The following is a 288,358-nucleotide window of genomic DNA, read 5'->3' as shown; positions in this document are numbered from 1 at the left end:
ATGCAATTGAGTTCTTTATTTTCAATTACAATTGGGAGATGGAACAAATATAACTAAATGCCTCCTATATGCCAAACACTTTCTACATGTCATTTCAATTAATTCTCTCATTCATTTATGACACAGGTTTATTAATCCCGTTACCATAAAAAGGAAATTGAGGTTCAGAGAGGTGTGGTGATTTGTCAACACTAATAAGTAATGTATCTTCAATGGGAAATTTTGTCCAACTCCAAAGTACGTTTTATCCCCACTACTTTGTGTTATCAGTCTATAAAGAACATCATCTCAAGGGCTAAGGTACATTTATCATTTGTTTATATTAGACAGACATGCACTCACACAAACCATGGTTGTTTCATGTCTCATTTTTGCATGTTTATGTGTTTGTTTTATTGTTTTAATTTGAGGCTAAAACTCCAACCTCTCAATCTTTGGTTTGGAATGCGTCTTCTCAGCGTTGAGTGTGCATGTTCTCCACATGGCACTGTGCCAAAAAGGGTGTCTGCCACTACTTGACTCATCTCCTAAGGAAAGTCCTGACTTTTCTATTTAACATTTACAGGAATTAATTTCAATACAGATGGGACAAAAGAGTGTGTGTATGAATGTGTATGTGTGTGTCTGTGTTAATTAATGTTAAATAATTAATGTCAAAATAAACTGATGTCAAAATTAATATGACCTCCATAGATTGAGCATCAGTTTAGCTAGATACTTTTGCAAGAAGAGGGAGTAAGTTGAACAGTCATCCTCTTCTTCCATCTCCTTCTGTTATGCTATGGCCTTTTATTGTCTCCCAAGTGCTATAAAGTCGCAGGCAGTTAGCCATTATGTAGGTATTCCCCAGCCTCTGAATTGCCTTATAGATACATGATGGATCTGTCACAAAATGAACACAGATAGAATGAAAGTAATAAGCAGAGATTGAAATTGGTTAAATATATTACTATAGCACTGCAATAATGTTGACCCATTCCTTCTCTGGCAACCAGAGATTACAATTACTTGAAAAAAACAAGTCATTGTTTTTTCTTTAGAACCTTTGGCAAGTGGCTAAATCTTCACAAAGCAAATGGCTTGTAGAGAAACCCTTTGGGCACAATGAGCCTTTGGAAAAAAAAATAATTTGATCCAGTTTCTTTTTATAGATTCTCACCAAAGGCGAAGGAAACCTCCTACCAACATACTCACCTAGGGTAAGAGAAGACTAGAGTTTGCTAACAGGCCTGGTTTCAACTGCATATGTATCTTTCTTGCATTCTTATAATGAGACTGTTTTTACAGGGTGAACATATTTCAAATGTAAACAAAGAAAAAATAAGCTGAAAGCTGCTAATGTTAAGTTTAGAGCTTGCAGAAAATATCAGCTAGTGAAAAACAGCTGCCAGAATAAGGCTCTTGTACTCATAGAGATGATTTTTCTCACAAAATTTGAAAGAAATTGTAATGATGAATCATAAGCCTTGCTATAAATAAATTATGACTGCAAATTGCCAGATACAGAAATATTCTCATTAAAGTCCATTGTCTTTGAAGACAAAATTACCTCATTTATTATTTCAGTAGACTCAAACCAATTTAGAACAATTAAAGCCTGCATTATCAAGCATGGTGGATATGCACTGAAAATACATTAAAAGAGAAACAGGTGCTGTTCCAATTTAATAGGATCAATCACTGACTATCTACTATATGAAGCATGTTACTTTGTTGTGGAAACAATTTAGAGTGTTCACTGAATGGATGCCAATTTCCAATCAGCCAAGGACAATGTGGCATCGTCCTATGCCAACTGATTCATTCGTTTATTTATTCATTTATTCAATCAATCTTTCCACATTTCTACTGCACTTACTATGTGCAAGGCAATTAACCAAGCATGATGGTTAACCAAAGATGGTTCATGCATATTCTTTAGGAGACTAAAAATGGCATGTGCTCAAAGAAAGGTAATTTACAATTGAATTTGATTCACATACGTAGTGCCAAGAAGTTGAAAGGAACGAAAACCGAGTTTTTGATTGGACACATCGGGAAAGCCAACAAGAAATTGACGTTAGGGTGCCTGGGTGGCTCAGATGGCTAAGCGTACAATTCTTGGTTTCAGCTCAAGTCATGATCTCATAGGTTTGTGAGTTCGAACCCCATGTTAGGCTCTGAGCTGATAGCACAGAGCCTGCTTGGGTTTTTCTCTCTCTGTCTCCCTCTCTTTCTGCTCTCCCCTGCTCATGCTTGACAGTGTGTAGGTGGCTTAGCAATGCAATCAGAATGAGAAGTATACAGGAAGTGTTCTACAAGCTGTAATTACTGGGGTAACATTAAAAGAATAAAAACACTACATAACTCCTAAATCAGTATGTGGAGAAGTGGATTATAATAGTAAAAGTAGGGGCGCCTGGGTGGTTCAGTCGGTTGAGCGTCCGACTTCGGCTCAGGTCACGATCTCGCGGTCCGTGAGTTTGAGCCCCACGTCGGCTCTGGGCTGATGGCTCAGAGCCTGGAGCCTGCTTCAGATTCTGTGTCTCCCTCTCTCTCTGCCCCTCCCCCGTTCATGCTCTGTCTCTCTCTGTCTCAAAAATAAATAAATGTTAAAAAAAAAAATTTTTTTAATAGTAAAAGTATACAATCAACCTGAAAGCAAAAAAAAAAAAAAAAAAAAAAAAAAAAAAGAAAAGAAAAAGGAAAAAAGGATAATACATTCAAACTTAAGTAATTTCATAGGTATGTTAATAAAAATAGTATATAATAAACTTAAGGAATGAATATAAAATATGTAAATGTACATATTAGAGAAAGAAAAAGATTTAGAAAAGCAGCACTGTAAACCTGGAGAATGTTGAGGGGAGACAATCATGGAGAAAACACATATTAGTAAAGTAGAAAATAAGCAATGATTAGGATCAAAAAAGCCATGTTTTGAAATATGTAATCAAAATGAAGTGATTATGGAATAAGTCAACAGTAAAAATGTTAGAGAACATTCAAATAACCAAAGTCAGAAGAGATAAAGACAACATTGCTAGAGGTATTGCAGATAATCAGCCAACGAACAAACCAGAGAGTATTATGAGTCATTTCATGTCCCAAATTTAAAAAATGGAAATTAAATGGGTGAACTAAGAATATAATGACCCAAACTGACACAGGTAGAAATTTAAACAAACGAATAATTCTAGAACTATGAAACAAATTTAGTGTGCGTAATCAAACAAATAGGCAAAACTCTTCACAAATGCTCCTTTTGACTAGATGGTTTCATCAGTTAAGTCCCATCCAATATTCAAGGTAGAAATATTGCTAACCTTATGTAAAAAATCTATCAGAGATTAGAAAAAAGTATGAACATTTTATAATTCAATATATGAAAGGAGTATAATCTTGAGTCAAAATCTGATACCAGCAATATAGGAAAATTACAAACCAGTATTCCTATAAATCCTAAAGAACATATAGGCAAAGCAGATGACACAGCATGGGTGGATAATATTACATCCTGTTCTCTTGGGTTTATCACAGAAATTTAAACTCAATCACTGACATTATTATATTATGTAGGAAAGGCATATGATGAAATTTATACTCCATTCATTATAAAATTTCTTGGTAAACCTGAAGTGCCATGTAACTTTTTCAAACTGATGAAATACATGTACAAAAAACTGAACAAAAATAGCAATTAAATGTTGGTTTTTTATTTCCTTAAAGATTGGGCATAAATCAAGGATTCCGTTTTCACCATTTCTATTTAATACGTTTACTGGAGAGTCTAGATAGCCTAAAATGCCAAGTGTGTGTCTGTGTCTGTGTGTGTGTGTGTGTGTGTGTGTGTGTGTGTGTGCATACACACATGTTCATGCTTCTGCGAACACACATTACCCAGTTTAGCAGGCATACAGGATTTAAAATCAATATCTAAAAACTACTGTACTTCTATACATAAGCTCAATGACTGAGAAATAAGTCATGTAACATAAAAATATAATGTACCTAGAAGTAAGTCTATCAAAAGATTATTAAATATTTACTTATTGACACTAAAAAAAAAACTCAAAGGGAGAGTTACACCATATCAATTAATTGAAGTACTCAATATTTAGTGACATTGATTATTCTCAGATTGCTTTTTTTAAAAATTTTTTTTAATGTTTTATTTATTTTTGAGACAGAGAGAGACAGAGCATGAACGGGCGAAGGTCAGAGAGAGAGGGAGACACAGAATCTGAAGCAGTCTCCAGGCTCTGATCTGTCAGCACAGAGCCCGACGCGAGGCTCGAACTCACGGACCGTGAGATCATGACCTGAGCCGAAGTCAGACGCTCAACCAACTGAGCCACCCAGGCGCCCCCTTTCAGATTGCTTTTTAATAACATTATTTGTGATGAAACTTGACAAACTGTGCGGTAGGAATTTATGAATTTGTAGGAAATGCAAAAGGAAAAAATAGCTTAAATAGTGGTCTTAGTCAAATTTCCCTAGAAAAAGTATGAGGAAGGGGTGGCTGGGTGGCTCAGTTGGTTAAGTGTCCGACTTCGGCTCAGGTCAAGATCTCATGGTTTGTGGGTTCAAGCCCCGCATCGGGCTTTGTGTTGACAGCTCAGAGCCTGGAGCCTGCTTTGGATTCTATGACCACCCTCCCCCACCCCGTCCCTACTCTGCTCTCTCTCTCAAAAATAAAATTAAAAACATTTTAATAACAAAAGAGTATGAGGAAAAAACATTAAGTACAACTTCTTTATTGTGAGTTTGAGTATCAAAGTAGAAAATGAAGAAAAAAAAACTTTGAAGCAGGGAAAAAACTGGGAATCAAACATAATGCATTGTGAAACTAGCCACTGCTACATAAGGAGACACAGCCTGTCACTTAGCCACACAGGCTGTCTCTGAACAGACTGTACAAAATTGCCTTGTCTCAGAAGTCCATGTAGGAAAGGAAAAGAGAAGGAATTTATCTGTCAGCTCCCTGGCGTCTCTTATCTCAAATTTGGCATCATGGGGAGATAGCTTGGCCTCTTTAGGAGTGGATGGAAAAGCCTTGTTTCATGGTCTCCCACATGGTACTTGCATTAGAATCTAGAATAGTGGGGGGCACACCGGTGGCTCAGTCAGTTAAGCATTGGACTCTTGGTTTCAGCTCAGGTTATAATCTCACAGTTTGGAGTTCGAGCCCCGCATCGGGCCCTGCACTGACATTGTGGAGACTGCTTGGAATTCTCTCTCTCTCCCTCTCTCTGTCTCTCTGCCCCTCCCCTGCTCACTCTCTCTGTCTCTCCTCAAAATAAATAAATAAACTTTAAAAAAAAGGAATGTAGGATAATGGGAAAAGCCAGGAAATCCAGGCGTTGACATCATGGTGATGATCACACACAACCATTTGCATTGGAGTCAAATGCAAATGACTCATAGAGGTGTGAGTCATAGAATCCAAAGTAGCATAGAGGGGAAATTCAATACAACAAAGTGGGAGAACTTTTACCACCTATCCAGAGTAAATATTAAGCTCTAGTGATTAGGATCCTATTATAATGGAGCTGACAAATAATCTAAAGGATTGTAAAGAAGGTACTGAAATAAAACCAGACATATATGGACATGAGTTATGACAGTTAATTTGGGTGATGCTTGTAATCCTCAATTTGTCAATCTGAGTATTAGTTAAAATAGTATTGGCTTTATTTGTTAAACTGTGTCAAATTGACTTTAATAAATTGTGTTTGAAATACGACATCCAAGGAAAAAAATAAAACAGGTGCAAATGTTCCTGTCAAGGATATACACTGTCATTTACATCTGAACCACTTCTAAATTTAAAAAATCAGCTTGTCCATATTTACAAAATATACTGCATGGAGTTTGATTATGTTTGTATTGAATTTATAGATCAGTCTGAGAAGAAGTGACATTTTAACAATACTGAGTCTCCCAATCCATGAACACAGTGCATCTCTTTATGTATTTAGGTCATCTTTTATGTATTAACCAGTGTTTTACATTTTTACCACACAAATTATATTTTGTTAGATCTGTACCTAGATTCCTTAGTCCATTCAGGCTGCTATTGAAAAAGGAATTTGGTTGCCTCCATTTTGACCTCAAACCTTCCAGTTGAGTTCTTCTTTCCACCTTGTCTCCTGGCTTGGGGCAAAGCATCCCATGATGGGAACTGAAACTACCCCCTCAAGCAATAAGGATTCCCCTGAGCCAGCAAGATCTGTCCGTGAATGACTCCAAGACAATGATGGATTTGATCTTCACTGCCTACCTGCATATACCCACCCACCTTTGCTCCATTTTCCTTACATAAACCTGTAAGTATTTTCTGCATTTTAGAGAGTCTTTGAGACTGCAGTTTTCCAGGTGTTGGCCTCACAGAAATAAATGTCTTTCTGGTTTCACAGTGGCGATTGGCTAAACCTGGTCTGCCTGGGACCCCCCAGAGCCAGGTGTTCTCGTGCCCTGGTGACCCAGCTACACCATAACAAAATGTTACAAACTGGGCAGCTTATAAACAACAAACATTTATTTCTCATAATTCTAGAGGTTGGGAAGTCCAAGATCAAGTTGCCAGCAGGGTCACATTCTGATGAGGGCCCACTTCCTGGTTCATAGCCAGTATTTTTTGCTGTGTCCTCACATGGTACAAGGGGCAGACAAGCTCTCTGGGACCTTTTTTATAAGAGCACTAATTCCATTCGTGAGGACTCCACCTTCAGGACCTCCTAAAGGTCTTACCTCCTAATACCATCATATCTTGGTTAGGATTTCAACAAATGAATGGGGCAGGATGGGGGAAGGGAGATGGTCACAAACATTCTGAGCATAGTATTAGGTATTTCCTTTTTTGATGTAATAAATGGTATTATTATTATTATTATTAAAATTTTGAATTCCAGTTATTCATTGCTAGTATATAGATAAGCAGTTGGTTTTTGCACATTGATCTTGTATCCTGTGACCTTGCTAACCTCACTAATTCCAGGAGCATTTCTTGTAGATTCTTTAGGTTTTTCTAAGTAGATAATTATGTCATCTATAAACAGAGACAGATGTAGTTCTTATGTTCTAAGCCATTTCAATGAATCCCTGAAAAAACATAATTTTTATTGAAGGCTTGAATGTGTTATTCTCATTGGCCAGTAATGAAATTCTAGGTAACAAAACTGTCTCAGAAGTTTTTTTCCTAGACTGACAAACAGCCCACCTTTGTTTATGGATCTTAATAAGTTTCTGTTAGTTTTGATTTTGAATTTGCCTACAGAAATTTAGCCTCATACTTCCAACTGTATCCCAGTTGTTTCTCTGTTGCCTGGGCAGTGAGGCCAAAGCAGGTAAGGATACCAGCTATGTAATTTGTTCCAGACATTCCTTAATTTAGCCTTTGTGGACCCACATCTTGAATAATCCTCAGTTCCACTTTAACTGGGACTCCGGTCATCCTTGAAGTAGGATAATATGTATTTTAAGAAAATATAGCTCCTGTTATGAAAAATTACATTAAGTACTTCTACAAATGTTAATGCTAATATTTTAAGATATAATGAATATGAAATACCATTCATCAATCTTACCTGTTCTATCTCTTTTCACATCAGGTTATTTACTTTTTAGAGATCTCCTTCTGTAATTTGGTATATTGCAACATCTAATAATATAAATACTTGAATATTCAATGAATTCTTCACTTCGTAACCTAGGAAATTAATTTTTTTTCACTAAATCTCTGTGCATGTACATGGCCCTAAAAATATCTATATAAGTTATCAAAGGGATGGCTGGCATTGAGATAAATGTATCTGCCATTTATCACATCTCATTGAGAAATGAGCTTCATTAAACCCTACTGACTTTGCTTTCTGAAATTTTCCATCTTGTTCACCTCCCCCCACCTCCTGTGAGAAACAACTAAACAATATGTTGATTCTTGAGGCTCCTGGAAAACTCAGCATGAAGTAGAAATCCATGTCTTCTGGAGCTTTAATTATGATTTAGGCAACGGAGAGATTTTTTTCCCCATAGATTACTTCTCACCACAGGTTGTAGAAGATCCCTTTGTTTACATGACGTTATTAAACACAATGAAAAAAAAAAATAGGGGAATGGTTCCATAAATGATTATGTAGGGTATGTGATAATATGGAAAGGAGGTCATGACATACCTCCATAAGTGGAAAAAATAAGCAGATTATTAAGCAGTATATGAATTGTAATCCTGTTTTTTAACTTTTTTTACATTTTTATTCATCTTTGAGAGACAGAGAGAGAGTATGAGTGGAGGAGGCACAGAAAGAAAGGGAAACACAGACTCTGAAGCAGGCACCAGGCTCTGAGCTGTCAGCACATAGCCCGATGCGGGGCTTGAACTCAGGAACAGTGAGATCATGACCTGAGCCGAAGTCGGACACTTAACCAACTGAGCCACTCAGGCGCCGCTATAATCATGTTTTTAATACACATGTGTGTTGCTGAGTCTGGGAGAAAATTCACCTAGTCTTAGCATGTTATTGCTGGGTGGTATGATATAACTGGAGAATTTTACTAACTTCATTTACTTCATTATTTTTAAATATCTATACTTCATATATAGTTTTATACAAAAATAATGAAAATTACTCAACTAATCAAATTATAAAAATTACTAGTTTCAGAATATTTTGCATGGCTGTCAAAGCTATTTGGGGTCATTCAAGTGCACTGTATAGTCAATCAGGTGACTTTAATTCAAATTCTGGATCTAGTCCTTACTGACTTTGTAAAAAGATTTCCAACCATCATCATGAGCCTTAGCTTTCTCATTTGCAGGTTAGAAGTAAAAATGTCTCATATGGTTTCCGGGAATATGAAATGAGATTACATATGCAAAGATGCTTTGAAAGCTCTACTGCTGTATAAATACCTAACATTGTTTTGAAATAAACATTATCTTATGGTTTTTAAACTGAATTAAATTTTCTTATATTAAGATTTTAAACTGACTTCTGGCTGGTTTGTATATTTGAAAGAAAAAAGTTAAAGGCTACGTTAAAATACTGGAAACTTTGTATAAAGTCTTTAGTTAAATCTTTAGTGCAGTGTAATATGATTGCTGTAAGGTATAAAGGTATTCCTTTATTTAAAACAAAATCCTAAGTATGTTTTCAAAAAACCATTTTCCTAGCATATATATGCACACACATATTAATGTTAGAAAGAGAGAGAGAGAGCCTGCACGCAAGCAAGGGACAGAGAGAGAGGGAGACAGAGGATTTGAAGCATGCTCTGCACTTAACATCAGAGAACCTAATTCAGGGCTTGAACTTGCAAACTGTGAGATCATGACCTGAGGTGATGTCAGATACTTCAACGGAGCCACCCGGTGCCCCTCTATATTTTAATATGGGAATGAATAATTATCTCACAAAGCTATATGGTTTTAAAACAAAAATGTGTCATATTAATTTGTTTTTTAAAACGCTGTTTATTTATTTTTGAGAGAGTGAGACAGAGCACGAGCAGGGAAGGGGCAAAGAGAGAGGGAGACACAGAATCCGAAGCAGGCTCCAGGCTCTGAGTTGTCAGCACAGAACCTGAATTGAGGCTCAAACCCACGAACCGTTAGATCATGACCGGTGCCAAAATCAGACGCTTAACTGACTGAGCCGGCCAGGCACCCCTAGACATTTTTATATAATATCAGGCTAATAAAAGAAAAATGTACGGAAATTTGAAGTATGTTTCCAAATTTCTTTGAAATTGTTGTCTTAAAAGAGATCACATTCTTCCATGACCATGTTGTTGGTACTACTGATAGAGACCAGGATAACTGTGGCATTTGTCTAATGTTTGTATATTTAATTCCAAGTGAACATTGATATATTATGGAACAAAGCTTTGGTTTTATAAATACTTAGGATAAGTGTTTTCAGAATCTGGTCCTCAGAACACTGAGTGGCCAAAATATTTTAAATTCAGGGGGCGCCTGGGTGGCGCAGTCGGTTAAGCGTCCGACTTCAGCCAGGTCACGATCTTGCGGTCCGTGAGTTCGAGCCCCGCGTCAGGCTCTGGGCTGATGGCTCGGAGCCTGGAGCCTGTTTCCGATTCTGTGTCTCCCTCTCTCTGCCCCTCCCCCATTCATGCTCTGTCTCTCTCTGTCCCAAAAATAAATAAACATTGAAAAAAAAATTTAAATTCAGTTTGATTTTACTGGTTATATCCAGAATGTATTTCTTAACCTCATGTCTATTTCAGCTTTTAATATTCTAATCCACAGCCAAATATGTCAGGTTTTCTGATCGTCTATTTTTTCTTTCCCTAATTATTAATTGATTAACAACAGGTATTCGCATCCACAGGAACTAGAGTACTTTACTAAGTGTGAGAATAAAGAGAAAGTCACAGATCTATAAAACAGATTTTCTCATTTGGTTAGTAAGAAAACATCCTCAAGATTTTCTTCTTCCTGGTAGTCTATTGATATTGACTCAGGGCTTCATAAAATTTCAGAGCTCATTCTCTGTCCCATTATTCATCTTTCTACAGAATATAAATAACCCTTAGCTGTTAGGTTTAATTTAGGTTCTACACTTACTGGTCTGGGACCAGTCTAAATCCCTTCTGCAGAGGGAGGCTGTGTCAAATGGAGGCACTGGAAGGTGCTAAAACCCTTAAGATGCTGTTTAGATGGTTTGTAAGCCATGTTCACCAGAGGCACTTTTCAGCAGTGTTTCATTATGTTCCCATCAGTTGACAGAGATTGAAAGCTGGGTTGCCATGTTTCTTGATGTCTATACAAACTTAAATCAACTCAATAACCTAAGTAAATATTCCTTCCATCTTTTGAAGAGTTCTTTTTGATGATGGTCACATTTCTTACATGATATAAATGTGGTAAATGTTAGATTTCTCTAGGGGAAAATGGTGAAGTGTCCCCCTCCCGCCTCTATCTCAAAATATTTAGCAGAATCTTAATGATGCAAAGTAGCTTTTCACACCGCCCTGAAATCCTTCACCTGAACTAATTTTTACCCTTTGGTAATGTGCAATTGGATTCTCTGTCATGCTTAAAATAGAAGTGCAGTGAACAGGAACAAACATAGTTATAGTTAATGATCTATTATTTGAGTGTTTGAGCATAAAGACACTTCTTGACTTAAGGAAATAAAGAAAAGTACAAATGAAAACTTATAATGACACCTAATTTTATTGTCTATAGAAAGTTATTGAAAACACATTATTGTTTATTTGAAAATTTAGACCCTTTATTTTCCCTCTTCAGATGTACCTCAGACTTCATTTTCTTGCAGTGTTATGCATTTATCCCTCTTCATATTGGAATGCATGACTCCAAGGAGCATTAACAGACTGCATATACAAGAATCATTAGAAGCCCATGAAACAAAAGAGACAAACATTCACAGCCATATTCCACATGCCTAGAACGGTGCCTGGCACTAGCTCAATAAGTAAATTCATCACAGTACATTGGGCTGAAATGTGCCTCTTATACTCCAAGGATACTATAAACTATGCAAATTCAATATATGTATTTTCCATATGGGTGAGCTGAACTTAAAGATATCCTGTATGCTTAGCTTTTCATCAATAGATGCTCATATTTTTATTGTAATTTTTTACTCAATTTTTCCCTTAGGTTGTACCTTCTCAGCTTTATTCACTGGCCATTCATAATACTGGTTTTATGAATTAATCATATTCTTCATAAAGTTTTGCATGGTTTTAATAAATTCTTCTAAAGCAGTACAGTTCAACTCTCAAGATTGACCTATTTTAAAAATCCTCTTGGAGTACTTTGTTCAAAGTCTTTTTTCTAAGCAATTTTCGTAAAATTTTGCCACTCAATGGAATGCAAGTAGGTAAGACATGCAGACAGACATTTTCTCACTGCTAAATATTCAAGATGAGGTCTTGCCCATAGTATTAGTATTCCGTTTACGAATGGCCTAGATATAAAATGAATATTTTAAAAATAGAAACTAAATTTATATATTACGTAGGAACAGGTAAGATATGTATTACATTCCTTAGCCCTTAGAAATCTTTGCATTTATTCAATGATATTTTAAATGACAGAATTTGTGTCAATTTGGCTGACATGATGTCCTACACATTCTATGAAATAGAAAACATGTACCTCTCAGAAGGCGCTGTTTGAACACAGCTAGCAAATGGAAGAGTCACTTTACAATTTTCAGAATCTCCTACCAGATGTTTGCTTCATAAAAGCAGCCAGGTTTCAAACCCTAGTTTTAGGAAGGAATGGTCTTCACTAACTCTCTGAATTACAACATCTTCAGATGCATTCTTCTTAAACATTTAGTAAGGTTTATATGGTCTTCATCTTTTACTCCTGACATGGACAAGTTATATCATTAAATAAACACTAGGTTATGTATTATAAGGAATATACAGATGGCATGGTATCTTCCCTTAGGTGATATCCCATAAAGAGAGAGGCCATGCAAAGAAAGAATATTTATGTACTGTGGAATATAGAGAACGTCAACAAAGTGCCATGAAGTCCAGAGGAGGAAAGGTTGAGTCTAATGGTAAGCATCTTGGGGTTATCTGAACCTAGTGATGAAGAATGGGCTGGGAAACGATTACTGGACATGATGGTAGCCATGTCAGAAGAAGAGCATGTTTAGGAGAAGGAAGTGGTACAAATAAAATCACAGAGGCGTGAGAGACCCCTGGGTGGCTCAGTTGGTTAAGTGTCCTACTCTTGATCTCGGCTCAGGTCACAATCTCCCAGTTCATGGGTTCAAACCCTGTATCCGGCTCTGTGCTGATACATGGCTCAGCGGGGAGTCTGCTTGGGATTCTGTCTCTCCTTCTCTCTGCCCCCGCCCCTTGCTCTCTCTGTCTGTCTCTCAAAATAAGTAAGTTTAATTTTTTTAATAAATAAAACTTTACAAATTTAAAAAATCACTGAGTATGAAAGAATTACGAGCCACATTCAGAAAAGTAATGAGCCACCCAACTTAAAGAAAACATATCACAAGAGACGTTGAAAAATGAAATAACTAAAAACATCCAAAAATATGTGCCATAAATCAAGGTAAAAATAACTGGGCATAGCATACAAATATCTCTGTATGAAAATATATCTGCATGTTCGTGCAGGAAATGTTGTGGAGAGAAAAAAAAAAAAAAAAGGCTGCATCTGAAATAGGTCAGCTGATTACACAGCATTCAGAAAAACCGTGGTTCATAAGCCTATTTTGGAAAGTTCTCCGTCCAAAGCAAGGGAGAAGATGCTACAAAGGAGACTGAAAGGTTTGAACGTATAACCTGGTGCTTTGCCAGGGAGCAAAGCAATGTATGGAAATGTGGAAAAGAGAGAAGAAAATGAAAAACTGGATATTCCAGTAATGCATCATTTCTGCCCATATTCAACCACCTAATACAATCAAATCATTTAAATGATCCAAACCCAACCTAGTCCAAGAGACAAGGGAAACCAGACACTGAGTTAGAGCAGGCACCCAAATTCACACACCAGCCCTGTATTATAATAACAATGCTTGGCTCAGCTCTCCAAACTGATTGCTTTCTACAATCAGTTAAGGGAGTACTTCAGAGTTAGAGAAGTCCATACCCACACTGTCACCACTTAAATTAATGTAAAAGTGTTCTCAGCTTAAAAGAAGGTGCCAAAAGAAAGAAAAAGTCTCAGAACCCCACAATTCAGAATAAAATTCTGGGAGTACACATACTAGCACATGTTCAATCAAGAGAAAATGAAAATTAAGTATTTCATATATGTAAATATGTGTTTGATTTTGTACAAATGTAACGTTCCTGGTAAGAGCTTTCCAAAAAACACATTGAAATTAAAAAAGAAAAACAAACAAACAAAAAAACCCAAACTCCTAACTTGCATGAACTTCTTCAGCTAAAGCAGTATTTAATAATTTTCAAGTTATGCTGACAGGGAACATATCTATGAACCACTAAAAATATGAATATGGCAGACCTTCACTAATCAAAGAAAAGAGAAGAAAATGAAACACTGCCAAAAATAGAAATAACTCCAAATTGTATAATTTTAGAAGAAACAAATTTTCCAGCTATTTGTTTTAGAGATGATGTTATAAATGGCCACATCTATGTGAATTAATCATGTCATGTGATATCCACACATTGCTAATATATATATTTATTCAAAATTTATTTTGTTTAAGAAAGTTATTAAAATGAACATCAACCTGTACATTTCATATATCACAGAGGTGTTTCTTTGGGAAATTGCTATAGATATAGTAGTATGATTACTACATCATTGGAGGTTGAATATTATTGATTTCATGAGTTAAACATTAAAAATGTTCAGATGATAGGCACAATTTAAAATTATATATTTTATTTTCTTGAAACAATGTTTTAATTAGTGAAACTGAATTTTGGGGGATATAGCAGTCCCAGGAGAGGTGGAAAACTGTACAAGTTGGCACATTTTTTTCAAGTTTTTTTTTTGCTGTTTATTTATTTTTGAGAGAGGGGGAGAAAGAGAGAGAGAGGCAGAGAGAGGCAGAGAGATAGAGGGAGACACAGAGTCCGCAGCAGCTCCAGGCTGTGAGCAGTCAACACAGAGCCCAATGCGGGGCTCAAACTCATGAACTGTGAGATCATGACTGGGCCAAAGTCAGACACTTAATTGACTGAGCCACCCAGGAGCGCCCAAGCTGGCACATTTCAACAAAGGATATCCAAGTAACAAATATCTGCAAAGAGGTTTTGAATAATCAGTAAGTCTGTCAACATCAACCAATTCCTTGTTTTCCTAACTTGAAGATTAAGAGACCTTGGAATAAAACCTGTGTTTTTATGCAAACTGTACACATTTCTCATATAAAGAGACCATCCTCAGGTTGAAATTAATACTCTGATGCCTGACCACTTGGGTTTAAATCCTGGCTCTGCTAATTATGGGCTGGGTAGCCTTAGGCAGTGCCCTGCCAAGCCATACTGGAACTGAGTCCAAAGGAAAAACATCTGTTTCTGTGTACAATTATCTAAATATTCTCCCATATTTTGAATCAAGTAGAGAAAGTTAATATAAGCTTTTGTAAATATACTCACATATATGTGTTATATATATACAATATATATTAACTCTTGTGTGTGTATATATATATGTGTGTGTGTGTATGTGTGTGTATGTAGATGATAGATAGATAGATAGATAGATAGATAGATAGATAGATATCCTGAACTGCCAAATCTGTTTGCACATCACTGTCAACCCTCACAAATGGACCATCAAGGGGTCCAGACAACCAGGCATCACAGGAACAGTGAAACAATTGGAAATAACTTCCGCAGTTGAACAATAACACTGGATCATAAGACAAATAAACAGCAACTTGTTTTTCTTTACAATTTTGTTATTTTGCTTATAACGGATCTATTTGATTTTGATTTTTCATTCATTTCATTCCACATTATTAGCCTCGATTGCTGAATATTTTGGCATCCTTAGGTTTTGCACTAGAGCTAAGTGTTCACTCAACTCACGCTCTTTTTGTCCCTACTCAGGCAAGTTACTTACCCACTGTGTGCTTTATCCTATCTAAAACTGAGCTATTGCTTATAAAGCACTTAGAATACTCTCTGCCAGTACATAGTAAGTACATAAAATGTTTATCATTATATTATTACCATTAACCTTTTTATTAATATATCTAATATAACTTTTAGAAACTTGATTTTTCCAAGTAACATCTTCTTGAGGTTCTACAGCTACTGGAAAATAGGATTCAAGGTAGACCTGACCTTGGAGCAACGATTAGGATTACACTAGTTGTAAGGAGAAAATGCATCCATTCTTAATATGTCCTTACCGTGCTAAGAAACAGATTGTCGCATACTGGATTTTCATAAAAGTCCCTGGTTACAGATCCTGAGAATTTACTGGGAGAAGTACAAAGCTAAGAGAGTAGCAGAAGAATCAGCCTCTCCTGAGAACATTCTTTGGACAGATGTCTTTTTAATATTTTTAAAGTATATGCTGATGCAATAATTATTAATACTATGATGTAAAAATATTAGAGGCAGAAGTATGAAAGTAAGAGGGGCACCTGGGTGGCTCAGTCGGTTAAGCATCCGACTTCAGCTCAGGTCATGATCTCATGATTGGGGAGTTTGAGGCCCGCGTTGGTCTCTGTGCTGATAGCTCACAGCCTGGAACCTGCTTCCAATTCTGTGTGTGTGTCTCTTTCTCTGCTCCTCCCCAGCTTATACTCTGTGCCTCAGAAATAAATAAACATTAAATTTTTTTTAAAAAAAAGAAGTATGAAAGCAAGAAAATGAGACACTAGAAGAAGATAGTCAAAGTCTGGCGCTTCTGTGTACTAGCTACCTCTTCTTGCCCCCAGGCGATCCTGGCTCCATGATGGCAGAGTCTGGCTGTGTCTCTGTGAGGGAATCAGAACTCAGGCCCTCCCCCCACCGTGGAGAAAACAGATTCTCTGTATTTATGACATAATTATCAGCCTGACAAGAACACTTAGTGTAATGTTAATAAGATATTATTTTCCAACAGCTCCAACAGGAAAATATATTATTCTTGAGAATTTAGACAGAAATAAAAGTGTTATTTATGTTTTCTGGCAGATCTTATTTCTTCATATTCTGCACTTTGAATAGCAGAGTTTTCTTTCATGAATATTCTAATCAGGTCAACGATTTCAGCCATTCCCGAGAGTTCTCACAAATGGCAATATACCTGAGTAGAGTAAAGCAACAAATATGTGGCTTTGGCAGCAGGAGAAACTTCTCTTTTCACAAATAGTTCCCGTGCATCTTGGGTATTCATATCAAGAAACTTAGACACTTTTAAAGAAAGAACTGTCATGGTTTGCCTTCACATTTGCTAGTACACCAGGCTGAGTTTTATATTTTCTGGCTGTTCTCTCAGTAATTAGTTCATTTAAATATATGAGAAATGTAAATTAGGACTCTTGCTTCTAAAAGAATGAGCTAACCTTATGAATGACTGAGTAAATGAATGACCCATTGACAGAAAGAGTACAAAATGTCTGACATGTTTTCTTATTCTTGACATCCCCAGTTAATCTTCCATGGCAATAAAGCTTGCACAGTGAAAAGGACAAGTTTTTGACTGGTAAAAATAAAATTAGCCCAAAATGTCACTAGAACATTTTTGAACTGGGAAGAATATGCCAACATGAGGAAATTTTATTTTCTGTCAAATATTGGGTTAGGAGAAATGACACAACCAGCCAATAATAAAAAGCACCCCATTTTTTAAATAATAGAGAATATGTTCTAAACATATACAAGTGTATAGGAGGGGGTTGCGTTATTTTTAAATAATCATTTAAAAATTAGTCATTCACCTTAGAGTCACTCAGTACAGATCAAAAAGAACACGTGCCTTAGTGATAACGTTTAATATTGTTTCTCACCCTTTGTGGCAGATAGTAAGTTAAAGTTCTAAAACATGAAATTATATAGGAAATCTATTGTATCTCTTAAATGGTGACTTCATAGACATGGACTAATCAGATACATTTTATCCTTTATACTCATTCAAGGTATACACACACACACACACACACACACACACACACACACACACACACATTCTACTGCCCATATGGCAGACATATAATGGGAATTTAATAATAAATATAAAATAATCTCTGTCCTCAATTAATTTAGAGTCCCAAAGAGGAGACCCCAGGCAATTAACAAGGTCACCTGATAAAAACTAAATCTTAGAATGAGAGAGTGAAGAAAGCTTTCTTGGTGTATGTGGTAGCTAGCAGAATCACAAATGAGAAGCTAATTATAATTCTGGTCAATAAGTAGATAACAATATCCCTAAAAACTTCAAAATGTGTTAAATATGCTATTCTTTGTGATGCCTATAACAATACGGTTTCTTTTAGAGAAACTGCCCCAACCCACCTTTCTAAGATACAGCTCTAGCCCAAGTGCAGCCACTTCCTGGATTCCTCTGTGGCGTCTGCCCTGAACTTGCATGTTGATTTCTACAACAGCAATAAGAGAAGTCAATCTTCTCACTGCTCTTAGAACGTAAAATGGTCGATGATTTCTGTTGAATTGAAAGACTGCTTAGAGAAAGACCAAGAGATATTGAAGATATAAGATAGAATTGAAGATATAAGTAATGTGAGGTTATAAGGAAATGGACAGGAAATGGCAGTCAGTAGGATCTCTGTGTAGATACCAAGGGTGAGGCCATCAATAGTAGGATAAGTGAAGCAGCATTGGAAAAAATAACTTCTAAGTCAAAGGCACAAAAAAAGAAAGAAGGTCCTGTTTCAGAGCTCTCAGCTCTGGGTCTAGTTTCAGTCTCCATATGACTCATTCACTGTGACTCTCTCTCACATTTCCTAAATTCCCTGCCTCCTTTACTGATCATTGAAATAATTTTCATTATTGAAGATATAGGAGTTTCTGTACCTTGCAGCCAAATGGGTCTTCTAACTGCAACAGAAGTTATCAGTCTCCATCATTATCTACAGAAATATATTTTAAGATCCCCAAATCATTTAAAAATTACCTTAGTGAGAAGACTTTTTAAGGGAAGAAAAAGGAAAAAAGAGAACACCTAAAACAATAAAGATGTGGGGCAAGATGCCATAAGTAAGAAGAAGTGATATGACATGTATTCAATCTTACAAAAGGGAAGAAGAGAAAATGTATCTCTAGCTAATATCCTGCTGCACACACTGACATTTAAATGGGGGTTGAGAAGCCGCTGGTCTATGCTGTATTCTTGCTCCCTGCTTGAAGTTGCTACACATCACTTCAGAAAATGGCTCTGCAGTCTGACTGGCCAACTTGCATGGTATCAATGATCGTGGTCGAGTGACCACAGAATACATCTTTCTGCTGAGTAAAACTCAGCAGATTAAGATCTGAATCTAAAAGCAGGTGAGGCTTAATTTATGCTGTATTCTGTTGATTGAAGAAGTCACAGAATAAGGGATCCTTTTTCTCCATATCTTCGTAAACACTTGTTATTTCTTTATTTGACAGTAGCCATTCTAATAGGTGTGAGGTGATATTTCATCGTGTGTGTGTGTTTGTGTGTGTGTGTGTGTGTGTGTTTAATTGAACTTTAGTTGATGCACAATGTTACATTAGTTTCAGATAGACAACATACTGATTTGACAACTCTATACATTATGCTATGTTCACCACAAGTATAGTTACCATTTGTTACCATACAGTGCTATTACAATACCATTGACTGTTTTCCCTCTTCTGTGCCTTTCCTCCCCATGTCTTATTAATTCTATAGCTTGAAGCCTGTACCCACCCTCTCCCTTTCATTTTGCCCAACTACTTACCTCTCTCCCTTCTGGAAACCAACCAGATTGCTTTCTGTATTTATGGATCAGTTTCTACTTTGTTTTTGTTTGTTTTGCTTTTTAGGCTCCCTTGTAAGTAAAATAATATGATATTTGTCCTTCCCTGTCTGACTTAGCTCATTTAGCATAGTACCCTCTAGATCCATCCATGTTGTCACAAATGGCAAGATTTTACAAAATTTGTAACTATGTATGGTGATGATGTTAACTAAACTTATTATGGTGATCATTTCATACTATATACAAATATAAATCATTAATGTGTACGCCTGAAACTAGTATAATGTTATATGTTAATTATCCCACAATTTTTTAAAAAAGGAAGTTATATACTGACGTTAGTTTGTTAGTTTTGACAAATGTATCATGGTAATATATCTTTGCAACTTTGTTGTAAAACTAAAATTATTCCAAAATAAAAAGATTATTTTTTAAACATTGCAAAAACAAGTCATAGAACTCACTCAAATTCAAGGGTGGGTGACATAGACTACACTTTTCAATGGGAAGCATGTAAAAAAGTGGATCCATCTTCAATTTGCCATATCTTACCTCCTGCGACTTTCCATTCCATTCTGCCTATTTCACTATTAGTATGCTTTCCTGATTCAATGAGTATTTTAAGCTTTTTAAAAATTAAGAACCTCTTATGTACCACTCATTGTGCTAATATGATGAGGAAGTAAAATACCATACGTATTGATGGTTCTACCCATTACTAGCTTAGTATCTGTATAACAAATCTACTAATTAAGCAGTTCTTCCCTGATCTGATTTTGTCATCTGTGGTAAATTTACTCACTGAGATGTTTTGACAATTAAATAAAACAGGTAAATTGCATAACACAGTATCTGGAACATACTAGACTGTAAACAGTCAACTTTCCCTTCCCTAAATTCAAGATACCTATGGTTAATGTAGTTTGAGTGTCATATGTATGATTTGAGGATAGAGAAAAAGAGAAGGTAAAATTTTACTTTGTCAATGCCAGTATCATAACAGAAATAGAATCCTTCACACTCATTTCTAGAGAGAATGGAATAGTAATGAATGGGTATTTGGGGACATTGAGAAACCAGCAAGTCTACTATCATTTAATAGAGGCAAGAGACAAGGAACTTGTGAAAATACTCAAATTCTGATACTTAATGGGTCTGATACATGGTGTTGGCTAGTGCACAGTTCTTTTCTCTTTTATTACAGTCTTCTTATACTAGAGTGATCTGAGGGTATGTATGAGTACAAATACCTTTTACACTTTCGTATCTAAATTTAAAGAATAGAGGTCCTATAAATTTATTTTATTTTGTATTCTCCCATATTCATGGTACTTTCTGCATAGTAATTAATTGGTCAAACTCTTAAGGGTTTCTACTTTTCAGTAAATGGCAATAAGACATGAATAACATTAATATAGATCCTGCATCATTTTGAAGAAACTAACACATTTCTTTTTTTTTTAATATGAAATTTATTGGCAAATTGGTTTCCGTACAACACCCAGTGCTCATCCCAACAGGTGCCCTCCTCAATGCCCATTACCCACTTTCCCCTCTCTCCCACCCCCCATCAACCCTCAGTTTATTCTCATTTTTTAAGAGTCTCTTATGGTTTGGCTCCCTCCCTCTCTAACTTTTCCTCCCCTTCCTCTCCCCGCTGGTCTTCTGTTAAATTTCTCAGGATCCACATAAGAGTGAAAACATATGGTATCTGTCTTTCTCTGTATGACTTATTTCACTTAGCATAACACTCTCCAGTTCCATCATCAGGGAAATACAAATCAAAACCACAATGAGATATCACCTCATGCCAGTCAGAGTGGCTAAAATGAACAAATCAGGAGACCATAGATGCTGGAGAGAATGTGGAGAAATGGGAACCCTCTTGCATTGTTGGTGGGAATGCAAACTGGTGCAGCCGCTCTGGAAAACAGTGTGCAGGTTCCTCAAAAAATTAAAAATAGATCTACCCTATGACCCAGAAATAGCACTGCTAGGAATTTACCCAAGGGATACAGGAGTGCTGGTGCATAGGGACACTTGTACCCCAATGTTTATAGCAGCACTTTCAACAATAGCCAAATTATGGAAAGAGCCTAAATGTCCATCAACTGATGAATGGATAAAGCAGTTGTGGTTTATATATACAATGGAATACTACTTGGCAATGAGAAAGAATGAAATATGGCCTTTTGTAGAAACTAACATATTTCTCGGTGACACATAATATAAGTCTCATAGGTACAAGTTAAAGTCCTACAATTTCCACTGGATTGATATTGAAAAATTGTAGTATTCTTCCTCCAGCATATATTCAGCTTTACAAACAAATAATTTGATCATGTGTAAATAAGTCTGAACTGTATCTTTGCTTTTTACTTTCAAATTCATGGTATGGATTCCTATTGGTTTGTATAATTTATAACTCAAGAGATTTGCTGAAGAGAATGTACCTTTCCAGTGAAATTCCAATTATCTTATAAATTTAATATGTACATTTTGTATCATAATAGAATTTAGGTGACTATTTCTTATTTTTTCTTTAAAAAAATTTTTTTAAACATTTATTTATTTTTGAGAAACAGAGAGGGACAGAGCATGAGCAGGGGAGGGACAGAGAGGGAGACACAGAATTGGAAGCAGGCTCCAGGCTGTCAGCACAGAGCCCGACGTGGGGCTCGAACCCACGCACTGAGAGATCATGACCTGAGCTGAAGTTGGAGGCTTAAATGACTGAGCCACCCAGGTGCCCCATCTTATTTCTTCATGAAAATGTAATTATAAGATGTAGATTTTAGGAATAATGTATCATTTATTTCTAAACCATAAAAAAGCTATTGAAATAACCTGATTTTTATATTTCAAGAATATTTTTAGCATGTGTTCATGACCTTATATAACCAAAAAAAAAACATCAGGAAGCAGCAGAAATTAGAAAATTTTTGGTAAATTAAAAAGAAAATGAAAATAAAATTGATGTTATCAAATATTTTCACACATGATTCGAATGTGACTCAGTATCTTTCTGCAAAGTGTTTTGGGATTTTTTTAGTTAGTTGAGTTCTCTATATGGAAAATAGACTTACCATTGGGATACTGAAATAGAGGAATCTGCTATTTAACAAATGAAAGACTAAACAGTGAAAGTTGACTAATAGTATACAAGTTTTCCATTTGTAGTATCTGTCAATTAAAATGCTTGCTCCTATTGATAATTAGTAACATCAGTGAAATCCTTTTATTTGTATTTTAAAAGCTTAAGTTATGGGGCTCCAGGTGGCTCAGTCGGCTGAGCATCCAACTCTTGATTTCAGCTCAGGTCATGATTTCACAGTTCATGAGTTTGAGCCCAACATCAGGCCCTGTGCTGGCAGTGCAAAGCCTGCTTAGGATTCTCTCTCTCCCTCTCTCTCTGCAGCTCCTTCACCCATGCTGTCTCTTTCTCAAAATGAAGAAACTTTAAAATAAATAAATAAATAAATAAATAAATAAATAAATAAATAAAGCTTTAAAAAAAGCTTAAGTGATGTAACAAAGTTCTTTAATAGAAAAAATGTGATTGAACATGGACACTGTCAGACCGAGGTCAGATGATAACATGTCAGTAATGTGGGGAAGTCCCTTCCATTACTAGACAGACATTCCTTCTAAATCTATGAAACATTCACAATTCACTAATTGCTAGACACTATATGAAATTTAAACAAAGTTCTTGTCTAGTAAATTTCTAAAATAATTTATATGAAAGGTCATCCTTTTATTTAACTGACACTAGTTGGTATGCCAGAAACAAGAGAGCTAATGTAGAAGAAATTGCTAAGAACCTTAAAATGGCTGTGTTACATTTACAAAAATATGAATCTGAAATACAAATAGAATTGCACATCATCAAAGTGTTTTTTATTGAAAATCCAAATTTTTAGAAACCAGGTCAACTGTACCTAGTAGCTTTTCTTTTGAGTCCAAAAGGACTTATTTTAGCTGAGTCTGTCATTGTTAGTTTTCATAAGTGAAAAATGTGCTTTTATAGTCCTCCCATCCCTGCTGTTCACTCACCTTTAGATAAACTATTCAAATACTGCCAGAGCTACTAAGATTGAAAGTTTAAAAACAGAAGTATCTGTAATCCTAAACAATAAATCCATCTATACTTTCTTTTTTAAGCTTTATTGAGGTATACCAAACATTTAAAAAATTACACATATTTAATGTATACATTTTGATGAGTTTAGACATATCATATGGCTAATTTGCCATTGCCAAAACCAATGTAATAAATATATCCATTACCTCCAAAATATAAAGACCAATTACCATGATATCTATCCTCTTAAGTTTTAGTCTGCACAACATCATATTATTATTATTTTTTTTTAATTTTTTTTAACGTTTATTTTATTTTTGGGACAGAGAGAGACAGAGCATGAACGGGCGAGGGGCAGAGAGAGAGGGAGACACAGAATCGGAAACAGGCTCCAGGCTCTGAGCCATCAGCCCAGAGCCTGACGCGGGGCTCGAACTCACGGACCGCGAGATCGTGACCTGGCTGAAGTCGGACGCTTAACCGACTGCGCCACCCAGGCGCCCCACAACATCATATTATTAAGTATAGACATTATTTCATAGCAGATCTCTAGAACTTATTCATCTGTGTAACTGTAACTGCAAACCCATTGAACAACTCCCTATTTTCACCTCCATCCACCTCTTGTCAACCATTATCCTATTCTCTATTTCTATGATTTTGTTTATTTTATAGACCTCATATAAGTGAAATTATGCAGTATCATTCTTCTGTGACTGGGACTTCACTCAGCATAATGTCTTCCAGGTCCACCATGTTATCACAAATGGTAGGATTTCCTTCTTTCCTAAAGCTAAATAATATTCCATTGTATGTATATACCACATTTTCTCTATCCACTCATCTGTCAATAGACATTTAGGTTTTTTCCGTATCTTTGTTATTGTGCACAATGCTGCAATGAACATCCTGATACCAATTCTTCTGGATAAATATCCAGGAGACAGATTGCTTGATCCAATGGTAGTTCTATTTTTTTTTTTTTTTTGAGGAAGTTCTGTACTGTCTTCCATAGTGGGTGCATCATTTTATATTCCCACCAACAATGTACAAGAACTTCAATTTTTCTACATCCTCACCAACACTTATCTTTTTTTTTTCAATAATAAGTGTAAGGTGATATCTCATTGTGTTTTTTTCATTTTTCAAAAATATTTTTAATTCTTTTTGAGAGGGAGATAGAACAAGCAGGGGAGGGGCAGAGAGAGAGGGAAACACAGAATCTGAAGCAGACTCCAGGTTAAGAGCCATCAGCACAGAGCCGGACACAGGGCTCGAACTCACGAATGGTGAGATCATGACCTGAGCCTAAGTCGGATGCTTAACTGACTGAGCCACCCAGGTGTCATTGTGGTTTTGATTTGCCTTCCTCTGAATGTTAGTGATTTTAAGCTACAACCAATTATAACCACAAGAAAAAACAGACGAAATATCTTCTGTGACCACAAGATGTCACAAATACAGTAATATGATTGATTAACAAATGTCAACAATGATACTCTCCCCCTGGCACCAAGAAGAAAAATGGTGTGTTCCTGTAACTGATCCCTGAAAAGCAAGAGAAAGACCAATTATCTGATCAAAAACAAAAATGAAAAGCAAAGACATATAAACATAGGTATTGTAACATAGAGAGATTAAACCATGGGCAGCTCTCCATTTGGTAGCTAAAACCATTTGAAATATGTGTTCTTAAAATTCAGCCAAATGCTCTACTAAATTGCAAAATGCTTTGAAAGCAATAACAGAATGAAGTAAGATATTAGTAAGTAAAATGTTTTGAAAAACTGGACTAATATACGTGAAGTAATTAGAAAATGTAGGATAGTTTGTGATTTGGTACTGAATTGTATAGTACAAACCATAGGTCTCAAGGAGCTCAGAGAAAGGGAGGATAATGTAGCATAACATGAGTTTTTCAAGACTGCAAAGGCTTGAACTCTGAGCTCACAAGATGACTAGGGTTTGGAAAAAGAGAGAGAGAGAGACAGAGACAGAGAGAGACAGAGGAGAGAGTTAAGAGGTGTTTTGTACATCTTGTGGGATGTAAAGAGTCTATGGGGAAAAAAAGAAAAAAGCTAATTAATTTCTTTATATGTACAATGCCTTGGTTTTTTTAAGTCAATAAAAAGGGAATAATAATTTTTAAAATTGTTGCAAAAATTTAAGTTGATAATATGTGCAAAGTATTAATGTTATACCTGAAACATTTAATTCTAAGAACTTAAAAAAAAACTGTCTTAAAAAGAGTTCTTCAGTTAAGAACCAGCTTTATATGAGCAACCAGTGTTAACTAGGTGCCACATATAGTAACTAAGAAAATAAATGTTTTCTAGGAGGTAGCTGAGTTTTGTGTTACTAGAAGTGACAGAAGTCATTTGGTTCCTTATTAGATAGATGTGTGAAGCAATTTCAGTATTGGTTGGAAGTTCGATTGATTGATTCCTACAGGCTTTTTCTTTAATGTTGCATTCTTCAAGTTAGTATAGTTCTATTAGGAACCAGCTTGAGGTTTCTTAAGAATGAGAACCATCTTTTAAACTCTGGTCTCTAGTGACAAAACAGCGTTTTCTTTTTTCTTTATTTTTTTTTCAAAACAGAAATTCTTATTATTACAGATTGCCTCAGAAAGTTAGAGCATTTATTTTGTTGAACTGCAATGGTGTATATGCGTGTGTGTGTGTGTGTGTGTGTGTGTGTGTGTGTGTGTGTGTGTGCTGGGGGTGTGTGGTTACTAAAGAATATTATCTGAATGAGGTTGAACCTACATTTTTAGAGAACACTGGTCCAGTTCTACTTTAAGCATGAGTTACATTTTTTCCTTCAGCTTTTATCCAGATTTATTTTCGTTGAAAATGTTTTTCTAGGTTCCTTCAGACACAACTTAGTCTTAAGGGGAAAATCATAATCTGATTAAAAATGACCAAATACGATGAAAACTTTTACTTAACTAAGTAAAATAATTAAATGACCTATTCAGAAATTGAATTGATGAATATATTTCACATGTATTCTTGTGGAAAAAACTAGGGCACCAAATATTTATATTAATTTTAATAAACATAGTCAAATAAGTTTCATATGACACCCATTTAAAATACCTGTAACCTATTTCCAAATAGGACATAATTCCTATAGTTATAACTGTAATTCTAGAATTCCATGTCAATAGGAGATTCCTTGAGACTGTCTAATAGAGACAATTATATTCAATAGGATATTAGAGTAGTAATACAAATAGAAGAAACTGGAGTTAGGAGACATGAAGACTTAATTTGCTATTTTATACTTACAAAAGAAAGCTTTGCTAATAAAACCTTATTGTGTTTTATCAGGGTGTCAAGTGATTAATAACAATAATATAGTTTGGAAAATGTCTTAAGCAATACTTTTGTTAAGTTAATTTGAAATATATATGAAAAGAATGTTTTAGCCCAGGGTCTATGAACTTTTTTCTTTACAGGGCCAGATGGTAAATATTTTAAGCTCTGTGGGGCATATGTTCTCTGATGCAACTACTGAATTCAACCACAGCTAACTGCAGAAAATACCTAGATGAATGGATGTAGCAAGGTTGCAATAAAACCTTATTTACAAAAGAAAGTGGTGAACCAGATGGATTTGGCCCACAGGCCTGAGTTCACCTCAGTTCACCTGTTCTAGGTGAGCAGTTAAAGAACATATTTCTTTTACAAACTAAAAGATACGCAGATCCACAGTTTAAAGAGTAACATCTGCAAAATCCTTGAGTTTTTACTAGGGAAGAAAGGTGTTCCCTGTAGATACTTGTACACCAAGGCCTCAAAGGGACCTCTGCCATAGCTAAGGCTTCCTTTTTAGAAGTAAATACTTTACTAAGTCTGCAGAAACGTCTTTAGAAACTTGACTTTCACAATTCGAAAACATGGAGGAAGAAAAGCACAGCTGCATAGGATACTGTGGACCGGTAATCAGTGGAATTGCTGATTATTTCCTGTGAGAACAATAGATCTTAATTTAGTTCTGCTCTCTTCTCCTATCTTCACCCTACATATGCATCTTTATCTTCTAATGGCATATAGTGAGTATGTCCTTGCTGCGTCATCAGAATCCCATGATAGGTCTACTATATTTTTTGAGGTTGATTTGGTTGTTATAATTTAAATGTTTCATGATGTCCCCAAATCTTTAAAACTCTCTTATCCTTTGTTCTTTGTTATGAGTAACTATAATAGCTCTTTCTGTGCCTCCTACCACAGAACCATGGGCTACCAGGAGCTTAGTAAAAGCTTTCTTGGTGTGAAGAGGTAAGATTTTTATTTGAACTAAAAATAAGTTCTTGTTGAATAGAATATATTTAACAAGATAAATAAGAATCTTTCTCTCACTTCTAGACAAGAGAAAACCTCTTGATGTATATATTTCAGTTACTTGAAATGACTCTTATCATTCCATCTTAGAAATGCATTAACCAATTTCCTATTGTTGACATAGAGGTTGTTACCAATTACTATACCAAATAACATTATAATGAATATTTAGACACAAATCTTTGAATGTTAAGAATAATTCCTAGAAGTAGAATGCATAGGGCTAATATTTTGAGGTCTTTCTACATAACTTTGGATCAGTATGGGATATTTTTGTTTTAATTTTACCATTTTGATATACAATAATGGTAATTCAATGTTTTTAACTTAGATTTATTTGATTAAAAGTTTAATTTTTCTTGTGTTCATTTACCATTTTCTTTCCTTCATTTCAAGATTTATTCTTCCAACCAAATTTGTCACTGTCCATCTGTGCCAGAGACATCAGGGTGTCCTGAGTGATATGACTTTGCTATTCTTGAGGAGCTCAACTTGTGTTGTGTGTGTGTCTGTCACAGACAGAAAAGGTCTTTGCCCTAAGGAGAGAAGAGGAAGGCATTAAAAACAGAGAGTTAATACATATTTTTCAGATGTTAATTCTATGAAGAAACTAGAGTAATATGGTAGAGGACAATCAGGGACAGTGAGGTTTAGGAGTGGAATTCTGCTTCATTTAGAGGGGCATGATGAGGCAGCCCTCAAATTGATATCTTAGTGATAAAAGGAAAGTAATCATGTTAAAATCTAATGGGAAGTTCTTCTAGATTGATGGAAAAACAATTGCAAAAGCCTGTGAGATAGAAATGAATTTTTCTGTCCTGGAGGGTTAGAAACACATCCAGTGAGACTAGGAGTGTGTAAAACAAGGTGGAGAATGAAAGGGAGTGAAATCAGAAAGTTAGGAAGAGACTCAATCAAGCAGGATCTTGTAGGCCAATGTAAGAAGCTGGATTTTTTTTCTCAAATATAGCAAGAAGCTATTGGATAATTCTGAGTAAGGGAGTGGCAAGAAAGGAGCTGACAAATTGTTAGAAAATGGCATGAAGCGATTAGAAGCCTTGAGGAAGTAACAGATCGGATGGACAAAATAATTATATAAAGTTAAAGATATAAGGTTATTCTAAATGCTTTGACACGTTTATAGAGTGTCCATGGGGTGGTTACTTAAAGTAAAGTTGAGGTGGAATTCACTGTATTTGAGGGGGATAGGGGATATTTGATGGGACACACAAAATGATATTGAAATAAGAGATGAGGTCAGGTCTAGGAAGGGAGGAAGGATGAGAAAGTATGAGTGATGTGGTTACAACAGATGATAATCAAAGGGAAGGGGCAACAGAGTAGTGCCACAGATAATTAGAATAAAGGTTCACCACATGATGGTGAAGATGGATGAGTGATCAATTGGACATCTAAAATGTGACCTTACCTACCAACTCTATATGAAGTGGGTGTTAGTAAAGCCAGTAACCTCAATGTGACATGGCTGTAGGGGTCATGTATTCTGGGGACCAGTACATTTTGTTTACAGCAAGAAGCAGTGCTATGTGAGGAGACTGAACAATGAAGGGAAACAGAGGTGCCTGAGGCACTGAAGGGGTACTTGGGAGGGATGAGAGTACCAGAGGAGGTACCAGAAGGGTAAAAGAACAAGCTTATGAGAATGGGATATAATAGTCTTTGATCAGAGTTTCAAACAGAAGTTTGAAAACAATAATCATCTTACAACGATCCCAGGACTCTCATCTCATGGTAAAAACAGCCACAGTTCTTAGCACCAAAAGGATTCAGACTTTTCTTCATGTATTATTTATTTATTAAAAACCATTGAAATAGTTGCCAGACACTGCTGGGTGCTCAGATTCTAAAACAAATCAGAAATGATCCTTTTCCTCAAGAGGCTTACTGTCTAGAAGAAAGAGGCAGAATGTATTTTCTAAAAGTACATATGGAGTGACTATAATTATGTGTAAATTCATAAAATATTAATCACCTTTGTTTGCTCTAAGATCAAAGTTCTCATTTTGAAAAGAACATTTTTCAAGAACTCCATACTAAAATACTTTTGCTAAGTAGTGCAGAATTTTAGGCTGCATTCCACACTGGGTATAGTATATAGAGGCCAGTGCCATATGTATTTATGAAAGGTCTTAAGCAAGAGAGCTTCTCATAATGGGAATTCTCCTAAGACAAATCTTAAATATATCTGGATCCAGGTCCAGGGCCTCCTGCCCATCCCTGGCTCTTACAATGCAAATGTACCATTATATTATTTAAGGATGGTTTGGTCTTTATTCAGAACAAACTGAGTAAGGTTGTTTGCTTTAAATGTATGCTGGACGTGTCAGAAGCAGTCAGATTTTGTCATGCACTCATTTTATGACAGATCCAGGACATAGACATGAAGCTTGGCAAGTGCCTTATAAATTATAGCTATTCTGAAGCTTATAGCAATGGCTCTTAACTCAGGACCACCTTCCAAAGCTTCTTACAAAAATAAAAATGATACAGTTACCTAACGCAGGAATGCAAAAAACAACTCCCAAAACGAAGTTCCAAGCACCAATAATAGATTTTTTATGAAGCTGCTTTATTTTCCAACAAACCTAAAACTGTCACTATTAATAGAAAACCATGTTATATTATGTAATGCTTTTCTTTAAAGTTTAACCAGCCCTAATTCTAAAGTCCTGGCACAGCTTTTATCTGACAAAATCTCACTCACAATAGATGTGACACTAATGTCACTCTTTGTTTTACCTTGAGCATTTTGGTAATCTTCATTCTAAATGGAAATGTCCTGTAAAGGCTATCATTACTTGGAAGAACAATCTATATCTCTTCACTCATTAATTTAGGATAATTGTTCTATGTTAAGTGCTCAGGCCAATCAAGAGATCTTTATTATATGTTTGATTACATCAACAATAAAGATTCCAGTATAAATCTAATATTCAAAGTAGGAAAAAAACTAATAAATCAATGAAGGAGTTCAGACAGTCTAACATAAAAACCTGTGTTGAACCTATAGATTAAACTCTCACATTTACATAAAAAGTTTATGTAAGCTTGTTATGGCAACGCTTAGAAGTTCTTTATAATTTGTGCAAAGTGTGAAAAATAAAAAAAAAAACATAAAAATTCCCAAAGAATTTGTATTACCTATTTTTAAAATTATCAAAATTTTTTCACCGTTGTGTAATTATCATTGACTCATTATACATTCTAAATGACTTTCAAAATTTGTATATTCTTTCTAGGAAATATATACCAGTACATGATTCCCCTCAGAATATGAAGAAAAAGGAATTTCTCTTTTCCTTGCCTAATGTTATAGAATGGTTTCTATGGGCTAACTTAAAGATTTTATAATCAATTCCAAAACTCCTTAGTAGAAAAATGTGTTTCAGTCAAACAATCTTTAAAATATGGTACTTAGAGTGTAACCAGTAGTGCATATTGTATGGACAAATATGAAATAACAGAAATAGTTCTAATTTTCCAGTCTTGTTAACCCAGCATTCTCCATTCAACTCTTGGTTTCAAGATAATGACTTCCACATAGGTGGTATCCTGAGTGCAGAGAATAAGCTCATGACATAAATGCTATTCTCTGTCAGGGGAACAGTTTGGGTGGGAACAACAGTTTTCTCATGAATAGCATTGAAGAGATCAAATTACATCTTGATCCCGAAACATTTTATGCCAAAACAACAGTATAAACTTAGGTCTGATCTGCCTCAAAATGAAAAACTTCCAAAGAGAAATAAAGCATCACCTTTTCATGCAACCACATAGATGAAGACCATAATATGGAAACAAAATTTTAAATAAAAAAAATAAAACAAAGATCTTGCAATTGCAGACATGATGATAAAACTGTGTCCTTGCCATTAACAATCAGAAAACTGGAAAAAATACATGAAACAACTCTTTTCAGACACCAGACAAAATGCAGCCCAGGGGTCTAATCCTTGAGAAAAGAAAAACAAGTGAGATGACCATCACAATCATCTTGTCTTTCTGCCTAGAAACACATTCCAGACCACAATGAAGGCAGAAGGAGTCCAACCAGAGGATTGTGTTATTACTGACAGCAGGAGTCAGGCAATGAAATTTGAGGAGACTGAGGCAACTATTATTCTGAACAAAGTAATGGAGAAGAGGGGAAACACACAGAGAAAGAATGACAGAAATTTGAATAGGGTTTGCCTTTAGTATTTGAATAAACGCTAAACTTCATGCCAAAGGTTAAGATCATCAAGGCTCAACAATGAAACATGGGTTGTAAACTGTATAATTCCCAAAGCTCTCATAGGACAGAGAGATGCTCAAATTCCAACCAGTCAGAGTGGAGGAACTTTATTGAGTATCCAAGCATTCATTAGAGACTCAAGAAGGCCATACTTTAGTGAATAGGCTCAGGTGATGTTAGGAATTACAGCTACTCTAGACGCCACCTAACAAAGGCTAAAATCCTCAAAACAGCAAGCTGGTCCACAAGTAACTTAAAGTATTGCAAAACAGAACAAAATGCCCAAAACCTTTAAAGAGAGACAACCAGGGGCACCTGGGTGGCTCAGGCGGATAAGCATCTGACTTTGGCTCATGTCATGATCTCCCAGTTTGTGAGTTTGAGCCCCACATCAGGCTCTGTGCTGACAGCTCAGAACCTGGAGCCTGCTTTAGATTCTGTGTCTCCCTCTCTCTCTCTGACCCTCCTCCACTCGTGCTGTCTCTGTCTCTCAAAAATAAATTTAAAAAAGGTAAAAAAAATTAAAGAGAGACAACCAAATCCAGACATTAGACAATTTAATATTTACAATAGCCAGTATCCAAAAAACCTTACGAGACATGCCAAAACAAAACAAAACAAAACCCACACAGGAAAATGTGATCAATAACCCAGAGAACAATCAATCAATAGAAACAGACTCAGAAAGTGACAAAGATGGTAAAAGTAACAGAACATGACTTTAAAAAAAAAGAAAAACTATCATAAATATGCTTAACAACTTAAAATATAAACATAATGAGATGCAAAGTATACTAAAAAGAACCAAATGGGGGGCACCTGGGTGGCCCAGTCGGTTTAATGTCTGACTCTTGATTTGGGCTCAGATTATGATTTCATGGCTCATGAGATCAAGCCCTATTTTAGACTCTGTACTAACAGCTAAGAGCCTTCTTGGGATTCTCTCTTCCCCTTCTTTCTGCCCCTACCCAGCTTGTGCATCCATGAGGGCTCTCTCTCTCTCTTTCTCTTTCTCTCTCTCCCAAAAATAAATAAATAAGCTTAAAAAAAGAGACAGAATCAAATGGAACTTCTAGAGATGAAAAATACAACATCTGAAAAAAGGTTTACTGGATGGTTTAATATCAAATTAGATGCTATAGAAAAAATAAAACACTATCCAAACTTAAACATAAAGAAAAGGTTTAAAAAATGAACAGACCCTAAGGGATGTGTGGCACAATATTGAGCAGTCTAAAACATGTATGGTTGGAATTACAGAAGACAGGAGAGGGAGTGAAAATATTTGAAGAAATAATGAAAATCTCACATTCAGAGGAACAAGGGTTACAATTCTACTGACTTCTTTTCAGAAACAGTGCAAACCCGAAGAAAATGGAATATAGTTATACTGTTCAAACAGCCTGTTAAATTAAAATTTAATATCTAGGAAAAATATTTTTTGATGTTTATTTATTTTTCAGAGAGAGAGAGACAGAGAGAGAATGCCGGGTTGGGGGGGGGGTGCAGGGGCTGCAGAGAGAGGGAGACATAGAATCTGAAGTAGGATCCAGACTCTGAGCTGTCAGCACATAGGCTGACGCAGGTCTCAAACTCACGGACTGGGAGACCATGACTTGAGCCAAAGTGGGATGCTTAACTGACCGAATCACTCAGGTACCTCTCTAGCAAAAATATTTTTAAGAAACAAAGGTGGTATAACAAAATCTTTGGAAAAACAAAAGTTGAGAAAGTTTATTGCTAGCCAACTTGCACTCCAAGATGTGCTAAAAGAAGTCTTTTGGCTGAAAAAAACTAATTCCATATAGAAAATCATGGGGCTCCTGGGTGGCTCAGTCAGTTAAGTGGCCCAGTTCAGCTCAGGTCATGATCTCGCAGTTTGTGAGTTCCAAGTCCCACATCAGGCTCTGTGCTAACAGCTCAGAGCTTGGAGCCTGCTTTGGATTTTGTGTCTCCCTCTCTCTCTCTGCCCCTCCCCAGCTCTCACTCTATCTCTCTCAAAAATAAATGAAGATTGTTAAAAAAAAAAAAAAAAGAAAAGAAAATCAGATCTACACAAAAAAATGAAGAGCGCCAAAAACTGAAAAAAAATGTAGGTAAATTAAAAGTAAGACTTTTGTTCCTTGTTTTCTAATTTACTTGAAAGATAAAGAATACTTGTTATTTTGCATATTCACCATGAAAGCTTATCATTAAGTACAAGTTGCAAAGATGGTATTTAGTGAGTAATAGGTAATCCTCAATATCAGAAGGACCAAGCAAAATCTGACTTCATGGGCTGGGCCAGGGATATTTTAACTGAGGGAAAAGGAAAATGAAAAATTAAGACACAGGACATAATTTCCAAACTTTGAAGACCAAAATTTAACTTTCTGCATCATGACTTCACACTAACTTTCCTGAATTATTCCTCACTATTTGCCAACATGTTATAGAGAGTTCAAGAAAGTTGGACTGCCTTCTGCATTGTTTTTTATTGATTATACTTTTTCAGCATTTCTCAATGTTCTCACCACTTAAAATGAAAAATTCACTAACCCCATATCCCTTAATTATCTCTTCTTAGCTCAATCCTACCCATTATTTGAGGTTTATCTCAAAATTGACTTTTTCCATGGAGTCTTTCTTAAATCTCTTTGCAAAATTAATAGCTTCTTCTGTTTTTTTTTTGTTTTGTTTTGTTTTGTTTTTTTTAGAGAGAGAGAATCTTAAGCAGACTCCATGCTTGGTGTTCAGCTCTCAGCACTGAGCCTGATGCAGGGCTCGATCTCATGACCCTAGGATCACGACCTAAGCCGAAATCAAAATCAAGAGCCACATGTTCAACCAACTGAGCCACCCAGTCACCCCTAATAGCCTCTTTCTTTGAACCTCATGGTATGTTATAAGAAACTCTCTTTATACACATGATCTCTGTTTATATTACTTAGCATATCTTCATGCAATATAAGAAGAGAATTATCATCTACTGAGTACGTACTATATATCTCAATGGAACTAATCATTTGAAAAACACTAATCTTCACCACAACCCAGCGAAACAGATATTATTATTCCAATTTACATAGGATGAAATAAAACCGGTGTAAATTGTTCAAGATCACAAAAATACTAAGCGCAAAGCCAGAAGAATAACATGATGACAAAGCATACATTTGTTCCACTCAATATTATATGTAATTAATTGGCAAAAATAAATGTAAACTCAACAGTTTATAAGGATAAGTTGTTAAAACATTAAGTATTTCAAAGAAGGAAGGAAGGAAAGAGGGAAAGAGGGAGGAAGAGAGAAAAATGGCAGAAGTACAAGAAGATGCTAACAAGTATCTGAAGCAGAAATTTCAAGCATTTTGGTTTGGAACATTTCATATAGAACACCCACGGGAGTACAAAAGGATAAATCAAAGTAACTTTCAGCTGCATTCAACAGTGGGTATTCTTAAGGGGAAAAAAAGCACAGCTACTACTAAAAATGATTATTTTAAAGGGATAAAATTGCTATTGATTTGGATTTCTTAGAATTAGAGGAAGTAACCTGAATAAAAGATCCATTGAATTGCTGTTGGCAACTCCAAATGCAGTCTTAGAAATGCCTGAGTGAGGAGATATGTTTCTTTTAAGTAGATCAAGTTTCTTCAATGGATGTTGCATATGTATATAATTAAAGAGATCTATATCTTAGGAATTAAAATGACAATAAGACAGCTTTTATTTTGGATAGCAAAGTCAAAAAGCACATTAGTCAATGCCTTGGTTGCTCCAAAAATGTCAGCTATGTTGTACATCTGATACTAATATAACATTGTATGTCAGCTATATGCCAATAAAAAATACAAATTAAGCTCCTAACCTCTAAACTACAATAAAGAAAATTGTCAGGAACACTTCTGTGCTAGAAAGCTTCAAAGAATATTGCACAATGACAGTGATTTTTTGAGATAATAAGGTCATGGCCTCTACTCAGTTCTTTAAATAAATGGTTTGGAGCGAGTGTCACATAGGTTGTTAAAATATTCACAAATATAATTTATGTGTATATATATATGTAAATATGTCTAGAACTCTGTATGTGTGTGTGTATACACAGATATGTATATATACATATATGTGTGTGTATATACACACACACACACACACACACACACACACACACTGATATAAATACATACATATAAATGTTCAGGATACATCTAATTACAAATACCTCTGAGTCTTGTGACAAAACAATATAAAAATATTGGGGATTATACATATATATATATATATATTATTCTGATGGATATATAGCATGGGCAGATAAAAAGTTATATAATATATTAGCATATTTTAAAAAATAGAATAGGCAGATTTTACTAAGTTTCATTTGTTCACCTCAAGACACAGACATGCAATGATGCAACGTGATCACCACCAGTGTTTTGTGAAGATGACATAACAAGTTTGAAGTATATGGAGTTAATATCTAAAAAATGTACACCTTATGAAAATACACATTTAAATCTATTCCTGAAAGACATTAGCAGAGTTTTCCCAATATACAACTTTAAGATATTGAAGCATTTTTTAAAAAAAAATGTATTTACTAAGGCTTTCTTTTCAACAGACACTCCAAAGTGGTTCATAATAACAATAATTAAAATTTAAAATAATGATGATAGGAAGCAATTACTGTGGTAATAATCTGTGGAAGATAACTTCAAGCAGCTAATATCAAAGGCAAAATTATAGGACTAAATAATAGTGGTAATCAAATGAACAATTTCCCTACTAAAAATGCTTATTTCATGGCAACCTGCTTAATTAATATTGTCAGTTGCGAATCAATTCAAAACAAACAAGTATATTGGCTAAAACAGATAAGCAGAACACCTTTCGAAAAATTTAGAAAAATACTGTTAAGCATCACAAAAGACTCACTTGATAAATATTTGTGGAGACATAACTCAATCAGGTAAACAGATAAGAAATATAGATGTAATGTTGAATTATGAATCCTAATGTTAATTGACCCAGTTTGCATCATGTCACAAATATTACCTAATGCTTAAACTCCCTGAGTTCAATGACTTTGTGGACCATTAATCCACAGATCTAACCCTTGCACATTGCTGGTGTTAAATAGTTATCTGTTGAATGAGTGAACTGGAAGATGAAAAATCTCCTCTGAGAATAACCTTTGCGATGGGAAGATCCATATTTACTCCTTTTCTATATATGGTATGTACTTTCAATCTTTTCTCTATGCTGTTGTGGAGTCCATGTGTTACAAGGACATTTTCCAATGGAAAAGATCGATAAATTGCTAATTATGTGCCTGGCAGATTACTGTGTGTGTGTGTGTGTGTGTGTGTGTGTGTGTGTGATTTCACCGAACAACATGTGGCCCAGAGGGAACAGGAAAGCTTAACATATGGGATAAAGTGTTCCTTTTGGTGTTTTGCTGTGGCACTGCACAGTAAAGTTTTATGAGTTGCAGGAAAACAAATGAAAACAGTAATTCAGACTCCAGTCTAACTATCTCTATAAACTTAATTTTTGTTCTCACTTATGGCATAGCCATCTTGGGAGTTCTTATTACAAAATTTAAATTTCTGAATCAACAGAGCAATTCAAACAGCAAAGCTTGCCCAACCCATCAAAGAGGTTCGTGTTGCAGAGGGTGGCAGAAGGGCAGGAACCTCTTCCGATGCATTCTTACAGTCCTAGTGATTATCATGCTATATCTGGTATTGTAAGTCCCCTGCCATTAAAGCCACAGAGTTCTTCTATTAAAACATGTCTTATCACTGCCTAGCCCCAGCCCTACCGTGCTTGCTCAAGATTTTATGAAAAATCCCTTGCTGATACTGCCAGCTCACTGAATGTGATAAATAGGCAAGAGGTGAATACTGTCAATGATTATGAGATTAAGTCTCGTCTAAAAACAGTATTAAAAAAGGTCTGGGAAAGGAAGTTCTGGTGAAAGAAAGAAAGAAGAAAGAAAGAAAGAAAGAAAGAAAGAAAGAAAGAAAGAAAGAAAGAAAGAAAGAAAGAAAGAAAGAAAGAAAGAAAGAAAGAAAAAGAAAGAGAAAGAAGAAAGAAAGGAAAGACCCAAATTAAAATAAGTGGGTAAAGATGGTTCATTATTGAGAATAAGAAGTTAATGGGCAGGCCAAGATAATTGACAACTGTAGATGCAGGAGAGGAGGCTAGGGTAAAATTAAAAAGGTAACTTGATTTGGTGTCTTGTAACTATCTAGCTCTAGCTCATATGTATAAAATACTTGGAATTTAAGAAACAAAACAAATGAGCAGAGGGTAAAAAAAGAGAGAGAGGTAAACCAAAAAACAGACTCATTTTTTTAAAAGTTTATTCACCTTTGAGAGAGAGAGTATGTGAGTAGGGGAAGAACAGAGAAGGGAGGGGTGGGGGACAGAGGGTCCTAAGCAGGCTCTGACAGCTGTGAGCCCGATATGGGACTCAAACTCACGAACCATGAGACCATGACCTGAGCAGAAGTCTGATGCTCAACCAACTGAGCCATCCAGGCGCTCCCTCCTGAGAAGTGGACTCTTAACTATAGAGAACAAAATGATGGTTACTAGAAGGTAGGTAGGTGGGGAGATGGGTAAAACAGGGGATGGGAATCAAGAAGACCACTTGTTGTGATAAGTATAGGGTGTGGTATGGAACTGTTGAATCACTAAATTGTACACCTGAAACTAACATTACCCTACATATTAACTGGAATTTAAATAAAAACTTAAAAAAAAAGTGGTAAAGTCCAGGGTAAATGTGATAAGTTCTATGGACCTTGGTTCCAGAATTTCAATATTCTTCAGTATTTTTTAATAGTTTGATAACATGTGAGGCTCTACAAGTGGTATAGTAGATATTAAGATTAAAAGAATCTATAAATATTTAAAAATATTATCTAAAATATATACAAAACTCTTTGACATTTCTTTTTTTTTTTTAATCAATATTCCAGGTCATGTGAAATAAAATTACTGGGATAGACTCCAGTTGGTGTTCTGGTTTTCTATTCCCAAGTTGGAAATGTCAGGGCTGAGCTCTGTGTTGAATCTTGTAAGGGAATAGTATAAAGAACACAGCTTTCTTGAAGTTAATGGAAAGGATGATTAAAGAAAGCAACCAGCAGGGAGCAGCCCAGGTTCCTCAGATCTAGCCAGGGAACGGTAAACAACCAAGTAGAGTGTCACCATCTCCACTTAACGGGAACACAACCTATTGCCAAAGCTTTTAAGGATGATTCAGATCCTCTGGGTGACTTAAGTCTTTGCATAAAGAAAATATAACCTTGCCATCAGAGACTCAATTCCTTGCTCCATCCTTTGAGTTATTTGATACGTACAACACCAGCCATTAAGAAATGGTCAGAGCAGTCACATAATCCTGGATTTTCTCGGTCAGTACCAAATTAATAATTTCTGTCTTCTTGTTGGAGTGAGTGTGTCTTAGATTTGAAATCAGGAAATAATGTCCCTCTGCACCTGACATCACTGAGCATTAAAAAATTACTGCCTGGGTGCCTGGGTGGTGCAGTCAGTTAAGTGACCGACTTTGGCTCAGGTCATGATCTCACGGTTCGGCCCCATGTCAGGCTCTGTGCTGAACGCTTGTTTGGAGTGTGGCGCCTACTTCAGATTCTGTGTCTCCTTCTCTCTCTGCCCCTCCCCCGCTGGTGCTCTGTCTCACTCTGTCTCTCAAAAATAAATAAATGTAAAAAAACTTTTTTTTAAATCACTACCTTAACTCAGATGGGACAGAGAAAGTAAGAGGGGGTTTTCTTAGAGTTTATAAGTTCCACACCAATTTTCAGCTTCTTAAAGAGAAAGGATCTAGGCTCTGAATAATCAAAGAGTTCAGGATAGTGAAGAGGTTAGCAGAAAATATGGGTTATTTTTTTTTCGATTTTAATGTTTATTTTTGAGAGAGAGAGAGAGAGAATGCACACAGGCGCGCAGAAGTGGGGAGGGGCAGAAAGAGAGGGAGACACAGATTCCAAAGTAGGCTCCATGCTCTGAGCTGTCAGCACAGAGCCCAACGCTGGGCTCAAACACAGAACCACATCATCATGATATGAATCGGACACCTAACCGATTGAGCCACCCAGGTGCCCCTGGATTGTTTTTATTTTTATTTTTAGAAAAGAATCTTTGAGGACCATAGATTTAGCTTAGACACCTCTGTGAAATTTCTGAAGTGAGATCTAATCTACAAGACTGATCTCACTTCTCATCATTGGAACATTTAGAAAAGACCCTAATAACCACAGGAATTGCGAGTAAATATAATGTAGATGCACCTGCTGTTATCTCTCCTATTCACTTATTACATGGGATGCATATATGGGTGTGTATATGTGTGTGTTTGTGAGTTTTCTCAGCATCTCCCCCCATTATATTATGAAATTCTTCAAGGTAAGGATACATATATTTTTAAACATCTTCATGTTCTAGAGTGTGACATAGAATAGGCAATTAATAAATGCATGGTTTTGCAACAGTACATGCATGTTTAATGCATGAATGCTATTTCCAAGAGAGGAAAAGTAAATAAAACAATAGTTAATTGGCTTTAGCTTACATGCTTAAATACCTCAGTGAAGAAGCTAGAATCTTGGCTTTTAAAATGGAATATAATTCATTTCATTAGCTTGTATATAGGAAGCAGAAAGGGCATAGACTTTGGATGGTTGCCTAGCAACTGCTTACCACTAATAGGAGACACTTTTGGAGTCAGACCTGAAGAAAGGATCCTAAACCACTGCAGCATCGAATATATTTTCTAACTTAGATAGAGTTAATTCTTGATTATTAAATTCCACTTCATCAAATGGTTTCTGACTAGTTATGTACTATTTGGCTTTCTTCATAGGAGCATAGAGAAAGCGGTGTTCTCCATTTGCCTTATTAGATCAAGTATACCTTCCTCTCTACCACACTCAGGGTTGAAGAGATAAAGCTGAGTGAGTTTTCTAAAACGAATGGTGAGAGGAGCCTGGGTGGCTCGGTCGGTTGAGCGTCCGACTTCGGCTCAGGTCATGATCTCGCGGTCCGTGAGTTCGAGCCCCGCATCGGGCTCTGTGCTGACAGCTCAGAGCCTGGAGCCTGTTTCAGATTCTGTGTCTCTCTCTCTCTGACCCTCCCCCGTTCATGCTCTGTCTTTCTGTGTCTCAAAAATAAATAAACGTTAAAAAAAAATTTAAAACGAATGGTGAGCAAAGGCATATGGAAAACATGGAACCAAAGAACCTGCCTGTCTGGAACCAGATAAAATTATAAGGAAATGCCAGATGTGGCAGAGATGGCCATTGTTGAGGATGCTGATGGGTAATTGTACTCAATGTAACTGATTGTGTCATTCCTCAAGTTAAAATCTGGAGAAGCTTGCACGGCCTATACCACCTCATGACCCTCAGACTGGATATATCTGACAGACATGTTTTCTTAGGTCTAGTTACTATTAGCCTCCACAGTTTTTATTTTATTTTATTTTATTATTTTTGAGATGGAGAGAGAGAGAAGGAGAAAGAGAGAGCAAGCCTGAGCAAGGGAGGTGCAGAGGGAAGAGGGGGAGAGAGAGAGAGAAAGAGAGAGAGAAGCTTAAGCAGACTCCACACTCAGCACAGAGCCTAATGCAGGGCTCGATCTCATGACCATGAGATCATGACCTGAAATCAAGAGTCAGACACTTAACCAACTGAGCCACCCAGGAACCCCCGTCTCCATAGTATTTTAAAAATTACTTGATCAGCAATTACAATTTGGGACACTTTATGAACCTAATGTGTAATTCTATACTTCTTGAAAAAGTGGAAGTTCTAACAACACAGTGATTATGGCTAGGGCTTGGTAATATCCACTTCCTTTAGTGGAAGGAGATATTCTCCAGTCTACCACAAGTCTAGTCACTCCTAAATGATCAAACAGCTTTCATGTCAGGATTCCTTTCAGGGATACAAAACATACTGGTAAATTGAAGCACTCAGTGAGCTGGAGGCAGCTGATAGTGACTAAAGAGAAATAGTTTGCACATTTCTTCCCACTTTCAAGTTCAGGGCACATGCTGATACCTTGAAATTGACCATGGTGGGATATTACAACAGAAGCCTGCAAATGTTATCATTCAGGTTCTCCACCCAGCCTCAGAGACCAATTGCTAAAGCTTTTACCAGTGTACCACCAAATTGAGATGAAATGAGAGTAGCCACAATTCACAAAGCTGCTTCAGTTATATATGTTACCTGCCTTATTGAATAAAATCGCAATTCACAATAAAAATATACTGGAACTATCATAATTGATGTCTACATTTATCTTTTAAACATAATAGCAAATAGTCCATTCCAGTGATACTGAACTGTTTGCCATTTTTAAGACGGGACATTTTTCTTTGTAAATATTCCCTTTTTATCGGATAATCTGTCTTGTCCATCTGACCAATGACTGCCTGTCTTCCAAAATTCAACTCAGATATTCTTTTATTTTTTAACTCATCTCATCCTCTCCTAAGTTACCTCCTTGACCGGCCTCAAGGCATATTTGTATGTTCCACCTCTGTGCTTCTGAATATGAAGCACATTCCTCTAATAGTTGTTCAGTGCTGGGCAATTGACTGATTGTCTCTTTCTCCTACTGGATTTTGTGTTACTTGAGAATATAGCTTTGCCTTTTTTAAATATCCTTCTAGAATGATACATTTCCTATTACCCAGTAGGTGTTCAGTAAAAATGTCTTTTCTTTCTTTCTCTCTTCTTTCTTTCTTTCTTTCTTTCTTTCTTTCTTTCTTTCTTTCTTTCTTTCTTTCTTTCTTTCTTTATAGTGCGAGTAGGGAAGAGGCAGAGAGAGAGGGAAACAGAGAATCCCAAGTAGGCTTCACACTGATGTTAGGCTCGAGATCTCACAACTGTGAGATCCTGACCTGAGCCAAAACCAAGAGTCAGACACTTAACCAACTGAACCGCCCAGGTGCCCCAAGTTTCTTAATTTTAATAAATATTTAGCATGGAGAAACGTAAAGTTCTTTTTATTTTGATACATTTTATACATGCTTGTTATAGTCATAAATACTTTCTGTCTCTTGCTTGAAACATGCCTCCCAAGCCTGAAACATATAGATAGGGTGATGTCTATGGAGATAAAGTATGGTGACAAGAGAAAAAATGGCCTACTAGGACCACCAGGCTCTCAGCAAGGGACTGAATGAGAATGAGTCCAAGGCTACTAACAACAAATCCAACCACCTTTCCACTGGGTCCCAGTTGCCTCTCTTATTGTGTAATCCAATTGCTCCAACTTTATCTGCCTATTCTAAACATTCCAGCACAGGTATTCTTTATCTTCTCCATAGGCTCAGAAATTCAGTAAATATGCCATATATCCAGTTTCATTATTTAACACCTTAAATCTCTACTTATAACGTGAGTCCATTTCTACCTTTCCTGGAGTTCCTCAGAGACATCCCCTATCATCACCTTATCACTGAGATTTATTGATATCATTTCACTTACCAACTGCCTTCTTCATTTTATATCAGAGGCAGATGTTCAACCTGGCATCTTCCCCAGTTGCAATCAATGTACATAATACCACAGGCCCTTGATGGTTTCAGAACATTTTCCTGCCTATAAACAGGAAGACAGTTCAAGGTTTCTGAAGGCACATTTCAAGTGATGCTGCTCAATTCATCAGCAGGTCTCAGTTCCTTGGTTGTTTCATATTGATCTATAAAAATGGACTCTGATGTGGCAGCGTGAGAAGTGGTCCTAAAGAAGAGATGAAAACCGTGCTGGCACAATGTAGACACCATATCCTACTGTGCTATAAGTATTAAATGAGTATGTTGAGGAAAGCTTTGATGTGTGGTGCAGGAGATATTGGATAACCCCTGCTAGGTGCCAAAGCTGTTTACTGAGATTGTTATTGCTTTTCTATTCAGTTTTTTTTGGATGGCTTTTACTAGAAAAGAAAGAATTTTTTGGTAATAGTTATTTATGACTTTCATGATCTGTGAGAACAATTATCACTTAAGAAGAATATTTTCAGAATAATTGTCATATGAATTTCTCTTATGTTACATTAATACAACTTGCTGCAAATAAATTTAGTGTAATAAATGTCATTTATCCAAGGTTTTTAACAACTTTTTGAATCGTGTTTTTAAATGGTTTTACTTATAATATTCAAGCTGTCACATTAGAAATATTTTCTTTCATTTTGTTTCTATATGGTTGCTTTTATTGTCATTTTTATCATTTATTTAGTACCCATTGAGCAAGTCCCTATAACAAAGCAAAGGTTTTTGTCATTCTCCACTGAATTTGGCTCTGCTCTGACTATTCAGAGACAATCAAACCAAGAAAAACTTTAATTGTGGTTGATGAATTCTGAAAATGGCATGACTTTTAAAGGATTTCTCTCACAAAAATCACAACAGAAAGCATACAAATGAGTTTTTTAATCTATCTTTCAGAGTTGTGCTCACTTTCTTCTCTTGTTACAAACTGTTATTTTTTAGCTAGATTAAAACAACCTGGTATTTGGAAAATCTGATAGACAGGACCTACATAGGTTTATATGATTCTATTTACAGATATTTTAAAGAATTTTTGGCAGTGTCTGTACCACAGGGTGTCCAGGTTATATCAGGGAGGTGGAATGAGGCAAGTGTTTCTCAAAGTGACAGTTATAAGTGAGTAAGACATAGGGAGATAAATCACTTGGTCATCATATTGATCTGAATTCTTGGAGGACATAGATCATAAATGTGAAGGAGAAAGGCAATGTATTTCTGCAAATGGATAGTGCTTAAGTCCCTAAAATGCTCCTTGAAAAAAAAATGAGACACAGAAGAGGTTACTTTACCCTAAAACAATCTCACCTCCAATCTTGGCAGATTACTGAATTCTTCAGGCTTCTTGATTATCCTCTTAGATTAACATATCTTTAAGTGAGGCAATAGGGGTAGTCACTGAATGTAGATTCAGAGAATTTAGGCTTGAAAACAAACTTTGCCTCTTACCAACTGTTAACCTTAAGCAAGTCATTTAACCTCTGTAAATATTGATTGCCTCATCTGTAAAATAAAGTTTGCTGTAAAAAAATTACACAAGTCTCAAAAATCACATCATGCACAAAATGCAATGCGACCTCAAACCAAAAACCATTCCATTTCTTCATAGAACTCTGCTTTAGGAGCTAGCAAAAATTGTTCCAGTTAAACATCTAGTAATTCCTAAAAATTCTAGTGCTCCATGTTACATTATGTTGCTGTGTGATGAGGCACTAAACACTATGGGTTAGGCTTCACTAAAATTCATAATTGGTTTATTGCCAGAAGAAATTGGCAAGTACACATACTAAGTTCACAAATTTGAATTTCATTTTGCTACATAATTTAAGATTTTCATCTTGCAAAAATAACCTTGGTCATCTCACTTAACTCCTCGAACCTTCATTTTTCTTCTTCTATAAAGTGGAGAGAATAATTCCAACTCCGATTCACAGGTTTATGAAAAGGAAATTTAATAATGTAAAAATAGCTATTATATTACCTAGGAATGTCCTGTGCTTATGTGCAAAAGCCAGAGTCTCTTGTAAGCATGAGTTGCTGTACTATCATGCTCTAAAGAATTACCTATTATTAGGTGAGATTCATTTATTCATTCATTCAAACCACACTGATATACTTCAAATATCATTCAAAGGTGGAAGACACTAAGATACATAAAACACATCCCCTAATTTCAAGATAATGTATAGTCCAAGACTCAGCTCACTGTGGCCCATGTGTATTTCCTTTGTGAGCATAGTTTATTTAAATTTTGAATTGGAATGCTTTTTAATGTACCCTCCGTCCAGTTATCCAAATGCTCAAATTCCTCCCTTTCTTCTTATATGAACCAACTCTAGTCAAATATGATAAGTGTACTTGTCTCCCAAAGGCCATGTAATACAGGTATTCCTTCCCTTGGCCAAATGGAAAAACCCCACTATATATGCCTTACTAATGTGGTTTGACTTCAAGGATACTTTTAAGATGTGTGTTCCCAAGCAAGGCGTTGGAATAACATTCAGATCATCCATTCTTATTTAAATATTTTTTCTCAAAAGCTTCTTTTTTTTGTTTTCATTTTTCTTCTGGATTATGTATATCTCTAAATACTTCTTGGATGTGCTCTATTTCGCATAATTTTGCCAAAATATAAACCTGCCAAACATGGTACCCTTCTCTTACCTCCTTCTGAGGACTATACTTGTCTCAAACTCAGCAACATAACTGAGATCACTTACTGCTAGATTATTCTACTCTTTACTGACTTTTCCTTTCCTGAACTGCTATAGTGTTCTTAATGCCGGTACCGCTCACTTGGAATGTAATCACATATGAAAACATTCCTTCAGCTATTTCAAATTTTTCCAAAACTGCATTGTTGAGTTTTTGACAGCAGGAACTGGGTCTTAAATATTCTTGTACATTCCACACCTTCTCCAAGTGAAATCTTGGTGAAGTAGTTTGGTGAATAAGCAGTGAAATATGGTCTAACCACATATATGGTAGAGTTATGTGAAATGTACAATTATCTATTTTATATGTAGTAAAAATTACTCTTAACTCTCAGAATCAACCTAAGAGTAACTTATCTGTCCACTTTCTTCATCCTTAAACACAAACAGCTGCAAAACAAACAAACAAAAATAAACACGCTCCAACTCTTATTCTGGAGCAATTAACCCAGTGACTTGAAATACCAATTATAGGGTCTCCTGGGTGGCTCAGTCAGTTAAGCATCTGACTTTGGCTCAGGTCATGATCTCGTGGTTCATGGGTTCAAGCCCCATGTCAGGCTCTGTGCTGACAGCTCAGAGTCTAGAGCCTACTTCAGAGTCTGTGTCTCCCCCTCCCTCTGCCCCTCCCCTGCTCATGTTCTCTCTCTCTCTCTCTCTCTCAAAAATAAATAAACATTTAAAAATGTTTTAAAAATACCAATTATAATAATATTATCTATGGGGCTATACTATCCATTAGTTTTCACAGAGGATTATTCTTATCTTCTTGTGCACTTGATAACCTCTTGATTTTATGCATAAACTTATTTTCCTGGGACCAAATGTTTCTACTTTACAGAATCATGCTTTGAATGCCTCTGGAAATAAAGCCTTTTGTGAGAAATTTTATGAAAACCTACAGAGTATTATTTTAATAGTTTCATCTAATACGTAGTCAGCTGAGCCCTGACTCTTCACGCAATTCCTAGGAGACCACAGTCCATTACTTTGATGCGCAAGATTTTAAGACTACATTTAACCATGCTCAGGCAAGGTCAGTTATCCTTTGTGGCTTTATGCTGTGTAAGACTGATCTCTTTATGTGCACATTTATTTTCCTTTCATTTTCTTTAATGGCACACGGCATGTTGGTCATATTTTCTCCAAATGGCTTCCATATAGAAAAATATAGTTGTTGTTTTTTTAATAAATGACGTCCCCCCATGGATTGATCTTTTTATGTATAAATTGCGAGGAGTCAGCATAAAGCAAAGGTTATTACTGTAGGAGCATTGAACTTCACTTCAGAAGGTCAAAACTTGCTTTCAGTTTTGTCAGTGAATAATTATATGACTTTTGTTGAGTTTAGTAACTTTTTTGAGCTTAATTTTCCTATACACATAGTAAGGTTATAGTAATGCTACTACCCTCTCAGAGTAATTGAGGGTATCAAATGACATACTTTGAGTGAAGAGATTTGCAAACTTTTTAAAAATGTTTATTTTTGAGAGAGAGAGAAAGAGACAGAGCACAAACGGGGAAGAACAGAGAGAGGGAACGGGACAGAGGATCTAAGGTAGGCTCTGCCCTGACAGCAGACAGCCCATGTGGGGCTTGAACTCACAAACCATGAGATCATGACCTGGGCCGAAGTCAGAGACTTAATCAACTGAGCTACCCAGACACCCCAAGATTTGCAAACTTTTAAACATTATACAGATGTCCATAGTATAACTGCTAAGCATAAATAATGATGACCAAAGCCTTATATTTGGCACTATCTTTGAATACCCCTAGGAAAAGCCACATAGAATAAGAGTTGAGTGTACTGACTGACTTACAGGATTATGCAGAGGCAAAACACAGGTTTGAATATATACAAAAAAGAGGTCAGGGTTACATTTTGAATGGTGACTATATAAGAACAAAATAAGTTTGAAAATAAGTCCAAAACCAGGAAATTCCAAGTGGAAAAAACAATAGGTAATACATGAACTAAGAAATAATTTGATAGTGATTGTTATGATTGCAACATAAATATTCAATCAGTGCCCAAAATTCAGGGAGTCTATGCAAGTAGAAATGATAGTAATCAGGAAAGAGCTAAGAGCTATGCCACTAGTAGCAGTGAAGGAGAGCAAATGGGCAGCCAGCATTCACGGAACCTCACAGGAAAAATTCAATCTGGTCATAATAACATTTTAAAAAGTTCCAATTAGTGTGCCTGGGTGGCTCCGTCGGTTGGGCGTCCGACTTTGGCTCAGGTCATGATCGCACAGTTTGTGAGTTCAAGCCCCACGTCGGGCCCTGTGCTGACAGCTCAGAGCCTGGAGCCTACTTTAGATTCTGTGTCTCCTCTCTCTGCCCCTCCCCAACTTGTGCTTTGTCTCTCTCTCTCTCAAAATAAATAAATAAATAAATAAATAAATAAATAAATAAATAAATAAAGACAAATTTTTTTAAAGTTCCAATTATTAGAATAATGTTAATTAATGAGAAAAGAATTAAAAAGTACTTTTGTGGTGTTGTTGTTGTTGGTTTTAAAGAAACATAGTGAAGTTAAAGAGTAGAGAAACCAGAAGGTAGATTTGATATTTGGTCATATTGCAAAGTCCAAAAGAACCCTTTTATCCCATATCAGCCACACTCTCACAATTTAGGCTGGTACTTGCATATGTTTCAGGATGAGACCAAAGATGGCATTAATAGGCTAAAAGACTAGTATTAGAAGAGCTTTGTTTCACTGCGTCGCATTTCGTGTCTTTGGTGAGCTTACTATATAGTGAGAAAATCTAACAAGCATACAAGGCTGTAAAATTAAAACTGTGACAAGTGTCAGAAAGTTGGTGATACTCTTAAGCTTCTAAATTGGGCATGCACTGATTTATGCATGCCAGAGAAATTTCCCCAAGGAAGTAATAACTGAATTGAAATATGAGGAAGAAAGAAGCTAAGTGGTGGGGAAGGAGAAATGCCTCCTTCAGGCAGAGGAACAGTCTAGCCTCACTGAAGGGTGAGTAAAACTGGAGTACTGACAGCAAGGGGAAAAGCGGAAAAACATGAGGCTGTGAAGGTCAGTCAGGTCAGGTCTTAAAGGCCTTGTCTGTGGGCCCTGTCAAATAGCTTGGTCCTCTAAGTAATGAAATCTTTGAAGGGTTTGAAGCAAGAAGTCACATGTTTAAGTGTGCATTTCATAGAACATTGTGGCTTCAGGGTGAAGAGGAATTTTTTTTAATATTTACTTTATTTTTGAAAGAGAGAGAGAGAAAGAACACAGCAGGGGAAGGGCAGAGAGAGAGGGAGACACAGGATCTGAAGAAGGCTCCAGGCTCTCTGAGCGGTTAGCACGGAGCCCGACAGGGGGCCTGAACTCACGAACCATGAGATCATGACCTGAGCCGAAGTCAGCGCTTAACCAACTGAGCCACCCAGGCACCCCAAGAAGGGATTTAATGATGCAACATCACATATAGAAAGAATAGCTGTGGACTTGTGTAGTAGAAAGGAGACAATACTGTATGGACTGGTGCAATGACAGTGGAGATGGAGAGGCTGATTTGAGATGTATTTAGGATGTAAAATCTATGCCCAGTGCTGAATGCTGTGATGGAGGGAAAAAGAGGGCAACAGATGTTGATTCAGGAAGCGCTGGAAGAGGTCCAATTTGTGGGGACAATAATGAGTTCATACATGTTGATTCATAGGTGTTTTTGAGATGTTGGCACTGGATATTGTAACCCTACTTGGGAATACGTTTTTGGATTCCAGAAATTTCAGGACTATAAATATAAATTTGTGAGTGATTTGCATATATTCCATAGTGGAATGGTTGAACAGCATTCAGATCTATTTTAATTTGGCGATCACTTTTCTGTATTGTGAGAATTTTCTCAACAGTATGTGATTAATCAAGTGCATTCATTGAGAGAGAGCAAGTGGTTTTACTGATTCACAGTTGGGGCTTTGCTGGATGGACATGACAAAATAGCAAAACAGGCCAGAGAATTGAGAGTATTACTGAAGGTGTATTGAAATTTGGATAGTAGACTCTAATAAAATTGGAGCTATTTGAGGTAGTGACGAAGGAAAGGCAGTCAGTGGACTTAAGATGCCAATGAAGTCATAGAGAAAAGCAGCTGGAATGGGAGAAGTTTGAGATCATAGTGGGATGTGCTTTAATTTTGATTGAAGATGAAATAGTTACAGGTGGCAGTAAGAGACTCCAAGAATGAATGGTGTGATGGATTGGAAAAATACTCATCGGAAGTGATGTCAAAGAGCTGGGGAGCTACATGGTGAACATCACCTGCCCCCAAAGCAAGAACAGAGCAGAGTGAACGGTCATGTAAATAAAATCACAAAGTCTCACATAATATTTCCTTGCTTAAGAATATCAAAGAAACAAGGGGTGTCTGGGTGGCTCAGTCAGTTGGACAGTGGCTCTTGATTTCGACTCAGGTTATGATCTCACAGTTTATGAGTTTGAGCCCCACATTGTGCTGTGTGCTGATGGTGCGGAGCCTGCTTGGGATTCTGTCTCTCTGTGTCTCTTTGCCCCTCCTCTCTCTCTCTCAAAATAAATAAACATTAAAAAAAAGAATATCAGGGGCGCCTGGGTGGCGCAGTCGGTTAAGCGTCCGACTTCAGCCAGGTCATGATCTCGCGGTCCGTGAGTTCGAGCCCCGCGTCAGGCTCTGGGCTGATGGCTCAGAACCTGGAGCCTGTTTCCGATTCTGTGTCTCCCTCTCCCTCTCTCTCTGCCCCTCCCCCGTTCATGCTCTGTCTCTCTCTGTCCCAAAAATAAATAAACGTTGAAAAAAAAAAAATTAAAAAAAAAAAAAAAAAAAAAAAAAGAATATCAAAGATACAAGAGCATATGCTATTCTAGGTACTTTTAAAAACAATTATGACAGGGGTGCTTGGGTGGCTCAGTTGGTTAAGCATCCAACTCTTGATTTTGGTTCTAGTCATGATCTCACAGTTTGTGAGTTCGAGCCCCGTATCAGGTTCTGTGCTGACAACCCAGAGCTTTCTTGGGATTCTCTCTCTCCCCATGTCTCTGCCCCTCCCCCACATGTGTGCAATCTCTCTCTCTCTCTCTCTCTAAATAAACAAACATTTAAAAAATTTAAAAAAAATAAACAATTATGACAATAAACACTTTGGGGTTGCTCTGTGCCAGATATTTGTACGTTGGAATCTAGTGCTTTTGGATATTTCACATTCTAGCTAATATTACACTCATGTCTCCTGTTATCACACACATACACACACACTCAAAAAAAAAAAACAGAAAATATAACACAGAAAAAGTATCTGTTTTGACAGTTTTGATCTTTAGGAAGCAGTGAAGACTGTCACAAGATATTTCCTAGTAGGCTCTTGGACAGAGAAAGGAAATGTAATTAAGATGTTGAATAATTTAATGGCATACCCTCTCCAGAGCATATCTACTTTCACTGCTGTTGCTATTTCCAGATCCTATTTTCCAGCCAGCGATTTTTTTATGAGCTGTGATATTCACTTGAAACCTTAATCATTCTCAGAGATCCAGCTCTAAAATGGAAACTAGGGCTTTTCCCTCTACCTGGAACGTACTTGAAAGAACTAGATAGAGCCGCGATGCCAACTGCTTTCAAGAATTATAGAGGGCAAGCCAAGGGAAATGCTTAAGAATAATGTAATCATTTTATTTATTTATTTTTTTTAAGGCACTGGTTATGTAGACTTGCCCTCTGAAAACTTCAGTGTTAAAGTTTCAGGCCCCAGATTAAACTGCTGGTTAGATGCACAATATGACCTAGGTAAGAATCTCTAATACACTATTTGATCATAAAATATGCTATTGACAGCATCTGAAATATATAATTAGAAAATAAGTGGGAATCATCATTTTTATACTTAAAATGCTAATTTGAAGAGTTCCATCAATTAACTTTCACTTGCATTTAATATTATTTCAACAAATTTATTTGGCAAGTTCTATCATTTTACCTAATGCTATGTACACACTTTTACCTTTGTCCTGAGCTTTAGAACACAATCCTCATTCAATCCCAGATTGTTTGTACCCTCAGCTTTGTTTCTAGTTGTCTCCCAGCTATCCCATTGTCCTTATGCAGACTTTAACTTTGATATTCTCCAAAATGCCTTCTCGATTTTGCAAATGTTCTCCTTCCCCAAAGTGAAGTAAAATACAATGACTGATCTCATCCCACCATGGATTTCCAAGCTGTGATAGGCAGAATAATGTTCCCCCAAAGATATCTATGTGATAATCACAGGAACCTACACATATGTTATGTTATATGGTAAAGGGGAAACAAGGTTGCAAATAAAAACCCTTTTCTAATCAACTGAACTTAAAAAGATTATTCTGGATTGTCCCAACGTAATTGCAAGGGTTTTTAAAAGTAGAAGGAGAAAGAGAGAGGTCAGAGTTAGAGATATTTGATGATGCTATTCTACTTGCTTTGAGGATGAAGGAAGGGGCTTTAAGTCAAGGAATGCAAGTGGTTCCTAAAAGCTAAAAAAAGGCTAGGGTGACTGGGTGGTTCCGTTGGTCAGGCGTCCGACTTCGGCTCAGGTCATGATCTCACGGTTCGTGAGTTCGAGCCCCATGTCAGGCTCTGAGTGTCAGGCTCTGTACTGACAGCTCAGAGCCTGGAGGCTGCTTCGGATTCTGTGTCTTCCTCTCTCTCTCTCTCTGCCCCTCCCTGCTATCACTCTGTCTCTCTCTCTCTCTCTCCCAAAAATACATAAACATTTAAAAGCTATAAAAAAAAAGGCAAAAAAAAAAAAAAAAACCCCACCCCACCAAAACCCAAACCAAACAAAAATAAAAATAGATTCTCTTCTAGACACCCTAGAGGGAACACTGTGCCGCTAACACCTTGATTTTAACTCCACAGGACCCACTTTGAACTTCTGACTTCCAGAACTGTAACATAAATTTGTATTGTTTTAAGCCATTATGTTTGCAAAAATTTTTATTACAGTGTAATAGAAAACTAACACACAAGCTTTGGTCATGTGTCTATCAGCAACTTTCTGCCTCTGAATTCTTATCTTCATCAACAACTTGGATTGATTCTCTGTCCACATCAGTGACTAGCATTGTTATCAAAGCCAACTGGTTTACTGTGCAGTAGTCAGGGTTTCTCTTTACTGAGAAGCAATATCCTACTTTTGAAAAACTAAAAAGTGTTCCCATAAACGAAACATCTGAACACCCAGCACTAGAAATGATGGAGGCTTACAGTAACACTGCAGAAGAGTCACTTTCCTCAACCTCTCTTCATGCCATTCACCAGGCTCTCACCTGTGGGGCTGTTTTCTCCCCAGTCCCAGATTATTTTCTCTTATTTCTTAGAAGATCAAGAGTCAAGCTCATTTGAATGTGCCTGCATTTGTGCCCCTAATTCTCTACCTAAGATACATCTTAGGACTGCAATACCCTTATTGTTGTTGCCTATTAGATCAGCTCGTGAAGTATCTCTTCCCCCTAGGAATTCCACAACTAATTGAAAAGACATGTTGATCTTCTGATTTGTCTAAATTAATAACAATTTCCAAATGCATATAACTTTAAATATTTTTTTAAAATTTTTTAATGTTAATTTTTGAGAGAGAGAGACAGAACGCGAGTGGGGTAGGGGCAGCGAGAGAGAGAGAGAGAGAGAGAGAGAGAGAGAGAGAGAGAGAGAGAACCCCAAGCAGGTTCCAGGCTCTGAGCTGTCAACACAGAGCCCAATGCAGCACTCAAACTCATGAACCATGAGATCATGACCTGGGAAGTCAGAAGTCAGAAGTCAGACACTTAACACGTGCCCCTGGACTTGCTTAGTTAGAATAAGGACATTTTGATGCAACTTTGACTCAGTCCCATGAAAGTAATAATATCAAAATGTTTTAAAAAATTTTTATGTTATATATACAAAATGTATCCATGAAAATTATTCTATCTCTGAGCATCATCTTATTCCTGACCTTTACCATCCTCATTTCAGGATACTCATCAAGATTTTTAAATTCCAAATAATTATTAAGTGAAATATGTAACATCCCTACTGACCTTAACCATATTTCTGAGCCTCAGCCCATGCCATGTGCTAGTTTTCTGAATTTTTAAAGAAACGGCAACTATTTAAAAATAGAATTGAAAGTATGTAAATTTCTTTTACTCCCTCTAAGGAGAACTGATAAAAGTGAAGCAAAAGAAAGAGAGACTCAGAGAAGTTAAGTCTAGCTCTGGCTTCTGAGGAAATAGCGAAAGCCACAGTCTATCACCTCTTTTTCCCAAACTCAACTCCAGAGATGCCACAGAAGCAAAGAGAAGAACTATTAGGTCTTGTACTTGATACAGACAATTTGAAACTCCTGAAACTCCTGTAGAGACAGAAGCTGTTGGGGTCAGGGTGCGAAGAGAAATTGACAACCAAGTAGGCCATGGATGGAAGGTCTGCTGAGAAGAAAGCTTTTACTGGGTGTGTTTGCCCTCTCCTGGGAAGATCCTTGCCTGCTTCATTGCAACTCAGAGGTAGAAACCAGTGCTGTCAACTGGCACTGGCCAACTGTGTCTGAGGGAAAACTGCAAGGTAGAGATCAAGCCTTGCTGGAGTAGCAAAAATATAAAAAGAAATATAAGCATACCCACCAGCCCCTGAATGTTTTCCTTCCTCAACTCTTTTCCATCTACACTCAAGGGCTAGGTGTTAATCCCCATGGGAGAATGTTGGAAAAAGAGCAGAGCCTACAGTATAAGTAAAGAATAACTCTCAGCCAAGCTCAAGTCCAAGGATGTTCCCAACCACTATTGCAGCCCTAGTTGTCGTGCCTCTCCCTTTGTGTCACACACACACACACACACACACACACACACACACACACAGACACACTCCCACAAGACACTCTGTATAGGACAAATATAAAAGGTGGAAGGGAGACTCCAAATGTTTCAGAGAACAAAATGAACAAAACAAAAAAAGTCATACTCTGGAAGATGAAGTGTGGTAATTTTCATAGATGGTATCAAAAATGATGAGGAAATGAAACATATAAGTGAAATATATATTTGGAAAATAAAAGTAGAGTTTCCAACATTTGTGGAAATCCTTCCAGAAGAAAAATATTGAGAGATGGAAATATTTGTATAAGTGATGACTAGGATGTCTCAGAAATAAAGATCAATTAAACATCTCAGACTGAAATGCCCTAGAGAATTCCAAAGCAGAACACAAACTAAGAAACCTACTAAAAAATTCCGGAGAGAAAGAGAAAATCTACTAATGAAGAATAATCAAACTGACATTGGATTTTTCACCAGCATGTCTCAATGCAAGAAAATGACGCAGTAATGTTTTTAAAGTTTTGGAAAAAAACGAAGTTCAAACAAATATTAGCTATTCATCTATCATTTAAATGTAAAAGTGACATTACAGATATTCTTTGCTGTAAGTCCTTAAAGAGTTTACTATCCAAAGGCCGTCTTTTATATCATTCTTAGAGGAAGTACACAAATAAACCCTAGAAAATGAATTCAAGGATATAGAATATGACATTGACAATAACATTGAGTGAATGACTGAAAAGATGATCTTTGTCCACAAAGATAGGGATTAAATGCATCTTATTTATATGTTGATAAATCTGTCTATCCCTTCTTGGCACAACTTGAGTAGAAATGACATATTCACAAACTTTGACATCCATAGCCTTATAAAACCTCACATCTGTCCCATTCCCACAGTGTCTTACTAGATGACTAGATGACAGATACGAATAATAATCATATCCTACAAGGAAACCACATACTAGAATAAGTGAACTTGTACATTTGTGACTAAATAAGTCTACATGAAATACAATTCTTTAGCATTGTTTCCAATGTATCCACACACATAAATCATTAGAAAAACTCAACAGTATTAAAAAAAATTATTTGTACTGGAGGAATGAAATATTCTGTGGATTTAATTATGGGTTTTCTCTAATCAGGTTTTTCATATTAGTAATAAAATATACACCCACTGTCTTTTATTTAGAACTCTCCTGTGGTGGTAGAATTATGTTATAAATACTAATGTGAATAAACTTTGGCTTTATACCATAAAATATAGAGTTTCTGCATTAAATATTGATGAAAAAAAGGATAATTTTTAGGTATGCATTTTTCAAAGGACAATTGTAACTTTCAATTTGACATTTATTCTCATGTACTAATATCTTTATTGTGAAACAGAACAAAACACCAGATGTCTCAGATTAAGTGTCCTTTTTTTGGGAAAGCAATATTTAATAAAGAACCAGAGCTCTCATTTTCCTGACATTAGAGGGAAAATGGCAGGTGTAAACCTATGCCAGAAGGAAAATCTCCCCTATATTCTGTGTGTGCTAAATAAAAAATTCAAGTATGTTGTTGTTAAAAATGGAACTGCTCTCGGGGCGCCTGGGTGGCGCAGTCGGTTAAGCGTCCGACTTCAGCCAGGTCACGATCTCGCGCTCCGTGAGTTCGAGCCCCGCGTCGGGCTCTGGGCTGATGGCTCAGAGCCTGGAGCCTGTTTCCGATTCTGTGTCTCCCTCTCCCTCTCTCTCTGCCCCTCCCCCTTTCATGCTCTGTCTCTCTCTGTCCCAAAAATAAATAAACGTTGAAAAAAAAAAAATTAAAAAAAAAAATGGAAGTGCTCTCAAAAGCAAACTTTAAAAGACTTTATGTTTTGAAAGTTCAACTTTAGAAAACTCTTTCCCTTTACGTGAACGACTGAGTTAATTACAAAAAAATCTATTGCTCTTTAAGATACTAGCTTTAACTTAAAAGATAGTTGAGAGGTAGTTTGAAAGTAATATTGAATGCACACTGTGATATTATATTTGAATCTCTGATAAATTCCATCAAAAAGAAAAGGGAAAAAATTTTAAATTATTCCAAAATGTGTGTTATATTTTTATTAAATAAAATAGGTTTTATTTACATAAATTTGAATAGAATGAATAAATTTTGGTATGTTAATGCTGAAAGATCAGAGAGATGAATGACTATTGTTTGCAAATTTTGTTGAGTATGTGGTGGCTTTAGTTCAGAGAATGGTAAGAATATTTATGGATTGCTTACTATTTTACAGGCACTCTTCAATGTGCTTTGATTGTTATCAGTGAACAAAACAGATAGACTTTCCTTCATGAAGCTGATGCTCTAGATTACTTAAATCTTTTAAAACTTTAATAACTTTAATAAAATGTAAATAAAACTTTCAATATAATTTAAAAATAAATTTTAAAATCTCAAATTGGCTATATTAAAAGCTCAATAAAAATCAACAACTACTTGATCTCCCAAAATGCTGATGTGTGCCTTACAATTAATTGACAAAACAACCAAAATGGCAGTTAATGTTCTAAACTGTTCAGGCAAAGAATATAACATAAAGCTAATATGAAATCTTTAAAGACTATAGTCTAGACCTGTTTTCACTTTAAGTAGATTTATAATGTTGGAGCATAAGTGAATAAAAGTTAGATCTTTTTTATTCCATGATTTAGTGATGAGATTTTTTTAGTTGCAAATTACTCTTGTTTTTCTTCTTTTTCCTTAAATCCTTCTCTGGATTGGACACTATGGAAACATACAGTAATAGTAAAGAAGGAAATCTCTCCAAAAAAATAGTTGATGATACAACTCACAAGCAAATTTATTTTATAACCTTGGGGACAATATGCCATACTTGGCATGAGCAGTCTCTCCTCAACGGTATGAGTTCTCAAAAATAAATGAATATTTTAGCTATTAAGTTATTTAAACTTCACAGGATTTGGGGGCTGTTAAATTCTGTAAATGAAAATGTATGAAGATGCATTTGTCTTTAAGGTGGACATAAATAATTTTATTTCTATGGCCAATCCAAATTGCAGTGAAAAACTTTGGATAATAATGAAAGATCACTTATGTTGTATGACTTATATGAAGCTTCATAAAAAAATTAAGGAATCTTGACTACTGAAATAATACGGTATAAAAACATAATATGCTTATTTTCTAAAAACTCTTTATCTCAAGTGATACAGATCGTTTAATGACTCAGAATGTCAACATTGTAAACCTTACATGTGAGCTCCATTTTTACAAACAGAACATAAAGGATATTTTTTATGTGGCAGTTCAGATGAGGTAATTGGGCACAAAATACTCCTGTTGAAAATTAGGCACGAATGGGGCTATGTATATATAGATAACAAGACCTGACTTTGGGGCATTTTTATTTAAATCATCAAACCCATTACCATTCACGTGAGAAATAAGCCTACTGACCCAATCAAAATCAACATTCTTGCAAGAACAGGCATCTGATGGACAGGCACACTTGGGGTAGTTACCACAGACAATTTCTCTCCTAGTGTGCAAGTCCCTCTCCTGATTCCTCATTGGCTGAGTACTAGAGGTTACAGCCTTATCTGGACTATGACCAAGTAAGGCAAAAAGTAGTCTGATTGGAACAAATGTACATTTCCGGAGGAGAGGCAGAGACTTTCAGTCCCTCCTTTGTTCCTTGGCACATGTTCATTGCGAAGCCAGGGAAATAAGGCCATGAAACAGAGAGGGGAAGAAGAACAAGGAAGTGAAGTATCTAAGGGTTTGGGACACCATTATAGGGGGGTGGAGGGGTAGCGGGGTTCATATTTCCAAAAGGTTGTAAATCTGTTATTAACTAGACAGCACAGTTTTTATTTGGTATTTCTGAAAATGAATCATCTCCCTTACTCCTCACATTTCAGTCACAGCATTTACATGTTCTCTCTCTCTCTCTCTCTCTCTCTCTCTCTCTCTCTCTCTCTCTCTCTCTGTGTGTGTGTGTGTGTGTGTGTGTGTGTGTTTCTATCTCTCTCATGTTTGGCCATAGGATTAAGGCTATTAGTAAAATAGTACAATGTTTATTGTTTAGAAGAATTAAAAACAAGTCATTTTCTTCTCCAATATATTTCATTGTCTAACTATTATTAAGTGAATAGCTGTGTTCCACAAATAGAATAAAGCTAAGATGATTTGCTTGAAATTTCCAGAAGAAAGAGTAAGAAAAGGAGACTAAGAAAATTTTTGCTGGTCTCAGTTGTTTTTTGATTGGATCTGAGTTTATTTCATCCTAGCTTGCCAACTTGTTAGATTTCTTAAAGGCTACCAGCCCAGAAGAAAATATCCCTGAAAATATTGTGATACTGTGTTCTTTGAAAAACCACTTTTTTTTTTAACATTTTTTGATTCAACATCAATCTAAGTAATATATTCCATCCTTGGTTGCAGAAATCAATTAATTACTTTGGTGTTGATTTCTCTATTCCTCGTGTTTCTTGTAAACTACAGCATGGCATTTTTTCCCCCCTCAGGAGAAGATCTGGATTATCTATATGCTAATTATTCCAAGTAGATTAAAATTATTTTCTGAGTTGCACAATTAGGGTAATGGTTTTTATGATAGTCCTTTATTTATTTTATCCTTGTTTTCTAATTAAAACATTCTGCCTGAGAACTTAGAGCTTGTAGGTTCAAAGATGAAAAAATTGATAACTAGGGTGATTATCATTGCTAATTTGAATAGGGTGCTTCTATCAAACCTTTATCTATGTTTCATGATGCACGGCTTCTGCCTGTAGGTGCTGCAGCCTAGCATAAAAACTATAGATGTGGACAGATAGAGCGTACATCAGTTTCCTAAATTATAACCCACTCAGCTCATTAACTTAAAAACCACCATCTCTTAATTTCTTACTTGCTCGGTGAGAGACTAAGAGAAAAATTACCAGGTGTACTCACAACTGCAAAGAAAAGACCCCCCCCCCCCACCCCCACCGTTCCTGAAACCAGCCAGGGCGTGCCCGGTTGTAGTCTGACATAAAGGCGGGAACCAATCAAGTTCTGCTGAGCGTTCAAATTTAAATGTCAACCAACAACAGCTCTGTAACCTCTAAAAAATATCCCCAACTTGTTTGTGCCTGTCTATAAAAGAAGCTGTAAGATCCTTACTCGGGGCCTCTTAGCGTCACCGCAATGAGTGCACGGAGGACCGGGTTCGAACCTGCAATAAACGACCCTTGCCGCTTGGCTTTGATTCTGGACTCTGGTGGTTTGTTTTCGGGGGTCTCTCGAATCAGGGCATATCACTCGGAAAGAAAAAATAATGATGAGAAAATTGAGTAACTTTCTAGAAGTATATATAATTTTTCTTTTTAGGAAAACAAGCTATTTTCTCACATTTGGGAAGTATCTTTAAACATACATTGATAGGTAGTCATAACTGACATTATTTTAAGGAAAACAGCTCAAATTTGACAACTGCAAGTTATATTGGGTTGAATGATAGGAGTTTAAAACTTTATGTATCAGAAAATTCAGATTTCTCTCTTTTTCAGATAGGTCTTCACCATCTTTTTAGCACTCAGTACTAATATGGAAGGTTTTATAACAAATAATTTAGGTTATTATTAGTAGAAATTACTTGGGGAGCCAGGGTGGCTCAGTAGGTTAAGCATCCAACTCCAGCCCAGGTTGATCTCATGGTTCATAGGTGCTTCAGATTCTGTGTCTCCCTCTCTCTGCCCCTCCCCCACTAGCTCACACATGCACTCTCTCTCTCTCTCTCAAATAATAAACATTAAAAAAATCTAACTAAGCAAGTCCTATGTATTAATGTGCCTTTGTTTATTGCCAATTGTGAGCCAAACACTGCCACATGCTTCTGCTTATCACTTAGGAAAGTGCTCTCATATACATTGTCCTGTATGATTCCTCAGCCTCACAAAAGGCGAAATAACTTACCCTAGCACTGAGGTCTTTTGCTTCCAGAGTCTCAAAACTTTCCCTTAGACTATAGGAGAGTGAGCAGAGGTAATTCTGAATATAACTAGTAATACTAATTACTTCCAAAGTCCTCATTCAAATTCCTGCTGCCCAGGGATCCCTTTCTGGCACAACTTGAATAGAAATGACATGTTCACAAACTTTGACATCCACAGCCTTATAAAACCTCACATCTGTCCCATTCCCACAGTGTCTTACTAGATGACTGCCCAAGTCATTGCATTTCAAGGGATTTTTAAATAGATAATAGATTAATTTGCCTCCCTCTCAAAGGGTGTTTAAATAATTATCAGCAACCTCCAATGCCTTAACTCAAGGGAATGAATAATGTGGTAATTTCCAGCTCTCTGACAGGGTTGGTAGGAGAAATGTTTTTGAACCTTGGGGTGTGGGAGTAGCAAGAATTAGGCTTGACATAAGCTGAATCACCCAGTGTAGGCAACTCTGTTCACAATACCCACACAACTGCTTAGCATTCTTTCTGAGTAGTCAACCTAAACTTACAGGTATGTAGAGGCTCAAGACTCAACTTCAAAAAATGAAAAATGTCAACACTTTTAGAACCATTGAAAACCGACTGCATTTACACATATATTGCTTATGTTACATATGTTATTTATACAACATACTGCTATGTAACTTAATTATATCCAAGAAGTATTATAAAAGCGTGTCAACATGTTTTACTCGGTACTATGTACTCACATCACATGAACTATGTACTCACATCACATCACATCACACATCACATCAACTAATCATATCAGCTAAAGTCATAATTTTGAGTTTCTATTTTTTCAAAAAGTTCTTACCATAGCCTAAAATGCCCCTAAGTGATCTATGCCCCAGCTCATTCCCCACATTTCTTTTCTTTTTTTTTTTTTTTTTTTTTTTTTGCTCAGCTCCAGCCCCATTGGCTCCTTGCTGTTCCCTGATCACATCAATAACACGTTGGCATTTCTGTCCTCTCAACCTGAAACACCCGTGTCCCAGATTTCTCCCAGTGCCAGACCTTCCATCAATACCCTATATACATGGTACCCAGACCATCCTCTCCCTATCTCCACATCCCTATTTATGTTGTACCCATTATCACCATCTGGTATACAACAGACAGAATTTATTCATGTATTTTCTGTCTTTCCCTATTAGAATCTAAGTTCCATGAGAGCAAAGTCTTTGGTTTATTGAACCACTGTGCCTAGGCAAAAGATTGGAGATTCAATAATTACTTGTTAATGAATAAACCCAAAGAGAATTTAACGGTGTTTATCATAGCATTATTCACAATAAGCATTCACAAATGCCCATCAGCAGATGAATGGATAAAAAAGATGTGGTTTATGTACACAATGGGATATGATTTAGCCATGGGAAAAGAGGACATCCTGCCATTTGCAACAGCATGGATGGACCCTGAGCACATTCTGCTAAGTGAGGTAAGTCAGTCAGAGAAAGACATGAGAAGTATGATATCACTTATTTGTGGAATCTAAAAAAGTCAATCCTTAAAAAAAAAAAAAAGACATAGAGTAAAACAGTGTTTACCAGAGGATGGGGAAGAGTGGATAAGATTGATGGTGTTTAATGGTACAAACTTATACTAAGTACTAAATAAGCCATAGAGATCTAGTGTATGGGATATTGAATATAGACAATAATATTGTACATCAAGAATATAATTTGATAAACATCATCACAACAAAACCATATTACAATATATGAATGTATCAAAGTAACACACTGTATATCTCAAATTTACATAATGTTACATGTCAAATTTATCCAGTTTAAAAAAAAAAAAAAACAAAAAAGAACTTCAGAGATCCTAGACACTGCAAAAGTTTGGGAAGATATGAAATAAAAATGAATTCTAATCCATAATATAAAAAAAATTTTAAAGAAAACTTAAGTGCATGTTGCAGTAAGAATCATATAATTCTGAAGTAATGCCATATCAATGAAACCAGTGTAGTGTTTCTGCAAATGCTTTAAAGTGAATAATTTATACAAAATAAAAGACATTATGAAATTTTGTCTGGCTTTTGACACTTTGTATAATTCCTAATTACTGCTTTTAATAATCAAATGAAAATGGAGGTTTTAATCATCTGAATCTTGTTTAGTTGAAAATATTTGGAGCTAAAAGCATACCGATAAAATCAACAAACATTTAAGTACCTATATGCAAGTTTTTAGGGGTTTCTTTATTTCTGCATTACCAGTGGAAAGATCAGTAATTGGGTATGCTTTGAGACTGAGATTTTAACTTATCAGAATCATTTCTAATAGTGATAAAGCTTGATGGCAGATTTAGTTTAATTCTATCACATAAATCAGGCACAAGAAATATTATATAACTCTATCAGGTTAAATCTATCTCTATGCCTTTGTTACTGTGGCAAAAAAATTCAACTATAGTCATTATTGAGGAATTTCTTCCTCTTTGTCTCTAAGATTCAATGAAGATTGGTGAGTTTTATGCTGTCCAGAAAATGAAGCGTCCCTGGTCTTTCATTCTCACTAATGGTTGAAGGCATGCTTATATTTCAAGTTGGCATTTCTCTTGGGGAAAGTAACACTGCTGAGTGCAACAGAAGCTATGGGCTGCCTGACTCATCCTCCACTTGAACCTATCCTTTTTTGCCTTCCTTGAACGTAAGAAACCACAAGCACCAATGACTCAATTTACCAAGCTCTATGGCAGCTTGGAAGCCTTGGTGTACTGTCTGAGAAATGAACTAAAAGCAGAAGCTCATTGAATTGCTTTTTGCCATGGCTACTTCCCCATTCTGCTTCCTGAATCAATGACATGAGGCTGCCAGTACAGATGCCATATGAAAAGCAAAAGGATAAGAGCCAACATACTGAAGTTGGCAGAATAGGGAGACAGCAAGAGCCTAATGACATTGCTGAACAGCTGAGATAATGCCAAGAACCAACTACCTATGAATTAAATTTTACCTCTAAAGAATACACACTGTCTTAAGATCTGTAAAATTTTTCTTTCTGGTAGTTGAAAACATCTCTACTTGAAATGGAAACTTTGGTGCAAAGAGTCACTATCTATCACAGTAGCCATGCAGCCTAGCATCCCACATCTCTAGGTATATCATTTTCCACAGTTGGTGCTGTCGCTCCAGGCTATTGTAAGAAAGTGGATACAGTTACCTGTTATTTTGGTAACACTTCAGAAGGCTGCCTCCTTCTCATTCTTATGGAATTTTACCTTTCCCCAGAGTGGGCAGTTCCAGTCTTTTCCCTACAAGCACTGTATGTATTTTCCTCTTCTTTAGAAAGATCAAGTATATTCACTGAGAATGGAACTTTACACCCATATATTAAGAGCTCTTCTTAAAGGTGAAATAGAGGAAGGAATTGAATAGGGAAAGAAGATACTGATGCCAGATAGTTTTTTTTTTCTATTAATTTTCCCAGTTACACTATTATAACCTACTATCTCTTGGGGTGTACATACTTAATTTAGTAATGCAAAAGATCACTTTTTTAAAAAGTTTATTTATTTTGTGTGTGATAGAGATAGTGAGAAAGAGTGAGCATGCCAGCAGGGGAGGAGCACAGAGAGAAGGAGAGAGAGAATCCCAAGCAGGCTCTGCACTGTCAGCTCAGAGTCCAATGAGGGGCCCAAACCCACAAACCGTGAGATCATGATGTGAGCCGAAATCAAGAGTCACTCAACTGACTGAGCCACCCAAATGCCTCCAAAGATTGCTTTTAAATTCCAGGGTTTGTCTCAGCTACCAATAATCAATCAACTGCATGATGGACATACCCAATACATTGTTGGTTAAGATACCAAAGAACAGACTTCCACATCTCAGTCTTAAGCGCTCCTATGAAAAACAGTTAAAAACACAACCAGAGTTTAACTTGAAAGCAGATTTTGTTACTAGGAATAAAAGAAAATAAAAGTCCCATTTCAGCTCTTTCTTAGCCACCTAAAATCACCTTCAATCCAGAACCCATGTGTTAAGTTCGTGTAAAGTACTATTTAAATACATTTGTCCTTGTCTAGAAATAAGCAGAACTTGTTGGCAAAATAGTTAAAAGTATTGCCTTATTTTTTTCTGGTTATAAAGAAATATGCTGTTATTCCTTCCATCTTAGGAAAAAAAAAATCATTCAACTCCACTTTTCCCATCTGCGGTTGCCCTATATCTTTGTTCCTTTTTGCAACAAATCTCCTCAAAAGAGTTTCTACATACATTTGCTATCTCCAGTTCTTCTCCTCCATAACCTTAAACCTATTCTAATCAGGTTTTTACCTCCACAGCATCAACAAAGCTGATGCCATCAAGATTGCCAGTGGCCTTGTGGCTAAATCCAACAGCCAGTTCTCACAGTTGATTATCCGCTTCTCCATCATGCTCTTTATTTCTAAGATTTCTCTTAGTTTTCCTTCTAACTCACTGTTTTCTCATTCTCAATATCCTTTGTTGGTCCTGACAATCTCTCCTTACCTATTAATGTGGAAGTGTCCTAAGAATCAGTCCTTAGATCTCTTCTCTGTTCTTCTCCGCTCACCCATTATAATGGCTTTAAATGCTGTTTTTTTATACTAACAACTTTATACCAACAACTCCCAAATATAAATCTCTAGCCCAGACCTCTTACCTAATCACCAGTCTTATATATCCACCTGCCAACTTGAAATACCCCCTTGGGTGTTCAATGGAAATCTTGTATTTAACATACATAGAACTAAAGAAATTAAAATTTCTTTTGGCCTAGGAATAAAAAAGAGTGTGCCAATTTATTTTCTAAGAAAGAAAACTACAAATACATAAATATAATATCTCCTTTTTGTGACTGATCAGCTTTTTCAATAATTTAATCTTTCACAGATTAATATACAGATTTTAGAAACAATTTCATAAATCATCCGAATGTAATTTCTGAACTAGGAAATAATGCCTTTCAGAAGCAGCAAATAAGGTTTTCTCTTTTCCCAACTCTATTCTCGTCAATTCAAAGAAAAATATGCCTAGTTATTCCCTAAAGAAGAGTTATCCTATCTTTGTTCATTTTTATCTCAAAAAAGACCAGTCCCAAAGTGTCATGTTACTCCTATTGTTAACATTAATGATGACTGCATCCTCCTTGTCATGCTAAAGGCAGCCATGTTACCATTTTCATAAGATTGTGACAAACAGTTAAGCAAACAATCATGTGATCATAACCACTATTTTTTACCAGTTTAGAGTAGAATCTACTCCTAATGTGAAAGAACTAGATGAGGCACTTTTGTGATTTGGTAATTTTCTGAAGAATCCTCAATAGGCAAGGAATATGCCAATACTACACCAAAGATTGTGCTTAATGTTGGGTAATAGTAATGTGACCCTGGGGTAATCTGGGAATCTGTTTAGCCTATTCTGCAGGATAGAATAGAAATAATCTACATTATGTTTTTATATACTTCAGGAGTTTTGTTAAAAATTTACAGTCATATTGAACCTTTATATTACCAAAGATAGTCTGCTAATTTCTATTTGTTGTTATAAAATGTAAATACCTTGATCTCTGGAGACAGTCTGTAAATAAGAAAATCCTTTGAAAGTCTGTTTGTGTTGATGCTAGGATAAATATGAAAGGAAGATTTCATTACCTTTAAAGGCAATCGGAAATGGGTTTAGAAACTGTTGCCAACATTTTGTGCAATAAGATCTACTACAAAGAAAATCAATACTAAAGAACAAAAATCACAAGTTGCTGTACTCTTTGTAAAAAACAAAAATCAATGAAAATATAATAATAATTATAATCATAATGGCAGTTCATATTTACCCAGGAGAATCTTTGTACACAATACTGTACTAAGCATATTTCATACACCTTCTCATTCTGAACTCATGACAAAATTATGATGTAGATGTTATTTTTCTCAGCAGTTGACAAGTTTCTATAAAACTTAGTGTTTAAAGTACTTGCTGGAAAACATATAGCTAGTAAAGGATAAGAATAAGATTCCAACTCAAATTGACTTTGAGTCAATTATTTTCTTTACCATAGGTCAAGTAGATCTACCTTAACTAGGTTTATCATAGCACAATAGGACCTAATTACTTGTGCTAATTATGGGAATGGGGTCCCAGAGGAGATCTGTAAAGTGAATTTCTAGTCCTGGGAATTAAGTCTGGCATTTGCTGTTGAAAAAGTTTAAAGAAATGTATAAGAGGTTCAAAATACTGTAACTACAGAGTCTGTGGCAAGTTCAAGTTTTAACTAGACTGGTATCGGTGTCCGAGAAGGTCCAGTCCAATGGGTGATGCAGGGTAGCAAGGGATCCAGGGACAGTGATAAATATGGTGTCCACTATATCCCAGATACCTTATGAGGCCCTGGAGATACTGAACAAAGGAACCAAATAAAAAGAATGAATAGTTGACCCTAAACAGGTAAAAGGAGCCAAATGACAAAATGTCTTGGATGGCAAGCTTAAAATTTTGTATTTTATTCTGACACTGATAGATAAACAACTAGGGGGAACACAGTAAGATATGGATTTCAGAAAAATCAGTCTAAGTAACAGTTCGATTTAAAAAAAAAATGTGTTAAAATTCTGTAAGTCCGGTAATGTGCTTGGCAGTAGAAATAAGGTGATGAATGCCTGCTGGAGGACCCTAAGGGTCAATTTCCAGAAAAAGAGCAGGCCTAGCTAACTCATTTTATTATGTTCCTTGACCATAAAATGAGAAGAGATGAATGGCAGCAACTTATCAGCTTACTTACAGTCCCCTGTCAATTTAACCATCCAAGAAAGAGGGGACTTAACTGCTTCAAAAAAGGAAAGCAAGCACTTGAGTTTTAATAATTTTAAAATAATATTTATAATATTATGGATAGCTTCTTAAGATCTACTTCAAAATTAAAGTAAGTTACAGAGTGGTTGAAATTCCTCCCCACCCCTACTCATTCCTTGTAAGTCCTCAAAGTTGTTTTATTGCGGTGTTTTATTGAGTCACAATTTGTGATATCTATTAAGGAAACGTCAAAAACAAATTGCATCATACCGGTTAAACAGACGAGGAAGACTTAAGATTACTGCAACAGGACTTAAGACTGTGCAATAGGGTACAGAGATTGAACTCAACTCTGCTAAAACAAAAGCAGCAGAGCTTTTAAACACTGGGGTGAGTGAGAGGAAAAGTACTGGAAGACATTTGGGAAGATGTTGGTCAGTGTGGTTGGGCCATCTGTGTTTGCTAACTGGCATTTTAGGCTCCTATCCTCCCACAGGCACTGGTGGGTAGGGGCACTTTCATAATTATTATATTTTAAAGGAATGGCTCCCAGGCCCTTGAGAAAGACACTCTTGGGTTGTAACTGGCAAGAGCTGGGAGAAAAATTATATTTCCAAGGGATGGAGAAAGAATATGCAACATCAAGTTTTCTAAAGTAAATGCTCTAAGAAAACGGAGGTCAGGGTCCTCGAGTCAAGGAAAAATAAATCTAAAGTTTAGTCAAATGAGGAGAATATTAAGATATCTTGTCATAATTACCAGTTGGTAATTCAATGCTTTATTTTTAAGTAATATGTAACCTGATATTTAACATATGAGAAACAATCTCAAATTTAAGGTGGTATGTTGCATAAAGGATTTTTTGATGGTGTGAGGCAACAGAAATGTCTGCTTCTGGCTCTCTAGTGGACTACATATGTCAGAGAATGCTAAGTATTAATTCTGTGTCATTTTTCCATGGGTCTAACAAACCACATGTCAATACATGGATATTTGGGACCAAGAAAAGCTGTTGCTAAAGGCAAACAGTCTTCTTCCACATTAATAGTTTGACACTTAACATTACGATTTTTCATCATAGAGTTATCGGTTCTAAAAAACATATGTAGATCTACATCTCAACAATTTTAATTTTGGAAAATAAACCTTGTAATGATATTTGCCTTAGGAATCTCATTTGTGTCATTAAGAAGTTGCACATTAAAAAGCAACCTGTTCTCAGTAGTATTTTGTCATTATATTTTGCTCTTGTAATAAATCAGACCAAAAGCTTGTGCAAAGACCTTTTATACAAATAAAAACAAAAGAAAGCCAGTAATATTTTATATTTTGACAGTCATTAGTTGATTCTGAAAGCATTTAACCTTAATATTAAAGAATTATTATTATTATTTGGTCAACACTGAAAGAAGAAAATAAAAACAAGGCATCTAAAAGAAAGTTGCTAACTTCATTCTTTGCTAGGGAATGTGAAAATTGGTGATCTCTTCTCCTGACTCCTTGTTATGCGATGCAAACCTTTCAAGGTCTCCAGTGAAAAGAATGTCTGGCTCTTTTGTGCAGAACTTACCCAACATGGTTTATGAAGATGAATTATTGAATTTTTTCTTTATCTTTGGCTTGTCTTTTTGCTTACTTCACACTAAATGCCCTTGCTTCAGTCAATATTCAGTATTTGCTACTTTACCTTATGCCTTTTCTTTGTCTCTATATATCCAGCTGTGTGTATGAGTATGTTTTTTAATCATTATTATCTTAGATTCTGGATATTTCTACCAACCATCCCTCCAGAATTCCTATAATTTTTTAATGCTTCTCACCAGCAGCCAAGGTGAGAAGGTGCAGTAACTGCAACAGGAGGGAATACCATGTAGAGCATTTAAATTAATCCCTTTTGTTTCCAGAGAAACGAAGTTACTGGCAAGTGTGAGCTCTGGAGGAAAAAAAAAATACATACAGTAATTCCTTGGGTACTAACTTCATCCTTAATCCTTTGCAATGAGGTTACAGGTTTTGTTTTTGGTTTGGGTTGGTTTTGGTTGGCAAATTAAGCATGTCTTAATACAGCTTCTTTAGACCATTAAGAAATAATTGATTAAACATATCTTTTTAGTTATGTAACACTGAGACCATTTATTCATTCAAGAAAGATTTCAAGGGGCGCCTGGGTGGCGCAGTCGGTTAAGTGTCCGACTTCAGCCAGGTCACGATCTCGCGGTCCGTGAGTTTGAGCCCCGCGTCGGCTCTGGGCTGATGGCTCAGAGCCTGGAGCCTGTTTCCGATTCTGTGTCTTCTTCTCTCTCTGCCCCTCCCCCGTTCATGCTCTGTCTCTCTCTGTCCCAAAAATAAATAAAACGTTGAAAAAAAAAAAATTAAAAAAAAAAAAAAAAAGAAAGATTTCAAGAACTGCCACATTCAAATTATATGAAGAATCCTTTCCATATGGTGGCATTTTTAGCCATTTCATGTCATTATTTAGTACTCTTAATAGAAATGTGAAAATTTCACTTAATGCCAAAGTATTTAAATAATTTTGCTGTAATAATTTTGCTTTTCCTGGCTTATAAGAAAATTTATTCCCCCCCTAAAATAGTTACTTGATACTGAGTTATATGGAATGCCCTTATCTCATTTTTTTACTATGAGAAATATACTGAAAAATGAAAATATAAGTTCAATGGGTCTACAATACGTGCACACTATTTTATAAACAATAATACATCATATTTGATTCCAAATTTGAAATTTGGCTCCAAAATGAAAAAAAGAATTTCCAGAGAAAAGATATGTGGCTGGTGTGCTAATAAATGAGTAGCTAAACTATAAGGTAAGTGGACACATGACATTTATAAAATCTAAAATGATTTGATTCGTTAGTGTAATCATTTACATAAAATAACTCTAAGCAAAAGAATATTTTTTCACATTGTAATGCAGCTAAGAAAATTGTCCTGATAATGTCAATTTGATTTGTTGCTGATGAAATATAACATTATATGACTATGGGGAAGTAGTTTTTAAGGTATGCTCATAAAATTTTTCATACTCTTTAAGCCAATAATTCCATTTGGGGAATATTTTTTAAAATATATTTTTAAGGTTTATTTATTCTTTTTTTAAAATTTTTTAACATTTATTTGTTATTAAAAGACAGAGAGAGACAGAACATGAGCAGGGGAGAGGCAGAGAGAGAGGGAGACACAGAATCTGAAGCAGGCTCCAGGCTCTGAGCTGTCAGCACAGAGCCCAATATGGGGCTCGAACTCACAAACCATGAGATCATGACCTCAGCTGAAGTCAGATGCTTAACCAACTGAGCCACCCAGGCGCCCCTAAGGTTTATTTATTCTTAAGAAAAAGAGAGAGAGAGAGTGAGTGGTGGAAAGGCAGAGAGAAGGAGACACAGAATCCAAAGAAGGCTCCAGACTCCAAGTTGTCAGCACAGAGCCCAAAGCTGGGCTCAAACCCACAAACTGTGAGATCATGACCTGAGCTGAAGTCAGATGCTTAAACTACTGAGCCACCCAGTCACCCTGGGGAATAACCTTCAAGAAAAAAAAAAAAAAAAACAAACCTCCTTGCCACAAAATAAAATATACAAAAATATACAAAGACCATTGACAAAATGGTCAATGCTTTGTGATTTATAATAGAAAACAGGAAAAAGAAATAGAAATCATGAATAGCTGAGGGCAATGAATATATATAGAACATTAACCTAATGGGATATTATGCATCCTTTTTACATTTTAATTGCTAAAACAATACACCTATGTGCAAAATGTTTAGAAAAAATGCTATTCTATTAAGTTCAAGTATCTATCTTAAATTAGGCCATGTTAGACAGGAGAAAGACCTGTGGGGTGTTTGTTCTTTGTTTTATTTAATAATACATACACATGAGACTTTACTTTTTAAAGCTAATATATATGTCCAGGCCTCATCCCAAGAGATAATTTCAAAAGATTTAGAGCTGAGCACAGAGGTGTGTGTGTGTGTGTGTGTGTGTGTGTGTGTGTGTGTGTTTAGTTAGTTAGTTATTTTAAATTTTTAATGTTTATTTTTTATTGTATTTTTGAGAGAGAGAGAGCATGAGCAGGGGAAGAAAGAGCAGAGAGAGGGAGACACAGAATCTGAAGCAGGTTCCAGGCTCTGAGCTGTCAGCCCAGAGCCCAATGAGGGGCTCGAACTCACCAACTGCTAGATCATAACCTAAGCCGAAGTGGGACACTTAGCTGACTGAGACACTCAGGCACCCCACAGGCATGTGTATTTTTAAAGGGCCCCAACAATTTTTTCTGATGCAGAGCCAGAAAGGGACGAACATACTAGATGGAGTTCTTCCATGGCAGGGATGATGTGATCATTGTGTGGCCCTGCAGTGCTTCCCTGAGACCGCACGGAGTGGGAATACAGTGCCTGAGCAAGAATGAACTGAGGCTAGAGGGGTAAAAGGCCAAACTGAAGCATGACTGAAATGAAAGGTAAAATACACACACATACCCACAGTCACACATTATATTAATATTACAAAATGAGAATAACAAAAGGAAAAAAGGCAAACCAACAAAATGAAACCATTTGGTTTGTGGAGTAGAACATTATGGAATTATATTTAACTTTCTTTATTTTTGTAGAAGCTTTGCTTATATTTTGTAAAAAAAAAAAAAAGCTATTTTTAAGGAGAAAGAATCTGCTGGTAGATAATCAACTAATCTATTTACTTCTTGAAATGAAACAGCAGATTTATCAATAATTTGTGTGTAGTCCACATTATTGGCATTGAGAAAATGAAGAGAACCAAATTTTAAAAATGAGTGTAAACTAACATACTCTTACCATATTACCCAGCAATTGTGCTCTTGGTATTTAGCCAATGGATCACAACCTTGTATCTACACAAAAACCTAACAGAGATGTTTACAGCAGCTTTATTCATGATTGTCAAAATTTGGAGACAACCAAGATGTCTTTCAGTAGGTGACTGGATAAACTGGGATACATTCAAAAACTGGAATATTATTCAGCACTAAAAGGAAATGAGCTATCAGGCCATGAAAAGGCAAGAAGAAATTTTAAATGCATATTCCTAGGTGAAACAAGTCAATCTGAAAAGACTACGTACTGTATGAGCCCAAATATATGACATTCTGGAAAAGCAAAACTATGGAGACAGTAAAAATATCAGTGGGTGTCAAGGGTTAAGGGGAAAGAAGGGACGAGCACAGAGGATTTTTAGGGCAGTGAAACTATTCCGTATGATATTACAATTGTGGACACATGTCATTACACACTTAACAAAATCCGTAGAATGTACAACACCAAGAGTGAACCCTTATGTAAACTATGGGCTTTGGGTGATAATTATATGTCTTCGTAGGTCCATAGAGTGTGACAAATACATGACCATGGTGTGGGACGCAGACAGTAGGAAGATTGTGCATGTGTCGGGTGGGGGTAAATGGGAACTCTCTCTACTTTCTGTTCAATTTTGTATAGACCTAAAACTGCTCTAAAAAATAGTCTATTTAAAAAAAATAGCATTAGGTTATGTGGGATTCTAACTGGAAATCACCAAAGTCTTTGAAGATCTTGCTGTTCAAAATGCATATTCAGCGATCCTTCACTTTGCCATGACAATATGATAAAGAAAAATATCAAGATGCATAGGGGCACTTGTACCCCAAAGTTTATAGCAGCACTCTCAACAATAGCCAAATTGTGGAAAAAGCCTAAATGCCCATCAGCTGATAAATGGATAAAGAAATTGTGGTTTCTATATACAATGGAGTACTACGTAGCAATGAGAAAGAATGAAATATGGCCCTTTGTAGCAACATGGATGGAACTGGAGAGTGTGATGCTAAGTGAAATAAGCCATACAGAGAAAGACAGATACCATATGTTTTCACTCTTATGTGGATCCTGAGAAACTTAACAGAAACCCATGGGGGAGGGGAAGGAAAAAAAAAAAGAAAAAAGAGAGGTTAGAGTGGGAGAGAGAGCCAAAGCATAAGAGACTCTTAAAAACAGAACAAACTGAGGATTGATGGGGAGTGGGAGGGAGCGGAGGGTAGGTGATCGGTATTGAAGAGGGTATCTTTTGGGATGAGCACTGGGTGTTGTATGGAAACTAATTTGACAATAAATTTCATATAATAAAACATAAAAAATTTAAAGAAAAACATCAAGAAATACTAATTCAATACAATTATTTAATTTTTAGACAATGATGAAAAATATCATATCTTTGAAATAGAGTTAGTTTAGGGGAGAATAGGAAATTATTAAATTTAGTGTCAATATGAATGATACTGAATCCATGTTAGAGAAAATTAATATATATCTATAATTTAATAATATTCAAGAATTTAAACAATTAACTGAATTTTGGCAGGGGAAATTGGAAGAGAGACAATTTTTGTCAGTAAGAAAAAATTTTAAGCTGCATATTTTAATCATCATAAACTGTTCGGGATTTCAATATTTTAATAGATTCATTTAGCTCTAAATGTCTTCAAGCATGGTATAAATCCTCCAGAGTCCCTGCTTTGTAATATAGCCTTTTAACATATTCATTGTCTCTTTCCAAGAAAGTTCACTATTGCTATTCCATTAGTCTGTTTTGTGATTTATTTCAAAGATAAAATGAATATCTTCACTTTTCATTCATGACTATTTAATCTTGATTTTTTAATAAAAATTTGATGGTAATTATCATCTATTAAAACACATTCTTTCCCTCTTCTTGTGCATTTTTCCTCTTTACAGTAAATCCTACATTCTGACACCACAGTTAAAAACATTTTATCAGTAATTACATCTAGACATATTCCTTTTATGAACTCAGTCTTAATAGACTCTTAATCAACTCGGAGCATTTTTAGACATGGCAAAGATTCTATTGATGCATAATAGGAGAGTGTTGGATTTGCCAACCTCGTTTCTCTTTTTCACTTTACCCTTCCCTTAATCCCGATAGCTTCATAGCTTTTATAGGGTAAACTTACACAAAACCTCACCATATACTGGAATGTTAGCTATGTGTGGTGTGCTGTCAAAACAGAAGTCCATTACCCATAAGTGAGACAGAAGCCATCTTTAGATGGAGGAGGCATTCACAAGAGGTTCAGTAAATATTAGAAGATAAGGCATTTACAAGAGGCTCAGTAAATATTAAAACCATGAGAAACTATGGCAGAGAAGATCATCTGCAGCAAAAATAAAAGTAAACTGTTCTGCCTCTCTGATCCTTAACTTTACCATCATCAAAATGAAAACAAAATATATTTACCTCCAGAATCACTGTGATGATTAAGTCAGAACATATAAATGAAAATTCAGTACTAGTCATAAAATGCCATATAAATATCGGGTAGTATCACAATTAATAATAATTCCATCTCAGAATTATAAGAAACTTAGGCAGGCAAAGCATTTAGAAGAGGAAAACACAGGCTACATGCCCAAGACTTGAATGAAAGTGAGAGCTCTGTATGTTCATAAATCCCTGCATCCCAAATTCCTTGTATTATGTGTGAGCGTCTGCTGTGGTACCATGAAGCATAAAAATAGTAAAGCCTGTTGAAAATTCCAAAACAAAGAGAGGAGCCAAGAAAAGAATATGAATAATTTAATCAGATAGGATTCAAGTTTATCCCCAGCTTATTTGCCTTTTATTCTTCATTTCAGTTAGTTACATATCCATCAGTTATCACCAAGGTTGTGCATGCACCTTGAAATGTTCACAAAAGGTCCACAATACAGGGGTTCATAATTAGGTTATATGTTATATTCAGAATCCCAGGGGAACTAATCGATTCTGGAAATATTGATTAAGCAAGATGAAGAATTCTTACACAGTTTCAACTACAACAATTTTAAACAAGTACAAGCTTCGGTTGCCACAAAACTCACAAAAAGTAATTGATTGAAGAATATCTCTTTTATGCAAAATATACATTTTAGGATATAATTTGATTAATACTCTACTATATACTGACATTACTCCTTGATCATTTAATAAAAAAATACTCTCGTTGCCAGAATTTTATTTTCTGTAATATTTATAATTGAGGTAACAATGACAAAACACTTAAACCATGAATAACATTGGTGAGTTTTTTTTAAAAGTCATAATGATTCCCCAGAACTAAACAAATATGTGACTAAACACAGGTTAGTTTTGATAAATAGGCACTGAAAATTTCACAAAAAGACAAGCAGATAACATAAATGGTTTATAAAAAAATGATACCATCGATGTTCATGGATTCAAACAACAAAGAAGAAATAAGGAAAATTAAGACACGTCTATACTACGCCATTATCACTGCCTTGTATGATTCACAGCACAATCTACTGCAGGCCCAAGAGGGGCAATTCACAGAGGTATGGGCCTTACTTGAAGCTTCAGAGATATTGATCATGAATTTGGCTTCCTTGGGTGTGAGATGGCTGAAGCTGTTGACCCATGCACACGTGTTGGTATTTACAATTGTCTCATGGATCCCGGCAGGTCCACAAGCAGACCACTCATATGGGGAGCACCAAATGAGTTCCAGCCACAGTTCTTTTCTAAGCTTTAGATGCCTCATGAAGACGCAGGGACTTCTTCCGAGTGCGACCTGGTCACATCAGGGCACATTCAGCAGCAGAAGTCTGTTTCCAGTACAGTCCTTGGCATGGCTAAATTCCATTGTCCCTTTTTCAGCAGTCAAAAATCCATGATAAATTCTGTACAACACTGCAGTCAATAACAGCAGCACCAGACAGTATATTAATTCCTTTACCATAAAGCTATATGGAATTATAACTTTCTAAGGGTGGTGTCATTAAAAGGATCACAGAATCTCTAAATATCAGATGTGTACGTCTGGGTAAATACATTGCCGTACAAAATCTCAGACATGCAGTTCATGCTTTAGGACTTAGAGAATAATAGACGTTATGTGATCAATAATAAAAATGACATTTGTCTTCCTCACAAAAAATAAACATGAGAATTAAGGATTAATCAACAGTCTCAAGGATCCTGAATGCCTTAGAAATAATAATGCTTATCCCTCAATTTATAGTATGGCATTTTTCCTCCCTCACATGCCCAATACACCGGACACACTATTGCTATTGCATTCATCGGGACGCTGTAAACAGAATTTCTTCCACTTGGGCTGAATAAAACTCCCTAGGGGTTTTGCTGGAGTGTAGTGATGAATGCTGGTTGCTAGGTAGTAGACACTGACACTGCAGCCAGCAACCAAATGTAATGGTGATACTGCTGCTTAAATCCTGCTTATCAAAAAGGTTCACAGTACTGATTAACGTAGGTAGTCTACAGGGCATCATCCATTTACACACAAAGCAGAGAGGCTGTTCCAAATAGCAGAGAAGGCGGGGCGCAGGGGAGAGGACCCGGTACTAAAATCATGAACATCTTATCAAGGCATTTCTGTGCTTCATGAAGACAGATGGCATATACATTGAAGACAGGGAGCTAAGACAGACGGACAAAACGCCATACAGGACAAAGCACCTGATTCAACACTGCCTGAAAATCTGATTAATCCCGTGAGTCAGAAATTTAAGGCTGGTCAAGAAAGCCTCCAGTGAAAACAATCTTTGATGTTTGCACAAAAATCAATAAATAAAAATAAAGGAAGGGGATAAAAAAAGACACGAGAGCTTTGGGTGATATTTGGCACTTTGCCTCTGAAAATGATGACAAATCCTGGGATTGGAAAAATATATATATGACTCTAATACCAAGCAGCAATTCCTGGCTAAACAATGCAAGCCTGGCTGGCAGTTACCTTTCTCTCATGTTTTGTGCCTTCCCCAAGTCATTAAGTAAGAGCTCTGGCCTCAGCTCGCGTGTAACCAGTAATGACAACCTCTTTGCAGTTATCTGTGTGCAAACAACCAGAGACATTCAGAACTCCAATACAGCATTTTTGAAGAAAAGTAAATCAACCAAGAAATTAAACTGTTTAAAACAAATATTTCTTTCAAAGAATAAGGAAAAAAAATGTCAAGGAGAAACTCGCCCTCCCTGCCCCACAATTCAACATGCAGAACAGTCAACCAGTGCTTTCATATCAGCAGGTACACATATCCTGAGCCATCCATGGTCCCCGAACTCTGCGACATTGCTTTCAGGTGATAGAGACAAGATGGTCCATGCAAATGAGCTGACCAAAGTCATGTTGTGTGCAATCAAGATAGGATCCCAAACATCTTCAAAATGGTTTAGAGTCACGAGAAATGAAGGTCCAATGAAGTGACCGGTGTTTGGAAGCACACTGTTTTAATTATATCTCCCTGAAGATATGTTTACGTATTAGCATACTGGCCAATATCTGACACTACCTGTCATTTTATTGCGAAAGGAGAGCAGGGTAATTAATATGGAGAAGTATCACTACTTTAGATAATCTTTAAAGCCAGGAGAAGATTTGTGAGCTACCCAAGTGGCATTTCTGACTTCAAAAAGTAGTATCATGCAGGATTGAAACTGTATTTAATGGAGCCTGGAGTAACTCTACATTTACTTATTTCCATTTTGGGGTAAACAGTACTCGAATTCATACAATTTAGCCGACTGATGCAGTTTGGTTTACAAAATAGATGGGATGGGAGATCGAGGGCGCCTCAGAGGACAAGGAGAGTTGTAGGGTGATGTTACTGGAGACAGCCTCAGAGCATTGCCTGCCAAGCCCGCTATGTTGTTTAAGCTTCGGGATTTTTCATATCCTTTTATGAAAAAATGCACAGACATCAGTTGAATTCAACCAGAAAATAGACACAGACAAATAATACCATGCAGGATAATCAAAAGTGCTATTTTGAGTTCAAGGGAAAAAAAATTTTTTTACAAAGAATTCAATATTGAGACCATTTATAACTTAAAAAAAAAATAAAGCTCACTATAGCTGTCATTTCCAAGAAATTAAATCAATCAAAACTTATAGTTGTAATACTTCAAAATTCATTCTTTCCCACTGTAATTTGTATTGATGTAATTTTGGTATATAAAATACTACAGATCTTTTAAGAGTTAGGCAAAGCAACTTAAGTAAGATATAAACTTGGCTAATATTTTTAAATTTCAGAATCTATTTCTAAAAAAAAAAAACCAAATGGGCTATTTTTTCTTTTCATTTTGTATTGTTTACTAAGCTAATAAGCATGATCAACTTTAAGTGGACCACTCTTTTTCCAGCATATTCAATTTTTCAGCTTTATAGTGTTAAAAGGATGATTCTTAAATAATGGCGTTTGATGCCATTATCTAGGTGATGTAGAATGCCCATTTCTATATCTTTGGATAAAAAAATGTAAAGAAAAAAGGAAGGAAATGAAATATAAATTGAGTCATAATTTCAGTGAATTACAGTCTGAACTTTATGATGTGATGTTTTCAGTTAGCTCTCCACTGCCGAGAACTGAGAACCATTTGATCATAATTCACTTTTTCTATTATCTTGCGTTCTAATCAACTGTACGTGATTATCATGGACTTACGGAATAAAAGATCCTCCTCACAAGCTTTAACCCAGTGGTTTTCCTTAGTCACTCAAGCAACATTCCCATCAAAGTCACCTTTGGGAAGATTCATATATTGTAGCATTATTTATTAGAAAAAGAGTAGAGGCAGTTCAATGGGGTGGTTAGCACCACGTAAAGTTAGAAGTGAACTGTCTTAAAAGCAGGACAACTATTGATTGAAACAGTAGTCAAGAACCAAATGTAGGATTCAGTCATAAGAAAAACTAGTCAGGAAATAAATGTTCTGACAAGTCCACTGAAAAAAAGTGTTGTCGAACAGGAAAATGAAATTCCCTCAGCCAAAGCTGAGCAAGTGGATACAACTTCACTAAACTTCATGGATTCCTTAGCCTCAGGACATATTCCTTGGGCTCTGATTAGCCCTCGGTGTGCATGTTAGTATATGAGAAAGAAAATGGGCCTATTGTGCTTCCCTGTGTTCCTCTCAGGTACTTTTTTTAATTTTCATGGAACTTCTGGGGAAGAAGCTAATACTATCTCTCCTCCTTTCACTAGAAAAGAAGAAACATTTTCAGTGAGTTAGTGATTATTTGATTTTCAAGCAGCCAGTACAAGAATGGACACAGACTGTAATAACTGCTCTACTGTGGGAGAAGCTGGACTGGACAGAAACGTCCTTCCCCATACACACACACAGAAACTTTCAGCGGTCTTCCTTGAGATTTTGTAGATGGAAATTTATGCCATCCATAACCTATTGTAAAATTCTCTAGGACACCCTTTCTGCTAATGAGAGGATTATATGCCAATAAGCTTTGTTAGCATTTAGAGATATAAAACATGGGAGGCAACACGTATTTCATTCTATTCCAGAGGATGATGGAATACTTAATAAGAGGATGTCTTAAATAATTAAAAAAGAATTGCAGATAATTTATCCTTACACAGGGACCTCCATGCTCCTGAAGAGCTAGTCATTACTGCTCTTCTGTAAAGACATTGGAAGTATAACTTTGGGAATTATATGAAGAATAATTTATCCTAGTTGACCATGTAATCTCCCTACAGGACCTCCAAAAAGGTAAAAATTTACTTGATCGTTTTATGTTAATCACCCTAGTCATATGTAAATCTTGGTTCCCATTCTTAATGTTCAATTATTATTCTGAATTACAGTTTTTAACATAAATATTATCTATTCTGTTTATAAGTCCTTTTACTTTAATAACTATAATTTCGGTGTTAATTTGAAAAGACTTCCCTTCTAATTTAATAACAAGTATTTAGTAAAATTATACGTTATTCATTGAATATATATATTTTTTATTCTGCAGGTTCATTTCTGATACAAAATTTGATAAGGTTTTGCTTAAGCAAACTTTTTATTGAGTGGAATGGTTAAAAATATAATTCATGAGAATAAACAATATTGAACCTACTTGGAATTGGCATCTAAATACAAGGTGTGCCTATTATATGGTCCTTTTTTTTTTAGTTTTTTTTATTTTTTTAACATTTATTTACTTTTGAGACAGAGAGAGACAGAGCATGAACAGAGGAGGGTCAGAGAGAGAGGGAGACACAGAATCTGAAACAGGCTCCAGGCTCTGAGCTGTCAGCACAGAGCCTGACGCGGGGCTCGAACTCAGGGACTGCAAGATCATGACCTGAGCCGAAGTCGGACGCTTAACCGACTGAACCACCCAGGCGCCCCAATTATATGGTTGTCAAAAGCATGTGCTTATATGGGGAAATATTGAAACTGCCTAGCAATGTACTATCAATGGGTATGTTTTTGTGTATGTAATATGATTTCCTAAAAACTACTGAATAAATAAAAACACAGGTTCTAAGTATTGGGAGTTCATTCTTACAGGGAATCCATAAATTTTCTTAATGTATGTCCAACTATATTCATACTTGTTGGTAGAAAAAGAATTCAGTGGGAATCTGGTAATTTCTTTTCATCTGTACAGGGGGAGAATTTTCAGCACACTAAAATCAAATCAGTTGAAAGACCAACTTGAAAGATAAAAAAGGGATCATTTAGGGAATAAATGCCTGAATAAGAGTAATAGCAGAAATCTATAATCTACATAAAAGGAAACAAGAGAAGAATAGATTCCTGATAAACATGACAAGACAACACACTAAAAAAAATAAGTGAAGTTAGCCAAAATGTTACAAGGACTGGGAGGAAAAACACAGTAGTGTAAAAAAAACCAAGCAAGAATGAAAAAAGAAGTTGACTATGATGAGAAATGACAAAGAATAAAAGCCCATAGATGAATTTTCAAAGATGTGCTCATTGATAAAGAGAATTTTGTCTTTGTGAAATAGAGTTTTATATATAATTTTTCCATACAAACTAAATATCTTATTAATTGCTTTGCTCATGAAACTTTGCCATTTTACAGAAAAATTCTATATTTGCATAATGTTTTATAATTTGCAAAGTATTTTTTCATATGTGATCTCCTTTGATAGTTTAAAATTCAAATATTGTCTGACAGTGGAAGGAAAAAAATTTAGCTAAGTTCTTAACCATGTAACCTTAGTATAAGCATTGGATGTGATACTTTATTATGTGATGTTCAAAAATGTATAAAAATATAGCCACACATTACATATAAATACATATATACATATATATACATATATACATATATATATATACACATATATAGTGGGTTAAGATATGTAATGTACTTAAAATATAATGTTCTATACAATAAATTATTAGTTATACGTTATTATCATCAGTTAATGTATGTATACATATTTTGCTTAAGTACAATGATAGGATATTAACTATCATAAAATATTTAAAAAATTGTTCTAGCACTTAATATTTAAATGTAAATTAGCAAACAATCAAATAAACATATTCAAATAATTGAAATATATTTTGGTATAAAGAATAGATGCAGAGGAATGGAAGTAGCTGAAATGAAGAAGTATTTGAAATATTACATACTAAAGCAATAAAAGAAGAGTCTGACTTCTCTTTTGAGATCAAAGGCATGGAGACAGGACAATAAAAAGTGTTCAGAAGCAATGAAAGAGAAGTACAATATGGGTAATGAGACATTTCAAAGAAGACATCACAAAATAAATATTGAAGGCTTAAAATGTTAAAGTATTCGATTGGGAGAAACTGCAATGAATAGCAAAAAGTGAAGTATTTTTAAAACACAGTTGCACTAATATGAAAGTTTTGGATTGGTTTTCATTCAAATTCAGTACATTGCATAAGAAATAATTACAGTTCTTTCTCTATTCTGTCAATAAACAGAGAAAGAGAACCATGGCAATAAAGCAAACAGAATTATCAAAGTAGGAGTAATCAAAGAGCATATCAGCCCTTGGACCAGGGTAGGTAATGTCACAAAATTATTTCTTAAGGAGCAGGTAAAAGGGCCCAATTGTCCTGAGATCCATAAAGTTTACTCAAAACAAAAACAAAAAACAGCACCTAGGGAATGGTCAGAGACAGTGGCATAATCTAGAAAATTGGAAGCACATGGTGGAGTGGTGCTTCAATACTGTTATATTCCTTGACCAAGATGCCTAACCAACAAAATATACTCATTCAACAAGTGTTATTGAGTATCTTCTGTGTGCAAGTCACAGTTCAATGTGGGTTGAAAATAGTAATAAACTTAAAATTATTAGTATTGCCTTGAAGAGAAATTCTGTATCACATTATATAAGTACACAAGTAGCCTTTTAAGTGATTGGATATACTGTTTTATATGGCCAGGGATGTTATATCTTTTTAACCTTGTGACATTCAGATAAATCATGGCAAAGACTGCCCAAATACTGGATAAGAGATTTAATTAGAGAATGTTTAAAGCTTTTCTTTGAAAAAAGCCTTATTGTTCTATCAATTACTTATCAAATATATGCATAGAGCCAATTACCGAGTTTTATTACTTGTAGTTTAAAAGATAACTTTTAAAGACTGCTGAGTATATTATATTAAGATAATTAGATGAGCAACTTAATTTTTAAATACCCCATTACAATTCTTCCCATAGACAAATGGAAAACCAAAAACAAGAATGAATGAATGAATGAATGAATGAATGAATGAATGAATGAAGACTGAAATGAATGAAGACAGAAATGAATGAAGAAAGAAAGAAAGAAAGAAAGAAAGAAAGAAAGAAAGAAAGAAAAGAAAGAAAAGAAAGAAAGAAAAAGAAAGAAAGATGAAATACCTTTCAGATATGACAGTCAAGTGTACTGTTATGATATGTACTTTAAATGTTTATAATGAGAAAAGAGATGATGAGAAATGTGAAACAACACTGTGTGCAGTTTTTCCTAGAAAATGACGAAAGAGCATTTATATCACTCCATATATTAGTAGCACTTAATTTCTAAGTCACCTGTTAGGATCTGATTAAATGCATGCCTACCTTTCCTGATCCCTCCATCAGAAGCACACGTGTAATCACCTGTTGTCAGTAGGAAACATGTTTCCCCTCTTCTGTTTTTGTCTCTGGTACTAGAGCGTCTGATGGGGAGCCTTTCTGGGGGTGATAATGGCGGCTCACTTCCTGTACTGTCGTCACCTGATAACACTGGTCACAGCACCATGCCCATTGACAGACAGTGATGGATGAGGAAATGAGACAGTACAAAGAGTTTACACTGAATGTCCATAGTACAGTCACTCCATATACAAAACACAGTAATCACATCATGATAAGAAAAAGGATTTTCATCACTCATTACAAAAATCTACATGGAGCAAAATGGAAATGTATTGAAAAGGAGAGAAATGTTCTTGGGAAATTTCAATTCCATTTTGGATCCCATTTAGTAGGAAACTGACTTTCACAGAACTAATATGAATTCAAAACAAGTGTGATAATGAACTAGCACACACATTAATATCTTAAGATTTTTGACATGCTTTCTAGTTACTGTGAATAGGAATCTTTAAAAGTGGAGCCTACTTAAGGAAAAACTCCAAGGTACATATTTGTCTTTGGAGTTAAGACACAGGCTTTTAATATTTGCTGAAAGTAATTTCCCCCAAAATATTAATAAAATAAATCCAAAATCTCACTTTATGTCCAGGTTCTCCTTTTTGAAATGAAAAATATTTTTTGAGCATAATGAAGGAATAAGATTAACTTCTCCAAATGCCCTTGAAACAACTGTTTACTTCTATATGCTTGCCAAAGACATTTACATCCTATTGGCCTAGATGCTAGCTTGTTATAACAATATTTACCCAGGTTGAGAGTTTGTCCTCTTTTTCCATGCCCTTCATAAGGAATCTGCACAGGTATACTGAGAACAGTCTGATGAGACCAACATCAACTAAACTCCACTATTCATAAAGACATTCTTGGCCTAATAGTTTTTAGATATATTGACAGAATCTGCAGAACAATGTACTAAATGAACAAAAAGATCTTTATGAATAATATATTTAAGAAAGCATTTTAGTTCCAGCCACATTTTTTTCCCCACTTACTTCACAAAAACTTCTGGAAACTAATGAAGGGACCTATGGAAATGTTACTTGCCTTTTTTGTTTGTTTGCTTGCTTGCTCTGTGTAATTGGTGTCATTTCTGAATTATGCAAAAGTATTCACATAGGATTATCATAAATCTTTTTTTACAAGAAAAATATTAAATATATCTAAGTTACAGGGAATGCACATATCTTAAATTTTCCTAGTGGGCTCAAAGCTAATTAAATTGTTTAATCTACAAAATACTTCATCTGTACCCATACACAATAGAGAGGACACTACTGCCTATAACTTTGGCAAAATGAACATCAATTATCAGTTGATGTTGTCTAGATTATTTATGGCAATGGAGAGGAGAAGGGATTCAGCAATATATCACCCAAAATTCATTTTGGGAGGGAACAGAGCACCCAATGCGTAGTGTAGAAAAAAGGAAATCCACAGGGAAATTCAACTTTGCCATTGATTAGACAAAGCAGATCATCTATCTCCAGAATAATGGTGAGTCTATTATATCACATAGCATTTTACCCAATCTAAAGGGATTATACTGAAGATCCTACCTAAGTTAACAATCATGAAAATTTAATCAACCCTCCAGAATATTACTAGCAACAACTTGTATTATCAAAAGGGCTATCTTCCATATCACCTTTTTGGTGTTCAGGCTTTTCAAATATAAGCATCCATTCTTTTTAAGCAACTGCTTCTTGTGAATTAGGTTGAGATGCATGGCCCCATGTGGCAGAGATAAAACTGAGACAAACACGCCAAGCCAAATGATATGGAAAGCAACATTTTGAGAATGAAAGATGGAAAATGGCCAATATCATACCATCACATCGTGCAGGGGAACAAAGAAACATTGGCACAAGAGCAACAAACAGGCAAAAGAAAATATTGGCACCATCAGCAGAGGGCATTCCCACTAAAGCAGGAAAACTCTATAGACCAGCTACGCAGGCTTCTACTTGGAATCTACTGAGAAAAGCTACAGGCTACAGTCTAGCTATCTACAAGCCTGATACAAACACATGTTTTGCGAAGGGGTAGAACTGAAAACTCATGAAAGTTTACAGAGAATGAAAATGGTTGCCTTCTACCTAAGGGACATACTGGTCTATAAAGTATTTAATGGCATGCATTTGAAATTGTGCCTTACCTGATCTGTTATGTTCCAGAAGCCGATTGTCTTTGCCCAGACACGTGTCACCCTGTGTGCTATTACAGGCCATATTTAATTCTGTCTTGCAAAAAGTAGGTGAGCTTGCCTGAGGGGCAGGAGGGATGTGCTTCTTTCTTTTCCTTGGAAGTTTCTGCTTCGCCATTGCCAAGGAGTAGTACATCCCAAAGTTGTTGACAATGACAGGCACTGGCATGGCTATTGTCAGCACTCCAGCCAGAGCACACAGGGCTCCCACCAGCATCCCTGACCATGTTTGGGGGTACATATCCCCATAGCCCAAGGTAGTCATGGTCACTACAGCCCACCAGAAGCCAATTGGAATGTTTTTAAACTGCGTGTGCTCACTAGCTGAAGGGTCGTTAGGTTGAGCTCCTACTCTCTCGGCATAGTAGATCATAGTAGCAAATATCAAAACTCCTAGAGCCAGGAAGATTATCAGCAGCAAAAATTCATTAGTGCTAGCTCGAAGCGTGTGTCCAAGCACCCTCAGACCTACAAAATGGCGGGTGAGCTTGAAGATTCTCAGGATCCTCACAAATCTTACCACCCTGAGGAAGCCAAGTACATCTTTAGCAGCTTTGGATGACAGCCCACTGAGTCCCACCTCTAAGTAGAAGGGTAGGATGGCCACAAAGTCAATGATATTCAAGAGATTTTTGATGAATTCAAGTTTATTAGGGGAAAAAATGATACGGACTAAAAATTCAAAAGTAAACCACACCACACACACTCCTTCTACATACGTCAAGGCAGGATCCGTTTCGATTTCATATTGCAGAACAACGCTTGTGCCATTGATGACTGGTTCTGTCTTGTTTTTAACAATATTGAAAGCTTCATGTGTCTCCAGGCAAAAGGTTGTGATCGAAACCAGGATGAAGAATAAAGAAGCAAAAGCAATAAACTGTAGGGGGCGGGGGGAGGGAAAGAAATAAAAAAAGAAACAAAGAGTGATCTGAACTATAATATACTTTGATCCAAATCTAAGAGCATTGATCCCCGCAGATGAAAAAGAACAAAAGCATATTTGGAGATTTTGGAGGTTTTGCTTGGGATGTTATTTACGTGAAAGAAGAGATGTGTAGGTATCATTAATTAGAGTTGCACATGTAATTTGTTTCAAGTTCTGTTTTCTGTTATATAGGCAAAAACTTTTGCTTATGTTGGAAAATAATTTCTTGACTCTTTTGTATAAGAAAATATACCTGTTAAGAAAGCATAAAAATCAATCCAAAACAACGTTAAAGGGCAACAGACTAAAGAAAAAAATGTAGACAGTGGCTCCAGATATTGGTTCTGATCCTAGAAACCTTCATGTATTAGATCAAGTTTTACATCTATAAATATAAGGTACAGTTCTTACTGATGGAAATTTGGAAGCTACCCAAATTTAACTGTAGGTTTTTAGCTATAAATAAAATTCTCCAAGTTGTCATAGGTATGGACATGAAAAAAAAAAAACAAAAACAAAAAAAAACAAAAAACTTTTGAGCTATGTTAAAGTTAAATTGTATCAGCTTAAGGTGGAGACTTGTCCAAACGAACAAATCTAGGGAAGAGGAATAGTCAACAAGACTGAAGAGAGAGAAACAGAGTTAAGGAACAAATTAAAAGACAATTTTCTTTCTCACCTGAAAAAGAACTCCAAGTGTTATTAGAGTAGCATGCTATAAAATTGCAGGGTTTTTTTTTTTTGTAATTCAACTTTTTAGTTCATTTCATCAGTCCCCATGTGAATACACACACCCACTAATACAGAATAATAATAATAAAATCTCTCCTTATATAGTTCTTATTACTGCCAGACATTCATAAAAACAAATTATGTAATTAACTCATATCCATACTCATAACACTACTATTACCATATTTTACAGTTCTACAATATTAGCAGAGTTTAAGCTACTTTTGCAAGATGTAAGATAACAAAAGGATAGACGAAACACCCTAACCTGATAAGTTTTGCTCCCAATTGTTCTGTTAACTACCAAACGCTCGCATGTTGAATACAAATATGTTAAACCATTTACTTATCTTGGGATCACATACTTCTTAATATTCAAGCTCTGAAAACTTAACACCCAGTTGTCTGAGTGAATGGTACTGTGACAGTCAGTAGTACTAGAGGCTTTCAAAGAAGCCTGTAGAGTTCTAGTGCTCTCTGATAATGCCCTTAGACTTAGCGTGTGTAATGAGCACCAAGGGATTGCCCCTTGAATATCCAAATTAATTAATTATGTAAGAACAAGAGGTCATCAGTCAAGTGGAGGGTAGCCCTTACTTGGAAATATTAGGGTATATCCAAATCCCAAAACTGTCCCCTAATACCTGTTCTTCACCCATACCATTGAAAAGATCTAAGTCTCAAGAAGAGATTGAAACTACCTCCTTTTTTTCCTGGTTGAGTTTCAGTGTAAGAGAGATACAAAAGGACTAAAAGAAAACATCTTAGGATGGTAACTATCTGCCTTAAAGAACCACCTCAAATTCTGAAATTGTATCTATGCAGGGTAACAGTTGGTACACTGTTCATAAAGAATTACATGGGGCGCCTGGGTGGCGCAGTCGGTTAAGCGTCCGACTTCAGCCAGGTCACGATCTCGCGGTCCGTGAGTTCGAGCCCCGCGTCAGGCTCTGGGCTGATGGCTCAGAGCCTGGAGCCTGTTTCCGATTCTGTGTCTCCCTCTCTCTCTGCCCCTCCCCCGTTCATGCTCTGTCTCTCTCTGTCCCAAAAATAAATAAACGTTGAAAAAAAAAATTTTTTTTAAAAGAATTACAAAGCATGCCATTTTCATGGTTTTGCCTTACTCCCCCATGCATATCTTCCAATCTCCCTTGGTTTTGACATTATGGTTTCACTAATATCTTTTCCCAGACATAATGCAAGACACTAACATGTTTTCACTCAGCTTTCCCTTTGTCCAAATAAATATAGAGTTCATTTTTTAATAATTACTTGTTGTAACAGTATCACTAAGACCCTCTAGATGCTTTAGAAGATAGTATCTTCTAGAGGAAGAACCAATCATCCTTGATGCATGCATTACTTCTTAATGTAATCACAATTTTATCTATAGATTTGTTTCTGATTCCCCCTGAAATTTTTTGTCATCAGAGCCCTGCTGGTGGGTATATGTTGATGCCCCCACCAAGCCCCCCCACCCCCGCCACATGCTCCCCCATCCACATCCAGTCTCCAGCATTTCAGATGAAATGTCAAAAGTTTTAGTGCACACATTCTATCTACAAGGCGGGTAGACAATATAAGGCAGTTAAAGCAAACTGTAATTTTATTTTATGCGTCTAGTATTCCTCAGTCAGCATTTTTTCAGTTAACTTTGCCAAACTCTCTCCACCTACATTCAGGTGAATTGAATGGGACTTCCCAACACTGCTGTTTCAAAATCTGTCCTCACTTCCCAGCCATATCCCAAACAACAAAGACAGTTTTCTAGGGTACTTTGATGCTTGTAAATACAAAACACTGGGACCTTTTATGAGGGAACATTTTCTTACTCTTCATTCATTCATTCAAGTATGAATTAGGTGCCTCTCTGTGCCAGGCCACAGGGTTAGGGCTTCAATTTAACAGTAGATAACAAAACACAATCCCTGCATTTGAGGAATTCACAATCCATTAGGGACACAGACATTAAATAATGAACCATGCAAAAAATATATAATTACAATTGTGATAAATGCAATGAAGGATAGAAAGTCTCAAAAACGGGGCTTTATTTAGACTGAGGGGTCATAGACACCTCTGACAAAATATCAATAGACTGGAATTTAAGGGATAAATGAAGGCTAACTTGATGGAAACAGGAGACCCGTATATAACACAGTAGGAAATTTTAACAAAACGTCTGGACTTTTTCAATCTGGCTTTCTCAAGTGATGCCTTTACTGTAACACTGCAGGAGCAGAAGGTTTTCCAAGTCTGCCTCTTTTGCACAAATTACGATGATTAAAGCCCAAGCTAGCACAGAGGCTCTGACATTTTAAAGGTTAACCTCTTTTCCTAAAGAGCTTTAAATAAACTAGAAATATTTCCTAGGTTTTAAAATGAGGCTGTAAGGAGACTTTAAAGTAGTTTGATTGCTTATGGTCCTCCCTTGGACTTGCTGGCTTATTGGGAAAGCTTTAGAATTCACTTGTCTTAAATTATTGTAACAGCCCCATTGTTTGGGATGAAGTAAAAACACAAGATATATAGGTTAAAGTGGTTTTTAACTTAAAGTTCTATGCAAATACTATAAATCATTATTATTTATACTTTAAAAATATATAATTATTACCTCAATAAGTACTACCCGAACCTGAGGCTTATGTTCATTAAATGAGTTATCATGTTGTCAGAAAAAGGTTAGCAGAGTCATAAGGTACTACACTTGGTGGTTGGAGTTTAAGTAACATGAATAATCTTGTTAAATTACCCATTTTAATTATCCACCCACAGAAGACATGAATAGACAGACACTTTTCTAAAGAAGACATCCGGGTGGCTAAGAGACACACATAAAAATGGTCAACGTCACTCATCATCAGGGAAATACAAATCAAAACCACGATGAGATACTGACCTCACACCTATCAGAATAGTTAAAATTAACACCACAAGAAACAACAGGTGTTGGCAAGGATGTGGAGACAGGGGAACCCTCTTGCACTGTTTGTGGGAATGTAGACTGGTGCAGCCATTCTGGAGAACCGTATGAAGGGTCCTCAAAGAAGTAAAACTAGAACTACCATATGACCCAACAATTGCAATAGTAGGTTATTTACCCAAAGGATACAAAAATACAGATTTTGGGGGGTTCATGCACCCCAGTGTTTATAGCAGCATTATCAACAATAGCCAAACTATGGAGAGAGCCCAAATGTCCATCAACTGATGAATGTATAAGAAGATGTGCTATATATATACAATGGAATATTAATCAGCCATCAAAAAGAATGAAATCTTGTCATTTGCAATGACATGGATGGAGCTAGAATATATTATGCTAAGAGAAATAAGCCAATTGGAGAAAGACAAATATCATATGATTTCACTCATATGTGGAATTTAAGAAACAAAACAGATGAACATATGGGAAGTGAGGGAAAGAGAAAAGAGGGAAACAAACTACAAGAGACTCTTAAAGATAGAGAACAAACTGAGGGTTGATGGAGGGAGGTGGGAGGAGGATGGGTTAGATGGGTGATAGGTATTAGGGAGGGCACTTGTTGGGGCACCTAAGTGGCTCAGTTGGCTAAGTGTCCAACTCTTGATTTTGGCTCAGGTCATGATCTCAAGATTCGTTGAGATCAAGCCCAATGTTGGGCTCAGCACTGACAGTGCAGAGCCTGCTTGGGATTCTCTCTCTCTCCCACTCTTCCTCTCCCCCCTCAAAATGAATAAATAAATATTTTTAAAAAGGAGGGCACTTGTTATGATGAGCACTGGGTGTTGTATGTAGGTGATGAATCACTGAATTCTACTCCTGAAACCAATATTGCACTGTACGTCAACTAACTAAAATATAAATAAATAAATAAGTTAATTAATTAATACTTGCCCATCCATATTCCTAGAAAAGAAATTTAGTCACATTCATTAGAATACACCTGGGGAGCTTACACAAATGTGAATTCCTTACCCTCCACATGACACATCAGACACAGATTCTCTTGTTTAGGGAAAGGGAATTTGCATTCAACAAGCTTTTGTAGTGATTGCTATGCATATCAAAGTTTGAAAAACACTGTTTCAGTGTATTTTCAACTTGATAATACAAAGTTGATAATTCATTACTAAATGAATTGGAGAAGTTTCTAAATTATAAGCATTTGTAGACTCTTAAAAGAATCTTCCTAAACCTGTGTGTGTGTGTGTGTGTGTGTGTGTGTGTGTGTGTGTGTGTCTTTGCATGTGAGTTGTGACATAATTCTGGCTTCTACACAAATATTGGTGAAGAAACAAAGCAAATGAACAGCCTCTAAATATACACAACTCTAAGACACAAAAACTTTGAAAGCCAAAAGTTGTCTGTGTTTTTACAAGTTGCTTGGAACTTGAATTTATCAATATTTTCATTAGCATTATTTAAAGAACCACATGATTTTGTATTTTTATTATTCTTCATTGTAATTTTTATAGCTCTGTATATCTTTAGTTTTTAAGGACTTTGTAATTCTGACAGAGTGTGATAATAGTATAATAGGAAAATAAAAAAGAGTATAAAAAAAGATACAAACTGTCATTATGGGAAAGAGACATTCATTCCAGAAGTAGATGACTGTTTTGCTTTAAAAAAACAAGCTAGATAGGCATTTTTTATTTATAAAGTCTAAAGACACTAGAAATGGTCTAGAATGGGAAGGTCATAACACAGAACTAAAGTATTCTTCATAATAACATGGTAAAAAATTGAATGTTGTCTTCTGACAACTTAAAAGTGGGGAAGTTGGAAGGAAATTGAAATCCAGAGAGAAAGAAACGGGATAGTTCTTTGAGGATGAGGAAAGTCCCATAATGGGAAGGAGCAAGCAAATGAGAGATCCCTGAGTGGTACAGCAGCAGAACTTTGGGACACCAATGGGGAATACCAAACTTTAAGGTGCTGCTTGCTCTGCTATGCCTTCAGCAAAAGGTGGTTGTACAAAAGAACCTGGTGTTGATGGTGCTTCGAGTGATGAAGGTATTGGGCCATGCAAAGACAAAAGGAGGGGAGCAGTCAACCATAGAGGCAAGATACAGTGAGGTTCAAAAACTTAGAAGAGTACTAAATAAGAGTAAAAGATAATCAGGAGAAATGTAGCCCTTGTGAGAGTATTAGAGTTATTGAGTTATTAAGAGAGAAAGATCTCCCCATAGAATGAAAAATAAGAGCTCAGTTTATTGGGAACTTAGTTTGAGTATCAGATGAAAAGGTGACCCCAGAAGCCTTGAAGACCTAGAATCATCTGGAGGCAAGACTTGGAATCCATTATCAAGGAATTTGTACACTTCATTTGAACTTAATTTTAAGAGACTTGGATACAGAAAATATCTTGTTTTGTTTTGTTTTGTTTTTCTGACTCTCTGAGTTAAGCCCAAATGGGTAAATATGAGGTTAGTTTGAATAATATTAAGTAAAAGAAATTAAAAAGGAAAGAAATGGTGGGAGGGAAGAGGTTTTATTTGTTTTTCTCTTTCACAAACTGGAAAGTGCTTAAGGACCAGAATGATTTCATATCCATTTTTGTAGCTCCTGCTTTTGGCACAGTGGTTAGTATTTAGGATGGCTGGCTGGCTGGATAGAAGGATGAAAGAATTAATGAAAGAATAAATAAATGAACAAAATAATAAGGTAGATCACATTCTAGTGAGAATAAAAATGATGTGAGGAAAAGGAACTAACAGAAATGAAATAATAAAATATGCATATTGAAGCAAAAAAAGAAAGAAAGAAAGAAAGAAAGAAAGAAAGAAAGAAAGAAAGAAAGAAAGAAAGAAAGAAAGAAAGAGCCAAATTTATAGCAGGAGCAAATTGAACTGGTCTGTAGGTCCAAACATTGCCCTCAGTAGCTTCCATTCATTCTGTTAATGGAATCTTATCAAGGAGTTGAGGAAGAAAATCACATTGTCATTTCTCTCCTCCTTTTCCCCTGTGATAAGATCACAAACTCTTACAGGCATTAAATGAAAATAAGATAAAGCATGCTAAATAATTACAATTTTAGAAAGCGCTCTAGGTGTTATGTTGACTGAATTCACAGAACTCATGTATCATCTCAGGGACATTTAGAAGGGAGATGCCCTGCTACAAGATTGACTTGTGGATGTAATAAGCAGCCAGTTTTTCTCCCTAAGCCCAGTGTCCATGATTAGCTTGATGAGTGTCTAATACTCTGTTTTTGTTTTGTTTTGTTTTCTAATTAGCGACCATGAAGAGAAAGCCCTCAAAGTGCAGTTCTACATAGAAGATAGTATGTCTATCTACCTCAGTGCAAAGATTCAAGTAGATCTCTAAGTATGTATAATAGGCTGACAGAAAGAGGAGGAAAGAGGAGGAAAGCAAGCTATATTTTTGTTTCATCATTTTCTCTTTCCTGTTAGTATTAAAACGAATAAAACTGAACTCTATAAGAACCTCAAAAGTGCCAAACATAATGAGGACCAGACTGATTAAGTGGCCTTTTTCTGTGCTCCCCTAGCCCAAGATCACTGATGTAGCAATTTTCACACACTTTTGTTACTGATTCTACAAGTCCACAAATTGTTCAAAGAGAAGAACTTAATATATATCTTTAGAGCCAAACACAGGCTTGACTGATGGCAAGAAGTAGGTGATAAGTTCTTGGGAAATTAGAAAAGGAAAGTGTTTTTGAAGTATGTTTAACTTGGTATGTAAAAATTCCACTGGCTCCAACACAGAATCTCCTTTAAAAGTCACCTTACCCATTAATTCACAATTAGAAACCTCAACCTATATTATAAACCTTTAAGGGGGAAAAGAACTTGAAGAAAAATTAAACTTACCTCTATTTGAAAATAAAAGTCAATGACATAATTTAATAGTTGGAAATTAACATTACAGGGAGATTTTTTAGGACAAATCCTAAAATATATACTTTGCCATGGCCCAAAAATTCCAGTCCTTAAAGGAGATTCCCATTCATGGGCCATGGCAAAGAAAAGCCTGAAAGCTCTTCTTGACCTTGACAATCACCTTGAAAACAGACTCCTCGAATCAGGAAATTGAGGTCACTGGAGTTCATCAATTAAGGTTGTGAAAAAAGTCATCAATTGGATGAGGAGTTTAGGAAGGAGGAGTTTTCTTTCCTCCTTGATTTCCTCTCACTTGTGAAAGATGATGAACCATCACTCTGCTTTGAGATGATTTCTCACTTGCTCTGGCATCTTGCAGGAACTTTATGTACTAAAACTGATTTCAGGGCGCCTGGGTGGCTCAGTTGGTTGGGCGTCCGACTTCGGCTCAGGTCATGTTCTCAGTCAGTGGTTGGAGCTCCGCGTCGGGCTCTGTGCTGACATGCTGACAGTTCAGAGCCTGGAGCTTGCTTCTGATTCCGTGCCTCCCTCTCTCTGGCCTCCCCGCTCATGCTCTGTCTCACTCTCTCTCTCAAAAATAAATAAGCACTAAAAAAAAAAAGAATTTTTAAACTGAATGATTTCTTGGGATTATAGTTGCAATACTTGGTCTGGGATCAGCTTTAAATATCCTTTGTATGCACATACTGATAAAGTTGTCAGATGATCAGGGTTGCCTGACCTTGTCAGTTTTGCTGCAAAAAAACATTAGGTACATTGTACTGGGGTTATATTCATGAAAACAATTGGTTAGGATCTATTTTCTCTCATGGAGCTAATGCTCTGAAAAGGGATCCCACCACAACAGTTTTAATCAATGCTTGGGAGTACGATTTTATTTTTATATAACTGTTAAGATTGCTGGTGGACTGAGTTAGCCAAAAGGAAGACTGTTGCCTGCTTCAAGAAGAGGTGTCATATTTCAGGTTAAGATGTGAAAGCGTGAAGAATGTTGCAGTAAACGCCGATTTCAGAACTCTTAGTGTAGTGTAGGAATTAAGATCCTTGGGAATTAAGTAACTATGGAGGAACATCCTAAATTGCAAAGATTTGCTACTGCCAGCTTTCAACCCAAGTCAATTAAGCCAACCTGCATTATCATAAAACTGCCAAAATGCTGCATCTGTTTAAATGGGAGTTGAGTTTGCTTTATTTGCCTTGTGTACCCTGTCCCTGCTCTATAATGTCTGTAATCATGAAGATGGAAAAAATTGTAACATTAGTTTCAAATATGTGTTTGTGTGTATGTGTGTATACTAAGGAATTTCAGTTTTTGCAATTCCACATGAGGTATATCTATTTTTAGTTTGCATTTTAAGGACATTATATATTTTCCAAACAGAAATGCTTCATTCTTATTATACACATTCTTCTTTTCACTCTTAAATAATTAAATAAAGACATGAGCAAGGACTTCCAACTATGAGGAATCAGAGCTCATAGTACTTCCTGATCCAAAATTTCCACTTTTAGAAATTTACTCTGGTAAAATGTGGATACAAAAGTACAAGGATATATGTGGAAGGACATTCACTGAAGCATTATTTGTCAAAAAAAAAAAAAGTGTAAGTCAATGGTATATAGCATTACAAAGAATGAGGCAGCTAAATATGGAATGATATCCAATGAAACCTATTAAACAAAAAGATGACTGTGGTACAACAATATGTAGAGTCTAATACAACTTCTATGTACAACTCTATGTACAATCTCTATGTACAACTAATGCATGCTTATAAATAAATAGCAACATTACATTCTTAGCAATAGTTATAAGAGTGGCATCATGTGAATGTGTTGCTAATGGAGAACTGTAACTGATTCTATACATATCTTCAAAGTTTAATTTTTTTATAAAAAATTTAATCATGTATTATATGTTTTATTTTAAAAGAAAATTCAAAGAAATTAATAACCAAGAGAGGATTAAGCTTGGATCTTCATTCTCAATGACCATTATGCTGATTTTATTATGCCACAGAAATTATACATTGGCAGATTGCCATTTGCCTTCTTTTGCCCAGCACCTTAAATTTAGCAGATGCTCTTAATTATGTATGTATTCAAGTCTCATATACTAGCTTTGCCGTAATTAACAAGAATGTGGTGTTGTTCACAGAGCTGTGGTCTCTAGAGAAAGAAAATGGTCTCTTTCATTAGTAAGAATATCCTCAAGGGCCAACCACATAGGGACAACTACAGCCCTGCGTCTGCTGGTTCCTTGCAGAGTTGACAATTACTTCAGCCTCTTTTGAGGCTGGTAAAATCAACTTCTCTTCATTCAAGTTTTACTGTTTAAAAGCAGTTCCAAAAACTTTATTGGATTTATAACGTTGAATTAGATCTTTCCTCAGTGGGGATGCCAAAAACATATATGATTACTAAATTCAGAAATTAGTAAAGAAGGCGAAGAAGATTAACCTACATGTAACTGTATATAATCATGTGAGTGTTTATAACACATATATGTTTTATATTTATATCAATGTATCAAATGTGTTTATATGTATAGATAGATATGTATACTATATACAGATATGATATGATATACAGATACAAGTATGAATATATTATGTAGATAGGTATAAAATTGATATAAAACAATATAAGATTTAGATTTCTCAAGTCAAGATACCCAAATATTTTTTGATCACTGAGACTTATGTGACTCCTGATAAAGATATTCCACCATGTTGATACCTTTATCCAATATAGATACACATCATTCTCTCTACATTTTTTTCCCTATGCAACAGGAATTTCACTGAAATTTTTACTTGGCTTATCCACTCACACCTGAGTGTAATTTTCTAGGATACAGGCAAGGGAGGCCTATACATGACATTAGTATTATCACAATGAATTATGGTGTTCAAAGTTTAACTACAATTAAAAGTCATCAAATATGGATACACAGGATCATTTTAGTTCTCTAAGTCTTATGATGAAATTTAAAGTCTTTGGAATTGATATATTGCATGAAAATAATTTTTATAATTGCTTTACTAGATAAGAATTTTACAGTTTTTAGTCTTAAGAATAACAGCTTATAGTCACTTCATAGCATAAACATGAATTGTAATTCTTAAATTCCAACTATTGAAAACTCCCTCCAAAACTTCAACATTTATTATATATTGTCTTAAATTCATTTTTAAATGATTTAGTTTGTCTTGTAATGATATGACCTACACCATCATGATCTAGGAATACCTAGGAGGTCACATTTTTAAACCCTATCTACTCTTAAGTCCTAGGATATCTTTCTTGAGGCCAACACTTTCCAAATTAAATTATGCAAGAATCCTGTTTAACTTAGTTGAAAGTGAGGGAGGTAAATAGAATGCTAGTGGAAGGCAAAGGGAGGTGACTAGCTTACAAACACCTGCCAAAGATTTGTTGACTCTGATAAGTCTGTTTCTTTCAACACTCTATACACTTTCAACACATCTGTCTAGCCTACTAGAGCACCTCTGCTGGTCTAGTCCCTATACAACATAGGGAATCCCAAGCTTTAGTCTCAAATGTTAGCATTCTTTTTCCATACCTGCTTGCTCAGTAATCCTTTCTAAAACATAACCATATGCACAGATAGCCAAGTCCTGAGAGTCTCCCATGGTTTATGTGTGCATTCCTTTTTCTTCAAGATCTTTTGTTTTGGTGGATATTTGTTCTTTCTTACTACTAAGCTGGGTCAGGACCCCTCCAATCCACTCTAGTCTACTTCAGCAAGTATGCCTACCTGGAGAAAGAATACTAGAGTCTCAGTTCCTGATCTGCCTGGAAATCTTGGATACTCTTGCAAATAGATGCAGATTCTTCCCAGGGGCACATTTCCTATATCCCGCAAAACAAAAGCTCCTGGGTTAACTGGTACTTTCAATACAAGAAGCAGAAAAGTCATATTTAAAATAGAGAGGAATTGATTGGCTATGTAATTGGAAATCCTATAAGGTGAACCTTAATGTTGTTTGCCTAAGCAATTTAACTATATCAACAGCTGTCAGAATGTGGCCTGGAATTACTAGCAGTCCAGAGACCCTTTTCTTGGGTCTATAAAATCAAAATTAGTTTGAAATAATATTATAATACTTTTTTCTTTTTTCATTCTCATTGTCTTACCAGTTTATAGAGGAGTTTTCCAGGGGCAACATGATGTGGTATATTACAACAGAATGAATGTGCCAAGAAGATAGGAGAATCCAGCCACTTTCTATTAAGTCAGACATGAAACAGATCTACAAAAATGTAAAATAATGTCACCCTTCTCACTTTACTCTTCCTCTTCCAGAAATTTTATTCTTTTTAAAAAATTATTTTTCTAAGTCATGGAGATGTAATGTAGAGCATTGCGAATATAGTCAATACTACTGTAATAACATTATATGGTGACAGATGGCAACTAGACTTATGGGGATCATTTCATAATGTATAAAAATATCAAATCACTATGACGTACAGCTAAAACTAACAGGATATTGTATGCCAATTACACTTCAGTGTAATTTTTTTCATTAAAAATATGTTTGCTCACATCACTGGATTACATCCTAATCATGGAAAATAAGTATCTCCTAACCTTTCTATAAATATTAATATGGCCTACCAGTGACTCCATACAAGATCATAAAGTCTCCAAGGCAATGTTCAATACAATCAGCTCCTTTACTAGATTATAAAGTAAATAAAAAACATGCATTTGTTATGTTAACAATTTTAAAACTGTCATGAATGAAGTGAGAGCTAAACTAAGTAATTCTCAGGAGTCACAGAAATCTATCCACATCTGCTTAAATACCGGAATCTTTTGAAATTTAGTAATCTCTTCTACTTCCATGATTCCAAATGCCATCAATGCACCAGTGATAGCTCACATGTCAATCTCCAGCTTATACCTTTCTGTGTGTGATTTATCATAATTCGCCAAATCCACAAGGTTCTTCAGGCTCAATTAAATAACAAATGATATAATGGCAATCAAAATAATAACTCTACTAGTCTGGATTCTCCAGAGAAACAGAACGAATAGGATATACCTAAGTACATAGAAAGAGACTTATTATGAGGAATTGGCTTACATGATTACCAAGGTTAAGAAGTGCCACCATCTGCTGTCTACCAGATGAAGGCTTGGGAAAGACGGTGGGGTAGTCCTGGTCCAAGTTTGAAGACCTCAGAACCAGGGTAGCCTATGTCTGAGTCTGGTGACCCAAGAGCCAGGAGTTCCAATTTTCAAAGTCAGGAGAAGATGGAATCCCCACTGAAGCAGAGAGAGAAAATTCACCTCCCTCTGCCTTTCTGTCCTATTTGGACCCTCAACACGTTGGATGATGCTCACCCACACTGGGGAGGGGTTCTTCTTCACTCAGTGTACTGACTCAAATGCTAATGTCTTCTAGAAATATCCAGAAATGTTTACCAAATTGACACATAAAACTAACCATCACAGTGATTATCATGCATTTTAATAGTGAAGGTTTAAAAGGAACTTCAAACTCTACTTGCCCAATATATTACTGAAATCTATTCTGCCTGTTCTATTCTATTCTATTCTATTCTATTCTATTCTATTCTATTCTATTCTATTCCATTCTATATATTTCTTTTATTCTGAACCATCATTTACCAATTAACTAATTTACTACTTAGATTTATTTTTTTCTTCCCCAGCATCTTCATTGGTCATATTCCTAAATCCTGTAGATTCTCAGACTGGAAATATCTCTAGTATTTTTCTCCCTTCTCTACATTCCCAGTGCTAATGGCTTAGCTTTTAATTTGCCTTTAATTAGCTGTTTCTGGATTACTAGAAATAAGCACTCCTTCAAGGGAACAAATATGATTATGTCACTCATCCGCTTAAAATCATTTAATGGCTCCCATTATAGGATACACAATGTTCCTGATATATTATTCAAGGAATTTCTTTATGTGCACCTTACATACCTTTCTACTGTGAATATCACCATCTTGCCTAATATACCAGGAACTCCAATCCTCATACCTTTGTACATAGAGTTCCTTTGTCCAATATGCTTTTTTCCTTTGAATGACTGGCAAAGAACTACCTAGTATTTAAGACTTGACTCAGAAATCCTTTGGTCTTTGAAATTCCTGAAATCTGAGGCAAAATTAAGCACTTTCTCAATTAGTTTCTTGCTCATATCTCTACTATAGCACTTATCTCATTTCTGCAATATTTTATTTTCTGCTTCATTTGTAAAACACAATCTTGTGATATAAGTACACATTTTAAAAAATTTTTTTTCAATGTTTACTTATTTTTGAGAGACAGAGAGAGACAGCGCATGAGTAGGGAAGAGGCAGAGAGATAGAGAGACACAGAATCCAAAGCAAGTAGCAGGCTCTGAGCTGTCAGCACAGCTGGCCTCGAACCCACAAACCATGACATCATGACCTGAGCCAAAGTCAGATGCTTAACTGACTGAACCACCGAGGGGCCCCCATAAGCAGGGATTTTTATTTGCATTTTATGTCAATGGCATTAAGCTAGTGCTTAATAAATATTGACAAGAAGTAATAAACACTATGGCCAGACCAAAAATAAAGTTTAACTCAACTTTGTTTCACTTATTTACACTCAACCACTTCTTCCAAATGGATTTTTAAGAAGGCCTAGGAAAACAACAAATAGAATAAGAAGAAAAGTATAAACTAAAACTAATAAGCGAATAGACTGTCAATTTGAGTGACAAGAGCAGGGCAATGTCAGAGATAAAAAAGAAAGCAAGGCTTTAAGCAAGAAGGATTAACAATGTCAATTTCTGTAGCGTTCAAAGAAGATAAAAATGGAGAAAGGCCTTTTGGATGAGATAATTACGCCAACATTAGTTTCCCTTGATGAAGCGTTTTCAGTAAAGAAGTAGGAAAGAATCCAGATTTCATGGGATTAACAAACCAGTTGGTGCTGAGAAGTATAAGTGGCAAGTAAACACACACACTCACACACACACATTACTGCATTTTCAAGGGCTTAAGTCACTTTTATTCACAGAGATCATTACAAATTAAAAAAAAATTGTACTGCTTTAAGAATAAGAAAAATGGGGGGCACCAGGGTGGCTCAGTCGGTTAGCATTCAACTTTGGCTCAGGTCATGACCTTGTGTTTTCATGAGTTCGAGCCCTGCGTTGGGCTCTGTGCTGACAGCTCAGAGCCTGGAGCCTGCTTCAGATTCTGTGTCTCCTTCTCTCTCTGCCCCTCTCCTGCTCAGACTCTGTTTCTGTCTCTAAAAAATAAATAAACATTAAATTTTTTTTAATGGGCTAATTTTACAAAATATAAAAAGCTACTCAGCTAATATAGCACCAAACCATATTTTTGAAATTGTGAAGATGAGAGTTTAGCAAACAAACTAGTACCAAATGTTCTTGAATACTATTATCAAAATTATTTAAATTGTAGACATTTTTAAATCTATAACCAATGAACTATGTGATTATTTTGTATTGTTTTTAACTAACTTTACCCTCAAAATCTCACGCAGTATCTGTTATCCTAAGAGGCATCAGGAAAGTAAGAAATTCATGACCATGCCACTGATAACAGTTCCAAGGGAGTATTAAGTGATAATAAAAATTATCAATAGCTTTAAGATGACAGGGGAAATACTGCCTTTGTCATTCAAAAAGTAGCAACTATTTTGGGATGAGCACTGGGTGTTGTATGGAAACCAATTTGACAATAAATTTCATATATTGAAAAAAAAGTAGCAACTAAAAATAATAAAAATAAAAATAATCTAAAAATAATAACCATAATAATATTAATAGGTAATGTTCAGCAAACACATCTGTCCTAAAAATATTAATTTTCATCTCATTTAATCCTGAAAACATTTTGCACAGTAGATTCTATTAACCCATTTTATAGAAAAGCAAATTGAGGTATAAAGACTAAGGTCAAAGCTCTCTGTTTTATGGCATATGTTGCTCTCTAAATTCACTTTTTAACAAGAATCTTCAACTCTATTGAGCAGAAATATTAAGAAAATAAATATTACAATATTCCTATAAATAGTGTTTTATACACCTATATACATGCAAATATGCATACATGAATGCTAAACTTTGGTCATCAATAGTACAAAAGTAATAAAACTAGGAAAATAAAATTTCTGAGCTTTATTCCTGATATTTGTATACAGTACTTTTTCAAGGTCCTTATAAAATAAATAGTATAATAACCAAACGCTGATTCTACATAGGCAAAGATAAGGCTAGAAAGCAATTGTGTGTTCATTTTTTTGGACAGTTAACTATACATGCTGGGCCTAAAGTATCTAAAAAAAATTCTGAAATTTGCACGAATGGACAAGTGTGAGCTGAGTCCTTTTTCCTCCTGTATATATTTTTTAATCTCCATTTTCTAGCCAAAGAAAGAAATGGTTGTTTTCATAGATTATTTAGCTCATTTCAGAGCTTTCAGAGCAAGGTTTACAGGACTTGTCCTTGATATAGAGACAACAGAAGGAAAGCTTCTGAATATTTAATAGAGCTAGAAAATACTACATTTAATATTCTCTTGAGCTTGCACAGTGCTGACTTAGAAGGAAACCTAAAAGAGAAGGTGTCTCTTTTCCACCTGCAGAATCTTAAAAATATAGTCAGGAAAGCAGTCTCTGAAATGACACCCACAACTTGAACGGTTCCATTCTTAAAGGTAAAACACGTCTTTTAAAATACGTGCTGAAAGCTCTTAGTTACCTGGGGGGGGGGGGGGGGGAATAACTAAACTGTGCTTTAGAGTTTCATGCATGTTCTATTTTTTATCATCTTATTTCCTCTTTTTAAAATTTCAAGTATTTGGGAATAGCTAGATTTTTAAGCTTTGTTTTATTTTCTTCTGCTTTGCCATTTTTGGGTTTTATTTATTTGTTTGAATAAAGCACAAATTTTAGGAATACTAAGCAAATCAGCCACCTAATACTATTTAAGAGTTTTTGCACATCCAATATGCCTTGATTTTGATTTTACAAATACGAACATTCCTTTAGATAGGGTGAAATCTTAAAGAACTAGGATTGGAAAAGGAACTTCCTTACCTCAAAGGTACTTTTAAAATGGCTATCTATTATCCTTCACGGGACTTTTGAAAAATGCCCTAGAGTTTGGTTTCTTCTCTGTTCTGCAGTTTCTTTATACGTCGTTCAAGAGTCTGTAATTCAATTCAATAAATATTTATTGTCCAACTATTAAGTTGAAAGCCCTGTGGTGTGAAATTCTGGAGAAACCAAAACAAGTTCTTGTGTACAAGGAGCATCTATTCTATATTTCTGTAGGAAAATAAATGCCTCAAAAAAGGGTAAAATATAGAAGGAAACAAAATGCTTAAAATATAGAAGGAAACAAAATGCTTAAAAGTCAGTGGTCAACCCACTCTGGTCAGTCTTCTATGCATATTTCTCCAGTAAGAGCAGCTAGCTCTTGGGGTGGTCATCATTTGCAAACCTGTTGTCCATTCCAATGGGTACATTTATGTTCATGCTCTCAAAAAGAAGGAAACCCTGAAGGTTGCTAAAGGCTGTATCCCTTTGAGACACTCTCACTAAACCACTTCCAGAATACCATGTTCTTATTTTCTTCCCACTTGTCTGGCCAATGCTTTTTAGTTTTCTTTGCTAGGTCTTCTCTTCCACCTGACCTCCAAATGTTCGAGTGGCATATGACTTGACTTCAGTCCCTTTCTATTTCTAGGTGACCTGATATGGTCCAATTATTAAAAACCTACATGCATTTGCTTATGATTCCAAATTTGCATCTCCAGCCCTAACCTCACTGAATTCTTGATCATTTGTTTTCTTATATTTGTAACAGGACATGATGTCAAATAAGTTTACTTATTGTTTTTTTATTTCTTTCCTTTCAAATCTGTTCTTTCTCTCAATTTCTTTACCTCAGTAAATACAAAAATTGTTACTCAAGTCAAAACTGAGAGGTCATCTTGGTGCTTCCCTCTCCCTCCTCACTTCCATGTCTAATTCACAAACTCACCAGAAGCCAAGTAAGTATCATCTTCTTGAGAAACTGCCATAGTCTTCTAATTAATTTACTTGTCCCCATGCTTGTGGACATTGCTGGAGTTACCTATTGCTGTGTAAATCCTACCTCAAAACTTAGCAACTTAAAACAACAAATGCTCATTATCCCAATTTCATACAGGGTGGATCTGGGTAGGCCTGGCTCAGGGCCTTTCATGAGATTTCAGTTCAGATTCTGGCCAGCAACTATGGTCACCACTGGGACTGGTGGATCTGCATTCAAGGTAACTCACTCACAGGCCATTGGTAGGAGACCTCAATTCTTTGGTGTCTGTTGAAAGAAGGCCTCAGTTTCTTACCTATGGACCTCTCATCGGGCTCGGTGAGTGTTTTCACATCATAACATGTCAGTTGCCCTTCCCAGAGTGAGGGATTCAAGAAAGTGAGAGAGAACAAGGAGGAAAATGTCATGCCTTTTATGACATTAGTCTCAGAAGTTTATGTACTATCATTTTCTTCATATTCTATTTGTTAGAAACAAATCACTAAGGCCAGCCCACATGCAAAAGTGGGAAGTTAAACTTTCTTTTCTTTGCTGAGAAAGCAGGGACTTTACATAGAACAACTCCACGACCATTGTGACATGTGGTAAAGTGGAATGAAAGGATTGAACAAATGAGCAAATTCAAGAATAGTGAGTTTGTGTGGATACTGACAGAATAGCATCGAAAAGAAGTCTAGGTGACAAAGTCTAATTAGAAAGACTGGAGGAGATTCCAAAATTCCATGAGTAATTCTTTCTTTCTTTTCTTTTTTGTTTTTGAAAGAAAGGGAGAGAGAAAACATGCAAATGGGGTAAGGGCAGAAGGAGAGGGAGAGAGAATCCCAAGCAGGATCCATGCCCAGCACAGAGCCTGACATGGGGTTCGATCCCACAACCATGAGATCATGACCTGACCCCAAATCAAGAATTGGATGTTCACCCTACCGAGCCACCCAAGTGCCCCTGTGGGTAACTTCAATGAGAAGAAATGATCTAAGAGCACAGACGACAGAGACAAACTACTTCCAGTGGGGAAAGCTTCAGAACAGCGGTATGAACGTGGCAGCAGAGAGGAAAATGAAAAAGTACCTCTTTTCAAGAAATGGCAAAAGGAGGTGCCGCTGATTGAAAGCAATCTCGAGAAAAGTTAGGTTTCACTTAGGCGAGGAGGTGGAGGAATGAAAGGAATCCAGACACAATCTGGTTGTGTTGGTCTGCTCAAACTGTTGTAACAGAGTATCAGAGGCTAGGTGACTTAAACAAAACAACACATTTATTTTCTCACAGTCCTGCAGGCTGGAAGTCCAAGAGCAAGGTGGCAGCAGGATCGCTTTCTGGAACAACCTGTCTTCCTGGCTTGCAAATGGCTTCCTTCCTTCCACAATCTCACATGGCATTTCTTCTATGTGTGTTCATTCCTAATATTTCTCCCTCTTCTTAGAAGGACACCAATCCTATTGGATCAGTGAGAACCCACCGTTATGGCTTTATTTAACTTTAATTACCTCCGTGAAGGCTCTTTTTCCCAATGCAGTCACACTGACAGTTAGGAACATCAATATGTGAATTTGGGAGGTGAAGGGGAGACACCATTCAGTCCATAGCACTGAATTAATTACTTCATAGTAAAAATGGATTGTGGGTTTCATGGCACCATGTGAAAGAAGAGAAGAGCATCAGAGCCCAGGTTGTTGTAGGCAAAAGAAAGAGTTAGGATAGGTATTTGGAGGGTGGGAACACAGAGTAGGGAAGGAGATCTGAAAGGAAAGACACAGTGTCAGATTCAGAATGGAGTAGCTGAGTAATACTGCAGTCTTGGTCTATAAGCAAGAATGGGATCAGAACTGAATAAGCAGTGGGTTGTCATTTCATGAACCAAATCACCTGAAATGCTTCATTCAATCATTGGGGTGCCTGGGTGGCTCAGTCAGTTAAGCATCTGACCCTTGGCTTCAGCTCAGGTCATGATTTCATGGTTCATGAGTTTGAGCCCCATATTGGGAGGCTCCTTGCTGATGGCACAGAGCTAGCATGGGATTCTCTCTTTCTCTCCCTGACCCTCCCCTGTTTGTGCTCTCTCTCTCAAAATAAATAAATAAACTTACAAAAAAAAATACATAATCGTTGACAATGTTGGTAGTAAATTCAATAGAATGGTTCATACCTTTAAATTTCTTACTATACATTTTGGCAACAGAACATGTATATGAACCAGAGACAGGACGTATCCTTTCACAGCTTAGGATGAACATGTTTAGGCAGGTGAAAAGCAGATGAGAAAATAAAATGCAGAGACAAGACCCATCAAGTATGCCTGTGCTTTCTTAGCTTGCCAATGTGCTAATTATCACAATCAATTATTATTTTCCCCCAACAAATGATTCATGATGATTTGGATGAATGTTCAAACTTTACAACAAGAGATTAGATAATTTTCACTTTTTTGGTGCTACAAAAATGATTTTTTTAAACTATGAATGCCTAAAATAGTAATAGAATTTAAAAAAACTTTCCATCCTGTTTGAAACTTGCATTGTTTCTAAAACTAGACTGTTCTCCAGATAGAAAAAATATTAATAAGCAAAACTGATACATATGTTGCTTAACCTCTATTAAATTCTATTTCAAAATACCATTCATTAACTTCTTTGTGCCTTTATTCCATTATTACACTACTGTAAGGTGCTATAAAATGCAATCTCTTATTAGATTCTAAAAGATTCCAAAGCCAGAAAAAAGCCAAATGTTGGATGGACAACATTACCTCCCCATAATACCTTTTATCTTTCATGATGCAGCTTCATGTTATGGATATGACTATTTTAATAAGATGTCCCAGTTTTTTTTTTTGAAATAATGATAACTTTTCACTTCCGGGGGAAAAAGCTGTAGTACACTAAATTCTGCTGCTAAAGACATATTTTAAGGGCACCTGGGTGGTTCAGTGGGTTGAGGATCCCACTCTTGATTTCAGCTCAAATTGAGCTCTGTATTGTGCTCTGCCTGACAGTGTGGAGTCTGCTTGGGATTCTCTCTCCTCTCTCTCTCTTTTTCTCTTTCTCTTCCCCCAACCTCCATCTCAAAATAAATAAACATCTAAAAAATGTATTTTAGTATTCCACGTAATTGTAGGAAGACTGAATAAATTTTTCTCTAAGTGATATGTATTACAGAAATGATATAGAAATGACATTTTTTTGATTTTTCATTACTGCTGTTATTAGGAGATACTTTAAAATTTCTTCCCATTGAATTTTTGCTCTGCTATTGGAAGGAATGGCAATTGTTTTCAACAAGATGAATGTTTTCAAAAGTGGACTTTGGAATGACAAAAGAAATTATGCTTAAAAGTGTCATTTTCAAGTTAATTCTTGTGACAGGGTATACTGCCTTTTAATTTTGAGTTTGATCAGAAAATGTTCTCTCTCTCTCTCTCTCTCTCTCTCTCTTTGAAGTTTCATGCTTGAATGTTGTGGACTTAACTCTCCATTAAAATATGTCACTTTACAAATTTACTCGAAGTGAAAATATTTTGTGTAATTTGGGTTGTGTATGCACTCTACTGAATATACATGGTATGTGGTGCAGCAACAACAAATACTACATAAAAATTATATAAAATTTATAAAACTGTGACTGTATTTGCCCAAATGACATAGACAAGTAGATAGGTGGAAAAGAGAAACCAATATCACTGAAATTCTTGATTATCTGAGCATCTAATAATCCTTATTTATTAATTTGGTTTTCATATATACTAACATTTAAATGACAAAAACAGAAATACAAAATTAAATGTAATTATTAGTCCTTGAAAAATAACTTCAATGGTAACAAAAGATTGAACCACAGGAATTCAATGAATCCCTAGTGGGACTCAAACAGTAACAGTCAACAGCCATTTGTCAGTTTTTTCAAAAGACCCCAACAGCAGTGAGAATGTAGTAATTCAACACATTGGGATACCTCAGGTGAAGTCCCAGTTTGATCTAATTCTAACATTTTTGAAATTTATGAACATGTGGTTTTAAATATTTATAGTGTTTTAATAACTATTATAATTATAATATAAATATTTATATTACCAATTATTAGTCTTCTGTAAAATTTTAATTTTTTAAATGCTCAAAGAAACGTTTGACATAATCAGGCTTTCCTTTACTTTCTTAAATAAAATTACGTTTGTATTTTCAATTTGCTATAATCCCACTTTCACCAACAAAGAAAAATGTGACATATACCAAAATTTTATAAATACTTAATATCAAATATCTGTCTATTAAAAGTAAAACATTATTCTTCACTTATAGAAATATAAGAATAATTAAAAAGATGTAACTTTATGATAGTAATATTTTCATTTCAGCCTTCCTTATTATTTTTTATTTCTTCAACATTTGCACTATTTTTAATAATTAGCCAATGTATGAAAGGTCACAATAAAATTTCTTCTCTGCATCATTAGGTTCAGCTACAAATTTTGTTGTTATATAAATTCTAATACACTTAAGATTAATTATTTTCCTACAAAAACAAAGCTTGAACTAAAATGTGCTCCTCATGTCATTGGAAGTACTGGTAAGTGTTTTTTTGTTTTGTTTTTTTCCAATGGAGCAAATCACATAAATTTGGATTATATGTATGTTACAACCTATGAATAAATTAGTTTCTTAGATAATTTAAGCCTTTGGGCTATAATTGCTACTCAGTTGAAACAGTTCATTTGCATTTAAAAATGAAAGATTTGGATAATAACCAAATCAAGTAACTCACTTCATTGCAATTAATTTTACTAAAATTAATAACACTTTATTACTATTAAAATGATATAGTTATAGTTATATTACATGGACCTGACTTTAAGCCATGTGTTCTTTCTCCTTACATAATCATTCATCATTTAATAAATAAATTAAAACATTAATTTTAATAAATCCAATATATTTTGAACCTGGAAATGTCTGTGTATTTCTGTTTTTACTAGTTAACTACAAATAGACAAAGATTTTCAAATTTAACAGGGTATGGTTAAAAGATATTGTTATCTTAAATATAACAAATAAATATATTCTAATTGTTCTTTTATCTATTACAAATTAATAGAAAAATAATTTTAGACCTGTAAAAATCTTTAACATCATGTTGTCTAATATCTTCAATTTATGGACGACAAAAATGCTTAACAAGTTGTGTCACATATCTGTAGTCACCTAGATAGTTTGTGGCAAAGTCTCTAATCCACTATGGTATTTATATGCAGTTCTATTTAAACTTTTACAACAAGCAAGCAGATAAATTACAAAACATTATAATATATTAAATCCATGCATTCAACAAACACTTATTGAACACCCACAATATGTAACACCCATGACAAACAGGCAAACATGACAGATATAAACAGAATCCTATGGGAATGGAGGGACAGAAAAGATGAATTCTTCCCAGAGGATATGGAGAGTCCTCACTAAGGAGGAGTTATTGACCTCAGCTTGTCCCTTTAGAAAGCCTCATATGACTCTCTTCTGCATGGCTAGTTGTGTTAGAAGAATCATATCCCAAACCTACTAAGGAAGCACTGAAAATAGATTCTACCCTTTAACTACGTGTTCTTAATATATAAAGATCTAAACAATCATCAATATGGAGAATGTGTTCAGGAGCAGTAGCTGCCCCCTTCCTGGATTCCCATACTACCTCACCAATTTGTCAGTGTCCCTCACATCCTCCCTGCCCCCACTTCTGGCAGACTGTAAACTCTTTTACAGCAGAGAAAATAATTTATTCTTTATGCTCTCAGTCTTATGCATACAGAGGGCACTCAAACACTTCTACTGAACTAAAATAAACTGGATCTAATGGAATTATCATGGATTTACCTCTTTATTAATTATTTTATTTTATTTTATTTTATTTTATTTTATTTTATTTTATTTTATTTTATTTTATGTTAGAGAGTGTGTGCTAGTGGGGGAGGGGGCAGAGGACAAGAGAGAGGGAAAGAATATATCAAGCAGGCTCCATGCTTAGCATGGAGCCCCATGAAGAGCTCAATCCCATGACCCTGGGATCATGACCCAAACCAAAATCAAAAGTCAGATGCTCAACTGACTGAGCCATCCAGGTGCCTCAGATTTACCTCTTCAGCAAAGGAAGTGGGAAAAAGACATCCCAAGGAAGGAAAAAAAAAGCACAAGATTTTAAAAGACTGTAGTGAGTCTGGAGTAGAGTTTGGCAAAGCCTGCACACCTGGAGGGTAGACCATGGTCATGGAAAGCAAGGGCATGTTGCTTATAGAGTAATTGATGGGTGATGAGTTTGATCTAAATTGAGAATGACTTCAGATGCCATAGTAATCATTGTGTCCTTCTCTGTTCACCACAGGTATCCCAGGGATGTTTTAAGCATGGTAATGACATAGCTAGTCTTTATTTTTAAATTTTATTAAGTTTAATTAATGCAAAGGAAGAACTTTTGGGAGAAATAACTAAGTAAGAATATATTCCAATCAAGAAAATGAAAGCATAGATTAAAGCCATCAGAATGGAGAAAGGAAATATGTTCCAGATATGTTTCCAAGGTAAAACAGAATTTGTGGATATATTTTGTTAAGAATTATTTAATAAGGTTAATAATTGGTAGAAAAAGATTTGAGAAGTAGAGTGTGATTAACAGTTACAAAGGTCAGGGGGAAATAAAAAAGAACTTAAAATTGATGTTTGGACTTGGATAATGGGAAGTAATTGAAGACCAGAATGAGAATTCTTTCATGGGAGAGCTTACCTCAGAAGCAAACTCTAAGTTCAGGAGTGACTGGTAGAGGAAAGAAAGGCTAAAATGTTCTTCACACAATTCCCCATATCGTGAAAGAGATTTGAGGCAAAGCCTTAAAGGAGAGGACCAGTTAAAGGAAGGTCTATTTGTCTTTGCTTGGTTTTGCTCTTCTTTAGAAGATATTTTGAGTACGCTCACAGGCAAAAAGAAAGACATTAGTGAAAAGAAAGGGCTTGAATATACAGGAGGAAACATACTTACCTGGGAAAGTTTCTTAACAGAGAATTAAAATTAAAGAACTACTGAAACATGTCAAAAGAATTAAACATAGCTTCACTTTTATACAGCCTGTAAATCAAAATAATTGTCATCACACGCTTAGTATATATTTTTTCCATTGAATGACTCCAGTGACCTAAGATTTCATTACACAGTGTGGGTGTTGCACAGTGACTACTGTGCTCACACAGATCTTATTTCAGTTCTTCCAATCTAAGCATAACTGGGCTCAATTAATCATTCTTTATTACCAAATGCTTAAAAGAAGTCCCTCTACTGGGTATATCAAGAAAAGGAAAGCATTCCCTCCCACACCTCCAGCCTCTGGGTAGAAGCTTCTTGTAGATCTAAATTACAGACCTTGGGGATAAATAAAACTTCAAGCCAATAAGGAGTTAATATCTCCTCTGTGCATCATCTACACTGTCTACACATTTCTTATTCAGAGAGACCAGAGAGCAAGGTTGAGTCTCAGGGGGTCAATTTCTGAAGCTGTAAAGTCAAGTTCAGTAGCCCCATCTTTACACCAAGAAGACGGTAAGCAAGATCTAACTGACTGCCTTGCAACAAAATTCATGAGACGTAGATTTCTCTCTCTGGCTCCTTCACTCACGCACAGAAATGTAGCTTTTAACAATCATTAGCTAAACTGTATGAACTAACTTAAGAAAATACACTGAATCAATAAAACATAGGAATATTCTGCTTAGTGAAAAAATATTTTATGACATATTTTAGGCAAAAACGAGGCACTTTTTAACTCTTATAATGTTAAAAATTGTAAAGGCAAATTCTTTCAAGGAGAATTAAATATTTTCAGAGGAAAATTCCCATAGTCTGAAACATACATTGCCATTTCATCTCAATCCTTAAGGTGAAACACTCACAAATAGACCTTTTAAAAGGATCTTTACATATTCTTAAGTACATCCTATAAAATGATAATATATATGTAAATGCATATATGTAAAATATATGTAAATGCATTTATAATATGTTCAATTTACAGGCACCTTTATCAGAGTTATATGTATTAATTTAATTAAAAAAATAACTTTATAAATTGTAAATGGTGATTAAAATAGCATTTGTGGGAAATAAATGGAGAGTACAAATATCTTGAAAAATTAATTTTTTCAGATGAAGGAGCTAAAATATACCCATAGGACATACACATGCAGAGGCAGAAAATTACATATTAAAAATACATGCTTTAAAATTAATTGTCCATTTTCTTAGCATATTTTTCACATTATTTCTTACGTTTATTTTGCTAAGTTTTAAATATTCATCTTCCTCATTGTTTTCCTGTAGCTATTTACATTATCATGGTATAATAGAAAGCAAATTTTACAGGACTAGAATTGAATCATTTCTTCACCATTTACTATCTTTGCGACTCCTGGCAATTTACTCAGGCTGTATTTGCGTCCCACCCTAATGATAGAGATAATAAAACTCTTTATGTAGTTACTATTTGATCCTCCAAATGATGTGACCTATGTAAAAGACAGTGTATAATGCCAGCGTCTCTTCTAGTGTAAGAGGCGTCTTAGAAGCAATTTAAATAGACATTTGCTCTGGGTAGACTAATTTATGAAAATTCTCCCATGCCTCACCAGGTGTCCTGGTTTAGGGAACTGAGAGAGGAGATTTAGACCCCCACTTCCTTCCACCTCATGACAGGAGGTGGAACCTGCAAAGCCTACATCCTGCAAAGCCTACATTACAGCCCTGCACACTTAATGAGAAGGAACTCAATAAGTATTATGTGATATCTCCCCTTCTTAGACATACCAGGCTTCTAAATAAAGAAGTCCCCTAGGCGTCTGGGTGGCTCAGTCAGTTAAGATTCCGACTCTTGATTTTGGTGCAGATCATCATCTCATGGTTCAGGGGGGTTGGGCCCCATGTCAGGCTCTGTGCTGACAGAGCCAAACTCATCTGAGATACTATCTCTCACCTTCTTCTCACCTTCTCTCACCTCCCCTGCTCATGCACATGCATGCACTTTCTCTCAAAATCAATAAATAAACTTTTAAAAAAGTATCCTAACAATACTGGTAGACAATTTTTCATAATTTTTTTTTCCATATAAGAAGGAAACCCAACACATTCTTTTTGTCTTAAAAGGTCTGGTTCAGGGGTCCCTGGATGGTTCGGCTGGTTGGTTGTCCGACTTCGGCTTAGGTCATGATCTGGTTTGTGGGTTCGAGCCCCGTGTCAGGCTCTGTGCTGACAGCTCAGAGCCTGGAGCCTGCTTTGGATTCTGTGTCTCCCTCTCTCTCTGCCCCTCCCCCGCTCACGCTCTCTCTCTTTCTCTCTCAAAAATAAATAAACATTAAAAATTTTTTAAAAAAAGGTTTGGTTCCTCACTCATTCCTACTGAGAATTATCATATATATGTTATACATATTATTTAAGTTTTCAAAGAAGCAGAAAAAAAAATGAACTATCCTTCTTACTAAAACTGCCCTCCCCCCTCCAATACAACTCTTTTGTGATTCAGCAGACACCTCAGAATAATTCCTCAGGGCTATCATCATGAAGAACAATTAACTCTCCAAACACATGTGAGTTAGTTAAGGTGTTGAATAATAGAACACCAAATACAGAGATTCTGTTTATATAAATGTCTTGATAGGAAAGTTCAAATAGCTGTATTCTTTAATACAATGTTAATTTGATATATGTAACTTTGCTGACATAGAATTAACAGATCATGGACCTTGTTGTGAACTTGCATACAGCTCTGTCTTTCTGTTGGTGCCTTTGTTGCCTAGCTGTTCATAGCTGTTACTAAACATCATGTAATCAAAAGGGAGAATTAAAGTGACCTTGACATTTGTGAGCACTGTTGCAAGACAAACATGATATCTAATTTGATTCCATTTAAAATGTTTTGAATGATTCTAATCACTGATAAGTAGATCCACCATAGGTGATTCAAACTGATGTTTAAAGAATATAAAAAAAAAAAAAAAAGATGGTAAAAGGAAAGAAATGTATTCTTTGTACTAAGATCCTTCAGGAATGTCTGTTATTTAAATATGTGCATTACAGATGCTTAATCTTTCTATGTATCTCAAGTCTTGATGACAGATAACATCTGGAAAACTCAAAGGTATGAAACGTTAGGATATTTTGAAGGGAAAACCAATAAAAAAATCAATTCCTATATACAAAAAGTCCTTTTATGGTTAGCTTTGCAGGAATTCTTCCATAGATCTCAAAAATTTCTCTAGAATTTGCCAAGGAGTGCCTGGGAATGACAACCTTAACTTGCAATTGTCTTTCTCTTGTCAGTTTAAATCAGACCTTGAATACTATATCAGTTAGGTTTTTGAACTAAAGATCTTGAAATGGCTTTGATCTGACACAATTTTAAGACACAAGTCTGTCAAAATTGCCGAGTAAATATGACTTGCAGACTATTATGGGATTTCAGATCTCTCAATAAGACAGTTTCCAATGAAGTGGGCAGAACAATGCCCATTCAAAGGCATAGGAATACATCCCTCATTACAAAAATGTGTATTTATGTCATAGAAAAACGAATATCATATAAATTGTAGGAACTGAACTGAGAATTGTAAAGCTCATTCCCTGGCTTCATCATTCTGCACAGGTTGTTTATATGTGCAGACCTAATATTCTGTCATCAAAAAAGAGCTACTGCCATTTCTTTGATTATTCAGTCTAAACATATAATAAGTCTGCATGACTCTCTAAGCTTCTCTGAAACAAATGTTACCATACAGCAATAACAACAATATTGTTATTTTAAAACCAAACATAATTCTAAAATAGGTTCTTGGCTAGCTAAATTCTGCTGACAAGAACTTTTGATTATAAGTAAGAAATACATTTAAAAAGCTGTTAAAGTCAAAGCAATATCTCTGTACCAATTTCTGCAACTCATTTTCTTTGTAATTTTGCATGACTTCTCACTTCTTTCGGTAGGTAAGGTTTTCAGAAAATTCAACTTAAGAAAGAACTCAACAGAGGGGCCTCAACATGTTTAGTAAAAACCTTCCCTTGGGGCACCTGGGTGGCTCAGTCAGTTAAGCATCTGACTCGGTTTCAGTTCAGGTCATGATCCTGGGTTCATGAGTTCAAGCCCCACGTGGGGCTCTGCACTGACAGTGCAGAGCCTGCTTGGGATTCTCTGTCTCCCTCTCTCCCTCTGCTCCTCACCTTATCATGGTCTTTCTCTCTCAAAATAAATAAATAAATTATTTAAAAAAAAAAACAAAAAACAGGAGCGCCTGGGTGGCTCACTCGGTTAAACAACCTATTCCGGCTCAGGTCATGATCTCACAGTTTGTGGTTTAGAGCACCGCGACGGGCTCTGTGCTGACAGCTCAGAGCCTGGAGCCTGCTACCGATTCTGTGTCTTCCTCTCTTTCTGCTCCTCTCCCTGCTTACAGCCTGTCTCTCTCTCTCTCTCTCTCTCTCTCTCTCTCTCTCTCTCAAAAATAAACAAACATTAAAAAAAATTAAAAAACAAAAACAAAATTTTCTTTCAACACTTTCTTTTTTTCAACGTTTTTTTATTTATTTTTGGGACAGAGAGAGACAGAACATGAACGGGGGAGGGGCAGAGAGAGAGGGAGACACAGAATCGGAAACAGGCTCCAGGCTCCGACCCATCAGCCCAGAGCCTGTCGCGGGGCTCGAACTCACGGACCGCGAGATCGTGACCTGGCTGAAGTCGGACGCTTAACCGACTGCGCCACCCAGGCGCCCCAACACTTTCAATATTACATTTTTTCAGGTAGATACAGATGATCTTATTTTAAGTATTTTCTTTGTTTTCTTGCTTAAAATACTCTGCACAATTAGAAAGGCTGCACCTAAATTTGGACAGTGTGAATTATTCATCTAAACTATGTACAATTAAGATACAGTTTCGAAGAGAAAGGATATAAAACTCTCAAAGTATGGAGATAGCTGATTTTCTAACACCGTTATTGAATAAACCATGCAAATGATTTAAAATTCCAGAGAGCATATAAATTTATGGACTACCTAGATCTAGGTAGTAATTATTCTTAAGTTATTGTTATGTCTCTCAATTTATGATTTTTTAACTCAATGAATCCAAATAAACTAGATTTACTTAGCCTAGGTAAAGTTGTTGCTTTGTGCTGAAGTTCTTCTGAAATATTCTGGATAATCGATCTTTCCCTATGTCAGTTTCACATATAGTAGCAATATATCATCCATTCTCTGTTATAACTCTTCAAGTTGTCTATCTCTGAAATTGTAAGCATTTTGAAAGGGAAAGATTGTGTCAGAAAAAAAACTGTCAACAAAAAACAGATTTAGAGTTTAAAATGATGGTTTGGCTTTATGATTATTGTAATATTCTATTGAAATAAGAAAGAAAATGATTCATTACAATATTAGTTATAAAAGAAATTAGGTAGGAAATCAGCAAGCTGCGGAAGAAAATCTAACCAAGGCTGATTCATGAATATATATATGTATATATATATATATGTATGTGTGTGTGTGTGTGTGTGTGTGTATATATATATATATATTTTTTTTTTTTTTTTTTTTTTTTTTTGCTGTTTGAGTAAACTACTGCTGTTGAAATTATATAAAACTCATCAGTGGACTGTTTCCAAGGTAGAAAGTGTAGAAGAGGGGCACCTGGGTGGCTCAGTCCGTTAAAGCATCCAACTCTTGATTTCGGCTCAGGACACGATCTCACAGTTCATGAGTTCGAGTCCCATGTCATGTTCTGTACTGCTTGGGATTCTCTCTTCCTCTCTCTCTGCCCCTCCCCTGCTCTCTTTCTCTCTCTCTCTCAAATTAAATGAATAAACTTAAAAAAAAAAAAGTGTAGAAGAATCCCTAAGCAGTTTTGAAGCCAACACAGGGAAGAGAGGAGGCAGTGAGGGTCTGGATCCAAATCTTTATGAAGTCTCTGCTACTTGATCAATTCCACTTTCCTTGCCCTTCTGAAAATTTAGCATCAAATTAAGTTACCTCAAGGCAATAACTGCATTAACCCTTATAGTGTCAATAGTGACAGCCTTATTTACAATTCTGGTCTTGGTCTGTCACTGAAGTTCTAGTCTCTAGGGTCCTATGTGTAATTCTAGATTTGGATATGATCTCGGATACCACTTTCAAGTTTAAAGGCAGAAGCCTGGCCTAAGAACTGAGCTCTGCTCTGTTTTTATTCATTTCATAAACATTAATTATATACCTATTATGTTCCCAACATTAGGCATGACACACTGACACCACAAAGATTTATTGTATATATCCCCTGCCCTCAAAGAGATTGAAGTGCTAAATAATTGCTGAACAAGAGAGATGAGTAAATTATTACTTAGTATAATGGTGTAATAAGTGTTGTGTTAGAGAAACAGTGTGCCTTTGGAAGCACAGAAAGAGGTATATCCAACTCAGAAGGACAGTGAAGGTCTCAGTTGAATCAAAATCCAGATTACTAAAGGAAGGAAAGGCATTCCTGGATCAAAGTAAAGAAGAAATTAGTTAAATAGCAAAATGTGTTCTATTGTTGAAAGAAAGTTTCACCTGGAAGAGTGGAAGCATGTGAGTCTAGAAAGATTAGACGAAAAGAAATCATTTAAGGAATCTGAATCTGAATGTTAATCTATGAACTTTGAACTTTAATCCCAAAGCAACATTGAAGATCCATGCAAAAGAAAAATAGACTCAGATCTATACTTTAGGACCCTATTAAAATATAACCATATGTCATGATTTTTTTGTGTGTGTTTTTAGTTTTGTTTTCTTCATTTATTCCAACGTCCACCCCACTAAGCCAATGGTGGTGGTTAAACGTTGCCCCAGTCAAGAGATGTTATGATTCTTTATCCCATTATTCCTTCAAAAGAAAGCACAACTTCACATCTGAATAATCTCCTTAATCTCTTTGGAGAAAAGTTGAATGTCTTCAAACACTAATCTACCTCCCAGGAGAGCAAAACACAGAAGTGCTACAGTATGTAAACTTTCTAATCTGAAGACTAAAAGGTATTAGGGGAAGACCCTGTAAAAGAAAATCATATAACCAGTCTTGAATCTGTTGGGGTTGCATGGAAGGCGGATGACAGCTATGACTGTTTTGTTAATTTTTACAATGTTAGTCTTTGACCTAAATGTTGAAATTTCTGACTTTAGTTTTAGAAAGTAAATGCAATTATACCTATATTCATGCTCCAAGTAAAAGAATATGCATACCAATATTCACGTTAGCTCCTCAATAAGGCAAGTATGAGATCTTTTTAAAATATCCTTCCAAAGCCTTTTTTCGAATGGACTTGAATTAATTACTTCCTATATAACAAACATAATTTTTCTATTTAACATTTGTAAATGACCTACTCTAACTATAAAAGCAAAGGAATTTTATAATGATCAAATTACTGCTTTAAAAAGCTTTTAGATGGCACAAAAACAGACACATAGACCAATGGAATAGAATAGAAACCCCAGAACTAGACCCACAAACGTATGGCCAACTCATCTTTGACAAAGCAGGAAAGAACATCCAATGGAAAAAAGACAGTCTCTTTAACAAATGGTGCTGGGAGAACTGGACAGCAACATGCAGAAGGTTGAAACTAGACCACTTTCTCACACCATTCACAAAAATAAACTCAAAATGGATAAAGGACCTGAATGTGAGACAGGAAACCATCAAAACCTTAGAGGAGAAAGCAGGAAAAGACCTCTCTGACCTCAGCCGTAGCAATCTCTTACTCGACACATCCCCAAAGGCAAGGGAATTAAAAGCAAAAGTGAATTACTGGGACCTTATGAAGATCAAAAGCTTCTGCACAGCAAAGGAAACAACCAACAAAACGAAAAGGCAACCAACGGAATGGGAAAAGATATTTGCAAATGACATATCGGACAAAGGGCTAGTATCCAAAATCTATAAAGAGCTCACCAAACTCCACACCCGAAAAGCAAATAACCCAGTGAAGAAATGGGCAGAAAACATGAATAGACACTTCTCTAAAGAAGACATCCGGATGGCCAACAGGCACATGAAAAGATGTTCAGCGTCGCTCCTTATCAGGGAAATACAAATCAAAACCACACTCAGGTATCACCTCACGCCAGTCAGAGTGGCCAAAATGAACAAATCAGGAGACTATAGATGCTGGAGAGGATGTGGAGAAACGGGAACCCTCTTGCACTGTTGGTGGGAATGCAAATTGGTGCAGCCGCTCTGGAAAGCAGTGTGGAGGTTCCTCAGAAAATTAAAAATAGACCTACCCTATGACCCAGCAATAGCACTGCTAGGAATTTATCCAAGGGATACAGGAGTACTGATGCATAGGGGCACTTGTACCCCAATGTTCATAGCAGCACTCTCAACAATAGCCAAATTATGGAAAGAGCCTAAATGTCCATCAACTGATGAATGGATAAAGAAATTGTGGTTTATATACACAATGGAATACTACGTGGCAATGAGAAAAAATGAAATATGGCCTTTTGTAGCAACGTGGATGGAACTGGAGAGTGTGATGCTAAGTGAAATAAGCCATACAGAGAAAGACAGATACCATATGGTTTCACTCTTATGTGGATCCTGAGAAACTTAACAGGAACCCATGGGGGAGGGGAAGGAAAAAAAAAAGAGAAAAAAAAAGAGGTTAGAGTGGGAGAGAGCCAAAGCATAAGAGACTGTTAAAAACTGAGAACAGGGGCGCCTGGGTGGCGCAGTCGGTTAAGCGTCCGACTTCAGCCAGGTCACGATCTCGCGGTCCGTGAGTTCGAGCCCCGCGTCGGGCTCTGGGCTGGTGGCTCGGAGCCTGGAGCCTGTTTCCGATTCTGTGTCTCCCTCTCTCTCTGCCCCTCCCCCGTTCATGCTCTGTCTCTCTCTGTCCCAAAAATAAATAAAAACGTTGAAAAAAAAATTTTTTTTAAATAAAAACTGAGAACAAACTGAGGGTTGATGGGGGGTGGGAGGGAGGAGAGGGTGGGTGATGGGTATTGAGGAGGGCACCTTTTGGGATGAGCACTGGGTGTTGTATGGAAACCAATTTGACAATAAATTTCATATATAAAAAAAAATTAAACATGCAAATATACTTATCAACATTGAAATTTAAAAAAAATAAATAAATAAAAAATAAAAAGCTTTTAGATGGACATGCCATTCTAAGACCTGATATGCAGTTAAACAGTATAGCTCCTATGCACCTAGAACAGACTTAAGAATATGAAAATGTATAAACCAATGCCAGAATCTTTTCTTGATAGAAAGCTCTAGAATAGTGCCAAATCCTCTTTATATGGTCAGAGTTTTCAATCAATTTATCCATCTGTATAATAAATAGTAATATTATTAGGCATTGTCAATAAGATGTTTTACTTATGATTAACCTCCAGAATGTGAGACCCTTGATACTCATTTTAATAACCCCAAAATACATTAGTGTATTTTCAGCAGTGAAGTCGTTGACTTGCTTTATTTTACTATCTTATTTTCCAGTTAAAGGTACCTATTTGTCTCTACCAACAGAAATATCTTACAAGCATTATTAGTTGTTAATAAATCTTAAGAATAAGGATTTTGGGGCCGCCTAGGTGGCTCAGTTAAGCATCTGACTCTTGATTTCAGTTGAGGTCATGAACTCACAGTTTGTGAGTTTGTCACAGAGCCTGCTTGGGATTCTTGTCTCCCTCTCTGTCTGTCTGTCTCTCTCTCTCTCAAAAATAAATAAATAAACTTTAAAAAAAAAAAAAGGTTTTTTTTGTGGTTGGAAATATTTTCTAACTTACTATAGTCAATGGGAAGAGCACACATCAGTTTATAAAAAAATTTTAGTTTCACCAACCTTTAATAATAGATTTATTACATTGTTAATATACCATGTTATTGCCAGAGCTAGTTTCATTATTATTTACTGGGAAAAAAATCACTTTTGGCATCATTCCTTAAATAACAATGCAACCATATATTTTCTATATGGTAAACCCTATTAAAATCAATAATTTTCTAAGACTTATAAATGCTTGCTTTTATGGATATGAATGATTCATACAATAATTACTTTCCACACATGGTCATTTTGGTAATATCTTATCAGATCCAGTCTGAGTAAATTTAAGTTTGTTTCCTAATGGGTATTCCATGGTTCCTAGTAACTATAATTGAGAAAACAAGGTAAGGTTTCTGATGCAAAGCAACTTCTTGGCATTACTCATTTATTCTTTTTTTGTTTAGTTCATGATAACTTTAAAGGACAAAAATTTCCTCTCTTCTAAAGGATTCCAAGATATAACTTAATATGTAACTATGCATCTGTCAACAGTCTTAGAAATAACCATTAGAATCTTAGAAGGGAGCTTATGTAACTTAGGACCCATTCAATGGGTAATGTCCTTTGTTAGGATAGGATAAAACCACAAAAATACAAATAAAGCGGCAAATAAGCTGAACCCCTATTTCCTTTGGTAATCCTGATGGAAAAGGACAAGAGACAGTAGCACGTTTAGAAGTAGATGTACATAATATACACGCATCCCAGTAGAAGACCACTGTTGGAAATAGACTAAACATTACATATTCAGTTACTATCTGAGTTGTAAGAGGAGAGCCTTAATTATAATTATTATGACATCCCCCTTTCTACTTCAGGACTCAAGCTCTCTCTGCATTGTTTCTATTACTTGTTTTCATGCTGTGTGGCTACTCTTACACTTCCATTTTTTTGTGTGTGAATCGCTTTAATAAAAGGTAATACATTCAGCCCATCTTCGGTATCTTGTATATACTATTCATTAAGAAGACTGGGCAAGAGTAAGAAACCATTAACTATGAATAAGTGTTGGATAAAGTGGTCTGAATGAAGACTGGAGAATGTTGAGTGTGTTCCTTTGAGGAGACAGAAGGCCAGTAGTAATGGGAGACCAGCCCTGGTAGAAGGGCATTATAACGCAGGTTTTCAGGATACATCAGTATAAAGAAATTTAATTCCCGCCTTTGCTCAAACTTACGTATTTGAACATTCAATTCAATATTTTCACATAAACCTATCTTCTATAATTATAATGACTTTCAAGACAATGCCCTACCAGAGTCGAGAATACAGAAAGAGCTGTTGAATGGTAATAGCAATTTCCTTCAGTATCGTCATTCTTCACTATCAAAGAGTCAACACTTAGACAATAAGGGGTAAGGCTGAGATTCCAATCCAGTCAGTCAGCTTCTCTACTAACCAGGAGAGTGATTATGGTAAGCAAAATGAATGACTTGAAGGTATTGTGAGGATACTTTTAACATAATTTATATTCTTTCCATAATAAAATTGCAACGTTCTTCACTTAAGATGGTCTTTGAACACCATAAGTAAATTAACATGGGTATGGCTAGAGAATACCTAAGTAATGGTAGGAAAAATGCCTCTGGATTCTTCTTATATCTGAGCTTAATGCAAGGGCTTCAGAATTTTCTTATTGTATTTTCCTACTTCACTGAGATAAAAATGTATGAAACCACAAGAGCTACATATTTTATCATAAGAAGTTGAAATTAGACTAGGAGGTCAGAGAAAATAGAATTACTTGTTTTAATATAGATCCTGTAATATAATGTCAAAAGGTGTTTGTAACTCAGAGAAATTTTTTGTGATGTTGTGAATAAAAGGACATGGGATTATGTTAAAACCATATTTACGGTTTTGCCTCTTCCACTGAGGAGAAATGATAAACATGAAGAAAGATCAAACCTTTGATATTTCATATGAACACATTACAGTGTCCACTTTTCCACTGTTTCCCAGGAATTCTCTAGCAACCTACCATGGGGATGAAATTCCATTCCTGAAGGGAGAGGCTATACATAAAATTTCAATTTCAAAAGAAAAAAAATCTAAGTTCTCATGACTTTAAGGATATTATTTTTATTGTAATTGGCACATAATATATACTAAGAAATACTTTAGTAACTAAATAAATGAGTAAAAGAATAAATGCATATTGAGCCCTTTTGCTATTATATTTGTGTGTTTAAAATATGCATATGTTTGTTTGTGTGTATATACTGCGTATATATGTTTGATCATCATAAGCACTTGCAAGTTAACTCTTATAATACACTGTAAAAGAAAGAAGTCTCTACACAAGGCTGGAATTCTAACCAGAAGTAAAACAAAAACTGTTACCAGATACCAAATTTTTTGATAAATCTAAGCATCTAATTGGCTAGCTGGAGTTCATAGTTCTTAATTAGAGTTTCTCTATATAAAATAACCAAATAATCAAGAGTTAAGATAATTGTTTAAGATATATTTTTTAAACCCAAAAATGAACCCATAACCATATGGTCAATTAATCTTCAACAAAGCAGGAGAGAATATCCAATGGGAAAAAAGAATGACCCTTCAACAAATGGTGTTGGGAAAACTGGACAGCAATATTGCAAAGAATGAAACTGGGCCACTTTCTACACCAAACACAAAAATAAATTCAAACTGGATTAGAGACATAAATGTGAGACCTGAAACCATAAAAGTTCTAGAGGAGAACACAGGCAGTAATCTCTTTGACATCAGCCATAGTTACTTATTTCTAGATATGTCTCCTGAGGCAAGGGAAACAAAAACAAAAACAAACTATTGGGACTACATCAAAATAAAACTTTGGAAGGGGAGAAGATATTTGTAAATGATATATCTGATAAAGGGTTAATATCCAAAATATATGAAGACCTTATAAAACTCAACACCCAAAAAATGAATAATCCAATTAGAAATGGGCAGAAGACATGAATAGATATTTTTCCAAAGAAGACAACAAACACATGAAAAGATGCTCAATACCACTGGTCATCAGGGAAATGCAAATCAAAACTACAATGAGATATCACCTCACACCTGTCAGAATGGCTAAAATCAACAACACAAGAAACAACAGGTGTTGGTGAAGATATGGATAAAGGGAAACCCTGTTGCACTGTTGGTGGGAATGCAAACTGGTGCAGCTATTCTGGAAAACAGTATGAAGTTTCCTCAAAAAACTAAAAATAGAACTACCCCATGATCCAGCAATTGCACTACTAGGTATTTACCCAAAGAATACAAAAATACTAATTCAAAGGGATACATGCACCCAAAGTTTATAGCAGCATTATCTACAACAGCCAAATTAAGGAAACAGCCCAAGTGTCCATCAGCTGATGAATGGATAAAGAAGATGTGGTTTATACATACAATGGAATATTATTCAGCTATAAAAAAGAAAGAAATCTTGCCATATACAATGACATGGTTGGACCTACAGACTGTAATGCTAAGTGAAATAAGTCAGTAAGAGAAAGACAAATACCATATGATTTCTCTCATATGTGGAATTGAAGAAACAAAACAAACTAGCAAAGAGGAAAAAAAGAGAGACAAACCAAGAAATAGATTCTTAACTATAGAGAACAAACCGATGGTTACCCAGAGGGGAGGTGGGGGAGGATGGGTGAAATAGGTGATGGGGATTAAGGAGTGCACTTGCGATGAGCACTGGGTGATGTATGGAACTGTTGAATCACTATGTTGTACACCTGAAAGTAATGTTACACTGTATGTTAACTAACTGAAATTTAAATAAAAACTTTTAAAAACAGATACTTTTTTAGCATTTTAGAGATAGAAAGAGAAAAAATATATAGCATCTGTTTTTGGTACATACCATTCCTTTATGAATTCAATTCAAGAGGGTAGGTAGAGATAACGTGTTTCCTGTTCTTGTATCTGAAGCTTTCCACATTTCATCAGCAATGAGAATAAGGAGGAATAAAAGAGATCCTAGAATTGGCAGTGACTGCAGGATAAGGGGCCCAGATACATGATGGGACAGTCCTTCAGTGAAGATTTTCTTCCACCTGGTTTAATTTTACAGGAATTTTTTTTCTTTTTTTTTCTTTTTTAACTTTGAAATATGTTGTTTTTCTTCCTATTTTCTTGCTCAGTCTCATGATCAGTTCTGTTGGCAATGAATTATTCTTCCAAAATAACCCAAGAATTTCATTGAAAATAAGTTTTGAAATCACAAATGCATTTAAAAAAATCATTAAATAACTAGCAAAGGCTGAAGCAGATGCACTGTGCAAACAATCCTTTCTCTGGTGCATTTGTACACTAAGAGTGAGGTTTAGAAACTGTTTTGTTTTGAATATGTGAGAGAATGAATTGTATATTCACAATCATACATAAGCCCCATTTGGAGTGGTACTATAGAAGAAAAAAACAAACCTAAGAAACTATTCAAGTTGTCTTTTGGTATAAACCAACTAGCCATGCATAAAGAGAACACAGAATTCAATCTAACACTAGTGATTTAGCTTCACAACAAAAATAAGGCCTCCTTGAACATATGTGACATTTCTATCATGGAAATATTGTTGCATCGTTCTGTATCTTCAAGCAGTGTACCAGTCACTTAGTGCTCCCTCCCACTCTGGTGCCCACTCACAGCACTGTTATGCCTATACCAGAATTTCATTCTTAGACAGTTGTTGCAGTTTGTATTTGACCACCCCATGATGGCATAACCCTCAGTACACAGCGGAGTGCTGAGCATAGATCAGAAATTATATATATTAATTGACAGAGATTGATGGATCTATGGTTTCCTAATCTTTTCATGGCAAATTCCTTCTGGAAATAGTATACACTAGCTAGCATAAGGTAAAATTGGTGATTTTCTGAATGTCCTTCTATTTTCTGTAATTATAATCTATAGCCTCTACACATAGTGCAGAATGATGCAGGGCTCGATCTCATGAACTGAGATCATGAGCTGAATGGAAATTAAGAGTTGGACACTTAACTGAATCATCCAGGCACCCCAGAAGTGTATCTTTGACAAGTTTTTCCCAGTAATCTTTAAACCTCTTGGAACAAGCTTCAAACCAAATGAAATCCCATTCTAGAGAATTTTTTTTTTTAATATCAGGGCCCTGGTATATCAATACATTTTAATTATCCATGCATTTTTTTCACATTCAATTCCTGGGCAATTTATATTTTGTTTTAATATCAATATGTTCCAATTGGAATAATGAAGAAGTACAAACACTGTCTATTCTTTTTTCTTTTCCAAACTGCTACTTTTTAAACATTCATTTTGACCTTAGAAGCACCTTTGGCTGAAGACTAGCTTTATACAGACAATAAAGTATAATAACAAGACCTAAGACTGACATGACCAACCTCAGAATACCTTTGTTCTACAGATTTACAGCTCCTTCTTAACATAATAGTTTGGTTGCTGGGGACAGTTTGCTAAATATTTTATCCACCAACAGGCTGATTCACTTCTGGTAATAAATTTTCCCAGCTACTCTGGAAAATGCTAGCAATAAAAATTTCCACTGCAGGTAATGGAGTCATGCCTAGATAATAGTTTGAAAATATAAGAAGGATATAATACCTATTCATACCTCAGAAAAGAGAAGCAAAAATGTTGCCATGAAAACACACAGAAATTGAAAATCATGATACACACTTGCTGTGCTTAGAAAAGAAACATAACCCGTATTATTAAACATCTTTTCACACAACTGATTGGTACCTAGAAGCCTGTGCTTAACCCAAAGCCAATCCTATATGGACCTTTCTACTGATTTCTACTCATAACAAACATCTTCAGAATGATTGTGTTTTTAAAACTAAAAGAGGGGCGCCTGGGTGGCTCAGTCGGTTGAGCATCCGACTTCGGCTCAGGTCATGATCTCGCAGCTTGTGAGTTTGAGCCCCGCGTCGGGCTCTGTGCTGACAGCTCAGAGCCTGGAGCCTGTTTCAGATTCTGTGTCTCCCTCTCTCTCTGTCCCAACCCACTTGCATTCTGTCTCTGTCTCTCTCAAAAATAAACATTAAAAAAATTTTTAAAAATAAAATAAAATAAAATAAAACTAAAAGATATTTCCTGTATCCTAGATGTGTACATTTTCATTTAATCTCTTGAGAACCACTTAGTTTCAGTTTAAGCTTGAACAAGTTGCTTTTCTGCTAAGTATTTTCAAAATGTGTAAAAGAGTCACAATGATATTATTTCTTACTATTACCTCACAGGAATGCTGGGAAGATCAATTAAAGCACTGCTTGCTGACAACTTTGAAAAGTGCTATATAAACACAAGGTATTACAATTTTGCGGAATAAAGGTTATCTCAGGAAGTTTTAAATCTTGGAAATGATTTAAATGCATCAGAAGGCATTGGAATCATCTATAAAATCCATGTAATAATAATAATAATAATAATAATAATAATAATATATTTAAAATTATAAAATGGCAATGGAAGTGAGATTTCTAAACCTGATGCTGTTTCCTCCACCACCAACAACCTTTTGTAGTAAAAGGCAAATCTTTGGTAGATAACGACCACTAGACTAATACACCAATGACAGTGCTTTTGATACACATATGAAGAAAGAGCAGGCAGCATTATTTATCAAGTGCTATACTGTATGCCAGATCCTTTGCCAGTTGGTTTTAGGCAATGATCTCATGTAAGTCTTACAACAATATTTTTGGTATATGGGTATAATTTTAACTATTGTAGAAGTGAGGAAACAGTGTCAGACATATTTAATAACGTGCTCAAACCAAACAATTGTTCACTACCAGAGCTAAGTTTTCCGTTCTGGTCATCTGCTCTTTGCACTTCAACAGGTTGTAAATATTTATTTTAATGGTCATTGAGCAAAATAGAATTAATATGTCTCCTATATAATGAGAATTTAAATTTCCTAAAATGAGAGAGATTGCTGTGTATAAGAGTAAATACTTCCCTGTGTGCAAGTGAATATTACCTTGTATGCAGGTAGAATGTGTACACTGTCCAAGGTGTAGGTACATAACTGATATTTAGTTGTAAATGCCACTGTGCAGAAGGACAATTGACAGTGTTAACACAACAAGTAAAATGAAAACAATCTTGGAAGAAAATGACATTTGCAATGTGTGTGACCTGGATTAGTATCCTTAGTATGTAAAGAATTCTATTTTTTAAAAAACAATTATATAATTTTTTTAAAGGTGAGATACAAGTCAAAGAAGACAAGCAGTGATTTTACAGAGAAGAAATACAAATGTCCATTATGTGTTTTTAACGTTTAGTTTCCCTAGTAACAAAAAATTCAATTCCAAACAATAAGATATTTGTTGTCAATCAAATGCATATTTGAACCAGTGTTAATAAAATTAAGGGATGTTTATTTCTGGTTAGAGTGTAAATTGGTACAATATTCCAAAAGATTAAATTATAAATATGAACCCCAAATCTCGAAAATTTAAATTCTATTTGATCCAGAAATTCTTTCAGAAAATCACCTGAGGGAATTAAGCATCACTGTGTTAAAAATTTAGCAATGAGACTAAATATTCCTTGTAGTGCTGTTTTTCATGGTAAAAATATGGAAGTAAACTCAATAGCCATCTAATAAAGAATAGTTTTGGTAAATTTTAGTGCATTCATATACTGAACTGCTTTATAACTAATTAAAATAATATTGTGGAAAAATACATTATGATATTGAAAGATATTCACAAATTAACCAAAAAAATCAGATTACAAAAGAATACTGAGAATGATTATACTTTTGTTTATATACAGACAGCATGCATTTCATTTTTTCATCCAGAGAGGGAGATACGTATATAGAGAGATAGAAACAGATCTGTCCAGATAGCGATAGAACTAGAGACACGTTGGGAGAGACACAGACAGATATCCCACAGGGATAGACTTGGAGATAAAAACAGAGATCGAGATATCTACATAGGGCAATAGAAATATATCTATAAATACAGAGTTACAGATTTGGATATATTCAGATATAAATATACATATACATATATACACACATATATACATATATACATACATATATATATATATATATATATATACACACATATATATATACATATATATACACACACATATATCCAGCAAAAGTTTAGAAGTGGTTATCTCTAGGGAGTGAGGATTAGAGGTTTTCTATTTTGTTTATTTATATTATTTTGTTTAGAAATTTTCTAAGGTAGGGGCGCCTGGGTGGCGCAGTCGGTTAAGCGTCCGACTTCAGCCAGGTCACGATCTCGCGGTCGGTGAGTTCGAGCCCCGCGTCAGGCTCTGGGCTGATGGCTCGGAGCCTGGAGCCTGTTTCCGATTCTGTGTCTCCCTCTCTCTCTGCCCCTCCCCCGTTCATGCTCTGTCTCTCTCTGTCCCAAAAATAAATTAAAAAACGTTGAAAAAAAAAAAGAAATTTTCTAAGGTAAATATGTAATAATTTTTAAAAAGATAACCTGTAAAGACAAAAACTAACAAAGGTCAACGCTGTCTTACCAAGAACAGTGTCACTGCTGTTTTCTGTCAGCTGTTTCAATTCACAGCAAGAAGAAAGAATCAAGACCCTTTTAGTCTTCTCCAATCATAATCTAATTTTGGTTTGTTAACTGTACTGGTAATTAATTGGCATCATATTTGAAATTTTCCAGGTTTAAAGAAAAATCCTTAGAGACAATCACCTTTGGTGCATTTTTCTGGTTGGAGTATAAATTGGTACACATTTCAGAAGATTAATTTACAAATATGAAAGTGTGGAGAATGTAGTTACTTAGTTAATTTGATAAAATCAGTGAGGGTACATGTTAAAGCCAAAAGAGGTTAATAAATTAGAAGTCATGAAAATAAGAGCTCCAATTCAAAATTCTGCTATTTACTAGGTATGAAACCTTGAAATGTTTCCAAAAACTTCTTCCATCTCATTTTTTTTTCATTTATAAAATTGGGTTAAAAATATACCTGAACAGAGATATGTGAATACTGACTCTGATAATATGCATAAAATCTATAAAGGTTTATATAAGAATTACAATCAGTGTGATTATTATTATTCTAAAAATAAATCAGGAAATTAACAACTTGAGTTAATTATCATGTTTATATATCAGTACAAAATATTTAAACCTAACATTTTTAAGCCTTTAGGAAGGTATTTTACTATAGTAAACACAGATTTTTCCAATATTTTCCTACTATTTCTTTAATAGACTAGAAACACTGCACTGTAATTAGTAAAACTTCAAAGATATCAAGTTATATAAAATAAAATGGCATTTAGTTAAACTCAAAGAATAAATATATTCATTTCTAAAGAGTAAATATATTCATTTCTATTCCCTGCATACTACATTCTTGAACCAAGCTGGATATGTGTAAGAAGTGAGGTTCCTAAATTGGATGCCTCTCTTTAATTAGAATCCTCTGTTTAATTTTTGATTTGAGAACCCCATACTTCTATTGAAGTATCCAAGAATTAAACCACTTCAAGTGTATTCACAAAGAAAATTGAAAAATGTGGATGTCAAGAGTATCTAAGGGGCATCTCCTCTACCACGGATAATATATAATGGAAACTGCTCTCAAGGGGCTCATAATCATGTTGATTATATGTATACACACATATATATAAAATATATATACATTATTATTTACATATAAAACATACATGTATAAATATATATGTGTATATATAATGCACACAGGTTAATATATATATATGTATATGTATATTACATATATAATGCAAAACAGTAAAAGATTTTTAAAAATGCCATAGGAATTTACAAACATAAGATGTCATCCCAATCCTACTATTTTTAAATGATTAAGTACCACTCTTAGGCTCCTAGAATTAGGAAGTGGCATATTCAAATCTCTGCCATTTGATTTCAGAGCCTATGCTCTTAACCACTACAGAAGGGCTAACATCTGAACACTCCATGAACTCTCTTAGGTCATGTATATATCAGTATGCTTAAGTAGTCATTTCTCAAATGGTATAGAAGTATCCCCAGGGAGTTTCCTGGTCTGATATAAGGTCTTTATCACCAGTCTCTCACAGTAGTACTCCCAATGACAGGTTCCACTTAACTGATTATGATCACTTATCTAGTAACTTTCCAAATAAAGATTCATGTCTCCAAATATAAAGAACAAGAAAATTAGAAAATTAAATATGACTTCTAGCTGTGTCATTAATGCAATGGTCGTGAGGAAAGAACATTATATTAAGATCCAAACACCTGATTTCCCAACCTCTGAACATTCTCGGGAAATTTCTTTTCTGCTGAGGGTAGAAGCCTGGCCCAAGCCCATACCAGTTCTAAAATTAATAATTTTAATATAATTCAGCTCTTATAGATAAATATATACCCTCGCCCCCGTAGTTTGCTCCATTTATATTCTAGGGAAGATTTAGGATCAGGAAGTATCGATAATGACTCTGAAATTTCTCTACCCCCAAACTGAAGAAGCCACCATTGTGCTTTAAAACCACTTGGGAAGACTTTTCTTGGTGTGTGTATCGGGTCGGATGGAGGGAAGACTGGAAAGGGCAATGGATGAGAAATCTGGCCATTAGAAGGCAAGACCTTTGTGCCAAATGTGTGGCTGTTGAGCCACCTGCCATCGCTGTCATATGTCAGTTGTGCAGTTTAGGTAAATTGGAAGAACATGTGTAACAAAATAATAATAAAAAGAATTTAGCTGAGATGAGAAATAAGATGCATTTTTCTACTTCAATTTGCTTGGTATATTTTACCTCCTTGGTGATCTCTTAAAGTACTAAAATGTATATGAGTAAGTGAGATCTTTCCAATTTGTTTTCAACCTACATTTGTTCGTATAGTAGAAAAGAAGCTCAGTGAGTCAGCACGAGTCTTCAGGGCCAAGAGGTATTTTTAGTTCACCTTGAAACAAGTAGAATATAGTCCCTTAAAAAGCAGATTCATTTAGCAAAATGATACAATTTAAGATAAATGACAAAGTTCAAGAAATGAAGGAAAAGTGAACATCTCAAATTTCTCACATTAGACATGGCATTAATATAGAAATCATCTACATTGCATTCTAAGTGGAGTGGGCTTATTTGGTGATTGGCTCAACTAGTAAATTGGAATTGAAAAACTATAAAATAATTTTACAAGGTTTTTTAATGTTCGAAAGCACTTGAACTCATTTTATTTCATTCATGTAGTCATTCAACAATACCAACAAAATTGTCAAAATGCTTTCTACGTACCAACTACTTTGCTGTGTACTAGAGATGTGAAGATGAATAACCCTTTGTTAGTTCTTGTGCTTATGGAACTTGGAACTTCAGAAGGAAGACATATCACCCTACGAGTACACTTATGGCCCCATCCCTGCCAGAAGATATATGTTTACCAAGTATCCCCTCTATTAATTTCCAAAGCCGTCTCTGCAGGTTTTATTATCACTATTTTTGTGCGTTTTATTTACTACTGTAACTTAGTAACTCGGTTAAAATTTACAGGAACTGATTTAAATGCTATAGAATTACATATAATTTAACTAAAAATCTATATCAACTAATGAAAAATTGTATAGTATGTGTGAAAGAAAACTTTAAAAGAGAAGGAGGCTAGAATAGGAGAAGAGGTTAGAGAGATCTTGAAAATGTAAAAGTTTCTGTACACATTACTTCCCAAATTTCTTTAAGTTCTTGCTTTAATTCAGAAAAACCCAAAGCCAAAATTGTTGAGAAAGCAAAAATAAAATGTGAAATTTGTCAGTAGATGCGTACTCACATACATACTTTACCATTAAACCTCAAAGTAAGTAACCTTGCAAGGAAATAATTTGTCCAAGCCCCATCTGATAAACAACTATACTGAAGCACAAACCCAAACGTGTCTGTAACAGAACTCCTTGTTCTCAGTTACCACATAACAGGCTCCCCATCCCCATAATGAAAAGATAATACATAAAGGACAGATTAAACAAGAAAATATAATATCACCATTAGAATGTAAGCCCCAAAATCTTAATTGGTTAATTCTGGAAGACTGATTACAAAGTTTTGTAACAAAACAGCATCACAAATTAAAGTTAACTCACTATGCTCTATGTCAGCATTCCACTGATATATCAAATATTCATATATATATATATATATATGTATATATATTTTTTAATTACTCAAGAAAACAGTGAACAGAAGTGGGGTACATCCTGGTGATTTGTCTGTTAACATTCTACTGAAAATTAAGTGCCTATATAGTTCTGCTATAACACACTAAAGAAATATACTCTTTAGTCAGTCAATGCATAGGGTTTTATGTTAAGTAAGAAACTGTCACACATTCTCAGCATTCACTATGTAATACTCTTAAATTGATACCGTCTGTTAGAATGCTGTGTAATATAACTATAAAACAGACTCCAGCTGGCTCCCTTGGCTCAGAGTTCTGGAAAGCATGTAGACTTTCGGGAGTAGGAAAGCTCTAGATTCAAATCCTTGTGTGACTTTGGGCAAGTTTCAGCTTCTGAGTCTGCAAAATAGGATTGATAAAACCTACCAGCAGAACTATTTTCAGTATAAAATTATATGACTAAATAAAATGCTAATATATAGGAGGTTATCAATAAAATAGACTCTAGTTCCATCAGTAATTGAGTTAGGCTCTTCTTTAGAAGATTATCTTAATTACAGTGAAACCAGGAAAATAAAAATCCAACCTAGTAGGATTTAAAATATGACCTATGAATTTTTAAATATTGAATGTGGTTTTTACCTGTGTTTCATTTATATTAATGGGAGATGTGAAGTAAAGAGAACATGCAACATTTAACAATTTTACACTTAATTGGACATTTACTTTCCACACTCTTTATCAGTGATGAAGTTGGTAGGATTATTACAAATGAAATTGTCATCTCCAAATGGTTAATAATGTCTTGGATTTCAGATTAAGATATCTAAACCTGTGCTCTCTATCTTGGTAGCCACTGGCTATATCTGATTATTTAATTTTAAAGTAATCAAAATTAAATAAAATTTAAAATTCAGTTCCTCAGTTTCACTAGACACATTTCAAGTGCTTAATAAACACATGTGGCTAATTGCTACCATACTGGGTACTGCAAATATGGAACAGTTCCATCATTCCAGAATGTTCCATTGGACAACCCTGAAACAGGCTTTAATAGCAACTATTTTTAGCTTTGATTTTTTTCCCATACAAAATGGTCCAGTTTAAGACTTTCCAATAAGCTGAAATGGGATGTTTTTAAATAATATGTTACTATTATTATTAAACCAGTTGAGTCTTGGATGCCATCTTGTAAAGAGCGCCAATCACATTTCAACTGTCTAACATTTCTACCAGAAGTTTCTATATACGTTCAACCTCACTGCCTTTGGAATTACCTCTAAATTGTCACCATGCTGTTTCTTCTAATTCTTTTTTTGTCTTGTCCCTCTCTCCACTCTCACTGCCACTCTTATCAACCCTTTTCTCACTTCAATCTATCTTCCTAAGAAAAGCCATAGCAGCCTTCCAAAACACAGACAAGATGACACATCCAAGTACAAAATAAAGTGCAAACTCCTTAGCATAGCATTAAGAGACTTCATAAATCCTCACACACGCCACCAATGCCCTCATAATGCTTTGATAACTAACTACTCCTGAGTTTTTTTAAGGCTATTCCAAACACCTAAAAATAAGTTTGAGATCTTTAATTTTCATGACCTTCAGTTCCTCCATTATAAAGGAAAAAATATTTACTTTCAGAGATAACTTAGAGATTAAAGTTAAAGCATGTAATAAACCACTGCTGTTAATAACATTATCATCACCTTCTTTAACATTATCATTAATTTGGCTCTAGCCTCAGTCTTTAGTTGCATTCTCAAAGTGTTCTGCACAGACGAATTGGTAAAGACCCTTAAATTTCATTTCACTAGTGAAGGAAAATGGGTCAGACAAGGCACCATCCACTTGCCATGACAAATCATATCACTGAGGAGTAGCCGCAGGATACCAATGACTCTCTCATGACCACTAAACGTTACTCAAAGGCTGTTGAGTCCAATGCTATAAATGACCGTAAATTGTTTTTATAAGATTTCTGAATTTAGTGGAAAGATTTTTATCATACCTCTTCTATCTCCTGATGCAACAGCTCCCATCTGTAGTCTGCATGACTTATTGCCCAGGCACACTACAATAACAAACTTATCCAGTTGGCGATGTTATTCTATTACCACTAAATGAAAATTACTGGTGTATTATTACTCTAAAACTTATCTCAGTTTTCATTCTCAACTTTCATTTAAGCTTTTTAATCCTTCAAATTCATTTTTTTTCAGCTTTTCATGCAGCAACAATTTAGAAGCAGTCTTAAATGAAAATAGCTGCCTTTTGATATAATAAAAGCACTTGTTATTAGCAAACGCAAGGAATTTGCTGAATGACCGTAACAGGTTAATCTACTGGAATCTCAGCTTTCCTCACACATGGTTGTCTTTTGGGAAACAGTAAAATAATGCCAGAAAAACAATTTATAAAATGAAAGGTCTTAAAAAGTAGTGATTTTATCCTCATGGAAAATAGGTAGAAAGTCAGGTACTAAGTTGCTCTAATTAGAAAATCCTCAGTTTATATGGGAGGAGCCAAGATGGCAGAACAGCATGGAAATTTTTTGTGTGTCTTACATCCATGAAATACAGCCAGACCAACACTAAACCATCCTACACACATAGAAAACTGATTAAAGCATTAACACAACAATCTGCACAACCTGAACCACAGAATTCAGCAGGTACGTGGCGCAGAGTGGTGAACTTGGGGAGAGAGAATCCAGCGGTAGGAGGGGAGCCGCCTTTGCAGGCAGAGAGGTCAGAGACTGGGGAAGGGGGGAGAATACGGGAAAAGCACCCCTCCCCAAAAGCAGCTGGAGAGAAAGTGGAAAATTGGAAACAGCCGCAGGGCCTAAACTAAAAAGGGAGAAAGGAGAGGGTTTAAATTCCATTAAGACTGTAAACAAGGGGAGTGCAAAGGCTGCAACTCCACAGCTCAATACCTGGCGGTGCTCTGGTGGGAAGGGCGAATTCCCCAGGAGCAGAGTGGGGTCCGGAAGGTTCTCGGGCCACACGGGGAGAAACAGTTCCACTGCTGGCAGGACATTTGGTAGAGACTGTTGAAGCCACCTAGTCCCAGCAGACCCCAGAAAACGGCCACATTCACTGTTGCTGGAACAAGGTCGTTAAGGGTGAAGCCTGGTGCCAGATGTGTGTTGTGATTTTCCATAATCCCTGAAAAGCTGCTGCTACACTATCTTGCGAACTTTTTCTGGGGTGGGCTGGCACCTAGCCTCAGTCTCAGGGCACCAGCAGCAGCAGGGTCCAGCAGGCGTTCCTGGTGCAGCTGGCATTTGGCCATTGCTCAGTGAGACCCTCCCGCGGAGGGGCGGAACGGGTCAAAGCTGCAGTCCTTTGGAAGTAAGGGGCCGGGGAAAACAGCTGCATCTGAGACAAAACTCCGGAAAGAGGTACTGCCTGGGGCTTGGTCATGGACAGTGAAGAAGCAGGGAGTGGACAAAAGCTGAAAACAGAGGACAGGTGAGTGACTGCTGATCAGAGAGAACAAAGTTCCCTTACTAGAGACTGGATAGCTGGGTTATGCCATTTTCACCCCTCCGGCGCATGCGCATACACACCTACAAACGCGGCAACAATCTACCCCAGTAGGCAGGCAGTGCCATCTAGTGGAGAACAGAGCTGTTACACTGAGCCCCACCCAACTGGGCCATCCTCACTCTTTAAGAACACAAGTCTCACCGCCTACTTAGTTTATGGACTATAAAGCACTACAGTCTGACTTCTAGGGGAAAATGAAGTAATTTCAGTCCTATTTCAATCTGTTAGCAGGTCCATCTATTCAATTTTCTTTCCTTTTTTCTTTTTTTTCTCTTTTATACTTTTCTTTTTCTTGAATACAGAAAGAAAAAATTCATTTTTTTTCAATTTTTATTAAAAATAGTTTTCTTTAGGGGCGCCTGGGTGGCACAGTCGGTTAAGCGTCCAACTTCAGCCAGGTCACGATCTCGCGGTCCGTGAGTTCAAGCCCCGCATCAGGCTCTGGGCTGATGGCTCAGAGCCTGGAGCCTGTTTCTGATTCTGTGTCTCCCTCTCTCTCTGCCCCTCCCCGGTTCATGCTCTGTCTCTCTCTGTCCCAAAAATAAACGTTGAAAAAAAATTTTAAAAAAATATATATATATTTTTCTTTAATTTTTTATTGTATTTTTTAATTTTGTGTAAGTTTTTTCAAATTCTATCTTACTTCCATCATGCTATTTTAGTCTACTTCAGTGTATTCACCTTTTCAAATTTTTGAATGATTTCCTGGTTTTCTTTTTTCTTTTTTTCTCTTTTTTTGTTTCTCTTCTTTTTCTTGAATGCAAAAAGTGAAAAACTTTATTTTTACTTTCAATTTCTATTAAAAATATTTTTCTTTAATTTTTTTACTATTCTTTTTGCTTTTATGTAAATTTTTTCAAATTCTATTTTACTTCCATCATTTTATTTTAGTCTACTACAGTGTATTCACTTTTTCACATTTTCAAATGATTTTTTTCTCTTTTCTCTTTTTCATTCCTTTTCTTTTTCTTGAATACAGAAAGAGAAAAAAATCATTTTTATTTTTAATTTTTATTAAAAATATTTTTCTTTAATTTTCTTACTAATATTTTCTTTACTTTTGTGTAAATTTTTTTCAAGTTCTATTTTACTCCCATCATCTCATTTTAGTCTACTTCAGTGATTTCATTTTTTCAAATTCTCAAACGATTTCCTTTCCCACCCCCCCTTTTTTTTTTCTCTAATCTGTCAAAACAATTTCAACACCCAGACCAAAAGATACCTAGGATCTGGCATCATTTATTAGATTCGTGTGTGTGTTTTTAATTTTTTAATTTTAATATGTTTTTAATTTTAATTTTTTTATTTTAATTTTTCTACCTCATTAATTCCTTTTCTTCATTCCAAATTACGAAATGAAGGAATTCACCCCAAAAGAAAGAGCACGAAGAAATGACAGCCAGGGATTTAACCAACACAGATACAAGCGAGATGTCTGAACCAGAATTTAGAATCACGATAATAAGAATACTAGCTGGAGTCGAAAATAGATTAGAATCCCTTTCTGCAGAGATAAAAGAAGTAAAAACTAGAAAGAATGAAATTAGGGGCGCCTGGGTGGCACAGTCGGTTAAGCGTCCGACTTCAGCCAGGTCACGATCTCGCGGTCCGTGAGTTCGAGCCCCGCGTCGGGCTCTGGGCTGATGGCTCAGAGCCTGGAGCCTGTTTCCGATTCTGTGTCTCCCTCTCTCTCTGCCCCTCCCCTGTTCATGCTCTGTCTCTCTCTGTCCCAAAAATAAAATAAACGTTGAAAAAAAAAATTAAAAAAAAAAAAGAAAGAATGAAATTAATAATGCTATAACTGGGTTCCAATCACGGATGGATGCAGCGGTGGCAAGGATGGATGAGGCAGAACAGAGAATCAGCGATACAGAGGACAAACTTATAGAGAATAACAAAGCAGAAAAAAAAGAGGGAGATTAAGGCAAATGAGCATGATTTAAGAATTAGAGAAATCAGGAGATAGGAGGAAGATGGCGGCGTAGGAGGACGCTGGGCTCACCGCGCGTCCTGCTGATCACTTAGATTCCACCTACACCTGCCTAAATAACCCAGAAAACCACCAGAGGATTAGCAGAACGGAGTCGCCGGAGCCAAGCGCAGACCAGAGGCCCACGGAAGAGGGTAGGAAGGGCGGCGAGGCGGTGCGCGCTCCACGGACTGGCAGGAGGGAGCCGGGGCGGAGGGGCGGCTCGCCGGCCAAGCAGAGCCCCTGAGTCTGGCTTGCAAAAAGCGGAGGGGCCTGACGGACTGTGTTCCGACAGCAAGCGCGACTTAGCGTCTGGGAGGTCATAAGTTAACAGCTCTGCTCAGAAAGCAGGAAGGCTGGAGGACAAAGGGAAGGAGAGCTGCTGAGCCCCCGGACGACAGAGCTCAGTTTGGTGGGGAACAAAGGCGCTCGCCAGCGCCATCTCCCCCGCCCATCCCCCAGCCAAAATCCCAAAGAGAACCAGTTCCTGCCAGGGAACTTGCTCGCTCCGCGCAAACACCCAACTCTGCTGCGCTTCTGCGGAGCCAAACCTCCGGCAGCGGATCTGACTCCCTCCTGCTGCCACAGGGCCCCTCCTGAAGTGGATCACCTAAGGAGAAGCAAGCTAAGCCTGCCCCTCCTGCCCCTGTGCACCTTGCCTACCCACCCCAGCTAAGACGCCAGATCCCCAGCATCACAAGCCTAGCAGTGTGCAAGTAGCCCAGACAGGCCACCCCACCCCACAGTGAATCCCGCCCCTAGGAGAGGGGAAGAGAAGGCACACACCAGTCTGACTGTGGACACAGCGGTGGGCTGGGGGCAGACATCAGGTCTGACTGCGGCTCCGCCCACCAACTCCAGTTATACACCACAGCACAGGGGAAGTGCCCTGCAGGTCCTCACCACGCCAGGGACTATCCAAAATGACCAAGCGGAAGAATTCCCCTCAGAAGAATCTCCAGGAAATAACAACAGCTAATGAGCTGATCAAAAAGGATTTAAATAATAGAACAGAAAGTGAATTTAGAATAATAGTCATAAAATTAATCGCTGGGCTTGAAAACAGTATAGCTGACAGCAGAGAATCTCTTGCTACAGAGATCAAGGGACTAAGGAATAGTCACGAGGAGCTGAAAAACGTTTTAAACGAAATGCATAACAAAATGGAAACCACCACGGCTCAGATTGAAGAGGCAGAGGAGAGAATAGGTGAACTAGAACATAAAGTTATGGAAAAAGAGGAAGCTGAGAAAAAGAGAGATAAAAAAATCCAGGAGTATGAGGGGAAAATTAGAGAACTAAGTGATACACTAAAAAGAAATAATATACGCATCATTGGTATCCCAGAGGAGGAAGAGAGAGGGAAAGGTGCTGAAGGGGTACTTGAAGAAATAATAGCTGAGAACTTCCCTGAACTGGGGAAGGAAAAAGGCATTGAAATCCAAGAGGCACAGAGAACTCCCTTCAGACATAACTTGAATCGATCTTCTGCACGACATATCATAGTGAAACTGGCAAAATACAAGGATAAAGAGAAAATTCTGAAAGCAGCAAGGGGTAAACGTGCCCTCACATATAAAGGGAGACCTGTAAGACTCGTGACCGATCTCTCTTTTGAAACTTGGCAGGCCAGAAAGAATTGGCACGAGATTTTCAGTGTGGTAGTCAGAAAAAATATGCAGCCGAGAATCCTTTATCCAGCAAGTCTGTCATTTAGAATAGAAGGAGAGATAAAGGTCTTCCCAAACAAACAAAAACTGAAGGAATTTGTCACCACTAAACCAGCCCTCCAAGAGATCCTAAGGGGGACCCTGTGAGACAAAGTACCAGAGACATCACTACAAGCATAAAACATACAGACATCACAATGACTCTAAACCCATATCTTTCTATAATAACACTGAATGTAAATGGATTAAATGTGCCAACCAAAAGACATAGGGTATCAGAATGGATAAAAAAACAAGACCCATCTATTTGCTGTCTACAAGAGACTCATTTTAGACCTGAGGACACCTTTAGATTGAGAGTGAGGGGATGGAGAACTAATTATCATGCTACTGGAAGCCAAAAGAAAGCTGGAGTAGCCATACTTCTATCAGACAAACTAGACTTTAAATTAAAGGCTGTAACAAGAGATGAAGAAGGACATTATATAATAGTGACAGGGTCTATCCATCAGGAAGAGCTAACAATTATAAATGTCTATGCGCCGAATACCGGAGCACCCAAATACATAAAACAATTACTCATAAACATAAGCAACCTTATTGAGAAGAATGTGGTAATTGCAGGGGACTTTAACACCCCACTTACAGAAATAGATCATCTAGACACACGGTCAATAAAGAAACAAGGGCCCTGAATGAGACATTGGATCAGATGGACTTGACAGATATATTTAGAACTCTGCATCCCAAAGCAACAGAATATACTTTCTTCTCGAGTGCACACGGAACATTCTCCAAGATAGATCATATACTGGGTCACAAAACAGCCCTTCATAAGTTTACAAGAATTGAAATCATACCATGCATACTTTCAGACCACAATGCTATGAAGCTTGAAATCAACCACAGAAAAAAGTCTGGAAAACCCCCAAAAGCATGGAGGTTAAAGAACACCCTACTAACGAATGAGTGGGTCAATCAGGCAATTCGAGAAGAAATTAAAAAATATATGGAAACAAACGAAAATGAAAATACAACAATCCAAACGCTTTGGGACGCAGCGAAGGCAGTCCTGAGAGGAAAATACATTGCAATCCAGGCCTATCTCCAGAAACAAGAAAAATCCCAAATACAAAATCTAACAGCACACCTAAAGGAAATAGAAGCAGAACAGCAAAGGCAGCCTAAACCCAGCAGAAGAAGAGAAATAATAAAGATCAGAGCAGAAATAAACAATATAGAATCTAAAAAAACTGTAGAGCAGATCAACGAAACCAAGAGTTGGTTTTTTGAAAAAATAAACAAAATTGACAAACCTCTAGCCAGGCTTCTCAAAAAGAAAAGGGAGATGACCCAAATAGATAAAATCATGAATGAAAATAGAATTATTAGAACCAATCCCTCAGAGATACAAACAATTATCAGGGAATACTATGAAAAATTATATGCCAACAAATTGGACAACCTGGAAGAAATGGACAAATTCCTGAACACCCACACTCTTCCAAAACTCAATCAGGAGGAAATAGAAAGCTTGAACAGACCCATAACCAGCGAAGAAATTGAATCGGTTATCAAAAATCTCCCAACAAATAAGAGTCCAGGACCAGACGGCTTCCCAGCGGAGTTCTACCAGATGTTTAAAGCAGAGATAATACCTATCCTTCTCAAGCTATTCCAAGAAATAGAAAGGGAAGGAAAACTTCCAGACTCATTCTATGAAGCCAGTATTACTTTGATTCCTAAACCGGACAGAGACCCAGTAAAAAAAGAGAACTACAGGCCAATATCCCTGATGAATATGGATGCAAAAATTCTCAATAAGATACTAGCAAATCGAATTCAACGGCATATAAAAAGAATTATTCACCATGATCAAGTGGGATTCATTCCTGGGATGCAGGACTGGTTCAACATTCACAAACGTGATACATCACATTAACAAAAAAAAAGAGAAAAACCATATGATCCTGTCAATCGATGCAGAAAAGGCCTTTGACAAAATCCAGCACCCTTTCTTAATAAAAACCCTTGAGAAAGTCGGGATAGAAGGAACATACTTAAATATCATAAAAGCCATTTATGAAAAGCCCACAGCTAACATCATCCTCAACGGGGAAAAACTGAGAGCTTTTTCCCTGAGATCAGGAACACGACAGGGATGCCCACTCTCACCGCTGTTGTTTAACATAGTGCTGGAAGTTCTAGCATCAGCAATCAGACAACAAAAGGAAATCAAAGGCATCAAAATTGGCAAAGATGAAGTCAAGCTTTCGCTTTTTGCAGATGACATGATATTATACATGGAAAATCCGATAGACTCCACCAAAGTCTGCTAGAACTGATACATGAATTCAGCAAAGTTGCAGGATACAAAATCAATGTACAGAAATCAGTTGCACTCTTATACACTAACAATGAAGCAACAGAAAGACAAATAAAGAAACTGATCCCATTCACAATTGCACCAAGAAGCATAAAATACCTAGGAATAAATCTAACCAAAGATGTAAAGGATCTGTATGCTGAAAACTATAGAAAGCTTATGAAGGTAATTGAAGAAGATTTAAAGAAATGGAAAGACATTCCCTGCTCATGGATTGGAAGAATAAATATTGTCAAAATGTCAATACCACCCAAAGCTATCTACACATTCAATGCAATCCCAATCAAAATTGCACGAGCATTTTTCTCGAAACTAGAACAAGCAATCCTAAAATTCATATGGAACCACAAAAGGCCCCGAATAGCCAAAGTAATTTTGAAGAAGAAGACCAAAGCAGGAGGCATCACAATCCCAGACTTTAGCCTCTACTACAAAGCTGTCATCATCAAGACAGCATGGTATTGGCACAAAAACAGACACATAGACCAATGGAATAGAATAGAAACCCCAGAACTAGACCCACAAACGTATGACCAACTAATCTTTGACAAAGCAGGAAAGAACATCCAATGGAAAAAAGACAGTCTTTTTAACAAATGGTGCTGGGAGAACTGGACAGCAACATGCAGAAGGTTGAAACTAGACCACTTTCTCACACCATTCACAAAAATAAACTCAAAATGGATAAAGGACCTGAATGTGAGACAGGAAACCATCAAAACCTTAGAGGAGAAAGCAGGAAAAGACCTCTCTGACCTCAGCCGTAGCAATCTCTTACTCGACACATCCCCAAAGGCAAGGGAATTAAAAGCAAAAGTGAATTACTGGGACCTTATGAAGATAAAAAGCTTCTGCACAGCAAAGGAAACAACCAACAAAACTAAAAGGCAACCAACGGAATGGGAAAAGATATTTGCAAATGACATATCGGACAAAGGGCTAGTATCCAAAATCTATAAAGAGCTCACCAAACTCCACACCCGAAAAACAAATAACCCAGTGAAGAAATGGGCAGAAAACATGAATAGACACTTCTCTAAAGAAGACATCCAGATGGCCAACAGGCACATGAAAAGATGTTCAGCGTCGCTCCTTATCAGGGAAATACAAATCAAAACCACACTCAGGTATCACCTCACGCCAGTCAGAGTGGCCAAAATGAACAAATCAGGAGACTATAGATGCTGGAGAGGATGTGGAGAAACAGGAACCCTCTTGCACTGTTGGTGGGAATGCAAATTGGTGCAGCCGCTCTGGAAAACAGTGTGGAGGTTCCTCAGAAAATTAAAAATAGACCTACCCTGTGACCCAGCAATAGCACTGCTAGGAATTTATCCAAGGGACACAGGAGTACTGATGCATAGGGGCACTTGTACCCCAATGTTCATAGCAGCACTCTCAACAATAGCCAAATTATGGAAAGAGCCTAAATGTCCATCAACTGATGAATGGATAAAGCAGTTGTGGTTTATATACACAATGGAATACTACGTGGCAATGAGAAAAAATGAAATATGGCCTTTTGTAGCAACGTGGATGGAACTGGAGAGTGTGATGCTAAGTGAAATAAGCCATACAGAGAAAGACAGATACCATATGGTTTCACTCTTATGTGGATCCTGAGAAACTTAACAGGAACCCATGGGGGAGGGAAAGGAAAAAAAAAAAAAGAAAAAAAAAGAGGTTAGAGTGGGAGAGAGCCAAAGCATAAGAGACTGTTGAGAACTGAGAACAAACTGAGGGTTGATGGGGGGTGGGAGGGAGGAGAGGGTGGGTGATGGGTATTGAGGAGGGCACCTTTTGGGATGAGCACTGGGTGTTGTATGGAAACCAATTTGACAATAAATTTCATATAGAAAGAAAGAAAGAAAGAAAGAAAGAAAGAAAGAAAGAAAGAAAGAAAGAAAGAAAGAAAGAAAGAAAGAAAGAAAGAAAGAAAGAAAGAAAGAAAGAAAGAAAGAAAGAAAGAAAGAAAGAAAGAAAGAAAGAAAGAAAGAAAGAAAGAAAGAAGAAAGAAAGAAAGAAAGAAAGAAAGAAAGAAAGAAAGAAAGAAAGAAAGAAAGAAAGAATTAGAGAAATCAGTGACTCATTAAAAAGGAACAACATCAGAATCATAGGGGTCCCAGAAGAGGAAGAGAGAGAAATAGGGGTAGAAGGGTTATGTGAGCAAATTGTAGCGGAAAACTTTCCTAACCTGGGGAAAGACACAGACATCAAAATCCAGGAAGCACAAAGGACCCCCATTAGATTCAACAAAAACCGACCAGCAACAAGGCATATCATAGTCAAATTCACAAAACATTCAAGCAATGAGAGAATCATGAAAGCAGCAAGGGAAAAAAAGTCCCTAACATATAAGTGAAGACAGATCAGGTTTGCAACAGACCTATCCACAGAAACTTGGCAGGCCAGAAAGGAGTGGCAGGATATATTCAATGTGCTGAATCAGAAAAATATGCAGCCAACAATTCTTTATCCAGCAAGGCTGTCATTCAAAATAGAAGGAGAGATAAAAAGGTTCCCAGACAAACAAAAATTAAAGGAGTTTATGACCACTAAACCAGCCCTGCAAGAAATTTTAAGGGGGGCTCTCTGAGGGGAGAAAAGATGAAAAAATACACACACACACACACACACACACACACACACACACACACACACACACCAAAAGCAACAAAGATTAGAAAAGACCAGAGAACACGACCAGAAACTCCAACTCTACAAGCATCATAATGGCAATAAACTCATATCTTTCAGTACTCACTCTAAATGTCAATGGACTCAATGCTCCAATCAAAAGACATAGGGTAACAGAATGGATAACAAAACAAGATCGATCTATATGCTGTTTACAAGAGACCCGCTTTAGACCTAAATACATCTTCAGATTGAAAATATGAGGATGGAGGAACATCTATCATGCTAATGAACAACAAAAGAAAGCCAGAGTAGCCATACTTATATCAGACAATCTAGACTTTAAAATAAAGACTGTATCAAGAGATGCAGAAGGGCATTATATCATAATCAAGGGGTCTATCCACCAAGAAGACCTAACAATTGGAAACATTTATGTGCCAAATGTGAAAGCACCCAAATATATAAATCAATTAATCACAAACATAAAGAAACTCATCAATAGTAGTACCATAATGGTAGGAGACTTCAACACCCCACTCACAACAATGGACAGCTCATCCCATCAAAAAATCAACAAGGAAACAATGGCTTTGAATGACACACTGGACCAGATTGACTTAACAGATATATTCAGAACATTTCATTCTAAAGCAGCAGAATATACATTCTTCTCCAGTGCACATGGAACGTTCTCCAGAACAGACCATATACTGGGACACATATCAGCCCTAAGTAAGTACAAAAAGATTGAGATAATACCGTGCATATTTTCAGACCACAATGTTATGAAACAGGAAATCAACCACAAGAAAAAATTTGGAAAGGTAATAAATACTTGGAGACTAAAGAACATCCTACTAAGGAATGAATGGGCTAACCAAGCAGTTAAGGAGGAAATTAAAAAATATATTGAAGTCAATGAAACTGATAACACCACAACCTAAAACCTCTGGGACACAGCAAAGGCAGTCATAAGAGGAAAGTATATAGCAATCCAGGCCTTCCTAAAGATGGAAGAAATATCTCAGATACACAACCTAACCTTGCACCTTAAGGAGCTGGAAAAAGAACAGCAAATAAAACCCAAAACTAGCAGAAAACAAGAAATAATAAAGATTAAAGCAGAAATTAACCCTATTGAAACCCAAAAAGACAGTAGAACAGGTCACTGAAACCAGAAGCTGGTTCTTTGAAAGAATTAACAAAATTGATAACCACTAGCCAGTTTGAAGAAAAGGAAAGGACCCAAATAAATACAATCAAGAATGAAAGAGGAGAGATAAAAACCAACACAGCAGAAATAAAAACAATAATAAGAGAATATTATGAACAATTATATGCCAATAAAACAGGCAATCTGGAACAAATGGACAAATTCCTAGAAACATATACACTACCAAAACTGAAACAGGAAGAAATAGAAAATTTGAACAGACCCATAATCAGTAAGGAAATCGAGTTAGTAATCAAAAATCTGCCAAAAAACAAGAGTCCAGGGCCAGATGACTTTCCAGAGGAATTCTACCAAACATTTAAGGAAGAGTTAACAACTATTCTCTTGAATCTGTTCCAAAAAATAGAAATGGAAGGAAAACTTCTAAACTCTTTCTATGAAGCCAGCATTACCTTGATTCCAAAACCAGACAGAGGCCCCACAAAAATGGAGAACTATAGACCAATTTCCCTGATGAACATGGATGCAAAAATCCTCAACAAGATATTAGCCGACCGGATCCAACAATACATTAAAAAAACTACTTACCACGACCAAGCAGGATTTATACCCGGGATGCAGGGCTGGTTCAATATCCGCAAAACAATTAACATAATTCATCACATCAATAAAAGAAAGGAAAAGAAGCATATGATCCTGACAACAGATGCAGAGAAAGCAGTTGAAAAAATACAGCATCCTTTCTTGATAAAAACACTCAAGAAAGTCGGGATAGAAGGAGCATATCTCAAGATCATAAAAGCCATATACAAATGACCCAAAGCTAATATCATCCTCAATGTGGAAAAACTGAGAGCTTTCCCCCTAAGGTCAGAAACAAGACAGGGATGTCCACTCTCACCACTGTTATTCAACATAGTATTGGAAGTCTTAGTCTCTGCAATCAGACAACACAAAGAAATAAAAGGCATCCAAATCGGCCAGGAGGAGGTCAAACTTTCCTCCTCGCAGATGACATGATACTCTATATGGAAAACCCAAAAGATTCCACCAAAAAACTGCTAGAATTGATTCATGAATTCAGCAAAGTTGCAGGATATAAAATCAACGCACAAAAATCAGTTGCATTCCTATACACCAACAATAAAGCAACAGAAAGAGAAATCAAGGAATCGATCCCATTTACAGTGGCACAAAAAAAAAAAAAAACATAAAATACCTAGGAATAAATCTAACCAAAGAGGTGAAAAATCTATACACAGAAAACTACAGAAAGCTTATGAAAGAAATTGAAGAAGACACAAAAAAATGGAAAAAGATTCCATGCTCCTGGATAGGAAGAACAAGTATTGTTAAAATGTCAATACTACCCAAAGCAATCTACATATTCAATGCAATCCCTATCAAAATAACACCAGCATTCTTCAGAGAGCTAGAACAAATAATCCTAAAATTTGTATGGAACCAGAAAAGACCCCAAATAGCCAAAGCAATCTTGAAAAAGAAAACCAAAGCAGGAGGCATCACAATCCCATACTTCAAGCTATACTACAAAGCTGTAATCATCAAGATAGTATGGTACCGGCACAAGAACAGACACTCAGAACAAGGGAACAGAATAGAGAACCCAGAAATGGACCTACAAACGTATGGCCAACTAATCTTTGACAAAGCAGGAAAGAATACCCAATGGAATAAAGACAGTCTCTTCAGCAAGTGGTGCTGGGAAAACTGGACAGCAACATGCAGAAGAATGAACCTGGACCACTTTCTTACACCATACACAAAAATAAACTCAAAATGGATGAAAGACCTCAATGTAAGACAGAAATCCATCAAAACCCTCAAGGAGAAAGCAGGCAACAACCTCTTTGATCTTGGCCGCAGCAACTTCTTATTCAACACGATTCTGGAGGCAAGGGAAACAAAAGCAAAAATGAACTACTGGGACCTCATCAAAATAAAATGCTTCTGCACAGTGAAGGAAATAATCAGAAAAACTAAAAGGCAACTGACAGAATGGGAGAAGATATTTCCAAACGACATATCAGATAAAGGGTTAGTGTCTAAAATCTATAAAGAACTTATCAAACTCAACATCCAAAAAACAAATAATCCAGTGAAGAAATGGGCAAAAGACATGAATAGACACTTCTCCAAGGAAGACATCCAGACGGCCAACCGACACATGAAAAAATGTTCAACATCACTCATCATCAGGGAAATAAAAATCAAAACCACAATGAGATATCACCTTACACCTGTCAGAATGGCTAACATTAACAACTCAGGCAACAACGGATGTTGGCAGGGATGTGGAGAAAGAGGATCTCTTTTGCATTGTTGGTGGGAATGCAAGCTGGTACAGCCACACTGGAAAAGAGTATGGAGGTTCCTCAAAAAACTAAAAATAGAACTACCCTACAACCCAGTAATTGCACTATAGGAATTTATCCACAGGATACAGGGGTGCTGTTTCAAAGGGACACATGCACCCCCATGTTTATAGCAGCACTATCAACAATAGCCAAAGTATGGAAAGAGCCCAAATGTCCAGCGATGGATGAATGGATAAAGAAGATGTGATAAATATATACAATGGAATATTACTTGGCAATCAAAAAGAATGAAATCTTGCCATTTGCAACTACGTGGATGGAACTGGAGGGTGTTATGTTAAGTGAAATTAGTCAGAGAAAGACAAAAATCATATGACTTCACTCATATAAGGACTTTAATAGACAAAACAGATGAACATAAGGGAAGGGAAACAAAAATAATATAAAAACAGGAAGGGGGACAAAACAGAAGAGACTCATAAATATGGAAAACAAACTGAGGGTTACTGGAGGGTTGTGGGAGGGGGGATGGGCTAAATGGGTAAGGGGCACTAAGGAATCTACTCCTGAAATCATTGTTGCACTATATGCTAACTAATTTGGATATAAATTAAAAAAAATAAAAAATAAAACAAGTTAAAAAAAGAAAATCCTCAGTTTATATGATGCAAACTATGTTTCTGTTGTGTTTTATTATATTTTCTAAACATAGTTTAAATTTTTTTTAATGTTTATTTTTGAGACAGAGACAGAGAGACAGAGAGACACAGCGTGAGCAGGGGAAGGGCAGAGAGAGAGGGAGACACAGAATACGAAGCAGGCCCCAGGCTCTGAGCTGTCAGCACAGAGCCAGACGCAGGGCTGGAACTCACAAACCAAACCGTGAGATCGTGACCTGAGCCGAAGTTGGACGCTTAATCGACTGGAGCCACCCAGGTGCCCCTCTAAACACAGTTTAGAAGTTGTTGGAATATGTGGATAACTCTCTCTCACTGGTGGAAAAAATATTTATGGTCCTTAAAAATAACCTACAAGTGAGTAGTTCCCTATATAGTGCTCAAATATAAAAAATATGTTGTATTCAGAAAACAGAATGCCATAAGGATTGCAAGCAAATCTAAAACTAGGTCTTTTAATATATATGCAAATCCTATCCATTTTGGTTGTAAGCCAGAATTTATAGGATCTCGGTTATTTTATCATTTATGGCAAATGTTCAACCACTCAACTGTGCTTACTAGTTGATTAAAAGGAATAGTATATATGCTGTATTTCTATATGATTTCCTTCAATTACTAGCATTCATTCTGTTACCATCATGTGTCTCAGAATGTGCTCCCTGGATCAACAGTATCACATCCACCTAAAAAGCTTGTTTGCCTGAAAAAATCTGAATTTTGGAGGTGGGGCCTGATCTGCATTTTAACAATCTCCCCAGATAAGTCAAATTTGAAAACACTGCACTATATTATTTAGAATTAAAGCAACTGAATGACAAAGCCAAAGGCAGATGAATGGCAAATAAATGTGGAACTTCATCTCTTTCCCCAATACTTATTTTAGATATAGAATGTAGTCAGTCTACATAATTACTCTTTAGAATAACAGACGTGGTTTTCAAATTTTCTTGACAAAGTTTCAGTAGTTTAAATAGTAAAATAGATTAATGCTGATATAGCCAACATAAATTTATTTGTAAAAATATCTTAATCAATGTAACAGTTCTCTGGGGGGGGAGCTTATTTTTCATTGCCTTGCAAATATATTCAAATATATTTTACTCAAGTTTGCATTAAAATTCATTGATGACAAGTTATATAAATATCTTCAAGGCAAATTAAATAAAGACATCTATTCCTGAAGAATGGGATTTTTCCCTTGGGTAAGCTATGATTATGGTAATTTTATTGTATAAAACTCTAAACAACAATGATAAAAAAATTAAAATTTTATACTTAAGGAAAATACATGAATAATTGTCAATCTTCCCTTCCCCTACCTCTTCATTTTCTGTCACAATCTCTAAATGAAACACACATTAAATATTACAATTTAGTCCTAAAAGAAACATTCTTTGAGTAAGAGGCACAAGTTAATAGCTTTGTTTGAAATTAAATCTAATATGGACATAGGCTTATTACATTCCAGTAGAAGTCATTCTTCTCTGTACGGTTCAATCACTTCATCACCAATTTTTATCACAAGATATGCCTATGACTTTAAAAGGTCAGGAATCCTACTTGTGATTGTAATTTGACCTTCAGATTTTATTAAGTTGGTTGAATAGCTATCTGTTTCTTCCTCTTCTATTTAAAACCTTTCAGGGAAATGAAAGTGGACACTGGAGAGAAACCAGTGCAGTAATTGAAATTGTACCTTTTTATCATTTCATTAATACATAGAACCAAAATACTCTGTCAACCATAAACATAAAAAGAAGAGTGCATATTCAGATAGAATGGTAGCAATTCATAATGAAATAAAATTCAGGAAAGTCTTCTTTGAAATCTGTTCTCTTTTTTCACAATGTCAATTGTCTCAGCAGTGTTAATTCTGTATATTTTACAAGATTAGTTTATATCCATAAAAGGGAAAAAAATATGTCAAGACATGCTCCTACCCTCATGTGATTGTGGAAAATCAATCTCTGAGAGAAGCTAATGGCCCAGAGGCCTGATTTCTTCAGATGCAACATCCACTCCCGTGAAAAATCAGACTGACTATTCACCACAGACTGTTCACTCGTGGATCAGTGGGATACGAAAAGACTTGAAGCCTTTTCCAGTTTATTCAGGGATAGAAGCACTCATTTCATCTAGAAGTATGGATAGCAACACATTACAAACTAAATTATTCTTAAACTGGAGACTGAATGAAGTTGTCAACAATGTTTACACTACAGCTGGGGCTGTTATTTGGGTAGGGAAATCCTAGCACAGCCCGACACTGACTAGAGCTTATTGCACTAATTTTGCTTCCACGCAAATGGCCAATGGCAACTAAAACCCATGGTTACCCACAAAATATTCAAGATTTTCAGAAAAAATTAAGTTTAGCATCCTTATTACCTCCAATAGTAAATATAGATCTACTGACCAGCAAGAAAACTGAAGTAATGTAAAAGATAAAGAAAGAAAGAAAGAAAGAAAGAAAGAAAGAAAGAAAGAAAGAAAGAAAGAAAGAAAGAAAGAAAGAAGGAAAGAAAGAAAGAAAGAAAGAAAAAGGAAGGAAGGAAAGAATGAAGGAAGGAAGGAGAAAACTGAGGTAATGTGAGACTGCTTTGCTAAAAGGTTCTACCTAAAGAGCTTCGTTTAATGTATTTGGAGTTACAACAATGCATGCGCTCAGTGTAGTGCTTTACTAGATATTTCTTTTAAATTTTTGATTATTTTCCAGTTACTGAAAAAAACACTCTTGCCTCTCTTTTGGGTTCAGAATATCAGTGTTGCACATTTAGTTACTGTTCACAATTTGGGTGGGTACAGCTTTCTGTTTGTTAAAAGTAACATTAGGGATGCTTGGGTGTTGGCAGGGATGGTTGAGTGCTGGACTTTGGCTCAAGTCATGATGTTGTGTTTCCGGTTCCTGAGTTCCAGCCCCATGTCAGGCTCATTGCTGTCACCCCAGAGCCTCCTTTGGATCCTCTGTCCCTCTGTCCCCCTATCTCTGCCCCTCCCCAGCTCACACTCTCTCTCTCTCAAAAATAAACATTTTTTTAAAGTAACTTTAAACGTGATTTCTTTTTCAAAGTTGTCTTTCAGTTTTTCAATTACATGAAATTTAAGCAAACATGAAGTACATATTAAAAATTAAAAGTTAGCTGCTCCTCCTACACCAATTGCAAGTAGTCCATCAACTATTATATAAATGGACCAGCATAAAACATTGCTCTACCAAGAAAATACACAGTTAATGAGTTGTTATGTTCAAGCAGAGCAAAGTAATAGCCTGATTTGTTAAAGGTGATATAGCAATATAGAAAAAATACTCTGCTCTTGTACACTTATAAATAAATGCACTTATTCTCATACTCTCCTAGCTTAAAAATTGAACCTGAATAGCAAATTCTCCCCCAACCCCTCAAAATTATATGCAGTAGTATTTTGTCTTCTCATTTCTTCTTTTTTAAATGTTTATCTGTTTGAGAGACAGAGAGAGCAGAGGAGGAGCAGAGAGGGGGATCAAGGGAAAGAATCCCAAGCAGGCTCGGCACTGTCCATAGGTGTTCAATCTCAGGAACCATGAGATCATGATCTGAGCTAAAATCAAGAGTATGACACTTAACTGGCTGAGCCACCCAGGCACTCCCTCTCTTTTTTTTGAATCTCATTTCAATCAGTTGTAAACATAACCCCTCCCCAGCTCAGGGAAATGTCTGGCTTACAAAGTCCTTCTTTTCATTTAACAAGAACGTTCACCTAACAGCAAGGTTTCCATAAGGACAATTCAAGAAGACATTGAGAAGTTTCCAGGAATTTTTGAACTGAATCAGAGCTGATAAGGATTAATTAGCTACATCTGTCCTCATGACAGTCCTGATTTGAGAACAATAACCAAATGAAAACTCTAGCAACAGAAATAGGCAGTGATAAAGACTTACTGCATCTCTCTCTCTCAAAGGTAAATCCCCACTGCAAAGACTCTAGAGAAACCAATGTTACAGTGGGATAGAGGATACATGACCCACTGTGCTTGGAAACACACCAATGAAGTCTAGGAACACCCAGCTCTTTTTAAAAGTTTAACGATTGGTGGGGCACTTGGGTGGCTCAGTCAGGTGTAAGTGTCCCACTTCAGCTCAGGTCATGATCTCAAGGTGGTGGGTTGGAGCCAGGGTCGGGCTCTGTGCTGACAACCTGGAGCCTGCTCTGGATTCTGTGTCTCCCTCTCTCACTCTGTTCTTCCCCCACTCATGCTCTCTCTCTCTCAAAAACTTAATAAACATTAAAAAAATATTTTTTAAAGTTTAACAATAGATAAAAACAGAAATTAACAACATCCCCTGTCCCCTTGATAGAAAAAAAAAAAAAAAAGGCTTAAAGCCATCATGCTTTACATAGAGTGGACTATATATTGTCAGCTTTCCAGTACTGACAGAGGATGATCTGTGTTTACTCATCTATATTTTACAGATAACAGAAGTATAACGATGGAAAAGTGTAAGAATGGAGAATGGTTTATAGCTAATCATCAGTCAAGAAAATTACACAATCATACTGACTGCTATCATTTCCAATTTATGATCTTAATCCTTAAGTGGCCCCTTAGTGTTGTCAGGCAATTCTATTATATAGCATTATAATACATATTATGTTCCTTAATCAGGTAAAGATGCATGAGTGTAGCCGCACAGGGCCCTCACTTAGAAGGTCCCATGCTTGGTGTAATGTTCAGCTGTCACTGTCTTGAATTTTTAACAATTTATTAACAAAACTCTCACATTTTGCATTTTTCTTCAGGCGCTGAAATTTATGTTGCCAGTGCTATTCCTAATCAAATCACTTTTATACTCTTCCACTCCCCCAAATGACTATTCCACACATTATTTTCTTTTATTTCTCCAGTGTCCTCTCCCTCTTTCTTGCTCTCAGTTTGATGGTTTGGGTGTCTTATTTTATTACCAAGAAGATGAAAACAATCAAAAGACAATTTTTACCTTTTCCTACAACTATGTTCGACAACCTACCTATATCTGTACCAATATAAACTTGGGTTTTCTCCTGTTAAATTGGGAAAATATTTCTTCCTTTTATCTAAAGCCACTTCTAACACCCAGGGAGCATGAGTTCTACCCAATGTTTGGCCAGTAAACCTGCCTAATTCTGGAAGACAGTATTAAGAAACCAATTTTGCCCTTACACCCGAACCACACTCTTCATTCCTACATTTATTAGTACTAAAGATAATATTTTTGGATCTCCATATATTCATTCTTTGTCTTATTTTTCAGAAAAAAAAATTGAGTTTTAGGAGTCTCTCAAAGATTTCAACAGAAATCAGTTAATAAATATTTGTTGAGTGAATGAACGAATGAATGAATGAGGTTAAGCACGTTTTTAAATATTTGATTACTTAATCTACCAAGTAACTTTATATTAAAAAATATAACCATGAATTCCTTACATAATTATGATATTTTATTCTTATCCCATTAGACAGGAATATGGATGGGTACTTTACCTGTGATTTCACCAACTGTAGGAATCCACTTCACATAAGATGGTGGTGGTCAAAGACTCAATTTACTTGAGAAAGTAATTTAGAATGAATGGCTTTTGGTAAAATGGTAAAGTCATGTATGACTCCATACAGCTTTACCCTCTCCCTCCCACAAGACATCTACTGCTTGAAGTCCCTAATTTTTTTCACAAATACCATGATGGATAAATCCCACAATTTGTACTTACGTTACACCACTTTGAACCAAGTCAACTGCAAACTGCTCAGCTCAATCTTATTTCCCATTAGAAGTAAATATACAGTTCAAGTTCCCCATGCCTGTAGGAGATTCAATTTACACATGAAAACAGAGAAGAATAAACTAGATGAATACTTTCTAATAGTGTTGGTTTCATGATAATACTTTAGGAACAGTGTGGGCGAAGTGGGGAAAGTAGTAAGTAATCCCAGTGGATTACATCCTATCAGAACAAAACTGCATTTACTTTCCTTATCCATTGAGTTTTCTCATAACACTTGTTTAAGATATTCTTCTGCTAAAAATTATATAAGCTCCTTTACAGTTCTAAATGCTTAAAATATTTTTGTTGAGTATAGGAAAAATTATATGGCCAATTTGTTACTCAAAGGATCTATACCAGAGAAAGAAATGGTATTGTTCTTCAGAAGAGGGAGTAACAGCAAAAAACAAGTGATTATATGGAAGAACAAGAGCAAAGAAGTGACTAATGAACAATGGAAGGAGGGGAATGAGAGCATATATGGAACTCTCTACACTTTCTGCTAAATTTTTCTATAAACCTAAACTCCTCAAAAACAAACAAACAAAACCTCGGTTTGTCCAGGGCTCAAAAACAAAACAAAAGAAAACAAAAGAAGACAAAATGATACTAGCAAAGTAATTCTACCTTATTAAAAAAAAATGCATTAGAAGCCATATAACATGGTTTTTAACAAAGACTTTGAATACAGTAAGACTAGCCTTTGCCCTTTACCATCTGCCTGACCTTGAAAATAAAATTTTTTAACTTCTCAAAACCTGTTTCATTATTTAAAAATAAAGACAAAAAAAAATAAAGACAATATTTGTACCTATGTGCTTGTGCTTGTTTTTCTTAATATGAAGTACTAAAAAATTAATGGTATCCTTCTACTTGTTCTCATAGAAATAAGAGCAGCATCAAGTTATGAGAGGGTTCAGTTTGAACCATGGTACAAATTTACTACCTTCTACCTACTAGAGTTCTGAAATAATTTTTATTTTATTATTTTATTATTATGAGTATGTATAATTAAGAAGTTTTGCTCATTTTCAAGCCTTAAAGAGGTGGTGAATTAAGAGCAATGAGACTCCAACCTGAAGTTCGTAAGCAGATGCTGTTCTTATCTAGATAAGAGCAATTTAAGAATATGGTTTGCTTGCTGAATATTTTATGTTAAAACACATTACCAACATTTAATGAAGAGAAGTTTGCTTCTGTTCTTCCTAATAAGAAGCATGAGAAGCTCTTTTAGTACCTACAAGTTTCACTGGGCACTTATGTTACTGTGCAATCTGTTGCTATTTGTAAAATATTTATTTCACATTACTCTGGTTGGTTGATTCAGGTTTTATTTCCACTGAGAACTACAGAGAAGCTTCTCAAACACATTCTAAACCTATCTAAAATCCCTCTTCTCTGTGGAATTCTTAAATTGTGTTGATCTGCTATGAGGAATTATTTCTCAGCAATCATACTGGAGGAATTCTGAAGTTATATAAAAGCATAAGCCAAGTGTGGTCTGAGAAAGGCTCACAAAGCTGCTGATACACGGAGTGGGGCTGTGACCTCACAGAACTTAGGAAGGTTCTCTTCTCTCTGTCCAGCTGATTCACTGTTTGACCTTGCACAAGGACTCTTTCTTATTGGATATAGCAAATGAGCAAAAGGTGTCAATATCTTCTACATTCTTTAATAACATCTTAGGGGTTGATAACCTTAAGATACAAATCTTAGAGGGGCGCCTGGGTGGGCAGTCGGTTAAACGTCCGACTTCAGCCAGGTCACGATCTCGCGGTCCGTGAGTTCGAGCCCCGCGTCGCGCTCTGGGCTGATGGCTCAGAGCCTGGAGCCTGTTTCCGATTCTGTGTCTCCCTCTCTCTCTGCCCCTCCCCCGTTCATGCTCTGTCTCTCTCTGTCCCAAAAATAAATAAACGTTGAAAAAAAAAATTAAAAAAAAAAAGATACAAATCTTAGAAAAGGAACTGCTGGAAAATGCAAAGCATCACTATTATTTATGCAAAGCAAGATGTGAAAACTGGAATGTATTAATTTGAAAAAAATGTGAGTAGTATCTACAAGGCTGGCACAAATGCAAGGTGCCATCTTTCTGAAATACATTTACTTTCTATTTCTAAGGCTCAAATGAGAGAAGGAAATTAAATATTGCACATACAAAGCCACAACTGTACAAGGCATTCAGAGATTTTGGACTTTAATCTAGTTCACATTCAAATAAAGTTCAGTTGCTCACACAGTTTTGCTTTGTTTTGTCCCTGAAAGGCCCAGCAGCTTGCCCAGCTGTCTATCGGTCATTCTTGATCATAGCTTTATTAGAAGAATTCTGTACTCCTGATATTTCCTTTGGAACTAAAAATGGTTAGACATTTATATTGCTTCTGATCTTATGAACATGAACATTACAAAGGAGACATTACTTAGAAATTCTTTTTTTTTTTTTATAAGTTTTACTTTTTATTTTTTTATTTTTTTTTTCAACGTTTTTATTTATTTTTTTTGGGACAGAGAGAGACAGAGCATGAACGGGGGAGGGGCAGAGAGAGAGGGAGACACAGAATCGGAAACAGGCTCCAGGCTCTGAGCCATCAGCCCAGAGCCTGACGCGGGGCTCGAACTCACGGACCGCGAGATCGTGACCTGGCTGAAGTCGGATGCTTAACCGACTGCGCCACCCAGGCGCCCCAGAAATTCTTATACAAACACATGGCATTTATAAGAATTCAACCTTGACTGAGTTATTATGGCTTCATTAGATAGCTGTTGAATGATTAATCATTTCAAGATAAAGGATTTAACTTTTGCTCAAGTACTAGATTACTATCACTCCCATCTCAATCTCAAGTCCCTATGGAATAACTTCAAATTAATAAACAAACAAAACATATCACAGGAAAAAAAACTGCCATATTTTGGACTTATAGCATTTGTCAGGATGAACAGAATAACTGTGAGCTGTGGGCTATTAGAGCAGTAGTCTAGAGTCAGAAGAGAGTTCTGACACCAAATGGTGGACTGACCTTGGGAAAATATCCGAGCTTCCATTTACACATAAAAATTGAAAGTGTTCACTTCCCTTCCTGTTAGAACCACTTTGCACATAACTTTCTTATTCCTGAGGTTCATCAGAAGATTTAATTTAATAAAAATATTTCTTTTTCTACATACTGTAAATAATCATGTGATTTCTAATAGTCTTTGCATAACTAAGAGCTAAAATAGGAAAAATTACCGGTGAATTGAAGATAAAACATGGTCAATCTGTTCTTCAAAGAGATCTACATCAGCAGCTTGCTCTTCCTTTGGTTTGTTTGTTATCACTATTATATACTTATTTTACAAATTTCAGAGTGTTCATATAGCAAAACATACTCTAAGAGTCCAAACCAATTGACAAAGTCCATAAGAAAAAGTGAAAATATGTAAGTAAATAAAGTTTCCTAAAGACATTACAAGTTGGATATATAATTTCACATATTGAATGTGAAATCGAATTTGATGTGGAAATAATATTTCTATAAAACAACACACATATTTTAGATGTCATTAAGTACTCATGGATCATATTGCTATTATCACGTCAGTGTTCTCCCTTCGTAACTGAATAGTGTTAACATACATTTAGAAAGTCTTAATGTAGTACAATGACACTGATTAGAACAAATCCAGAATTATAGCACATTTATATACATTTTTTTGTCTTAAGAATAAACCTGAAAAATTTTAATGTAAACACAACACAATTTTTAGATTATAAATTATAAGCTCTGTTACTGATCAAAGGGAAATTCGAAACTTAGTAATCAGATATTAAAAGAAATATAACAGAGAAAATAGGGGGAATTAGGAAGCAGTAAAGGTGTTTAAATAAAGCAGATTCCCAAATTTCATATACAAATATCAACTCAATTTGGATAATAGACCTGAATGTAAGAGCAAAGCTATACAACTTCTAGAAGAAATATGGGGGAAAAAAATCTTTGGGAAATTGGATAGACATTTTTTCTTATATAGGACACAAAACCCAGGAGTCACAAAAGCAATATATAATATATATATATATTATATATTAGTGTATATATTATATATATTATATATTAGTGTATATATTTTTATTTATTAGTGTATAAGACATTTTTTCTTATATAGGACACAAAACCCAGGAGTCACAAAAGCAATATATAATATATATATATATTATATATTAGTGTATATATTATATATTAGTGTATATATTATATATTAGTATATATACTAATATATATGATATTATTTATAAACTAATTTATTTATATATCTGATAATAAATTTGTATCCACAATATATAAAGAAATCATAACTCAATAGTATGAATCAACCCAATTTTAAAAAAGGACAAAATATTTAAACAGACAATTCATCTAATAAAAGATGATGATAATGAATAGGCACATGGAAAAATATTCAGTATTATTAGTCATTTGGAATATGCAAATTAAACCACAATGAGAAATTACTATAAAACTACTAGAATGCCTAAAATTAAGGGAGGGAAAGCAGACAATAAAAACTGCTGACAAGGATGCATTGAAACTGGAACTCTTATACATTTCCTAATGAGAATGCAAAATGGTACAACTACTTTGGAAATCAGTTTGACAGTTTCTTACAGACTTATAAACATATCTACCATATGAACCAATAATTCTATTCACCCAAGAGAATTGGAAATTTGGGTCAAAGGCCTATACACAAATTCTTCATTCACAATTTCCCAAAACTGGAAGCAACCCAAATGTCCATCAACAGATGAATAATTAAACCGATTGTGACAGATCCATAGAGTAAAAGCCTATACAGCAACAAAAAGCAACAACATTCATGAATCAGAAGCATCATCCTAATTGAAAGAAACCAGACACAAAAAGGTACACATTGTATAATGCCATTTATATGACATCTGGAAGAGATAGATCAGTGATTTCTAAGGGCTGAGATGGCTGGGCAGGGGCAAGGCTGAATATAATGGGGCATCACATTTTGGAATGATAGCAATCTTCTATCTTGAATCAGGTGTTGCTTCCAACTGTACACATTCATCAAAACTCACCAAATTCTGACCTAAAATGGGTTCTTTTTCTTTTTTGAAAGGAAAATTATACATCAATAAACATTTATTTTTTTTTTATTTTTTTTTCAACGTTTTTTATTTATTTTTGGGACAGAGAGAGACAGAGCATGAACGGGGGAGGGGCAGAGAGAGAGGGAGATACAGAGTCGGAAACAGGCTCCAGGCTCCGAGCCATCAGCCCAGAGCCTGACGCGGGGCTCGAACTCACGGACCGCGAGATCGTGACCTGGCTGAAGTCGGACGCTTAACCGACTGCGCCACCCAGGCGCCCCAATAAACATTTATTTTTAAAAAATAGGTCTATGGTTCAATCATAGAGGGCTAGTTTTTTAAAAAGTCATTGTAGAAATATATGCATAGGTACAAAATTCCTGGAATAATTCAGTTAATCAGACCTTTTCAGTATTACTTTAGAGAACCATGTGTGACTTCGACTTGGGAAAACTTATAAGGAAAAAGAAAGAGAATATTGCCAAACAACAACCAAAAAAATCTGGTAGGGAAGACATGTAGAAACCATAAAACAAATGTTGGAACATAAAATGCATATTAAAAGAGAAATATGGCTTTAGACAGCATTAATTCTCAGGACTCTTATCTTGATTAACTCTAGGGTGTCTCTAACCACACTTCTCTTCCTGCTGCCCTTCCTGGTGGCTGAGAATCAGTTATCTTCTCATGGGAATTGTTAATCCCTCTCTCCCCACAGTTTTTAAGGATTGGCACAGGGGTCCTTCCAGGTCAGACCAGAATTTCAAGAATAAGCAATGCAAATTGGCCTGATTAGAAGGTCATAGATTTGGTGGACTGTTCCACAAATTTATGTGCTTATTTCCTTATTGGTTGACTAGGGGAGGGAGAGGCACATATCATACAGTTTGGTCCATAAAATTACTGCTGATATGGTGCTTTGAGAAGTCCTTGGAAAGACAGGATTGGGTGAAACATAATGAAAATCTTATGAAGAAGCTTCTATTCCTGCCCTTTGGTGCACAGTCCAAGATGCCTAGAGTTGCAAAAGAAATGTCTCCATTAAAAATATAAGAAAAAAAGGGGGGGGGCATAGCTTTTCAGTTTCCCTTGGCATTAACTCACATATAAACATGATACTGTATTTTTTGGGTGGGATCATATGGACAATTTGATATTGGTCATGAAAATATATTCTTTCCAGATGACTTGAACAAAAGGGGAGTGTTTGTTCTAGAGGTTATGAATCAAGATCACTCTGAAACTGCAGGATCATCCCCCCGTGTAACCACAAAAAGATCAATGCTTAAGTGACAATTGACAAAGATTGGATTAATTGGATTTAACTCACATATCACATATTTGTCCATCTGCATTAAGAATTTTTTCTGAAGCTTTACATGTTTTAACACATTGCATCAAATTCCTATCCTTCTCCTTTTTATGAGATTTCTAACCTTGGGTCTGGTCACAAGTGAAAATTATATGGAAATATTGCTAAATGGGGGTCAGGAGACTTAAGTCCTTATCACCTCTGCAAATCTGAGCAAATCAATTAACCTCAATGGCACTCAGTTTCTTTTTAAGGGTTCTTTAAATGTTAAAATACCTAACTCTATTGGATGATAAATGAAAAGGAAGAAAATTTAGCTTTCTAAGCCTCTATGACATGACATTGAATTCAGATTATGTTATTTATAAAATCTTAAAGTCATAAAAATCTTTAACTTTTCAAAGTAATTTCACCTACATTACTTCATTTTTAGTTCACAAAGTTATTGTTTTTATATATTTTGAAAAAATTGTTTTTGCTTTCAAATGTTAATCATTGTATTAGCGAGAACTAGTAAATATTATATAAATGATATAGAAATATTTAGAACTACATATATATATGATATATAAAAATATATTTACCATATATTTATCAATATAACTTACTAGTGAGAACTCACTACCTAATAGCTTAGAGAAAAATAAACATATCCTGTATGTTGTCAATATAGCATGACTTATGATGATTCCTAATTCTTCTGGACAATAGTAGTTGTATCTCTGCGTTGGAAGAATATTAGCCAGTTTCACCGACATATATGCTACATACTTTTCTATGGTATTGAACAAGGAAGTCAGCCTTACCCTCCTGAGGAGAGCTGGCTGAAAGACATCCTCAATCACATTCTGGCATGTTAGTAAATTATAACACTGAATTATGTATGATAATTCTCTTTTAGGGAAAGAAACCACAAATAAAAGGAGAATGTTTCCTCTTCTCCATTACAAGACTATTGATAATTTTAAATCAATATTTCAACTGTGAATTGTTATTTTGGTGGCAGACTCATTTGGCATTTTGTACACGAGACTTTTCCACCTACTTTTAGGTCCTTTGTGTTGGGACTGCAAACCTTACACATATACAAAATTGGTAAGATAAGCTTTCTAATTAAGGAGATTTATAACCCATGTGCCATATACCTACTCAAAAATTCAATCCAACACAGATAGGAGGGCAGTTTTATCATGTTTTACTTGATAAAATACGGCTATTTTAATTACATTTTTCACTTTGATGAGATTGGTTAAATTTCAGGTCACACAGTGTGCAGAGACATACTATTTCATTCTGGGGCAGTATCACAGGTTGGAATTATTGTGGGAACACCTAAAGGAAGTTTTGATGTGATTTGCCAAGAAGCTGCATCTTGGTTCAGAGTTGGCCATTTGGTCTGTTACATCCTTTGAGAGTGCAGCTCTGAATTTAACAGAACAATAAATAAGAACTAGTTGATGCAGTGTGTGAGCCTAAAGAAACCGTGACCTCCACAAAAAGAACATCTCTAAAACAGAGGAAACTTAGCTAATCCCTAAGACAACCTTTTCTTCCTAAGAGCTAACTAATGTAAACATACTTCTTCCTTAGGAAACCAAAAGGACCCAAACTAAAGTTTCCTTGTTATCCACTTTAATACAAATTTTTCAAAGCTTTGGGTGTGCTACTGGTAATGCTATGGAGTTTTTCCTTATTCTCGGCACCAGGAGAAAACGATGAGACTATGAGCAGAAAAGGAAAATAAAAATTGCATACATATTCCTCTGTGGCCAAATTTAACAAGCCTTGAAATTGCTAGAAAATGAGATTTCATTTAAGAGGAAGAGATGGCATTTAAAACACCAAATCATCAAGTTCAAACTGCTTATCCCAGCAATGCAAACTGACAGCATATGCACACACATAATCAAATGGGAAATAATAATAGTACATCTCGATGGACTGCCCAGCACAAGAAAGTCAATGGCCCAAAAGATATGTCAAGAATAATTTCTTCACGTGCAGTGCTCTCATGCTGTGCTTTCACAGCATGATTTCATCAATGGAGAGTATATGAAACTCTTAGGCAATGAGACCGGATCTTTATTCTCACCCAGCCTCTTTATAAGGGAAGAAGAAATCAGGTTATTTTCCTAAAACAAGCAGCTCTTTTCTAAGAGGTAGTGGTGGCAGCTTTTTCTAAACAGCCATATTTCTGTGTATTCACACGAATCAAGAGTGAAGGAAAATAAGCTATTTTCCCAAAGAGAGTAGGGACAAAAAGAGAGAATTATACAGTGGGGCAGATTTGACTCTTTTCTTTTCCAGAGGAAAATTCCATCACTTGGAATAGTTTTTCAAATATAATCATTACATGCTAATTAGATGACTAAGGTGACATCTGCACTAGTTACATACCTCTAATTTTGGAGAGCCCCAGTTGCTACCCCAGGAAGAAAACACGCCAGCGGCCAAAATGGCCTTTAGTAAAAACTATATGTTGCCTGGACATTTCCTCAGAACTACCCCCATAATATTTTTTGCTAGTGGCCAAAGAAAAGTAGGGTTTCTTTTTTTAGAACTACCTCCATAATATTTATTACCAGTGGCCAAAGAAAAGTAGGATTTCTAATTATAGATGCTTATGTATATGTACAAACACATTTCTAATTATATGTGTGTGTATGTGTGTGTGTGTGTGTGTGTGTGTGTGTGTGTATATACACACACATATATATATATATATGTGTATATATATACATACACATTCATGTTGTTTTTGTGTTTTGGGGGTTTTTTGTTTTTCTTTTAATTTTTAAGATCAAAGAGCTTGTCTTAATGGAAGTAATTAGGGGTAGTGTAAAAAAAATTTACAAAATTTTTTTGTAATTTTTTTGTATTGCTATTTGGAAAAAAGTTCCAAATAGCAATATATGAAAGGGAATGTTTTGGTTTGAACCTCACATATGATATAAAAAACTGTGACTAGTACTTTCCTCAAGGCAGGTCTTCATAGTTGGGAGAAGAGCACTGGGACATGAGATGCAACAGCGAGTGCCAGCAGGACAGTCAGGATGCCAGGACAGGAGATTGAGAATGTTGAAGACATGTTCCAGCTTTTCCTAAGAGGGTACTGAATTGCTTGAAAAATAATCTCCAAGGACAAATAGAGGCTCTCCAAATAAAGACAATCAAAAGGGTTAAATCCAATTCCATGGAAAAGAAACAAGCCAATGAATGTTACTGGAAATTTCCAACTGTGAGTCAGAATGAATGTATGGACCTATATCCACTATTATTGTTCCCAAATGTATGAGGTTTCTTTCTTTCCTTATTGTTATTGAGGTAGAATTGTTAAATAAAGGCTAGGATTTGTCCTTATTCACTGTCTTGAAACCTGAAAATATAGCCATTCATAAAATTCCACCAGTTGAGCAACTTTCTGTAACATATTGAAGGAATAGTTCTACGCTCTGGGGACTGATCCTTATACTTCACTGCCAGAGTTATTGAGTGCTTGATTTACTTAATATCAACAATCCTGCAGAGCACTCTATATCTGTTGTCTCATTTGCTTATTATACCAGAGCTTTACAACGCATAAATATTCCATTTTAAAATGAAGTGCATGAAGTTTAATGTTAGTAACCTAAAGCCACACAGCTAGTATGAGAACTGGGACCAAAAATCTGATTCCAAAACCCCACATTTATTGAACAATGTAACACTTATATGCAGGGATTGGTACAGTGTGTTCTCTTCCAAAACATGGCCTGAGAGAATCAACATTAATGGTTGAATATAATCAAACTATCAAAATATATGTAATATAATCGAATATAGCAATATATAAAATGTAATCAAATATAACAATATATTTTATTTCTGAGCATAGTTTTGAAATATGTCTAGTTCATATATGAATTTAGTAATAATAAACTTTTACTTTGGGTTTATATTACCAGGTCCTGTTTTAAATGCTCTCCAAATATCCAAATGCTTTCAAAATATCAGCTTGTTTATCTTTATAACAGCCCTGTGCAGTATATATACATAAAAAAATTGACATACAGAATAGGTAAATAACTTGCCCAAAGTGAAACAAAATAAAAGATAGAGCCAGGTACAGCTAACCAAGAAGGTACAGCTCCAAACTCAAGAATCTTACCACTAGGTTGTATTGCCCTTTAAGTAATAAAAGCATGTTCTCAAAATTAATGACAATTATTACAATCAATTTATTCAACAAATATTTTTTGAGCACCTACTTTGCATCAGGCCCTAATCTAGGTGCTTGAGATGAAGCTAGGATCAAAACATAACAAAGCCTGCCTAGGGAAGTTGTATTCTAGTGAGGAAGTCTGAAAACAGGCATTATCAACAAGTGAAATGTATAGTATGTTAGTCTTTGGAGAAAAAGAAAGGAAATCAGTGGAGTAGGAAAGTCTAGGTGTACAGGGAGTGAAGATTTACTATTTTAAATCTCCCTGCTGCAAAGATGACATTTAAAGAGAGGACTGAAGGAGGTGAGTGTGTGAAACATGCAGATATCTGGGGGAAGATCATTCTACCAAAGGGATCAGCAAGTGCAAGGACCCTGAAGCTAAAGAATGCTTAACCTCTATGAGTAGCATCAAGAAGACCAGCATGAGGGGCATCTGGTTGGCTCAGTCAGTTAAGCGTCTGACTTTAGCTCAGGCCATATCTCATGGCTCATGAGTTCGAGCCCTGCTGAGCTGTGCTGACAGCTCAGAGCCTGGAGCCTGCTTTGGATTCTATGTCTCCCACCCTCTCTGCCCATCTCCCACTGTCACTCTGTCTCTCTCTCTCAAAAAATAAGTAAACATTAAAAAAAAACTTTTAAAAGAAGACCAGTGTAACAGAAGTAGAATAAACCAAGGGATAGATTAATAGAAGTGAAATCAGTGATAAATGGAAACCAAGGTCCATAGAGCCTTGGAAGGACTTGGCTTTTACTTTGAGAATAATGAGATGCCATTGTTGGATTTTGAGCTGAAGGGTATTCTGTTCAAGAATGGACCAGGAAGAAAGATGTCAAGGTGGGGAGGCCTGGTAGAAGGCTATTGTACAAATAAAAGTGAGATGATATTGACTTGGACTTGGGTAGTGGTGGTGGAGATAGAAGTAAGTATCAAATTCTAGATAAATTTTGAAGGTGCAGCAAATAGAATTCCTAAAGAATAGGTTATAGGGAGTAAAAAGAGAGAGAGGATGGGGCATCTGGGTGGCTCAGTCAGTTAAGCGTCCGACTTCAGCTCAGGTCATGATCTTACGGTTCGTGGGTTTGAGTCCTGCGTTGGGTTCTATGATGACAGCTCAGAGCCTGGAACCTGTTTCATATCCTTTGTCTCCCTCTCTCTCTGCTCCTCTCCTGCTCATGCTTTCGCTCTCTCTCTGTCTCTCTCTCTCTCTCTCAGAAATAAATAAATATTTTTTAAAATATTAAAAGAGAGAGAGAGAGAGGTTAAACTTGACTCCAGTGTTTTTGGCCCACACAAATCACAGGATTAAGTTGCCATATTTTGAGTTGGGGAAGACTTTTTAGAGAAGCAGGTGTAGAGATCACCAGAATTTCTTTTGGGGACATGTTAAGTCTGTCATGGAAGCTAAAAGGCAACTGGCAAGAGATGTCAATTAAAGCAATTGAATACAGGAATCTAGAGTTTAGAGAAAAGGCCTATCTGCATCAGCCTATTGGTAGAATTCAAATATCTTGGACTGGAAGAGATCACTACAGAGAGAAATAGAGTGACCTATTTGAGGACTGAGCTGCTAGAGAACTCAATAATTAGGACATTGGGCAGAAAACAGCAGGAGAGACTGAGAAGAAGCAGGCAGAAGGTGGAAGGGAAACTAGATGACCTGTAGAACAAATGCTTTGAGCAGGATGGAATGATCAATTGTACCAAATGCTGTTGACAAATGTTGGTGTTGTCAGGGATTGATGACGTCACATTCGTTTTAGCAACGGGAGGTCATTAGTGACCTTAAAAATAGTAGTCTCTGTGAAACTGAGGGCTGAAAGCCTGAGAGTAGTAGGTTCAAGCAAGACTCATAGGGTAGGGAAGATGAGAGGAAATAAGGACAGCTCTTAGGAAATGTTACTATAAAAGAGAGCAGAGAAATAAGGTTGTGGCTGAAACAAATTGTAGTATGTTTCATGCTGAAGAGAATTATTCCAACTGTAAGAGACGAAACAGTGAGAGAAGAGAGCAAGAGAGAAAGGAAAATTGTTGGAGAGGTGTCACCAGGGAGATGAGATAAATGCATGTACTTAACACAAGGAGAGAATGTTATCAGATAGAAGGAAAATTCATTCTTAGGAATAGGAGGGAAAGCAAAGAATGAGGATATGGGCACTCCATGCAGATACATGCACACACAGGTTTCTTTCAGATGGTGCTATTTTCACAGTGAAATAAAAAGCAATTAAAAAAACATCACCACCACCACCACTAGTACTGATTGAGTATCAACTATGTAGTAGGCACAGGGCTGAGTACATTATTTATGTCATGATCCTGACATTACTATGGAGAAAACTGATATCAGCAATAAAACAATTCATATAGTCAATTTCAAAAATACATTTTTAATTCATCACATGTTAATATTTAGGGAAAGCCAATATATGCAAGCACCAGTACATAGTAATGAATAGTAGTTTTTAGAATCAAGTCCATTTTCTGTCCGCAAATTTTTTCATTTATGTTAGCAAGATAAACCAAAAAAAGAATATAACACGAGGATATGATAAGAGTTGAAAGATTGTGTATAATTAAAAGAGCTTTTAATATGAAATTTATTATTAAGTCAAATACACATGGAAATAAAATATTTTCCATCTTTTACGTATTATACAAAGTATTTAGTCTATTTTACTAATCTGTCAGAAAGATTTCTCTAAAACTAATCTCTGATTAATGGCATGGCCAGTCAATCTTCTCAAATCTCTTTTAGATTTATGGTTTCAACTGAAGAGTAGAAGGAAAACAAAATGCATCTGTTTATTCAAATATGTTTGTCGCAAATAACTTCATGTAACATTTCTATAATTTTTAAGTGTAAAAATCAGAAGAGTAAAAGGAATATGATGATGGCAACCATAAAGAATATAAATTTTTAAGTAAGCAGAAGAGCAAACAGAGAAAAATAGGCCTAAGTCATTGATTTCTAAAATATTCAGGAAAAGCTACAAGAGAATTACTTTTACCCAATGCATATTAAAACATAGAGCTCTCCAGACACTTTTATTTTCTGAAAGCAGCAAGCAGAATCCTGCATATGAACCTCATTTACTTTGAAATCATGTATTCACTTCACAAAAGATAAAAAAAAAAAAAAAGAAAAGAAAAAGAACAGAAAAAAGAAAGAAAACAATTGCAGAGTAAAAAAAAAAAATAAAGTCACTTGAACCGTCCTTCAGCCCATGACCTCTGCGAGCTGACACCTTATTTTAATCAATAGTAAGAATGTTCGCTGAATAAATTAATAAATAAATGTCAAGCAGATATCTGGTACAGTGTTTTGGGTTATTTTCCACCCACCTCTTTGTACAATGACCTCTCCACAGCTACCTGAATATATCCAAGAAAATTAATTTACAGTCTGGATTATGACTCAGAATTACTAGTGTTAAAAAAAAAAAAAAAAACAGATATGCAATAGACTGTGTGACCTTGGGTAAGCTACTTAACTTTTCTGATCTTTACTTTCCATATCTACTAAATAGGAAAAATCTGTTTTAAATTTAATGAATCACTATAGGATATCATAGGATAATAATAATATTACAGGATAACAAGATAATACAAACAAAGTATTTAGAAAGGGGTCTGGAACAACACAAAATGAGATATCTGCTGTCATGATCATACCATTGTTTGCCTCATCTTTCCTAACCTCATTGTAATGATGCATTTCTCTCTCCTGCTTCATAAGTTTTAATAAGCTCAGAAACAACCATGTCCATTCTTAAGCAATTCTACCTCCCCAACTACTTTGTTCCTTAATACCTTATATTATGGCAGTGAGTTTGAGAGCAATTTTTAATGAAAAATCAGAGGAAGAAAGAATAGAGGGACTAAAATTGTTTCTGATTATAGCTATGTAAAATAATTATATTTTATAATTGTATTTGCATATTCGTGTTTACCCTTTTTCATGTTTATGAACTGAAGACTGTTTAGGAGCAGGAAAAGGAGACCCTGCCATCGTTTGCCCTCCAAAGCCTCTAGAACAATTTCTCCAATATTGTTTAACCACTCATCTTACAAGCAATTATTTGAAAAATAAGCTCAGAATTGGGACTACTATTTACCGTGACTAAGCCTTTAACTCCACTTGCCATTCCAAAACAGATGCTGAATTTCACAAACCCAGCAATTACAACTTGCCCCCACAAGCCCTCACAGCTCTTATAAGTGGATTCTTGGCTTAAATCTATTCTAAACCAAATAGGAAGCAGTGTGTTCATGAATCCAATGAGACAGTTTCAAGGCTGAGATAGTTTTCTTGGGCATGAACATTCAAGCAGTTCAGGGGAAATTCAAACTATTAGATTTAGCCATTAAACTTGACAGCAAATATCACTTCAAAGTAATATTTTCATATATATGCTAGAAAGAAGAGATGGACTTTCACAATTTCTCTGCCATCAAGTTTAGGGTAACTTGGGTAAAGAGTTATCTATCGGAAAGAGTACAAAGTTTAGAATCCAGACAAATTGGAGTTGAAATCTTAGGCACTTCCTAATGCAACTGTGGGCAAATAACTTATTTACTTATACCTCACCTTCTTCCCTTAAAATGGAGCAATTATTATAGATAGATAGATAGATAGATAGATAGATAGATAGATAGATAGAGATATTGATGTGAAGATTTAAAAGCAAACCTAACATAATAAACCTCATAAATGGTATTTACATTTTATGTATAACTAATCAGTCTTAAAGAAAGACCTCAGAGATTCTGGAGAGATTCTGAACTTAAACCTTAATTGCCACTATTCTGCTTGTGTTCTATGGTTCAAGACAACAGCCACTGAAGACAAATTGTTTACTCTCCTGTGTCTTATTGGAGTCCAGAAACCAATGGCCTCATTCACCCAAAGATAACTTCTGAGAAGACCTGAGTTATTTTAGGGAGGTCATGTTCATGTGGGGTCTGAGAACTTATAGGGGAGCCATAATTAAGGACATGTTGCTGACCATCTTTGAAGTTAAGTGGGTATTAAGGCTTGCATTGCCCCCCAGCAGGTCTGGGAGCATCTGAGAAGATCCTTCATGGTGCTTCATCAGATTTCAAGTCCATGTCTATTCACTGAAGACCCAAAGGAATGAAAGTCTATTGGGCTTATATCCTTCCATTGGTTGGCCAAGCACTTATGAGCCCTCATAACCTGACTTGATGGCCACCAACAGGCAATGAAACCCAAACACCTGCGGGAGGAATTTCAAGCAGGACATCCAAACTGAAAGCTTTTATTTTCAATAGTTCGCTAAGAAGAATCTGATAATAACTTGAAGCTAATAAAAAGCAGTAAGACCATATACGGGTATTCCTTAGGTCTTAAAAAGTAATCTGGAATTTAAAAAAAAATCAGTATAGGAAACAAAAGTGAACATGACAACATTTAAGAATTGGCAAAGATGAATGAACAAGAATATCTCAAAACAGAAAAAAAAAATACAAGAATATAAAACATCACGGGAGAAGAGTTAAGAGTCTGAAGGAAAAATACAGGAGATTTGATATGCAAATAATAAGAGTTTCAGATGAAAGAAAAGGAACAGATGGAAGAGAGAGAATAATCAAGCCAACAATAGACAAAATGTTTTTTGAGCTACAGACCGAAAAATTCACCACATCCCAGAAAGGACTAATGGAAAAGCAAAATCTTATTTTTATATGTATTCCTGTAAGTTATTCTGAATTTCTAAAATGAGGTAAACTCTTTTAAGTTTTCATACAAAGTAACTAACTTTTGCCATAAAAAAGCATCAGACTAGCCTTCGAACTTACCTGGCATCCCAAAAGGGAAAAGAAGCTAATACAGACCTGTGAGAAAAGGACTGTGATCAAGAACTCACCCAGACAAGACACCTATCACCTGGGAAAATAAAAATGTATCTCTGGATAGGCAGAGATGTCACCCATGTAATCCCATCTGAGGAAAATACATGCGAAGGTGCCAAAACTCAAGTGAGCAAGAACGGAGACTATGGGACAGGGGCAGAGGAGAGGAAAGAATGGAGAGCCATAAGCCTTGTAAAGCACAAAGATAAATCTACATGGATGATCTCCTTGTAGAGGCTGACAATTAATATGCTATGTAATAAATATACCTTCCTTTTCTGAGATCTTTTAACATAGTGTGTTTACCTAAAAAATGTTACATGTATAAAAATAAAGCACAATAAGAAAACGAATACTCGTGAACCAACCACGTGACTGTCCCCACACCTCGACTAGGCTACAATTCCTTTGGCTGACTCTACCAGCAGTGACCACCATCACTTTCTTGCTCTTTCTAAATTTATGGTTTTTTTTAAACATAGGTATCTCTATGTGATATACTCTTTGCTTTTCTTGTTTTTTAAGATTTATAAAAACTAGTATTAGATTATATGCAATTTTCTGGAACTTATTTTGATGCAATAATATGCTCCTTAAATTCATGCATGTTTTTCTGTGGATGATCTGCTTTCACAGCAGGATAACAACCCATTGCATGAACCCACTGCAAAGTTTGTCCATTTTCTTTTTGGAGAATTCTGGTGGTTAGCAGTTACAAACTGTATTGCTATGAAAACTTTCATTCATACTTCCTGGTGTAATAGTTTCTCTAAGGAATATGTTTAGATAAGTATATCAATTTATTGTATATTAATAGATATTCTACCAGGTAATGCCAGTTTTCATTGGGGCTTTCATTGGGGCAAATCTAGGGCTTTTAGCTCATTCTTTCTATTCTGCTGGTGCTTACTTTCCTATTTACATTGTTACTTTTCAAATTCATATTTTGTGATTATTTTAAAAAAGAAACAAGTACAATGTTTCTTGGATTAAGTAGGGCACTTGCCATGATGAGCACTGGGTGTTGTATGGAAGTGTTGAATCACTATACTGCACACCTGAAACTAATATTATACTGTGTGTTAACTAAGTGGGATTGAAAGAAAAATCTTAAAAAAAAGAACCTCCTTACTTAGTGACAATACCAAATTTTGACAACTTTCAAATAAAGCTTATATACTATTGCTGTCCAAGTATTAAATAGGCACAACATGTAATCATAAAAATCATAATTTACAAAGATCTTCTATAAGCTTTGCTTATATTTATATTTAGCTTATATTTATAAGTTAAATATAAAAAGTTAAATTTGATAAAAGTACATAAGCCTTGATAATTCTACAACTACAGTATGAGAGGTTAATTTATGTCTTTCTGAGTAGGACAGAATACAGAGCAAAACGATTTTTTAAGGAATGAGGGGTCTGAAAAATACAACTAAAAAATTCAGTTATGTTAACCTATACTTTCTATCCATCTTTGAATCTATCTAATAATGTTTTATACTTTTAGTACTGAATTTCTATTCATGTCTCAGGACCAAGTAATATTTATAAAAATGCACCATGTACTTGGCAATAAAAAATTTACTATATATTTTAAATTTTTTAAATTAAGAAATTTTACAGGCTATCAACAAATAAGTTTAGAAATGATGAAAAGATAACTGACAAGCTTACTAAAAGGACATTTTCTAAATGTTTTTCTTAACCCCTGCCATAAAAACTAATCAAAACTAAATGTACAAAATGTTTTTTAAAAATAGAAAGAAAATTTATTTTAGAAATAATTGGAGATCTACTCAGAGGGAATCTTACAGATCTGAGTATCATAATTATTAATAAATAAGAACTGAAAAAATAGTTTGGTACTTGTCTTAAGAAATAGGAAGATAAAAAATAAACAAATAGACTAAGGAAGATGTAATTAATAAAGATAAATACTAAAATAAAAGAAGTACAAAATAAAAAGGGAACTTCTACTTTCCAAAATATCTTTTGATATTCTCTTCTAGCTGCCTTTATTTTCCAAGTGTCCATTAATTACATTTTATAATTAACTATGATAACACATTCATAATACTGAAGGGTTTTGAGTTTTTAGAAAGATGGTCATAATTAATTTGTCATTGTTACTTTAGCTTATTACAGGTCACAAACTCAAATGTCTGAAGAGATCAGGTAAGGTACATAATTAGGTGCAGGAAGACAGGTGGAGGGTACCTTAGGAAAGGCTGTGCACTCCCTATGCGGGGGAATATACTGGCTGATCTTAAAGGGGCTGCCACCAGCATCACGCAAACACTGCCACCTGGGAGTGTGGGCCCAAGACAGCCACAGCTTTCAACTTTTCAAAAGATGCCCACTCAGCTTTCAACTTTTCAAAAGATGCCCACTAAGTCACTTTTGTTTTATTTTGTTTTGCTTTTACATGAAATTACTTGGCAACTAACTTAAAATTTTTTAAATAGAGTAAGACACTATACTGTATTACCTAAAACTCATGAGCCAAATAAAGCAAACCTACAGCTAAACTTGGTCCATGGGCAACTTATTTTCACTTTCTGCCTTTAAACCTAAAATTTAGTGCTCCAAAAAGTGTTATAACAAACAGAAAGAGCAAATGGTGATTTCATTTTTAAAGTTCCCTCAACAAGTTATCCCATACATTTTGTTTGGAAAATTAGACAACTTTTACACACTCCTGTTGTTTAAAAGAAAATAGACTTTCTATAGATAAAATTAAAAAATTATGAAAATATTGAATATCCAAATCACATTAGATTTTGTATCTTTAAGTAATTTTTAGAAAGCTTTTCTATTAAAACAGAAAATGTTGGGGCGCCTGGGTGGCGCAGTCGGTTAAGCGTCCGACTTCAGCCAGGTCACGATCTCGCGGTCCGTGAGTTCGAGCCCCGCGTCGGGCTCTGGGCCGATGGCTCGGAGCCTGGAGCCTGTTTCCGATTCTGTGTCTCCCTCTCTCTCTGCCCCTCCCTCGTTCATGCTCTGTCTCTCTCTGTCCCAAAAATAAATAAACATTGAAAAAAAAAATTAAAAAAAAAATAATAAAACAGAAAATGTTATAATTTCTTTTTGGTTAAATTTATCACTTTATGTAATGTGAAAAAAATTATCATAAAAGATTAGTAATATCTAATCTAATATTAGATTACTAATCTAATCTAATATTAGATTACTAATATCTAAGAGTATCTAATTCTACTCTATGCTTATGAAACATTATTCATAATTCACAAATTATTCTCCAATGACCAAATACTAAGAAAAGAAAAATATTTCAATTGAAGGAAAGTTCTCTGAATTAAGCATAAAGATAATTCCTCCTTGATAGCGAAGAAAATTACATTTAGTTTTAATAGGACTTCTAAGAACCAGAAGATTTTTTAAATATTAAATATTGAAAAATTGTTTTGTTTTGTTTTGTCAATCCTTTCTACAATTGCCCTGTCCCTGTGCTCTATTACTATCTCAAATTTGGTCATGTCTACTCTACCTCATCTAAAAATTCTATTATGTCCTTCCTTTCCTCATTTTCTCCTTTTTGTTTATCTTTGATCCAGTTTTCAGCATAAAGAAACCAAGAATCTAATAGAAATCATAAGTACATTACTTTTGAATAATTGTAACCATATGAAGGACAAATACTGATAAAAGGCATCATACCAAAACTAACAATTTGAAAATGTCAGAGATAACTGTTAGCAAAGGTGACCTAGATAGAGTACACAAATATCACACAAATATCAAGTCTTTTGACAATCAGCATTGCCTTGATAGTCTAATGACAGAAATATCATATGATATTAGGTACCATTCTTTTATAGAATTCCATAAAAGAATTCCCAAATCTAAACAAAGCAGAATCAATGTAGTTTAACTAGAAAACCTGAATTCAATTTATCATTTATATTAAAGGATAAGCAATAAGCAACCAAGTGTAGTTCAGAAGACACCACAAGCAAGAAGCACTTTATATGATAGAAAATCATGCTTGTAATTATATATCTCCCAACATTTGAACATCTGGAGTGTTCAAGGTGAATATATACACATAATGGTGCACGATTTGACAAATTTAAATGCTTTAAAATTAATGCACTGACATTAATCACAATTTTCATACCAAGAAATTTGGACCGGTAAGGTAAATGTACTTAATTTTTATAATAAAAGAGCTTAATCTCTTGAATGTTGAATTCCCAACCTCGATGTGTTTGTCATTTGGATATGCAGACTCTGACCATCCAGACATTAAAACCACTATTTCCCCTGTAGTTTTCCAAAGAAAAAAAAAAGTTGTGGAGAATTTAGTTCAGTGTAATCTCCCCAAATACGCTTGAATTTAGGGTTTGTACTTATAAAAGAATCACACCATCCTATGCCAGAAATCCTGGCCTGTTAACTTCCTCATGCCACCCCCTAACCTCTTTGCCTCCAGCTCCAAATGTCATACCTACCTTCTCTTCCAATGGAATTTAGCATACGAAAGAGTACATGGGCTGCTCATTATTTATAAGAAACTGTCACCTAAATCTCAGAAACTTGTCTACGGCCATACCACCCTGAACGCGCCCGATCTTGTCTAAATCTCAGAAACTTATTGTTGTACATTCACAATATAGTTGTATTTTGATCCTGAAGTTAGTCTTGTCCATGATTCAGCACATGGCATATGGTGCTTCTGTCTTGGGTCATAAGACATGGGGCATCTGGCCAGATGACTCCTGGAGTCAATATCTCCAGGAAAGAGATCTTTTCTTTTTTTAATCAACAGAATCCAACTTAATTATGGTTTATTAATTTATAAATCTACTTTGGCCTTACCCAAAGTAACTCCCCATAAACACACACACGCGCGCACACACACACACACACACACACACACACACACACACACTTTATGAAAGTTTAATTCAATAGACCATGGCTTAAGATAAAAGAGAATTCAGAAAATTTAATTAATCTAATTTACATTTGAAATTCACTCAACTTAGTTTTTAGTTCGAACCTGAATGAAAAACTCAAAATCTGATGGAGTAGTATATAAAATATTCAACCAAAATGATAGTTCTTTTGACATTTTGGCTTAGGGGCTCAAAACCAGTTATGGGTAGATATGTTTTAATAAAAGATAGTCCTAAACAAAAAAATTCAAAAGCAAAAAATAAAATTGTGGATGGTTGCCAAATTGGCCCCTTCTTCTTTTTGTCAGCAAATATCATAGATTCTTATACCCAAATACTCTATCTTACAGGCATCATTCATTTATTCAAAGAATATACAGGGAATATTTAATAACTACCAGACACTGCTCTGGCAGCAGGAATATAGCAGGGAGCAAAATAGACTAAAACTCACCCTCTTGAGCCTGTGTTCTATAATGTACTGCTGTGTAAGTGCTTTCAGGAAAAGTAAATCAGGCCAAGGAAATGTTAGAAAACAAGATTTCAGTTAGGGGATTACATCCCAAAGAGGTAACATTTGATCAAACCCTAAGTGATGTGAGGAACTAAGCCTGCTTCCAGTTTTGTGCAAAGGATCTGGATCTTCTAGTCTTGTGCAAAGGATCTGGAATCCACTCTTCCGAGAGTTACTCACATCATATTACTTCCTTTATCTACACTTTTACTTGTATCATTCTGTCCCCCAAATGCCCTCTAATTTTCTTCCACCTTTTGGAATCCAATCAGTTCTTTTCATGCTTCCATGACCCCTTCTCTAAAAACCCTTGTCAACACTCCATTCCTGCCTTTCACTGCCACTTACTGTGATCTGTGCCAAATGTCATCATACTTAGAATCTAAAAGAGAAGAGAACTGATACTTATAGAATTTCTACTATGAACCACAATCTCTGCCAGAAGTCTTTTATATATTATCTCATTTAATATTTATGAGATTTCTATGAGGTTAGGTATTACTATTCAATTTCACAGGTGAGAGAACGGAGCTTCTGAGAAATTCTGACCACACAGCTAGTAAGTGGCAAAGACAAAATTCATACCCAGTTTCATATAACTTCATACATTTCATTCATTGTACTTATTCACTTATGCTTCTATATCAAAAACACAGTGTGTCTTATGTCTTTTTCCAAGTTTAGGATGTAGATGATTTTCAATGCTTTTGTCTGAAATTCTATTCACTTTCCCCTCTGCATATCAGATTTTCAGGGCCCAGCATGCTATAATGCTTTTCTAAATTAGTGAAAGCCACACTGATGTCTCTTCTCTAATGCCTGGTACACTTGGAATCCCAATTGAACAGATTGGCACCTATTGATTTCTCTATTTGTGTGATTCTTAATTTGTTTTCTACACATAATTATTTATGAATCTAATGAGACCCCTAGATGGCCTCCCCAGAAAAATAATGAATATAATGACAATACTGTGCATTCCTGAAACTCATCCCTGGATCCAATTCTTTGAATACTTTTATTTAAACTACCCAAGAAAATTACGTGCTCCTTGAGAACAGAAACTATAATTTATTTTCTCTTGAGCTCCCTGCAGTGCCTGGCACAGTGCTGAACAAATATTAAGTGACTAGCTTGTCAAAGAACCTGTGCTTTAGATTATGCAAAGTGATAGGTTTTTAGCATAAACCCATCTAATTCCATTTGCTGGAAAAAAAACAGGTTGTTTGCATTTTGCAGAACCCAAAGGTTGGGGGATTATAACTTTAAAAAGGGAGCATAATATAGTTCAGTCCCACTGTCTTGGGGTTACTGAGCTGTGAATTCTGAAGCTGGCTAAAGAATCTGGATTCACATGTTTAAGAGACATGTCTGAAAGGAACCATAGAAACAGTGGAGCTCAACTAGGACTTCATGCTCCCTGCCTGTTCTCTCAAAGAGAACATCCAAAGAATATTTTCTCCCAGTGATATTATTGGAATTTCTCATTATAAAATAATAATCATAATCATGATTGTAAAGTGAAAGTAAATATTATTAGATTTTAAAAAGACTATAAAAGCAGCTACTAAAAATCACTGTGATGAATTCTTCCAACTCACGTAATATCATTTTTTAATTTAGATTCATATAAAATGAATATTCTGAGAGAATTGGCTGAATATACACATTGCAATAGAGGAAAATCCTGTAAAAGCAACCCTACATTTTAAAACAACCAAATAGAAACAGTAGGAATTAAAGACGAAACACGATATTTCATCCTGAAATTTAGATCACTAGGTAACAAACAAACAAAAAAAGGAACAAAACAGTAACGTAGGAAGGGTTAGACTGCAAGATGCCCCATTCCTAACATTGTCTGTCCTGGAAATCTCATCCTGGACCCTCCCTCAGTGGATTCCACATGCAGGGTCCATGTACACACACCTGCAACTCATGGTTGGTACAACTTATTTCCTGAAGCCCACCCACCTCCAAAGAAACAGCCTTCCCTTAATTTTCTAAATCTAAAGGATGGCATCTCACTTGCTCTCGCTATAATTTCCAGCCCAGCATAAAAAAACTTTCCTCTACAATTGTCTCCCTAAGATTCCATTCACATAGCAACACATTTTTTCTTCTGTTTTGGATATAGTTACTCCCTGACTCTCATTATCACTGGTAATTGGGCTTTTTTTTTTTTTTTTTTTTTTGCATTGTAGTTAAAAAGAAAAGAAAAAAGAAAGAAAGAAAGAAAGAAAGAAAGAAAGAAAGAAAGAAAGACAAAAAGAAAGAATATCCAGATTTAATTACACATTTGTCACCATACTTTAAGAACTTTCTGGGTTTAAAGGCTTAATGTTTCTTGCTCTTTTGATAGTTTGAGAATGTTTTGTTTTGAATTCATTTTGCCTGCTCCTTTCAAAATATACAAAGGAGGAAAAAATGGGGAAGATACAAGCTGCACTGTCAACAGGCTGGTCCTGCGTTGCTTTTATTATCTTGACTACAGCCCCCAATAAAAAAACAGACAATTTACATAAATTACCTATAAACACTGTCTCAAAAAAGACTGCAACGCTGACTTTCTTGTTGACTTGTAATGTTGACTTGTCTTGGGAATTGTTAGGACCATGGGTAGTCTTGGAAACTCCAAATGACTTTTATAGCCAAATGTTATTTTTTGACATCTCCAACCACTTTACTACAATTTTCATCATTGCTCCTTAACAATGGTAATACTGAAGAATATTCAAAGAATATAAAAAAGAAAAGGAAGAAATCAGAAATATATAAGAACAAACTAAAAATCAGAACTAGGTTTGGAAGGATTAAGATAGAGAGGGCAATGATTACAGTTCATATTCATAAAATACGCAAATAATAATAGCATACAGAGTAAAATATATATGTAAAATATATTCCATAGTATAATGAACTAAATATATGGAAATTATAGTATCTTTGTCATTTTTTATGAAGGGCATATGAATGAACTTTAGGGCAATGAAGTTTGTAGGCACTCCATACTACAAATTGAATGGCACCCTGGAAAGAAAGGTGCAACTCGGTGTTTCTGCATAGTAATTAGTGTGGGCCAGTTATTTCTCTATGTACTTGCCTACATCACTACACCGTACTTTCCTCACAACAGGACCTATTGTTATCTTTGTAACTTCAGTCCCAACACAAGGCTTTAAAATGTCAATACTAATATTTGTAGAGAGCTTCACAAAATCCCTGCGAATAAATGGAAGAGATGTTATTATCTACTTTAGACACATAAAGCAAAACAAATCTCAGACAGTATAAGTGACTAGACCAAGAACTCTCAGTTAAATGATCATTGGTCATTTACTAACAACCATTACTGAATGACTAGTATGTACCAAACTCCAAGAGTACAACCAAGGATGAGGCATAATCGTTATTGTAGAGTGGCTAACAATCTAATGGGGAGAAAGACATAATGCCCATGTAAACAAATAAGTAAAATAACTTCAGATACTACTGATAAGCAAAATTAAAGCAACATGGTGGGACAGTAGGGTCTCAATTGCTTTAGGTGGCAGGCTTACAGAACGTACTTTGGGAAGGCCTCTCTGAAGAGGTGACCTTTGAATGTCAACCTCAATGCAGAGAAAGCTGCCTGTAAGAATCAGGAGAAAGAGCATCCCAAATAGAAGAAAATCAAAGATCAAGTCTTGAAACAAGCTGGTGAAGAGCAGAAGGACCAGAGTGGCTGAAATGCTACGAGTAAGCAGGAGCTTTTAAGTCAGAAGGAAAGGCTGGGCATTACAAGTAAAGAGGATAGGTTTTATTCTGGCGACATTGGAAATTGGCCTTAAGCAGGGAAGCAGGGGGATATGGTTTAAACTTTAGAAAGCTTACTTTAGCCAATATGTAGAAAATAAGGTAAGAAAGGGGCAGAAGTTACATTCAGGGCCCAGTGCAATCATTCAGGAAGGAGATTGTGTTGTGCATTACATCCCTTTCAAACACTGTCAGAGAACATCTAACTGGAAGAAATGAATATGATCTCCCTGAATTTTATGCTTTCCCAATGTCCAAGCACAGGAAAGAGCCCAGGAGAAGAGAATTAGCTTATAAGCCAAATTTAGTATTTGCACCTTACTTCTGATTAACTTTACTGTAAGTTACCAGGCCTGGTGAGAGTCCACCTAATCTTGGCGAGACACCGAAATTACAAAGAATAAAACAACATTGAAATGTTACATGGAACGTGTCTGCTTGACATCCCCTCTCACTGTATCCTTTCAGGCATTTCCTTTTCACTCAATGGCCCTGTTGAACAGATTAATATATTCAATGCACAACATGATAACTGCAATTCTGAGATATGAGGCTGCCCACAGTTGTTTCCAGGAATACAACAAAAATGCCATGGAGAGACTGCCAAAAAGCCATTTCACACGTAACTTCAAATTTTAAGTTTTCTTTGAAAAGTGGCTTTTGCCAAATGTAAGCACAGCAAGAAGGTGTGAGATATCTCTAGTGGAGATAAGGAAAAGAGTTTGGTTAAAAATAACTAGCATTATATATTATTTTATTATTTGTAAAGTACTTTCCTGTACAATGCCTCATATGATTCTCAAACTAACACTATGAAGTAGGATAAGAATAATAATAATCTCCAATATGGAGATGAATAAACAAGTTCAGGGAAGTTAGTGACTTAACCAAGAAAACTCAACCAGTAACTAGCCAACTGGGCCAGAACTTGAAACCAGTTCTTCTGACATTCAAGGTCATGCTGGTTCCATCACTCTCCACTGTTTGCATTGAGTGAAGGCTCTCTTGTCCAAGAAATCTGCATAGTACTCGAATTAAGAGCATAAACTTTGAGGTCAGGAACAGCTCCATCGATTGATCTGTGCCCCAATTCTGCTACTTGATTGGCATCTCTCTGTGACACAACAAATTTCACCTCAAAGTCTTTTTTTGAGGATTAACACAATGTATGGAAAGAGTTCATCATGCTTTCTTAAGCAACAGCAATAACTCTATAAATGACAGTTTTAGAAATGGATGACCATCAAAACTAAATGAAAAATATACTCTAATTGGCTTTAAAATACCACTGTAAAACCAAATTAGGGATCAGGTGACTCAGACAGGTACTACACCCTGCATAAAGCTTTCAAGGAAGATTTCCAGTCCATCCTCTATATCTCACTTATAATTAATAGAAGGCTGGGGATTTAAATGTATTAAATATAAAACAAGAAAAACAAAAAGTTAGGTCTCTTAGGGGCTTCAGTTTAATATTTCTATCCATCTGCATGTAAATGGGTGTTCAAAACAACTCACTTCCAATTAATCCCAAATACTTTATCATTTCAATAGTTGCAGAGATTCCACAATATGGCAGCAGTGTCTCATTGATATTTAGGATCAATTTATGTTGGAGGACAGACCACAGATTCCTGGGCATCCTGGCAAAGAGGCTTGTCATACTCAGCATCCTGTCCTGGCTTTCCCCCAGGAGCTGTGGCCTCCCCCTGCTAGCATCCTTCAACCCCATATTCTAAATCAAGCAGGACATACAGCTGGGATTGCATGTAGCAGCACTTCTTTATGATGTCATTCCTTGAGCCCAGCCAGTTCTGCTTGCAGCTGTAACAAATCTGTATGCTATCTCCTAAGTCCTAGGGAATGGCACCCTTTTGAGGTTTTAAAGCTCTGCTTGGACTGAGGCCACAAATGAGGCCAAAGCCATCAAAGAATTGTTCTTAGCCCAACACAAAAGTGCTAAATTTGATGAAAGATTCTGGCAACAAAGAAAGTCTCTTACAAAGCATTGCTTGGCACATGGCTATTAATTATCCTGCCAGGAAAAGCAGTTGCTGGTCCTCGGAAAGGATGTCTTTGAGAGACGTGGGAATGACTAGAGGGCTCCACTGTTTTTCAGAGGCTCTGAGATTATGCTACCATTTCTTAGCTGCATATGTCTTTTCATTGGCTTTTAATCATTGCAACATTTTCTAAAAACTAGCTCTAACTATGAATCCAAAAAAATACTTTATGTATTTTTTAACAATAGGAGATGCTGGATTCTATTTCCTTCTACTCATCTCTGCAACTGATATAAGCAATTTCCCAACAGCAGCCTCTGTACAGAGTCTGCCTTCTATCTATTCTAGACATCTGTGTACATTTCTCTGTGAGCCACATGATCCACCATTCCAAGATTGGCCTTGATGCCTTCTGTTGTTCCAATCCTAGTCCTTACAATGTTTCTAGTTCTTAATTCATCTCACCCCTACTTCCCAAAACTATAGACCTCTATGACCAGTACTATTAACTTCCCTATTTGGCTCTTAAATATATATCTGATTTTGATGAATTTCCTATTCATTGCACTTGCTTTGTTTCCAAAATTCTCCATTTTGGGAGTCTTAGAGGAGCCAAGAATTGTCTCTACCAAGTCAGCTGATTTAGGAAAATTTGCTAACAACTCTCCTTTTTCATTCTGCAATTAGTTACTTAGCAGAGGGCCAGGCATAGGGAGAGATACTAAGGACATGGCGGTGAAAAAATAGACACGTTCCATACCCTTGGGAAGGAGCAGATGCTAAACAAGTAATCACACATATAACTAGAAAATGAAAGCTGTGATAAGTGCTAGGAAAAAAATATGGGGGTGGGAGGGAGTCAAGGAAGGTCCCTGAGGAAGCGATTGCCTTTGTCACAGGACCATAATCACTTTGTGTTTAATTGTGCTTTTTGATTAGTTATTGAAAGCAGAATGTTGTATTACTTTGGTTAATATTCAGCATGTGATCCAGATACTCTCTGCAGCTGTGCCCAGAGAGCTTGGTCTTATTTCTTTTGGAATTTCCTGTGGAGTAGAAGCATTCATTTCCCATGGCCATATTTGATGGATTAAAATAAGTGCTACTCATTTGTCAGCTCAGCTGTAATGTCAGAGGAAAATTCTCCATTCCATTTCTGGTATTCCCTGTGATCCTTGGCTATATCTACTTCATAGAGGAGAAAGGTGAGATCCTTTGTGTTTAAGTGATCTCACCCAAGGCCTCTGCAGGTTCATGATAGAGAAAGTTTCAGAAGACAGAGCTCGGGGTTATTAGTTCTTGAACACTGACTCAGTGTCTATAGTGAATGACCTGAATTCTCACATGCAGCCTGCTGACACTGGTAGAGGCTTATATCCTGCAGTGACCCATCCAAAGTACTTAAGAGGATGATGCATGAAAGAGAGAGACCATTTGGGGAAATCAAAAGCCAAGTTCCACCACCACCACTAAGGCAAGAACATTAGTCATTTCACCCAGAAGAATGAAGCCATTTCTGCCCTCCTAGACTCAGGGATAGAGTTCAGTAAAGTTCACTGTTAGTGTGAAGGAAGAAGAGAAACAAGAACCATTTCATACAATCATGACCAGGGGCACCCTACAAGATTTGTCATCCAAATCTTACAACAATCCTATAGGACGGGCATAGGATCTTGCCCGTCCCAAGATCCAGAATTGGAGATGCAGAATTGGAGTCCCAGAGCCATTTATATGGTGGAAAGAGACATGGCCCATTCTATAACCCATCTAGGTGAGAACCCAAAGCCCTTAAGCTTCCCACTACACCTAACCATATTGAAAAAAATAGAGTATGAATTAAGAGTTAAGTTTGTTGTAAGATATGTAACATTTTCCAGTAAATTTCCTTGATGAGTGTCTTTTTTATATATAATGATTTATCAACAGAAAGTTTTATTTTTAAAAAATCTGAATAATAGTTCAGAGAATATAATTCAGAGAACAATAGTTCAAAGTTGAGGGCTCTGAAGTCCAATTATACTTGGGTTTTCATTCTGTTGCTTCTGTTCACTGGCTTTACTATCTTCTTGACTTTATCTCACCTGTAAAGTCAGGCTAATAACAGTACACTCTGGGGCACCTGGGTGATTCAGTCAGTTTAACATCTGACACTTGATGTTAGTAAGATCTAGCCCCATGTTGGGCTCTGCACTGAGCATGGAGCCTATCTGAGATTCTCTCTCTCTCTCTCTCTCTCTCTCTCTCTCTGTCTCTCTCTCTCTCTCTCTCTCATTCTCTCCCTCTGCCCTCTCTGCCTCAAAATAAATAAACTTAAAAATAAAAAAAACAGTACACCCCATTAGAATTTTTTTGAGTGTTGTATTGAATAATGCAGGCATATTGCTTAATGTCTGACCCTCAAAAAATGGTAGCTATCTTTTTATAATCTATATTCACATGAATGAAACTGTTTCCTGAAGCTGTATTAAGTGACTGAAAAAGCTAAGCCAAATAATCACACACCATTACATAATTTCAATAAAAGCTCAGATCTGCAGTACATATCCTATATTCCATTGTTTAAGTCTCAACCTTCTAGAAAACCTAGCTCAGACATCTTTGAAGCAAAACATAAGAATGACCATGTAATAAAAAGATCACAGAATTCAGGATCCAAAGAGCAAGGTTCTAGTCCCAACTCCCCACCTGTGATTATATGATCTTAGACTTAATTCTTTTTTTTCTTCAACTTTTTTTTTTTTTTTGGGGACAGAGAGAGACAGAGCATGAACGGGGGAGGGGCAGAGAGAGCGGGAGACACAGAATCGGAAACAGGTTCCAGGCCCTGAGCCATCAGCCCAGAGCCTGATGCGGGGCTCGAACTCACGGACTGCGAGATCGTGACCTGGCTGAAGTCGGACGCTTAACCGACTGCGCCACCCAGGCGCCCCTAGACTTAATTCTTATGAACTGATGAATAATCCCATGTTTAACATAAAGAAAAGAGAATTCCCCTCCTCTACATAGCTTCAGTATCAAATTAGTATCAAATATACAAAGCATATAAAAATCTAGTAAGTATGTTTTTTTTTTAGTAAATAAAACAGAAAAATTCAAGAATTGTCTTAGTTGATCTGTTAGGGCAAATAGGACTAATACAATTAAAAGACATCAAAGCAAGGCAGTAAGTACAAAATGTTTTTGTTCATCTATGGACTATTCATTATCATCCAATGTTTGCTTAGATTATATAATGAACCATCAGATACCAGTTGAAATCAGAAAACTAGGAAAATATCAGGTAGTGTTGTAGGTCATAGCTTCGCCAAAAGAAATTTATTGTTTGGAACTTGGATTTATTTTAATCCGAGGATATTTTAATTCAGGTTTTAGGCCAATCTGCCTCAATAATTTATAAGGATATTTTATCAAGTAGTGTATTTAAAAAATTGAGCAAATTCTAGATGCAAAAATCCCTAACAAGATCAATTATATTAAATTAAATAAATTCCTTCAAAGAGTAAATACAAATTTTGTAGAGAAATAATTGAAGATTGGCATATAAACCTTGCTCATTATTTTAAAGGATAAATGTTTCTCTAACATCATTATATGAATTTAAGGTACTACTTAAGGACAACAGTGAAAGCAGTTTCATAAGATTTCAGCTTCAAATTTGGGCATAAAGAGACATGCATGACAAAACATTCAGTTTTTTAAGTCAATTTTTACTGAATAGATTAAAGCTAAGCACTAAGATTATTTTAATTAACAGAATCAATGATATGCAAATCTTGGTAGACTGTCACTTGAAACCAGTTCTATTCTTAATAGTACAAAAATAGATACAATGAAATACTTTTCTTCTAATTAAATGTTTTAAAAATACACTTAAGGAGAAGAGCAAAACAAACAGCTTAGTATCTACCCACCATCTTAAGCAAGTACCTTTCCTAAATGCCTCCTTTAGTATGTTTGTAATCCTTAGTCTTGCCTAAAGTTCTCTTCCCAAACTCTTTATTCTGCAAAGGAAACCATTATAGCAGCATCCATCTTTCCTTTCATATGGGAAGACTCCAGTTACATTTGAGGACAAGCTTTAAGGTCTTGATTCTAGACCAATAGATTCCAGGGATAAATAGACCAATAGTGTCCAGCTGCCTGTCAGCCCAACACAGCCTGACTGTAGCTCTGTCTCTGGGATGTACTCCACTCCACCTCCTTTCTCTCCTTCAGTTCTTTTCTACCCTGGCAGAACCCTTAGGGGTTTAATTCTCAGGGACCTTGGGGTCAATGAAAATCTCTCAAAATCACATAGAAATCAGGAGAAAGTTCAAAACCAGCCAGCAGTAGACACATTGGTTACAAAGTGGAGGTTCCAAAGGTTATTTGTCAAAACCTAAAATTGAAAACCACTTTTGGAACACAATGGAACCATTCTTCAATAAACACTACACTTTCTAAAGCCTTATATATTCCTCCTTTATCTAGTCTAGAAAATAAAATTTCACCTACAAATGCTAAAAGAAGATAATACAAAAAATTCCATAGAAGAGCCCAAACCTTTCAAATCTTGCCACGTGAAATTTGTTTTATGTATAGCAGGTTTAGTTCCATATGAACTTAAATCATGTTCATTCTCCCAAATCAATTTTCACATTGTACATAAGGACAGAGAAAAAAACAATCTCTCCTCTATTGATCAATTTTTATGCTTCAAAAACAACAACAACAAAAACACACAAAAAACCCACAGATATGATTATTCCCACCTCACAAAACATATCTAGGGGATTTATACACCCCAAAATGCCTTGACACCATATTTTTTAAGTTAAAAGGCTATGGGTTTTACTTGATCATAATCTTCAGCTTTATGAAGATTTATTTTATAGGAAGAAACCAGCTGTTTTATACCTTCACCGAGGCCTGATAAAGAATTTAGGTTGAGATGAGAGGAATTTTATGAGCTGTAAATACAAATTGTTGGTAGAGGGGGCTTTTAAGATGCTTTAACAGGTTATTAAGGATTAGCTATCTGAGATGGTTTAAATATCTAATCATACACAGAGACAAAAAATGAGCTTTGGGGATTGCTTGCAGACCTATGATTCTGTAGAAATAGGCCATGACACAGGTGTCTTTCAAGATAAATATGTTTTCTATGTATTGAAGAAGGATTTAAAATGTTGAATTTGCATATATTGTGATTAAATCTCTACCTCCTAGCAGGCTCATAAAACTTTAAAAATATAAAATATTTTGTGTTCTCGTTAGTGATTACAATCTTCAGCAAAAATGTTTATAATCTTCTCACTGAAACTTACCATCTTTGATATCTTTATTATGATTCCTATTGAGTGGACCTTAATCAAAATGCATCAAAAGTTGTAGGCAAAAATGATAACCAAGCTGGCAAAGAACATCAAATATGTTCATGTGATTGGTGCATATTCCCCCACAATGGGGAATAATTATGCCAATTGTCAGACTCATGAGGCTACACTTTCCTGCAGCAATTTGTACCTAGAGTGGGTGATATGGATGAACAAAGCACACAAAAGTACACATCTAAATTGAGTATTCTGGAAAATAATCTCTGTGTTTGACTTGAGCCAAAATCAGACCAACTTACCTTAGCCAATGTACCAAGAACTTAGGGCCACATGATTATATTGTTATTCATCTAGATAGAAACTTTTTAATATGTTTATAATAAAATGTAAGCGACTGTGTTTCTGAACAGAAGAGTCAACCCAAGTGAAGAATCAAAGGAGCAGATGGGCTTCTTAACTGCACTATTTGCATATCCTTATGGAATGGCAGAATCTTTCACGTTTGGTTCTTTCTGCTTTAGAAAGTGATCATTCTGAACATGAGTCACAGCTCTATGACTTCTATTTTAGTATTACCTTGTGTAAGGCACTTGGCCAAGACCATTAGAATGTTTGGGGTCAGTCATGGAGAGAATTGTGAAGTAGGTTTATGTCATTGCCATTTTATGTGTCAAACGCTCTTTTTGTATTCCTTTTACTCTTTTACAAGATGCGCTGCGATCAAACTCACACATACTCAGTCTACTGGCCTGAACCTTCAAACGAAAGTCATTTCTTTTTCTCATTCCTTATCAGAATTCTGGGCTTTCCTGTTCCTAGACTCATCCATCAAGTTTTCAAACATAAATTTCATCTTGAATATGATTGAATATTATTATTTAGATATATAGAACAGCTAGATACATAGATACATAGATGCATGGATAGATCTCATTTTACTCCTTAAAATAACCTCGTGGATATTATTTTCTAAGTAATAAGGGAATTAAGGCCAAGATGGTTATCTAGTAGATTGTGGAGCCAAGAATAAAAGGCAACTCCCTCTTGTCTCAACCTCATGGCCTTACTACTCTTATAAAGTAAAGCATCTTTATAGACTAGTCCAGTGTTACAGGAACTAGTTTTAAGTGGAAATTTACTGCACTGAAGGGTATAAAACTAATAGTGACTTAATGTGTTATCTCACTTATAATATGCGCACTTAGAATAATTTGGTAAATTAGACCTTTAAAACAAAGAAAAAAGAATTTCCAATTTTGAAATATCAAGCATTAATGTATACATTCATACATTCACTCAACAAACCTTCACTAAACACCTACAATGTGCCAGGCACTGTAGAAGGTACTAAAATTACAGCCTGTATAAAGACGTTTCTACATCTCGAAAAATTTTGGTCAGGGGAGTTAGGCAATTAGACATCATTGATTACAGTGAAGTGGCAAATCATAAAAGACAGGTTTACACTGGCCACTAGGAACACAAAAGGAGTTTGGAAAAAACACTCTGTAAGGTTTCACATGTCATGTGACAAGTGGGCTGAGTTTTGTAGAATGAGGACGTTGATATTGCTGACTTTCAGGACTACGTGAAGAAATCCTATACGCATGAAGAAGTGTGAAACAACATGAGATGAGGCAAGAACTTCATCTCATTGTCAGAATGGCCCTGGACAATGTGCAAGGCACAAAGAGAAGGCTGAAAATAAAGGCACATAAGCTGAGCTTAAGAGTCTGCCCTTTATCTTGAATCCTACAAGAAGCCATCAAAGGATTATTAGCAAAAAAGTTCAGGATAAGATTTTTGTTAGCAAAAGTTTAGTCTAGCCATAAGAAGAATTAGAAACAGGCCTTTGAAGAAGCATTTGGGGCAAGAAGGACTTGCCAGTGTTCCTACATCACATGGTAGAGGGCCAAGGCTTCCAAATGACCCTGACATATTAAAAGAAAAACTCATGTATAGTAACCAACCTTTTCAAAAAGTTTTCCATCATGTCTACTTAAACAGTGCTGTGTTAAGCATTTCCTACTCTAGTTAATGTACTGTATATTGTTTAAGAATTCTGCTTTCTAGTTTGTCTCAGTTAATGTTTTAGGTTTGGCACTTGTCTCAAAGGTTTATGAATGAGAACTTACTGTGGAAATTACGGAAGACAGGTAGTAACAATCTCTGTATTTTGGTGAAAGCCTCATTTTAACAAAGGGAGAATTAGTAGCTACATGACAGCACTAGTTGAAAATGTAGCTCAAATTAAATTCAAGCAATATTGAAAATTATAGGATCCCTCACTTGCTTTTAGAGAAAAAGGTCAGTTCTCCAACTGTTGACAGGAAGAGAGAAAGGAGCTTGATATTTAAGGAAAATTGCCTACAGCTTTAAGGAACTATGGAGAAAACTGACAGTCTCAATGGTCTGTTTTATTTAATTCTAGCAACGGTTTGAAAGTAATAGTTGAACATGTCAATTGGAAAATATAAAGAAAAAAGATGGGAAAGAAGCTAATCCTTTACAAGGTAATCAAAACACATAAATTCTCATCCAAATTGGAAAGCGTCAGAGGATGATGAGGCAAATAAACACATTGTCCTTAAAAATGAAAGTAACAAAAACTAGAAATGATGGAAAAGTAAAAAGGGGGGGGGGTGCAAAGAGTATTTGTCTAAAAACAGGAGGTAAGTGGAAAAATAGAATTTAACATTTAAAATAAAGATGATTATGTAAGCATGTTTGGAAGACAAATGCAATGAGAAGATGGCTGAACCCATTAAAAAAATCACAAGAAAATATTTCTATCTTACAATTCAATGTAGCTTTTCAAATAAGTTATCAATTATGGAATTGCTAATGGAATTCCCCTGTCATCTTTGAATAAAATGTTAAAGATTTTTCATAGTCTTTACCTGTAGAGGAACAGACTATAATCATAAAAATATATGGATATGACATTCTCCAAACTAAGAAGGAAACATATCAAGCCAAAACCATTAATAAAGGTCATAGTGATGAACATCCTTCTAATATTAAAGTAGCTTACAAGGAAAATTCTAGTAATGCAATAGGATGTCCCTGATTCAAACACCATATTGTAGAAGATTCTTATTACAGATTACCCTCTGCAATCCATTTTCTATTACTTTTTCTCCTAATTAGCCTACTTTTCTTATTAAATATTTTTAATCTGAAAATATTTACAATATAGATTTTTTAATGAGCATTGGAATGCTAAAAGAAAATCTTTGGTATAATAATCACAAAACTAACTAATAAAGAAAGTAACTCAGAGTATGTTTCATTCTCTGTGGCCAACATTGGAAATCTTTTCCCTTTATTATACTCATTCTGAAGTAGGAATATATTTAACATAAAAAAGATATGCATGTAAGTATCTAATAGCCTTATTTCTGCAGAACACTGTCAATAACTGAAGCAGTGTGAGGATTGAAAGGTGTAAATAAATTCTTACAACTTCATACTCAGTGTGCTTTAAAACATGTCAGGGGGAAGGCAAGAAGATTAGACTGGTGTATGTGGACCTCTTCAAGTTCCTCATAATTCCATGAAACCAACACCTAACTTACAAACTGAGTTAAAACAGAAAATCCGCAAACTCCACTAGTAAATAGGTATTGTTAAAAACAACTAAATACTTAATGTAAGCTCCCTGTAGTTTTAAGTGTAGGAAGCTACTTTCCCCATTTGGAGACTCAGAGAAATAAACTGTTATGGAAAAAAGTAGCTCATATTTACATGTCGGGAATTCTAGACTTTTACGTTTATGTATACCCAATATCAATCTCCTTTGTTCATAACAGGAAGAGAAAATCACATCTAGGATTTTGTCCATCAAGTCCTACAAGAAGAAAAAATAAAATAATATTCAAGCCTCAAGAGGATTTTCAGTGCCTGGTTATGTTATTCAAAAAGAAAGTTAAGCTTTAAAATCATTAATTTCATATAGGAGGTATAGAGAAATGCATACAATCAGATGTTCACCAGTTGTGACTCCCATTAGCTATTGATTCATGCTTTATTTATTTCCATGTTTTCTCGAGAGAAGATGCAATTAGCCTCTCACCTCCTAATCAGATACATAGCTTCATACCCCTTAGCATTTCAATGGATATTGATTTATGAAACTCAGGTCAAATTGTCACCAAATATGAAAGTCTTCACTGACTTTTATAGGACAAGTTATTTTCAAGTAAGAAAAGCAGGCTGAATAGTCATTTAAAGCATGGATCATACTAAGGTTGCCAAGGTACCAACTTAAAATATTCCTAAGCTATTTATGCTTGCTCTTTCCTATGGTTATATGCTTCATCCCAAAGTACTATCTTATAAAAGCAAGCCATGGGTCAATGGACATGGTGGAAGATCCTACTCCTGATTTTGGCTGAGGTCATGATCTCTCAGTTTGTGAGATCGAGGCCCGAGTTGGGCTCCATGCTGACAGCACGGAGCCTGCTTGGGATTCTCTCACTCCTTCTCTCTCTGTCCCTCCCCTGCGCTCTCTCTCTCTCTCTCTCTCTCTCTCTCTCTCTCTCAACATAAATAAATAAACTTAAAAAAATAAAAATAGGGACACCTGGGTGGCTCAGTGGGTTAAGCATCTCACTTCGGCTCAGGTCATGATCTCGCAGTCCATGGGTTCGAGACCCACATCAGTCTCTGTGCTGACAGCTCAGAGCCTGGAGCCTGCTTTGGATTCTGTGTCTCCCTTTCTCTCTGCCCCTCCCCTGCTCTCATTCTCTCTCTCTCTCTGTCTCTCTCTCTCTGTCTCTCTCAAAAATAAATAAACATTAAAAAATTTAAAAAACAAAAATAAAACCATATAGGGTTTTTATATCTTATAAAAGATCTCATAGTAATAAAAGAACAATGCATATGCTCAGCATGGTAAAAGTAAGGCAGGATAGCCAGATAGGGAAGTTCGGATTTAGTCCACAGTAAAATCCATATCAGCTCACTGGAAATTCTGAATGAATGACAAACATCTACCATTCACAGATAAAATCAATCCCATCTGTTGTGCCTTCTAAATTATAACTGTTTGGATGCACCAATGCAATGATGTGTAGAATACTCTTCAGCATATAACTGGAATACGTATGTTGAGAAAAGACCTAATGAAGGCTTGAGAATAGTTGTGGTACTTTGTAAATGGTCCACCAAAATAAACAAGATGAGATCATTATAAATTTTCAGACATGTGATGGAACAAAGCCAGCTAGAATGCCTCAAATAAATACAAAATGACTCACAGGATAAAGAAGGGAATATTTCAAAGGAAAGATGACCACAATTTTTACTGATATCTTAATACATTTGGCTTTCAAAATCTACCCAGAAATTGAAAGGTGAATATAAACTTTACAATAATTTCTTATAGATCTTATCCTCAAATATTAATTACATTCTTTATGCTTTAGTATGTAGTAGCCTTAGTAAAGTATGTTTTTAAAAAACTGTTGGATGATCAAGAACCCTTTTTAAAAATAGAGGATTCCTGGGATGCCTGGGTGGCTCAGTCCTCTAAGCATCCATCTCTTAATTTCTGCTCAAGTCATGATCTCGTGATTCGTAAATTCAAGCCCCATGTCTGGCTCTGTGCTGTTCGATTCTCTCTCTCCCTCTCTGCCACTCCCCTTCTCTCTCTCTCTCTCTCTCTCTCTCTCTGTCTCTCTTAATTAATTAATTAAATCATTAATTAAATCTCAAAATAAATAAATAAACTTAAAACAAATAAAATAGGGGTGCCTGGGTGGCTCAGTCGGTTGAGCATCCAGCTCTTGACTTTGGTTCAGGTCATGATCTCAGGGTTGGTGAGTTCAAGCCCTGCATTGGGCTCTCTGCTGACAGTGCAGAGCCTGCTTGGGATTCTCTCTCTCTCCTTCTCTCTGCCCCTCCTCTGCTCATGCTCTGTCTCTCTCAAAATCAATAAAATAAACATTTTAAAAAAATATCTTTAAAAAAATAAAACAGAGCACTACTGAAAGCAGTGGCATATTATTGTGGTTGTAGTAGGCAGAATGACAACCCTCTCCCCACAATGTCTTCAGACTTGTGCATATGTTATGCTGCCTGGCAACAGGGGCTTTGCAAATGTAATTAAGTTTACTAAGCTTCAATTAGGGAAAATATCCTGCATTATCTTGCGAGTCTAATCTAATCACATGAGCCCTTACAGGCAAAGAGCTTTCTCGGGCTTAAGGTAAAGAGATGAAGCAGAAGAAAAAGTTAGATTCAAAGTGTGAGAGAAACACCTTCTCATTGTTGGAGTGGGGGTAGATGGCAAGCAGAGAAGGAAACCAGGCATCCTCTCAAAACAAAGATGGTCTCTGACTGATAGGAAAGTCAAGATCTCTGTTCTACAACCACATGGAATTGAATATAGCTAACTCATGAGTGAGGCAGATTCTTCCACAGAACCTGTAGAAGAGTGCTCAGCCCAGATTATACTTTGATTTCCAGTCTTGTGACATCCTGAACAAAGGACCCAACTGAGCCATGCTCTGCATGGAGTTCTGACCCATGCATGGGGTCATGAGGTAATAAATGAATGCTGTTTCAAGCCACCAAAATTGTGATCATTTATTACAACAGCAATAGAAAACTAATTCAGAAGCTCTGGCTCTGGACTCAGACCCTCTACATTCAAATCCCAGCCCAGCCACAAAGACATAATTTCAGAGAAAGTTTACTAATTGACCTGTACAAGTTTTCCAATCAGTTTTGCAAGTGATCAACCACTATAGCTAAGCGTAATCTTAAGAAAGTTATGTCTCCATTCCAAGGCTCTTTATTTTGACTTGGAAAGTTGATTTAATAAAAACAATACCTTCTGCATAACTTTGTTGGGGGATATCAGGCAGATACTACAAGTAACATATTTAGCTTAGTGGTTGGTATATAGTATGGGCTCAACAAATATTAGCTATTGCTATTTAAATATCAAATACATTTGCTGACATATTTAGCTAGATGTGTATTTGTCTATAATTTACATTGAAATATATCAACAATAAGTGGATTGATGGATAGAGTGTTGGATAAATGGATAGATACATACATGACAGAGCATGTATAAAATGGAGCTGGTGGATATATGGATGCTCATAGTGAAATCCCTTCCAAGTTTTTGATAATTTTTATTATGAAAATATCGGAACAGGGGTTCCTGGGTGGCTCATTCTCTCTCTCCCTCTCTCTCTGCCCCTCCCCCCCACTCATGCACTCTCTCTCTCTCTCTCTCTCTCTCTCAAAATAAGTAAATAAACATTTAAAAAATATATTGGAAAAAAACAAAATCCATGCCAGCAGGCTTTCACTAAGAAAACACCTTATGTTAGGGTAAAACAGTTATTATTAGCAAATTACAAATTTTGAAAATAAATCTTGCTTTTAGCCCTTGCTATTTCTCTCTGGCCTGTCACTGAGATGTTAAGGGAATCAAATTATATAAGGAATGAAAATTCTCAGTGCAAAATGAAACTATTATATGGTATATTTTTATTATACAATTAATAATTCTTCACAAAGTGGTACATTGGTATGTTTTAAAATAGACTCATTCAATCAAATTAAAGGATTCCACCACACTGCTGAAGAAATGTAACATAAATTTAATGACAGCTCCCTTGCTAATCCATGCTCCCTACCTGTCACTGCATTATCACTGCTGTTCAGTATTGCTTTCATTAATTCCTCGCTGACTCCCTCCTACATCCACATTGACATCCACATCCTCTAGTTGATTAATTAGCATATGAGGTTGCTTTGAATCTTGGATCACTGTAAATGCTGAATTATTAAAGAAAGATTAATACAGTTACTACACAGATTGACTTTAAACTTCACCAAATGTATTATATACCTCATTTTTATCCAGATACCAAAATGTTTAGTAATCCTTCTTTTAATAATTTTCTATTTGTAACCAAGGATTTTAATCTATACTTACTATAGATGGTTGAGTCAAGGATTCTGAATTTACAAATATCTTACCATGACCCCTACCCCTCAAGTCTAGAATACACGTAAAATTTCTATGATTTAGCAGTTGCGTTTCATATGAGTATTCTTACATAAACTGTCAAAATTTTACTTTCATATTTTACTAAATCTGAAGTAATTTTGAAATTTAGTACCTAAAAATTTGGAGTCTAGCTCTTATATGCAGGTTCAAAGCATACTAAAAATGGAAGTTAGGAAAATGTTTATAGGTCTTAATAATCAAATGATAATTACAAAATTCCATCTTTATAATGCATGTTCTGGATGCTATAAGAATTAATAAACAAATGAGTAGAATACCAAGACAGCACAAGCAAGTCAATATGAAGAGGTGTAAGCACTGGTTTTGATTTGCACCTGGTTCCCATCAATAACCCTTAGAATAGGGGCGCCTGGGTGGCGCAGTCGGTTAAGCGTCCGACTTCAGCCAGGTCACGATCTCGCGGTCCGTGAGTTCGAGCCCCGCGTCGGGCTCTGGGCTGATGGCTCGGAGCCTGGAGCCTGTTTCCGATTCTGTGTCTCCCTCTCTCTCTGCCCCTCCCCCATTCATGCTCTGTCTCTCTCTGTCCCAAAAATAAATAAACGTTGAAAAAAAAAAAAAAATAACCCTTAGAATAATACTCAACAGACCTAGTTCTAGCAAGAAAAAAAGTCTGTGTACTCTTTTCAAACTACATGGGGAGAAAGCTAATTTAAATTGACATTTTTCTAACTCATTTATAATAAATTACTTGCTCTCCCAGATGAGTGGGAAAATGATATTTCTAGTGTTTATATTACAGTGATTATGACTGATTATTCATTAGATTTTCTTTAAAATATGCATTCCCACAATCAGCTAAAATGTAAAGAAAAATTTTTAACCCCAAGGACAATATATTTCATCACAATTAAAGAAGTGCTGAGGAAACCCATTGATTCTACAAGGTTCAAGTTGATCATAATGCACAGAAATAGCCTAGCTACTAAAACTGAATGTGGATGCTCCAAAATGTTTCAAATTGTTCCCAGTAACAACTACATTTCACTTGCACAGAGATCATTAAGACCAAGTCAGTAATCATTCTGTATGTTGAAAGATGGCACATACAAGCCAAGTGAATCAGCTGTATTTCCTGGCTCAGCAGGGCTAACTAGGTGAGTAGGAAATAAGTAAGGAGGGGAGGGGGCGAAGTAGAGTCCAAAGAGGGTATTGACCCCAGCAACACCTTTAGCCAGTGAGTTAGGAAAAGGCTCATGGAATAAACTTCTTGGACTCTTCAGTCACATTTTCACATGAACAATATCAAAATTAACATCAGAGCCAGATGTATTTGAATTTTAATTCATCTTTCTGCATTTGAACTAGATGATATCTTAATTCCTCTCTGTATCAGTGCAGTGGCCCAATCAAAATGGATAAATGAGGATCCTTTAATGAAGGAATGAGGAGCTATTTATAAAGGTGTTGGAAAAGCACAAGGGATGGTGAATCAACCCAGAGATGGCAATAGCAGAAAGCGTACCATCCCTTGTCGTGAAAAGACAAATTAAGGCACAGTATCAGGGAAAGCTGCCCCTTTAGGGGAGAAGCAGTTGGTGAAGAAGCACAGCTATTGCCAATTTAAGGTCCAGCAAGGAGGCAGGGACTTCTGGTCTTCTCCTTCTGGACTCGTGCTAGCTCCTCCAATTGGCTGAACCCTACAGGAATACAGAGGGCAAGGAATGTAGCCCATTGAATACACCTCTAGAGCACAAAGAAGGTGGGGGGAAAGGATCTGGAAAGGCAAAGAATATCCTATATGTTCTACACAAGCCAACACAATTCATTATTTTAAACAGTAGAAAAAAGAGAGATGAGCAAAACTAGTGAGCAGGAATAAAAACATGACAGAACTATCTACAGCTCTCCACCAGTGGCTGAGTCAAGTGGCTCAATAATTCCACAAATGTAAACTAAGCCAAGTCAGCCCTCTTTCAAAGTGGTAAAATATTGAAGTGATAAAAGCTACTGTTCCTCATCTGAGTGGAAAGCACTCAGGTTTTTCCCATTAAGTGCGACACTAGCTATAAGGTTTTCTTATATGCACTTTAACTGATTGAGGGTATTCCTTTTGTTCCTAACTTATTAAAACTTTTTATCATGAATTCTCATTCCTTTTTTTTTTTGCATCTGTTGAAAACATTAGATCATTTTCCTCTGTTAATGTATTGATATGGTGAGTTACATTGCTTTCTTTTCAAATAATAAACCTACCTTGCATTCCAGGGAAAAAACCCAGTTGGTCAGGATATATTATCTTTTTTACATTTTGTTAAATTCCATTTGTCAACATTTGATAATGATTTTTTTAGTCTATACTCATGAAAGATATTGATCTATGGCTTTCTTATAATGTATTTTGTTTTGAATACATTCTTGGAATTTGCTTTGAATAATACTGGTCTCATAAAGTGATTTGGGAAACATTCCATCCTCTTCTATTTTTCATTAGAATTTTTTGCAGAAGTGATATTATTTCTTCCCAAATGTTTTATAGCATCTACCAATGAAGGTATTTGGATCTGAATTTTTTTGATAGGAAGATTGTTTTAGATATAAGTTCAATTTCTTTAATAAATTGCAGGCTATTCATATTATCAATTTATTTTAATTCTTTTTAAAAAATCACATACAATTCACCATTTTGAAGTGTACAATTCAATAGTTTTTAGTATACTTACAGAATGTAAAATTGTACCTACTATTCTAATTTTAGGATGTTCTATCACACCAAAAAGTAATTCCATACAATAGCTGTCACTTCCTATTTCTCCTTCCCCTCAGTCCATGGCAACTGCTTATCTACTTTTGTCTCTATAGAATTACATATTCTGCACCTTTTTTTATAAATGGAATCATATAATATATGACCTTCTTGGGCTTGGCTTCTTTCAATTAGCATAATGTGTTCATGGTTTATTCACATTGTAGCATGTATCAGTATTTCATTTTTATTAACAAATCATATATTATATGGATATGCCACATTTAATTTATCCATGCATCAGTTGATGACCTTTTGAGTTGATTCCACTTTTTGCTTAATATGAATAATGCTGGGGCACCTGGGTAGCCCAGTCAGTTGGGCATCCAACTCTTGATTTGGGCTCAGGTCATGATCTCAGTTTGTAGGATTGAGTGCTGACAGCACAGAGTCTGCTTGGGATTCTCTCTCTCCCTCTCTCTCTCTCTCTGCCCCTCCCCTGCCTATGTGCACACACACACTCACTATCTCTATCTCAAAATCAATAAACATTTTAAAAATATAATGCTGCTATGAACATTCGTGTACAAGTTTTTGTATGGACATATGTTTTCAAATCCTCTTGGGTATACAGCTAGGACTGGAATTGTTAGGTTATATGGTAACTCTGTGTTTAACCAGCTGAGGAAGTCCCACACTCTTTTCCAAAGTTGCTACATTTTATATTTTCACCCAGAACGAACTGAGGGTTCTGATTTCTCCACATCCTTGTCAATACATGCTACTGTCCATCTTCTTTATTATAGCCATCCTTCTAGATGTTTGGTGATTATCTCACTGTGGTTTTGATTTGCATTTCCCTAATGACTAACAATGTTGAGCATCTTTTGATGTGCCTTATTGGCTATTTGCATGTCTGTTTTGGAGAAATGTCTATTCAGATTCTTGGCCCATTTTTTAAATTGAGTTCCTTTTTATTATTGAGTTTACGAGTTATTTATGTATCATGAATGAATACCAGTCCCTTATCAGATATACAATTTGAAAATATTTATTTCAATATGTAGGTTGTCCTTTATCTTTCTTATTACTGTTATAACTTAGTTTTTACTATATTTATTTTATTTTGTGTCATTGATTTTTCTGCTTCTTTGCATGACTTTTGATGATTTCACTGAATTCCCTGAGTCTTAGGTCTTTCTACAGTTCCCTGCTGGAGCAGGAGCTATCCCCAGTTCTATATGACCTCTGGGATTATTTCACAATCCACTTTCCAGTAGTTCTTTCCCCACATATGCATAGTGTATTCGACCAAAAATTGAAAAATTCTAGTTTTCATATATCCAAAACAATATGGGAAGTTCCATCCTCTTTCATATTTTGCTCTGCAAATTACAGCATCCCTGGCCTCTCCACACACTACACTCTTGTCTCCTCTAATAAAAGAGATTATTAGATTCTTTTAGATTCTCTCTCCCTGCCCACTAGCCTGGAAACTATCTCCAGGGAGTCATCTGGGACAGTGGCAGAACTCACCTTACTTGTTTTCCTTCTCTCAAGGACCATTACCCTGTGGCCTGGATATAGTTAAGATAAAAGAAAATCAAGAGTTTGGAAAATGAGTTTAGAAAGTCAGAAATCATAAATTCCCTTCTAAGGAATTTATCGCTGTTGTTTTTAAATTGTTTTTGTGCTGTTTTTTTTTCCAAAAAGGGATACAATCAGTTAGTTATGTAATTAAAAGAATCACCAAATAACAGTGTGAAAGAAGGTTTACAGGACAAAAATTATAATGGGGACCTGAAATGGGGTGGAAATTTTTGACAAGGTGGAAAACTGCATTTATAAATCACTCTAGAAATAAATTGCTCTGATGGGTATACCATTAAATCTGAAGAATGGCACAAAGGAAAGATTCCATGATGATGTTAGATTTATAACCTAAGAAAGTCAGTGATAATGATTCTAGGGAAAAGATTAAAGAATGCAAAAGAAGAAGTTATTTTTTTTAATGGGGGAGGAAGCTAAATAGTTAAAATCTAGATTATACACATTACATGTGATATACAACTAAATGTATTAAGACCTCAAAATATTTCTCTTTCTCTTTAATGTTTAGAGAGAGAGAGGAGGTGTGTGTTCACATGAGTATGGGAGGGGCAGAGAGAGAGAGGGAGAGAGAGAATCCCAAGCAGGCTCCACTCTCAGCCCCTGGAGCCTGACGTTGGGCTTGATCTCACAATCACAAGATCACGACCAGAGCTGAAATCAAGAGTCAGTCACACAACTGACTGAGCCACCCAGGCACCCCAAGACCTCAAAATATTTCTTGTTGATATTTGTAGGCATTATATTTTACTTGATAATCCTGTATTAATAAGTGGAAAGATGTTAGAAATTGGTAAACAAGTGATTTTTTCATCCTTTATAAACTTTATCCAAATCCTCATTCATTAGTAATTCCCTTATCATAATAATTACCCAATTTTTGGACATCCTGTCTAAATTGCAACACAATTCAACTTTGGATACAGTAAATGTCTGCTTTGAAACCAGTGTGGATGAACTTTGATCTACCTTGAGTTCATCTGTGAGGTTTTGGCAGAAGAGTCAAGATGCCTAAAGACAGTGTTAGAATCTTTAAACAAACTAAATTAAAAGATGACTCTCACTTAAGCATATATTTAGAGCAATGTTGAGACAATTTTAAAATAAAATCTTCTTTTCTGTACTTTTCAAAAGTACATCTTTTTCCAAAGATGTTTTGGACAAAAACAAAATAAGAAAAGAAAGAGCATGTGCTAGGGGATGGATAATTCCCCACACTGCAATATCTTTTTTTCTCCAAATGCAACTAGCATGGTAAGTTAGTTCCTGTTTCAGAAGAAGACTGTAATTCATCAAAATTGCCCTAATCTAAGTTTTTGTCCCTTATCAAAAGAAAGTGAGTTCAACTTACACTGAGACCAGAGTGCCAAAACTTTTTCCTAATTAATCAACTCCTCATTTCTGGCTGCAAGACTCCTTTAGAGATTTTTACCATGTCTAAGGCCCACGGAGGCATCATCTACAGATCATGATCTTTTAAACAAATGATGAGAATTTCAGCAACACTGCATTACAGACTTCCAACAGTGAATTTTCTATTTGACTGGATTTTATTCCCCCAAGAATTCCTACTAGCTGGTGAAATATGAACATTTGTTCAAAGTTATAAATGACTTCCTGACTTCATTCATTACTGTAGAAATATCTATCCAGATTTGCCTTCAGGAATAAAAATTATTAAATAGATATTTTCTGTTTTAAAATATGTATAAAATTCAATAACTTAAGATCAAATAACCTATACAAATTTATCTTTTGGTCTATTATCTTCCATGTTAAAAAAAACATCAAGATCTGGCTATCAGGTATCATACAAATTAAGAAAAGTGTAATGGAATGATTTGTAAACCAGCATTTCATATTGATCGATCTTTGTTTAAGAAGGATTTGTAGCTAAACTCAGAGGTTCAAGTGTCCCTTAATTTTCACTTAGTTGAGATGACTAATAATATTATTTTCTCTGTGAAAGTTCTTCAACAATTGAATGTCAGTCACTAAGCACCACATGTAAATTTGGTTACCATTTTGGGCACTCTAATGGAAGGCTAAAACGTATGAAATGGCCCAGTGGGGGAGGGGAGAAATGAGACCCACAAATAAAAGAAATAGATTCTGGTTCTGCTTCTAGACAGACATAAGCAAACATTTTAACTTCTTTGTAATTCATTTTTTGATAAAACGGGAATTCATTCATCCAACAATGTGCCTCGTGCAAGTAATTGGGCTAGACAGCCGTGACATAGTGATGAACCAATCAGACATAGTTCTTGCCTTAAACAGAATAGTAGGGATGAATAACTAAAGCAAACAATCATAATAAAATTTTTAAAACAGGAAGAAAATAAAAATGAAAAGAAAAGTGTCAGAGGTGAAAGGAGATGAGTATTACAAAAGTGTGAAACAGTGAGTATTGAGTCATATTTATCCTGCTTTTCTCAAAAGTGTGTTGTGATGTGCAATATGTTTAAACAAAACTCGTCATACAAATGGAAAGCTGCCTATTATTATCTCCAAAGGTGATTAAAATGTACCTGGGCAATTGTTAGAGTCACCTGACAGGTTTAGTCATTATCCACTTAAATTGATAAAATTAAAGCATAATGAATGGCCTGTAATAGATATTAAGTGATTACTTGTTGAAAAAGTATTGTGATTTTCCAAAGATATAGTTATATTGTGTTTCTACTTATACCATGAAAGCACATGATTAATACAGACACACATATACAGGAAGGTACAATATCTGTGTTGTCTGAAACAAGAATAATACAGTTCTACTGAACATAAGTTATTTCAAATATGATGCTGGAATTCCAGAAAAATAGACATAAGGTTATCTTTGTGATGACTTGAGAGTGATCAAATGTCTAAGTTCAGTGTTGGAAGATGTCCTGATGTAACACTGCACATATTTACAATAACGTTGCCAGCCCTATTCTATTCATAGACCTAGCAAGGAAGAGACAGCATTGTTATTCTCCATTAATAGATCAATCAAACATATTGATTGAGTTATATATTATACACACTCAGTAGATTTTTCAAAGCACTAAGATTTTAAACTCTTTTAAAGCAGTATCAGTCTTTCTAGAAACATCTATACACAGATAATTAATTGATATAATTATAATCATCTTACAATAGAGTAAGTTTCTCAGCGCCTACTCTTAATATTAAATGTGATATGCATTTGTAAGTAATAAAAATCACATTTGCTTTAAATGTTCTAAAATTCAGATTCGGGGTGCCTGGGTGACTCAAGTCTCTAAAATGAAAACCTCTCAAGATGATTCTACTAAAACAGAGTTGGAAACATACAGACAACTCTACCTAGAAGAATTAAAAGCTAGAAAGTCATTGAGAAATAAGCTGAACAGGACTAATGAGAGACTGTCAGAGAGCAATACTAAACTTCTGGTGGAGAGACAGCAGAACCAAACTTTTCTCAGCACTCTTACTATGAGGTCAGGTCTGGAACCACTTCTGTTGGACATTTTGAAAATAATTTAGTGCTCAATAGAAATCTTACTCCAAGAGGAAACTTAGTGATTCCTACTTCAAACCCACGGCCTTCAAATGACTACAGGAAGACTTACTTGATGAAGCTGCTACTGAATTTGAATAAGGATCCTGTAGAACTCCTTTAGTATCTACTGATAATTCAATTCTAAATCAAGATCTAGTATGGAAAGCGTCATATTCCAGGCACCTAAAATTCAGATTTGGGCCACCTGCGTGGCTCAGTTGGGTAAGCCTCCGACTTCAGCTCAGGTCATGATCTTAGGGTTCTGGGTTCAAGCCCCATGTCGGGCTCTGTGCTGACGGCTCAGAGCCTCAAGCCTGCTTCAGATTCTGTGCCTTCCTCTCTCTCTCTGCCCCTCCCCTGCTCACACTCTGTCAATCTCTCTCTTGAAAAATAAGTAAGCATTAAAAAAATGTTTTTTAATAAATAAATAAATAAAATAAAATTCAGATTCATACTAGAGTTCTCCTCAGTCTGATCAACCAGGTTTCATGTGATTATCACATGAATCACAAAAAGGAATGACTTTTAGTAAACTCATTCATACCAATACCAATAAATACAAAATAAATACAAAATATTTTCCTTGAAATAAATACAAAATATTTTCCTATTCACAATCTTAAATGTTATATAGCCCAAGTCACTAAGCCAAGATTTTACTGATTCTTGTGACCTAGGGTTACAAATACCTGTTCTCCTTAGATTCCTTATCCACAGTTACAAAGCAAATGGGAATAAATCCAGGACCAAACAGATGGAGAATAGCTGGGTTCATTAGGCAACACTCCAAGTGTTTGTTTCTGGCAAAAAATGTAAGATAAAAAAATATGCCACTGAATTTCTAACCATTATGCACTCACCACTATGTGTGAATGTGATAATGATGGTAGTTAAATTAATGTGTCCCTCTTTGCTATAGGGCAGGTCTGTGTTATTTCAATCATACATTCAAATATTTACTGTATGTAGACTCAATGTCTAACTTTCTTAATATTAATGTCCTTAAGTCCTTTCTAGGGAAAATAAGAGAGGTTTAAAAAATAGCTAGATAGGGGTGCTTGGGTGGCTTAGCCAGTTAAGCGTCTTACTCTTGGTTTCAGCTCAGGTCATGATCTCACTGTTCATAAATTCAAACCCCACATGGGGCTCTGCACTGACAGTGCAGAGTCTGCTTGGGATTCTCTCTCTCTGCCTTTCTCTCCGCTCTTCCCCTGCTCACACTGTCTCTGTCTCTCTCAAAATAAATAAATAAACCTAAAAAAATTAAATTTAATTTAAAAAATTAAAAATAGCTAGATAAAAATAAATGATAATTACATACATACATACATATACACAAACTTCAGACACTGTTTTGAAAATAAATATTTTTAGTCTAAGAAGGAATTTACAAGCTAGGATATAATACTGATGTTACAGAACAGTCTTGTAATTGCAGAACTCTACATTGGTTTTGTGACAAATGACTTCCACACCTCATAGAATTATGGCTTTCACAGTGGACATGATCTCTGCCCACTCATTTCTTCATACCAGTGACTTATCTTAGCTCTTTGGAATGATGCAGGTTCCTTCTAAGTCCACATTTTCTATCATTAATTGTGTCCACAGATAATAGCACCCTACATGCACCTGGAGCATGATGACATTCTAATTTAATATGGTTTCTTCCTCTGACAAGTTTGTAATCATTTGAGAAATATGTAAGCATTTTTCATTATATACATTAAATTTACGTTCAACTCCTTTTCTCTAATCTCAGAGGAAAGGTGCCCTTCCAGTGAAAACTAATTTGTCAGTTTAAACACTCAGGTCTGTCCATAACAACTGGGCCTCAGTTTCATCTATTATCCTTTCTCTCCTTTGTATATGTGACCTTTCTCTTCACTATCACCTTCTCTGAAATACCTACAATGAACCTAAATTCCTCATACTCTTTAATAATAATTCTTATGGTTTCACTCAGTATGCTCCCACTACAACTCTCCCAATCCACTGCAATTTTCTCTCCTCTTCCCTCCTCAATCAAATTTGCAGTAATAGCCTACTCTAGCTGTCTTCCTTTTTGGTCGTTGTTGCGCATTTCATTGCATTCAGTTTCTTCTGCAAATGCCTTTGTGAAGGCCACCAGTGACCACCTAATTGCTAAATCTAACAGATAATTTTAAGGCTTTTCTTTTTTTAATTTTAAATCTTTTTTAAATATTATTTATTTATTTTGAGGTGGGAGAGGCAAACAGAGAGAGAGAGAGAGAGAGAGAGAGAGAGAGAGAGAGAGAGAGTTCCAAGTAGGTTCTGCGCTGATAGCAGACAGCTGCACACGGGGCTCAATCCCATGAACTGTGAGATCATGACCTGAGCAGAGATCAAGAGTCAGATACTTAACTGACTGGCAAGGGCTTTTCTTTTCTTTTTTCTTTAGCCCTCAAGATGCTGTTTCACTTAGCTCTATCCTACTTCACTGACCATTCCTTTTAAGTTTCCAGCAGTAGGTGTTTTCCCTTTTTGTCTTATAAATACTAATTCCTCAAGGATTCTATCCTTGATTCTTTTTACATTCTGTGCACACCTACTGGGAAGTCTTATGTAATCTTCCAGTTTTATCTACCACCTATATAATAAATACTTTTTTACAACTGCATCTGTGTTCCTGGCTTCTTCCCCAAGTCCCAGGATCCTATGTGCAGCTACACATGATCTATAGAATATACTTTATGTGTCATAACCAAATTCTTCATCAGAAAAAGAAAAATGGACTAATCATATTTCTGAAAAAAAAGATGGCTTAAGAAATTATGTCATAATCACATCCATTAAAAATAGCAGGATTATAATTAATGTTTTGTCCCAATGCACTGTTTGCACATGCATCTCTACACTAAAACATTGCTGTACAGATCATTTTCATTTCTGAATGAAGAAAGCTTTACAGTCATTATGACCTTTGGGAGGAAAATAAGACATAAAGAAGACATAAAGCCAACTTAAATCCTCTTGTTCAGTTCACATTTCCATAAACAAATATTCATCACCATGGAATATTTTCAACTCCAGCCTAGCAAGGAGCAGGACACCAATACCTCTGATTTAACCTCGACATTAGCAGTTCACATTTATTTTAATAGCACCAAAATGAAAATACAGTGTTAAGTTCATTTCCTGAAGAGAAAAATCTAATTCATCAAGATTCTGAGCACTACTAGAAGCCCACTATGGATATGTAGTGGCTTCTTAGAATGTGTTGTCCTTAATCAACAGTCATCCATGCTATGCCCTCACAGGGACTTACTTATTACTGGTATGGACATAAACAGAATCCTGCTAATTCCATTTTCAAAAGCAATGTTTATTTTAGAAGGAATGCATATTTGGAATATTTCTTGACATGAGAGCACAGCAACCATTTGAATTCTTTGCTGTTGCATTTTGGCTTTGCCAAGGGAAATAATCCACTGTTCAATCATTTACCTGTCTTACAAAACACTGCAAAAAGCTCTACCACTGCTTATTCTCACTCTCATTATCATAAGTCTAAAATATCTCTTTATACATAAGTGCGAATTACCAATACCAATTGGAAGAAGAGGATGACAATATCTATACACATGAAGTTATGAAATTACATTTTAAGGGGACTTGTTTCAGAATTATGTGGGTGCCTGTTTAAAAACAAAACAAAATAAACAAACCAAAAACAGATTTCTGGACCCCCCAGAAAATCCACTGAATCAGATATTTTCAGTAGGGCAAGTTTAATAGACTTTCAACGTGATCCTTATAAACATTAAAACTTGACAACACACATTTTTATTGCTTTTACTGAGTTGACCAATACTTTGAACTTTGAACGAGAAATCAGAAAGAGGGATTGAAAACAGAGGAGGTTGTCAAAGATACTTTTTTTTTAAAGGGGGGATCTTATTTAGAAAATGTTCAAGGAGATGCATGCCAGGGCTACTCACCTGAGAAAATGCCAAAGCAATGAAGGCATTCTAGCATGACGTTTTAGAAACCTCAGGGACCTAATAAATCACATTATTTACTGTCTACATCTTTAAGATCAGCTTGACTACCTTTGCTCTCTTTAGAGTTAAAATAACCAACTTACTTCACTTATTTCTGCCATACAAAAAGCCATCGCTCCAAGCATCCAAGTTGGCCCAGATATAATAATAAGGCCAAGCCTTGGAAAGGAAATGAAAAAGAATAAAACATGAACCAAAATTTTACCTCTTTCTCAAAGGAAACTGTGAATTATGGTTAGAAATAAGCTGATGAAACTGTAAGTGATGCTCTGCTTTAAAAACAGCAGCAAGCGAAATACAATTTGGCAACCAGGAGGAAGAACACAAAATTCTCTTAAAAAAGAGATCACGATTGAGGGTGAAATTGTCGTATGTGGACAAGAATTTTTGTGTGAATTTAGTTCAGCTCTAGCTGCTATTCCACATCCATAAATACTACCCTTATTCAGGCTTTCTATCTTTTTCTCTAAATGTGTTTTCTGGTAGCAGCTAATATAACTCTTCTCCAGCACCAAGGAGGAGATGTCTAAGCAGAAATATGGTAAAGCTATCTTTTAAACTATCAAAATGATTTTGACTTTGGAAATAGGACTATTTTGCCTTAGAATTTTTTTTGTAATTTCAGAAGAAACCCATGACTCTTTAGTTGTTAGGCTTTATTTTTCTTTTAAACCTGCTAAAGAATTAATAAAGTATCATAGAAGAAAAACTAATAGCAACCCATATTTGAGCCATAGATTCCCCATAATGAAAACTAAGCCAATATCTTCCCTAACTACTTCACAGGGTTGACATCTCTGTATGTTCTGAATGGCAATATGTGTATCAGTTACCTACTGTTGTATAACAAGCCACCCTACTACAATTTAGTATTTAAACCAAAACCATTTTTAGCCTAGTATTCTGCCTCAACTGGGTTTAGCTGAGGGGTCTTCTAATGGTGTCTGGTATGGTCATTCTTGAGAAGGATATTTTGTACCTGGCTAGTTTACAATGGTCTCACTCACAGGCTGGTGTTTTGCTGAGACTTTTGTTCTGGGCACTTCTGTTCTTCCTATGTGACTTCTCCAGCATGTCCCAAGAGAGTAAGGCACCATGTGCACGCATCTATCAAGCCTATGCCTGCATTACCCATAATAAACCCATAATAAACTGGGTTTATTAAAACACAGTTGGCCAAAATAAGTCACATGGTCAAGCCTAGCATCACTGTGGGAGGACACTGAACAGGATGTAGATGCCAGGGACATGAATCATCAGGGACCATTATTATCACAATCTATCAAAAGTGTATTATAATTATTTTGTAAACTGTAAAGAATCATACAAATATAAAAACTATAATATTAAAAGCAGTGAAATAGTAAAATGGATAATAAAAATAGTAAAATTTAACTACACTAGTAAATTTAAAATAAGCCTATCAATGCCTTCCCCCCATCTTTGACCATTGACCTTGTTTGCTACCATTCAGTAAATGTGATTGATTTAAATTTCACTTTAAAAAAATGTCCTTTCAAGTACATGTCAGTGGAGATACATTTGGTATACACATCTGCTCAAGAGTAAATGGGACAACCAAAAGGCAGGCAGATAGAAAAAAATACCTGACACTTAGTTGGCAAAAAAAAGGGGGGGGGTAGACAAATGAATAATCATAAACTCAGTGAAATAAAGATTAGAAGTAGAGATATATATATAATTTACCATTTTTTAAATGATTGTCTTGGACTCAGAAAGATGGGGGGATGGGGGTGGAATGAGAGATTGTCTGTCTCCTCCAGAACACTATTTAATGTCATTCCAAAAAATAAAAAACTATACTTATGCTTTAAAAGAAGTGAAAGGGAAAGAATAATTTGTTTCTTCTGTTAGCTCCCCTCAGTAGTTAGTAATTGTCACTGAGTGAAAGACCTTTCTTGTGTCTAACCTAGGCTTTTCATGCTAAAATTTGAGCTTATTACCTTTGTTTCTGTCCTTGGGCAACCTGCATGAATAACACCAGTTATCTCCTTTCCACAATCACATAACCTCTCTACACTTGAGGGCTGTTCTTATGACCTCTCTTACTTTTCTCTTCCTTGCAGTTTTCTAAACTGTTTCTCAAAATGTTTTATTTTCAAGCCTTTGAACCACTTTCACTACACTTCGAAATCCTCTCAAAAATGTCAACACTCATCTCTAGGGAGTAAGGCTCCTTAATCTTAGGTTTTGATTAACCAGAGACAGCTATAATGCAGTTAAACTTTCCAACATTAGATTGTCTTGAGGATTTAAAAAGTTGATAAATTTACTTAGAATGAGCTTAAAATAACTAGTATAAAATATGGTTAGCAAGTACCACTTACAGTAGCAGTAACAGTAGTCATTAGGCACATTAGTTTTAAACATCCTCATGCACTGGCATTTTACTAACTGTTCTATACTCTTGACTAATGTTAGCTTCTCAGACATTATGACTACTAAATCTTCATCTTTACTCAAGCAGAGTCAATAATTTCCAATTAAGGATTCCATTTCTTAAAATTTATTCAACTTTCAAGGTTATTCAGACTTTGAATCTATCCTCTCACTTTCAAAGCAATGTTTCCATGTTTGGGTAAGGTCGTAACGAGTACTTATTTATTATAGTGGATTGAATAACCCGTGATGTCTTTAGAAGGGGCTGGAAGAAGGGCAATACTCCTTAGGGAGTATTACTAGGTACCAGAGTAGGAAATAGTTGTGTGCTTTCAAGGATTATCTGATGGAATTCCAATAATAATAATAATAATAATAATAATAATAATTCACAAATAATGCTAGCATGTATTAAATATTTACTATGTACCATACTGTGCAACATAATTTACATGGATCATTTCTTTCATCCTCACGAAAATGTAATGCTGTAGTAGGTACTTATAACTGTTCTCATTTACAAATGAGGAGTTCAGTCCTAGAGAGGTTGAGTGACTTGCTTTAGGCTGCACATCTTATAAGTGTCAATGTCTGAATTCAAATCCAGGTCAGACTGAAGAACCTAAATACCTAATCCTTAAAGAAACTTCCTGCACAACTGCTACAAAATAATCCTGTGAGAGTTACTGGCTATATTTTGTAGGTGAAGAAATTGAGGCAGGGTAGTTTAAATAATTTGTCCAAGACTCCACCATAATTGGCATACCTAAGATTTGAACCCAAGCCAGTATGACTTCATGATAAAACAAACAAACAAAAAATAAGACACTTGTGGCCCTGGAAAGTACGACTCTGCAAATGTGAATTTCTTGTTAAACTATTTAGATAGACTTCTCATTTCACAAAGGTTTTAGGTTTGTGAAAAGAAAAATAAGGGGCACCTGGGTGGCCCAGTTGGTTAAGCCTCAAACTCTTGAACAGCTTGGGTAATGATCTCACAGTTTGTGAGTTTGAGCCCCATGCTGGGCTCTGTGCTGTGCAATTCTCTTTCTCTCTCTGCCCCTCTCCTACTCATTCTCTCTCTCTCTCGCTCTCTCTCTGTCTCTCTCAGAAATAAATAAATAAACTTTTTATTTTTACATTTTTTAATGCTTTTTTTATTTTTGAGAGACAGAGACGGAGTGCAAGTGGGGGAGGGCAGAGAGAGAGGGAGACACAGAATCTAAAGCAGGCTCCAGGCTCTGAGCTGCCAGCACAGAGCCCTTTGCAGGGCTCAGACTCATGAACCATGAGATCATGACCTGAGCTGAAGCTAAACACTTAACTGACTGAGCCACCCAGGTGCCCCAATAAATAAACATTTAAAAAAAGAAAAATGATAGAAACAGTGAAATCTGTATCATAAATAGTCTTTAAAGCTCTCTTGAATATATGATCTCAACTGATCACTACCACTCAAGCAAGCAAGCACACTGTACCTGACATGACAAACTACCCCATAACACCTAGTGTCTTAGAACCGTCATTTATTCTGCTCATGGATCTGCAGTTTTGAGATGAACAGGCTACTCCTGCTTCACATGAAATCATCTGTTGGAGGTTCAAATAAGGACTGGAGAGTCCACTTTCAAGATAGTCATATAGATTGAAGATAGGTGCAGACTGTCAGCTGGGCAGTCATGGATGTGAGGCCCCTCCATGGACTGCTTGGGCCTTTTCATGGTGTGGTAGCTTGATTCCAAAAGTGAGAAACCCAACAACTACACAGAAGCTTGGGAAGTCACAGAGTGACACTTTGCTGTAGGCACAAGTCAGCCCGCCCATATTCAAAGGAAGAGAACACAGACACCTATCCCTTTTTTTTTTTTAATTTTTTTGTATGTTTATTTAATTTTGAGAGAGAGGGAGAAACAGAGCGTGAGCAGGGGAGGGGCAGAGAGAGAGGGAGCCACAGAATCCAAAGCAGGCTCCAGGCTCTGAGCTGTCAGCACAGAGCTCGACGCAGGGATCGAACTCACAAACCATGAGATCATGACCTGAGCTGAAGCCGGACGCTCAGCTGACTGAGCCACCCAGGCACCCCGACAGACACCTATCTCTTGATGGGAGAAGTGGTGAAGCAATGAAGTCATTACACCCTTGCATTCCTTTTACTTTAAAAGCCACTCTCCTTTAGCCCATTAATAGCCTCATCCCACTCCCAGTTCTGAAATCAACTCTATTTCTAACAGAGAGGAGGTACAAATCCCTGTTCAAGCAGTTCAGTAGCTTCATGATGAGTCAGTCTTGCAAGGTCTAAAGAAATAATGATGTTGATCAAAGAACACTCCCTCTGGGGGTTATAGCTCAGTGGTAGAGCATCTGACTGCAAAGAACACTCCCTCTGGAAGTTAGATCTAAGATCCAATTCCAGGAGGTTCTACCAACTAAGATATGTGTTTAAAGCCTGAACAGGCCTCAGTTCTCTCACCTGTAAACTGAGGGGGTTGGTCTAGATGACCTCCAAGGCCTCTGAAATTTATAATCAAAGCAACTCTTTACCCACTTATTTTCCCATAACTGCATCTCATAACTCATACACTAGTACCCATCCAGATGCAGCATTTTTCTGTCTCTAAAAATCCACGCTGTGACAAAGCACCAAGGACCTGCTCCTACAACCTTCTCAGAGGACAATGAGCACCTATCACAAGCACCTCTGTCACTCAGCTGCCTCACTTGGCTAGGAAGATAGATGAGTTTGGTAAGTAATCTGGATGAAGTGCTAGTAACCTGTCCCTCTTTGGAAATTGACTTGTTAGACTTACCTACAGACTCAAGTCCTGCATACATTTTCCTAAAATAACAATCCCTGTCTTTGATCCCCTATTCTCCTTGACCTTCACCTGATCAAAAAGTTCTAGTAGACTCTCTGATTTTCTGACTTAGAATCCCCACTGCCATCTGATCCTGGGTTCTCAAGTTTATTCTGCATGCCTTTCTCTTTCTATAACTGCCTTTAACAAAGCATGCTGTGAGCTCTTATATATTTCACCTTGATCTTTGCTTCTTCCTGCAAAATAATAGCAAAACCTTTCTACAAAATCTTCTGTAAGTCAGCCTGAAAACTCCTATTATGTATGATATGTTTTGATGGGAGTGTTCATTACACATATAAAACTAATTTAAGTGTCAGCAATATTTGTTCTAATATGCATGTAGACATACTCTTCATCTGATAATAAAAATGACACACAGAAGGTAAAGAATTATTGCGTAGGAGTAAAGTTTGCCTAAGAAAAAATCGCAATTCATGGTGAATACCCATTTTTATATGACTGACATTGTGTTAATAATTATAATAGTTTTACTTGTCACCAGAAGGGGAAAAAGGAGAATACTAGCTTTAGTGTAAAAAGACAAATTCATAAAATGTACTGTCTGATGAATTTAACCATGATTTCTTTTTTAATTATCATCTTTAAATTAGTTCTTTAAATTAGTAAGTCATAATATCCACAACATATTTTGAAATACAAGTTATTGAAAGACATAGATATTATCCTTAAATATCCTTAAAATGCAACATGGTAGGTGCATCATGCATTCATATGTGATAGAGCAGATATAATCAGTGAATTGGTAGAGTGTCCATTAGTATCTTAATGTTTTGTTTATTAGAACTTCTCTATGTTCTCTTTAGGATGTGCACACTTCCCAGTTTAAAAGGTCTGGGCAACGATTTCTAACATACTATGCATAAGCATAGATTCTATAAATTACACGTTAGCTACCGCTTATTTACGAAGTGGGTCCAAGCCAGTTGCACCAAGTACATAACCTATTTTCCTCGCACATATAGAAACTCAAAATGACAAATATCTTTTTAAGAGTTGTATAAGATATTGACCACATCCTGTCTTTCCTAAATCATTAATCTTACGTCATATGACCAAATTAATATATAGTTTTAATATTTCCTTGATGAGCATATTTTTTAGTGGTGAAATGTGAGACCAAAATTGAATATAATGACTTAAAAAGATTTCATCACTGTCCAAGATAGTAGAAAAATAATTTTCAGAGTCCTGCTTACCATATATTTTATAAGTAGTGTAATATATGTGTTCTAAGTCTTTTTGTAACTGTAAAATATTTCAAAATATAAGAAAATACTGAATATAGTATAATGAACACTTACATGCCCACCCAGCATTAAAGTGTACTTATATCATATCATATTTGCTTCAGGTCTTTTGTTGTTGTTGCTTATTTTTATTTAGAAGATAAAATGTTTGGCCACAGCTAAAGTCCCACAACCTCATTCTTTTTTCCTTGCTCACCAGAATTAATTACTTTGGCATAGCCATTGCATTACCAAGACTCAGGAAACAGAGAATCCTGTAATGGCCTTTTTTCACGGGAAAGAAGACAATCCTTACTCTATCATTTAATCCTTAAGCTACCATTAATTCATTAATCTATCATTTCCATGCTGCTTGGATCTCTATCTAAATGGGGTCTTCATAAAATTTTACAATCTCTTCATCATATTCATGTGGAAGATGAAGGCCTTACACTAAATCAACCCATGATTCTAATTTATTTAAAGTCATTTGCACATGAAAATGAAATGATAACAATTAAAGAAGTGATCAGCTTTAAAAGAATAGTACAAAAAATGAAAGCAATAGTCATCTTAGGAAAGAACTTGCATCTAAAGTGGTCACAAAAGATGTTTATATTGATTAAAGTAGGGCCTAGAATTTGGATAAAAAGGGAATGGATGAGAAAGGGGAAAAGAACCCTTCCTAAAAGGTGAAGTTGCCTGAATGCAGCACAGACATGATACTTGTCTTGGTGGCCAAGACCACAAACCTGGGACTTCAAGAAAAGGCAGGGATAAGGTCCATATTCCAGTTTCCAAGCTCCATCCTTGAAAAGACCAAAGCAACCTAGATTTCAGATAAGCAAGGTGCACAACAATTTGGGAAGTAAAAGGTCTTTCTGGGGCCAAAAGCCAAGATTTACAGTTTAAGGGATAGAAACTAAATATGAAAAATATTTCGCCCAAACTATAAGAGCTCTTAAATACCATACTTAGGAATTTAAACTTCTAGCAAAATTTAGTGAAATTTTGCATAAAACTTCAGTAAAGAATGTAGCATCCTAATTGTAAATGAAAGCACAAAATGCTCCAAAGGATACAAATCTATGATTCGTTGTCACATGCACTTTTAATAAAATCCCAACTTTATCCTTTACTTGGCTATAAAAGAGTAAATGAGATAATCTCCATTGAAACTGACAAAATTTTATAGGTCTTCCATGACATCCCATCTGTAACAACTATTCATTGAAAATGAGCTCTTAGGAGACATTCCCACTTTGACTAGATTTTAAACTATGTGTGTTTAGCTCAGAAGGTCTACCTGGTCCTATTTATATAGATAAAATAGAGAAACCAGGGTTTTTATCTGTTTTTTGTTTTCTTCTAGATGTGTCTTCTTATCGCGAAAAACAACTTGTCATTTAATTAAAAAAAAAAAACTAATTCGGTGACTATAACTGCAATATTTTCACTTGACAGATTAAAAGAAACAGACTTTTGGGGTGCCTAGGTGGCTCAGTTGGTTAAGCATCTGAATCCTGGTTTCAGCTCAGGTCATGATCTCATGGTTCATGGGTTCAAGCCCCACATCAGTGCTGATGGCACGGAGCCTGCATGGGATTCTGTCTCCCTCTCTCTCTGCTTCTCCCCTGCTTTCACTCTGTCTCTCTCAAAAATAAATAAATAAACATTAAAAAAATTTTTTTAAAGAATAAAAAGACTTCTTATGTTTATTTTATATTTTATTTTATAGGTGAAATAAAATTGTATCATTTAATTGCTTTTACCAAAAATATAATGCAAGATCATTGGCAAGCATTGCTGTGGATTTATAGTTTCTCATCAAATTTTGGACCAATTCTTCAAAGAATAGCAAAAAAAAAAAAATTGGCTCAATTCTCCCTTAATATCTATCTAGGGAACAAAGAATGAGTCAGCATTTCTAATTCAGGCTTTTGCCTCAATTCCAACTCAACAGTTTGAGGATTTTTCTTGTCTGCCAACACAAACATTTTTTTAAGATGGTTTTATTTCTTACAACACTTTTTACATCATATTGCACTTCATGATGTAAATGAGTGTGAATATCTTTTTGAGCACCAAAGTACTAAAAAAAAAATCTTGGTTGAAAATTGAAAATTGATATCATCTTAATCACTGTCTACCAAAATATTAGAATGTGATATACACGTGATGAATGGCCAATTCCCAGTAACTCAATGAATCAAGTATGCAATTTAAGGAAGCCTTTATCCATTCATTTAAAAATGCAGTGGTGTGGGAGCACCTGGGTGGCTCAGTTGCTTTAGGACCCAACTCTTGATTTCAGCTCAGGTTATGATCTCACGATTCCTGAGATCAAGCCCCATATCAGAGGGGCTTGTGCAGAGGAAGATCTCCGTGGAGATGAAACACAGGGCCTACCTACTTGGGATTTTTCTCTCTCTCACTCTGTTCCTCCCCTACCCTCTCAAAATAAATAAATATGTTTTTAAATGCAATGGTGTGGAAAAGTTGGAGGAACTGTGTGTGTGTTTGTGGGGGGGGGGGGTAAAGTATGCATTTTATTTTATGGTTTTCCACTTACTCTACTCCTTGTATTACTAATATTAATTTGAAAAATTAAGTGAGTCCTGGGTCCACAAATTTCCATTCACAAATTAAGACTGTGTATTATCTATTTTTCATTATCTTTTGGTCTTCTGAAGACCACATATCCACCTCTCCTTCAAAAAACGTTCAGTAACATAGGGCAAACCAAGAAAATGCACACCATTGAAAATGAGAATAGTTTCCAGTTCAGCTGGAACCTTCGTCAGCAGAAGACAGTTTTCTTTGCCAGTCTTATAAGAAGCTATACTAATGAAATAAACAATCACTAGGTATGGCAAATATTTCCATATACATTCTAGCTCAAATCTCATATTAGGCAACTTATTCTTCATTAGTGCTTCATATTTATAAATTAAACAGCTAAATATTTGTTTTCATTTAGGTTTTGACCTGTGTCCCAGAATTTAAAGTATTCATTGGAAGGCATTTTAATTATCTGCCTAGAAATAAGAAGTCTAGTGTAATTATCTAGTAATATAAAAAGGAGAATAATAAGTCAAAATATATATGTGATTATCAAAATTGGACAGAAAAAAACTCAACATCTTCTTGCTCAAATTTTGGGCATCTTAACTATAAGCTGTTACCAAGGATTACTGCAACAAATTCAGTAAGAATTCCTGTTTTATTCAACTAAAAGTTTTAGTGCTTTTAAAACACTAAATTTGGACACCTTTAGGTTGGGATAAACATTATAATTTGCCACAGTGCCCAACACTCCTTGGTATCTTAATATAAACCACTGTCTGTTACCTGTCTGACCCCTGAAGGCATTTGATTGCATACCTCAAATCTAAAGCAATATTCTGCACCTCTATCCAGAATCTACTAGAGATTGTTTCTGCTAAATATATATTGATATATTTAGGCTTTATGTTATTACGTATATTACTTCAAAATTTTCAGAAAACCACTCAACCTCATTAATTTGGGTGATTGAGAAAAATAAACAACTTTAATTACCTCTACTTAATAGTTTACTCTATTTTTCACTACATCCTCATCATCCACACTAACACACGCTATAATACTCACTAGTAATGGTGAGCTTATGGTTTTATGAAATATAACATACTGCCTTTACAATGTCTAGTCTCCAGGCTAGAACCATCATCACCACCATCTCCAATTTATTCATTTGGCAGATACCTACTAATATACAAATGTCAAAGCCACTTTTAAGAATGCTTTAACTCTCACAGGCAGACTGAGTTGATCTTTCCTCTAAGCACCATTAAAATACACATATCTTTTCGTGGTTATAGTGTGATTATTTGATTGCATGGCCATCCATTTATTAAACTGTGAGCTCCAGCAAGTGCCTTGGGCAATACTTTAGACATAGTATTCATTAAATATTTTTCAAAAGAAAAAATAAATTGCTGCATAAATAATATCCTCAGTTTTCCAAGTCACTTAGAGAATCACTGTAATAATGCATTTAAGAAAATTGGATTCTAGGGAGACAAACCATAAGAGACTCTTAAATACAGAGAACAAACTGAGGATTGGTGGCAGGGTGTTGGATTAGGGGAAGGGCTAAAGAGGTGAGGGGCATTAAGGAGGTAACTTGTTGGGATCAGCACTGGGTGTTATATGTAAGTGATAAATCACTAAATTCTGTTCCTGAAATTATTATTACACTATATGTTAACTAACTTGGATTTAAATTTAAAAAAATAAAGAAAAAAAGAGAAAGAAATATATTTCTAAAAGAATGAAAGAAAATTGAATTCTGTGGGTGCCCAGGTGGCTTAGTGGGTTAGGCGACCAACTCTTGATTTTGGCTCAGGTCATGATCTCATGGGTCATGAGTTTGAGCCCTGCACTGGGTTCCACACTGACAGTGTGAAGCCTGCTTGGGATTCTTTCTCTCCCTCTCTCTCTGCCCCTCCCCCACTCATTCTCTCTCTCTCTCTCTCTCTCTCTCTCTCTCTCTCTCTCTCTCCCCCCCTCTCTCCCCCTCCTCAAAATATATAAATAAACTTGAAAACAAAGAAAAAAAGAAAGAAAAGAAAAGAAAAAAAAGAAAAGAAAATTGGACTCTGAAACCAGACTGTCTGTGTGCTAATTCAGGCTTGGCTACCACTAGCTGTGTTAACATAGGTGAATTACATAGACTCTCTGACCTCCTTTTCTTATCTTTAACACAGGTATAAAAAAGGTAACTTCTTTAGGGCGCCTGCGTGTCTCGGCTGGTTAAGCATCTTACTCTTGATTTCAGTTCAGGTCATGATCTCAGGGTCAGGGGATGGAGCCCCGCATGGAGCCCCATATCCAGCTCCATGCTAAGCATGGAGCATGTGTAAGTTTCCCTCTCTCTCTCTCTCTCTCTCCTGCCCACTCCCCAGCTTGCACTTTCACCCTTTCTCTCTCTCTCTTAAAATAAATAAATAAACATTTTTTAAAAAGCAACTTCTTTAAAGGATCATGATGAGAACTAATCTAGTAAATCATTTTGCAAACTTATAATAGCCCTAGCACATAAAAGTGCTAAAAAAATGTTAACTATTTTTATTACTGAATCTAAGCACAGAAATAATGACTTTTTATGGGCACCATAAACATCATTTATAAAGGAAAACAAAAGAAATGTGTAATCCTCACAACTCTTTGATTTTAAATGGAAGTTGTTGGGCTTTTTTAATCTCGGAAAGGCTCACTGGCCAAGTGTATCTTTGCATATACATATGAAATACAGTCTCCAGGAAGAAAATGTTGTATCAGCACATTATTCTAATCAAGATTTTACAGTTATGGTTAATATACATAAGACATCACCATTCTGTACATTCACTTTTATTTTATTTTTTTTTTCAACGTTTATTTATTTTTGGGACAGAGAGAGACAGAGCATGAACGGGCGAGGGGCAGAGAGAGAGGGAGACACAGAATCGGAAACAGGCTCCAGGCTCTGAGCCATCAGCCCAGAGCCCGACACGGGGCTCGAACTCACGGACCGCGAGATCGTGACCTGGCTGAAGTCGGACGCTTAACCGACTGCGCCACCCAGGCGCCCCTCTGTACATTCACTTTTAATAAATAATGCCCTCTTGAATATCAACAATGTTTCATTCACTAAATTTGTCTTTATGTGGCCACAAGAATTAAATGTATGTTAGAATGGCAACTGAGCTATGTAAAGCATAAGCTAAAAACCCCTACAGTAAAATGTAGAGGTAGATTCAGTCTTCTATGCACTTGCAGTTCTTAAATTAACACTCAGGATATTTTTTTCTATCAGTACATTGGATTATATACCCTGCATGCAATTTTTGCTGAAGAATTAAAATTATTATATACATATACACATTACTTTGAACACATCATTAATCTTATATGAAAAAGGAATCAAGAACTCTGGGAGTTGAACAATTACCAAAGATATTTTTACCTTGACAGTTTTGCCTAAAACCAGAAGACTTTGTCCATTTTGATAACTGGATAGAAGGACAAGATTGGTAAAACCCAAGATCCTCACAATGCAGGGACACTAATAGAAGATTAAATATAGAAGGAATAAACCCTTCTATCTCAAAGGAACATCAGACAAACATGACTATCTAGATCCTGGATGTGGGTGAAGAGAAAAAGAAATCTCCCCTGAGAAGCTATAACCATAGACTAGTTTTCACACAGGTTTGCAAATGGTATTCATTCCATATGTTCAGCCCCAACGTCCACAAATTGAGAATTTAAAGGTGTCCCAGATTGGTGAAATGCCAGATAGCTGGCAGAAACAAATGTAAACCCTCTCTGGAAGAGCTCAACTTCAAACTACACATCAAAGAATTCCCACAGATAAAATTCCAAGATAAATGAATAGCTCACAGTCAAAATTCACAACCCATACAAAAGCTAAGCCACAATCAATAAGAACCAGCTGAGTGTAATACATAGGTAAGCAAATAACAGAGGAAGGAAAGGAGGAAGAAAGAGAGTGAATAAAGATAGATGATAGATCTATAGATAGATAGATAGATAGATAGATATAGATATCTATCTATAGATAGATAGATGATAGATAGAACAAAACTTAAAACAGACAACTGGCTCTGGAATTATTGTCTACTTATGTAACACATTTAAAGCAATTCAATCCTTAAGAAAGCAAGGTTTGATAACATGACCAGAAATCAAACAGATTTGGAAAACAGAACAAATAAGACATATAGACAGAAATGAAAAATATAATAATGAAATAAAACCTATTTGACAGGTCAACTAAAGGCATTAGTTAAAGAGAAAGTTAGTGAATGGAAATAAATGTCAAGATGTTACCCAGAATAGTGCAAACAGTCAAAGAGAAAGAAAATGAAAAAGAGAATACGACTTGAAGGTAGTGGAAGAAAAGCTAATGTGGGTACAATGGTAGGTCAAAAAAAGCAGCCAATAAAAGGAAAGTGAGGTAACACTGAAGACAATTTTAAGACAATGGTTGAAAGACTCAATCCTCAGATCCAGGAAGCTGTATGAATCCTAAACAGAAAAACGAAAAGAAATATACTCTTGAACACATCACAGTAAAATAAAAATTACCAAAATGAATGGGAGGATCTTACTATCTGCCAGGGAGAAAAACACAGATAATCTTCAAAAGAATGGTATTAAAATAATTGCCGGTTTCTGAACAATAATAGAAGCCAAAAAAGAATGGCTCCCCTAGGTTACTGAGAGCAAATAGTTGTCAACACAATTCTATTTCCAGTATTGTACATTTCAAGTCATTTTCAAACAAGCAATAATTGAGAAAATATATTGCCAAATGACTCTCACTAAAGCCAATTTTCATTTATATCTTTTAGGCCAAGGAAAATTATTCCAGATGTAAGATTTGAGATGTAAAAAGAGAATAAGATAACATACTGGTAAATATGTGAGCAAATCTGGATAAACTGATTGTATAAATTAGCAACAGAAACCTCTGATTGTATGCTTGTGCAGGGCCAGGGAGTGAATAAGCTAGAGTTCTTAAAACACTGCACCATAATACAATAATACACAAGTATTATTATATAAAACATAATAATAATACATAAGTTGATGTAAGAGTGACCAAGTTAAGGAATTCTAAGGCATTTGATTTGTTGCAGAGAATAAAAACATAGCCTAATAATAGACTCCTCAAGTAAAGTATGCATGTTAAGTGTGCTGAGGTAATCACTAGAAAAAAATAGTCATAAAGCACATAGCTCCCTAAAATTATAGAAGAATATATATCATAAGAAAGAAACATTTGAAAATTCAATTTATCCCAAAAGACTGGAGAGAGAGAATGGGAAAAATAGCAACAATAAGTACGAATGAATTTCAAAATACTATGTTGAAATAAAGTAAAAAGTAAATAAATATAGTATGATTTCATACGGTTAAAGTCCACAAAAGGTCAACACTCAACCATTTGCTAGTTAGGGATGCATATAAAAGAACTATTATTTGGAATAATAGCTATTTGGTGGGTGAGGTGGTGACATGTGATGGGAGAGGGGACATGGAAGTTTCCTAACAGACAAGTGATCTCCTTTTCTTAGTCTCAGTGAGGTAGCAATGATGTTTACTTTATCATTTTTCTTAAAGTATGCATGCAATGTTATGTACTCTCATATATATACTATGGTATAGCTCACTATAAAATTTTAATTTTACTATCAGGACTCTTTATAAAGGAAACTTACTTTAATTCCATTGAGTAGTCTCATGACAGAACTGGCTGGAGCATATTGGAAGTGGATGAGTCCCTGATATTTAATTATTTGGCAAACATACAACTACTACATTTGTTGTATCAGGAGAAATAACTTGTGGAAGATTTAGATAGGAGCATCTGAAAGACTGGCACCTCAAACAAGCCATATTCTTTAGACAAAACTGGCTATTAGAGAAGGAGCAGCTGAGATTTGGGACATCTTGGTTGAGATCTCCTTTCCAGGGATTGTCACACCTGTCCTCATCATCGTCTATTTCCAGACTCCCAGCCAGATGTTCTCATGAAGGGTCAGTGGTTCTCAATTTATGCAGCCTTTACACCTTGGCAAATGTGAGGCATGTAGGACTCTTCCTCTCTGGCATTTATGGTGTGTGGAAGATAAGCTACAATAAATCAGACTGACTAAATTTCCTAAGCCCATCTGGTGCTGCTGCTGCATAGATAGATGCCATCGTGTTTTTAAAAAGAAATCCGACTGGCAATGGTGTGTCTTGAGTCATGAAATGTGTGAGCTGGTCACCCAAATAAGTAGGAGAGGAAAAATCACTTTAAGCTTCTATAATTCTGAGCTATTTTCATTTGATGTCATTTCATAAATCATATGGTACTGGTGCTATAAAACTAAATACACAGTATATAAATAGATAATGGAAATGCCTGTGGCTTTCTGCAATAGTTACAACATGGCAACTGCTCTATGAGATTTCTTTCACATTTTAAGCATTTTGAAAAACTAAAATTTGTTTCTGTCAGTTTTCCTGTCTTTATTGACTCTATCAAGAAGTACCTTTCAAGTTTCAACACACTTTTTTACTCATATACTGAGCTGTATGCTAAGTATAAAGAGAGTTCCATAACTACCACCAAACAGTGTGAAGCCCACACAAGTTCAGGAATATTGAAAGATGCTACTAGATTCAATCCTGTCTTCTAACTCTCTGTCCCAAGAAAACTACCCCTCTTCATGATGTCTGCAAAAATCTTTGGCTCAGATATTGTAGTAACAACTATCAATACAGAAATTGAATTAGAGCTTGATTATGTAAACTGAGGAAATTATGTTCTATGGTGCCTATAATGAAGTGAGTTTCTCTCAGGCATTCTACTATTTAACAGATGATTTGGAGGCAGTAGAACAAAATAGAAACATAGAAAACTAAGAGTAGCAATATCACCCCCCCCCCAAAAAAAAAAAGCTGGACTCGAATCTAGCTTTAAACAAATGTCAGGGACAAGTAACACAAAGAAGAGTAGATTCACAATCATTCAAGAGAATGAAGGTAGTACCATCATGATTGCACAAAGATGGAGTCCCAACCAATTATATGTAGATTTCCATCAAAGTCAGAGTTCGTGGCTGAGATAGGGCAAAATGAAGATGAATTGTCTTTATGATGGCAAGGCTTTAGATAGCCCTGATGTGTGAGTTCATGTGCTATATATTTAGCCAAGGATGAGAGAAAATGAGAAGGCTTGTTAAGTCTTCCAGTGACTCTAACTTGAGAGGGTGCTTAGCTGGGGAAAGGATGAGAGAAGAATGACTGTTAGACATTGCCTGAGCAGTCAAAGAGAAGCAGAGCATGGTTCCATAATGATGACATTAGGGAGGTTCAAGTCACTGGGCTAAGTGCTTTAGATACAGTTTATCATTTTCTCTCACAATAAGGTTTTGAGGCAGGTATCATTTACAGATGAGGACAATGGGAAATCCCAAAGAAATGGGACCACTTACATCCAAAAAAGGAGAAGATGTTGTCATCAGGGAACATAAACAAGAAATAAGTACCTGCAATGCAGCACTATTTATTTAAAGGAGGCAGGGTTGGGCTTCAGTGTTTAGAAAGGATGTTCTAATAGTCTGATCTCAAGTCACCAAAGGAGATGGTTATATATTTCTTCCTTATAGTTGTGAGGATGGAGATGTCACAGCTATTGAACATATCTGAAGTAATCAGATTTAGATAATGCACCAGGATCAAATGTGTTAAGGTTTAGAGCAGTGGTCAGCAAACTATGATCCATGGGCCAAATCTGACTCCTGCCCATTTTTTTGTGCAATCCATAAGCTAAGAATGATTTATACATTTTTAAATGGTTGAAAAATATGAAAAGAAAAATAATAATTCATACATACAAAAGTTATAGAAAGCCCAACTTTCAGTGTCCATAAATAAAGTTTTATTGGAACACAGCCACACTTATTCTTTTACATAATGCCCACGGCTGCTAACATGCTAAATGTTGAGTATGGTCACCACAGACTAAAATATTATCTGATCCTTTATAGAAAAGGTTTGCAATACTGCTCTAAAGTCAGCAAATCTTGATTCAAACCCTAATTTTTTGTAGCTATGTTATCTTAAGAAAGTAATTTAATTTCTTTAAACCTCAGTGTCCTCATCTTAAATGATACCAACCTTGAAAGTTTATTGTGAAACAAAATGATAACCTATCCAAACACTTAACTTAGTGTCTTGCACATAATAAAAACTCAAAAGAAATTATAGCTACAGATACTATGTCCAGATAACTCTAACACCCTATTGAACTTTCCAGCTTACAATTTTTATATATCATGGGTTCCATAAGCCCATTTAGAATTTTTCAATATTATTATCACACCCAAATAGGTCCCTCATGTTTTCATTTTCCAGTAAAGTGGCTAATGTGTTTATGAGCCAGAGGGTGGCTTAGCCAAAACTAAAACTGTGTAAGTTATCAACTATGCCATATAAATCACCTTAGTTCAAGAAATACTTACTGAGAGTCCGCCATAGTCTAGGGACAATCATAGGTGCTGCCATGGTTCCTCCCTGTGCAGAACCTGATGGTTGTATCCTCCCTCTTCCTCACTGACAGAAGTTCAGTTTTGTTAGGAGTAGCATTGTGCCCAGCTAAAAGAAAACACTACGTTTTCCTACTTACCTTGAAGGTAGGAATGATAGTGATAATGAGAAGTAAGTGGGAGTCGCTGGGTGACAGTCTTTCATTTTGGCTGGGTTGCCCCTTCCACTCTTTGTCCTTAGTCCATGCCCTTCCTCCTCTCTGAACTGTGTACATGATGGCTAGAGCTCTAACCGTCATTTTCTGGTTATGAAGGAAAGGCAAAAATTGCAGAAACCTATGCTTTAACATCTGGGAGCTGCTACACCAGCAACTATCTACTCCAAGACTTCTTGATAAATCAGAAAAATTAAGTCTTTAATTTGTCTCTTAGATTTTTCTGTTTCTTGTAGCCAAATCCAGCCTTAACCAGTATATCCACCCTCAAGGAGTTCTTTGATCCATATCCAGTACTTCTTTGGTCTCAGGCACCCAAACATCAAGACTACAGTTGAGCAATCTTGTTCAGCTTCTTATCATTTGTGCCTGAGTGACATTATATAATCAACCAGCACCTTCAAAATGATAGCAAAAGAGAACTTTTCTAAAATGATAGAAAAAGAGGAAGAAAGAAAGAAAGAAAGAAAGAAAGAAAGAAAGAAAGAAAGAAAGAAAGAAAGAGAAAGAAAAGAAGGCAGGTAGGCAGGAAGGCAGGAAGGCAGGAAAGCAGGAAGGAAGGAAGGAGGTGTGTCATTCCCTGGAGAAAAGGAATTTGAGCGGCTGAGCTCTGAATGAGACATCCTGCCTGCTGACTACTGACAGTGGTGGTATTGACAGCAGCTCTGACTTGAGAGCTTGAACTCTGTGCTGTGAATCAGCAATGCAATTACATTATCACTTAAAGACATTAAATGGAAACTTCAAACTTCATAGACCTGTGGTTCACCCACTCCTCTAGAAACTTTTTCTCTTACAAAGATTAGATTAAATGGCAGGGAGGCTTTAATAATGTCAGGACCATTTAAGTCATAACTTGCTCAGACAGGTCACTTATTTAAGTGGCATTTGTATTTGGCCAATCTTTGTCATTAACTGAATCCTCTGGACCTTATTTACACAGTTTACATTTGAAGTCAATAGAAGTTGGTAGGAGACTTATTGACATTTTCTCAGTGTTCAGTAATAGATTCATAAACTTTACCAATTTTTTAGTTTATTAATCTATCCTCTGAAAAAGTCTGTCATCCACCAAACCTCAAGCTGTGAAATAGAACAGTTATAAAATCAATAATGCTGCTTTGTAAACCAAAAAATGCCATTCTAATTTTCCAAACTAACAGAATCTAACTTTGTCTTACTCGAAAATGGGAAAAAGTTATCTGAGCAACTTTACTGACCACCTTTGAAAAGAATGAAACCATACGTGTATTTGGAAATCATTCACTAAATCGCTGAAGATTAAGAGATTCTCACGTGCTTTGCCGAAGATTACATATATGGTTTGAGTAAAGGGTTGGACTGAAGATTATATTTTTAGATATGAAGAAAAAAGTAGCCACACACTTTTAATTAATAGCAAAAACAAAGTAACAATCTATATCCCTTAACTTCACACTGGGTGTAATCTTGGTTTTTCCCTACCATGAAGGCCTGGTGCTTTGAAATCTAAAACAATGTTTCTTCATGGTTATGACATTTCCCATGGCATTTACTCAAAAAAATCAATCTGGCTTCACAAGCACTGGAAACAGAGTCTTATGAAATGAGAAAACCATAACAAGGCATCAGCCAAAAAAGTTACTTTGATTTTTTTTTTCTGCCCAAAAACCTTCTGAGAAGCTTTATCTGAAAATGGATCTAGTAACACTTCAAAGGCAAAGGCCATAAGAGGCTTTTTTTAACAGCAGGGTTACCTTCTTCTACAGATTTAATTCCAGTCCCCTGAGACTTTGAATATAATCAAGGTATAGAATCAATACTGAGCAAAATTTAATTTGGTCTTGCCCTAATCAGACCCAAGGGATGCAACAGAAATGACAAAAATTCCTGTTTAAAAGGCTTGGAGGTAAGGGGTGGAAATGTTATTTGTATAACTGAACTCTAAGTTGCAAAACAGTGTGGGTCTTGCTTTGGTTTTTGTTTCTCTCCCAATAAAAAAATTCCTTAAATTCCAGTAAAGCATAAGAAATATTCCACTGATTGCTTTGGGAATACTAGCATGACAGGCGGTTGAATACAGAACCCTAATGGACTCAAGTCATGTGGTTTAAGATTATCTCATGAAATAATTCAAGATTTTTTTGTATTGGGAAAATGCAGTGAGTAGAACCAGTCCAACCCCCTACTCAAACCGGATGTGTAATCTTAGGCAAAGCACGTGAGACTCTCTTAAGCTCAATTTCTAACCTCATTGAACAATTATTAGAACTAGAAGGCATAATGATCACAAAAGGGCTCAACCAACTACAAAGCAGCTTATATATATAATTTCCATTTTCTATAGTGGCCAAAACCCTACATCTACCAGAGAGTTTTTTTCTAACTACATATTTAAAGCTCACTCCTGGAGATCCCCACATACTCAGGAATCTACGTATTTAAAGCCCTTTGGGTTATTCTAATTCAGTCAAGTCTGCAAATCACTGTAACTATACTGTGAATTAACTGAAGGCAGAGAAAGTGTTAGACCACCTTTAATCTCCTGCACCTACCACAGGTGTCTGCCCCAGAATACATTATTTATAAGTGAGGGCTAAATTAAAAATATATAAATGAATGAACACATGATAAAAAAAATTCTTAGTTACTGTTATGAGATGAATTGTTTCCCCTCATATACATAAATTCATATATTGAGGTCCTAACCCCCCAGCACTTCAGAAAATGATGATATTTGGAGATAGAGCCCTTTTAAAAAGTAATATACCATTTAAGTTTAAATGGAATTGTTTGAGTGGGCTCTAGTCCAATATTACTGATGTCCATATAAGAAGAGGAAATTTGGACAGAGAGAGAGATACCAGGGGTGTGCCTGGTGTAAGGACACAACAAGAAAGTGGCTCTCGGGGCACCTGAGTGGCTCAATCTGTAAGCGTCTGACTTCTGTAAACTCGGGCCATGATCTCGCGGTTTATGAGTTTGAGCCCCATGTCAGGCTCTGTGCTGACAGCTCAGAGCTTGGAGCCTGCTTCACATTCTGTGTCTCCCTCTCTCTCTCTCTGCCCCTCCCCTCTTTGTGCTCTCTCTCTGTCTCAAAAATGAATAAACATCAAAATTAAAAAAAAGAAAGAAAGCAAATACAAGCAAACTTGGGTTTATACTTTAGGATATCTAAGTGTTCATTAATCTCAAAAAAAGCCATGATGGCAACAATAATAAACATATGTACAACTATGTATTTTCAGAATTAAATAAGATTATTAAATCTAAAATATTTTTGTAAATATTTATGGATTTATTCTTACAAACACACTTTCAAAATATAAATAACATCTACTCAAGTATAAACTAATTTTACCCAAAGCTACATGGGAAACTACTTTCAAATAGTGGTGCAGAAACAAAGAGTTTTCAAACACATGAAAATAGTCTGTCAAATGGAGGACTCTGATGACTGTTAAATGCAAAATTCACTTCATCCAGAATCAGAGACTTTTACAGAATGAAGTTCTGCAAATTTTAACATCATGAAGTTGAGGTATCTCAATTTCTGCTTAGTAGAGAATTTGATTGCCATCTTCTCCTCCAGTGTTATAAAGAAAGAAAAATTATTACTCTGATCACCTTGGTAAAATGTATGGTTTGGCAAGTTTTATAATCTAGAACTGCCACATACAGTCACACAGATTGACCACTGCCCAATTCTAGAGAGTGTCATTTACATGAACTTGAATGTGACTTGCACTGTCTTGGAGTCATGCAATATTGTTTCTGAGTGGGGAATATATTTTTACTCTAAATTTTCTTACTAGAAAAAAACAGCCTTATTCACCTATCCATAGTATATTTCCATGGGGCAGGTGAAGCAGTAGCAATTAAGAAGCAATATGCAGGTAGAAATATGAAAAACCTGCTAAAGAGAGAGTTGATACATTAAAAGCACTGAAACGGTAACTTAAATTCCTTCAAAGTTATAAATTCTGTGCTTATAATATCCCCAACATGTACACCATTCATGCAATCAACAGTGATTGGACCCACCTTGAACAGAATGCTATATGAGGTACTATTTGGTATTATAAAAACAAACAAACACATTACAATCATGTTCTCACTCTCTACTACAGACTGAATGTCTGTGTTCCTGCAAAACTCATACAGTGAAACCTAATCCCCAACATAATGGAATTTAGAGGTATGGCCTTTGGGAAGTGCTTACATCATGAAGGTGGAACCATCATGGCTGGGAATAGCGTCCTTATAAAAGAAACCCTAGAGAGCTCCCTCACATGTGATGACACAGCAAGAAGATGGCCAGCTATGAACTGGGAAACAGGCTCTCCCCAGACACCTCTATCTGTCGGCACCTTAATCTTAGACTTACCAGCCTCCAGAGCTGTGAGAAATAAATTGCTGTCATTTGTAAGCCACCAAGTGTATGATATTTTTGTTATAGCAGCCTGAACAGACTAAAACATTCTCTCTCTCTCTCTCTCTCTCTCTCTCTCTCTCTCTCTCTCTCTCCCCATCTATTTATCTCTCTCTCATTTTTTCTCTTTCCATGCCGGTGAGCTTTTCTGTATGGCTAAGTTTTCCATGTCTCAAAAATAAGCTTTTTTGTTAAAAAAAAAAATTAATGTCATATAAACCTCTTTCTAAGATGTATTAAATGCCCTTCGCATCTTTTTTGACAGAATACTTAACCTCAATTTCTTCATTTATAAAACATTTGGCTATATGGAATCTGAGTTTTGCTAAATAATCGAGGTTATTGCTTTCAACCTAAATGGTGACTTTTTTTCATGACATATTGGGGCCATCAGCAAAGAGTCTGCTCAAATTTATGGAACTCTTTAAACACAAAATGGCACTTAATGGCTATGGCTTTGGAATTATTGATTACTTATATATTTTTGTTCTTTTCCCTTGCTCTTACACTGTCAGAGGCTATGTCTTGCTATGATGAACATCATTGCATCCATTTGTTCTGACTGATTTTCCACCTTAAGTGACATCTTTAAAATCAGATAACCAAGCCTGCTAAAACCCTATAGAAAAAGGCTTGCCTGTGAAATGTTAGATTTTGACTACAGAGAACAGACTTAATGACATCTGTGTTGCCTACTCATCATCAGAAAACCTCTCTTTCTTCTTTTGTTTTGGCTTCATTTTTTGGAAGAGGTCACTTCACCCCCTTTCCCTATTTGCAGATTAGTGTAAGGGAACATTTTCAGCTTCCTTGAGAAATCCCCATCTGGGACATTCACATGGGGGACATATTTTAGCAGAGATTAAAAAGGCTAAGGGCATGACTTACTTCCTCTTTATTTCCTGTACTGAAGAGTAGGAGGATCTTTCCTACTGTAATTTGTCCTCGCAAAGCAGACTTATTTGACTGGTTGTAAAAGTGGGTCTACAGATCCAGACCCATCTTTCTTTCTTCATGCGGGTAAACCTGAGCATGTGAATTACTGTTCAGTGAGAGGAGGGTGGCATGTTCCTTTTGCCCCAAAGCCAAGACTGGCATGACAGCTTCTTGGAGAGGCCCATCAAGGGGAAAGAGACGAGAGAAGAAAAGTGGGTGTTGCTGTTTTCATGTGCTTTTCATCAATTAGTTATTAAAGCTGATGTTTTATTTCCTTTTGTCTGTTGTTCCTTTATATATATATATATAGCTCCCTTGACCAAAACTTCGAAGGGAAAGGATTGATAGGTCATATCCAGAAAGATATTACTATAAAATTGTTATGGGGAATAAACAAAAGTTCTTGGGAGAAATCTATTTTTTCAAATGGGATTCCTAAGCTTAAAGTCAACCAGATGGTGAAAAAGAACACTTCTCATTTGGAACAAACACATTTAAGTTTCTGCAAATTAATAATTTGTTTTAATACCAGCCACTTACAGCTGGAGAATAAATGAGCAGTAAATATAGCATTTAAGTACACACATATTTCTATGGATGGTTAAACTTCAAAAATATGAGATAGATACATTGTCCATTTAAAAAATATCTATTGCTACTTACTCATTCCAACCATTTTTGTTCCGTTTGTTTTTAAAGAAGCTGGTTATGTCATCTTGAGTGCAATTTTGACAATCTCACCACCACACTTGGAGACTATAACTTCAACAACTTGAAAAACACAGATTAAATTATGTAAAGTGAAAGATGAGTTCTTTTGCTGAAACCTAAAAATTTAAAATGCTAAGTGTTTATTTTAAAACACTTATAATTTTGCTAGACTTTCTGTTAAGTAAGCTTTTCCGATGAGCCTGTTTCAAAATTGCCAGGAGACTTGCTGTAAAGATTGTTGCTGCTACTGTGAGACAGGCCCCAGGTGGAGAAAAGGTAGTTTCTCTTTATTAGAATTTTTAAGAACAATATGAAACAAGAATAACAGAATGGTACCCGGATTCAGGAATTCTCAAAACTGTCTCTTTAAAGAGTTACCTTCTTAGGACCGCCTGATGGCTCAGTTGCTTAAGTGTCCAACTTCAGCTCAGGTCATGATCTCACGGCTCGTGAGTTCAAGCCCTGTGTCAGACTCTGTGCTGACAGCTCAGAGCCTGGAGCCTGCTTCAGATTCTGTGTCTCCGTCTCTCTCTGCACCTTCCCCACTCACACTCTGACTCTTTCTCTCTCAAAAATAAATAAACATTTAAAAGTTTTTTATTATTTATTTTTTAGAGAATGAGAGCATGAGCAGTAGACAGACGGAAGGAGACAGAGAGAGAGAGAAAGAGAATCTCAAGCAGGTTCCATGCCCAGCACAAAGCCTAACTCGGGGCTCAATCCCATGACCCTGAGATCATGACCTGAGCAGAAATCAAGAGTCAGATGCTTAACTAACTGAGCCACCCAGGAGCCCCTAAAGGGTTACCTTTAACATGTGACTTAAGCTCCCTGTTACGTGGCTGGTTTCTCATTGGTCGCTTGCGAATACAGATTCAGCATCTGAACAGTATTAGCCGGACGTTTTGTTGTTGTTGTATTTTTCCCTATATATTTTCAGTGAGGAAATTGGTCTGGACTTATGTGATACTCAAGTATACGCATTGGCCCTGCCTAGGTATACTCAGCCCAGTCCCACACACTACCACCTAAAACTGAATTTGAGTCACTTCCCTTTGTTCACAATAAATCAGCATCCATTGTGAGGAGTACTCCGGTTATAGTATATAAGTATCTGAAGTATCACAGGCCAAATTTTACCCTAAGCCCCACACATATTTGAATATTTTTCACAGTGTGCACTAACTGGGAAATACTAGTTCCTAGAAACCATTTGGATTTCTGATCCTTTGCTTGTAGCCACCATCCCTGCAAGCTTTCACTAAATACATTTGGGCATAACTATTGATCCTTAACTGGAATGCATTCCTCTGGATTAAACTGCTGCCAGGGAGAATTTTGGTAACAGGCTCACTAGGTATCTGCAAGAAAGACATGAATGTTCTCTGAGTAAGTAGATTACAGTCCTTTAAACACTAGCCTATAGCAATGGCAGTTTTATTTCCCCTCAAGATCTATTCTTGATCTATGAAAATAGTCAATATTATGGTGCCTGGAGTTTTCTATGTGTTACTCATAGGTCAAAAATGGTTGAAATAAAAATATATTCATTTGCATGAACTATTTAAAATAGAATTTATATTTGTTGGGTATTTATTAATACTTCAAAAGCTCATTTAACAAATTCTGTCAGTTTTTCAGTTTTGTCCTTCCCTAAATTTACCACCAAAGGATCTACCAACCTACTGCAGTTATAACAATTGTACTTAGGCCAAGCCATGACTGCTATACATGTTTCCATTTCTATTTCATTTCTCAGTGATTCTAACTTGTTGAGATCAAGACAGCAATCTTAAGACAGTTCCGTAGTAATATTTCACAAATCCATGGGGCTTATTCACTAAAAATTCTAAGGAAAACTGATACAAGGAGGTCTATATTGTTATTTTTGAGTCTGACTAGAAGTATTTAGAATATCTATCCTTTAATGATTTTGTTTCTGTATGCTATCAATGGCCTGAGTAGAAAAATCTCAAAAACCTCTAACAAGTGAAGAGGTTGAAGCAGTAATTTTTAAAACTATCTTCCCCCACCAAAAAAAACTCAACCTACATAGTTTCACAAGTGAATTCTACCAAGCATTTAAAGTATACCAATTCTTCACAAACTATCCAAAATAGAAGAAGAGGGAACAGTTTCCAATTCATTCTGTGAGACCATTATTACCCTGATACCAAAACCAGAAAAAGACATCACAAAAAATAATCTACAGAATATTCCTTATGAACACACACACACACACAAATCAAGAAAATACTAGTAAACTAAATTGAACAAAATATAAAAAGGATTATATATCATGACTGAGAAGATTTAGCTCAGCAACAGAAGGCTAAATTAAATCTAAAAATTAATCATTGTAATACACTCTATTAATAGAATATAGGACAAAAACCACATTATCATTTTAATTAATGCATAAAAGGCATTTCACAAAATCAAACATTCCTTCATAATAAAAACACTGAAATATCTAGGAATAGAAGGAAATTTTCTCATCTTGTTAAAGGGCATGTGCAAAAAACCCATAGCTAACATCATACTTAATGGCAGAAGCCTAAGATCAGGAACAAAATCTAATCCCAGGAACAAGACAAGGATGTCCACTCTTGCCACTTCTATTCAACTGGAATTTCTAACCAGGAAAACTATGCAAGAAAAAGAAATAAAAAGCATCCAAATTAGCAAGGACGAAGTAAGGTATCTCTATTTGCAGATGACATGATCATGATGATAAGGAATCCACTTCAAAACGTTGTAACTCATAAACAAGTTTAGCAAGTTTGCAGGATACAAAATAAATATGCAACTATCAACTGTATTTCTATACACTAGCAATGAACAATTCAAAAATGAAATTAAAGAAATCATTCCATTTAAAATGGCATCTAAAATATTTAAGAATTTATTAAAAGAAGAGCAAGATTTGTACATTGATAATTACAAATATTTTTAAGCTTAAACATCTCTAACTAAATAAATAAGTAAATCCATGTTCATGAATTAGAAGACTTAATATTAAGATGGCAATGCTTTCCAGTCGATTTACAGACTCAACATCGCTATCAAAATGCCAATTGACTTTTTTGCAAACATTGACAAGCTGATACTACAATTCACTTGGAAATTCAAGGGACCTAGGATAGCCAAAACAATTTTAAGAAAAAGCAAAGTTGGAGGATTCACACTTCTCAATGACAAAACTATAGTAATCAAGACAGTGTAGTAGTAGCATAAGAATAGATATGTAGATCACAACGAATAGGATTACGATTCCAGAAATAAACCCTAAAATTTATGGTCAGTTGATTCTGACAAGGGTGCTAAGACAATGCAATGGAGGAAATAATTGTCTTTTTATGTGGTGCTGAGATAACCACATGCAAAAGAAGGATGTTGGTCCTTTAACTTGGGATATACATATCACAGTTAACTCCAAATGAATAATAGTCTTAAATGTAAGAGTTAAACTATAAAACTCTTAAAATAAAACCGGAGTAAATCTTTGTGATCTTGGGTTACATAATGGCTTCTTAGCTGCTATACAAGTGCACAGAACAGGGCCATCTGGGTGGCTCAGTCAGTTAAGCATCCTACTCTTGGTTTTGGCTCAGGTCATGATCTCACGGTTTCATGGGTTCAAGCCCCACATCAGGCTCCGAATTGACAGTGCAGAGCCTGAAATTCTCTCTCTCTCCTCACTCTCTGCCCCTCATTCACTCACTCTATCTCTTTCTCTCTCAAAATAAGGAAGCTTAAAAAAAAAAGTACAGAGAACAGTATCTGGCATATAGTTAGGTCTTGTTTATTTTTGAAATCTAGTTAAATAATATTTTATTTTATTTTATGTTTATTTATTTATTTTGAGAGAGAGAGAGTGCATGGGGGAGGGGCAGAGAGAGAGAGAGAATCCCAAGCAAGCTTCCCACTGTCAGCACAGATCCCAACCTAGGGCTCGATCCCACAAACAGTGAGATCATGACCTGATCTGAAATCAAGAGTTGGATGCTTAACTGACTGAGCCACCCAGGCCTCCCCAGTGAAATAATATTTTAATTTCAGTATATTTAGTTATATGAATACTGTGTCTATTGATATATTTTGTTTTATATTAGCTTCTTGCTATTTTCTTTCTCTTTTTCTTATCACTTCTTTGTCTCTTAATTCTTTCCTGCCCACTTTTTGATTAATCAAGTATTTTTTAAAATTAGTCTGTATGTAGTTATTAATGTTTTAGTTAGGCATCTTTGTATGTATTAATGGTAACCTTTGAGATTACACTATGCCTCAAGAGAACTTTTTAAAGTTCTCTTAAATTATTACTTTTGCCTCTTTGCAAATAATTCAAAAGTCTTAAATTGAATAGCACCATTTTCTCCTTCTGCCCTTTGTAGTATCATTGTGTTATATTTTACTTTTACATAGGTTAGAGCCCTAAAATACATACATATTATTATGGCTTCAATCAATATTCTTTTATATTTACCGATTTCCAGTTCTCATTCCTTCCTGCAGCTCAATGCTTTCTTTCTGGAATATAGTAAAACCTTTCTTTGGGAGCATAATTCGTTCCGAAGCATGCTTGCAATCGAGAGCACTTGTATATCAAAGCGAATTTCAAGAACCATTGGCTCAGCTGTGATCATATGACATTCAGTGTCATGTACTATTCATATTGCAAGACATCGCTCCTTTAGCAAGTTAAAATTTATCAGAAATGTTTGCTCCTCTTGTGGGACACTCCCAGAACAAGTTACTTGCAATCCAAGGTTTTATTGTATCTTCCTTCAGCGTAGAGAACTTTCTTTAGTATGCTGATAGTGACGGGGCGCCTGGGGGGCTCAGTCCTTGAGCTTCCAACTTCAGTTCAGGTCGTGATCACAGGGTTCCTGAGTTCCAGCCCTGCATGGGACTCACTGCAGTCAGCACAGAGCCCACTTCGGATCCTCTGTCCCCCTCTCTCTGCCCCTCCCCTGCTTATGTTTTTGCTTTCAAACATTTTTAAAAAATAGTATGCTGATAGTGAATGTGTTCAGCTTTTGTTTACCTAGAAATGTATTTATTTCTTGTATTTTTGAAGAAAAGTTTCACTGAAAATGGAATCCTAAGTCAGTGGGTTTTTGTTTTCCATCATTCTCTGAAAATGCTATTTTATTGTGTTCTATCTTCCATAATCTGTTATAATATGAACAATTCCTGTTACTCCATCAAGGCAATGTCTCTTTTCCCTGGATGCTTTTAAGAGTTTCTCTTGTGTGCTTAGGTGTGTTTCATGTTTTCATCTAGTGTTCTCTAATCTTGAACCTGAATTTTATCAGTTATGGAAAATCCTCAACCACTATCATTTTAAATATTGTTTCATTCATTCCCCTCGTTCTATTACTATAGCTTCCCAATATTTACACCATTGATCATGCTATAAATATCTCAGGGTTTTTTCCTATTCATATTCTTTTTTTCCCCATGTGTTTTTGTTTGTATTTTCTACTGATCTCTCATTTGATTTCACTAAATCTGTGTTCTGATACTTCTAGTCTACTGTTAATCCAACCTAACAAATTCTTAATTTAGCATTAAGAGTAGAGTATCCATTTGAATCTCTCTTATAGTTTGAAAGCCTACATGAAATTCTCCATGTTTTTTATTTATTAAATTCAGATTTTCTTTATTAACTTTAATATATCAGTTGTAGTTAGTTCTTGTCTGCTAACACTACCATCTGGATTATCTGATCCAATTGTCTGTTTTTCCCTTGATTTTCTTGTCTCCTCCCTAGTCTTTTAAGTTTTCATTTATATACCAAATATTGTATATTTAGAAAAAAAAAAAAAACATATAGACTGAATTTGAACACCTTTTCCCCAGAGCAGATTCATCCTTTCCACTGTTAGGTAGATAGTTTGAGAGGCTAATTACTTAATCCAATAAGGACATGAAATGGATCAGGGATACTTTGCATTTTCTGTATGATTCAATGCATCTGTAGATTTCAATGTCTAAGGGTAAGATTTGTAGAATGTGTTTTTAGGCTTCTTCCACTAGCAGGATTTTGCTGCATCAGAATGAGAGTGTATGAGATTTCACTCTGCTTTGACAGACCAAGATTAATCTTAACTTCACAAGTGTTACACTTTTTACCATTAATTCATTAAACTCTCACAGCAACCCTAAGATCACTACTATTATAATTTGTGTTTTACCTGTGAGGAAACCAAGCAATAGAGTGATTAAGAAACTTTCCCAAGATCATTCAATAATTAGTCACAGAGCTCACATTTAAACCAAGAAGTCTAGAGCTAGGAATCATGCTCTTAACCACTACACATTCATTATTGCCTTTCATAGATACTGTAAATGTTCAAAATGGGAATTGGTTGAATAAATGATGCAGCTGTCTATAGAATATAATGTAACCATTAAAATTACCACATAGATCTATATATATTCAGGCACATGAAATGACAGTATATGTATATTCTTAGGTAAAAAAAGAGAGAGAACAAAGCTGTATTATAACATGATTTCATTTTTGTGAAATAAAATAGTAAGGTATGCATTGCTGTAGACATATGGTAAAAATGTGCAAATGTGTGAAAAATATAAAACAATATACATCCACATAGTAGTGATGATTATCAGCCAGCATGGGGCTGAGTGAATTTTTACTCTATTTTCTGTATTTTTATTTTTCCCTTTTGTTTCCATTTAACAAGCATGGAATACTTCATTAATTTTTCCATTTATAAGATAAAAATTCATTTAGTAAATACTACGAAGAGTATACTTGAAGGATTAAAAATAATCTAGGGCCCCTAGCTGGCTCAGTCAGTAGAGCATGAGATCCTTGATCTTAGGGTTGTAAGTTCAAGCCCTAAGATGAGTGTAGAGATTACTTAAAAATAAAATCTGTTTTAAAAATCTAGAATTTTTCCCCAAAATATAAAGTAAAAGCTCTTCATGGGTCACATTTTTCTCTTCAGAAATTATGATAATTACAAGCTGAAAATCATTCATAAATGTAATGCATGTGAAGAAAATCATAGGTCAATAGTGGAATGACATAATGAGGAAACTGAACAAAGAAAATAACCTTGAGGTTAACATATGTAAAGATGCATGAAATTAAAAATAAATAAATAAAGGTTGACAACTAGACTTGTCTTAGCAGAGAGGTCTTTGACCAATCTGAGTTGTAACTGATAAATTGTGTTTACAGTTCTATGATTTTGGCTCTTCTGTTTTCTCAAAAGTACCACTGAGAAAGATTGAGTTATTAAATCATACATTCTACCGGATAAATTTTTTATTATTTTCATTTTTAAAATCTTCTCCCTTTTCACACAATTCCTATTTTATAATAGAAGTTAATCATAGTTGTATATGTAATGGTATCCTAAGACTTTCTGACACCTTGATGGCCTTTAATCTATAATGCATAAAAAAGTTATGCTAAATCCTCAATCATAATTTCTAATTTTCCTTTAATCTCTGCATTTTATCTTCCATATTTGAATGACAACTCTTTGTTAAAAATGTATGATATGAGATTGCCAAAGACCAAAATGAGCTCCACTTTGGAGGAGTCCCTCTCTCCAAAAACTTAATCTCTTCTTGCTATTCATCATTGACTCTCCCTTAACTGACAACATGACCGCTGGTCTCTTTTTTTTTTTTTTTTAAATGAATGATTTGAGAAAAAATGAAAGGCATGGCTATGTTGGGAAAACCAAACAACCATTTAAAAAACCTTATCATGACTTTTAAGTATCTTTTCTGAGTATCTGTGTCAAACTAGTAGGTGTACATAGTAAATATATACTATATATTAAAACAATAATGGATTATTTATTAAGCACTTATCTATTGCTGAGTATTGTGTTTAGTCTTTTACTAAAGCAGAATAACAGCAAACATGTATAACCAGTCCTGTTTTGCAAAATAGAGAACTGAGTCAGAAAAGCTGATTGCCCAATGTCATAAAGGAGCTGAAAAGTGGGGGTGCCAAGCTGCAGACCCAGAGATTTGGTCTAATTGCTGTGCTATATAATTATCGATTGCATAGCTTCCATACCCAGTAAGTTTCATATAAATTTACTAGGAAAATTATAATTAACTAAAAATCAAACAGAACACAATTGTTTTGAGACTCACAAATGAAAAATATAATGTTTTGATTTTCTTTTATTTTGACAACTGCATTTTCTGTTTCTGACTAAAACCAAATTGACAGAAGAAGGAAAATTGCTCAAATATATCATACACACACACACACACACACACACACACACACACCTCATCCAACTAATCCCTAAATAATTTTGTAATCAGTCATTGTAAATAATGTATCAGTCTATAATTGGCTAGAATCTGCTCAAATGTATTTAATCAGCCAAAATAAATATTAAAAATATGTTTCAGTATTTTTGGAAGCCAAGTTTACACAATCTTCATTTAAAGTTTCTCTTATTTTGTTTAGGCCATAGCTGTAACTATCTGTAAAGTTTTCCTTCTAAATATAATCCAAATAATGACTAACAGAAAGACTTCCCTTTGCAGAAGTCAGGTCGATGTTGTTTTTAATCATCAATATTCCATCGAGAAAGGTGCCAAAAGAGAAACAGCGAACATTTTTTGTCAAAGTCAGCTCTCCACCAGGCAATTAATTTACTACATGTAGCCTCCCTTTCTGAAACCTAGAACGCAATCCAATCATAAATAAATCATAATAATTAATCTCTTCCAAGCATAAAGCTGTTTAGGATTGTCTTGATCTGAGGCCCTGATGTTCTTTGCCAACAAATTTCTATTCTAGCACCCAGCACAGTACCTAGCACATAGTGAGCACAGATCAAAAGTATTTTTTTAAAAAATGCATAAATCATTGACAAAACAAACATAAAACTAAATGACCCTGAAAAACACTTGAATTAATAATAATGAACTAGTATAAATTATTTAAGATTTATAATGAGGGGCACCTTCAGTTGGTTAAGCGTTGGACTTCAGCTCAGGTCATGATCTGGAGATCCGTGGATTAGAGCCCCAGGGTGGTCTCCGTACTGACAGCTCAGAGCCTGCAGCCTGGACCCTGCTTTGGATTCTGTGTCTCCCTCTCTCTCTGTCCCTCCCCCACTCGTGCTCTCTCTCTCTCCCAAAAGTAAATATACATTAAAAAATATATTTACAAGATCTTCAATGATGTTTCATTTCTAGTGATAATGATGATCTCATTTAGAATGCAAAATAAAGGGGCGCCTGGGTGGCTCAGGCGGTTGGGTGTCTGACTTCAGCTCAGGTCATGATCTCAAAGGTTGTGAGTTCGAGCCCCGCGTTGGGCTCAGTGCGGACAGCTCGGAGCCTGGAGCCTGCCTCAGATTCTGTCTCCCTCTTTCTCTGCTCCTACCCCACTCATGCTCTGTCTCTGTCTCAAAAATAAATAAGCATTTTTAAAAATTTGTTTAAAAAGAATGCAAAATAAAAATTCTCTTTTAAAATTTATAAAATCAAAAGATACAGATATATAATTTTCTTAACTAACCAAACTTCATTTGTACTTTCTCTTCACTGAGCATTAAGGCAAAAAAAGTTTGGAAGTAATTTTAACCAATATAATCAACTTCAGAGTACCTTCATTTCTTCATTTTCTGAGTTTCGTTTCTTCATTCATTAGTATATATTTATTTCCTTCCTGATGATAACAATAGCAAAGTCATTTTTATTTTTTATTTTTTATTTGTTTTTTTAGAGAGAATGCAATCAGGGAAAGGGCAAAGGGAAAGAAAGAGACAATCTTAAAAAGGCTCCATACCTACCACAGAGCCCAATGAGAGGCTCAATCTCACAAACCACGAGATCATGACCTGAGCCAAAATCAAGAGTCAGAGGCTTAATCGACTCAGCCACCCAGGTGCCCCCAAAATCATTTTACAGACAGTAATTTCTTTAATAAAAATTTTGATTGAGTTTGGATTGAATACTCTTCTTCCTCATAGTTCTAACATTTTTCCAAACTGGTCCTTTAATTTAATCAAGTTATTGAAACAATAGCAAACTTAAATATTCTAGATCATTAATTAAACTTGATCAGGATTCTTAAATATTATTAATACATGGCGAATTTTTCAAATGTTGCAGAATATAATAATTATAGAATAATAATCGTAAACACTTTCGATGCTATGCATGGATTCCCCAGTAAATAGAAAATGGCAAAAACATCTTCTCTTGCCTCATTCTCACCAAAAGAGAGATGGAAACTTTGCAACACTGCTGTACAGTCTAAAAATGACACAAATAGATTTTCTTTGACATAGTACAGATCAGTGGCCCTAATCCATTCCTTTTACCATATAAAGGTGGTCATTCAAATCCAGCCTTCAATTGAAGCTTGAATCCCTCAAATTCCTTCCATTCCCCACTTCTTGGCAGTTCTTAGAATGTGCCTTCTTGGTTGTTGAACAATGAAGCCTATTCCTGGCAGAAACCCACCAAAATTTGGTTATTTATTTCAAATAGATTCAAAAAGAAGTTTTCATTTGAGTAGTCAATATGTTTCCCTGTATGAATTATCTACAGTTTTGTACACTTATCTGTATGAACATTTATTTTTCTGGTCTGGTTGGAAGGATAGCAGAGAAGAAGTTTAAGAAAAAGAAATTAATGCCAGATTAACTCTTCTCAGCTAGCGGCGATAAAGAGGTGCAAAAAGCAAAGAAGTTATTCTGTCCAGGGGCAGAGGAATTTACTTTTTGCTTGCCATGCAGAACTTCCAGGAAAACAGCAAGAGGAAACAGTCAGACCAACGAGAAGAGAAGAACCTGTGTACCAATGATGAACACAACAATGGACATCTCAGCTTAAGATGAAATCATACCTTCACACAGGGCTGGGACAAGAGTAAGGTAAATGAGGCACAGACCTTGAGCACAAAACACTAAGATCAATTTAACACACGTGTATTAAAGTTCTACTCTCTACCAATATAATTCTGGGATCTGCCTTTCATAAAATATCTTAGCTCAAAAGAATTAAATAAGTCAAAGATGGGTAAGCTGTAAGTTAAAATAAGTATCATTAGAGAATTACAAATAAATTCCCATCAGGTTCAACAAAAGGTAGCTTACATCTATGGGCAATTGTATCTAGGAATTACATCATGGGCGCTATTCTCTACATAATTCCATCCCTGCTCCTTTCCCAGGACTTAGTAGGACTGAACGTCCGTTTCCTCTTTGGTTGAAAGGCCTAAGGGACTATTTCTGGCCAATGAGTTGCAACTGGCAGTGGTGTTGGTTACTCCCAGCCCAGAGCATTTAATTGCTAATGTAAGGCTCTGCAGAGTTCTTTTTTTTCCCCTCTGGCATAGTAAGGAACAACTTTGAAATGGTAGTCTCTGAAGAGCTACAATTAGTAGGATTTCCATGCTGCCCCATAAAGTACATGTAGCATGAGCAGGAAAAAAAAACTTTGCTGTCTAAAGTCTCTAAGACTTTGGAGTTCCATTTTACTGTAGAATAACACAACCTATCTTCATCAAAATGACATCTAACCTCAGTGTTCAAGAACAGTTTATGAATAGGTTTGCCAGATAAAATTCAGGGTGCCCAGCTGAATTTGAATTTCAATAAACAATGGAAAAAATTAGTATAACTATGTTCCATGCACTGTTTGGGACATACTTGTACTAAAAAAATTATTCATTGTTAATCTGAAATTCAAATATAATTGGACCTTCCATATTTTTACTTGCTCAATCTGACAACCCTATTTATGAAGGCAGTAGTACCTGAGATGGACTTTAAATAATTAATAGATTTCTGACATATAGAAAAGATAAGCAAATGCTCAGGCAAGGGTCCAAAGGCCAAAAGTACAGAATGTTCCAAGATCAGGAAGTTTAATTTAACTGAAACACCGTGTACTTGGAATGGAAGACATCCTTACATGTTGTTATTTCCTAGGATTTCATCCATGACCCTACTCTCATTATTCTATGTTTGTCCTAAGCAGTATCATCCACTCCAGTCCTTCCTCTCATGAGCTGGAAGTGGACTAGATAGGCAGTCTGGGCTATAACTCACTTCTATAACCTCCCCCTGGTGACAGCCACCATCTCTTGCCTAGATTCTTACAATAGCCACCTAACCCTCATTCAGCCCTTGCTCCCACTCTTATATGTTTCAATATAGTGACCACAGTAATCATTTTAAAACAGAAGCCAGGGGCGCCTGGGTGGCGCAGTCGGTTAAGCGTCCGACTTCAACCAGGTCACGATCTCGCGGTCCGTGAGTTCGAGCCCCGCGTCAGGCTCTGGGCTGATGGCTCAGAGCCTGGAGCCTGTTTCCGATTCTGTGTCTCCCTCTCTCTCTGCCCCTCCCCCGTTCATGCTTTGTCTCTCTCTGTCCCAAAAATAAATAAACGTTGAAAAAAAAAAAAAAAAACAGAAGCCAGATCATGTCACTCTTCTACTCAAAATGTTTCAATGGCTTCCATTTGACTCAGAGTAAAAGTTGAAGTCCTTACAATTGGCCTACAGGCCCTATAAGATCTTGTGCTCTGCAAACTCTCTGACTTCATTTACTATTGTTCTTATCTTGCCCCACACCAGCCAAATGGCCTCCTTGATGTAGCTCAGAAGCAGCAGGCACACTCTCAGCATGGAACCTTTGCACTCCCTCTTGACTCTACTGGAAAACACTTTTCCTTTATTCTTTGGCACAGCTTGCTATCTTCCTTCCTTCAGGTCTCCGCTCTAATATTACCTTTCCAATGAAGCCTTTCTTTATGGCTAGGACATTGCAATCCTCATCTCTTATCAGATATTTTCTTTCATCACCATGTAATACACAATGTATTTAACCATTTATACTGTCTGCTCCCCCAATGAGATATAAACACCACAAGGATAAAGGCTTTTGTTTTATTCATTGTTGCATCTCTAGTGCCTAAAAGAGCAACATGCACATAGAAGGTTTTCAATGAATATTTTTAAATGAATTGATGCATAAATATTGTGGAAGACAAAAAGAGTCTTTAATGGTTTGAAGTCAGTAAGCATATCATTTGAGTTCTTTTTTTTTTTTTAATATTTATTTTCAAGAGACAGAGTGCGAGTGGGGAAGGGGCAGAGAGAGAGGGAGACACAGAATCCGAAACAGGCTCCAGGCTCTGAGCTGTTAGCACAGAGCCCAACGCAGGGCTCAAACTCACCAGCTGTGAGATCATGACCCAAGCCAAAATCAGACACTTAACTAACTGAGCCACTCAGGAGCCCCATCTGAGTTCTACTTTAGCAAGATTACTTTAGCAACCAAGTGTAAAAGGAATTGTGATACTCTTAATTAAAAAAAAAAAAGAAAAAAAAAAAGCTAAACCAAAACATCAATGTAGGGAAGCCCAATAAAGTTATGATTTTTTTCTAAAATGTCTCCATGTATTTTTGAATATCTAATACCAAACTTTTTAAGAAAATATATGCTCCTATTTTCCAATGTCATAATCTTCTCATGAATAATCCCATAAATAACACAGGAGAGATAAGAGTTCATTGAGGAAGCTATTTCTACAACAATAAAAGGGCAATAGTTGGGCGAATGGGAAAAATATGTATGTGAGAGATAATATAGTATGACAATTTTAGAGTTATGCAATTGGATAAGGAAAAATGTAGAAATTTTTTCAAGATATCTCTGGAGTTCAAGACCCATGTGATAGTGCTGTAAATAGCAACAAAACATTTTACAGAGACTTGGAATTTTTAATCCTTATGGGTTATTCCTATATTATTTTAATCACCTTTTAAATTCTTTTATCTACTCTCTGTTAGCAGACCATGTTTCCATCAGCTTTGCTCATCCTTATCCCATATCAATGTTTAGAAAACTATTTGCATTCTTTCAAGAATATAAGAGCAGTTGTAGTTTATCTTAAATTTTAATAACTAATAAAGCTCTTTCATGAAATAGATTTTCATTTTTTAACAGTTTAATTTTTCAATAGCTAGTTATTATAGGTTCATTTTAGGCACTACATTTTCTTACTCATAGTATTAAAAAGGAACCCATGTGATAGTCTATCATTAAAACAGATAAAAAAAAGGGGCGCCTGGGTGGCGCAGTCGGTTGAGCGTCCGACTTCAGCCAGGTCACGATCTCGCGGTCCGTGAGTTCGAGCCCCGCGTCGGGCTCTGGGCTGATGGCTCAGAGCCTGGAGCCTGTTTCCGATTCTGTGTCTCCCTCTCTCTCTGCCCCTCCCTCGTTCATGCTCTGTCTCTCTCTGTCCCAAAAATAAATAAATGTTGAAAAAAAAAAATTTTAAAAAAAAAAAAAAAAAAAAAAAAAACAGATAAAAATACAATGAAAGTCTTAGAAGAAAATATAGGAGAAAAGCTTCATGACGTTGGATATGGCAATTGTTTCTTGAATATGATACCAAAAGCACAGAAAACAAAAGAAAACATAGATAGGTTGGACTTCATCAAAACAGAAAACCCCTATGCCTCAAAGGACACTGTCCACAGAGTAGAAAAGCAGCATACAGAATGAAATAAAGTATTTTCAAGTCATATATCTGATATGGACATGATATCAAGAATATATAAAGAATTTTTACAAGTGAATGACAAAAAACACACACAACCTGACAAAAAAAATCAGCAAGGGACTTGAACAGACATTTCTCCAAAGAAGGTATACAATGACCAAGAAGCACATGGAAAGATGTTCAACATCACTAGTCATTAGAAAAATGCAAATCAGAACCACAATGAGATACTACTTCATACTCATTTTAAATTGTTATTATTATAAAAAAAAGAAATTAACAAGTTTTGGCAAGAATGTGGAGAAACTGGAAATCCTGTACATTGCTGGTGGGAATGTAAAATGATACAGCCACTGTGGAAAAATGTTAAGATGATTCCTCAAAAACTTAAACATAGAATTACCGTATGATCCAGAACTTCTACATCCAGGTACAGATCCAAAAAAAAAAAAGAAAGAAAGCAAGGACTTGAACAGATACTTGTATACACACATTCATAGCAGCATTATTCACAGTGGCCAATTATAGAAGTAATCCAAGGTCCCATCAACCAGTGAATGGATAAACATGGGGCACCTGGGTGGCTCAGTAGGTTGAGCATCCAACACTTGATTTCTGCTCAGGTCACGATCTCAAAGTTTTTCTCCCTCTCTCTTTGCCCCTCCCCCACTTACACTCTCTGTCTTTCTCAAAATAAGTAAATAAAGTTAAAAAACAAAAAGCCAGATGAATTGATAAACAAAATGTGGTACATACATGCAATGAACTATTATATTGCCTTTTTTAAAAAGGGAAGAAAACTTTTACATATGCTATAACATGAATGAAATTTCAGAATATTATGCTAAATGAAATAAGCCATTCATAAAAGGGCATATATTGAGATTTCTAGAATAGCCAAATTCATAGAGACAGAAAGTAGAATGGTGGTTTCCAGGGGCTGGAGAAAGAGGGGAAAGGGGGTTAGTATTTAATGGGTACAAATTTCCAACTGGGAAAGATGAATATGCTCTGGAGATGGATGGTTGTGATGGTTGCACAACAATATGAATGTAGTTGATGCCATTGACTTTACATTTAAAAATTATTAAGATAGCAAATTCTATATTATGTATATTTTACTACCAAAAAAAAAAAAGATAAATTGATTCACATTCTTGCAGCTTCCAATTAAAATCCCTTCATAAAAAGAACAATGAAGAAAAAGAATACAACATATCATGTTCCATGGCACTGTGCAATAGTTCTGATTCTGGTGAGAAAGATGAGAATCAAGATATTTGTCCAACTCTCCCCCTCCACCCCTGCCCACACATGTCTGTTCATTGAGAAACCTCACCAAGCCCAGACAGTATTATAATAATTGTCTGACAATTTTTCTTCCTGATAAGTTCTCCTTTTCTTGGTAATTTAATATTAGTAAATATAATTTAATATGATATAATTTAATAATTTAAGTTAAATATAAGTTAATTTAATATGTTACAAGCTTTTACTATCCTCTCAAATGTCCTCTGCCACTTCTCGCCTCCTACTTTATCATAAAAATCAAGGCCTCAGACATGAACCAGTTCATCTCCTGGCCCATTTAGAATTTTATCTACATTAAACTTAATACTATTTAATTATCTTTATTCTCAGAGAATATATGATTCTTGAGCCATCCATTAATCCTTTCACCCATATCCATTTATTCATTCATTTAGGAAATATTAATTGAGCATCTGCTATGAATCATTTCATTGTCTACCTTTTCTATAACTCATTTCAAAAATTATTTATTTTCCTTTTTTTCTATTTCTTGATTTCTCCCGGCTCTGAGTACATTCAAGTCATATCCAAACTCAAACAATATCCTCTCTTGAATCCAAATGGACAGTTCTTTGAATCTGCAAGTCTTTCTTACTAAAACCCTTTCACTTTCCCTTAGGCAATTGCCTTGAAAGAGTATTTTAGACTAAAATTTTCTATTTTTCTCTCTTCACACTGATACTTCCGTTCACAGAAATATGGAATCTTCCCACATAGAAACTGCACATCCAAAAGTTATTGATCACTATGTTGATAAATTGAATAAGTACTTTTCAGGCCTTATATTATTGGATTTCCAGACTATCTATGGCATGTTGGCCTTTGCTTGGATCCTTTATAAATGTTTTATACCCATAGGTTGATGATTGGCCATATCTTGTCTGACCATACCTTTTCTCCATGGCCATTACTTCTCAAGATACTTTGTGAATCCTCTTCTGCACACTCTTTATATTTTGCCATGTCAGAGGGTTCTATACTTGGGGTATTAGTCTCATTACTCTACATACTTGCATTTAGGTTTTTTAATCCACTCCAGCCCTTCCTCTGATCTAAGCTTCAGGCATATAGTCAAATGACTGACAAATGCATGCATCTGAATGTCCTACAAACACCCCAACATGCCTACGTTGTATTTATCATCTTTGTCTTATAACCTTAATCTCAGTTAATGACACTAGTCACTCACCAAAACCTAGGAATCATTTGACTCTCTCACTTTCTACATATAATTACTTTAACACTATGTTGCAATTACATCCCAAACACATTTCAAATACAGAAGAGTGCCTTTTCCATATTTACTAGCATTGCCTTAATTGAAATCATCATAGCCCCATACATCACTGGCGGAGCTTCCTAACTCCCGACTGCTATTCGTGCCCAAATTTATATAAACCCATTCTCCTTGCTAGAGTAGGTATGATCTATCTGATTGAACTGTGCCTTCAGTTAACAATGAATCCTTAATATTTCAACTTTAGAAACAGAATGGTTCATTTCAAATGATACAGTAAATTTATACAATCTCTTTGAAGATAAATTTAGCAATTCTTATTAAAAGCCATTATAACATTTGTGACCTCTGAAACAGCAATCCAAGTCCTGAGACTGTGTCCAACAAAAAAGTTCAAAAGAAAAGAAAATGTGTACTTGCAAATATATTCTTGTCACTAAGACCTCAATAATAATTTATAATAGCAAATAAAGAAATATATTGATTGAACATTGTGTCTCATTAAAAACTGTGAAGAGGAAGACTGTAGCAACATGAATGTGTTAAGAAGTTAAGACAATGCTCCAAATTATTATACACTGTGCTTCAACTTTGTATATTAGAAAATAGAAAGAAATGAAAGCAATTGTTTTAGAGTGTATTAGTTTGCTAGGGCTGCCACAACAAAATGTCCAAGACTGGACGATTTAAACAGAAATTTATTGTCTCAGTTCTGGAGGCTAGAAGTCCAAGATCAGGATTTCAGCAGATTTAGTTTTTCCTAAAGCCTCTCTCCTTGGCTTGTAGATGGCTGTCTTCTCCCTATTTTCACATGGTCACCCCTCATTCTGTGTTGTCTGTGTCCTAATCTCTTCATAGAAGGACACCAATCATGTTGGTTGGTGAAGACCCACCCTAATGATCCTATTTTAACTTAATTAACTCTTCACTGGTCCTATCTCCAATACAATCACATTCTGAGGTGCTGGGCCTAGGGCTTCAATATATTAATTTAGGGATGATACAATTCAACTTATAGCATAGGGTAACAATTATAAGTGAAACTTTTTTTATCATTTTATCAAGTCTTATTAATATTATAATAGAGCTTTAACATGAAAATTTAAAAAAATAAGAGCTACTTTCCAAGCAAAGCTGCTATAAAATGAAGTGAGGATTAAAGGGAAGATTTAATAAACTAACATTAAGAAAGTGAATAAAGTCTGATCCATCCCCCCACTTCCTGGCAAAAAGAAAAGTGAAGAAACATCATGAAGAGGTAATGCTATTCCATGAATAGACACAGGGTTCAGGAAATGTGCCTAGAACCCTATAACCTTATTGTTGAAATCTCAAATATTATATATATATATATATATATACACACACACATATATATATAATACATAATATAATTACATTATATAATACATATTTTTAAAGAATTGTTGAATTGAAAGGAAATTTGAGAATTATATAAATTAAGATGCTTTCAGTTGCAACCATCAAGGAATCAAGCTGACTAAAAATACAGGGAACTTAGATCTCAAATTTTATGAAAACCAGAAAAAGGAAAGGCTTCAAGTTTGGCTGTCTCACCAGCTCAGCTAGGTCATCAAGTGGTCAGGTTCATTCAAATGGTCTGCTCTAACATCCTTTGTCATTGCATCCTTCGTCAAACAAAAGTTTTAGTCATCACATCCAGATATAATGTCATACAAAGAGAGAAAACTTAGTTCCCATCTTGAAATGCACTGTTTGGAAGGAGGGTGCTCTCTGCAAATGTTTCCTTGGGAATGTGACCTAAAATTTCATTGCTTTGGTGAATTATTTACTTATAAAATGAGTAACATTGTTCTCGGACCAGTCAGTCCCACCATTGTACCTAGGTTGGGGTCAGTATCATCAGAGACATACAGCTATCCACAGAGAATGGTGGCTGACTGAACAAAATTGGGATTCTCTTATGAGGAAAGGATGTGGGAGACAGAGGTAAATAATAATGTCATTGTCGTATATATTAACACTCTAAAGATGAAAAGCAGACAGATTAAATACCTTGTCCAAGAATTGAGTGATGAGCCCTACCCTTGATGCTCATGTCGTTTTGAAAGTAGAGTATCCAGTGAGAACACTGGTATTCCTCTCACTTTTGTAATATAACTTATCCCCAAGAACACATTGAAGGCATGGCTCAAACACGAACTACTAAATGGACTCTTCCACTTTCTTCACAATCTATATCTATGCATAATGATGTAGTTCTATGAACCACATGAATTAGCACAGATGCATACATAGGCCTACTACATGCCTGTAGAAACTAGGCCTTTTCAAAAAGAAATCAAATGGTAGGTAAGAATTACACCAGAATATTGATCTACAGAGATGGCAAAATGATTCTTGAAGTTCTTAATGTAATGGACATCAAATTTTTCAGCAGTCACTGTTGGTGAAGGCAGTGTGAAAAGTTTCCTTCTTGAAATTATGTTTTGTTGACTACCAAAAATCTTTTCAAAGACCTCATTGCAGAGTAAAAAGCATCCTAGATTTGGAGTAAAAAAATACCAAGTTTGGAATTAGCTTTGCAGCCTACAAACTTTGCAAACATGGAATTATTTACAGCCCTGTAAACCTCAAATGAGAATTTAATCAAGTAAAACAAAAACAATAACAATAACACAAATACACCACCCTCAAAAAAACATCGCAGAACTGCAGTGAAGTAAAGTGAGATAATATATATGAAAGCATGTAGAATACAGCTTTGCACAAAGAAGACACTTCTGCCTTTGACACAGAAGGATCCAAACAGCCAGCATGAAGCAAGGAATACACATTAAGACTGCCATTTCGGGACACCTGGCTGGCTCAGTCGGTTAAGCATCCAACTTCAGCTCAGGTCATGATCTCACGGTTCATAATTTCGAGCCCCACATCGGGATATGTGTTGCCAACGTGGAGCCTGGGGTCTGCTTCAGATTCTGTGTCTCCCTCTCTCTCTGTCCCTCCTCTGCTCTCTGTCTCTTTCTCTCTCTCTCTCAAAAATAAATAAACGTCAAAAAAATTTTTAATAAAATAAAAATAAAAAGACTGTCATTTCATAATGGTACAAGCATTTCAGCCCTCTTTATTCAGATAAGAGAAAAAAAAACAAATCATGCATAGAAAACTTCTATGAGCAATCAGCTTGTAGATCAGGCAATGGCTACCCAGTACATTGCTATTCTATCTCAGGGTGTGAATGTTTCATCTCTATAGAAATCAAACAAACCAGACAGAAATCTCACTTCACAATTATGAAAAACAGAAATATACTAAAGAAGACAATGAAGGAATAAGAATTAAATCTTATCATTCTAAAAAGTTTCATCCATATGTTCCAATAATGTGTGATGTATATACTACTACATAATTAAACAGTCTGATTCTGAGGTTGAATCAGAGTACAATTAAAAATTAGGATTTCTGTTGGAAATGATACAGTATTTTACTTGTCTATAAACATTCAGAGGACAGGGGCGCCTGGGTGGCGCAGTCGGTTAAGCGTCCGACTTCAGCCAGGTCACGATCTCGCGGTCCGTGAGTTCGAGCCCCGCGTCGGGCTCTGGGCTGATGGCTCAGAGCCTGGAGCCTGTTTCCGATTCTGTGTCTCCCTCTCTCTCTGCCCCTCCCCCGTTCATGCTCTGTCTCTCTCTGTCCCGAAAATAAATAAATGTTAAAAAAAAAAAAAAAAAAAATTTTAAAAAAAACATTCAGAGGACAAAAAATGTTTTTAATCTTTATTTATTTTGAGAGAGAGAGCATGAGGGGGGAGAGATAATTGCAAGCAAGCTCTGCACTGTCAGCACAGAGCCCAATGTGGGGCTCGATCCAATAAGTGTATATTTGGTGACCTCATATACAGATTCAAACCCTTCTCAATGACTTTCCAGCTATGTGAACACGGACAAGTTATTTGACCTCATCAGATCTCAATTTCTTCATCTATCAAATGGGGATCATTGCGCGATATCACAGTTTTATCAAAATGATTAACAATAATAATTCTGTGAAAACATAGCTGAAGTCTCTTAAATCATTTAATCCCCATTACAAGTCTATTAAGGAAATGTTATTATCTGGATTTTCAGATAAGAAAATGGAGGTTAAAGGAGGAACAGGACCATACCCAAAGTCATACAGGTGGGTAAGTGACAGACTTGGAATTATAGCTCAGGCAGCCTGCTTTCAATTTCCTGCTCTTTCCAGTGTGCCTGTCAGGCACGTGTTAACAACATGGTGTGTGTAAATGCACAATGCCTGCCTGACTTCTGAGAAGTACTGAATGTGTGAAATTTTCTAAGATCTTCAGTCCCTTACTCCAAACCCTGAAGGCTGGATCTTTTTCAGAATTCCAAATTTTTTAGGTTTTAGAAAGACAATACGGTACCTTTAACACATGTTATGTGAAACTTTCAGCAGAGTCTGGGGCAGCGCCCCATAATCAAGCACATTAATATTTCTGCAGCAATCAGAACATTCACACTAAGTGGGATAAATAAAGAAAACTATAAATAGTGTCACCCCACTTCAGGACAAGTTTTACTGCAAATCAGGTACTAAAAAATGTTCTGTTTCCAGAGATTGGGGAGTTGAGAATTGAGGGCAAGAAATTGTTGGCTATTTTATTCTTGGCACTCTACTGTATGCTAGGGACTCGAGATGTCTAACAGCACAGCAGTAGAGACAGAATTAATATATTATCATCCCAACCTTCTATCCCAAAATATATTGTTCTGTGATCTCTACTTCTAGACTCCTAATGATGGCATCGTGAGCAATCTGATTGTTAATTCATGTTACTGTTTGTGGCTGAGAAGAGCCCAAGGGTTACCCCTCTCAGGAAACATATTTACATGTTAACAGAGTCATTCAAAAATCACAGGGCATGAATTAAAAGGACTGACCCTACTACTGGAAGTTTTTTTACATTATATAAAGTAACATGGTACAAAGAGTTTGGTGTCCCTCAACTCAAAATCGTCCACTAACAGACTACCTACAGAGACCTCAAGCCTCAATTTGACAAATCCTTTGTGCTAAACAAGTAGAAGCTTCCATAACTATGATCATTTCTAAAACAAATTCTAGTCTATTACAGGAGATACTCACCAGAATAAAAATATTAAGCTTTCTCAATGTCCAATCCAAAAAATGAAAAATACAAAAACCACTGTGCCTAATGCATCAAAATTATCAGACATATTCCGAAATAAAATAATCAGTTACTGGAAAGACCTGGAAATAACAAGACCCCAGAGATAAGAGCAAAATACATTTGAATTTCTGTAAAGCTTTGATGTGCTTTGAAATATCATCTACATATGTTAGGAATTTTAACATTATAATCACTATGCTACTTTTCAAGTCCAACTGAATGAGATCTGTCTTTTCACCATAATGGGGATGTAAGAAAATGGAATGTCTGTCAGCTCCCCTTAGGGAAGCTTCACAACTTTAATAACAGAAATCTGTTTTACCCTGGAATTAGAAACTAAATGAAATAACATTTTTGTCTTAAAATATTGATTGATCAAAGAAAAGTGAAGCTGTTACTATTTTTCCCAGTTAAAAAAAAAATCTAGATTGTCCAGTAAAAATGTAAATACTTGTTTGGTTTTTTTTTTAAGGAACCTGTAATTATTCGAGTTTGTATACATTTGTATGCAGGCAAAAACTGACAATCAGGTGTATGACAATAAGATGTTCAAACAGAAAAATCTTGCCTAGATTAGTGTAATGCTTCTTTAACCGATAGCTCTCCTTCCATTCTTGATCTTCTCCTATCCATTCTCCAAATGGTAACAATGATATTTCTAAAATTTAAAATGGATTTTGCCACTCATCTTCCGATCAATTAATCCCTCACTAAATTCTCATCGCTCTTAGGATAAAGCCCAATATCCTTTACATGGCTTACCAGGCTCTCCAAAGTCCCCATCTGCCTCTGCATCTCTGTCCATCTCTCCCTCAGATGCTCAGAGTTCCAATCTTACTCAACTTCATTCTCTTCCTCACCACTGGTGCACCTGATACTCTTCATGCCACAGTTCACACACATCCTTGTTCATACCCACTTCTAATCCACAATTTCCTTCAAGATTCTATATAAACTTCAATCCCTATAGGATTTCTCTGATCACCTTGGCTTGGTTAGATCCACTTTCTAGATGTTTCCTATATATCCCCTATTAAAACACTTATCATATTTGATTGTAATGATTGGTTCTGGTTTTCCAGGCACAAATTCTATAAAGATTTGTGTGTTATCTCATTAATACTCATTAACAGAGTATTTCACTTTTGTAGACACACAAAGAATGAATAATTTTTAAAAATACATATGTCTTGTAGGATCTGGACATTTGTTGTTCTATTCAAGAACATATACCTATTATGTAGAGTCTTCATAGGTGTTGATTGGCTAAGCTAAGGAAACCTGGATTAATAGCACTGAATTTAATCATTAATAATAACATCCACCATTGGATGAGTACTTTCTTCATGAAGGCAATTTACATATTTTTCTCACTTAACTCTTACTACATCTTAATATTCAGCAAAGAAAGGGAGGTAATTTCCTGGAAGTGAATAACTGAATTGGCAGAGCTGGAATGTGAGCCCCAGTCAAATTCCACCAGGCACTTCTTTTCACTACCTTACATTGTTTGATATTATGTGCTGCCACACAGTATCACAGTATTTCTTTCTGGAATTAAGGAAATGTAAGGGTCACCAGGCACAATGATCTCTTTTAATTATCTATAGCACATGGGAAAGATTATATTCAAAATATTCATCAAGTCCTGTATGATGCATTGATTGAAGAGCCACTCATGCACCTAAGTGCTTGCTTGTGAAATGATCTGTGAATCCACAGAGATAGAACAGAGTTGAAATGCTTGTGGTGGTTACATGCTCAGTTCTCACTATTTAGAACCAAGGCTGAGCAATGGTTGAGACCGATGATATCCTCATGGGAAATTTTTAGTATGTAGGCATTCATAAATGGACAAGTGAATGCAGTGAAGGGAGCAGAGGTGTAGAGCTCGAAAGATGCAGAGAACAAATGTGGAGAGGTGAGAATAGATTCCACATCTGAAATGATTTAAAATCTTTTGAATTTTCTCACAGGAGTTATAAAATCAAGAGTTTCAAGAAGGACTTTATATTTAATTCTTTAAAGGAATGGTAACAGGGGCGCCTGGGTGGCTCAGTCAGTTGGGCGTCCGACTTCAGCTCAGGTCATGATTTCACACTCCGCGAGTTCGAGCCCGGCGTCAGGCTCCGTGCTGACAGCTCAGAGCTTGGAGCCTGCTTCGGATTCTGTGTCTCCCCCTCTCTCTGCCCCTCCCCTGCTCATGCTCTATGTCTCAAAAATAAATAAATAATAATAATAATAAGCATTAAAGGAATGGTAACAGATAACATATTTGATCAGATACTAAGGGATAGAATTATGAAAGACATCCTTGGGCACAATGGTAACATTTGCAATTACATGCAATTTATTAGTTCACACACTTACTTAATTTCTATATACTTCTGAAAAGAGAATAGTGTGAAATCTGTAGTCTACTAAATGTAAGTATTATCACAGTCACCTATAAATGCTACTTTGGTTATTGATCCCAATGTCATTGTAATTCCAGTAAAGAAAATAGAGGTATACTTTCAGTGGAGTCTCACAGAACAAAGGAGTCTACAAATCCTGCATTTTCGGAAATTTTCTTTAGGTTTCTTTGAGTTCTAGAACACTCTAGTGCATTTTGAAGAAAAACATTGCACTCTCCCTCACCATTCCTTCTGTGCCTCTGCACACTACTCGAGCCAAAATGATTAACTTGTGGGGTGCCCTCAAACTGGAAGCATTCCCAGTGTTGCTCCTTTTACTGGCAACATAGTTTTTCTTAGTCCTCTGCCTACGTTGGTTCTGTCATTTAAGACTCAGCTCAGCTGTTGCCCTCCTCAAGGAAATCTATCCTGATTCCTAGGTGTGGTCTGGGTCAGTTGCTCGCTCCAAGGGTTCTTAAGACATTCTGTGTATGCCTCCCATGAATTTATCAAACTGTGTAATTGCCTGCTTACCTGTCTGCTGCACCCCCAAACCCCAGTTACACTGTATGTTCTTCAGGCTAGAGGCAAGTTCAGCACCAATAGCACTTAGTAGGCATGAAACTCAATAAATATCTAATCCGTGAATAATGAAAATTGATTTGGGTACTTAATTTTTCTGATAATTTCTCTCTGTGGTGTGCATTAGAGTTGATATTAGAGGTGATATTTTTTGTAAGTTCACTAAATCCTTTAAAGAAGAAAGACTATGGAATTCTCAACATGTTACATTTTCAGCGCCAGGAGCTCCATTTGCACACACTGCTGCATCTTAGGAACATGCTTTTTTAAAGCTGTTACATTCATATTTTTTTATGAAATTCATAAATGACCAATGGAAACAAAATTAGAAATAAATAATATTTTAGGATGAAAAAGTAAATGATGGGAACCAACAAGTGAAGGTAGAGTGCGACTCATTTCTCAAACAGAATTTGTTTTTTATGATGCAGCATCTCAAAGGACTTGTGTATTGAAGAACACACTTCTGTTTGGAAAGATTATGCCCTTAGTATGACATTGGCATTGTTTAAAACATTTTTAGAAGTCCTCTGTTGGAACTGACTCAAGAGACAATTTACCAAACACTAGAAAATCAGTCTTACTGAATAATAGTTATAGGATATGCTCTTTTGTTCCAACCTCCTTCTTTGTCCTTATTTTCTTAGCTGCTTTCCTTCACCTGTTTGTTCCTCGGTTACTGAATCATAGGGAGCTCACAGTGGGGCATGCTGGCACGGCTTACGAAGACAGCTATTTGCAGAAGAGACACAGTGAAGGCCAAAGGGAATGACTGTGGAACCAAATTGAAGGCAGAGACAAGAAACAGTCTTGCTCAGAGTATATCATGGAGCAGACTGCTTAATTTAAGTTTAATTATGCACTGACTGTTACCTGTCTGAAAATGCCACAAGCAATAACATAAATATAACAGTCTAAGGAATATAAATGAAAATTATGAGAAATCACATTATCAGAAGGTAAGAATTCATATACCCATATATTTAAAAACACGCCTATGGTAAAAACATGGATCTCTATATAGCACATTAACATTAACAGTTCCCCCTTTGTGTGCAATTCTTTAGTAATGATTAAAATCCCTATTTATTCAATAGTCAGACCTCTTTTGAGTAAAATGTATTGGGAAGAGGCCATCAACAGGCAAATGGAAGTCATATGAAAGTCAACAATACGTAAAAAATGCAGAGTCACTATAAGTATGTTGGTTCAATACCATCTGAATGAAAGTTGACATTAAATTTTACCCTTCCTCCAGTTCTGGGACCACAGATACCACCTCTGGCAAGGACTCAACCATCTCCGCTGTTGTTCTGGCAGTAGTGTCACTGGATGGCTTGAGAAGTTATCTCTATTTGAGCACTGACTGCTTCAAAAATTAGAGCTAGAGATACAGCAGACCCTGTACAACACCATGAAGATGTAGAGTCAGAAAATTTGGGTAGAGACTAATGCTAAAATAGTGAGAAACACCTCAAAATGAGAGAAGCATGAGCCCTGCGTTGGGCTCTGTGCTGACCGCTCAGAGCCTGGAGCCTGCTTCGGATTCTGTGTCTCCCTCTCTCTCTGCCCCTCCCCGACTTATGCTCTGTCTCTTTCACTCTCAAAAATGAATAAATGTTAAAAAAAAAAAAAAGAGAGAGAACCAAAAATTTCATTCTAAATTCTCTTTAAAACACCATGGGAGTGAGGTGCCTGAGTGTCTCAATTGGTTAACTGTCCAACTCTTGACTTTGGCTCAGGTCAAGATCTCACAGTTTGTGAGACAGAGCCCAATGTTGGGCTCCGCACTGGGCATGGAGCCTGCTTAAGATTCTCTTCTCCCTCTCCCTCTGCCTCTCTCTCTCTCTTTCTCTCTGTGTCTCTCTCTGTCTCTCTCTCTCTCTCTATTTCTTGAAAGGAAAGGAAAGGAAAGGAAAGGAAAGGAAAGGAAAGGAAAGGAAAGGAAAGGAAAGGAAAGGAAAGGAAAGGAAAGGAAAGGAAAGGAAAGGAAAGGAAAGGAAAGGAAAGGAAAGGAAAGGAAAGGAAAAGAAAAGAAGCCACAGTGTAGGGTTGCCACTGTAAGGTAGCAAATCAACTACCTTTACATGTCAGATAAGAAACAAATATTTTTAGTATAAGAATGACCCATAATTTGGTACACATATTTATACTAAAAACACTTATTTATTGTTTATGTGTAGTTCAAAGCTAGCTAAATGTTGTATTTTATGGCAACACTACATCCATAAAGACATACTATAGCCCAGAAGGTTAAGAACAAAAATTAACAACATGCCAGAATCCAGGAAGAGTTTACACTAATAAAATGCCTATTGATGAGAATAGTTAAGAATTAATGCTCATAGCAATATTGTGCAAACTTTTGAAGTGGGAGTTGAGAAGGAGTAAATGTTGACCGGGATTAGGGAAATCCGAAAACCCCCTTGAACTTAAAAGTTATAGTTGGTGCAGTTCTTATGTCTGACTAGGAAAACCACATCATACAAGAATCATTCCAAGAATAATCTTTCAAAGAATGGGAAGTACTTAATAAGAAGGAAGAACTCTACTTCTGCAACAATATTTTTTCCTTAGTTGTTACTCTTTCGATTGCCCAACAAGTGGAGAGAGTTGCCAGTGTAGTCATGTTCTCCGATTTCAGCAGTGTAACAATGAGCCATGGGAACTCCTGCTCCTTGTTCCTTATTGTCTAAAAACCATTTCAGGGAGCCACAGAGCTGAAGGAAGAAAGAGGCTTACAACTGTTTCCCTCAGAGATACATTTGCGGGTTGCCTTTGGAGTGCTGCATGCCGGGATATATATATTAAATAATCCACTTATGAAATAATCAGTCAACCAGCCTGTCAGGAAACACTTCTTTGAGTACCTACTATGTACCAGTATATCCTAGGCATTGATAATTCATTAAACAAAAGTGATCTCAGTCTCCCCTGTGCCTCTTGATCATTCACTCCTTGTGCCTCATTCAAAGAAGCAGGCAATGGTATTAGGAATACTATCTTACTTTATTTCACAGTCCAAACCTAGTGCAATTATACTCAAGGCAATGATGGAAAGTTGTCAGCTTTGCTCTCCACAATCTATTAACAAAAATGCAAATATTCTTCAAAACTCTCTACCACAGCCTCTGGGATTTTCTACCTGTGATCCAATGGAAAAAAAGCTCTCCTGTCCCCTGATCTAGACATACAACAAGCACTTGATAGATACCACCAATCATTAGACTAAAGATTTGCACATCAGCCTGCCCTTAAGCTTCATATGATAGTAATTACCATTTATAGAAGGCTTATATTATATTAGACATTCTGCTATACTTATTAAATGCATTATTTTATTTAGTTCTCATATCATTTAATCCCCATATACCCACTTCATGACTAGGTTCTTTCACAAATAATGAAACAGAAATTTAAAGAAGTTAATTACTTTATCCAAGGTCATGCAACTAATGTGTCATACAACCATATCCAAATCCAGGCCTGCCTGATGCCAAGATCTATGCTCTTAGCCATCACAACACACTAGAACATACATGGATTATAAGGAAAGGGAGACTGTGCTAGAACATAAGTGGATTATGAGGAAATTCAGGACAATTCTGAGTCTTGGATGCATTCCAATGGTAGGTATAGAACCATCTCTATAGGTGGGATGGAGAAACTGAGGGGTGGGGCCGGGTGGTGTGGTGTGGTGTGTGTGTGAAATACCAAGAGAACTGCAGGATAAGTGTAGAAGTACTAGAAGTGCAATCTGCAGCGAGAGATAAATGAAAAGCATCTTGATATTAGAAAGTGAAGTTGTCCCTGTAAAACTATCTGCTCCAAGTTCACTGTGAGACACAGTTATTGATTCAACAAAAACAAAAGCAAGGAGATTGAAAAAGAAAAATGAAAAAATGAGAACTGATCTAAATGAGAAAAGAACCAAGCAATCCAATAAAAAGAATGTACCAAGAATGAGAAATGTGTTAGAAAATTAAAGTTTCTGTTGATTATAGAAAAGAAGAAACCTGATATTGCAAAAAAGAATGAGATAATTAGAAATGTAGAAGACTATTTAGTAATTTTTGCAAGAACGCACAACAAGAAGGAAAAACACAACAGTGATAAAAGATGACAAAGAAAATAGAAAAAAGAAGCGTGAACATATACAAATAGGTAGATTTGTTTTTAAAAATGATGTGAAAACAAGGGAGCTTCATATGGCTCATGAGGCCTCCGTGATCGTCCTCTGCCTTTCTTTCCCCTTGGCTCCTGACCCCCTAGTCACACCCACCTCCTTTCAGTTCTTCCATCCCACCCCACCCCCTTATGTCTAGGCCTTCTATCCCGCTAGCTCCCATTTATTAAACACTTTTTTCCTTCCTAAGTCCCACTTGATGTTTTAGCTCATGTCCTGTTTGGGGCCAAGGTTTGTTTAGGGTTCCTGCCTGTGTTGACAACATGTGGGAACTTCCCTGTCCTCTCTTTTGTGTACACTTTATTGTTTCTAAATCTCAGACAGAACCTACAGACTTAAGGAAACAAAATCCAAAACTTCTCTATTTAGTCAAGGTCAAGGTCACTTTTGTATGTGAATGCAAGTCATCCCTGAAAAATAAATTTGAAAGTATACGGCGGCAATATCACAAGAAGTATTTTCAAATTGACTCAAAAAGGAGGAAATAATGAGAAGAAAGCAGAAGTGGTAATTTGTTAAACACTTACAAATATGTCTGAAAATTATGGCTGAAAATATATAGTTACAAATTATATACCTATAACAATAATAAAAAGAGATAAAGTATAAGTTATAACTATTACAACTCTTAAAATAAATTATCACTTACGTACGTGGCACATACTTAAAATCAAAAGCAATGAACTGAAATACTATTTCAATCAATAAGGACTCAGTAAAAGACGTATTCCCATGATTAATATACTAAAAGTAGTAGCTTACTTACATGACATCAATAACTAGTTAAAATGTAATGGGGAGCAATATCATTCACAATACCAACTAAACATAAAATATATAGTAATAACATTGAAACAAACTTATAAGACATATATGAAGTAATCGATGACAATCTTTTTTTGAGATCTAAAACCAGATTTGAATAAAATTAAAAAGGTACTGTGTTCCAGATAACAAAGGTTAAACTCTCTATAAGATTAAACTCTCTATACCCCAATGGTTAGAATTCGTTTAGAGAAAATAAAAATAAAATAATTATACTAAATCTATAATAGTCTTTAGTGGATTTAGGGCTATTTGCTTCTTCAGTATATTCTATACTTCCCCAACTGTCTATAATAAGAACACGTTACTTGCACATCATTCATCATCAGGGAAATACAAATCAAAACCACAAAGAGATACCACCTCACACCTGTCAGAATAGCTAAAATTAACAACTCAGGAAACAACAGATGTTGGCGAGGATGTGGAGAAAGGGGAGCCCTTTTGCACTGTTGGTAGGAATGCAAACTGGTACAGCCACTCTGGAAATAGTATGGAGGTTCCTCAAAAAATTAAAAATAGAGCTACTCGATAACCCAGAAATTGCACTACTAGCTATTTACCCAAAAGAAACAAAAATGCTGATTTGAAGGGGCACATACACCCCAATGTTTATAGCAGCACTAGGGACAATATAGAAAGAGCCCAAATGTCCATCAAATGATGAATGTATATATATGCAATGGAATATAACTTAGCAATCAAAAAGAACGAGATCTTGCCATTTGCAACACTGTGGACGGAACTAGAGGGTATTATGCTAAGCGAAATTAGTCAGTCAGAGAAAGACAAATACCATATCATCTCACTCATATGTGGAATTTAAGAAACAAAACAGAAGAACATAGGAGAAGGGAAGGAAAAATAAGTTAAAAACAAAGAGGGAGACAAACCATAAGAGACTCTTGAATAGAAAGAACAAACCGAGGGTCACTGGAGGGGTATTGGGTGGAGGGATGGGCTAAATGAGTGATGGTTATTAAGGAGGACACTTGTTGCGATGAGCACAGGGTGTTATATTTAAGTGATGAATCACTAAATTCTATTCCTGAAATCGTTATTACACTATATGTTAACTAACTTGGATTTAAATTAAAAAATAAATAAAAACAGTGGTGCAGCCACTCTAGAAAACAATATGGATGTTCCTCAAAAAGTTAAAAAAAAAAAAAATGCCCTATGATCCAGCAATTGCATGACTAGATATTTTCCCAAAGGATACAAGAATACTGATTCAAAGGGATACATGCACTACAACGTTTATAGCAGCATTATAAACAATAGGCAAATTATGGAAAGAGCCCAAGGGTCTTTGACTGATGAATGCATAAAGAAGATGTGCCTGTGTGTGTGTGTATGTATGTGTGTGTATATATATATATATATATGTATATGTATATATATGTATGTATATATATGTATGTGTATATACATATAATATACATATATATGTATGTATGTATATGTATGTGTCTATATATATATGTATATATGTATATATATATCGCATATATAATATATACATAGATAGATAGACAGACAGACAATGAAATATTACTAGCCATAAAAAAGAATGAAGTCTTGCCATTTGCAATGACATGGATAGAGCTAGAGAGTATTATGCTAAGCAAAATTAGTCCAAGAAAGACAAATACCATATGATTTCACTTATATATGGAATTTAAGAAACAGAACAAATGAGCACAGGGAGCAAAAAAGAGAGAGAGGCAAAGCAAGAAACAGACTCTTAGCTATAGAGAACAAACTAATGGTTACCAGAGAGGAGGTGCATGGGGATGGGTTAAATAGGTGATGGGGATTAAGGAGGGCACTTATTGTGATGAGCACTGGGTGTTGTACTAAGTGTTGAAACACTAAATTCTATACATGAAATTAAAATTAGTTTAACATTGACTAACTAGTTTAAAATTAGTTAACTGTATGTTAACTAACTGGAATTTAAATAAAAACTTGAAAGGAAAAGAAAGGGAAGAATAGTAGTAAATAAACTGTAATGACCCTTAATCTTAAAAACATAAATTTAATATTGCTGTGTTTTGAATATTATTAATGTATAAGTTTTACTTTATTATCTCTCAATGGTTTTTCCTAAAAACAATACAGTTTTACCTTATCTCTATAATGTAGAGAGTATATTTGTATAAATGAAGGCTTTCTATCCATTTGCATAACCATTAGTGTGCACATATGTTTCTTCAAATGTCTTTCTCAGTCCTTTTATTTGCCACAGCTCAGAGGAAATATCCAGACAAAATTAGGGTTTAATATAACGGTCTTCATTACTGCATTAGTTTGATAAAGTGTATTCTAGATACAATGGGGAAAATTCACCTTTGGATATTTCTATTTTATTAAATGAAATGAGATAACAGTACTGTGATGAATAGGAATCTTTTTTTCTGCTCTCCTTGGCTAATTTCTTTGCTGCCACAACATCCATTCTTTAGTATCTCTTCTTAGGACACAGCATCCTTCAGTGAAGGCCCGATTTCCATGTAATTAGTGAGACAATCAGTGCCATCTATTATCATCAGTCAGATGCTTCTCTACATAATAGGGACTAGGCATTTGGTCCCACTGGCAATGGTTCTGTGTGAAAAATTAAAGTGCCCCAATATGTAAACATTATTTCAGCTTAATGCTATTACTTTATTTGGGGACTTTAAGTACCAAAAAACATCTGTTAAACTACCAAAGTTCACATTCTTACGAATGTATTCTCAATGGGCAGATGACAAATTAAAGTTTCACTGTTCTCCAAGTGAGAATTTTCTAGGATTTTGTAATAATGGTAGTCTAATAATCTCCTTTACAGCAATGGTAAAGTCATACACCACTGTTAGGCTTTGAATTCCTTCATTAGATTAAATATTTAGGTTCCACAAGAGATAAAAGTAGATATAGTAGGTGGGCTCAAAGAAAATAAGAAGAAACAATGACTTTGTAGGGAAGAATCATAGAGAAGTGATCCTTGTAGAAACTTATGAATTATTTAAATGGTGGTAAAAACTCACTGAGAAAACCACCAGATGCTGTTTATAACTCAGGACAACGACAACAAGAAGAAGAATAAATGGCACAAGTTCATAAAAAGTATGGACAAGAAGCTTATACACATATCATTAAATTCTAGTGCAAGATAGTAAACTTCATCTCCTTGGCTAAGTTCTCATTAAAAATGATGAAAAAAAAATCACAGAGATGGAAAGCAGGAAACATTGCTATTCTTGAACCAGAAATACTATGACATAGAGCAAACAGCACTGGAATAATGGAAATGCAGGTTGAGGAGAAAAGCAGAATGGAATTCAATATAAATGCAAGAGAGAGCATTTCCTGGGATTGGTCCAATCCTTGACAGGGAAATCCAGAGGAAACCCAAACTCAAAGGCAAGAGGTACTAGGACAAGAAACTGACTGTGGAGCAACCTGGAGGTCCCCCACTTCCTTTAGTGGCTGACTACAGATTTTTCCCTCAAAATATAGTCCACAAGAACAACTCTCTAAATGAAGTCGAGAATCAACTGAGGGGAAGACAGATCCTGATTAGGTGTGTTGATTTGATAGAGGAAAGTGAAGCAAATTTCTAAATGCCTCAGATTTCCTCAAAGTGCGTGGAGAAAAACAGAAGGAAAGGTCACTCCACATTAACTGAAATACAGTAAAGTCCTGTCTCCAAATACAGCATCCTTTCTTAGACCTTGAGAGGGTTCCTAGTTTGCCCACCCACTCTGAAGGGAATCCTAGGTTTCTACCTGATCCTGCCTATATACCCACATAACACTATAATCAACCCCTACCCTCTTTCAAAGGGAAAGATATGTGAAGAAAATCAGTGGCATAAAAAAGAAAAAAGATGAAATAATAGAAAAAAATATCCATAGAAGAATCAGAGTTAATACCAGAAATGTAAGAGAACTTTAAAAAACTGTCTAACTAGTATCTTCTGAAAGATTCATAAAGATATTCTATATATTGTATCCATTAAATGAGAGCACACTGATATGGAAAAGGAGAAATCAGAAAATAAAAGACGTATTGAACAAAACAAATGTGTTGTCAAAATAGTGAAGTTCATGTACCAGTTTGAACAGTATCTCCCCAAAATTCATGTGCACCTCAAACCTCAAAACATGACCTTATTTTGAAATACCATCTTTGTAGAGATAATTAGCTAAGCTAAGATGTGGTAATATTGGATTATTATGGGCTATAATACAATAATTGGCATCTTTATAAGAACTAAATGAAACACAGAAATGCAAAGGGAAGACCAGCACGTGAAAACAGAAACAGAGATTGGAGTGATGCATCTACAAGCCTAGGAACCCCCAAATTACCAGCAACCACCAGAAGCTAGGAGAGAGCCATGGAACAGTATTTCCCTCAGAACCTCCAGAAGAAACCAATCCTGCTGAAACCTGAATTTCAGATTTCTACCCTCCAGAACTGTGAGAGAATAAATTTCTGTTGCTTCAAGACATCAAGCTTGTAGTAATTTGCTACCGTAGCTTTGGGAAAATAATCTAGTCAGTTAAGCGCTATAATACTGCGTTTGCAAAGTGATATGGACATTCAGGAAGAAACTACTTTTGAGAGAGTTTAGAAGGTGTCAAGTAAGACTTGATAATTACACAGGATACTAAAAGATTGAGTAAACCTATTACAGCCAGGAGGAGAAAGTATTCCAAGCAGTAGAAAACTGTATGCAAATGCAGAGCAACGTGAACACATACCTGAAATTCAGAAATGGCAAAACATGTGGTCTGACTTCAGTCAGTATTTTACTGGTGGATTATGAGAGGTATTATTAGAAACATAGGTAGTGGACGGATTCTGAAGAGTCAGGCAAAACAGAGTATACCTCAATATGCCAGCCATAAAGGGATTTTAAACAAGAAAATCGCATGGTATATTTATGCTTTAGAAGGAATTACTCTGCCTTGGACCTGAGGTCACCATCTTCTTCCTTGCTTTCATTTTGTTTTGCTTCCTCACTATAATTGCTCCTTCCTGGACTTTTTTCTAAAGGAAATATTTATTTAAAGTAAGTTTCTAAGGAGTATTTAGAGCCAAGGAATCTCATTAGAATTTTTTGGATCCTCAGTTCAGTGTAAGCTTCTAGCTTTGGAGTCTACATTAGATAGTCAACTTAGAAATTATGCAAAAGTTAATATTTTCTTGGGCCTCAAACCAAAATAATAACAATGCAAAGCTAACATTTCTTCTAAAGAGGACTTCTTAGTCCTCACCACCTTTTTATGGTGGGGAATTATTGTAACCAAAAATTTTAAGGGACATACTTGCATCTAATTTCACAACCATAAAATCTATGAAATGGCTGTCTATAATTGGGTAATTGGTATTGAAATATAAAATAAAACTTACAAAACATAATACAAAATATTATAGTGTTAAGTCCCTTGAAAGAAGAACTACTGATAAACCAGACTCTTAAATCATGTAATCACAGAATCTTGGATTAGAAAAAAGTCAGAAGGTTTTGCTTGTCTCACTGTGCGACAAAAACTAGAAAGACATTCTTGATTTCTCTCTCTGCCTCATTCACTGCACCTAATCAATCAACAATTCCACTTTAACTATGTTCATTTTACTTCATCCATCTGGCCACTGTCTTAATTCATGTCACCAGTATTTCTTACCTGGATTACTACTGCAATAACATGCTAAACTACAGTCCTCCTGACAAATTTGCACTCCTCGGCACCAGCCCAATCCCCTCTTCAGGTACAAAGGTTTCAGAAGGATATTCCCAATTACAAATCTGTATGCCATTGCTCCATTAAAAATTCTTCAAGAGCTCCCGCATTACCACCAGAGGAAGACCAGACCCTCTCAACAGAGCTTACCAAAATTTTGATCCAATCTCAGCTTCCGTCTCCTGCTACATCTCGCGATCCCTTACACAGTGCTGCAGCTGTCCTGAGTTACTTACAGTATCTTGCACAGACCATGCCTTCTTTCCCTTTTAGAATTTCGTGCAGGCTTTCTCTCCATCTGAAAAGTCCAGCTACCTCCTCTCCATCCTCTGGTACCAAGAGAGACATTTCCTCCAGGAGGTTTTTTCCAACCTTACCAAGACTATGTTAACTTCCAAAATACGCTACGCCTGCTTCTCCTGGAGATCTCATGTCGTTGCACTGTCACTTCCCTTTTGTTGTTCTCTTCCAGGAGACCACAAACTTCTTAAAGGCAGGAAATATGCCTTCACCTTGCCAGTTGCAAAATGCCTGGCATATAATACATACATGTTAGATATTGTCCTAATTAATCACTACTTATTCTTGGGGGATAAAATTGAGTACCTACAATTTCCCAGACAGTTATCCAGTATCCACATGAGAAATCTCAGGAACAAACAACTTATATTTTCATGAACTTTCTAAATTCCAGAAAGCTTCCTCAAATTGTGCTATTGCAACCACACCATAATAGATGATGATGATGATGATGATGATGATGATGACGATGATGATGATGATGTTGATAGAACTGACATTTACGGAAACAGGCACTATGCTGAATTCTTTTTTTTTTTTTTATGTTGTTTTTTTTTTTTTTTTGAGACAGAGTGTGAGCGGGGTAGGTGCAGAAAGAGAGGGGGACAGAGGATCTGAAGTGGGCTCCAGCTGACAGCAGAGAGCCTGATGCTGGGCTCGAATTCATGAACTATGAGATCATGAACTGAGCCGAAGTCAGATCTCAACCAACTGAACCACCCAGGTGCCCAAAGGATTCTTAACATGAATATACTCAGTCTACTTTCATAACAATCCTTTAAGTCAGATACTATTATTTCCAGTCCAGATGAAAAGTAAAAGGGTTAGAGAAGCAAATTTATGAAAGTTACACAGCAAGCAAATGGTGGAGTCAGGATTCAAACTCAGCCAACTGAGTCTAGCCCTTAGCATTAATTCACTCCCACCTCAAAACCAAATGTCAGAGAGCCCGTCTTTCAACTCTTTGGCCTTAAAAAGATCTGTAATAAAATAATAATAATAATAATAATAATAATAATAATTAATACAATTAAAAAATAAAAATCTAGTGAAATTTGTTTTAAACTGGCTTCCAAATTCATCTGTCAATGGAACTCTTTTGAGGAACAACCCTTGTTAATATCCCGGAGAACTGCAGATCTATAAAATGCACTTTGGGAAATAATGGTCTAAGCATGATTATTGTCCTAATTCACTGTTAAATTGCATTTGCTCTTGCAACGGTCACATCAAAGTACTGGCATGTACTGGGCTAGGAGCCAACTGCAGCCCCAAAGATGCTCACTTGATCTGAATCTTATCCAAATCTGACTACTGAATTTGAATCTCTGGAGTGAAACCCAAGGAACAAAATTCAGTCATCATCTTACACTATTTCTAGGCACATCTAAGATTCAGAACCACTGTTCTGGAATACACTGTGTTTTCCAAATAATAGTGTTCAGTCTTGCCCTGGACTGGGTATCTCACACCTTATCAGGAAATCTCCTTTCTAAGCCTTTCACTTCCAGATCCTTTCACTTCCAGTTTCAATCTTTTTTACCTCTCAAGCCTCTTCTCTGGCCCTCTGGTCTTTCTAGTACCATGGCATGGCATTCCTCCATGTTTGCACACTACTCAGTTGACCTTCCTCTTGATTGCTGGAAAACACTTATCTTTTGGAAGTTAACTAAAATGTCATCTCCTCTGTAAAGTGGGTCCCTCCTCAGTCTGTGTGTTCATACTACACTAATGTCTCTATTGTGGCGTTTAATGTATTGTATCGTAACTATGGATGTACAAGTCTTCTTTTTCAACAGAATACAAGTGTCTTAAAAGGGAATGTCAAACTTTAGCCCTTCTTGCTTACTCAGTACAAACTAGTCCTGGCCAATAGTTGAAGCTCAATAATTGTCAGCTAAGAGATTCGAAAGCATTTTAAAGCTTTTGTCTTTGGTGCTTGGTTCTTGTCCAGTTTGTTTAGCTAGAGAGAAATGTAATAACACCCGATGACAACACGTTATTTCATAAGCCAATCAATACAAGCTAAGGGAGAGGAAACACAAAAGGTTGTTGGTAAAGAAACCAAACGCTGAACTGAAAGTCAACTACTCAGAAATAATGTTACCAAGAAACTATCTAAGATAGAGAAGTCAGATGAATTAAATCAATGATTGATAAATAAATAGAAGAATGAACAGATTTTGAAAACCAATACTCAGTACAGTAAAAAAAAAAAAAAAAACTAAAGAACTCAGACTGCACATTACAAATTGAATTGAACAGCACACTCAGTCACTCAGTTAAACAACCCTGTTTTTGTATTGAAACTAATCAATTTTGAATGTCATTGAAGACTATTAGTGAATTAAAATATGCTTGATTTCATTAACTTTCTTGAATTTTATACCTCTGGCAGTGTACTCTAAATATCAAAGCACCGTCAACACCTTATGAACCCGGAAATTAAGCATAAGCTCAAAATATTTCTCAATCATGATAAAGATATAATAGTCCTTCAACTTCTATATGACTGTGATAGGTTCACCAGGCCCGATCATAAAATTCCAATAGCTTAAAAAAAATACTTGCAGCTTACATTCTGTTTATACAAAAAAAGGGCCAGCTAAGGCTCTAATCTCTCCACTTCCTACTCAATTTATATGAAAGACAAGTTTTATTAAAGATATTTTAGAAACCTTCATAATGGCCTTCTCATTGCTTACCTCAAGAGAGAAGCAAGGCAATTCAGATGATAAATCAAACTATAATAGTAAGGAAGTTTATTCTTACTATGATTACTTTGTTATTGTTTCCAATACAATTATTACACAATATTCACCTTTAGTAAATAGCACTTTATCGTAAATCAATAAACATAAAAATATCAAATTAAGCAACCCTATATTTGAATTTCTGTTGTATAATTTGCAAACACAGACACAAATTTTACATAAATTCTGAATAATTTCTGCTGTTTTCATTGAACCCAATCTGACAAACCACTCAACAAATAACTTTATTCTGGTTCAAACAGTTTTTGCTTAAACATGTTGTCTTAAATTTAGAATTAACAATGTTATTTGGATATATCAACAAAATTACTTATAATCACTATTTTAAAAATGTATTTGTATTTTATCATTTAGTGAACAACTTAAAAATTCTGGACAAAGTATTGGTGTAAAGTAAGACCAAAAGGTGGCTTATTTTCATCTCTGGAACTCTCCAAAGAGACATCTCAAACGAGAGAACACCTTCCATTGCTGAGGCAAAATCACAGAACACCAGCCAAGAAAGGCTATATTGACCTTTGCTTCAATTTTCAAAGATGTCAGCAATGTTGTAAGATACATAAAGAATAGCAAAACTCTAGGATCTGATAGCAAATCACCAGGGTCTTCAAACAGAAAGTAAAGAAGACATTACTGAGGCGTCTACATAGAATTTTCTTGATACATGGAACGCTAAGGAAATGTCAGATTACAAAGATGTCCTTAGTATTATGAACTTCCAAAGGAAAAGGTCAGTCAAGTGACTGCATAAATTATTTAGAGTGTCTTTTCCCAATACCACCAGCGACACTTTGGCCCAACTTCTTCTGTTTTGGTTCCTGTAAAATTCATTCTCTCAAACACCCCCAAATTTTAATGCTGTTTTACATTTCATCACAGTCTGGTAAGCACCACCTTTGACAAACTGTCCACTGAAGAAAGGCTAAAGGAAAAGTTTTTCTGCCCTGTATTTACTGACCTGACAACAACATCCAATCTCATTTGCAGATCTTAACAAGAGCTCCAAACCTTTCACTCCACTGACTCACCCGTTATCTTGTGTAAAACCACTATAATCTGGTTAATTACATGTGAGAACACAATGCTCTATAAAATATATTAACCATTACTAACAGAGTGAACTAGGTTCACACTGATAGATTCCCAAGGCAATAAATCAAGTAAGAGTAGAGAAACATATTATAAAAGGCACACACACACAATGGGATAAAGGGAAATAATAGGAGGTAAATGCATAAGCAGGTTAGTTTTGAGGCCTTAAAGGTAGTAGAGCAGTAAGATGTAGAACTGGTAGAGAAGGCAGCAATGGAAGGCTGTACCTGGAGGGGAGTCTGGAAATAAAGTGAATACATAAAACAGTAACAATTTCCCCGCTATGACTAAGCAACAGAATAGGGAAAGGGCAGACCCTACCCATGCTATTCTTAAGATGCTTGCTGCTTCCTAAGAGCTAAAGATTGCACATCTAACGTTAAACACAGTGCAGACTAAGCAACTGAGATTGAATGGGATAAATCAGAAGGTCTAAATTCTAGCCTTGCTACTGTCGCAAGCTAGCCGTAGCTATGAACAAGTGAGTTGCCTCTTCCATGAATTGAGGCAATTGTGCCAAGTGATCACCAGTGTCCTTCCGATTCTATGTCTAATGAACACCAGAAGTCTGTCATATATAACAGTAATCAATCTCACTTAAAGAGCATATATTTTGGATATATATACGTATAATACATACACACACGCACACACACACTAATATTCTCAAATCAAAACTTCAAGCCATATTCCTACAAAATTCTTTCATTGCTTAAACATATAAAAATTTTATAAACCTATCCCCTGAGTACGCATCTATGTTAACGACAATGAATGTATCCTCTTTTTATGTAAACATGTATATCTTGAAATAGAAAAACTATTTTCCCAAAAGAGAAATATAGAACACTATATAATACATATATATTTACCTTTAAATATTCTTCATTAATGGGTACATTAAAATATAAATTTATTTTAAGTATGTTAGACAGCATTCTATTCTCTATGTTTATTCTAATAAAAGGAGTTATGAAAGATATTAGAACTCAATAATTTGACATTATTTTGTAAACACTTAAATGTGTGTTAGGCATATCTGTAAATCCTCAAGTGAATAAGACTTTTCCTTCTGTATAAGATACAGGAAAGGGAAAAGGATGGTGTCTTTGACAAGACACTTTTCAAATGGAAATAAAACGGAGATTATCTAATCAGTTATCCTTGTGGTGGATGGATATACACCTGCACTGAATCTCAGATTTAGGAAATGACGGAGCCAATCATCTTTATGGGTTTCATGACTGAGCCACAGCAAAATGATTTCCTGAGATCAATATGTGGTTGAGGGAAAGCTGTTTTCAATGGGAACAGGAAGCTAGGAGCTAACCTGTTTCTATGGTAACCAGAGCAGCAGCTACCCAACAGCTGTAGGGAAAAAAAAGGGCAGAAAGTTATAAGTGTGAAAAAAACAAACAAGAAAAAAATCAATACTGGTTTACCTCATTAGTGTAATGGTCCTTAGAGTACAATCACAATGAGGGCAGACATTTTGTTTCTCCCCCGCCCTCTCCCCAGGGTTTTTAGCAATCAGTATCTTATTTTTCCTCCAAACCTCAAAATCTAAAAGCTGGAAAGAAGTTTGGACACTAGCTAGCCCAATGTGTCATTTTCTTTTTTCCAGAATAAGTCAAAGGAAAGCAAGACTCAAGAAGATGAAGTAAATTCTCCAAGGTCACACCAGTGGTTGTGAAATCTAGTTTAGTGTGTGGGTCTCATATATCCCACCCAGGCAGTTTTCCAATACTGCTTCCATATATTCTCTCCTCCTGCTCTCTCCTCCACCTAAATACCCACATTTTAGTCACTTTCTGTGAAAACATTGACTATATGATATTAAAATTAATGACCACCCTTCAACCTATAAGTAAAAGCAGTGCTATCTATTCATATATATTTATATGAGAGAGATTGCTTTTTGAAAAAGAGTCTGAAATTATGTCCTTCATACTGAAAAAGAGTCCTTCATATTTCAAAAAGAAGTGGATTAAGTTTGTATAATATATTGATGGTTATTGTTTACACTACGTTGCCGCTACATATTTCCTTCTGGAGATCTGTGCTTATCTTTCATCAGTCCTTTAGTGCCCTTTACTATTTCATTTAGACATGTTTTTAAAGGTTGCCATAATAAAAGGATATGACTCGGAAGTTCAAAAAATATGAGGCCTGAAAGTGCATTTTTTGTAGTAGTAAAAATAAATGATAATGATATACATTGTCAAATGGGAAAGGTTGACCTGCATGTTTCTGTATAAGGCTACACATTCCTTGTGTTCAGCTGCTTTGAAAATAAGGCTCTCAATAGAGAAGAAGAATTTCTTTGACTTGCATTAGTTTTGTCAACTCAAGTCTACAAATGAGCTTTTAGCAAAATATCACAGAATAAAGTCATACCTAATCTTTCCAACTACGTTCACCTTTGGCATGCCTAATAGCAGTGAATTAAATCACCTAGTTTGTGATCAAATACACAACTGAAAATATAATTTTCCATTGAACTTACTTGATTCTTTTTTTTTTTAATTTACATCCAGGTTAGTTAGCATATAGTGCAATAATGATTTCAAGAAGGAAGAACTTATTTGACTGTTTTAATGATGTATTGAATTAGTTACTCTCTGAACCTATCCAATACTCAGAATAGAAGCATAAACTTAATTACTTTGTGAGCTCTACAGTTAGCGGCCTGGAAAGAGTCAAAGGACACTTACATGTTTATATGGGCAAATGCAAAAACACCAGACATTACAGCACACTTTTTTCAGGGGTCTGAAGTTTGGATTAGTATTGTCATATAGTTGGCCATGACTTTTAATTAAAATGGAAAGGAGATGAGGACCCTAAATAATTTGGTTGTTTTGTATAAGTACAGCCTTCATCACATTGTCCAACAATATTACAAAGACAGAGCCTATAAATCATTGTAAAAACAGAAAAACCAAGATAACACTTTCATCATAAAATAAAGACTAACAATACCTTAACACCACCATTTCTAAATAGAATGTCTTCCTGAATGTGTCAGGCAATATTTCCATTTTTTTTTTTTGAAGAAAATTTATCTATAATATCCCTGGAATTTTTTTTTGCATTTCTTAATTTAATAGATAATGTTTTTAGAAAATGTTTTATTATAAATAGAGTGGTGAGATTATTGAGGGCAAAAGACTATATCTTCTCCATGTATTCTGATAACTGACATAGTTGAGTGACTGCATAACCAATACTCACTGATTAAATATTCTAAAAATTCTAATAATTGACAATAATTTTTTATGAACAAGCTATATTTGGCCAATAATACTTTAAACTTCAGCAATACTTACAAAAGAAATATTAATACTTTTTTCTTTAATCTTAATATGTGACTCAAATAGTCCATTCCTTTTTATAATTTTTTAACTTAAGCGTTACACTCAAATCTGGCAAACAGTTATTTAGATCACTTCTTTCCTATTTTATCTGTGGTTTGAGGAAGAGGAAAAAATAATCCATAAAAAGTAAATTAAATATGTACAATTCTGAATCCAATTCTATATATTGAAATTTAAATTTTAATAGTTTCAAGGAGTATATTTTAATAATTCTGTGGAAATAAACTAATTTAAAATTACTAATGAGTATTTTCATTTTCTAACAAATGATTGATTCCCTATCATAGCCCATGGATGATTCAGGATGATCTGCACATAATGATAAAGGCTGGAGAACATACATAAAATGATCTGGACCCAAAGACCAAAAAGCCAACATCTTAAATGTGGTTCCATGGCAGTTATTCTTTCTATGCTCTTTAAAGGTAAAAGAAAAACAAAATGCCCTATCACCTAACCAAAGATAAACAAGTGACCGAGGAAGAGCGAGGAGAAACATAACTGCTTTCAGCTCCTTAATATTGGGAACAAATTATTTAAAATATTTTGATTCTGGTATGTTGACCTTATCTTATTTTTTTTTTCACTTCTAAAAAATCCAGAAGTTCAATCAAAGAATTTCGGCCTGGCACCTGTCCACTTACCTACGATATAATGTTTTCAGAAGAAAGCACATACAACCTTCATTTCTCTTAAACTTAGATATTAAATTGGGAAATATACAATGCAAAACATTTTCACAAATACATCTACGCATCCTTGATTTTTGCTATTTGTAAATTTCACCCAATGGCATCAACAGAATAATTTCTCCTTTTATTTCCTGATCTCATTTTTTTTCAGAACAGGTTTCCATGACCACTTATATTTGATTTCTTATAAATTTCTATTTGGAATACTATTCTTACAAATTCATTTAAGTATAAAATATAAACTTTTTTACCAAGTTAACCTGAACAATTTTGACCTTTTGAATATGTATTTACATCATAAATTTAAAGGAATAGAGGAGGGAGAAATGCCAACCAAAACAAAAAGCAAGAATACAATGTTACAAAATTCAGCTAATTATCTATCCAGTTCCTATCACTGTGGTTTCATTCTGGCACTTTAGTTCATAAAAGTTAGAAATAAAACATATCTGTTATATAATTGAGCCAATCTCCTCAATATTGGGGAAAGATAAAGACATTGATGACAGGTATAAAAAATTGAAATAGGAATTCAGCCAGTTAAAATTGTTCATCTCAAGTATATCAATAAAAGATGAACTAATGTAAAAAAAGTAAAGAGGGTTTATAAAAGTTAAATACTTAACTTCTACTAACAATGAGACTTGTGGAAGTAAGACCACAGCTGAAGCAAACCACTTGATAATTGACTTATGTCTCCTAGAATCATGTCCATGCAAAATATTAATTTCATCCTGTTGACCTCCCAATGTAATATTATTTATCAAACTAGTCAGATAACATTAAGTCAGGCCATCATCTGAACTAAAAATGTTCATATAAAAATATTAAATCACATTTCAGTAAAATAGTGACTTCTGATTACTCTTTTTAGGCAACCCCCAATAACTTGAAAAGGGATTTCCCTGAAGACAAGCCCCACAAATGTTAGCCAATCTGAAAGATAGCAAAACATCACATATCAAATGGTCAATAAAAATGCGAAGTTCAAACAGGTTCAAGAAGTTAATTCAAATCCCGTATTTTGACTCTAATGGTGGGTGGTGCAGGGTAAAACCTCTACCAAAGACCTCTACCGAAGGTCATAGATGACCTTTCAAAGTTAGAATTCTAGTAAGCATCTTATCCTGCATTAAATCTCAAGAGCAACATGATCTGCAGATTTCATAAACCAGTCAGTTATAATCAGTGGTTATGGTAAAAAGGGCCTGGGGAAGACGTCATGAGACCTCCAGCATAATTTTGGATCTGCTATTAACTTGCTGTATGACCTTGGCCATCACTTAGCATCTGCAGTCTTCATTTTCCTCATCTATAAAATAAAGGGTCTTCATGAATTGACCTCAAGGAAACTTTCCAGATCTGTGATTCTCACCTGATTCTACTTCTAATGGCTCTTTGACCTTGTGTTAATCTCTAATACATCTGTGTTCTTTCCTCACCTAAAATGGCTACATGTCAAACCCTACTACTGTTACAATGAAATCTTAGGAACATTTTTTTAAAACTATTTTCAAGTTAATAGTCTACCCTTTAATCAATAATCAATAAAGTCAATTTCCATAGCAATAATAAAAATGAAACACCATCTTAAAGTTTTTGCTATGTAATCTAGGCCACAATGAAATCTATTATATTATCATGAGGCAAGATAATAAAACATTCTGTCTTTTTTTATAGCATGCAATCTGGAAAAAAAAAATCACACAATGAGCCTGAAAACAAATTCAGATTATCTTTTTAGCCACCAAGTGGAAAGAGTACTGTGGCACTCAGCTGGAATAAAAAACAAAAAAACAAAAAAAACAACAAAAAAAAACCCAACCACAGATGTAATGGTCATGAGTCTTTGATTTAATTTAAGTAAATATGCACTTGTTTTTGTTTTTGTTTTGAAATCCAACTCTTGTTGAATTTATAGAATGGTCTTAACAGGAAGAGTTCAGAGTTGAAGTTATTAATTCCATATTCAAACACTAAAATTTATGTATGCATTTAAATGCCAGATCCAACAGAGGAGCAATGCTTAAAATTGTCTCATTCATATTCTATTTCAAACTGAAAACAAAACATATCCTCAGACTTCTACAGTGGTATCAGAAGCACATCTTCTCACAAGTTATCAGATAGACAGCTGCACAATATCTCAGATGCAGAGACTTCTGACATACAGAAAAAGACAATAATGAGGATGGAGCCACAGTGAAGCTGCCTTGGGGGTATTTTTTCCCAGTGTCAGAAGCAAACCAGACACACGCAGTTGCAAAGATTTAACTAAATACAGTACTCTGTGCTCATGTATAATTAAAAAACATTCACATACTGTATAATTTTTTGGTTATTTATATTTCTTTTATTCCCTTTAAACTGGAGAAACCAGTATTGGTTACTTTTATAGTCCCTTCATGGGATTCTGAAAAATTAATTGGGAGTCTCAAGGACTAAATTTAAACTGTCATTCAAGCTAGAAACTGAAAAGAAAAAAATTGAGGAGGGACTCACAATCTGAAGAGTAAAATAAAGTTTGCCACAATCTAAATTACCCAGATTTAGACAATCGGACTAACCTAGCATCACCAAGTGACCAATTCAGAGTCAACCTGTAAGAAACACAGATACAGCCCAAGGGGAAAACGACCAGCTCCCAATTTCAACGTGCAGGTGGGGTCCCTGCTCAACTCACTGGGACAAACAATTCAGCTTTCTTCCCCCTTGGAAGGAGACAGGCCCAAATAGCACTCAGGAGAGTCTCTTCACAAAGCGACCCCGCTGGCCCACCCTCTCCCCACCCAGCCACACAGGTATATTCCATTTTTCCTTCTCTGTCTTCAGATTAGATCCCTAATTGGAGCCACTGCTCTGAGTGGGTCAGATGTGGAGTGTCAGGCCTTCCTTACTGAAAATGTCAAATCGTGATGACCAGAAGGCCTAAAGAAACATCCAAACTAACGAAAAAGTTGGAACAAAAGAGTCAGGAAAAAACAAAACAAAACAAAAAAAAACCCTCAAGGTGAAGCGCGACACCAGTTTCAGGACAAGGTTCCGGACAGACTTGCACCGAGAGGTCGACCTTTGCCCTTCAGTTCCCATCTGCTAGAGTAAATCTGTTTGAGTTGAGGACAGGTGGAGGATGGAGGGGGCGGGGAGGATGGCGGCCAGGGTCCCGGAGTTTACCTTGCACCAGACGGGCTGCTAATCTCATCCTTAGGGAGCCCAGGTTCCCTTCTCCCTCCCACCCCCTCCCGCACCCCAGAGGCCCTTGGTGGAAGAGAACCGAGAGTTGGGAAGGAGCTGGAGCAGAGGGAAGGGGGCGGTTCTGGCCTTACCCTGGCGGCTCTGGACGAGTAGGGGTCCTCGAAGAGGGCCCACATGCGGGGCTGCAGCCTCCTCCAGCGGCCAGACTTGCCGTCGGGGCCCCCCAGGCCCGCGGCGTCCTCGATGCCCAGCCTCTTGGCCGCCAGGTCTTCGTCGTCGCCGGGGTCGCCGCCGATGAGGTCGGGGGTCTCGAAGATGTCGAGCGCCTCCTCGGCGTCGCGGTGCTGCCGGTAGGTCATCCAGCAGCAGGGCTCCACGTCCGTCTCGTCGATGCCCCAGAAGGCCAGCTCCTCCTCGAAGAGCGGCCCGCACACGTCGGCGGGGCAGTGCAGCTTGCCCGTGCGGTAGTAGTTGAGCACGTAGGCAAAAACGCCCGGGTGCCGGTCGAAGAAGAACTCGCGGCCGCCGCCGCGGGGGCTGCAGTTGCCCGCGCCGCCCTCAAAGCAGCCGCCCGGCCCGGGAGACAGTGGGGGCGGTCGCGGCGGCGGCGACAGCGAAGGGGGCGACGGCTGCAGCTTGTCGCCCGCCGCCGTCAGGCAGTCGCCCGGGGGCTCGGAGGCGGCGAGCAGGGCCAGGCGCGTCCCAGGCAGGGTCTTGAGGGTGCTGCGGTAGGTCTCGTGTCGGGTGCCCCCGACATTGAGGATCACCCTCTCGTTGTTCTCGATCTTGCCCATCTCTGTGGCTCAGACATGACTGGGGGGGAGGCGAACACAGCGCCAAGTTAAAGATCTCGGCCGTCAGAGCCGCGCCGTGACCCCCACCCCCACTCCCAGCGCGAGTCCCAGGAGGCAGGGCTGGAGACGGGCGAGGGGCAAAGGACCCTCCCAGGAGGAAACGCGCGCCCAGCTCTGTCCCCGCCTCTAGCAGCACACGTTCCCCGGGCTTCCAGAAAACTGAGGTGGTCTAAGCTTCCCTGACCTTCCAGGACACCTTCTTCCTGGCCTCCCACCTTTCTCCCCTTGCTCTGATCTCTCCTACTTCGTCTTTTCACCCTTCACTTCCCTCCCCTCTCACAAATAACCGGCTCCTAGGTCCTAACCCCCACCCCTCCTCTCTCTCCAGACCCCTCCTCCCTTGCCCCCTTTCTCTCCTCCTGCCCTGGCCCCTCTCTTCCGCTTTCCTAGACCCTCTCTGCGCCCCCCCTGGCCTGGAGGCAGTTCTCTTAGGCAACGAGTTTCCTCCACGGAGACAACTTGGTGGTGCTGGGTGAGAGCCCCCGGACGGGGCGGCGAGCCCCCCAGTGCGCGCGTACCCTCGGGACTCTGGACGGCTCGCAGCGCCCCGGCACTCTGGGCACCCTTTGCGTGCCCTGTTCCCGGTTTACCTCCACTCTCCCTCACGGACCAGGCACAAAGACTGAACGCAGAAGTCAAAGCACAAAAATCTCCCTGCTGTGCCTTGGTGACTAATTTCCTGATCCAATTTCCTTTTCACATTATTGTTGTTGTTGTTGTTGTTGTTGTTGTTGTTAATATTATTATTACTTGGGAAAGGAAACCACTAACTAGGATACATTTTTTGAGAATACGAGTGATCAACGCATCCCACCCCATCCCCCCTTCCCAAGAAAAACAAACGCTTGGGGGATGGAGGGTGGGGGCTTGCTTTCTAGGAGGGGCGAGGCCCTGGGAAAAGCCGCTGGAGGCACACCCCCTGGATCCCTGAGCTGACAGCGTCCCGGTTTCCAGTCTCCCAGCCACCTCTCCCCAGGGCTTCACCTCCACATTCCTATTGCGGAATGTGGGGGGATGCCTGCCTGCAGGGTCAGCATGCCCTTCCCGGCAGATCACCCCCTTCCCCTCCCGCCCCCAGATACCTTAACGAGACCGACAGAAAAGTGGTTCTGCTTTGGTTTCCGAGTGGACGAGCTTCTCCGGGCAGCCGGACTGAGTCCTGACACCCAGCCGAGCAGCCCTGCTCCAACGAGAAACTACTTGTTGGCGTTTTCCGGGTTCAGGTGGTTGGGCCGCTCCTCCGGGCGCTGGGGTCGCGGAGCCAGCCCCCGCCGGCCGCCGGCCGCGCTCCCCGCCTTCATTCTGCGAGCTGCGGGCTCGCCCCGCGCCAGCCTCGGCGCCCAGAGTCACCATCGCGCAGGGCTGGGCAAACCATGGAGCTCGGGGCGGGTCCAGCCGGCGCTCCGCGACCCCGCCGGGAGCGGGCACCGCGGCTGGCCGTGGCCGCGGCGGAGCTGACCGCAGGTCGGGAGAGCTCGCCCACTTGCTGGGGAAGTCCCCCGGCTCCGACCTGGACCTGCAGGTTTTGTTTCTCCCCCGCAAGCAGCTGCCGCTAGAGCGGTCCCTTCCGCACCACTCGCCGTCAACCACCAGCGCCAGAGCACAGAGCTCGGGAAACGGTGGGTGGGTGGGTGGGTGGGTCTGGGGAAGCTCTCTTGTACCAACCAGGTTCATATATTTTTCTTCCGTGAAGCTCTATCCCCACCCTCTCTGGAGCTTCTGCCGGCCTTATTTACACCCCACGCTCCACACCCTTTCTCTTCCCACTGCCCCACCCCTCCCAACAAGTGACAGAGCATCTCTAAGACCAATTCCATTTTTTTTTTTCCTTAATGACAGCTGAGAGGAGAGAGAGGTCTACTTACAGGTGACAAGTGAGTCTTGTTTCTCGAGTCTTACACATGGCTCTGGCTTGCTCTTTCCAGTCAAATGTAGGTCTCCAGTCACCACATCATGGTTACATAAAACAAAACAAGTTTAAAAAGTTTATTCCAGGAACATAATGCTCTAGCAAGTGAATATTCAGAGTTCTCTATCAGAAGCTACAGAGGCGAGCTACAGATATCCAAGTACCAAAGGAATTATCTAATTGCTCAATTCGTCTCTCAAATTTTATTGGGCCTTGTATAGTTTGCTAGGGCTGCCATAACAAAGTACCACAAACTGGACTGTTTAAACAGTAGAAATATTACCTCCAGGCGCTGGAGGTAGAAGGTAGAAATTAAGGTGTGGCCTAGGTTGGTTCTTTCTGAGGGCTCTGAGGATTGGACTTATTCCAGGCCTCTCTCTTTGGTTTGCAGATGGCCAGCTTATCCCTTTGTCTCTTCACATCATTCTCCCTTTTATGCAAGTCTGAGTCTGTCCAAATATCCCTTGTATATAATAACACTTGTCATAATGCAATAGGGCCCACCTTAATGGCTTCATCATTAAAGACCTATCTCCAAAATAAGATCACATTCTCAAGTACTGGAAACTAGGACTCCAACATCTATCTTTCTTTCTTTCCCTTTTTCTTTCTTTCCTTCCTTCCTTCTTTCTTTTTTCTTTCTTTCTTTCTTTCTTTCTTTCTTTCTTTCTTTCTTTCTGAAGGGGGTAGTGCTGGGATACAATTCAACACATATCAGTTCATACCACCAGAGTGTGTGTTTCTGTGTCAGTGTGTATATTGAGAGAGAGAGACTCTATTCCACAGGTATAGCTTCAAAGTATTGAAGGCCATGGAGTAGGTAAAACACTGGGTTGTGCGTAGGAGGAAGTCTCTCTCAAAAAACAGATACTGATATTGACACTGTGATTTGGAAAGTATAAGAGTTACGAGTTACTAATAAAAAAGTTTTCACAATATACAGGACTGCAAGATAGGCAGTTAAATATAAATAGTTCCTTAAGAAAACACCTATATTTTATGATAGTAGATGACTAAACAAAGTAAAGAATTAAAAGAAGTCTGAAAGGTCATCAATGTCTAAACTAATATAAGAAAATATGGCATGGATACATTTGTAAGAAATTTACTAACAGTATGACAGTAAAAGTGTAGTAATAACCTAAGGAATAGCTATATGGACCCAGCCTTGTGACAACTTAAATTTGCTTTACTAACACACACTCACACTCAAAAGTATAAAGCTTAAATGCTGAAGAAGTGATTGTAGTTTAGCACTATTATCAATGATTGAGGCATTTCTTAAAATAACAGTGATAGTAAATTTCAGTTGCCAGGAAATTTCCAAAGAAAAATTATATTCTAATTATAACATGTGTTCTCATATTGTCTAGATGGTTCCTTATATAGTTTAATGTAAATTCAATAGGGAGAAAAAGGCATATGGTTTGCTTTAAAATAAATTAGCAATAGTAAGTGTAGTAGCAGAAGCATTTATAATAATAGATAACATTTACTGAGATCTTACTATGTGCAAAATGTTTTACATAAATTACTCCTTCTAATTAAAATGGAGGAAATATTCACATTAAATTACAAGACTTCCAGAAAGTAACTCATATAGATGGCAGAAATCAATAATGAAAACCTTCAGCTTGATAATATTAAATTTGTATTTTGAGGGATCTATAGAGAAACCAAAGGGGGGGGGTGATGCAAAGGAATCGTGGAGGGGAAATGAGAAAACAAAGGTCTAATGAATCAATTTGAGTCTAAGTTTATATAAGCTATCTAGAAATAATCACATTGACAAGAGGGTCATCTTTTAGAAGAATTCACACTTTTCTTGTGATTCATAAAGGATTAGATGTGAAATTCAAGAACAGTTCAGATAAGTTTGAAAATAAGAAATACGGAAAGATAAAAGGATGAGATATGCATATCAATGAAGAATTGATAGAAAAAGCAGTGAATGAAATACAGTCTCTTTTAATTTTTTTTCTGGTCAATATAAGAGGCGAAGATCCTAAAACAAATATTCAATCTTTATTATGTAAGACAGGAGAGAACAGAAAACCCCTCCAGCTAACTAACTCCCTGATGCTTCTGTAAAAGACAGATAAAAGTGAAAAGAAAGCAAATCTTTGAAAGATGGCAATGGAAAACTGAGGTGGAAAAAACAGTTGTGGTTTCCTTTGTTGGTCTGTGTGGAGCAAGGATTTAAAAGACCATATGGACATTACCCCTGGTGGAGAAGCAACTGAAATGCTGCTTTCTTTATATCCTTGAGTCAGCATCACAGAAGGCTATGGAAACTGAGCACTGCATCACCACCAGAAATGTGGCTTGATCTCATTAAGCCACACTGTGACTGTCACAATGACATACTTGTAAAAGTTTAACTCTTGAACAAATTAACTCTTATAAAGTTTACTGTAAGAATTTTAAAAATATTAGTCACCTTCAAAAAGCAATATATTCATGAGCAAAATGCCTCTGCAGATTAAGAAACGGCCACAATTTCCCACCCCGCCCTGTAGATACGCCCCCTTGTAATGTGGCTTTGCATCTGCTCCCATCAAGTCTGTTTCTCCAGCCCCTGAATCTGTACTGGCTTTGTAGCTTGCCTTGGCCAACATAATGAAGTGGGAGTGATGTACCAGTTTAAAGCCTTGGTTTCAAAAGGTCTTGCATACTTCTGCCCTCTCTCTTTTTTGGAACCTGACCCTAGTGCTATGAGAATAAACCTTAGCTGGCCTGCTTGATGATGAGAGGCATAAATACCAGTCTCTCTCTCTGTCTCTCTCTCTGTCTCTCTCTCTGTCTCTCTCTCTCTCTGTCTCTCTCTCTCTCTCTCTCTCTCTCACAGACACACACACACATGTGAGCACGCAAGCACACACCTTTGATACAAAGAGAACCACCATTAGGAAACAAGTCAGAAGATATAATAGAGGAAGGATTTAAAAGAAACGAATACCTAAAAGAAATAAAATGCCCTCGACAGCTAAAACTTCTTATCTCTGTCCCTAGATGATTCACAGCTAATTCCTAGAAGCAGAACTGCCTTGCTCTTATGCATGTGTCCAGAAGAACTGTCCAGCTGAACTTAGCCCAAAGGCACTGACCCACAAACTTAATGAGCTTCAAAAAGACTGTTGCTAGGCTATTAGGTTTTGGCATTGTTTATTTACCAAACTGATTCATCCTCCTCTAAGCTCCTTTTATCTGAAAAGTAAAAAAAAAAACAAAAAACAAAAACTATGAGCTTACTTACCTGCCCTCTTAACAATAACATTTATATCATATATTGTGAATTCTAAAAGAAAATCAATATATGATATATATTTTCCTCATTTCATACATTTTTGAGAGGCAGTATTTCACAGTGGTTAATTCCACAAGCCATGGAGGCAGGTAAAATGGAGTTCATCTTCTGAGTGTTACTCACTAGATAAAATCGCATAGCTCCTTGAACCTCAATTTGTTCTTCTATAGAATGGGGAGGATGACACTATAGTTAATATGAGAATTAAATGATATAAGGCCAATAAATACTTAAGAAAGTTGCACATTTTAGGCATCTATGTATAGTAACTTTTATTGCCAAATAAAGAAATTTCACACCAAATAACATAGTTAATGACTGACAGAAGCAGGACAGTAACCATATTCTCTGACGGCAATCCTAACCCCTATCTGTTGTACCATCCTGCTTTGTACTGAGGTCAAAACTAGCTCAAATACCAGATAATTCCATAGAGATGTAATGAAACCAAAATGCTAGAATTTTTGCAATAAGTCTGCATCCTCCTCAAATTATTTTAACTTAAAAATATATGTACTGGAGTGCCTGGGAGGCTCAGTCAGTTAAGCATCTGACTCTTGATTTTGGCTCCAGTCATGATCTCACAGTTCGTGAGTTCAAGCCCCAGGTCAGGCTCTGTGCTGACAGCATGGAACCTGCTTGGGATTCTTTGTCTCCCTTTCTCTCTGTCCCTCCCCTGCTTTTGCTCTCTCTCTCAAAATACATAAATAAACAAAAATATATATATAGACCACCTTTTAATGACCTATTTTATGCAACACACAATTTTTTTTAAATATCCAGAATAGTTATTTGTGACAATGATGATAAGATGGATGTACATTTGAAGAATTCATGGATTACTAATTTTACAACTTGGTCATTTGATTTGCAAGAAATATTTATATATTTTTGCATTGCTTGTCAAGAGCCAGAATCTTTGCATAAATAACCAGCATAACAAGATAGACAGTTAGCCAATTTGAGCTTACTGTATACTTAGAAAATTAATGTGCAAGAGTGCTGAGAAAAGGCATTTTACATTGAAGGAAGGGAAAAATTTTCCACGAATATAGGATGATGTTGACTGATGAACATTAAAAGCAAGAGTTGAAAATAGCCTTCTTGTTGCAAAAAATTCTGGGCCATAGTCCTCTTCACCAGCCATTAATTTTAATCGATTATGATAATAGATAGATGATAATGATAGGTTAGATAGATAAATGATAGATAGGTAGATGGACAGATAAATGATAATAGATAGATAGATAGATAGATAGATAGATAGATAGATAGATATAGATAGATAACCTTAGTAAATGGAGCAGCCCATTATTCACACCACACTACTTGAAGCCATTGTAACTTACATAGGGGGTAAGATGCAGTAGTTTTTTCCTAGGATGACTGCTCTACCACTAAGTGTTAAATTTTTGGCAGATATCAATAAAGTGCACTTTACTTTCTAATGTTCCTATTCCTCAATAGGTCACGGATGCTAGATAAGACATTTCATTAAAATTTTATAATCTGTATTTTTAGTACTTTCCTGCCTTCTATTGCTAATTATTTCATACTTGTATGACTTACTCTACAACATTATATACATTTATAGATTCACTCTCTAAATTTTCTTTGTAACTCCCCAGCCTTAGGAGAGCTCTATGCTTTGAAGTGCATCAGACTCCCCTGAGAAGCTTTTTAAAATGCAAAAGTCTCCACCCTGAGATTCTGATTCAGTTCATTTGTTCTGCACCAATTTCTGCAACTGGAAATCTATGTTTTTTAAAAGCATTCTATGCTTCAGGAAATGTCCATGGGAAGCTATATTAAAGTGAATGTTTATAAAAAATATGACAAGACATTAGCTGAACATTGCATCTGCAGAATATATCAAGGAGGGATGGGACAGGAAGAGAGCTAACATTTATTAAAAGATAAGCTATAGATACATATTATTTTATTATTCATTACAGTAAGTTTAACAAGCAAGTGTTGAAATACTCATGTTCTTCATATCAGGCAAGAGATTGTTAGAGTGATTCGGGAAAAATAATTATTAGTAATTGCAATAGTCAAAACTTTCTTAAGTACCCAAGTACAAAATAAAATGCCAACAGTT

The 288,358-nt window shown here is 36.0% G+C and overlaps 1 protein-coding gene across 14 annotated transcripts; it reads right to left on the bottom strand.

The window, feature by feature from the left end:
• Positions 1-75,553: 75,553 nt before the first annotated feature.
• Positions 75,554-282,591, bottom strand: KCNC2 (potassium voltage-gated channel subfamily C member 2). 14 transcript variants are annotated; one of them, XM_086712793.1, is made up of 6 exons: positions 282,124-282,590; positions 280,319-281,000; positions 86,104-87,031; positions 85,594-85,697; positions 83,871-84,035; positions 75,554-77,842 (listed from the first exon to the last, which is right to left on the bottom strand). In XM_086712793.1, the coding sequence occupies exons 2-5, from the start codon at positions 280,979-280,981 to the stop codon at positions 83,916-83,918; spliced, it is 1,815 nt and encodes a 604-aa protein (XP_086568919.1). In that variant the 5' UTR covers positions 280,982-281,000; positions 282,124-282,590; the 3' UTR covers positions 75,554-77,842; positions 83,871-83,915. The 14 variants fall into 14 exon arrangements, with proteins under 14 accessions (XP_086568919.1, XP_086568917.1, XP_086568924.1 ...); XM_086712791.1 differs by lacking the exon at positions 85,594-85,697 and having other exon boundaries at positions 75,554-76,681; positions 77,748-77,842; positions 282,124-282,576; XM_086712794.1 differs by having other exon boundaries at positions 76,569-76,681.
• Positions 282,592-288,358: the final 5,767 nt, after the last annotated feature.

This window comes from Puma concolor, chromosome B4 (assembly GCF_028749965.1).
Source record: "Puma concolor isolate L17-30 chromosome B4, mPumCon1.1.hap2, whole genome shotgun sequence".
Classification (NCBI taxonomy): Eukaryota; Metazoa; Chordata; class Mammalia; order Carnivora; family Felidae; genus Puma; species Puma concolor.
The sequence above is the reverse complement of the archived record's forward strand: the minus strand, read 5'-3'. Positions and strand labels throughout refer to the sequence as shown.

Coding starts and splice junctions, on each gene's coding strand:
- KCNC2 (XM_086712785.1), bottom strand. CDS start 280,981: ATGGGCAAGATCGAGAACAACGAGAGGGTGATCCTCAATGTCGGGGGC. Junction 87,032..280,318: donor ACTCGTCCAGAGCCGCCAGG/GTAAGGCCAGAA, acceptor CGCCCCCTACAG/TTTATTGCTTTTGCTTCTTT. Junction 78,688..83,870: donor TGATGGAGGGATCAGGAAAG/GTAGGCATGCAT, acceptor TTTTCATAAAAG/GATATGAAAAATCCCGAAGC.